Raw genomic sequence first — 288,358 nt, forward strand, 5'->3', positions numbered from 1 at the left:
GAATTTTAATGCAAGTGTTGAAATTTATTCTCACTAGAAACATCAGGGATTTCAGGACTGTGATGCCTGCTATTAGAGAAAACTCTCTTTAGAGAGGTGAAATATTTTAGTCTCTTTTCTGTTGCTATAACAAAATACTTGAGACTGGGTGATTAATAAAAAGAAGAGCTTTAATTATTTCACAGTTCTGGAAGTTCAAGAACATTGCACCATCATTTGATCTGGTGGGTGCCTCATGGAAGATGGAAGCACAATGATGAAAGCAAGTATGAGAATGGTGAGCCAAATGTAGCACGTGTAGTAGGAGCATTCAAGGGGTGTGTGTGTGTGCGTGTGTGCGTGCATGTGTGTGCACATGCACCAACTTGCTTATAGAAAACTATTCTTTGGGGAAAAAATACAGTCTAATGAGTTATGATCCACTTTTGTGAAACAGCATTGGTTTTTTCATAAGAGTGGAGCCTCTGTGACATAGCTACCTTTCTCTAGGTCCTGGCTCTTAAAGGTAATACCACGATAATACTGTTAAAATTGGGACCAAGCTTCCTGCACATGAACCTTTGGGGAACAAACCATATCCAAACACAGAATGAAGCCAATATTTGAAAATGGCAGAAGTAGGAGATGGATCAAAAGCAAGTCCTGACTCTACTGCAGGCCTAGTATCTTTTATTTATGAGATGGTTCCATCTTCCCGTGGTTTAACTCTATAAGCCCATAAACCCCATCTCCTGCTTAAGGCAGTTTCAGTGTCTTGTCCAATCAGGGATGTCCTTCCAGGCAGGCGGTGTAAAGGGACAGAGATCCCAGGACCTGGGACTAGTGGGCAGACTGGGGAAGCATGTCAACCAGTGTTGGATTGGCCTTTAGGATGGGACTGGATTATTTTGGAGAGAGGAGGAAAAGGTGAGAGTCCTAGAGGAAATGGGGTCCTAAATAAGTCAAGAACTCTGGATCCTGGGCCAAATGTAGAAATCTGAGTGCTACCATCAGCTGAGCAGGGTCAAAAGTGCTGAACCCAGAAACCCCAGTGGGGCTAAGGGATGGATACCACTTAAAGGTCGTAGTCTCTGTGCTTAGGAATGAAGAAGCAATCTATGGGGTAGAATTTGGGTTGAAGTCCAACAGTAAAAGTCAAACAGCTTGTCCTATGCAACAGTTGTCATCTGGAAGTGGCTGGGCAAAAAGGGTAAACATAGTAACATTTATAACTAGAAGGGAGGATGAGGATATGAGAGAAGGGCTTCAAAGAGGAGTGAAGGAGGTGAAGTCTGGAAAAAAATCCTGAGCTGAAGAGAGGATAGGTGTGGCAGCTTTTTATATGCCATCTATGGCAGTTTGGGGGTAGGGGAGAGCTACTAAAGGGGACAGACCACTGGGGACAGCAGAAACACAAGGATCATAACTGGGCTGCAGGATCAGAGCCAGAAAGGACTCAAGAATGAGTCAGATCAATATTTACACGCCTCTCAATATTTACACTCTCATGTTTAGACTCTGGGCTTGGTCAAGCGACCTATTTGGTCAATAAGAGATCAGCAAACGTGATAAGGTAGAGTACTAATACTCCCTTGGACATTGGACCTCTGTCCTTAGAATGTTCTGTCTTTGAACTCTGAGATCACCATGGAAAGTGAGCATGTGGATGCTCCATGTGGAGGATAACTAGGGAATTCAGCCAAGAATCAGACTCTAGGCCCTAGTCCTATGGTCCCTCTTGAGCTGCCTCAGCTACTTACCAGGTTCCTAATTAAAGTTCCAGTTTTCATGGACTTCACCAAAATCTATCATGTTCACCCAAATTCCTGACTGGTAGAGTTATGAGTGAATAAAATGATCAGTGTTTCAGGCCAGCACGTTTAGGGTGGCTTGTCATGCAGCAATAGATAAATAAAACAGGTGGCAGTCAGAACTAGCCCTATTGCTGGTGAGGTGAGAGTGGGGGTGCAGATTCAGGAGGATAGTGGAGTCTGTAGACATATTAAATAACTCCAATTGTGAGAATCTAGCCAGACCAAGTGATAACTGTGTTTTTAGTGGGTCTATTTTCTCTTCTTCTTTCATAAAAGATTTCTGTTCAGATATTTACTTCTCTTTTATGTGATTTATAGAAAAGTGGCCCCAGATTCCAGTGGTAGATCCTGATTATTTTAACTAATATCTAATTTAGAAAGTGGCATGTGACTCGGTTTTGGCCTATTAATCTTGAAAGTTATCCCACTTGGGAACATCTATGGTTTCTAGATCCTAATGAAGAGCTGATAAATAGAGTCTTTCTTTCAACACCATCAGTGTCCTGGGATGCCCGGGCCCTCTTGCTACATTGTTCTCAGATGCTATCAGCATTGGAGGAATGGAAGTATCTGTAGATAGGGGGTTGGGATAGTATCACAGCATGCCTGGTCCCCTTTCTATTCCTAGTTCTCGTGTGATCTAATAACTTATTGTTGAAGGTTCTCAGTAAGTCCCATTACCTCCAATTTTTGTTTTGCTTTCAATTTATAGAGGTAAAATTCACATGATGATTCCTTATTTCCAAATGGGAAATTCTATAAGTGAAAATGTCACAAGCCACTTCACATCTTCAATGGAGAGGCTCAATCCTGTGTCTGAATCTTCTCCTACATGATCTCCTCAGTAACCAATTTTTGGAAGGGCTTGTCACAATGATATAGCAAAGGATGTGGATGGTAGTTTTAGAGCAACACAGCTATGAATAATTACTGGGTTTTGTGTGTTTATGTTGGACTAAGACAGGTGCTTTGTTTCCTGAGGCCAACTTGTGATCCAAGTGGGCAATACCCACTTCTCCTGGCACCCAGAGTGCTTTGAGGAGGATACAGATATTTCTCATGTTCTTTCCAGCTCAGTAGATTCAATGACTTGATGGTGACAGACTCGATGACTTTTTTTTTTTTTGATGTCTGAAAATTTTAAAAGATAGCAAAAGACACAGAGATCAATATGTCGAGTGCTATGTCTTCCAAATCTTATACTCTGTTCTAGACATAATAAACATCTAATTAGACTCACACAAAAGTAGAAGTACACTTTATAACACCATTTCTATCTGGTATGTTCTGTTCTATAGACGATTCCCAGTCATACCCTTCATTATGTTCCCCAGTACCTTCTTCAACTGAATGTTGAACAATGGTAATATGATATTATGGAAATAAGCAGTTACTTATTTTATTATATTTTTATTTATTATATTATATTATTTATTGTATTTTTTTCAACATCAACTGAAATATAACAATGTGTCTATAATAGGTGTACTTAGTTCGCTAAGCTCTAAATAGGTCAGTGGATGTGGTAGATGACTCATATCTATCCCCACAACTGGAAGACAGCTTCTTGTTGCTTGTTCTGCAATATCTTCCCTAAGGGAGGAAAACAGGACTGTGTTGATGGAAGGGAGCCAAGATCTGTGCATGCAGAAGAGTAGAAATGATCAATGGTGCATTCCCATCATTCATCCCTGGGAAAACCCAGAGAGGAAAATGTGCCCTATTTTCTCTCACTTTCCTTAATAGAAGGCAGATCTCATCATTTCATCTTCCTTCTTGGCCGGTGCTGGAGCAAATAGTGGCAGGACATGCTCAATTTGAAGCAACCCCATTAATTCAGAATGGCAAATGCTATAATTCATCTACCCTCTCTCCTTGGAGAAACTAGATAAATACTGCAGGGGGGCTTCTCAGGTAAAGACTGCTACAGAGCTTTAACTGGGTTTAGAACAACAGGTCAACATCATTTCTCAAAGAGAATCACAGAGTCACCTCTTCAGATGATGGCTACGCAGAGTCGTGGGTAGGCATGAAGGTTGCAACTCTGGTTATGTTAGTTTTGGAGACAGTTAGGCCAGACCGCTTTCCTCTGATCAGGCATGAGGTGAGACAGCTCAAGTGTTAAATGGGATTCATAATTTAGTCTTCAACTCTTGATCAGCACTTACACTTATTCTATTTCCCTTTTCTTTTCCATTCTAGATCCAGCTCTCCGCAGGTTGCAGGACTCTTTCCACAGCCAACCAGAGTATAAATGGTCAGTACAGCTCTAGGTTCCCAAGTCCAGGAGGGATGAGAAATGCTAGCACCTTCCTTTGTCCATGGTCAAGGGCATTTCTGTTTAGTTCAAATGAACACATCCCGAGTGCATGCTAAAGGCCAGGCCATCAGACAATATAGAGATGGATGAGGTATGACCCCTGCTTTAAAAACTTCATTATCTAAAACCTCACTGTTAAGAGTAAGGGCTGTCAAAATATATCTGTGAACTGAAGGCCATTGCCTCGTTTTATAAATAAGGGTTTATTAGAACATAGCCATGCTTGCTCATTTACGTATGGTCTATGGTTGCTGTACAGTGGCAGGACAGATTTTTCTAGCAAACATCCTGTAGTCCATAAAGCTTAAAATATTTACTATCTGGCCCCTCATAGAAAATGCTTGCAAATGACTTTCTAACTTTTATTTTATTGGTTATTTTTAGTTAAATAACTGACTGTAGAATATATTTTGATATAATCATACAAACATGGGATATATCTTATTCTAACTAGGACTCCAGTCTTGTGGATGTATATGAGGGTGAGATTTACTGTGGTGTATTCATATACGTACATATAAAAGTTATGTTGGATTCATTCCACTGTCTTTTCATTTCCTATCCACTCTCTCTTCTGTTCATTCCTTCTTTGTCTAATCTACTGAACTTCTATTTTTCTCCTCCCCAACCCTTGTTGTATGTTAGCAGTCACATATCAGGGAGAACACTTGACCTTTATTTTTTGGGGAATTGGCTTATTTGACTTTGCATATAGTCTCCAGATCCATCCATTTACTGGCAAATATCATAAAGTCATTCTTCTTTATGGCTGAGTAATATATATATATATATATATATATATATATATATATATATATGTGTGTGTGTGTGTGTGTAGTATATATGTGTATATATAACACAGTTTCTTTACCCATTTATCTCTTGAAGGACACCTAGGATGGCTCAATAACTTAGCTATTGTGAATTGAACTGTTGTAAACATTGATATGGCTGTGTCACTGTAGTATGCTGATTTTAAATCCTTTGGATATATACTGAGGAGTGGTATAACTGAGTCAAATGGTGGCTCTATTCCTTGATTTTGAAGAATCTCCATACTGCTTTCCAGAGTGGTTGCAGCAATCTGCAGTCTCACCAACAATGTATGAGTGTACCCTCTCCCCCACATACTTGCCAACATTTATTATTACACGTATTCTTGATATTTGCCATTCTGGCTAGAGTGAGATGGAATCTCAATGTAGTTTTGCATTTCTCTAATTGCTAGAGATGTTGAACATTTTTTCATATATTTGTTGACCATTCATATTTCTTCTTTTGAGAAGTGTGTGTTTAGTTCCTTTGCCCATTTATTAACTGGGTTATTTGTTTTTGTGGTGTTAAGTTTTTGGAATTTTTTTGTATATCCCAGAAATTAATGCCCTATTTCAGATGCAGGTGGCAAAGATTTTCTCTCAAGCAGTAGGCTCTCTCTTCATTGTTTTCTTTGCTGTGAAAGAAACTTTTTAGTTTGATGCCATCCTGTTGACAGATTTTCGATTTTCCTTCTTGTCCATTTGGAGTCTTGTTAAGAAGTCAGTTCCAGAGCTGTTAGACCTGCATTTTCTTCTAGTAGGCACAGGGTTTTTGATATAATTCCTAGGTCTCTGAACAACTTTGATTTTTGTGCAGGGTGAGAAATAAGTGATAAATTTCAGTCTACTATATGTGGATTTCCAGTTTTCGAAGCACCATTTGTTAAAGAGGCTATTTTTTCTCCAATGTATATTTTTGGCTCTTTTGTCTAGTATGAGATAACTATATTTATATGGGTTTGTCCCTGTGTCTTCTATTCCATTGGTATTTATGCCTATTTTGGTGCAAAACTATGCTATTTTTGTTACTATAGCTCTGTAGTATAATTTAAAGTCTGATATTGTGATGCCTCCTGCTTCACTTTTCTTGCCAGCAATTGCTTTGGCTATACTAGACCTCTGATTTTTCCCAGTGAATTTCATGACTGCCTTTTCTATTTATTTTTTTAAAAATTATTTATTTATTCTAATTAGGTATATATGACAGCAGAATGCATTTTGATTCATTGTACACAATTGCCACACATCTTCTCATTTCTCTGGTTGTACATGATGTAGCGATGCACCGGATGTGCAGTCATATTTGTACCTAGGGTAATGATGTCTTTCTCATTCCACCATCTTTCCTGCCCCCATGTCTCCTCCTCTACCCTCCCTCCCCTTTGCCCAATCAAGTTCCTCCATCCCCCCTACCCGCTGCCCCCCGACCTCTTATGGATAAGCATCCATTTATCAGAGAGAACATTCGGACTTTGGTTTTTTTAGGATTAGCTTACTTTGTTTAGCATGATATTCTCCAGCTTCATCCATTTACCTGCAAATGCCATAATTTTATTCTCTTTTATGCTGAGTAATATTTCATTGTGTATATATACCACAGTTTCTTTATCCATTCATCTGTTGAAGGGTGTCTAGGTTGGTTCCACAGTTTAGCTATTATGAATTGTGCTGTTGTAAACATTGATGTGGCTGTGTCCCTGTACTATCCTGTTTTTAAGTCCTTTGGGTATGGACCAAGGAGAGGGATAACTGGGTCAAATGGTGGCTCCATCCCAAGTTTTCTAAGGAATCTCCATACTGCTTTCCAGATTGGTTGCACCAATTTGCAGTCCCACCAGCAATGTATGAGTGTGTCTTTCTCTCACATCCTCACCAACACTTACTGTTGTTTGTATTCTTGATAACTGCCATTCTGATTGGTGTGAGATGAAATCTTAGAGTAGTTTTGATTTGAATTTCTTTAATTACTAGAGTTGTTGAACATTTTTTATATATTTGTTGATTGATTATATATCATCCTTTGAGAAGCATCTGTTCAGCTCCTTAGCCAATTTATTGATTTCGTTGTTTGTTTTTTTTGGTGTTAAGTTTATTTGAATTCTTTATATATCCTGGGGATTAGTGCTCTATCTGACATGTATGTGGCAAAGATTTGCTTCCAAAATGTAGGCTCTCTCTTCACCTCGTTGATTATTTCTTTTGCTGAGAAGAAGCTTTTTAGTTTGAATCCATCCCATTTATTAATTCTTGATTTTATTTCTTGCACTTTAGCAGATGACTTCTATTTCTATGAAGAACATCCTTGGAATTTTAATAAGATTAACATTAAATCTGTATAGCATTTTTGGTAGTATTGCCATTTTGACAATTTTAATTCTGCCTATTCAAGAACATGGGCGATCTTTCCATCTTCTAAGGTCTTCTTCAATTTCTTTTTTTAGTAATTTTCATTGTAGAGGTCTTTCACCTCTTTTGTTAAATTGATTTCTAAGTATTTTTTTTGAGATTTTTGTGAATGGGATAGTTTTCCTAATTTCTCTTTCAGCTGATTCATATTTAGAATATAGGAATGCATTTGATTTATGGGTTTTAATTTTATATCCTGCTACTTTGCCAAATTTATTTATGAGTTCTAGAAGTTTTCTGGTAGATAAGGTTTTTTTCAATATTCAGAAAATTACGCAGCCATCACTGCTAGCAAATATGTAAATATTTTCATCACCTAAGGAGAAAACTTATATCCATTAGCAGCCAGCACCCAGTCCCCGGAAATTTCTAATCTACTCTATATGGATTTACCAATTCCTGATATTTTATATGCATGGAACACATGGCCCTTTGAGACTGGCCTCTTTCATTTTACACAGTACACACCAGCAAATTCTAAAACTGCAGATGGTACCATACCTTATACATACTATATTTTTTCTTTACATACATAACTATGGTAAAGTTTAATTTCAAAATTAGGCACAGTAAGAGATTTTAAAATAACTAATAGTAAGGTAAAATGGAATAAATATAATAATATATTAATATATATATATATATAATTGATAATAACAATTACAATAATATACTCTAATATAAACTATAATTCACTTAATATAATATATACAATACTTTATATGAATTAAATTCACTTTATATAATATATATAATTCATTTAAAGTTCTCTCAAAATATCTTACTATACTTTATCTTTTCTCTTAAAGGCAACACTTTACACCTTCTCCAAATTACAAGCATCACTGCTCTTGCGCTTTGGGACCATTATTAAGTAAAATGAGGGTTATTTGAAATAAGTTATTTGGACATAAAGTTTTTTGAATATGAGGTTATTGGAACATAAGCTTTGGAGTCATTCTGAAATCAGGAAGTGTGAGTCCTCCAATTTGTTTTTCCTTTTTAAGATTCTGTTGGCTACTTTGGACTCCCTGAATTTTAAAATGAATGTTAGGATAACCTTGTCAAATTCTGAAAAAGAAACAAAAGCCAGCTGGGATTTTGACAGAAATTGCATTGATCTGTACATCAGATTGAGGAATATTCCAGAATTAGATTTAATCCTTTTGCATCAAATATGTTTTAGGCATGGGTACATGGATAATGGGCCATTTAGGTAACTTGTGTCAATGATTCTAAAACTTTTGAGCATCGAAATCCTTTTATAATGTAAAACATTTTTGACTTCTCAAAGTATAAAAATTTTACCTTTAATAAAAGCATCTTTTTTTACCAAGAATATAAATACAAAAACAGTTATTAATTTAAGAATGATTTGAAGTAAATTTGCATTTTATTAATTCATAATAGCCTCTATAAGTAATTCAAAAGTGATAGAGAACAGTATGCTGGACCCAAACTGGCCCCTGTGAAGTAAATTAAGATACCAATTAGCACATAATCAGTCTGGTACTTTTGAGAAGATGATTTTCTTGTAGGGGAAGGAAACTGAGCTGCTCCCTGTTGTTTAAAGCTGATCATGCTGAGTAAGAAACCTAGCCTTGTAATATTTGCTCTCAGAGTGCTCCACCAATTGAGCTGATCAACAGTTTGTACAGATAAAAAACTGCAGCCACAGAAAATTCTTAAATTTTTTTTTCTGACACCTTCATTAAATGCAAACAAACAAACAAACAACAACAACAACAACAACAACAAAAAGAGATCTCATGGGAACATTTTGATCTTTTCTACTGCTACCATATTTCTTTTTATTTGGAACAAATGAAAACTGTCTCTTTTTTTCCCTCAGTCGAGAATCCTTACTGAAGAAAAGAATGAAGTGAGTTGATTGCTTACACCAGTCCATAAAATTGCTCAGACTTTTATTCTCTTCTACTAGGAAAGATCCAGTTTGCCTTATTCTAATGGAAAGGTTACTGATTTCAGCATCAAAATATTAGTATTCCAGTCCCAAATCCTTATTGCTCCCAATCTTGTTGGTCTCAGGAGTATTTTTTGTTTGTTTTCTTTTCTTTCTTTTTTTTTATTATTTTATCAGACGAATAGAATTGGTAATGGCCAACTTTCTGTTTTGAGAATTATGGTGAAACTTGAAGACAGTAAGTAGTTTAATGATTTAAGTACTGTATTTTATCGTTAGAAAGTTCTTTTAAGCAGGTAAAATAATGTACCCCAGAGATTCTTAGCCTCCCTCAAGAGGGTGTCCTGTTTTGAGAAAGGAAGGTCCCTGTGGACTTTCCCTCTGGCTGGAATGGTCGAGGCTGTGCCCCTCTCCAGGAGTGTGTTGAAATCATGGAGAGAGGACCCAGGAGTCCCCAAGTGCTAATATCTTCCTTCTGATGGCAAGAAAGACAAGAGTCAGCATGCCAAAGCCCATGTGAAGTGAGCCAACACAACCAGGAGAGAGAGGAGCATGACACTTTTTTCTTGCCTATTTCCTCTCTGTTCATCCATCTAACAGATATTGCTTCCATTGTAGTGTGTGCCCTTTGATCCCTTGTGACTTTCCCTTTCTTTTTCAAAGTAACATTTTCTAGATCTCTGGCTTAATGCAAACTATTTGTCTTTGTAGAAAGTAATATTTTTTTTAGACAGCTTCTTCAATTAAAAAAATTATCCCTCTAATCCCTTCTTCTTTATCTTTTTTTTTTTCTTTCTGGGCAAGATGGATTCTGTCCTGTGTTCATTTCTCAAGGAGGTGTTGGAGAGGGCAGAGTAACCTTTAGTCCCTGGCTTCATGTTTCTGAAGGTTGGCCTCTGATGGACAGTGACTAAGGTGCCCAGGTGGGTTGTTAGTAATAGGAAAGGTGGGGCAATGGGAACCCTCTGAGGGAAACGCTGTCAACATAGAAGAGCTTCTGCCCCTAAACCTGCAACTGGATTATGGGAAAGTCCCCTGTGCTGAGATTGGGCTCAGAGGGAGGAGAGAGAGGTAGGGAAGCAACAAGGAGAGCTGAAAAGTCAACAAATCTGAAAGGAACACTGTGTACCCTGCTTTGAAGGCTTGGCCAGAGGGATGCATGTAGCCACGGGGATCTTGGAGTGGCTGGAGAGCCAAGAGTTCTGCAGCTTTCCCCTGTGGCCATAGTCCAGAGGCTACAAAAGCTTCCATAGACTGCAACTGAGCAGGAGGTCTCATAAGATGGCACATAAAGAGCCTGGCCGAGAATCCTGTGTTCTATTCTGGCCAGAAAGATCACAGTGGATTATAAGTAAGACAGAGAAGCAAGGACCAAAAGGGGGCTACGTGGACAAGAATTTCAGCACATAATCAGGTGACAAGGGAACAAATGGGGTGAGGCCTATTTGGGCCACCACCTATGACTTAAGGACCAGGAGATATCTACTCTTTTCTTCTCTAATCTTGCTACCAAATAATCTTGACTTGAACTGTCTAGGATAACGAATACATGGATTCCCATGGATTGAGATTATGTTTTTACCACCCTGGCAGGAAGAGGACTCTAAAAATTTAGGTTTCATTACAGAAAAGTTTACATTTCTTACACACTTGAGTTGGTGGAATGAAATTTATATTCACTCATCTTATTTCATTTTGTGCTGCTATAACAGAATACCTGAGACTGCATAATGTATGAAGAACAAAGTTACTTCTCACAGTTCTGGAGGCTCGGGCCCCTCATCTGGCAAGAGACTTCTTGCTGCATCATCCCAGGGCAGAAGGTAGAAGGGGAGAGAAATCGAGAAACAGAGAGAGGGGGTGGGGAAGGGGTTGGAAAGAAAAAGAGAAAGAAAGAGAGAAAGAGGGCCGAACTAATTCTCTTATCAGGTATCCACTCCCATGCTAACCCACTGCCATGCTAATGGCATCAATCCATTGCTGAGGACAGAGCCCTTATGATCTAATCACCTCTCAAACACCCCTCCTCTCAACACTGTTAACATTAGGTATTAAGTTTGTAACACATATTCAAACCATAGCACCACCACACCATTCTTTTTGTTTATTCTTTGTAAATGTTTCACTCTACTTGATGCAACCTGGAGTCTGAGGCCTTCAGACTGGGTTACATACGGCGCAACGTATATTTATTAAGCCCAATATTTGTTTGGCCTTCCATTAAGTGTGGGGTGAACCCATGTGATGGAAAAGCAGTTGGTGTAGGTGGCCTTTAAGAAGGTCCCCATGAACCCCACCTGGGTCCTCTCCATTGGCACATGAGCTGGACCTAATGACTTACCTGTAGAAAACAAGATGGCACAAGTGATGGAAGGCCATTTTCTGTATTCAATTATAATGAGACCACAGCTTCCATTTTTGCTTACTGTCTCTCATTCTCTGTTCTGGCTCATTCTGAGTAAATCCAGCTGCCATATGGTGAGCTGCTCAATCAATAGGGCCCGAGGAAAGGAACTGATGTCTCTGGCCAACAGCCAGCGGGGATCGGATTCCTGCCAACAGCCGTTTAGGGGAGCTTTGCTTCCTCTTGTGTTGAACCTTGAGATGACTTTGGCCCCGAAGGACACTTTCATTGCAGCTTTGGGAGAGAGACTCTGTTTGCCTATGGCTTTTCTGACCCGAGAAACTGCAACATAATGCATGTTTTTCTCTTTTAAACTGCTCCGTTTGGAGTTATGAGTTATACCACAATATGGAACCAGTGCATGGTCCTTGCCCTCTAGGAACTCTTTCTGGAGGATGAGAATTTCCTTAGGAAAAAGCATCCATGAGCATAAAAGATTGGCAAGCTGAGCACAATGACATGGATCCTTGGAACAGGGCTTCAGGTGTCAAGGGGAGACCCAGGATGTTGAATGGGCAATAATGGCCGTGAGGTCTGGGATGGGCTTCATCAAGCCAACACATGCTCTTTAATGACCACGTTCATTTGCTTGAAATGACAGAATTTCATATTTCCCTTAGTGGGTAGGCAGATGGAAATGAGAGAGCAGGATTGTTCTATTGAATTTAGCTCAAATCATCAACTATATTCTTGGGTGTCTGATCTGTAAATTCATATTTCCTTACTCTCTTATGCTCTGCCCCACATGGAATGCCACTTTATTGAGCATATCTTTGCTAGGAGAGACTGCTGTGAATTACATCCTTAGTTCTGATCCTTACCTGAAGGTAGGGAGCCTTAGAAAAGTGACTTTCTTTTGCCATTATTATGACAAATTTAGGGGTAGGTTTATTGGATATGATAAAAGGGTGGCAGATGTGGAGGAGGCTTTAAAGGAGAAATGGGAAAAACATTCATTTCTTCTGAAAAGCCCTGAGCCAGCCCCCACATTGGGAATGATGCAATCTTTTCGGTTCTGCCATTTTTAGCCCAGTATCCTTGAGCCACTATGAGGGGGAACTCCCTTCTCATCCTCAGTATTATATTCTAACAATAGCAACACTGGGGGTCTAGGTAATTTTCTTGCAAGACAATTTTTCCTTTGGGTGTGATTATATTGGAACATTATTTCTGGTTCTTAATTTTGGGTGAGTGAGGAGAAAAGATGCATCAAATCAAAAGAGGGCATTGAAATAAATTTTAAACCAATTAGTTTGGAACTGTTTCTTTTTCACTTTTCATTCTTCCATTTCTGTACCGGCAAATCCCCATGCACAAAGCAATTGGGTGCAGTCAAGCTGCTAGAGCCTTCTGATAACTGCCTCAACTGTCAGAAGTCACAGGGAGTACCAGCAGTCAGCCACTGTCTCTGCAGAAGTACCACTGAGATTTATGAAACTTTGCAAATCTTATTGGAATAGCTCATATTTCATCTTGTCAGCCCAACTAGCTTACTGTTGGTTATATGCGGTTTATTTTATAGATAATCCACACAATGTTTATTTTTTCTGCTGATTATTTACTACCTGGACTTCTCTTAATAGTACCCTGAATTTGTTTTTTAAAAAATATATATTTTTAGCTGAAGATGGACACAATACTATTATTTATTTTTAGGTGGTGCTGAGGATCAAACCAGTGCCTAACACATACCAGGCAAGCGCTGCACCACTGACCTACAACCCCAGCCTAGCACCCTGAATTTCTGAGAAGAAAAGTTCATCCCATTCTCAGTTCACATGATTGAAGTAGATTTGATCCCATCCCTGGGACTGGAACAGGCCATGAGCTAGATATGGGCAGTCACAATAGCATATCCCTTGGTCCCAGTGATTTAAAATAGACATATAAGCCGATCAGACTTAGCCATGAGACTTACTTCAGGACTTCTGTCACCATGTTCAGTTCCATTTGGGTTGGTGTCCCAAGGTAACCCTCTTATGATTGCAAGTTTACCAGTGGAGTGAATGAAGATGTCATGAAGAAAAACAGGAGGGGGAAGAGAAGGAGGAACTAGTGGTTGTGGAGGAGGGGGAAGAAGAGGCGAGGAAAGAGTTTTGTGAGTCAATGAATTTTTCTTCATCCTTCCTTCTTTTGTTCTGTTTTAAGTGAGTTTAAGCTGAGTCTCTGCAATTTTCAGCCTCAAGAACATTGACGACGTGTTGGGAGAGCAGTCTTCCACAGGCCCCGCACATTTTGCTGGATATGCCAAGAATTCAAGTCATGGACTGCTCTTTTCTTGAGACCTTTCTCCAGATTGTGTGGCACCCAGTGACCTTGCTGGATAAGGTAAACTTCTTCATAGACGAAGAGCAGGCTTGCTTCTGCTTGCTGTAAAAATGGTGGTCTCCCAGTTTAGTGATCCCTTTTTGAAACACCACCCACCAGGGGTGCCCTCATTCATCTTGGCCCTCTTGAGGACTTGGGGACATGCAGAAGAGATAGAGACCAAAAGCATTCTTGTGATTATTATTGTGCCATGACCATTAAAGGCTTTGTCTCTGACCCAGGGGTTTTATGTCTTCTGCCAACATCCATGAAGAAGGAACTGCCTGGTTTATTAGCTTGAAAAGTAAGGTGAAATCCCAGACCCTGAAGTCTTGACACTGTGTGGGTCCTTTGGCTTTTCTGAAGCTACTCAATGTTAAGTAGCAGGTTGGTAAAGAGCACTGGCTTGGTAGGAAGACAGATTGAGCTTAGTCCTGGCTCTGACACTGACTGTGTGACCCTGAGCAACTTACCTATGTTCTCCAACCTTTGGGTTTCTCCTCTGTGGAAGGGGGATTGCCAATAGACTTTTCATGAAGATTGAACAAGAACATACTTACAATGCACTTGACATAGAACTTGACATACAATTAGTATGTGGTTAGTTATTTTTAACTACCTTGCAGTGGTACTTAACACATTATATTTAAAATAATGAAAATATTTTTTAAATTTTTTTATTGGTTGTTCAAAACATTACAAAGCTCTTGACATATCATATTTTATACATTAGATTCAAGTGTGTTATGAACTCCCATTTTTACCCCAAATACAGATTGCAGAATCACATCGGTTACACATCAAAAAAAATGTACATTGTTGCAAAATTGAGAAGAATATATTAAAGAGATGAGTAGTTTTTTTTAAGTATAATTCTAAAGTCTAGAAACAATTATCATTTTGTCAATACCTATCTAGAATTTAAGGTTTTGAACCACTGTAGGGCTGTTTTATGTTTTTCCTTACTTAATATATAATGCTAAGCTTTTCTGTTTGTACTTCTGTAGCTTTCCATTAGAATTATTATGGAATAGTATGTATAAAATAGCATGAATAGCACAGAAGTTAGTAAGAGGAATAAAACGAACACCCAGGAATCTACCATACAACTTAAGCAATTGAACATTACTGACAGTCCCATGTGACCCTCCCCATTACATCACCCTACCTCTTTGCCTACAAGATACCATGATGCTTGATTTCCCTTACAAATTTGTGTTGATTTATGGTATCTATCTATCTATCTTTACAAACACTCAATTATTTGGTTTTCTTGTTTTAGAACTTAAAGACACATTATGCTGCTGCATGTATTTTTTATGATTGGCACATGTCCCTGAGATCCATCGCTGATGATTCATACAGTTGTAGTTCAGTTTTCAGAGCTGTATAGTATTGCCATGTATAAGCATGCTATGATTTATTCAAAGGCATCTGACTAAAAAAGAATTTGTCCTGAGAGGAGGCTATTGGAAAACATATTGAAGAGAACGTTCAAAAAATTTTGCAAACTGATGGGGTTGTGTATGACCTTCTGCTAGGATCCTCTTTGTTCAAGGAGACCTTTTCTTTTTAATGCCACTTTTGAAGCTTAATAGTCTTTCCTTGATTATGTGTCACACTGTTAAGGGAGGATGAGGAGCACCAAAAGCAAGACTCTCTTCAAGAAAAAGTTGTAATAGTAACAATGATATTAAAATAATAATAATGAGGAATGACTTTTATTTTAGCATTTACAGCGTGGCAGACATTGACTATGCGCTCTATGGGCATTATCTCATTTAATTCCTATACCAAATGTAGGAAGTTCATGGTACTATTCCTATTTTATTGTTGAAGAAACTAAGGCACAAAATGATGTACTTCAAGTTTGCAAAGCTCCCAAGTGATAGCATTGAAATTTGAGCTCAATTTCATTTGCTTTTGAAGGTTGTGCATTTAATCACATCACTCCATTCTTTTGTTACCTTGTGAGGCATTTATTTAAAAAGAGTAATAGTAGGAACATGCACATATATGCTCACTCATACACATAGCACGTCTAACTTCATGTTCACTGTGTGCAAACATTTATGGGGCAATTGTCAGGTACAGCTGAGATAAAAATGTGCTGTTATAATCTTGTTCACCCAAGAAAAATCTAGAGACATTAGGACAATAGGCAGAGTAATCATTTGGGGAATATTAGGAAGAAAAATGCCGGCATAGTGACAGCCCAGCAGGTGTTGTTGCCATTCCTATTAGGCCACTGGGAATTCCCAGAGCATGAGGCTGAGGAAGAAATCAAATAAATAGTTTGCTGACGACTCTAACTTGCAAGAGTATTTTTAAAACTCCAAACAGATTACTCACTCCTGAGCAGCCCTCAGAACCCGTGTGATATTTCAGAGATAAAGTGCGAATCTGCAGCTCTTACAAATCTCCCTGAGCTAAGATGAGCCAAGCTGTCTCAGCTCACACTGGGGACAGAGAAATCAGTGTTTTTACTGGAAGACTGATGAGCTCGCTCTTCTCTTCCCTTATTGTTCCAACAGGCTAATTCCAATGAGTTTATGAGAATAATTTAAGGTTTATTTTCTTAGCCTTTCTTCCAAAATGAGCTGAAGTAATGTCAATACCTTCATCCACAAAGAGAGCCGGTCTGATTTGTTGGGATAGGAGAGTTTCTAGGTAGTAACTTGGGTCTTCACCAACACTTTTCAGCTCTGGCTTCAAAAGAAAAGTTACTTTAGATTTTTGTTTTCAAATCCCCCCTAGCCACTAGCCCATGTGACAATGGAGTATTTGAAATGAGGTTAGTATGAACTGAGCTATTCTGTAGGTATGGAATGCACACTACACCTCAAAGACTGGGTTGGAAAGAAAGAGTGTAATTATCTCAGAACTTTAATGCTGAACAGATGTTGAAATGACAATACAGGCGATCCTTGCTTTGCATGATGGTGCAGGTCCATGAAAGTGACCATGTAAGCTGAACTGATGGTTTACGTGTGATTATATATATATATATATATATATATATATATATATATATATATACACACACACACACACACACATACACACACATACATATATGTACACATACATTTAGTTCTTGATGGACATAATACCTTTATTTTGTTTGTTTTTATGTGGTGTTCAGGATCAAATCCAGTGCCTCACACATGCAAGGTAAGCACTCCACCACAGAGCCACAACCCCAGCCCTACAGGTGATTTTTTAAGAATCAATGGGAGAGTTAGGTGTGGTGCATGCCTGTCATCCCAAAGACTTGGGAGACTCAGGCAGGACAGTCATAAGCTTGTGACCAGCCTTAGCAACTTAATGAGACCCTATCTCAAAATAAAAAAATAAATAAATAAAAAGAACTGGGGCCATGGCTCAGTGATAGAGCTCTCTGAGTTTAATCCCCAATAATGCAAGAAATGGAAAAAGAGAATCGGGGGGAAATTACGATTGTTATGCAAACTGTGATTTTTTTTTTCAAATAATCATTCTTTTTAAAAAATATTTTTAGAAATTTGTTCTAATTAGTTGTATGTGACAGCAAAATGCATTTCATTTCATTGTACACAAATGGAGCACAACTTTTCATTTCTCTGGTTGTACATGATGTAGAGTTGCAACACTTGTACCAATATGTACCTACGGTAATGATGTCCTTCTCATTCTACCATCTTTCCTGCCCCCATGCCCACTCCCCTCTCCATCCTCCCATTTGCCCAGTCAAAGTTCTTCCATTCTTCCTGTGTGAAGAGTTACTTCCCTCTCCCCATTACGCATCAACATCTACTTATCAGAGAGAACATTCGGCCTTTGGTTTTTTGGGATTGGCTACTTAGCATGATATTCTCTAACTCCATCCATTTACCTGTGAATGCCCATGATTTTATTCTCTTTTAATGCTGAGTAATATTCCATTATGTATATACACCACAGTTTCTTTATCCACTCATCTATTGAAGGGCATCGAGGTTGGTTCCACAGTTTAGCTACTGTGAATTGAGCTGCTATAAATATTGATCAAATCATCAAACATTCTTATTGTTAGTAAATTTATGCAGAAATTAAAATAGAAAAACTAACTTATCTGGTCACAGTTATTTCAAACATTAGAGCCATGGAGAATTAAAGTATACTTTTTCTTCATTGTAATACACTTATCAAGAAGAATTTGGGTAATACTTGCCATCTTGTTATAAACTTCCAGTATGGAGCGAGCTTCGAGCATCTCTTCTAAGCCTCGATGAATTGTATAAGATCAACTTTCAACATTTTATCCTTTGCTTTCCGAATATTATAAAATATCCAAGAGTTTCTTCAATGTGGAATTTTTAGCTGGTGTTACTTCCAATTGGGCATTTTTGTCCTGTTTGTGACAACTACATTCCTCATTCATGCTGGTGAATCTGTGTAAAGTCTTAATGCATCTTAACTGTCCTGAACAGTGCTAATGTCAACAACCCTCTGTGATCCCTCTTCTAATCACACCTACATTCACTTCCAACAACAGGATTTATTGTTTCTTTGCTATACTTTCATCTTTGTTGATGAATTCCTTCTTCGGCTTTTCTATTTTAGTAAAATCTTATGTGGGTTTACCACTGGGAGACAAGGAGCAACACAATCATATGGCTTGCTCTCTGTGCATGAAACGGTAACACATACATAGTGGCCAATTACTGATAAGACTATGTAGGAACCAATGTGTTCCATTATTGATAATGATGAACATTTGTTGTTTATATAGTGATTTATGAAAGTTTGTACTTTATTTAATCACTTAGTTACTTTACTATAGAAATTGAAATTTGAAAGCTGTTGTTGATAGTCTAGTAGTGTTTAACTAAATGGTAGTAACTAGAATTTATGAATTTTGGAACCTGTCTTTTGGTTATTGGGTTGAATATAATATATGATTAAGATTAATTGCATATGTTTCTTTTCACTTTTTTAACATGACTAGTAGATAATTTTAAATTACATGTGTGGCTTGTACTATATTCCTATTAGGAAGTGTAACTCTATCCCACATGTTAATAAAAGTTTTAGAAGAAAACAAAAGAAACATAGTTGAGGAAGAATCAAGCAATGTCACAGGTTTGAAGTGATAAGAGGAGCCACAAACAAAGGAATAGATTCAAGTCTACACAAATTGAATATTATTGTATGATGAAAAACAGCAAAGCTAAAATTAAAAAGATAATGGATTCGGATAACATTTGAATCAAATATGTAAAACAACATTATAAAATTACTCACTCAAATGTATTCCAAAAACATTAAGAACCCCATAGATAGTAAAAACAGATGAATAAGCAATGTATATGAGAAGATATTAAAATGGTAATTGAACACTAGAAAAATGTTCATCTTGTCTAGATATCAAAGGCATGTAAATTATTGTCAATTCTGAGTTACAATTTACTATTCACTTTATTAATGAACAACTACAACACCCAATCACTGTGATTTCATGTACCATAACTGACATTAAAATTAGATATAATACTTTAGTAAGCAATATTGTATAAAAAGAAAAACTATAAAGTCTGGCTGGGTACAAATAACCGAGCCGCCACGAAGCACTTGTAGGTTCAAACAGCAACTCTTTATTCCCAACTCCACCACACTCCCCCACACGCTCTCCAGGAACACTCTCTCCCTCCACCAGGGTCGCACACTCCCAGAACCCCACAAGAACTCAATGAGAACTCCAAAGTAGCAGGCACCCTAGGCAGCAAGAGCTATATTATACAATTGAATACACAGCTTAACATAACCATCATCATCTCAATGGCTGGCTGGCGTCACCTCTCAACCATCCCCTCTGGCAAAATGCTATGGCTCTCAACAATAAAGACATTCCTAACCCTTTGACTTATTAATGGTACTCTAAAGAATTTGCTTTAAGGAAATGAAACAATTCAACAGGGACAAGGGTTATATATGCAATAAGAAATACATTGTATCAGTACTTATAATGGCAAAACAAAAACAAACAAACAAATAAAAATGGAGACATTCAAATGTCTACTATGGAATATTACATTCAAGGATGACAAAACACAGTGTTTCCCAAGTGCGTATAGAATGTTTGCCACATATGGCTCATAAAGAAAGATGCAATATATTTTAAAGAACTGGAATGATTTAGAATGTGCCCTCTGAACATAGTGGAATTACTCTAAGAATTCACAATGAAAGCTAGCCAGTAAATTCACCACCTGGTTTGAAATTAAAGTATAAAATTCTAAGTAGCCCAAGAATTAAAGAAGTAAGTGCAATGGAAATTTGAAGATATTTTCAAGTAAGTGATAGTGACGCAGCTACTCAGTGCTCATGGAAGTAACTATGAACCTTGAATGATTTACTCATCCAAAAATCTTTCAAGTGTGAAGGTGACATATAGAAGATATCTTCAGATTAACAAAGGCTAATAGAATTCATGCAGTGACTAGACAAAATTCATAGTTTTAAATGGATATATTTGAAAAGAAAATGCTATATAACAATGATACAAATTTTCATCTAAAAATGAAATGTAACAACGACAAAAAAACCACATACAAGAAGTTACTCTAAAAAAGTAGAAGGAAGATAATTAAAATGAATGCAGAAATAAGAGAAATATAAAACAAGATACAATAAATAAAATGAAAAATTTGTTCCTTGAAGAAGATGAATAAAATTGATCAAGCTGTGGCAAGACTGATGTAAAAAAGAGAAAACAAATTACTAATATCAGTATATCTTATAGATATTACGAATAGAAAAGAGACATTATAAATAGCTTTATGCAATTTTCAGCTGAAGAAATTCTTTGAAAAATATAATTTACCAAAGCATTCAAAAAAAAAGAATAAATAATTGGGATGTTATACATTTACTAAAGAAATTATCTAATTTAAAAACTCTTCAGAGAATACACCCCTTACCCAAGTGATTTCTTTGGTGAATGCTAGCAAGAATTAAGGGAGTAATAATGTCAGTTCTGTATACTTTCTTCCAGAAAACAGTAAAGAAGGTAACATGCCAGCCTTTCGTTAGGGCCAACATAACCCTTGTCACTAAATTAGTTAAAGAAATTATTAGAAAGGAAAATTCTAGACCAATATGTAGTATTGTAAGATTAAAAGAAATTGAAGTTAAAGTGTAAAAGACCAGGCATTGTAAAGTTTCTTTATTTTTATTTTTATTTTATTTTTTGTAAAGTTTCTAAGCTGCAAAGCCTGAGTTAAAATGTAAAGGACCAGGTATTGTTAAGTTCCTATGCTACACCCAAAACCTGAAATACCTGTAGCTGTTAGGACAATTCCCGGGACTGCCCAGTAGATATTTCCCTTGACCATTTAGTTGTTTAATAACCTAGGACCCTGTGCAGCTTGGCACGTAGGCATTCAGGGCCCAAACCAATCAGTTTGAATGTATCCTCCTTAGGATTGACCTATCACTCCCGCCCGACCTGTTCCCGCCAATGAATGTACTAATCATGTTCCAGAATTGTTGTTTGATTTTCCCGCGGTGTATGATGATTTGTTAAAGGGGACCATGCCGTATGTAAAGCTCCTGCCCTCCCCCAAAAGTGTACTTAAGCACTGCTCAACCCCTGCTCGGGGCTCTTGGCCGCTCTCCCTTCTTGAGTGAGCCTGGAGCCCCAGCGCGCTAGATTCTCAATAAACCCCCTTCTGCGGTTGCATGAGTTGGTCTCTTGGTGGTCTCTTCCTCCGACGTTCGCTGGACCATTTACAGTATGAACATGTCTGTAAAAATTCGAACTATATTTATTTATTTATCCATCTATCTACCTATTTATTTATTTTTGAATTAATATGTCTTTTATTACAATCAAGGGATCACAAGATAAGACAAAGTGACATGTTCAATTCTAGTCCAAATAGTAGTATAGCCAATGGGTCTATGAGAAGAAATGGCCTCAAACCTACATCTGTCCAAGTTCCCACTTTATTTTTTATTTTTTTTATGGATTTTATTTTTTAAATACACAACAGCAGAATACATTATAATTCTTATTACACATATAGAGCACAATTTTTCATATTTTTGTATATAAAATATATTCATGCCAATTCATGTCTTTATACATGTACTTTTTATTGCATTACAATTCTTATTACACATATATACCTCAACTTTTCATATCTCTGTATATAAAGCATGTTGACACCCAATTCGTGTCTTCATACATGTACTTTGGATAATGATGTCCATCACATTCCACCATCCTTGCTAATCCCCTGTCCCCTCCCTTCCCCTCCCACTCCTCTTCCCTATCTAGAATTTATCTATTCCTCCCATGCTCCCCTCCCTACCCCACTATGAGTCAGCCTCCTTATATCAGAGAAGACATTTATCAACAAATGGGCCAAGGACCTGAACAGACACTTCTCAAAAGAGGATATATAATCAATGAACAAACATATGAAAAAATGCTCATCATCTTTAGCAATCAGAGAAATGCAAATCAAAACTACTCTAAGATATCATCTCACTCCAGTCAGAATGGCAGCTATTATGAAGACAAACAACAATAAGTGTTGGCGAGGATGTGGGGAAAAAGGTACACACATACACTGCTGGTGGGACTGCAAATTGGTGCAGACAATACAGAAAGCAGTATTGAGATTCCTTGGAAAATTGGGAATAAAACCACCATTTGACCCAGCTATCCCTCTCCTCGTACTATACCCAAAGGACTTAAAAATAGCATATTACAGGGACACAGCCACATCAATGTTTATAGCAGCACAATTCACAATAGCTAAACTGAGGAGCCAACCTAGATGCCCTTCAGTGGATGAATGGATAAAAAAATGTGGCATATATACACAATGAAATATTACTCAACAATAAAAGAGAATAAAATCATGTCATTTGCAGGTAAATGTTGTTGGAGAAGATAATGCTAAGTGAAGTTAGCTAGTCCCAAAAAATAAACGCCGAATGTTTTCTCTAACTATATTTAAGCAGATAGAATCTAGTGATGTATAAGTGGAGGAGGTATCACAACCAAATGAAGTTTATAAGAGTGTTAATGATGGTTTATCATTAATAATCAATGAGTATAGTTCACCATATTCACAGAAAAGGGGAGACAAGTAATATATCTTAATAAATGCAGAATAAATTTGATAATATACTATACTAATGCATAGTATGTTATATTATATTAATTTGTAATAAAAACAGATTAGGAATCGAAGTCAATTTAATAGTGAGTTATTGAAAACTTTTCCTGAGGCTAAAAGCTTGATAGGAACACTTGCTATCACTACTTTTATTAAAAGTAGAGATTTTAACTAATGCAGAAAAGCAATAAAAAGAACTAAAATAATAAAAGCTTGGCAAATGCTGAAACAAGACTGTCATTATTCATGGACAAAAAGAAATGTGTACATAGGGAATATTTAAAAAATCAGGAGGAGGCTGGGGTTGTGGCTTAGTGGTAGAGTGCTCACCTAGTACAAGTGAGGTCCTGGGTTCAATCTTCACCACCCCATAAAAATAAATAAAATAAAGGAATAATAAAGTAAAAATAAAAGTATGGAGATAAACTATTAGAATAAATATGTGAATTTAGCCAGGTTTTTGGTCCTAGAGGCAATATATAAAATCAAGGACAAATTGACTGGAATTTTTATACCAGCAACAAAAAGTTACAAGTTTTTTTGGTGTGTGTGGTATTGGGGATTGTACCAAGGGCCTGGTGTATGCTAGGTAAGTGCTCTATCACTGAGGTACACTCTGAGCCTCAAAAGAAAAATTTAAAACCTAAATATAAATAAGATTTTTCCCTTCTCTTGGATTAGAAAAATTAATATTGTCAGGTTTTAAATTCTTCCTAAATTAATCTTAAGATTAAACATAATCTCGGTTTAAATCTCAGAATAGAAATGGACCAGCTGGTGCTTAGATTTATTTAAGTCTGCAAGAGACTGAAAATAGTTGGGGAGATCATTAATGGAAAGAAGATAGGAGACTTACAGTCTTAGATATCAAGAAATATCATAAAGCTATTAAAATTAAGACTAAAATTTGCATAAGGATAGATAAAAATACCAATGGAACAGAACACATCTCTGCAGTTACATGATATTTTAGCAAGATGACATTAGTATGTATAATGTATAATGTGGAAAGGATGCTATTATTTGGATAGTCACTTGGGAAAAATTAATTTTTGGACCGGGGTATAGCTCAGTAATAGAGCACTGGCTTAGCATGCACAAGGCCCTGGTTTTGATCTACAGCATCAAAACTACAAAACGAATTGGACATAACTTTCCTATGTTTATATGTGAATACACTACCAGTGAAACTCCACATCATATACAACCTCAAGAATGGAATCCTAATTAGAATAAGTTATACCCCATGTATTTAATATACGTCAAAATAAACTCCACTGCCATGCATATATAAAAAATAAGTAAAAATTTTTAAAATCCACAAAACAACTTTATCTTTTCCTTACAAATCAATTCTGGTTAGATTGTAGACCTTTGTGCAAAAATCAGACAAAAATCTTTGGGAAAAAATCAGAATTTTAAAGTTTTCTTAAATGGGACAAAATATGTACCAATCACAAAATATTAATTTGGACTACATTAAAATGAATAATTTCCTGTTTTATAAAATACAATATTAAGAGATTAAAAGCATAAGTCATACAAGATTGAATATACTGATAGTATATCTAAAAGGACTCATATACAGAGTATATAAAGAATTAAAACTCTTTGAGAAAAAGCAATGCAATATAAAAATATTCATGATGGGAAAATGGCTGCAGGCAGGAGTATAAATTGTTACAGTCACTTTGGAAAAATGATTGGCAGTCTCTACTAAAACTGAACATATGCATATTCTATGAGCCAACAATTTCACTCCTAGATACATGCCCAATAGAAATGCATGAACAGTGCACCTGGAAATTTACAAGAATGTTTACTGTGTTCTTTGAAATAGCTCCAAACTAAAACAACTGTAGTGTTCACCAGAATGAATAAATAAACGTTGGTATATTCAAACAATAAATACTGTAAGGCAAAAAAAAAAAAAATAATAATAATGAACTGCTGTTTGCAACAAAGGGTGAATTTCTAGATTTATGTTGAGTCAAATAGGCTTGACATATAAGAGTGTTTTTTAGTGTCTTTTATGATTCCTTTTATATTATGGGCAAAAATGCAGGCAAAAGAATCTTTGCTGTGGAAGTCAGAATACTGGCCAACTTTGGGTGGATGGGGTGCTACACTAAAGGCACCTAGGTCACTGGTAGTATTTTGTGACTTGACCTAAGTGATTTCTTGCAGACTTCATAAAAAACTCATCAAATTGTTAAGATTTGTGCAATTTTGCATGAATATTATATTTCATTAAAAGTTTATAAAGTAGAATATGAGCAAGCGTGTGTGTGTGTGTGTGTGTGTGTGTGTGTACCAGTAAGTACTTCTAATTATATGTATACATATTCTGGAATGTATCCTCTATGGATAAGAGAGGGTTGACACATTTTTATAGTTGGCACTTGCAGGCCTCTCTATCCGGATCACCTTTTCTAGAAACTGCTCCTTCTCCTTATTCAAATGATTGCAACAAGAGCACTTAAGTCACAACATGGCCTGGTCCCTGGGCAAAGTTGATAGGACCAGGAATGAACATTTGATTCAATAATGAGAATTCATTTCTGAGGATTTAAAAACTAGAGCAAAAAAAAAAAAAAAACAAAAAACAAAAAACAAAAAAACAAAAAAACTAAACCTTGTAAGCATGGATTCTAAGAAATAAAGCTTGGGATTTGTAGGCAGCGGAGGATTCTGGTCTGTAGAGAGAGGAACAGAAATGAAAGATGGAAAGAGACTCCTGTTTAAATTTGGATTCCTTTTGTCAACTATTCCTATGGCTCAGCTGCCCCCTCTTTCAGTGACATTCTATTCTAATAACCTATTGAGAACTTAAGCAATTCCTTTTTAACTCGAGCTAATTATGTTCCTGTCATTTGCAAAGCAGAATGTCTAAAATAATAATTTATAAACTTAAGCTCCAACTGAAGTGTCCTGAATGGGGATGGGGTAATCATAATACTAAGTCTAGAGGTAGCCAAATCTAAACCTGGCCCTGGCCGCGTCAGTGTTGAGTATGTGGTCAGTTTCAGGCTCAGCATTCTAAGAATCCCTAGCTACTGATGGCAGAAGACTTGGAGGAGGAAATGTTTAAAGGGTTGCCATATTGAAAGAAAAAGTAGATGTTTTTGCGATCCACCCAGACAAAATTTATATAACAGTAGTTCAAAGTTGAAATGGAAATCTTGGCTGACTGTAATGTGAAAATTCCCTAAGTATTAGACTTATTCTTTAACACAAAGGATGACCTAGTCAAGGATTAATGTCTCCACCAAAGAGAAAGTTAAATCTGAACTTAAATGTTCATTTATCTGGGAATTTGACAAGTACATAGCTACTAACAGCTCTCATCTGCCAAATACCTTCCATGTCTAAAGTACTGTGCTTGACATATCTTTGTTTAAATTTTCTCAATTTCATCTTCCTAAGGAATATATGAGTACTTAAAAATGCTGATCAAATATTGTAAAAAAGGGCCAATATTTTGGTAAATTCTCAATGGCAAACTAAAAAAAGTATTTGTAATTACATGATAATTAATTTAAATCTTTGTCTAAGCATTTGTAATTTTACCACTTCATACTATAACTTAATAAGTAGTTATCAATTTGGACTCAGTTCTATAGGAAATGGTAATAAGATTTTTAAATAATATAAGCTATAGTACTTTCATTTCCACTACTATCAATTCAGTTATAATTATTCAATAACCTTTTAGAGATTCTTCAGGACATAGTGGACATGTCCTTTTATTTATTCTATAGTAGAAAAACCTGGCTGGGTGTTAGGGTGCAACCTATACTTCCAGCTACTTGGGAAGTGAGGCAGGAGGATCACAAGTTCAAGGCCAATCTCAGCAATTCAACAACTTACCAAGACCTTGCCTTAAAAAAAAATCAAGTTTCTTCCTGAGACAGACTTATTTTAGGAAAACAGATACACATTCAAGGGAGAATGTGGGCCATCTCAAGAGAGAGAAGTCTTTTGGGGTAAAGTAAGAAACACACATTCAAGAGAGTAAGTGGGACCTTGTGGCTTGAAGCCCTGGAGAGTACCAACCATGCTGTGCCCACACAGAGAGGAACAACACCATACCTGCTGTAATTCCCTATTCACCAACACATGGCCCCACACAAACCACCTCCATTTGGGAACTTTGAAGGCACTGCCACTCCCCATGAAGCCCTCCCCATGCAGTATTCACCACTGTGGGACATCAGACAGGGCCAGGAGGTGGCTGCCTATTGCAGCACCACACACCACACTGCAGCATCACCAAATAGGCCACCTAATGCCATTGTACAGCCCATCCTTCCAGCCCCAAATCTGAAAGTGGTTGCCTCCATCTTGGGACACCTCCACTGCCATCTTGAGTTACCTGTGCTGCTGCCTCTGCCATCTTTAGCTGGGGTAGCTTCCACCTTGGGACATTGACTGGGGCCTAGAAGCCCAACATCAAGGTACCTACAGGCTTGATGCTACTGCCATCACCAATGAGGGACATGGCTGCTTTCATCTAGGGACAAAAATCAGGACCTAGAAAACTGTCACCAAGGTCCCTGTGGGCTCGGTTGTACCAGAGGTATCTCTACTAGGTGTGCTAATAATAAACACCATCCTGGTGCAGAAGTAACAGTGGGCCTTGAATGGGGTTGCCTTGTGCGCTCTCTCTCTCTCTCTCTCTCTCTCTCTCTCTCTCTCTCTCTCTCTCTCGCTAACAGCCAATTTCTTTTGATTACCCTTCCACTAGTCCTATAATCTAATACCTCTATATTCTCACATCCTACCTCATAAACATCACAGTCTACTTTAAGGGTTCTGGCTGTGGATATGTACAAGACAGCAAATTTCTTCAGGTGAGCACACTCCCAGGGATAACAGGCATTTTGTTTTCCACACTTGGAATATTCTACATTTTCTCTCAGGAACTAGTACGATAACTAGTACATGTGCATGCCTAAATGCTGTGGTAATGTCCTCCCATGACAAGGCTCTGTGTTAGAGTCTTATAAGCCTGGACCTTGATCTCAGGCACATAGTTCCTGGGAATAAAGGAACTTGCTTGCTAGACAACCACAACGCTTCGCCAAGCTCCAGTGCTCCTGGACCTGCCTGCCTAACAGTAATTCAGACAATGACTTTTCTTGAGAGCTACACAAAGCTCCTAACATTGCATATTGTAACTCCAGAATAAGCAACCTTAGTGATACAATAAAAAATAATGTAGTTATGGCACTAATGACCTAATGTGACATATAGGTATAAATACAAGTGGCTGCTTAGACAAGCAGCCATTTTTCTGCCTCTGCATCTTGTCTCTGTGTCTCCTTTTACTTCCTTATAGCCCAACCCCCCTTTGTCCACCATTGGAAACTGTAAACCCTTATGCAAACCTACTGGCTATATAGTAAGAGGTAACCAAACTCATTATTTCTATTTATAGCGACAAAACTGTAAATGTTAAAATAGAAGCTAATTGATTTATGGCTGCATATTGGTTGCATTAGGTGCTCTGAACATTGATATCACCTTTAAAGGTGCGCTATTGGTAACCTGCATGGACACTACCAAATTATAGGGTTGAAGCTGTGACACCACAGATCTGCACTGCAAGGGAGGAAGACATATAGACAACATGAAAAAACAAGAGAGGAAAGTGCCCCAAACAAACCAAGATAACTACAATAGAATCCATTGACAGCGTAGTGGATGAAATGTCAGAGAAGGAGTTCAGAATGTACATAATTAAAGTGATCTGGTGAGTTAAAGAACAACTTAAGTGAGCAAATACAGGCAAAACATTGATCAACAAAGAGATAACAGATCAAATAAAGGCAACCATTAACTACACCAACAAAGAGATAAGAGAGCAAATACAGGTAGCAAAAGATTACTTCTAGAAAGAGATAGAGATTCTGAAAAACAAAAACAAAACACTGAAATCCTTGAAATGAAGGAAACAATAAACCAAATTTAAAAACTCAATAGAAATCATCACCAACAAACTAGATCACCTGGAAGATAGTGCCTAGTATACAGAAGAAGGATAGAATTTTAAAGGCTGCAAGAGAGAGAAACCAGATTATATATAGGGGAAGACCAATTAGAATCTCAGTATATTTTTCAACTTAGACAGTCAAAGCCAGGAGATCCTGAAACAACATATACCAAGCTCTAGAAAAAGAGGAACAAACCAACACAAAAAGAAGCAGAAGACAGAAAATAATTAAAATTAGGGCTGAAATCAATGAAATTGAAAAAAAGAAATAATTCAAAAAATTGACAGAACCAAAAGCTAGTTCTTTGAATAAATAAGTAAAATTGGCAAAATAGACACCCTAACAAAAAGAAGGAGACAGAAAACTCAAATTACTAAAATTTGTGCTAAAAAAAGAAATATCACAATGGACACTACAGAAATACAGAAGATAATCAGAAACTATTTTGAAAATTTATACTCCAGGAAAATAGAAAACCTTGAAGACACTGACAAATTTCTAGAGGCATATGACCTACCCAAACTGAATCAGGAGAACATATACAACTTAAACAGATCAATTTCAAAGAAGGAAATAGAAGATACCATCAAAAGGCAACCAACAAATAAAAGCCCAGGACCAGACAGATTCTCAGCAGAGTTTCTACAAGATCTACAAAGAAGAATTAATACCAATACTGTTCAAATTATTCCATGAAATAGAAAAGGAGGGAACCCTTCCAAACTCATTCTATGAGGCTAGTATCACCCTGACACCAAACCCAGAGACACATCAAAGAAAGAAAATTTCAGACCAATATCCCAGATGAACATAGATGCAAAAATTCTCAATAAAATTTTATTTTATTCTCAATAAAATTGGCAAATTGCTTACAAAAACATATTTGAAAAATTGTGCACCATGATCAAGTGGGGTTCATTTCTGTAATGCAAGGTTGTTTCAATATACAAAAATCAATGAACATAATTCAACACATCAATAGACTTAAATATAAGAATCATACGATTATATCAATTGATGCAGAGGAAGCATTTGACAAAATACAGCACCCTTTTATGTTGAAAACCTTAGAAAAACTAGGAATAGTAGGAACATACTTCAACATTGTAAAAGTTATCTATGTAAACCCGAGGCCAATATCATCCTAAATGGAGAAAAATTGGAAGCATTCCCTCTAAAGTGGGAACAAGACAGGGATGCCCTCTTTCATCACTTATATTCAGTATAGTCCTTGAAACTCTAGCCAGACCAATTACACAGATGAAAGAAATTAAAGGGATATGAATAGGAAAAGAACTTAAACTATCATTATTTACAGATGACATGATTCTAGATTTAGAGGATACAAAAAAAAAATTCCACCAGAAAACTTCTAGAATTAATAAATGAATTCAGCAAAGTAGCAGGATATAAAATCAATACCCATAAATCAAATGCATTTCTATACATCAGTGATAAATCCTCTGAAAGAGAAATTAGGAAAACTACCCCATTCATAATGTCCTCAAAAGAAATAAAATACTTGGGAATCATTTTAATGAAAGAAGTGAAAGGCCTCTACAATAACAACTACATAACACTAAAGAAAGAAATTGAAGAAGACCTTAGAAGATGGAAAGATCTCCCACGCTCTTGGATAGGTAGAATCAATTTATCAAAAAGGCCATACTACCCAAAGTGCTATACAGATTTAATGCTATTCTAATTAAAATCCCAATGACATTCCTCATAGAAATAGAAAAATCAATCATGAAATTCATTTGAAAAAATAAGAAACCTAGACTAGTCAAAGCAATCCTTAGCAAGAAGAGTGGTGCAGGAGACATCACAAAAGCAGATCTTAAACTATACAACAAAGCTATAGTAAGAAAAACAGCATGGTATTGGCATCAAAATATACATGTAAAACAATGGTACAAAATAGAAGACACAGAGAAAACCCCCCAAAATACAGCTATCTCATACTAGACAAAGGTGCCAAAAACATACATTGGAGAAAAGATAGCATCTTCAACAAATGGTGCTGAGAAAACTGGAAAGCCATATGCAGCAAAATGAAACTAAAACCCTATCTCTCACCATGCACAAAACTCAAAGTGGACCAAGGACCTAGGAATTAGACCAGAGACCCTATGCCTAATAGAAGAAAAAGTAGGCCCAAATCTTCACCATGCTGGCTTAGGAACTAACTTCCTTAATGAGACTCCTAAAGCCCAAGAAGTAAAATCAAGAATCAATAAATGGGATGGATTCAAACTAAAAAGCTTCTTCTCAGCAAAGGAAACAATAATGTGAGGAGACAGCCTACATATTTGGAGAAAATCTTTACTACACACACCTCAAATAGAGCATTATCTATCTTCAGGATATATAAAGAACTCAAAAAACTTAATACCAAAAAAAACCAAACAACAAAATCAATAAGTGGGCTAAGGAGCTGAACAGACATTTCTCAGAAGAAGAAGAAAAACAATTGATCAACAAATGTATGAAAAAAAATATTCAATATCTCTAGTAATTAGAGAAATGCAAATCAAAACTACTCTAAGATTTCATCTCACTCCGGTTAGAATGGCAGTTATCAAGAATACAAACAACACTAAGTGTTGGCGAGGATATGGGGTAAAAGTCATACCCACACATTGCTGGCAGGACTGCAAATTGTTTTGCAACCAATCTGGAAAGCAGTGTAGAGATTCTTTAGAAAACTTGGAATGGAACCATCATCTCACCTACTAACCCACTCCTTAGTCTATACCCTGAAGACTTAAAAGCAGCATACTACAGTAATGCAGCCACATCAATGTGTATAGCAGCACAATTCACAATTGATAAACTGTGGAAGCAACCTAGATGCCCTTCAATAGATAAGTGAGTAAAGAGACTGTGATATATATACAACATAGAATATTATTTAGGATTAAAAGAGAATACACAGGGGCCGAATGTTTTCTCTGATAAGTGGATGCAAATCCATATGGGGGACTTGCATGGGATAAGTGGAGGAACTTTGGGGCAAAGGGGAGGAGAGGAAGGGGCAAAGGGGTAAAGATGGTGGAATGAGACAGACATCACTTCACTTCCCCAGTATATGCATGATTGCACGAATGGTATCACTCTACTTCATGCACAGAGAAGTGAAAAATTTTGCTCCATTTGTGTATAATGAATCCAAGAGCTTTCTACTGCCATGTGTAACTGATCAGAACTAATAAACATATAAATGAAAACCAAAACCAAAACAAACTAAACTGGAGATGTAGCTCAGTGTTTTAGTCAGCTTTTTTGTTTCTGTGACTAAAAGATGTGACCAGAACAATGGTAGAGGAGGAAAAGGTTATTGTGGGGCTCACAGGTTTCAGACGTCTCAGTCCATGGACAGCTGACTCTTCAGTGCTCAAGGTGAGGAAGGACACTATGTTAGGAGAGTGTGGTGGAGAGAAGCAACTCATATGACGGTCAGGGAGGGGAGGGAGAGAGGGAGCAAGAGAGGGAGTGAGGAAGAGAGACAGAGAGAGAGAGGGTGAGGGGGGAGGAGGAGGGAGAGGGGAGAGGGGGAGCGAGAAAGGGAGTGAGGAAGAGAGACAGAGAGAGAGAGGGTGAGGGGGGAGGAGGAGGGAGAGGGGAGAGGGGGAGAGAGAAAGGGAGCGAGGAAGAGAGACAGAGAGAGAGGGTGAGGGGGGAGGAGGAGGGAGAGGGGAGAGGGGGAGCGAGAAAGGGAGCGAGATCTCCACTTGACAAAGACAAATACATCCCCCAAAGCCATGACCTCAATGCCCCACCTCCTTCAGCCACACCTTACCTGCCTTCAATTCCCATTCAATTAATCCCATCAGGTGATTAATTCACAGATTGGGTTAAGTTTCTCATAACCCAATCATTTCTTCCCTAATCTTCTTGCATTGTTTCACACATAAGCTTTTGGAGGACACCTCACATCCAAACCATAACACTCAGCTTGCCCAGTAAGTGTGAGAGTCCCTAGGTTAAATCCCCAGCAATGCAAACAAAACAAAACAACAACAACAACAACAAAAACCCCTCTATTTGTTTCTCTTAATATTCCCTAGCTATGGTGTTGAGGTACCTTATCTTTCATAGGTAGATAAGACAAGCAGTCACACTTTCTATTTTATTATTGTGTATCATCTCAAAATCCTTAATATTGCCTGCTCCATGAGAATTCCAAAAGCCACCCTTTAAACGTCTGTCTCTCATCACACTGAGTAGATTAAATTTTTTGAGGGGGAAGGTATCCAAATCTATTGTATCACACTAAATTCTAAAATATATGTTCTTAAGCTTTGGAACACTTTTTAAAACCTTCTATTTAATTCTTTTTTTTTTTTTCGTTTTCTTTTTTTTGTCAAATACTGCACAAATCCTGCTACACAAATCCTGATACATCACATCACTGTTGCTTAACTTTTTACTTGTTCTCTTTTCTTAGTTCATCACACACATTCTTTTTGTTCACAGAATATGAGTGAAGAGACTAAACATAAATATATAATGATCACAGCTGATCCAGATGCAGAGAGAATAATAGTTAATGCCAGATGCCAGAGATTCTCTTCAAATTAAATACTCAGTGCCAGGTGGTTCAGTTGGTTTAACAAGAGAACACGTGTTCAAGAAGGATCAGAAATGGAGTTGAAGGGACCAGTTCTCCTTTGAATAAAATTGAGTTATTCAGTGAGAAGGGTTTGAAATCAAAATAAAAATGAAATTAAGTTAAATCATGCATTCACATTTATACAGAAGGAAAATGTTGTGATTTGTAGATTTTTTCCACAATTATTATTTGGCACAAATGCTAGTATTTATATCAGCCGAAAGGAAGAAAAAAAATCCTTTAATTATGCTTTAGAACAGCATAATATTAAGTATGCTTCCAACTCCCCACAGAGTGATGATAATTAAATAATTAAAAATTTATCAATTTTTTCTCATATGGGTTAAAGTAGAAATAGAATTTCCGGTAGATATGTGGCATTTCTTATCCTGAAAAACCTCACAGGTCAAATTTATTTTACTGCCTTTACAACTGGCTGCAATACATAAACTAACCATAACATGACCCTTTTGCAGAAATGAGTGACCTCAGGAGTATTTCAAGATGTTTTCCTAACATGAATAAAGAGTGTTTGCCATACATGTTCACATATCTGTAACCCATGTGTTCACATACACCTAAATTCTGCTGTGGCCAAAATGGCCATGTCTTAGAAAGCTATCAGATGAAGCAGAAAGTTGATTTTACCATATGGATTAAACAAGATGATACTGTCATTACTTAAACTTATTTCATACAAGTTACTTTTAAATTTTTTTTTGGTACCAAGTATTGAACCTAGGGGTGCTTAAGCACTGAGCCACATCACTAGCTTTTTAATATTTTATTTAGAGACAGAGTTTTGCTGAGTTACTTAGGGCCTCACTAAATTGCTGAGGCTGGCTTTGAACTTGCGATCCTCCTGCCTCAGTCTCCTGGCCACTGGGATTACAGGCATGAGCAGCATGCCTGGCTTCTTTGTACTCTTTGACTAATCTCCTCCCATTCCTCTCCACCTTTCAAAATTACCATTCTACTCTGCTTCTATGAGTTTGACTTTTTTAGATTTCACATATAAGTGAGATGATGTAGTTAGAATGACTTCTTCAAAGTCCAGGTAGCAAATTATTCTTATCGCAAACTTTTGTTTTCAGTACGGATGCTCTTAGAATTTCTACAGTTCACAACAAGAAGTGCTTCAATATGGTTAAGCCTTCCTCTAAGCACCCATCTTTCATATTGAAATTTTTCACATCTCAAATTTATTCCAAAACCACATGTCAGTTGTGCTCATAAGGGACTAACCACAGCAGGAACCCAGAGAACACAGACTGTCCAACCCATCCAAGGAAAAACTATGAAGGCAATACTGTTGTTGGAATATAAACATTTTATGATTCTATGAAAATAAGGCTTTCAAAATTTTCATGCTTTCTCAAATATGATGATGCAAATACTTGCTTTCAAGCATACAAAACTGAACATATATATTGAGAAAGATTATTTTAAAATATAATGAAAAATAGCTGGGCGTGTTGGTGCACACCTGTGATCCGGCTTATTTGGGAGGTCAAGGAAGGAGATTGTCAAGTTCAAGGCATTTAGTGAGGCCCTGTCTCAAAATAAAATAAACAGGACTGAGGATGTAGCTCAGTGGTAGAACACTTGCCTGTCATGTACAAGGCCCTGGGTTTAATCTCCAGCTCCACAGAGATGTAATGAAAAGTAAACACATAACAGAACAGTCACTCTGATAACATGGGGCAGACTTGTTTGTTGCCAGTAACTGGTTTTAGCTCCGTTGTTCAGAACAAGGTTCTCAAACACCCATAATAGACCAAGTCGACACCATCAGAGCTTTTGGGGGAGGCATTAAATTCATTTCTTTGCAGTTGTAGTTTTCTTGTCATCATATTACAATGTCATTTTAAAAGATGACATGATTTTATAAGATGTACAACCAGAAAGAGCAGCTCCTTTGCTTCTGCTTCCCCACTACCAATTTCCTCTCCCTGGAATTAGTCATACCATTCTTTTAGCTCTTCCTTCTGGAATTTGTTCTGTATTTCTAAATAATGCACAGGCACTATTTTATTAGTTTTATGAGTGTGTGTATTATTTCTCCGTCACTTCTGTAGCAACGATCACAAACGGGCAGCTAGAACGACCCAAACTTGCCATCTTATTGTTGTGTAGGATAGAAGTCCCACGTGGGTGCTCCAGCTAAACTTAGGTGCTCTGTTCTTTCCTGGATTCCCGGTCCCTTTGTCTCTTCCAGCTTCTGGAGACTGCCCTCTTCCTTGGCTCACAGCCCTCTTGTCCATCTTCATGGCCAGTGACGTTGTATCACTGTGCTTGCCTTCTGCGGGACCATGGTCAGTACACCTTTGTGCTAACACTGGGCCCACATAATAAATCAGCACAATCTTCCACTCGATAAATCAGCATAAAGCCAACTGATTAGGAACCTAGAACCTTAATTCCCCTTTACCATGTGATGTAGCGCAGTCACGGGATCTGAAGATTAGGATGTTGGCATTTGGTGGGGATTTGGAGGCTTCGCCAATCAAAAAGAAGACTTTTACTCAATCCCTTCATTTTCATATAAATTCATGTTCTTCTATTCCTGCAATATGTGAACCTTTGTTCATCTTTCCTTCTGTCTTTTGCTGTTATAAAGAAAGATCGTATGACTGAATGTGGCTTGGAATAGGACTCAGGGGTTTATCTGCACCTTCACCAACCCTTCTGTTTCCTGTCCCATTGCATTCCCCCATCTGTAGGGATTCCATGTCTCCTCTCTTCTGGAGGCTTTCTGAAATTGTGTCTTGGGAGTTAGTTGGTATCCAGCCTTGACCATTAAAAGAACTTCTTTCTGCTTATAAGTAATTGTACCTAGGATTAGTTCCCCCCACCTCCTATTCCCCTGTTTCTTATGGGCAAAAATTTCATTGCTATGATTTTAGAGAGGTTTCAGGAGACATGGAAACAAACACATGAGTTCTACAGTGGTTTCTAAACAGAAGTCATATACACTCATTTAACAGAAGACCAATGACTTGCTTAAGGACAACCAGTGACTTGCCTAAGTTGGCAAAGCCAGTTAAGATGAACCAGACCTCCGATCTCAGCTTTTCTGATTCCAGTATGGGTGTAAAATCATGATAAATATTAGTGAGATACTAGAATGAAAGAATAAATGGATGCTTTCTTGCCAAACGGATGTGATGTTCAGAGTGTCCTAACTTAAAATTTTATGAATAGTTACTGCTAGAGCAAGGGCTCAGATTGAGTCTTGATACAATTTGGTGGTGATTATTTTTTTTATTTTTATTTTTGTTGTTGTTGTAGTAGTATTTTTTTTATACCTTTATGTGGTGCTGAGGATCAAACCCAGTGCCTCACACATGCTAGGCAAGTGCTCTACACTGAGCAACAGCCCCAGCCCTAATTTTTTGGTAATTCTGTAGCAAGACTGAACTTTGGGAGTCAGGTATCTGCTTCCAGGTGCTTTTAAGGCTCCTGCACAAGCACATTTGAGATTAAGATGGCCCAGGTGGACCTTGTAGATTGTTACCATCTGTTAGGTATTGGCAGAGGTTCTATATTTGAGTTTTTTCCCCCTAACCCTTTTGACATTTGGGGAATGGGAGATATCGATGTCAGTAATATATTCTCTTTAGTCTTCTAAGTTCAGACATGATAGATATAGTGTTAAGCCTGGACTATGACCTTTGAGTTTTTAAGAATTGAAAAGCTTATACTGTCACAAGAATGAAAAGACAAGCCAAAAAAACGGGAGAAAATGTACATAAGGGACATATATGATAAAGCACCGTTATCCGAAACACACTAAGTAGGCTTAAAACTCAATAATATGAACAGTATAATTTTAAAAGTAAGTAAAAGACCCTAATTGACACATCACCAAAGAATATACCCAGGTGGCAAAAATGCATATGAAGAAATGCTCCACATGCATCATCAGGAAAAAGTAACAATGAGATGCCGGGCTGGGATTCTGGCTCAGCGGTAGAGCGTGTGCCTAGCTCGGGTGGGACCCGGGTTCGATTCTCAGCACCACATAAAAATAAAGGCATTATATTGTGTTCATCTACAAAAAAAAATCTCTCTCTCTCTCTCTTTAAAAAACAAAAACAATAAGATGCCACTTTACATCTAAGACAGTAGCGAAAATCCAAAACACGGACAACACCAAATGTTAGAGGATGTGGCGCAAAAGAAACTCTCACCATTTCTGGCAGGAATGCCATGTTTCTGAGCCTATTTGGAAGAATTGGGCAGTTCCTTAAAAATATTTTACTATATAATCCCGCAACTATGCTCCTTGGTATTTGCCCCAAGGAGTTGAAAATTTATTTCCACACAAAATTTGCCCATGTAAGTTTATAGCAGTTTTAGTTATGATCTTAAATTTAGAAGCAGACACAATGTCCATCAGTAGGTGAACAGATAAATAAACTCAGGTGTATCCAGATAATGGAGTATTATTTAGTGCTCAGCACAAATGAGCTATCAAGCCATGAAAAGACTAGAAAACTTAAGAGCATCCTACTACATAAAAGAAGCCAATCTGAAAAGGCTAAATGCTGTATGAATCCAACAATTATGACATCTTGTGAAAGGCAAGATTATAACAGCTGTAAAAAGATCTATGGTTTCCCGGGGTAGAAGAGAAAGGATGAAAAGGTGGAACACAGATCTTTAGGGCAGGGACACTGCTCTGTGTGGTACTATCATGGTGGATACAGGTGATTAGACCTTTGTCCAAAGTGTATACTACCAAGAATGGATCCTAAGGTCAACTAAGAACTTTGGATGATTTATCTTAAAATAACAACTTCTTAGGGAAATAGGAGTAAGAAATGGACATTGCACACAAAGGAGTTAGTGCAGTACCTGGTCCATTCTCAGATTTTCCAATTCCATGGTAAAAGAGGTGATCATGGTGATAATGGTACAGTAAATTTTATAGCAATTCAAAAGTTGCACAGCAATTTTATATATACTCATATCATTACCAAATATTAATGTTTGAAGGTAACTTAAAAGTCATTCTGTACTTTGTTCTTATCAATAAACAAACGGAAGCAGAGAAATCTTGGGTAACTTATCCAACATCACCCCAGTAGATAATGGCAAGATTATGATTGAAAAAATGGGTGATATTTTGCTCATGAATATGCCTTTTGATATATCTTGTCTTTATAAAACACACAGAGTAATGCTGTATCATACTAGCTACTGTTGATAGTCATGTACTAAATGCCAAGAGTGTTCCAACATCTTCTTGTCTAATTTCTACCTCGGTCTTTAAGATGGGTACTTTATTTTCTCATTTAAGAAATCCCAGAATAAAGGCACAGAAAGGTTGAGTGACAAATGCCAGGTGAGCCAGCCAAAAGCAGCAGAATGGGAATGAGTCTGATAAACCCCAAGTTCATACTCTCCAATACTGCAGGGAGTTGACTAGACGTATTGATTTAGTCGAGCCGTTCAAACCATTTGCATGAGCGACTCTCTATGACTGGAGTTTATTTCTGGGAATCATGGCAGTGGAAAGTCTATCTGCTCAGTAGTTAGATGTGGGTTGGGAGCTGAGCTCCAGAGAAGGTGGCCTGTCCAGTGGAACAACTGAGTATGGACTTTCTAGTTAGTCTTACCCAGGTGAGTCCCAGCTTTGCAACTCACTGATTGTGGGATCCTGGAAAAGTTACTTGTCCTAGCTTCTCCCATCTGTGAAATGGGTAATAGTGGTATCTGTCTCATTGGAATGAAGTGAGGAGGAAGTGAGAGATGATACATTCAAGGAATTATGTGCAGTATTCGATCAGCTTTACACAGATACATGCTATCTGCTAGGTGATCCCCAAATGTTACCTTTATTTATTATTGCTGTTTTTGTTGTCATTTGAATTGACTAAAGTTTGGATGTGGTTTGTCCCCTGAGGGTTTGTGTATCAGAAGTTCATTTCTCAGTACGGGGCATTGAGAGGTGGCAGAACCTTTAGAGGTAGGGTCTACTGGAAGCTCCTTAGGTCATTGGCCCTGGGAAGGGATTAATGTAGTTCTCATGAGACCCCAGTTAGTACTCATCAGAGGGCTTGCTATAAAAAAGCAAGACTGGCCCCTCCACATTCTGACTGCCTATCTTGTCATGTGATCTCTCTTTCTCTCATACATGAATTCCTGTCATGATGATTTTGTCATAGTCCCCCCAAGAGTCAGCACCATACTCTTTGGACTTCTGGATTCCTAAATTATAGCTAAATAAACCTCTTTTTTATTCATGTACATTACTCAGTCTCAGATCTTTTGTTATAGCAATGAAAAGTGGACTAGTACATTTTCTGAGTCATGGTTTCCTTAAAATGGGAAAATTATATTCACCTTATAATATCAGTGTAATTATTGGAAAATTATATGTTAAATGCTTGTCACTCAATAAATGGTCACTCAAAAGAGTGGTGTCACTCAAATGTATCCTAGAGTCTTCTATACCTGTCACAGACAACTGTAGATAAATATTACCCTATTGAAAAAGTATGACTGGATATTTTTTATGCCAATCATGTTGTTCTATGTGGGATGTTGTTTCCAAACACTCACTCTCCAATTTTGTAAAACTAACATCAGGGTTAAAAGTAAAGTTACAGGTTAGGATAGAGCTGATCTTTACCTGGGATTAAATGGATGGAGACTCTGAGGTTGAAAAACAAAAATGTTGTTGCTCTCTGTTGGTTGTCTCCCTGGGACAACTAATTCCTGAATTAGCTGAGACGTTGGCCTTAACTTATAAGAAAAATAACTTTAATTAGGTAAGAACAAAATGGTTCCAGAAGGCTTAAAGGAGGAAATAGAACGGTGGCATTTCACGGCTTCCCAAGACTGTTGGATGTGACGTCACTGTGGAGTGAGACTTGGTGCCACTTCAGTGATGGTGGGCACTGTCTGCGCTCACATCAGGGGTGAGTTTCCTTTTTTGCCCTCCTTGGCAGCAAAGAGCCCCACAGTTCTATGAAGCTCATCTTGGCCTGGGTAGGTGGTTGTGCTGCGGGTGGCATGGAAGGTGTGGGACTGGCATCCTTGACACAAATTCTCCTCGGTACACATGGGTGGGGAAAAAAAAAGTATCACTGAATCCCCCTGTGGACTCAGATCCCCCAGGAGAGATACAGCGGGAGTGCGTGCCAGGCTGGTGCCTGCCATCTGCCACGACACCTTCTGCCTGATGCAGGGCTTTTAACCAAGGCTGAAGGTCCAGACATCACAATGGCCTTTCTCTTTCTGGTTCCTTCCTACAGAAGGAAGAGCACAGGAGCAGGAAGGCATGTTAGAATCCCTGGGGAGATAGCGAGGATAGGAGACTGAAACCCAGTTCAGTTTTCTATCAGGTGTGCATCCTGGGTAAGTAAACCAACCTGTGTTGCCTCTTGACCCCGACATTGGTAACGTGGATGAGGAGAGCCGAGAAAGTGAAATGCAGGACAAATGTATTGTCGTTCTTTATAATCAAAAATTAAAAAAAAAAAACAATGCAAAAGTTAAACACTGAAGAAATATAGAACTCATTGTGTCCCCAAAGAAGCCTAGTTTTCCAAGCCTCCGATTCAAAGCATGAAATAACACCAGGGAATCATTTTGATAATTACTCTGAGTCTATAATGGTAGAACCATTTCAAAAACAACCTTTTATTTAGATTTTACTGACTTAAAGCTGCCTCAGAAGACATTTTTATCAAACAGTAACATACTCTTTCTAAATTATTTTGAAAGGCAAAGTCTGAAGAACTGTTTGAAGCAAAGTAATTTTTTTTAATCTTCTTGAACACTTGGTATCTCAGCAAATAAATAAATTTCTAACACTGGTATTTTTAATTATGTCTTTGTGGCTGTTGTTTACAAAAAAAAAATCCTTTTGTATTTCGGAAAAGCTCCCTACTGTCATCTTAATTATGACAAAAGTATTTAGTTTTGCAGGAATGCTACCCTTTTGACAACGTACATGATTGCACAAAGATCAATTAATGAATTCAGAATTCTGTCTTTGCATGCAGTTTAAGGTCATTACTATGAAGAAACAGAATACGCCTTTTCATGAATAAGCTCATTTCGGAAGAGCAGACAAATCATGTTCCCAAATACACACTGTAGATTTCCATGAAGAAAGATAAAATGTACACTATAACAAAATAACAGTACACTGGAGAGGAGAGGGGGTAATATTTACTGAGCACCTGTCATACGTGGGCCACTGTGCCAGAGCATTAGATGCACAATCTCGCTGAACAATCATAGGCTCCCTTTCATCTTCACCCTCACAACAGCCCTAGGACATAGACATCTCCTCACATTTTTGTGTATCCTGCTCCCCCAAATTGTTTCCCAGGTCCCACCTCCTTTGGTTCAACGACAGACAGAGTGGTGCTGCTCCGTGTTTGCACATGGAGGCTCAGGTAGAGAAGCGTATAATGTTTGCCTTGCATGCTCAGACAGCGGAGTAACCTAGAGCATTCAGAAAAGGCTTAGTGAAAAGACTTTATTTACATATATGGTATAATTATAAGAAAAAAAAAGATACATCTATTGTGGAAGACACTGAATATTGAATTCATACTACCACTTAAGAGCATTCTGATTTTTTAGATGAGAAACTAAAGCCTGCTTTTGTGAACATAACTTTGTTACTTATACAAAGTATTTGTTGAGGTTTAACTTACATCAAGTAAAGTACATAGATTATAAATATTTGCTTCGATCTTATTTATTTATTTATTTATTTATTTATGGCAGTGCTGGGGATCAACCCCATTTATTTATTTATGGGGCTAGGGATCAGACCCAGGGCTTTGTGCATGCTAGGCAAACCTAGCATCTACTAGCATCCTTTGTTACATTCCCACCCCTTAGTCATCTTTAACAAGAACACACTTTCCCCTCAACCTCTTGATTTTTTTTTTTTTTTTTGGATACTGGGTATTGAACTCAGGGGCACTCAACCACTGAACTGAATCCCCAGCCCTATTTTGTATTTTATTTAGAGACAGGGTCTCACTGAGATGCTTAGCACTTCAGTGTTGCTGAGGCTGGCTTTGAACTCGAGATTCTCCTGCCTCAGCTTCCCAAGCCACTGGGATTACAGGCATGTGCCACCATGCCTGGCAAGATATGAACATTTTTATCACCATAGAAATTTCCTTTGTGTATGTTCTCAGTCAATGTCTGAGCCTTGGAAGTAGCTACTGATCTGATATCTATTACTACAGAACAGTTTGTCTATTCTGGGACTTTATATAAATGAAATAATAGAGCTTAGGAGTTGGTCTTCTGTGTTTATGTTTTCCATGTGGGATGTGTCACTAATAGCAGGTTGAAAATATTTTAAAAATTGTCAGTACTAAACATTTACATATTTTTCCCTAAACAATACAACTCTTCATAGAATTTACATTGTATTGGATATTGTAAATAATGTAGTCATGACCTAAAGTATACAGGAGAATATGCACAGGTTATATGCAAATACTATGCCATTTTATATAAGGGACTTCAGCATCCATAGATTTTTGGCATTTGTAGGGGTCCAGGAATCAATCCCCTATTATTATCACTACTTTCATTGACCATATGTTTTTAAGATTCATTTGGATTGTGCACATATTAATATCTTATGACTTTTAATTGTTGAATAAAATTTCATTGCTTATCCTTTGATGGATACTTGGGCTGTTTCTAGATTTTAGCTCTTATGAATAAAACTTCCATGAACATTCTTGCATAAAGTTTGTTTGTAGATGTTTTTGTTTACCATGAATCAAAAATACCTACAGTGAAATAACTGGACAATATGACAGATATGCATTTAACTTTGTCTTACAAAACTCCCAGTTTTCCAAAGTAATTATATCATTTTTCACCCTCACTAGCAATGTAGAAGAGTTCCTGTTGCTTCAACAACCACACCAATATTTGGTGGTGTTAATGATTTTAATTTTGGCCTCTCTAGGTGGCTTGTAGTGATATTTATTTGGTGTTTAAATTTTCATTTCCTTGATAACTAATGATGTTGAACATTTTTTTGATGTTTTTATAGGCCATTTATAAATCTTCCTCTGTGAAATATTGTTCAAGCTTTTGAGCTTTTATCCAGCTTTTATTTGGGTCATTTGTCTTTTTAGTTTCAGTATACGATCTCTCTCTCTCTCTCTCTCTCTCTCTCTCTCTCTCTCTCTCTATATATATATATATATATATATATATATATATGTGTGTGTGTGTGTGTGTGTGTGTGTGTGTGTGTTATATATATATTTATATATATATCACACACACTTATATATTCTTGATACCACTGGTTTGTCAGATGTATATGTTACAAATATTTTTCACAGTCTGGGATTATGTTTTTATTTTCTTTATGGTGTTTTATCATGTACAAATTTTAAATTTTAATGAATTCCAATTTTCACCATTTTGTTTTATGGGTAGTTATTCTCTGTATTATACCAAGGTCAGAAAAATATCCGCTATGTTTATTTTGGAAGTTTTAAAACTTAAATTTCCTTCATCTCAGGTAGTTTTCATATGTCTGAGGTGAGGCAGAGGTCAAGTTGTTCCTTCCTATGTAGATATCCAGTTGTGCTTCATCCTATTTGGATCACACTTTCCTTTTCCCTTTCAATTTCTTAGGTGTCCCTATTGAAAATCATTTTACAGTATATATTTGGATGATTTTCTGGACTTTCTATTGTGTTTCATTGATCTATTTGTCTATCCTTTGCCAATATCACACTGTGTTGATTAATGAAGCTTTACAGCAAGCCTTAAAATCAGGTTAAATGCATGCTGCAATTTTGTGTGTGTGTGTGTGTGTGTGTGTGTGTGGTGCTGGGGATTGAGCTCAGGGCCTTGTGCATGCAGATTTGTTTTTATCTTTTAAAATTGTTTTGCTCCTCTATATCCTTCTTGTTTCTACAGCATTTTGCATCCACTTGCCAATTTCACTGTACTGCTAACAGCTATGGGGTTACCATTCTCCTAGGAGGTGTTTGCTGCTTTTTGGATCTTGGTTCATTAGGTCTCTTTATAGCCTGCACTCTCTCACAGGCTTTTAAATATTGTGATTTTGTAGGTTATCTGGCTTGTTCTTGTTTTTAGGATGGGAGCAATGTTCTCTTGGGACCACATCTATAGTGGAAGTTAAATTCTACAAAGCTTTTTATATTGTGTTTTATGTTGAAATGATTATAAATCAATTCTAATTGACTTTTTAATGTGTTCTCTCAATCATCATCATTGAAGTTGGAGTTTCACATAGAGGTGATAAAATATTTAAAACCATTTTTAACAACTATTCAAACATTTGTAGAGTTGAAGTTATATTTAAAGACTTTAATAGTACTTTCTTTTCTTTAATTGGAAAATACTATGTTGAATTTCATTTTGTAAAATGCAAAGAGAATTCAAATGTATTCTATCTTGTGCATATCAGATACTTGAAAATAACAGTAGAACTCTTATTTCAGACCTTAAGTGGCAAAGCAGCCACTGAAAATTAACTGGATTGCTGAAAAGAACCCAATAGCCTCAGATGGACACTATCTGATGTATATGAAATAGAGATTTGAGGTTAGAGAATCAGTATGTCAAGATGTAACTGTATTCCCAGGTTTTATTGCCCCATTGTACAGCCTAGGCTAGCCATGGAATATATCTGCATTCATTAATGGATAGATTGGGTAAAGAAAATATGTTGTACACACATAGAATATTCTTCAGCATTAATCAAAAGAAGGATATCTTGTCCTTCAACAATGTGGATGAACCTAGAAGTAAACAAAGGAACCAGACATAGAAAGAAAAAAATGCTTTCCCTTACATGTGGAATCTAAAAGAGTCAGACTCAAAGAAGCAGAGAGTGGGATAGACGTCAGCAGAGGCTTAGAGTTGCAGGAGTGGGAAGATGTCGGTCAAAGAATACAAAATTTCTATAGGAGAAATAAGTTCAAGAGATTTAGGTACAAGATAGTGAGTCAATTAATAGCAACATAGTATATACTTGAAAATTGCTAGGAGAGTAGATTTCCTTTGTTGAGGTTAGTGTGAAATTCAGGTGTTGCCAATGTGGTGGTATCAAACACCTCTTGATACTCTTTAAGAGTTGGCTATGACTATGACATAAGGACACTCCATGGGCAAGACTCTTCAAATGAAGCTTCGTAGCACACTTGGCTGCTTGCAGTTCCACCTTCTGCCTGGTTAGGATGCAGTGTCTGGGTGCCATCTTAGAAGAGGAAAGCAGCCTTCCAGAGACAACTGAGCCTGAGGGTCTTTTGATCTTGGCCTTCTCAGTCTCTAGGACTGTGAGAAGCTAAGTTCGATTCTTTATAAGATACCTGGTTTCAGATATTATGTTAGAGAAGCACATCACAAAACAATAAGACAGCCAGCATTCTGGCCACTAAAAGTGATGTAAGGTAATGCATATGTTAATTAGCTTGGTTTAGCTATTCCACAATGTATTCATACATTAAAACTCCATGTTGTAAAGTGCCTATATAATTTTTATTCGTCCATTTTAAAAAAAATGAGAAGATATTTGCGGTTATTGCCTAGAGCTGTGTCTGCTAAAGACTCTGACCACCTTTACCCCTGCAAGACACAACTTTGGTTGTAGACTGTGCTCTTTGGTCCTCTCAAATATGGAGCCATGGGTACCATGTCCATGATGGGCAGCTGAATGCCACTTGAAGCTAGCTGCTGATGTAGACATTCAGGTGGAATGACTGCTTTGAGAACTACAGGCCCACCTTTAGAACTTGCCACTTTGGTCCACACTTCCAGGAGTCCTGGAGATGCCTAGAGACTTGCAAAAGTTCTTCTAGACTGCTCTTGTCTCTCACAGGATGGCAGTCTATTAGAGAGCTAGCAGAGTGTGATTATGGAGCTCCAGCGTGGTGATTTGTTTTTTTTTTTTTAATTTTTTTTATTGATTATTTATCGCATTACATAGTTCATGATATATCATCTTTCATACATTAGACTCAAATTGTGCTTTGAACTCCCATTTTCACCCCAAATACAGATTGCAGAATCACATCTGTTACATATTCACATTTTTACATAATGCCATATTAGTGACTGTTGTATTCTGCTACCTTTCCTATCCCCTACTATCCCCCCTCCCCTCCCCTCCCCTCCCATCTTCCCTCTCTACCTCCCCTGCTGTTGTTCAATTCTCTCCCTTTTTTTTCCCTCCCCCTTGCCCCTCATACCCTCTTATAATTTTATGTATCCTTGAAGGTCTCCTACCATTTCCATATGCTTTCCCTTCTCTCTCCGTTTCTCTCCCCCCATTCGTCTTTGTTTACTGTAGTCTTTTCCTCATGCTCTTTCTTCCTGTTCTGTTCTTAGTTGTTCTCTTTATATCAAAGCAGACATTTGGCATTTGTTTTTTAGGGCTTGGCTAGCTTCGCTTAGCATAATCTGCTCTAATGCCATCCATTTCCCTGCAAATTCTATGATTTTGTCATTTCTTAGTGCTGCATAATACTCCATTGTGTATAGATGCCACATTTTTTTTTATCCATTCATCAATTGAAGGGCATCTAGGTTGGTTCCACAGTCTAGCTATTGTGAATTGTGCCGCTATAATCATTGATGCAGCTGTGTCCCTATAGTGCGCTCTTTTAAGGTCCTCAGGGAATAGTCCGAGAAGTGCGATAGCTGGGTCAAATGGTGGTTCCATTCCCAGCTTTCCCAGGAATCTCCATACTGCTTTCCAAATTGGCCTCACCATTTTGCAGTCCCACCAGCAGTGTACAAGTGTACCCTTTTCCCCACATCCCCGCCAACACTTGTTGTTGTTTGACTTCATAATGGCTGCCACTCTTACTGGAGTGAGATGGTATCTTAGGGTGGTTTTGATTTGCATTTCTCTGATTGCTAGAGATGGTGAGCATTTTTTCATGTACTTGTTGATTGATTGTATGTCCTCCTCTGAGAAGTGTCTGTTGAGGTCCTTGGCCCATTTGTTAATTGGGTTATTTGTTATCTTATTGTTTAATTTTTTGAGTTCTTTGTACATTCTGGATATTAGGGCTCTATTGGAGGTGTGGGGGGTAAAGATTTGTTCCCAGGATGTAGGCTCTCTATTTACCTCTTTTATTGTTTCTCTTGCTGAGAAAAAACTTTTTAGTTTAAGTAAGTCCCATTTGTTTATCTGGTTGTTAACTCTTGGGCTATGGGTGTCCTATTAAGGAATTTGGATCCTGACCCCACAATTTGTAGATCGTAGCCAACTTTTTCTTCTATCAGACGCAGTGTCTCTGATTTGATACCTAGCTCCCTGATCCATTTTGAGTTAATTTTTGTGGATGGCGAGAGAAAGGGATTCAGTTTCATTTTGTTGCATATGGATTTCCAATTTTCCCAGCACCATTTGTTGAAAATGCTATCCTTCCTCCATTGCATGCTTTTAGCCCCTTTATCAAATATAAGATAGTTGTAACTTTGTGGATTAGTCTCTGTGTCTTCTATTCTGTACCATTGGTCTACCCACCTGTTTTGGTACCAGTACCATGCTGTTTTTGTTACTATTGCTTTGTAGTACAGTTTGACCTCTGGTATCGCTATGCCTCCAGATTCACACTTCCTGCTTAGAATTGCTTTTGCTATTCTGGGTCTTTTGTTTTTCCATATGAATTTCATGATTGCTTTGTCTATTTCTACAAGAAATGCCATTGGGATTTTGATTGGCATCGCATTAAACCTGTAGAGAAGTTTGGGTAATATCGCCATTTTGACGATGTTAGTTCTGCCTATCCATGAACAGGGTACATTTTTCCATCTTCTTAGATCTTCTTCTATCTCTCTCTTTATGTTTCTGTAGTTTTCATTGTATAAATCTTTCACCTCTTTTGTTAGGTTGATTCCCAAGTATCTTATTTTCTTTGAGGATATTGTGAATGGAGTGGTTTTCCTTATTTCCATTTCAGAGGTTTTGTTGCTGATATACAGGAATGCCTTTGATTTATGCGTGTTGATTTTATACCCTGCCACTTTGCTGAATTCATTTATTAACTCTAGCAGCTTCTTTGTAGACTCTTTTGGGTCTGTTAAGTATATTATCATGTCATCCGCAAATAGCGATAGTTTAATTTCTTCTTTTCCTATTTTTATGCCTTTAATTTCTTTTGTCTGTCTAATTGCTCTGGCTAGTACTTCGAGAACTAAATTGAATAGAAGTGGTGATAGAGGGCATCCCTGTCTTGTTCCAGATTTTAGAGGAAATGCCTTCAGTTTTTCTCCGTTTAGGATGATGCTAGCCTGAGGTTTAGCATATACAGCTTTTACAATGTTGAGGTAAGTTCCTGTTATCCCTAGTTTTTCTAGTGTTTTGAACATAAAGGGAAATAGAAGAAGCCATCAAAAGACTACCAACTAAGAAAAGCCCTGGACCAGATGGCTATACAGCGGAGTTCTACAAAACCTTCAAAGAAGAATTAATACCAATACTTTTCAAGCTATTTCAAGAAATAGAAAAAGAAGGAGCTCTTCCAAATTCATTCTATGAGGCCAACATCACTTTGATCCCAAAACCAGACAAAGATACTTCAAAGAAAGAAAACTACAGACCAATATCTCTAATGAACTTGGATGCAAAAATTCTCAATAAAATTCTGGCGAATCGAATACAAAAACATATCAGAAAACTTGTGCACCATGATCAAGTAGGATTCATTCCTGGGATGCAAGGATGGTTCAATATACGGAAATCAATAAATGCTATTCACCACATCAATAGACTTAAAGACAAGAACCACATGATCATCTCGATGGATGCAGAAAAAGCATTTGACAAAGTACAGCGTGGTGATTTGAATCTTGACTCCACCACCTAACTAGTGTGGGAAGTGAGACAAACTATTTGCCATTTCTATGCTTCTGCCCCTTCACCTCTCTTTGTAAGGCAGACGGGTGCTGTCAGTACAGAGCTCACCGGCTGTGTGTGCCAACACCCCGTACAGTAAAGGTAGGCTGCAAGTGCTCAAAGGGTGAACTGTTTGAGTAAAAGAATTCTGGTGCTCTTAACATCACAACAAACAAGAGACTGCCTCCTCTTCCTTTTTATAAGCATTTCCCTACATTGGGAAAATATGTTCTGTGGGGGAAAAAAAACACTATCAAATACATTTCTATGATCAAAAGTTTGGGAAATGCTACACATTTTGTCCTTTTGAGGTTTCACAGCATGTATTCCCACATCAAAGCTTCTGAGATGCTACATTGTAGAGAAATTTGTTCTACTTTATTTACCCAGGATATCTTAAATTTATTTATACATGAAACCATTCTTAGGCCAGTTCTGTCAAGTGAGCTGATGGGAGAGCATAACAAAAACAATTCAAGCATCAGGCAGCTCCAGAACCAGAACAGGTTCTGAGAACTTCAACAAGTTGATCAGATAGCATTTGTAGAAAAACGGAGGTGAGACAAAGAAAACAATATTGGCTGTAGCTAAGCTCATCAGCCAGTCAGTTGGTTACAACCTAACTTGTTCATTGTTTATGGCATAATTATTTAATTGGCTGTAGAACCTCCTGCAACTACCCAACACTCAGTGACTATATTAAAATTTATATAGGTTTAGGCTGTTGGGCCCAGTGTAGGTCGAAGTCCAAATCCATGGCTTCCCACAAAATTTTACTTAACAAGCATATCATTTAAAGGGGAAGTAAATAATACAAAGAGATTACAAATAGCAATCCAACTCTATTGAAGGTAGGGGTTAGTGTAATGGTATAATTGAGTCCAAGTCATATCCTAAAGGAAGTCAGGAGATCACCTGAATTAATAAAAACATGAGAGACACAAACACCTTGCACATAGAGCAGGTACTATCCAAATGAAAGGAAATGCTGTTTACAAGTCCTTCTGTAAAACCTGACTTAAAGAATTTGTACATGTATTTCATAAAAATTCTCCAAAAAGAAAGAAAGAAAGAAAAACCTCTGTGCACAGCCAAACTTTCCATGCTTGGTTTACTCCAGGCTGGGCCAACCCTAAAATGGATGAAAAAGAAATGTCAAGGGAGTAAGGAGCCTCCACAACACCACCTCCACGAAATCTGAGAGCAAGCGGTACCGCGATCGGTGTCTGCCAGCTGGAGTTCATGGACTGCTTCCCACTTGCTCCCTTTCCATCTCGTGCTCACTTTAATCATGCTTCTCCCCCCTCTCCCTTTTCTTCTTCACATTTTATGCCGTTCCGAGGCTCTATATTGCAGTGTAAGATTAAAAAGAGGCTAATAAGCCCAGGGCAACAGGCTGATTGGTGAATCCAGCTACTGTATTATCTCCAAAATGTTATAACTATTTTTCCTCCCAGCAACTCCATATATATCTGCTCCTTTAAGGCATTTTTTAGCAAACTGATTCTGAGAATTCACTAGGAATCCTAAGCTAAGAAGGAATTTCAAGATGCAGAAAGCCTTAGAAATGGGGTCCAGGTGCATTGTCTAAGTCCTCAAAATCATCAAAGCAAGTCAAGGTGATCTGACTCGCTGATTATATGATTGGCTCTGCCTAGATTTAATTCCTTGCATTTCTGGAACTCAGCTGTGGTTTAGGTATTAGTATTGGTCTTTGTCTAGAAATATATTTAGTTTTCCCTAGGTTTATGTGAATTACCATTGGGAACTCATATTTATCCTTCAAAATTCAGCTCAGAATTCTCCTTTATTGAGCACACATTCCCAGGATCTCATTTTCCTTCTCCCCACCTCACTTTTATTCATTGTTTTCTAGAAGGTCTCCCACACACCTTTGCTCCTGAACTATACCGTCTTACCTATCTGGCCTCACCTTACTAAAGAGTACCTCTTAGACACACAGCTTATATGTGCAATCCGTGGCCTCTTGAGAATAGAAAGAACCTGTGCATATGATGGGATATCACTCCTTAGATTGGGTGACTTTATAAGGCAGAGTTGATGGGACAGTCATTTATGAGAGACCATGGTTTTCTTGCCTTGATTTTTAGCTCACTGAGAGTGATCCTGGAATTCTTACCTTTGGAATTGTGGAATAATTTGTGTTGTTTTAAGCCTGAGTATGTGGTCATTTGTTACAGTGGCAATAGGAAACATGCAGATTTCTACTCGGGCTCTCTATGCCATATGATCTTAATGGGATTATTAACCCAAATTATTATTCCTTTCTCCCCCACAAAGAGAAGATATGACCCAAATTTTTCTTCCTGAAATTTGGATTTTAAGTGAACTGAGACCAGAATAGGATGGAAGGTAATCAGAGCTATGACATCCTAGCGGCAGCACCTAGAACAATGCTTGTTACACATTTCAACCACTGAGTTCCATATAGGTCTATCCTTCTCAAAGTTGAGCACTCCGATTTCCCTTTAAATCATGCAGTGACCCAGTATCTTGATGATAAACTATTTCTTTAAGTTAGCCAAGTGCAATTGTTTAATTTGTAACCCCAAACCCATACCTGTTATCATTTATCAATATTCATCTTCTTCCCCAAATATAATTAACTTTTTGTGATAATTAACACTTTATGATTTTGTTTTGTGGTACTGGGGGTTGAACCCAGGGCCTCATGCATGCTATAAGCACTCTGCCACTCAGTTATAACCTCATCCCTACAACTCTGTATACTCTAATTTTTATAGTGACACTTAAAATGATTCTAGGATCAGCTACTATTAAATCCATTTCACTGATGGGAAAGGATGCAAAGAAATTAACTTGTCCCAATGTCATCTAGCTATTTCGTGGTATTTCACCTGAATTCAAACATGGGTCTCTTTTTTTCCAGAAGCCCATTTGCCCAGCCACCACACTATATTGCTTTGATTATAAGTGATGGCTATCAAAGAAAGATGGAAGAAGCATTCCTTGCAGAAGATTCTAGAGGAAGGGCCAAGGAATAAACTCTGTAGTTGTTGCAGATGCAGAAGCTAAGGGAGAAGAATATTTTCAGAAAGGAGGAAAACCCCAGGCTAGAGGAACTGATCAATCAACCAGTGTTGGTTTTTCCTCCCAGTATTGTATTCTGAGATTTGATACCTAGACCAAAAAAAAAAAAATCAAAAGAATGATGATAAACAGAAAACCATGATTCAGGTCCCATGGGTGTTAGCAATCTAGTTCTCATGATAAGAACGGGGTAGCAAAGAAAGAGTGTTGGGAGGATTAAAGGAAGTATGCAAGAAAATATCTGAGCAAGGTGTTTGGCAAGTAATGAGACTAAGTAAACACTCTAATTCTGGAACCAAGTGAGACCTCCCTTGAGGAGAGATCTTTACTTAAGATACGGCAGTGCTTCCTCATGAGATTTGCCACAGCTTGCAGCCCTGATCCAAGGTTCACCAGTTTTCTGTTTATTTGTCTGAGCTTCATCTTATTTTCTTTCTGTAGTTCCCTGGAGGGCTTTTCACACTGGGCTCCCATCTACCCCTGCCAGTGCCTGTTATGCAATGCAGTAGGATGAGGTTTTCTTCCTTCTTCCTCCCTTTCTGAACTGGGTGGTCAGAAGACCCTCTTTGCAAGGAGGAAAAGGTGTCTGCGTAATAATTCACTATTGCTTTACTTTTAGCTAGAGAGAGATTGGTTGTCTTCAAGGATTCCTGCCCAGGCTAGATTTTTTTTTTCAACTTCATACAGTTTCTACCAGAAGGAAAGGAAGGGCCTAAAGCCTTCCTCTTAGTGCTATTCCGTGCAAACTGACAGCCAGTGGTCTGGAGGAAGGAATGAGAATTGGGAGAAGGGCAGAGACAAAATGACCAAAGTGGTCAAAGGAGAGAAGAACCGAGAGCAGAACAGAAAGCAGGTGGACCAAGAGGCGACCCCAAGCAACAGGGAAATTCTCCCATTCACACCGACAAACATCTGCTTCAGGGAATGCGCTCCTAAGAAAAGAAGACTCCTGCCCTCAAAGAAGTCTCCTTACAATAAAGTGTGGACGATAAACTCACTAACAAATGGACAAATCAGATGTTTCAAAGAGTGGCAGGTACTAAGTGATAAGATAAAGAAAAGAAGATGCTGTAATTGAGAGTGCCTGGGGGTGAGAGCAAACCTGGATAAGGAGGCCTAGGGAAGACCCTGAAGAGGTGATAGGCAAACTGAGGTCTGAACAACAGGGTCTTCTGACCACCCAGGTCAGAAAGGGATGAAGAAGGGAGACAATCCCATCCTACTGTATTACATAACAGCATGTGGTTATCAAAATAAAAAAAAATGTTTTAGGAAAAGAAACAGCAAGTTCAACATAGAGATGAAGACAAAGACTGGTCCAGACAGGAGACAGAAAAGTCCAATATCTTGTTGTCATGCCCTTGGTGTGGCCAAGTGATGAGGTGTGTATAGTGGGGCTAGGGCCTGGAGTAGGCTGTTTGTGCTCCATCCTTTGAATGAGAAGATTTGGGCAAGATTTATCTTGGATGGCGGACTCCATTCTATACCCTCCCAAAGGGGAGTCTTTGGGTGTCTACCCAGCTCAAGGGAAAGGACAAAGATAATGAAGAAGAATCCCAGGCCAGAACAGTGAGATGATTGTCCCAGAGGCACAGCAAAAGAGTAGCGAAGTCTATACTCAAACCCAAATCCACAGAAATTTCTCTCTGTATCCATCTCTTGAGAGCTGCGTCCTTTCAAAGAAGTTTCTTTTCTTACTTTTCCTTCGATGTGATTTTAGAAAACGCTGAACATTATTCTTAGTTATTAACCTGCATTATTTGACGTCCTGTAGTTTGCCTCCTGTTTCCCCTCCACCTTTCTTTTCTTGTGAAGTCAAGAATGACTCCCTCCACATGGTTGGTTTATCCCCTGGCCCACCTCAGCAGGCCCCTGGAGGCTGGGTATTCTTGGCCAAAGAGGAATGCAGCCATTTCAATATCCAACAGAAAGGGAGGTAGGTATTTAGTTTTACCATTCCCTACCAACTTCCTGCAGCATAGTTCTATTCCCTTCCGCCTCCATTATTCCAAAGTTCCCATTTACTCTGGGGGCAGATATTACAGGGAGTCTTAAAGATCACAGGAGGTACCAGAATTTTGGGTGATCCTGGTAAAGATACATATTTCATGGCTCTACCATCAGAGGTTCTGATTCAGTGCCCCTGGGATGGGTCCTAGGAACCTGCATTTTAAGAGACAGCTCCATCCATTTGTTTTCTCTAAATCAAACCTGATTCCCATGACAAATAGTCTAACTTCATCTTTTAATCCAAACATGTGTATTAATGAGTTTCAAAAGAATGATTTAATACTCCTTAAATAACATTAGAATTCAATATTGAGTAAACATTAGACAATAAAACTAGTGAGAAAGTAAAGAATGTGTGTTATAAAAAAGTTAGAATGGTGTAGGTGTAATTAACTTACCTACTTTCTGGTAAGTTGGAAAACACATTTTAAAAGTAATCTGACTCTAAGCCTCAATCTTAGGCAGCCTTGGGTCCCCATCTTTCCCAGGAGACTTAGAATCAAGTAGAGCTAGACAAGGGCAGGTCCTCTGATATCCTGTCTGACACGATTGCCCGAGAGCACCGTTCTCCAAGCTCAGAGATATCCCTGGAAGTCTGACAGCTTTACTGCTTTATAAGCAAGCTTGGAGGCTGGAGATCTAGTGGCAGAGCTGAGAACCCTGGTGCCAAGTCCCCAGGCTCTCTGGGTACCAAGCAGCCATTCCCTGCACTTGTCTCTCACCCTGCTCTGAAGGCCTCTTCCAAACTGTGTCAGGGTCGATGCATGTGGGAACCCTGAGGACTGCATCTCTCACCCAACCGGGGACCTGTGTTTGTCAGTACCCCCAGGGAATTCTGATCCAGGTGATCCTTGCATCGATGCCTTAGTATATTCTGGATTGATTGATCTATTCCTTCAAGCTGCATTTATTAATTTCAACTCTGTACCAGGTACTATCTTAGACACTGGATATAGAGCAGTGATTAAGACAGGCAGAAATCTCTGCCATCATGGACCTCTCCTTTCAGTCTGCCTTAAGCAGAAAATAAACATCTTAGGAAGGAATATGTATAATATAGTACTGGGGAATAATAAGGCAAGAGATGCAGGGTAGAAAGCAGAAGGCAGAGGGAAGAGGGATAGTGATGCTGCTTTTTACAAGACAAGTCAGTTCTCTTGACAATAAAACTAGTGAGAAAGTAAGGAATGTGTATTATAAAAAGATTGATATGCTCTATGAACCTTCAAACTGTGGCCCCAGGCCCCTATGATTTGCTGAGAACTCTCTAGCAGTGTCTCTGTGACTGTGCTTTCCACCTGCCTTCTCCTGAGACTTTAATCTCCCCGATACATATAAACTTTAAAATCATCCTATTACTGGGAGTTCAGGGTGCTCCCTTTCTTTGGGGAGTAGGAAGAAGCTTTTTTTTTAAAAAATTACAATAATAGCAACTTTTATTCCATATTTACTAATGTGCCAAGAATAATGCTAAGTGCTGTGTGCATGTGATCTCTGGCAGTACGTTTAAAGCTCTGTCATACCATCTGATTACTTTTAACCTTTGAACTATGTGTGATTTCAGCAAAGACAAAACCAGATGTAGCTGGCACTGTAATATGTGTGAATCCTGAAAAAATGGTCAGCCAGCATTGGAATTAGCCTTCTCCTGATGCCTAAAGCCGGCTTCTGCTACCCTATTACTATTATTATCAGCTGCATTGCCAATTAGTTCAGAATGTCAGAAGTGCTTTTTGATTGGCGAAACTAGTGGCTTGTTAAGTAGCATGGCAACTGTTAGAGATTGGTCTCCAATGGTGAGATGAAGATCTTCAAGCTATTAAGAATGTATAAAATACTTCAGCAATAATTTCTACTCTTTTCTGAGTTGGGTATAAAGATTCAGAAACATCTGTGGCCTGGATTCCTGGAAACAACTCAAGAGGTCAACTCCCTAATCTGTCTGGTGTCCAGCCATGAGCAGGGAGAACATCCTGGTGTTTCATGCCAGCTACACCATTAATAGAATCCTGCTTCAGCAAGCCAGGGATCTGCTTCGAGGGATCTTCCATGAAATATGCAGTTCGAGACACTCAAGGGTCAGAGCAATTAGACTTCATGGGGCTTACAGAATAGATATTATGACTACTTTGGTGTTTTCTTGTTAATAAGTAAGTATACATGTTGCAGAATTTTGAAATATTCCTCCTTAGCCTGGTGGCTAGCTTATAGAGGAAGGGTTGGTCAACTCACATCAATCTTCTTAGGTTACTTATATATCTACCCAAAGGAACCTAAGAAGTTTGCATGGTGAAACTGTCTTATGTCAGTTCACAATAATTCCTATTAATGGGCTACCACTTTCTGATGACTTAAATAATTTTCTTTTGGTCTCTAGAAAGTAAAAATGCCAAGGTTCAAGTCAGACTGTTTTCTTCTGTCTGTGGTCTGAGGATTGAATCCAGGGCCTTGTGCAAGTTAGGCACACGCTCTACCACCCAGTCATATGCCCAGCCCCCAAATCACACTTTTAATCCAGGGTCTACCGCTGTGACCCCTACGTTGTCCTGCCACCAGAACTTCTTATCCATTTCTGCTTCCATTTCTCTCCATGGATAGACATGATTGGCATTTGGGCCTAGATAGTACTTTGGTGGGTGGCTGTCCTATGCATTGTAGGATGTTTGGCTTCCAGCTGCTAGATGTGACAACATATCAGCCCCAGTTGTGATAATCAAAAGTTGTCTCCAGTCATTGTCATATGCTTTCTTGGGAATGAAACTGCCTTAGGTTGAGAAGCACCAGTAAATATTCTACCTTCTTGACAAAATACTACCTCTTGTAAGGTGAAACAGAACCCAATAGCTATGTTTAGCCATTTGAAGTCTTGCCTATGTGATCATTAACCTCAACATTGGTTCAGGTGGATAAGATATGCTCATTACAGCTGTTCAAGGTAAGAGTGGGAGTGAGCTCCACACCACCCTACAAGATACCCAAGACCTTTATTCAGCTCAAGACACCTGTGTGCAAGTCTGCCTGCTGTGAGTGGACTTGTACCATCCCGTGGCTCCTTTCACAGACCTGAGGTGGGGTTTTTTTTTTTGGATAGACATCCCTGAATGTCACTGCTAGTTGTTAGTCCTATGGATCCTGATAGACTGAATATACAAATGGACAATGGACAGGCCAGATATAACCACACAACTCTGACCCACAACTTTTGCAGCACACAGTACAAGAAGTCAAACCACAGCTTCTGCAGCATCAGCCCAGAAAGGTCAATAACTGCCAATTTGCCTGTTTTGTTCCCATCCATTTTCAACTCAGGAGCAAACAGAGCAAGCCAAATATGCTCCCCAACCAATCACACAGGGTGCCCCATTTCTAGTTAGCCTGCCATCAGTTTCCTTCTGCTAACAAGCATCAGTCAGAGCACCCCAAAGCCCTCCTTTTTTCCACTATAAAGCTTTCTCGCAGTCTTGCCTGCCTTTGAGACTCTGTCAAAGCATCTCATGTCCAGTGGCTGGCTCCCTTGCCCTTGTTGAGCTCTGGATACATGGCCTCTATGTGTGTTCTCATTTGTGTGATCTCCATTTATTTCTAGTCTCCTTATCACTCTCAGGGAAGCAGGATTCAGGCGGAATTCTGTGGCACACAGGTATTGCATGGTAAGGTAAGCACAAAAGCTGTTTGTGAGCACACTTGTTTTGTTGGCTTGCAGAAGCCCCAATCTCAGTTCCCATGAGCTTGTTTCAAGACCTTGCAAGGAATCCTCAACTAGACATAGATATTATCCTAGACAAGAGAGGCAAGATAGCTAAGTTATCCTCTTGGATAACTCTTTTAATCCTCTTTGGAGTATCTGAGCACAGGTCAGACTTGCAGCCTAGTGTTTTACTTGAAAGAGGACCACTGCACTTTGTAATTTCTCATGTTCCTGTTCATACAAGGTTCTGAGTGCGCATATAATATTGCTATCCTTCCTATGTACGTTGAATACCACTTATTTTACCAATGAAAAATTGCTCTCAAGATCCCCAATCCTAGGGCTGGGGTTGTGGCTCAGTGGTACAGCACTTGCCTAGCACGTGTGAAGCATTACGTGTGAAGCATTGAGTTCAATCCTCAGTACCACATAAAAATAAATAAATAAAGGTATTGTATTCATCTAAAACTAAAAAAAAAGATCCCCCATTCTAACTTAAAAAGATCCCCCATTCTAACTTTTCAGTCCCCTAACTCTGACCAAGATAGCCAGCTCAGAGAAGGTGCCACAGTGCTCTGGGGTATAAGTACCTAAGTGGAGTCTCCTGTGCTAACAGGCCCTGAAGGGTGAATTTCCGATTAGGACCCTTCAAATGTCAACTAACAGCAGATCCTAAGGAAAGGTTCTTAATCTTATCTGTGCCTTAGATCTGTTTGGCCTGTGAGTAAAATCCATGGATGCCTTCAGAATAATGTTGATAAATGAATAAAAGCTACAAAGAAGTAAACCAATTATATTGAAATATATTTATCAAAATATTGAGGGAAAAAACCACACAATAACATAATAATAGATGTGCCCCTACTCCTTCCTGGGTGTGGATCCCAGGACTTCACACTTGGTAAGCAAGCACTCTACCACTGAGCTATATCCTTAGCCTTTTTATTTTGAGACAGTCTTGCCAAGATGCCCAGGCTGCCCTCAAAATTGTGATCCTCCTGCCTCAGTCTGCTGAATATCTGGAATTATAGGCATGGGCCAGTGTGCCATACAGACTTGGGCTTGTGTTTGTACATTAAGTGTTAAGGTCTGGTGGCAGCTCTAAAGACTACTATATATTTGAAGTAGTGATGAGACTAAACATTTTGAAATATCTGCAACAATGGTGAGGTGATGTGCAAATATCAATAATTTCTATTGGCTATAAAATCACAGAATCTTCTGTGGCTGTCTGCATTCATATTTGAAGGAAATGCTAAATTTTAGTTAGAGGCTAGTAAAAATAAAGATATAATCTTTTCCAATTCAAGTTCATGAACTTTCCTGAATTCTCGCTGGGTCTGCATAAGAAACCCTGCCCCAGAGAATATACTTGATTACTCATTGAGAGGGTACAGTCTGTGCTGAAGCAAGGTTTTAACATGCCAGGATTTAGTGTAGGGGAATCCATCATTTATTTGACATTTTCTTTCCTGTTCCTTGTAGAAGACAAGTTCCCAGGCAGCAGAGACTCGTGTGCACTGCTGGATGTCAGTGTTAGAACAGTGCCAGGCAGAGAGGCTATTCCATATTATTTACTAAATAATGGAGGAGACCCAGAAAGCAAGGTGATGTGTGTGTGTGGATGGGCTTGAGTTTAACAGGGAGATCACTGGATAGTACCCCATACTGCCCAAGTCAAGGCCTGCCCAGAAGAGGGACAGCATACTGGTTTATTACTCCCTGGGCCAGTGAGGGGAGGTGGGCTCACCCATGGTCCTAGCCCAGCACAGGGTGCCCCCCCCAGGCCTGCTGTACTCTTCCTGTCCTTCCTGCGCTCTCAGAGGGCTGTTCTCTTCTGGCATCTTCCTCCAGAATGAGCATCTAGTTCTTGTGACTCAGCTTTCCATGTCCTTCATTTCCTTCCTTGCCAGGTCTCAAGACTTCTTTTTGTCCATTTTTTCCAAAAAACAATCCTTCCTACTCTTTTTACTGTCTCGCCTTCAGATCTTCTCTTTTTCTCTCTTCTGTCCATTTATCTAGAACTTTCTCTCCCCTTCATAAGAGAACTTGATGACTGGGAAAATCCAGAGCCTAGAACCTCCAAGACTGTGGTGTTAGTATTTTTTTTGTTGTTGTTGTTGTTGTTGCTGTTACTGTGACAAAGTATCTGAGAAAATCAACCTAACGGAGGAGGATAGATTCTGGCTCAGTTTCCGAGGTTTAATCCTGTAGTCACTTGGCCCCATTGATGTGGACTTACAGTGAGGCAGAAGATCATGGTGGGGAGGGTGAGGCAAAGCAAAGCTGTTCACCTCATGGCAGACAGGAAGCAGAGAAAGAGCCAGAGAGGAGAGGGGCTGGTTAAAAGAGAATTTCTAAGGACCCACCCCCATGACCCACTCCCTTCAACCAGGCCCTACCTCCCAAGTTTCCCTCACTTCCAAATAGTGCCATCAAATGATGAATCCATCAAAGGGTCAGTCCACTGATGAGGTCACCACCCTCATAATCCAGTCACCTCCCCAAAGCTTCATCTCTGAACACTGCTGCCCTGAGGACCAAGCCTTCAACACTTAAGCCTTTGGGGGCATTCCAGATTCAAACTATAGCAGTATTGATAATGCCCTCTTGTCCTCAAGAGAACAGTGTTACTTAAAAAGAACAGCAACAGACTCTCCAAAGAGGCATAGGGGAGGGTGGTGGAGCAAAGAAAGAGAGAGACATTAAGATTTAGAGAGATTGAGAAGGAGATATGAAGACCCTCCAAGGGCTCCGTCTCACCATACCTACTTTGTTTCATGTCATTTTTATAACCACTCTATAAAGTAAATATCATTAGCCACATTTCAGTACTAAAGAAACTAAAGATCCAAAAGTTCAGGTAACATGCCTAAGGCTGGTCACAAACAGATGGGATTGGATTGAGTTCTCCCTGTCTCAAATCCCATACCCTTAACTACTTGTTCTTCCCTCATTAAGGCTGGGGAACTGGATGGAGCAGGCTGGAGTAATCTCTTTGGGTTCTTAAAACAGTGCTTCCCCAGCTACCTGTGATTGGACATCAGCTTGATTTAATTTCTAATCAGTTTCAGGTCATTAAGCACCTACTGTGCAAGGTTAATTTGCAACTCTGGCCACAAACCACTCAATAGGAAGTTTGGGACATCCCAACTTTTCTAGCTCCATTACACCAAGCCACAGTCTTGGATACTGTGGTGATATCAAATGGCTGTAGAAGTTTCTAGCTCACTCTCCCTTTGTGTGCTTTTCTTCTGGTGAAATGTTAGCAAATATTTCCCGGAGGGTCGGCAGCTTGTGGACCACACTTGGAGTTGCAGTGGTGTGGGACATGGTAACTTGCACCATACCCAGCTTGAACTATGGTTCCTTCTTCCAAGCACCTAGCAACTTGTAGATATTTACAATTCAAAGAGTTCACAGCTGGCCCTCGATAAATAATCTGACAATATCCTCATTCATGGGGAAGCATATCTATTACTCCTCTGAGATATTAAATGAAATATTTTCAGAGTTTCCCTTGTTCTGCAAGTGATGTTAATTGTAGTGTATTTATGGCTATTGCTATGTGCTTTGGCTAGAAGGCAGTTGAATCATTTAAGAGCTGCTGTTTCAACAAGGACTTGTTAAGGTGTTTGGACATCCCTGCTGTTGGCAATTGTGCCGGTAATTTTTCTTTTCTTGGAACACCCACGGGGATTTTTGCATGCTCTTGGTAAGCAGAGGTATTAAAAAATCTGCATATCTCAAGATGGTAATTTTTGGACTGAAGTACAAGAATGCAGATCTGTTATCTTTTTCTATTGGTATTAGAAGCTTGGGGAAATATTTTCTAATCCGTTTCTTTGAACCTTGGCTTTGAATCCAGTTTCTTCTGGGCACTTTGCCTCCCTGTGTGTGCAGGGCTGGCTCACCTTAGCAACACCTCAAGAGTTGGAACTCACCCTGGCCTGCTGCTTTTTTGAATCTCAGACACTTTTTTGGTGCCACCCAGTGGCCAATTAGCTTGATTTCAGGTCTCAAAAGTCATCTAGGCGTTCTAACGGGTAAACCTGGATTCACATTGTTTAAGGAAGACCCCCAAATGTTGAGAAATTAAAGTATCTTGAGACTGTGTCCCCCCCTAGAAAAAAAAGAAAATGTCATCTAGAAAAATTTGAATTCCCCTCCCTCCAAAGATTCTACAAAGAGCCTAGTTTTGAATGCCTATCTGATCCGGACCTGAGCTCTGGATCTGAGGCTTGCTAGCTGGCTGACACCATGTTAGTTATTTCTTTTCTCTCAGCCTGGTTTGTTCATTTATTAAATGGAGATAATAATATAATGGTGAGGAATAAATAATATAATGCAGTCTCAGAGCCCAGTACAGTTCCTGACACCCATTAGTTACAGCAACCAGTACTGTTGCTGTGCTGAATTTGGTGTGCCTAGCATAGTGCCTGCCCACAGTAGACACATCCTAACTAGTGGTGAGAGTAACAATATCCAATTCCAAAGGATCAGTCAATTAGTAAGCATTTATTAATTACCTTTTATGCCTTCAAATCTGTGTATTGGGCATGGCACTCAATGAAATAGTTGGGGATAATTATAGTGCTTAGAATTCACCTGAGTGAAGAAGTGGCCAAGAGATGGCAAACTGTTTCTGGTACAGAGGGGTGACAGAAGCCAGAGGGGCCCAGAAAGAGGTTAACAGGGAACTTTACCCTTGGAGCCCTGGGAGGGGTTCTGACTGGAGGGAAGGGAAAGAGCTGAGTGGTGGTGGCTAGCATCCAAGGGAGGGAGCTAAGGAGAGTCAGAGGGCCAAGGTGAGGGAAGGCAGGGGTGACTGGAACAGAACGACGTGTCTTCCCCTGTCATCCAGCACATTGGTTTCCTAGGGCTGCTGTAACAGAACCACAAACTGAGAGGCTTACAGCAATAGAAATGTGTCCTCTCTCAGTTCTGCAGGCCAGAAGTCAGAAATCAGTGTCAGCAGGGCCTTGCTCCCTCCAGAGGCCCTGGACAGAATGCATTTCTTGCCTCTCCCCCCTTGTGGGAGGACTGGGTCTTCTTTGGTGTGTGGCCATGTCACTCCAGTCTCTGCCTCAGAGGTCACATGGCTTTCTCCTCATGGCGCTCTCTTAATCAGACGCACGAGGGCATTTAGATCCCAAGGGATAATCCAAGGTAATTGTCTCATTTCAAAATCCTTAACTCAATCACTTCTGTACGACCTTTACAAGTTTATAAGTTCCAGGGATGAGAACTTGGACATTTGGGGGGGGGGCGGTCATTGTTTAATCTAGTACATCTTCTCATTTTCTTAGACTTTTAGTTCTTTCCCCTTTCTGCTTTTCTCATCTCCCCGAGTCTGGTTTTCCTCTCCCCTCCATTTTCTCTGATCAGAGTTTGGTAGCACCAAAGTTTACCAGGAGAAGAGTTCTTAGGCAAGCCAGGTTTTGATGCTAGGCCTTGCTGAGGACTAATTCCCTTCCCTCCGTCCCTTGTCATTGTTGTCTGTCCTCTGGACCTGCCCACACTGTCTCCCTTTCCTGGGCTGCCTTTCCCTGGGGCATACTGCCCACCCTTTGCCTTATCTTGGACTTCTCCCCTCCCTCCTGATCAGCACCTGCACAGCCTCCCTTGGGAAGTCTTCCCTGACCAGCTTCCCCTTTTCTCAAGTGTTTTTCTTGGTTCCTTTTCATGCCTTGAGCTTCTTTGCTAGGTGTCCACGAGAGGTTGGAGGATGCCCTGGCCAACATTGTCTCTTTGGGACCTGGGCCAATAACAGGTTTTTCTCAAATTTTCTTCAACCATCACACTGGCCCTAAATCTTGCACCCAGCAGTGACGCACATCACTTCTACTTACATCTCATTGCCCAAGCAAGTCACATGGACTTACCTGATTTTGAAGAAACTAGGAAAGTTCCATTGTACCTGTGCTCAGGAGAAGACCTGGGCGTATTTGGTAGATGGCACAGGCAACCAGCACAAAGATAGGCCTGCCGTAGAGTTTAAGTCCAATCCAAGAAGACAGCATCCCTGTCTGGGCAACCCTGGGCCCAGTCCATTTCATTATGCAGGGATCTGTACAAACTTCAAATGTTCAGACAAATCTGAAAGGGGAGGATGTGGACCTCTATGCATACCCTCATATGTAGCTGTTCTATTCCTGGGAAGTGGGATGGGGTAAGAGAAGGTGAAGCCTTCCCACAGCCTTAAGTTACTAATGAGCGAAGAAGCCAGAGTTTCACAGCCACACCTAAGAGATGCACCTTGGTTTCCCCTATGAACTCTGTCTGCTTAAGAGTTTCAGGTGGTCAGGGAGAGGGGGCAACTTCATGTCAGTCCAGGCTCTATGTACCTCCCCCAGAAGTTCCAAGAATTGGTAGGAGCAAAAGTCTTTTACACCTTGACGGGGTTGGGCTCCTGAGGAGAGGGTGGAGACCAAAGAGAAGGTGTCCACAGATACCAGATAGGAACCCTGGAGTCTCTCCTGGGGCTGCTTTGGTGGTTGGTTCCTGGCTCTGACTCTTGGTTCTCACTGAGACTATAGATTTGGTGTTTTTCCAAAGTGTAGTTTCTTTGGTGGTAAAAGTGAGTTCCACTTAAAGGAAACTTGACACATGAAACTGCAGATAAATTAGGGGCTGGCTCTTTGCTCTATGAAAGGGTGCTTTGATGTCAAGAAAGGATTTGTCATGAAATTTAAGATATTTGAAATATGATCTGAGCTACAAAACTCGGTTGGCACACAATGTTACAGAGACACATGTCTTCTTTATCGAAAGCTCAGCTGCATATTGGAATCTGAAGAATAAGGAACCATTTAAATAAAATTATAGAAGCTGACTCTGTATTCACATAAGGAAAAATCCTGGACTTTGGTGCATTTAGACCTCATATCAAACCCTGTATCTGCCATTTCCTAGAAGTCAGGGAGGATATGCTTCTGAGACTTCTCAATGGGTATGAAACCGTGGATCCCCCAGGGTTACATGAGTTAATAGGGGCCTCACTGAAACCCAGTGCCCCACACTAAATTGGGTCTTGAAGTTTCTATTTTCCTTATTTCCCAAAGGGTTGATTGGGACCATAGTCTCATTGTGTACACAGGCTGTACGCTGTTAGGATTGTGCAGCTCCAGATTTCCAGGAGAAGAGACTGGGCCCTAGACTACAGGAATCTTGCCATGTCTCTTTTCCAAGGTCGGGTGAAATCACAGTGAATGCAGGCACCTGAGTTTCTTATGTTGTCTCTAGGAAGGTCTCAGGTTCACCGCTCCAAACATGTCTGAGTGCCGCAACAGGACTATTCATGACACGGAATCTTCCATGTTAGACCGGACTTTCTCCACAAAGCCAACTGGGAAAATGTCTGTGTTCTAGGTCTGGTGGGTGGAAGAGAAATGTCACTAAAGATAGACCAGGCTTCTGGTGCTGCCATCTCCAGGATCCTGGACACATGGGCCATATGTGGCAACATCTTATGATTCTCTGGAGAAAAGACAGGGAAACCAGCAGCAGAGTTCTGGGACACTAGAGCATCAGTATCTGCCAGTGCCAGTCTTTCCCTTTTCCCTGCTCTTCCTTCAATTTCCTTCTTTCTCTGATTTAATCCCCCGCCCCTCAAAGAGTGAGTACTTCTTTCTAAGAGATTTTTTTTTTATCCTTTTGGATGCACTTTCCTAGTGTCCCCTCTCACCTCTTTGTCCCTGCTCCATGTCCTTTGTGGACCTACTCTTTCCTTCCTGAATTGTGGAAGTACATTTATTTTCCCTTCACAATGGCTCTTCTTTCTCCAGCCATTTTTACCTTATCCAGTAGCTTCAGGCAGTGCCTCTGCAAGATTTTCTAAATCCTTATTTCTGGATGGAACCTATGTCCCACTGCCAAATGTGCATACAGTCTGGCTTATGGTCTGACATCTCCAGCTCAACATACCTCGTACTGAACTCACTTTTCTCTCCACACCTACCCAGTTGCTAAAGCTGGAGACCTGCGTTTTTGACTTCTTCCTTTCCATCAAATGCTGTAAATAGTCAATGACTGTTTTCTTACTTCTGTCTCTTCCTGGTTCAATCTCCAATATTTATTATCTGCATCATTTTCCTTATGAGTCTTTAGACTTCCATCTTGACCTGCCCCAGTATGTTCTCCAGAGATCCATTAGGTCTCTTTTTAAAAATGCAAATTGGGACACTTTTTTCCCCCCCGCTTAAAATCTTTCAGTGACTTCCAGCATCCACAGGACAGGCTTCCTTTTCCCTAATAAGACACGGAAGGCCTCTAAGGTCTGGTCCCTGTCACCCCTTCTGCCCAGCTTTGTTCCCCACACTGCCCTCAGTGTCAACATCAGTCATTCTGTGGCTCCTCGAGCAGGCCATGCTATTTCAAACCTCTCAGATTCTAAAAAGTCCTTTACTATATTCTTGGTAAAATCAAATAAAACCTTTGATTTTTATTTTTTTCTGTATAGAGCTGTCTCTGACTTTCCAAACTGAATTAATCACTGTCCCCTCTGGGAAATTGCTGCAACTCATACCATTGCACCTCTGTTGTTGCACTTGAAATTGCTTTTTATGAGCTCGTCTCTCCCATTAGACTGTGAGTGCCTGAGGGCAGGAACTGAGTCATATTCATTTTTGTATCATCAACTTCTGGCCCAAGGCCATGGTGTCAATATTAAATAGACACTCCTGTTCCGACCTCAAGTGTTCTGCAAAGCCCTTCCTGCATTTCATAGAGAGATGCAGGAAATCATCTGTCCAGCTCTCTTGTGCCCCTCCCACATGGCTCCAAGTGCTACCTCCCTATCTGAGAGCTGCTCAGAATCCTCTGTTCTTCCCAAGCAAAACACCTCATTTAGTTCTATAAGCGTCTCAAACTATTTTTAAAATCTCTTTTGCTAAACAATAAGAAAAAAATTGGCTAATTTGGACACAGGTATCAATAACTACAGAAATAACTACAGGCAGTTAACATTTTTTGTAATTTAACTGCTCCTCATGTTGCATATGTTTTAGTAAAAAATATTTAGGTGGTTTCGTTTTAGAAACTTTGGGTTGTAGTTTGAATACTATTAAAGTAAGAAGTATCATTAACAATATGAACAAGGAAAAAGGATCTCACTTGCTGAACATTAATTTAATGTTTCTGGAAGCAAAATATTACAGTTTCTTCAAAATCATTTAAAATTCACAAAGATGATTTCTAAAAGCTGTTAGAAATTCGTGTTATTACATTTGTTTAGCTACCGGTTCCATCTTAAGGCACATCCACTGGCTCTTTTCTCCTATAATAATTTTCTTCAGCTGTCATCTCACCACCCTGTTTGTGTCTTAATAAATTTGGGCCCATCATGATGGCTCCATCCATCATGGGTTAAGGGGAAGCTTGTGGCTCAGGGAGGGTCTGCAGGAGAAAACATACACTCTCACATATAATTGTGAGATGATCACATCTGCAAGGGTCCCTATAGTGTGTGTGTGTGTGTGTGTGTGAGAGAGAGAGAGAGAGAGAGAGAGAGAGAGAGAGAGAGAGAGAGAGAACACGCCATGGAAAAGGGCCAAGTCAACATGAGAATCATGGAGGAGACACATGGATCCTGAGTCCTCCGTGACAGTGAAGGTGCTGAGTTAACTCCCATAGAGTCTCTCTGCATTGGGAAAGCTTATATGAGTCAATAAATCTTCCTTCGTTGTTTTTTTTTTTTTGTGTGTGTGTGTGGTTATAAGGCTATGAATAATCACAAATGAAAGTTTTCTATAAATTGGAAAACTATGATGAAATGAAAAAATTCACAGGAAGAATAAAGCTACCAAATGAACTGAAGTTAATTGGAACATCTGAATAGAGATATAAGAAATAAGGCTGAATTAGTAATCAAAAATGCCCTACCCTCCCCCCTCAAAAAAAAAAAAAAACTTCCCCAAAAGAAAATCCAAGGACCAGGTGGTTTCACAGGTAAATTCTTCAAACTTTTAAAGAAAATTTAACATCAGTCTTCCACAAAGTTTGGCTCAAAAGAGGAAATACTTCTTAGCTTATTCTAAAACAAGGCAAAAACAATATAAAGAAACTACTTTTTTATGAATATACAGCAATATCCCTCATGAATATAGCCCAGAATCTTCTATAAAACACTCGTGAACAAATCTAGCACTATAATAAGATTGTATACCATGACCAACCAGGATTTATCCTAACAATAAAAGGTGTGTTAATTATACAAAAATTAATCCACATGATATATTAATAGAATAATATATATAAGCTATAAGATCACTTAAGTAGCTCCAGAAAAACCTTTTGACAAAATTCAATATCCCTTAATTATATTGAATTGATCAAAACTTATGTATTGAAATACCACTGTACCTTATAAATCATGTACAATTATTAGATATTGATTAAGAATTTTAAAAATGCTTAATGAGCTAGAAATCCTAAGTGCCCTGATTTGATCATTAGAATCTATCACACTGTGTCCTATAACTTTGTACAAATATAAAACAAGGCAAGTGAACAGTAACAAAATCTAGGAATAGAAGGGAACTTCCTCAATTTGATAAAGGGAATCTATGGAAAATCTATAGCAACATTATTCTTAATGTTTAAAGACTAAAATCTATGGCAGAATGATCAGCAGAGGAGAGGGAAGGGAGGTCCTGGGGACTGAATTAGAACAAGATAGATTTCATGCTTTTATAATTATTTCAAAATGAATTTTACTGCTGTGTATAATTAAAAAGAACCAATAAAAAAAGACTAAAATTATTCCTCAAAGATAATAAGATGACGAGGTCGACTTTCACTATTAATATTCAACATTGCACTAGAAATTTAACCAGAATACAAAAGAAATACAAAGCATCCAGACTGAAAAAAAAAATAAAACTATTTGCAGGTTATATGTACCCTCACACACATATGTAGTCTTAACGAGTCCATTAAAAACTGAAACTATATTAGGTTGATTCCCAAGTATTTTATTTTTTTGAGGATATTGTGAATGGAGTGTTTTTCCTCATTTCCGTTTCAGAAGTTTTGTCGCTGATATACAGAAATGCCTTTGATCTATGCGTGTTGATTTTATATCCTGCCCAAATAGATAAAGCAATCATGAAATTCATATGGAAAAATAAAAGACCCAGAATAGCAAAAGCATTTCTAAACAGGAAGTGTGAATCAGGCGGTATAACGATACCAGATTTCAAACTATATTACAGAGCAATAGTGACAAAAACAGCATGGTACTGGTACCAAAACAGGCGGGTGGACCAATGGTATAGAATAGAGGACACAGAGACTAATCCACAAAGTTACAACTATCTTATATTTGATAAAGGGGCTAAAAGCATGCAATGGAGGAAGGATAGCATCTTCAACAAATGGTGTTGGGAAAACTGGAAATCCATATGCAACAAAATGAAACTGAATCCCTTTCTCTCGCCATGCACAAAAGTTAACTCAAAATGGATCAAGGAGCTTGATATCAAATCAGAGACTCTGCGTCTGATAGAAGAAAAAGTTGGCTCCGATCTACATATTGTGGGGTCGGGCTCCAAATTCCTTAATAGGACACCCATAGCACAAGAGTTAATAGCAAGAATCAACAAATGGGACTTACTTAAACTAAAAAGTTTTTTCTCAGCAAGAGAAAGAATAAGAGAGGTAAATAGGGAGCCTACATCCTGGGAACAAATTTTTACTCCTCACACTTCAGATAGAGCCCTAATATCCAGAGTATACAAAGAACTCAAAAAATTAGACAATAAGAAAACAAATAACCCAATCAGCAAATGGGCCAAGGACCTGAACAGACACTTCTCAGAGGAGGATATACAATCAATCAACAAGTACATTAAAAACATGCTCACCATCTCTAGCAGTCAGAGAAATGCAAATCAAAACCACCCTAAGATACCATCTCACTCCAGTAAGATTGGCAGCCACTATGAAGTCAAACAACAACAAGTGCTGGCGAGGATGTGGAGAAAAGGGTACACTTGTACATTGCTGGTGGGACTGCAAATTGGTGCGGCCAATTTGGAAAGCAGTTTGGAGATTCCTGGGAAAGATGGGAATGGAACCACCATTTGACCCTGCTATTGCCCTTCTCAGACTATTCCCTGAAGACCTTAAAAGAGCATGCTACAGGGATACTGCCACATCGATGTTCATAGCAGCACAATTCACAATAGCTAGACTGTGGAACCAACATAGATGCCCTTCAATAGATGAATGGATAAAAAAAAATGTGGCATCTATACACAATGGAGTACTATGCAGCAATAAAAAATGACAAAATCATAGAATTTGCAGGGAAATAGATGGCACTAGAGCAGATTATGCTTAGTGAAGCTAGCCAATCCCTAAAAAACAAATACCAAATGTCTTCTTTGATATAATGAGAGCAACTATGAACAGAGCAGGGAGGAAGAGCAGGAAGAAAAGATTAACATTAAACAGAGACATGAGATGGGAGGGAAAGAGAGAGAAAAGGGAAATTGCATGGAAATGAAGGGAGACCCTCATTGCTATACAAAATTACATATAAGAGGTTGTGAGGGGAATGGGAAAATAAACAAGGAGAGAAATGAATTACAGTAGATGGGGTAGAGAGAGAAGATGGGAGGGGAGGGGAGGGGGGATAGTGGGGGATAGGAAAGGTAGCAGAATACAACAATTACTAATAGGGCATTATGTAAAATTGTGGATGTGTAACCGACGTGATTCTGCAATCTGCATTTGGGGTAAAATTGGGGGTTCATAACCCACTTCAATCTAATGTATGAAATATGATATGTCAAGAGCTTTGTAATGTTGTGAACAACCAATAAAAAAAAATTAAAAAAAAAAACTGAAACTATAGAGCTAATGAGTTCAGTAAGGGTGTATGCTCAATATTCAAGTCAATTATAGTTCTAAACACTAGTAATGAACAATTACAAAATAAAAATATTAAAAGTTCCATTTTCCAATGCATATAAAAGGCAAATACTTAGAAATATATTTTATAAAATAAGTATAACAATTTTACACTGAAACTATTAAACTTCACTGGAAAAAATTAAGAAATGGGTAAATGAGATGATATCTCATGTTCATTAATTGCAAGGCATAATATTGTTAGAAGGATAAAACCATCCAAACGGATTCAGTGAAATCTGTATCAGAATTCTAATTGACTTTTGTTTTCAGAAATTGACAAGATGATTCTCAAACTTATATGGAAATGCAAGAGACTCAGCTAACTCAATATAGGAAAAAAAAACTGAAGCACTCATACATCCCAATTTCAAAATAAATGACAAAGCAATAGTAATAATCAATATTGTGAAAGACTGCCATAAAATAGGCTTATGAATCAATGGTAGAGAAGGGAGAGTCCAGAAATAAACTCTTACATTAATGGTCAATTTATGACAAGGGCACCAAGACGATTTAATAGTGAAAGAATAATCTTTTCAACAAATGATACCGAGACCACTGGATATTTACATTTGGACCCCTACAACACGCTATTTGAAATTTAACTCTTAATAGATTTTAAGCCTAAGCATAAGAGTCAAAGCTGTAAAATTTTTAGAAGAAAGCACAGATGTAACTACTTTTGAGCTTGGATTAAGCAATGGTTTCTTAGATAAGACATAAAAGCATAAGCAACAAATAAAAATAGATGAATAACATTTCATAACAATAAAAAAACTGTTGTTTCAAAGGACTCCATCAACAAAGAGAAAACAACCCAAACAACAAGGAAACATTTCAAAATCATAATCTGACAAGGGATTTACATCTAGAATATGTTTTAAAAAAATCTTACAACTCAATAACGAAAAAAGGTAGAAAAGGATTTGAATAGATATTTCTCCAAAGAAGATGTACAAATGTCCAACAAATATGTGAAAAGTTGCCACCATCATTACTCATTAGAGAAATGCAAATCAAATAACAGATACCCTTTAACACATACTATGATGGGAAGGCTAAATAGACAATAATATATATTGGCAAGATGTAGAGAAATTGAAACCCTCATGTTGCTGGTTGAAATGTAAAATGGTATTACTCTTTGGAAAGCAGTTTGTCAGTTTCTTAAAATGTTAAACATAAGGTTGTCACACGATTTAGCAATTTTATTCCTAAATATATATCAAAGACTATCAAAAACACATACATATTAAAATCATGAATGTTTATGATAGCATTATGCATAATAATTTAAACAAGGAAACAAAATGTATATCAACTAGGAAATGGGTTTTAAAAATGTATTATATCCATTCAGTGGAACATTATTCAACCATAAAAGGGATTGATTAGTGATTCATGCTACAGCATGGATAAACTTTGAAAATAGTATGCTAAAGGAAAGAATCCAGACACAAAATATTACACAATGTACAAATCTAGAAATGTCCAGACTAGGTAAATCAATAGAAACAGAAGATAGATTATCTTCAAATGTTAGGGGCTAGAAATAATAGTATATGATTGACAATGGTGTTGGCTTTCTTTGGGGGATGATGATATTAGTAGTGAGAGTTGTACAACTTCATGAACACAATAAGAAAACCACTGAATATGAAATTTTAAAAGGGCGAATTTTATGGATATGACAATTATATGTCAAATAATTTTTAAAAATTTTTAAAAAATAGGAATAGTTGATGAGTAACTTTTTTCTTTCAGATTCCTCTCTTAGTGCTTCAAAAGAATTGAACTCTGTCAGGCATGGTGGCATATACCTGTAATCCCAGTAGTTGGGAGTCTGAGACAGGAGGATCCCAAGTTCAAAGCCAGCCTCAGCCAATTAGACCCTGTCTCAAAATAAAATATAACTCAAAATAAAATATAAAATGGGCTAGGAATGTGTTAAAGTGCCTTTGGATTCAATCCCTAGTACCAAAAACAAACAAACAAATAAATAAAATAAAAGCAAACTAAAAAACTCTGTCTTAATAGAGATGTTCTCTACCGACTGTCTTTGATATTGGATTTTTAATGCAAGGATAATTAACTTCAATGCAATGACCATTGGGAATGACATTTATGGTAGTTAAATGTGTTTTTATGTTTAGTATTTAAAAATTTAAGTTTAATACTTAGAAATTTTAAGTATGATGCTTTTTGTGTGTGTGGGGGGGGGGAGAGTGCCAAGACCTGTGAAGTATGATACTTAGAACAGTAAACAATTCCTGATTAAACAAAGCAAGTACCCCTATGTAAGCATCACAGTTCAAGAGAAGGAATATGTCTAGCATGCTACAAGCATCTTGGTGTGTCTTTCCTCTGTTCCTCTGCTCTTCTAAATGTAACCACTATCCTGATTTCTAACATTATAAATTACTTTTGGTCATTTTCAACCTTTTACAAATGGAATCATGCATTATATAGTCTTTTTTTTTTTTGGCTTATTTGCACAACTTCATACACCTGAGATTTATCCATGTTTATGCAGCTATAGTTAGGTGTTTTTTTCTGTATTTTAATTCATAGTGTATATGAACTATAAAAAAGTTACTTTTTTTCTGCTCTTGATGAACACTGGCTTGTTTCTAGTTTGGGGACTGTTATGAATAATAATGCTGTGAAACTTTCCTATTATAGCTTTTTGTAGAGATGGGCATGGATGTCTTTTTTTCAAATATTTTAATTTCATTTGAACTTTAAAAAATTAAAAATGATTTTTGCTGCATATATGGGTAGGATTGGAATTCTTGGGTCATTAATTATACCTACTTAAATTTAATGGATACTGCCAAAAAATTTCCTAAAGTGGTTGGTTATGCAAATTGTTGCTCTCAGCAGCATATGAGAGTTTCATCACTCATGTTCTTGTCTACATTTAAAGGTAATCATATTTAAAGGTTATATCAGTGGTTTATTATTATAGCTTTCATATGAATTTCCCTTAATCTGGCCATGTTTTTATATGTTTATTGACTATTTGGATACTCATTTTTGTAACATGCTTACTGAATATCTTGCCTATTTCCATACGTGATGTCTCTTTCTTATTGTGGTCTGCCTTCACCACTTCACATGTGGACTTATAACTGGTCAGCAATGTCTAATGACAAGACTGTCTTCCTGCTGCTGGCAATGCCACCCTTGTCACAGGCTGTCTCTACTTCATGGGCCTGTTTCTGAACTTTGTACTTAGTTCCATTTACCTATTTGCCTTTTCTTGCACCAACAATACACGGATTTAATTATAATTGCTTTAATTTAAACCCTTACATCTTTAAAATTAAGCATTTTCTTTTTATTCTGTAATTAGTCTGGGGTATTCTCGGTATTATATACTTCCATATCAGTTTTAGAATCAGTTTGTGAAATCACTCACACACACACACACACACACACACACACACACACAGAAACACACACACCCCTTACTGAGATGTGATTGGGATTGCATCTGTAGATAATTTTGGAGCGAACTGATACATTCACAATGTTGAAGCTTTCTGTTTGTAACGTTATATATACTCTAGTTTATTTCAGTTCTCTCAACAATGCTTTAAAGTTTTCTGTGCAGAGATCTTGTACATAATTCTGTCAGATCTAATATCTACAAATTATCTTGTGCATATATGAATATAATTTCCACAAATCTTTCACAGATGGCAGATTTTCTTCTAATCTTTTCCCATTGCCTTATTAAACTGAACTTATTAAATTAATCCAGTACAATAATGACTAGTAGTTAATAAGTACCATTCTTGTTTCTTTCTCAGTTTCATAGTGAAATATTTTACTATTTTGTCCTTAAATTTATGAGTCTTTTGGTTTATTTTAGATACCAAGATTGGGAACTTCATTTATTTCCTGGCTTCTTAACATGTTGTTATGAATGAGCATTGAATTATATCAATCTTTTTTTTCTGCACCTATTAAGCAAAATCACAGAATTTTTCTCTTTCTCTGTAAATTCAGTGAATACTTTCAGTTTCAAAACCAGAACTACCCTGTGTTTCTGGATTTAATTTAGTCAGAAGGAATTATCTTTCTCTCAATTGCAGGATTCTTTTTAAAAAAATATTCTAATTTGTTATATATGACAGCAGAATGCATTACAATTCATATTACATATATAGAGCACAATTTTTCATCTCTTTGCTTGTATACAAAGTATATCCACACTATTCTTGTTTTCTTCATACATGTACTTAGGGTAGTGATACCCATCTCATTCCACCATCATTTTTTTACCCCTTTGCCCCCTCCCTCCCCCTCCTTCCTCTTAGCCCTATCTACAGTTTGTCTAATCTTCCCATGCTCACCCTCCTAACCCCACTATGAATCAGCCTCCTTATATCAGAGAAAACATTCAGCATTTGGTTTTGTGTGATTGGCTTACTTCACCTAGCATTATATTCTCCAATTTCATCCATTTATCTGCAAAATCTGCGATTTTATTCTCTTTCATTCTGAGTAATATTCCATTGTGTATATATACCACATTTTCTTTATTCATTCAGCTACTAAAGGGCATCTAGATTGGTTCCACAGTTTAGCTATTGTGAACTGTGCTGCAATAAACATTGATTTGACTGTGTTTCTGTGGTAAGCTGTTTTTAAGTCCTTTGGGTATAGACAGAGGAGAGGGATAGCTGGGTCAAAAAGTGGTTCCATTCCCAGTTTTCTAACTAATCTCCATACTTCTTTTCATATTTGCAGTCCCACCAGCAATGTATGAATGTGACTTTCCCCCCATATCCTCACCAACACTTATTGTAGTTTGTATTCTTAATAGCTTCCATTCTGACTGGAGTGAGATGAAATCTTAAAGTAGTTTTGATTTGCATTTCTCTAATTGCTAGAGATGTTAAACATTTTTTCATATATTTGTTGATTGATTGTATATCACCTTCTGAGAAGTGTATATTAGTTCCTTGGTCCATCTATTGGTTGGGTTATTTGTTTGTTTTTTTTTTTTGGTGTGTAGCTTTTTGTGTTCTTTATATACCCTAGAGATTAGTGCTCTATCTGATGTGCAAGTGATAAAAATTTGCTCCTAAGCTGTAGGCTCTCTATTCACCTCACTGATTGTTTCTTTGGCTGAGAAGCAGCTTTTTAGTTTGAATCCATCCATTTATTAATTCTTGGTTTTAATTCTTGTACTATAGGAGTCTTGTTAAGGAAGTAGGCGCCTAATCTGATATGATAGAAATTTGAGCCTACTAATTTTTCTTCTATTAGTCACAGTGTCTCTGTTTAATTCCTGAGCCCTTGATCCATTTTTTTTTATTGGTTGTTCACAACATTACAAAGCTCTTGACATAACCCACTTCATACATTGGACTGAAGTGGGTTATGAACCCCCAATTTTACCCCAAATGCAGCTTGCAGAGTCACATCGGTTACACTTCCACATTTTTACATAATGTCCTATTGGTAATTGTTGTATTCTGCTACCTTTCCTATCCCCTACTATCCCCCCTCCCCTCCCCTCCCAACTTCTCTCTCTACCCCATCTACTGTAATTCATTTCTCTCCTTGTTTATTTTCCCATTCCCTCACAACCTCTTGTATGTAATTTTGTATAGCAATGAGGGTCTCCCTTCATTTCCATGCAATTTCCCTTTTCTCACCCTTTCCCTCCCATCTCATGTCTCTGTTTAATGTTAATATTTTCTTCCTACTCTTCCTCCCTGCTCTGTTCATAGTTGCTCTCATTGTATCAAAGACGACATTTGGTATTTGTTTTTTAGGGATTGGCTAGCTTCACTAAGCATAATCTGCTCTAGTGCCATCCATTTCCCTGCAAATTCTATGATTTTGTCATTTTTTATTGCTGCATAGTACTCCATTGTGTATAGATGCCACATTTTTTTTATCCATTCATCTACTGAGGGGCATCTGTGTTGGTTCCACAGTCTAGCAATTGTGAATTGTGCTGCTATGAACATCGATGTGGCAGTAAGAGCCCTTGATCCATTTTGAGTTGACTTTTGTGCATGGTGAAAGATAGGGATTTAATTTCATTTTGTTGCATATGGATTTCCAGTTTTCTCAGCACTATTTGTTGAAGAGGCTATCTTTTCTCCAATGTATATTTTTGGCACCTTTGTCTACTATAAGATAACTGTAATTATGTGTCCTCTATTCTGTACCATTGGCCTACCAGCCTATTTTGGTGCAAATCCCATGCGGTTTTTGTTACTATTGCTCTGTAATATAGTTTAAAGTCTGGTATAGTGATACCACCTGCTTCACTTCTTGCTAAGGATTGCTTTAGCTATTCTGGGTCTCCTATTTTTCCAGATGAATTTCATGACTGCTTTTTCTATTTCTATGAGGAATGTCATTGGAATTTTGATTGGAATTGCATTAATCTGTATAATGATTTTGATGGTATGGTCATTTTGACAAAATTAATACTGCCTATCCAGGAACAAGGGAGATCTTTCCATTTTCTAAGGTCTTCTTTAATTTCTTTTTTAGTGTTCTGTAGTTTTCATTGTAAAGGTCTTTCACCTCTTTTCTTAAGTTGATTCCCAAGTGTTTTATTTATTTATTTTTTTGAGGCTATTGTAAATAGGGTAGTTTTCCTAATTTCCCTTTCAGAGGATTTGTCACTGATATACAGAAATGACTTTTATTTATGGGTGTTGCTTTTGTATCCTGCCATTTTGCTAAATTCATTTACTAGTTCTAGATGTTTTATGGTGGAATTTTTTAGGTCTTCTCGGCATAGAATCATTAGCAGCAAGTAGTGTTAATTTGAGTTCTTCTTTTCCTATCTGTATCACTTTAATTTCTTTCATCCATCTCATTACTCTGGCCATAGTTTCAAGAACTAGGTTAAATAGAAGTGGTGAATGAGAGCATCCCGTGTTGTTCTAGTTTTCAGAGGGAATGCTTTTAATTTTTCTCCATTTAAAATAATGTTGGCCTGGGACTTAGCATAGATAGCTTTTAGAGATAGAGTCCTGTTATCTCTAGTCAAATGCTTTTTTTTTTTTGCATCTATTGAGATATCATATGGTTCTTATCTTTAAGTCTATTGATATAAATTACATTTATTGATTTCTGTATGTTGAACCAAACTTGCATCCCTGGGATGAACCCCACTCAATTGTGGTGCTCTATATTTTGATATGGTTTTGTATTCAATTTGCCAGAATTTTATTGATTATTTTTGCATCTATGTCCATTAGAGATATTGGTCTGAAGTTTTCTTTCTTTGATGCGTCTTTGCCTGGTTTTGGAATCAGGGTGTTATTGGCCTCATAGAATGAGTTTGGAAGTGCTCCCTTGTTTTCTGTTTCCTGAAATAAATTGAAGAGTATTGGTATTAATTCTTCTTTAAAGGTCTTGTAGAACTCAGCTGTGTATTCATCTGGTCCTGGGCTTTCCTGGTTGGTAGGCTTCTGATGGTGTGTTCTATTTCATCACTTGAAATTGACCTGTTTAAATTGTGTATATCATCCTGATTCAATTTGGGCAAATCATGTGACTCTAGAAATTTGTCAAAGCCTTTGATATTTTCTATTTTATTGGAAATAAAGTTCTCAAAATAATTTCTAATTATCTTCTGTAATTTTGTTTTGTCAATTTTTTCAATTGTTTTTTTGGCTTCAATTTCATTGATTTCAGTTCTGATTTTAATTATTTTCTGTCTTCTACAGCTTTTGGTGTTGATTTGTTCTTTTTCTAGGGCTTTGAGATGTAATGTTAAGTCATTTATTTTTTGACTTTTTCTTCTTTTAAGGAATGAACTCCATGCAATGAACTTTCCTCTGAGTACTGCCTTCATAGTGTCCCAGAGATTTCAATATGTTGTATCTGTGTTCTCATTCACCTCTAAGAATTTTTTAATTTATTTTTAAAAAGTTTAAAAATTTTTAAATTTGTTTCATGTAGTTATACATGACAGTAGAATACATTTATGCATTTTGATATATCCTACATAGATGGGATATAATTTCTCATTTTTCTGAGTGTACATGTTGCAGAATCATATTGGTCATGTAGTCACATATATACATACAGTAATAATGTCTGTTTCATTCTACTATCTTTCCTAACCCCACATCCTTTCTCTTTTTCTCCCATCATTTTCCTCTACCTAATCTAAGGTAACGCTATTCTTCCCTAGTGCCCCCTGCCTTATTGTGAATTAGCATCTGGATATCAAATAAAACATTCAGCCTTTGGTTTTGTGGGATTGGCTTATTTCACTTAGCATGATCTTCTCCAACTCCAATCATTTACTGGTAAATAACACATTTTACTCTTCTATAAAGTGGAGTAATATTCCATTGAGTAGACATACCACATTTTCTTTATCCATTTATCAATTGAGGGTCACCTAGGTTGATTCCATAGTCTAGCTGTTGTGAATAGAGATGCTATAAACATTGATGTGGCTGCATCACTATAGTATGCTGATTTTAAGTCCTTTGGGTATAAACCGAGGAGTGGGATAGCTGGGTCAAATGGTGGTTCCATTCCCAATTTTCTGAGGAATCTCCATACTGCTTCCATAGTGGTTGCACCAATTTGCAGTCCCACCAGCAATGTATAAGTGTATCTTTTTCACCACATCTTCACCAACATTTATTGTTGTCTGTATTCTTGATGATTGTCATTCTGACAGGAGTGAGATGAAATCTTAAAGTAGTTTTGATTTGTGTTTCTCTAATTGCTAGAGATGTTGAACTCTTTTTCATATTTGTTGATCAATTGTATTTCTTCTTCTGTGAAGTGCCCATTTATTGACTGGGTTATTTTTTTTGGGGGGGGGTTAAATTTTTTGAGTTCTTTATATATCGTAGAGATTAATGCTTTATTTGAGGTACATGTGGTAAAGATTTTCTGCCAATCTGTTGTCTCTCTCCTCACTTTTTAAATTGTTTCTTTTGCTGAGAAAAAGCTTTTTAATTTGAACCCATCACATTTATTAATTCTTGATTTTACTTCTTGTGCATTAGGAGTCTTGTAAAGGAAGTCAGATCCTAGGCTGAAATAGTGAAGATTTGGGCCTATTTTTTCTTCTATTAGGTGCAAGGTCTCTGTTTTAGTGCTTAAGCCTTTGATCCACTTTGAGTTGATTTTTGTGCAGGGAAAGAGAAAGCAATCCTTAGCAAAAAAAGTAAAGCAGAAGTCATCTCAATACTGGTCCTTAAACTATATAAAGACCTATAGTAATAAAAACAGTATGTTTTGGCACCAAAATAGACTTGTAGACCAATGATACAGAATGGAGGACACAGAGAAAAACCTACTAAATACAGTTATCTCATACTAGACATGGGTGCCAAAAACATTCACTGGAGAAAAGACAGCCTATTCAACAAATGGTGCTGGCAAAATTGGAAATCCATATGTAGCAAAATAAAAATTCACTTCTAAGAATTTTTAAATTTCTTCCTTGATGTCTTTTTCAACTCATTGTTCATTCAGTAGCATATTATTTAGTCTCCAGGTGTTGGAGTATCTTTTATTTTTATTTTATTATTGATTTCTAATTTCATCCATTATGATCTGATAGAATGCAGGGCAGTATCTATACTTTTTTATATTTGCTAAGAGTTGCTTTGTGGCACAATATATGGTCTGTTTTAGAGAAGGATCCATGTGTGGCTGAAAAGAAAGTGTATTTGTTCATTTAAGGATGATATATTCTATATATGTCAGTTAAGACTAATTTGTTGATTGTATTATTTAGTTCTATCATTTCTCTGTTCAGCTTTTGTTTGGATGATCTATCCAGTGGTGAAAGAGGTGTGTTATTGTTATCCAGAATTATTGTGTTGTGGTCTATTTGACTCTTAAACTTGAAAAGTGCTCCTTTGATGAACGTAGATGCTCCATTGTTTAGGGCATATAAATTTATTATTGTTATGTCTTGTTGATGAATGGTTCCCTTAAGCAGTATGAAATATCCTTCTTTCTCCCTTTTGATTAATTTTGACTTGAAGTCTACTTTATTTGATATGAGAATGGAAACCCCTGCTTGCTTCTGCAGTCCATGTGAGTGATATGATTTTTCCCAACCTTTCACCTTCAGTCTGTGGATGACTTTTCCTATGAGATGAGTCTCCTGGAGGCAGCATATTGTTGGGTCTTTTTTTTTTTTAAAGTCCAGTCTGCCAGTCTATGTCTTTTGATTGGTGAGTTTAGGCCATTAACGTTCAGGGTTATTATTGAGACATGATTTGTATTCCCAGTCATTTTTGTTTGTTTTTGGTATTTAACTTTACTTGGTTTCTTCTTTGATTAGTTTTTCCTCTAGTGTAATATCTCCCTTTGCTGATTTTCATTGTTGTTTTTTCAATTCCTCTTCATGGAATATTTTGCTGAGGATGTTTTATAGCTCAGGTTTTCAGGTTGTAAATTCTTTTAACTTTTATCATGGAAGGTTTTTATTTCATCATCATATCTAAAGCTTAATTTTCCTGGATATAAGATTCTTGGTTGGCATTCATTTTCTTCAGAGCTTGATATATGTTGTTCCAGGATCTTCTAGCTTCTAGGGTCTGGGTTGAAAAATCTGCACATAATCTAATTGATTTTCCCCTATATGTAATCTGATTCCTTTCTCTTGTAGCTTTTAATAAGCTCTCCTTATTCTGTATGGTGTGGACCTGTTGTGATTTTGTACATTTGATGTCCGGTAAGCCTCTTGAATTTGGTTTTCCAATATGTTCTTCATGTTTCGAATTTTTTCTGATATTATTCATTGAATAGATTACTCATTCCTTTGGCTTGGAACTCTATTTCTTCCTCTATCCCAATAACTCTTAAATTTTGTCTTTTTATGTTATCCCATATTTCTTGAATGTTCTGCTCATGGTTTCTTACCATTTTCACTGTGTGGTCTACATTCTTTGCAAGATTATATATTTGTCTTTCTTGTCTGAAGTCTTGTTTTCCACGTGGTCTAATCTGTTGGTGATGCTTTCAATTGAGCATTTAAGGGTTTATTGTTTCTTTCATTTCAAGGATTTCTGTTTTTTTTTTTTTTTATTTAGAACCTCTCTCTCCCTATTGAAGTAATCTTTTGCTTCCTGTATTTGTTTTTGTAGCTCTTTGTTGAAATGAACTTTTGCTGCTTGTATTTGCTCTCTTATATAATCCTTTAATTCACAGAACATTTTAATTATATATATCCTGAACTCTTTGTCTCTCATTTCTTCTGCTGTGCTGGCTATGGATTCTAATAATGTGCTATCTTGATATGTTTGGGACATTTTTTTTCCCTTGTCTTTCATAATGCTTGTGTGTCTTCCCTTCTAGCACTATAGATCCTAGGCATTACTGTTCTTACCCTATAGGCTTATAGTGCCCCTGTTGGAATCCAATACCTCTCCTTTGAAGTGGAAAACAAAATATTATCAGATCCCAATATAAACAGTATATACCTTAAAAACTAATGTTTGCTACTAAGATGTTTACAGTTTGGTCACAATGTACATAAATGGTGAATTTAGTTATTACCTACAATATACTCAGTAGGTTTGTAAACGGGTTTATAGATTCTGATGGTGGACAAAGAACTTGGGGTGAGGAGAATGATGATATTCTCAGGAGGTAGGAAGCGAGGATATAGAGTTGTTATATCTTAGGAAGTGTGAAAGAGAAATCTAAAGAGGAAGGTTAGTAGCAGGAGAAGGGTGAGGAAGTAATTTGGGGTAGATAAATAAGTGGGAAGACAGGAGAGTACATAAAACAAACACACATATATATTGATAAAAATTAAAAATGTTAAAGTTGAAATTGGTGGGATAAAAGCAAATATATATATATATATATATATATATATATATATATATATATATCTCACAGTTGTACTATCCTATTCAGACATCCCAGTCCTCAAAATCCTACTTCATGCAAAATACTTGGTTTCACATATCTTGGGATGTGAGGGCAGGAGAATAGAGAGGGAGAGGGGAAAAAACAATCTTGAAGGAAGAAACAGGATTGTTTTGGTTGGAAATCCATCTTTTCTGCTTCCCTTCTCATCCAATAGGTGAGGCTGTCTGTTGTTACCTGGTATGTCTATCTTCAAGGTGGTGAAGTTAGCAAGGGTGTCACTGTGCCAGGGTAGCAGCTGCTGGGGAGAGGGGGGAGTTAGAAACTCGTTACCTAGTCAGCTGGAGTTCCAAACTGGGATTTGCCCCCACTGAAGAGGGTGATGAAAGTGACCCGAGATGGAGGCTCCTGATTTCAGTGGTGGGCTGTCAGGTTGTGAGGCTGCAGCCAAGAGATGGGCTTGGAGGATGAGTTCAGAGAAGAGCTCTTGCAGTGTGCGGCTGTTGGCTGACTTCAGATCCTGTGTGAAGTTTCTTGGTGCAGGCAGGCCACTGCACACAGTATTTCCACTGCTGCAGAGTCCCAAGATGGCGGCAACCAGGGAGCCCCGAGTTGGTAGATGGGGGTCCACACGGGAGTGGCGGCCAGAGTGCCTGTGTGTGGGAAGTGGCCAGATGTCCTGTGTGCTAGTGGTGTCAGTGATTTCTGCTCAGGTGGGTGGCCAAAAGTTTTATGCAGGTGTTGGTGGTGCCCACTTGAGTACCTGATAGTCCTGAGTGGGCAAGTAGTTGGGAGACCTACTCTGATGCTAAAGCCTAGAGCCCTGCACAGGTGCAATGGCTGTGATTCCCATGCAAGAGCAGGAATATTGCTCGGAGAGAAGCAGTGTTCTCACAACTTGAGTCCATGATCACAGAGTGACACAGAAAGCTGCCTCCCTCTGGCCCGCCATCTTGGATTCTCCCCTTTCACAGTCTTCAAATAGCTCCCAGCTGTGAACTAGCCTTTAATAGGAGGGCCTTTGAGGGACATTCCAGATCCCAACTGAAGAGTAATCTGAATGGTTTTCAAGGAATGGCATTGTATTCTTCCACAAAGTGTCATGTATTCTTTATTTGTCCAATAAGGCTGCAAATCCTTATTTTATTTGGTACCTGCTCCTAGCTTAAAGCACATTATATTCTCTGTGAAATATCACAATCATGTCAATAGTAGGCCAACAGTAAGACGGATTAAATGATTCAAAGGCCCAAGCAAAGTCCAATTAGATAAACTGTAGCTAAAAGACAGTTCTGCTGGTGCAGAACTGGCCCTGAAATTCTGCCCTAAGCATACACATCCACATTTGACTCCGTGGCTGCCCCGTTGGTCACATCGTGGGATTCTTTTTGATAACATTTTATTTAAAATTTTTGAATTCTACTATTATGTTTAGGATTTATGAGTAAGTGTGGTACTTAATTTTATTTTTTTGTAATGTTCATTATTTAGATATCAGTACCAAGATTATGCTGGTCTCCTTAAATGAACCAGGTCTCCTTAAATAAACCACTATTAAACATGAAACAAAACAAACAATAATAAAAAAACTCTGGAAAGATTTATGCAAGAATAACATTTCTTTTTAAGTAATACTTGTTTGGGGGAAAATTTATATATTCTGTTAACTTGGAGGTAAATGAATTAGCTCTCACCATGGTCCCTCAACTAACCTCAGATATTACAGCAATCGATGCTTTGGACTTCCTTGTTTCCTTATTTTATAGGAAATGACATTTTTCTCTGATTTTTTGTGTGCATGTGTGTACGTGTGTGTGTACATGTGTTTGTGGTTTTGGTGGAGGTGAAAGAGAGTCCAGCAAAAATATTTATTTTCTTCTAACTCACGGAAAATCCTTCTTTGTGTTAATGCTGGAATCCTTTCTTTGAGGCAGTTTTCTCTTTGGAAAGTTCAGATACCGAAAATGGAATATTGGAAGACCTGTTTGGGGTGAAGCATGGTTCTTTGGAGGAAACAAACTAGGGCCCACTGAAGAGCATGGAGATGGGAATCAGCAGGCTGGGTCTGGGGCTGCATTTTTTTCTCTTCTTTTTTCTGTATGAGATACTTAACTTCTTTGAGCTTTAGTTTCAATTCCAGTAAAACAAAGAAAACAAGGCCAGCCTTGCCGAGCTGCCTGGATTAGTGAGAGGATCAAATGGGATAAAAAATATTATCTTATTTGTAAAATGCTATAGAAATAAAGTATATTACTTATACTCCTTTACATAGAGCTCCCTGGAACGTTGTCAAGGGAGAAACAAAAGGATGTCACAGCTACTGTTGCTTTTTCATTCCATCCTAATGAACACCCCGCAGCTAATCTGCAGTCACAGAGGACCCGCATGAATATGGAACTTATATAATTCATAAACTGCCACTACAGCCTGGAAAGGGCTTAATCAGTTGCCTTCACTCTTAATTATTTTAAAACCTCAATAATGGTCAAATGAGCTGCATGGCAGTTTAATTAATTTACATGAAACCCAAAGGTCTTGAGTGAGTGCTGAGGTTTATGAACACAAAGTCTAAGGGTTTGGCGGGAGCATGTCAAGCCTGAATGGATATCTGGGCTGATTCCCGCTGGATCCTCCAAGTCAGAGAGAGAGAGTAGTGTGTGTGTGTGTGTGTGTGTGTGTGTGTGTGTGTGTGTGTGTGTGTTGCATTCACATAATCACATTTGTATCTGCTTATAACATTAGAATTAGACTTGAAGGCTTTGAAAATGAGCTCACTTCTTGTTACTCGTGAGAGAAAAGCTTTGGAATTATCTACGAATTTCAGTTGCCTCTGCTTTCCCTTCTCCAGTTTCTATGGTTCATGGAGAGCGAGGTGGATGTTACTTTAATTTTGCAGAGGAGAACTGCTGCTTTTTGCTGCCCATCACATGGGTTTGGTAATTAGCATATTTTAATGCAAAAATCCCAATGGAAGACAATGCTATTCCTGAATTGTTTCAATACAAATCATCTGCAACACTGAGTTGGCCTTGTTCAGTCGCATGGATGCTCATTCCCAGCCGAGGAGGCTGCTTTCTCAGGCCATGTTCTGGGGGGAATTTATTACCCACACTACCATCTGTCTGGGTTGGGGTCATAATCAACCCCATCTTAAGACTTTCCCCTCCAAATAGTCAAGTGGACAGGAGAAAGAAGAAGGAAGTGGATAAGAGACACCCATTTGACTCATTTTACTGTCTGCACTAGAACACTGTGGGGTCTAGGGAAAGAAAGCAATCTGATGTGAAGGTCAGATGGCCATCATTCCCACCCTTCTATAATGCTGCCAGTGGCACTGGTCCAAGCAAGAGACAAAGTGGCAGGCAGCTTTGTAGAATGAATCGGTAGGAAACTCTCAGAATTGGAATAATTAAATCTGCCACAACATCATTATATGTTGTGCAGTAGTTGTCAAAACATCCATCATACTTTGGTTAGATTTAGAAGCCAAATGTTGACAGGAAGTTGATAATCTGGCCAGTTTAACACTTTGAGGTAATTAGAAAATGCATGTTGCTAGGGAAGTCTCATGTGCTTGCTTTAAGACAGCACATGCCCTAGAGTATAGATGCCAAAGGGGAGGGAATTGGTAGTATCTTCTATCCATGGCTGACTCAGCTGGTGCTAAGTGCTGGAGGTTAGATTTGGTCCTCAGGTGAACAAGTCAGTTTCTTCTGATCTATTCTACTACAAGCCAGTTCTCAAATGAGTATTTTTAGTCTCAAGAAACTGAAAATAAACCATCAGCCTGTCATGTTGCATGTAGGTAACTCGGATCTTTTGGGTTGCTTTATGGTAGGAGGGGAAGGAATGGGGAGAAAGGAGCTGGCTCTTGGCTGTTGCGTAGTGGTCGGATACATGAACTTGAGAGTCATACAGATTTGGGTTTAAGTCTGCCACTTATTGCAGCATTGATCAGTGTGACTTCTCTGGGTTAATGTATTCATACAAATGACCCTAATCCAATAAAATTACTTTCCTTATTAAGACGTTGGGACATAGACCCACAGGAAAAGACCATGTGAGACTCAGGGAGAATCCAGTCATCTAACTACAAGCCAAGGAAAGAGGTCTAGAAGAAACCAACTAGGTTTAAAAGTTAACCTCATACTCCTTGCCTCAAGAACAGTAAGAGAACAGATTTCTGTTGTTTAAGGCATCTGTTCCCAAGTGTACTGGGAGTATCAGGAGTACTTTGTTCTTGCATCCCAAGGAAACAAATAAAACAAATAATAATGTACTACACATCTCCCAAATTGTGGGGATTAAATGAGTCTTGGTGAGAAGCAGGTATAGCAGAATCAGGCAGTTAGTAAAAAAGGTGATTGTCTATCGTTTTTAAATTCAAGGCCTTGTGTTCAGACAATTTTTCCACTCAGTATGTGTTCAAAACATCTGGGGCAGAGCAATCCCATAGAACTTTCTTATCAGTAGCCATGGTATGAAACTTGGTCTAATATGGTAGCATTTGAAATACGACTAGTGATTCTAGAAGCTTAATTTTCAGTTGAGTTTAAATTTAAGTCACAGCTGTTACTGTCCTGGGCAGTGCATATCTAAATCCTATGAGAAGATACTTATGTGAGGCACATTTATTTATTTTTTATTTTTTCGTGGTGCTGGGGATTGAACCCAGGGCCTTGTGCGAGTGAGGCAAGCACTCTGCCAACCAAGTTATATCCCCAAACTCACATTTACTTTTAGATAGCTAAATTTGCCTCATTTATCAGCACTGTGAGGTTCTTTGCAGTTCCATAGGCTATCTACGATGTTATCAATGTCATTCTCAGAATTTTACAATGTCACTTCTTGAGTCCCTAATACATTAATTAAATTTAAAAAATTATTTGCTATTTTCAGACAAATATGTTCAAATCCCCTATTGCTGCACACTTAGAAAAAAAAATATTTGAAGACTGGCCTGAGTGGCCCATAGAGCTTTTGTTTGGATATTTGAGGGGATTTTCATTTCTGCTTAGGTTTGCATGGATTTCCCTTGTGAGGAAGGAAAATTTGAAATGGGTAAGGATTTTCCCTAATAGGGCCTGATGCATGAAAGTGAGTTAGAGGGAGGAGAAAGTGGCTTAGACCTTGTGGATAAGGAATGTGGATGAAGACCTTAATTTTCAGCCAGGTCTGTCAAGGAAGGGCCAGGTGGGGAAGAGCCTCTGCTTCAACCTTAGGGGAGAATTATTACCCCATGGCTTTGCATATACCTTACCACTTCAGAAGTAGCTGTATGGTAGGGGTGGAAGATTTTTTTATTATTTAAGTCAATATTTATTGGAATGACGACTGGGTAACATATCTATAGGTAGGAAATATACACAATGAGCATAAATAAATACCACGGTTGCCCTCATTGAGGGAGAATGCGATCACATAATGATACAAATACTGTAATAACTAAAGTGAGAAAAAAATGACTAGATGGTATAATAATGTATGACAGGCTGAATAAAAGATGGGTCTTAAGTCCTGGAAAGTCCTTCCAGGCTGACAGAGGAAAGAAAGGACAGAAAATGACTATTTGTTCAATGTCTTAGTATGTGAGCAGTATATTAGTCACGGGAGGAGATGCAAATATAACTGATTGGGACTTTTCCTTTGAAGATGGGGTGTGGGGCTAAGTAGGGGGCATGTGAGTACCACATGGATGCCAGGACAGATGCTAGAATGCAGATGGAATCAAGTGTGAGGTAAAGAGATAGGGTTCAGCAGAGGTGTTGGGAAGGCCTCATTGAGATCAGGCTTTTGAGGGTTGGGCAGATGGGAATGAAGCCAGATGCTTTAACTTGTCCATGTGGGCCATGACCATGTTTTCAGGACCCATGTAAGCCCAGTATTCTTGGGTAGTCTCCTGATGGTTGTGTAGTGGGAGATAAAAGCAGGAAGCCCACTATGACTGGAATTTAAAGTTTCTCCAGCTCAGTGTTGGCATTAGAACCAATTTAATTAGGTTTCGAGAATGATTGACGCGATCTGAAAAGATTCAAGTGACTTTCTCAAAGTCATATCTGTTGTGCATGGTTTTTATCCTCATGGAGCTTAATGTTAAGAGTGTGGATGGACAAACATATGTTAATACTTCATACAGTGCCATTAGTGCCATAGATGAGGTATCTTACCGGATATTCAGAAGAGGGGAAGGTTACTCCTATTAAGGGGTAAGGCGATAGTTGGGAAAACTTATTAAGAACTTATTAAGAATTTCTGGGTGGGGAAGAGTTTGAACCAAGTCTTATGAAATATGGGTCTTGTCCCGGGGACAGAGATTAATCTTGTACTTTTAGATCAGACTGATCAAAAAACTCTACTTCTATCAGCTCAGGCTCTTCACAGAAACATGTCCCCAGTGAGAATCACTACATTGTCATTGCATCTTCCCTGATCAAGCTTTATATCATGTTTTGCTTTGCAAAAATCAATGCAAATATTTATTGTTTGGAATACATTATTGAAGGAAGTCATTCATGAAATACATGAGGATCTTTTCTCAGCATGGAACCCAGGGATAGACAGGCCTGGCACTGGGGACTTTCTGTGGCTCTCCATGGCAATAGATCGCCCAATGCACATGATCTTTCCCTCCACTCTACTAGGAAGGTTCCTCTGAGTAGCTCCGGAGATGGGTGTCACCCGTTAGCAACTGAACAGCCCACATTTAACCTTTTTTGAAAAAGAACATTCTATAGAATCTCTTTGATGTTTCCTGATATAAAAAAGCAGGTGCGGGCTCCATTTTGTCTAGAAGCTCGATCCGTCCTGCCCCAGCTTCTGAAACTACTTTCTGTGTTTTTTTTTCACTGTTTTGTTTTCCTTAGCTTTTATATTTCTCAGCCAGCCCATTCCACCAAGGAGAACTCACTTCTACTGCCCATGCAGGACGTGGGCAGGACAGTATAATATTGGAAATTCCTTTTGTTAAATGATAAATGGCTTCCTTAAGACTGATTGGCTGCTGATCCTCCCCTCCACTTAATAATCATTGGTCATAAAAAGAGCTTAAAATGTGTTGTAGGAGCCATTGGTGTTAATACTAGGAGGATTTGTTCCATTATTGCTGAGTGTTCACCAAAGAAAAGAAGGCTCTTACAGGAAGGCCAGCTTAATAAAGGAAGGCTTTTGGGGAGATGTACTATGAATAAAGATTAATGAGCATAAAGCAAAGATTTTGGAGGTTTAGGTAGGGTCAGGGTAATAAATGCCTATTTAGTGCCATGTTTCTGATGAAGAAGTAATGAAGGAATGAATGAACTCAAGGTGATATGAAATTATTCAGGAGAATGTTTCCATGGTTAGAACAAGTCACTAAGGTACAGGTTCTCCAAAGATGGGCCAGCCATGAAAGTGCATAGCTCCTATTTGGAACTCTGTTGGTTCATAGCATATAGAGTGGGGGAAAAGTTATTACCACTACTGTCACATGAGAAGGAAAGGTTTCCTTGAGGCTAATTGAAATTGAATGTAGCCACCAGACTGCTTCCTTGAAGTCAGCAGGAGTGGTTGGTTGGTTGAGGTGTCCCCTGGGAATTTGATCTATTCTGAGTTGAAAAAAATAAGAGCTCCCCTCCTTTCATATGAAATAACCCTAGAAAATCTCTTGAGCCTTCAATAGATTAACTGTGAGTAAAATTCAAGCAGAAAATAGAGGCGATAGACAGGCTCTGCTGTCAGTCGTTCAGCCAGGGTGTGGAATTGGATTTAATTCAGCAGAAAATGATTTTTAGGGTGAGAAGTCCTCCTGATTGGACTCCCAGGACCAAAGGAGAGTCAGCAACCTTGGTGGCCTGTTCCCAAAGAAGGAGGGAGAAAAGGGGACAACACACACAGGCTTCTTACTGTCTGGAGGGAAAAGTCTGTTTTCTCTGGCCTCCTGCCTTCCAGCCAGCCACATAGGGGCCAATTTGAGGCTGGTTTTCATTGTTTAGATTTAGGCACGGAACCCTCTGTAGTGGTTCTCATATGAATTCTGCCTTATTTTATTTTCACAAAACAAACCCACAGTAATTTTCTAGAAAGTGAGAAGCCTGCTCAGCCCCCCTTTCCTTATGCAGATTCTAAATGAAAAAAAAAAAAAAGAAGAAGACAACAAATGAGAAGCAGGTGGAAATCACATGTCCCCTCAGTACCAATGGAAGCTAGCGGGAGGACATGTCTTTTGTTCTGTCAGGGCCCTGTTCATCTTCAGAGTCAGGCACATTCATCCTTTCCCCACCCCATATCAACTGGTGATACTTGAAAAGGCAGGTGTGCCTCCCATGTCAAAAGGACCCTCCTCTGGGAGGAATACCAGAAACCACCGGTTCCCCAGGAGAGCTCATTCTCTTGAAAAGAGATGGGAGGAGCAGGGACAAGCAGAACCCAGGGTTCTCAGATACACCACTTGACAGGGAAAGGAGTCAGAAAAGTGGCAACCAGAGGAGTGGGAAAGCCATGCTCCTCTTGAGTATCAAGCCAGACTGCAGAGTTTTCCTGGTTCTTCAGAATCTACTCAGGAGGTAGAAGCTCCCTTCTCTCCTTCCCTCCCCATCCCTCCCCTACTTACTATGGACTTTGACATGGACTGGCTTCTCAGGGACTTTATGGTAAGAAAAGCAGCTGCCATTCTAGTTTCTTTGAAAAGGCACCCAATAGTGTGCCAGAGGTTGAGTTTATTCAGTTCAGTGACCTGCTCTTGCATCTACTGGATTCCCCATACTAGGGAATTGGCAATAAACCCTACTCAGGATGGACCACATAATTTTCAGGGCCTACGGTAAAAGAAAATTGCGGGTCTCCAGTTCAAAAATTATTAAGAACTAATTGCAAGACAGCAACAGCAACACATTGAATCAATTTTAGAACCCTGTAAGTACAAGACTCCACATGACTAGACAAACACATGCCCACAGAACCCTATGCCCTCTGTGCTTAAGAATGTTATTTATAGTCACACATACGCAACCTAAATGCATGCACAACATGCTTAGTAGAAATTTCACTTCTCAGAAATGTACAGCTTGATTGATGTTCACAAAACAAACCCACTCATGTAACCAGCCTCTCGATCAATTAACAGAACATTACCGGAATATCAGAAACCACTTTGTGTTCCTTTCTGGTCATTACCCACTTCTTTAGTGATTGACTTCTTTCATTCAATTTTATCTTTATGAAGCTTATCCTGTAGTTGAATTCATTTACTTACACTGGTGTTTTTTTAAACCATCGATTCCTTCACCTTATCTATTCTCTCTATGGTTGGTGAATATTTGGGTTGTTCCTAGTATTTGGCTATTACATCTAGTGTAGCTGTGGAAATTCCAGTACCTCTCTCCTGGGGCAAGTGAGTGACTTGTTTTGTTGTAATTGCTGGCTAATAGAGTAAGATTATATATAGATCCTGGCTCTGTTAGTATACACACCTGCTTCACATCAAGTAATCTCTACCCTTTACCTTCTACTGGTTACATGTGGGTATAGAGTATTTTCTAGCTTTAGAGTGTTCCAGTTAAAGTTCCAGTTGCTTTATATCTTTGGTATCATTGGTTTTATCTTCTTTTAAAATAATCAGCTATTTTGATTGATGGGTTATGTACAAAATAATTAATTCTGAGGTAAAGTATGGGAAAAGTAAGTTTCTTTTTTTTTTTTCAACTCAAATCACTAAAGGTTGATTTTGTTGAGGGCAGGGGGAAAGGAGTAGTCAAATCTAGCACAATTTATTGTGAAAAATACATACAAGAAAAATATAAATCCAACTTGAAAATATCTTTTCTTTCTATTCAAATTGATTTTAAACATTTATATAAACTTTAACATTGTAAAGAATATCATCCATTTTATAAAAATTAGTTGAACAATCAATTTCGCTCAAGAAAATGTGAAGGTTCTTGTACACAAGACACACTTCCTATTTCAGCCTCTCTCTACACAGTGACTCCTTTTCTCTTACATAGTTTTTCTCTGTGTGATGGTCAACTAGAATCACAGAAAATTCAGTTAAGGTTAGAATTTGGAAAGGAAAACCTTTTGGAACTCTAGGGGAGTCTGAGGAGACTTGATGGCAGTGATGGGGCTTGAGTTAGACTTGGGAAGAGCTTGGACAAAGCGGGGAGCACGGCAGAAGGCGCTCCCTGGTGTCAAGTCAGGCTATTCTGGCTGCCATGAGGATTCTTCCCCCAAAAGATGGTGGGTGTGGCCAAGGGGAGCTGTGCCAGAGTATGCAGATGGTTCCCAGAGGCTAAGAACCTTGGCTGCTACCACTGGTTTGCGTATGTCTTGGATATAGGAAAATTAATATGGCCAAGGTCCTTTTAAAGGGAAAAAAGGGAAAAGGCTGAAGGCTGATCCAAAATGAAGGGATGAGAGAGGGCCTGGATTAGAATTCAGGGCAGTATTGGAAAACTAAGAGGAGTTAGAAATATTTGGAAGGAGAAATTGATAGTCCTTGTCTATATTCCCTGTTCTCAGGTATCACCACGTGCTGCAGCTGGGATGCCTGATTGTGCACGAATGGAGAGGCACTGGGGTTTCCTAGTGTCCCAGTCTCTCCCTCTCAATCATTAATATAAAAATACGAATATTAGGTAGCTCTCCTGAAACTGTTATCTAAATAACCAACAAGATGGGGTTAGTATATATCGGGCTAAATATAGAGTGGATAAAAGTGCTTTGATAACTTTCAGTTAATCTCATAATTTTTCAAGGTGGAAAGCAAATTTGTCTCCTCCTCCTCCTCCTCCTCCTCCTCCTCTTCTTCTTCTTCTTCTTCTTCTTCTTCTTCTTCTTCTTCTTCTTCTTCTTCTTCTTAGGATATGGAGCTAATTTTGGAGTTTGGGGCCCCTAAATATGTTGAATTTATTGCTTGTTTGATGCTACTGCTTGATATAGCATATTTTGTATAGTTATTATTCTTCATGGCTGAAGTGATATCTTCCTGTCCAGATCTGCTAAGAAAATTGCTATTTACCAATTTGTTTCTCATTTTAATACTTGCATATTAACCTATTTTTATATGAAGTTGATTGTTTCTTTGTGGAGATTTAAAAGAAGTATTTAATTCTGCCCTTCCCAAATGCCCACTTTAGAATATAGATCATATGTATCTAAAGCTCTTTGTCCAGAAAGTATGAGAGCATGTGTGGAACCATTTACAACGGCTTATGCAGAATGTAGGTAGTGGTGATAGAATGCTCAGGGGTTGCCCATCGTGGTAAGTTGCCCACTGTGATAAGTCCTTTGCTCCTTGCTAGAAACCTGATGGTGGCAGCTGTTAATGTGTGTGTGTGGGTGTGTGCACGTGAACATCTTTATTAAATCTGTGATGGGCAGACAGTTTGAGGAAGTAGTGTATTTATGGAATGAAAACTCCAACTGGTCAGTGGATTGGAAGGGAGGTGCACATTTCTAGAGTGTTGATTTCATGCCTTTGTTTTTTCTCTCTCACACATACACACTCCATGATCCTCCTGACAAACCAATTACATTCACACTGGGCTCCACTTTTAATTATCTTGAATGAAGCCACCTGACTTCCTTTCCTTTTGGCTATATTGTGGACATTACCTGTATGTGAGAGGTGTGTATGATATAAAGGAATTTTGTTATTAACCAAATTCACAATCCAGAAGCCCTCCAGACATTTCCTATGAGACATTTGAACTTGTATTATTTGGCTTTGAACAATTGGAAAGACAGGAAAAGAGAGTATTTATACTAGTTCTCATTTAGGCCAAGTTTGCTTATCCTGTTTATCAAAAATAAGAGACAACATCTGGAGCAGTTTTGATTGGGTCTAAATATTTCTTCACATTTGAATGGGCTCCAAGGACCTGGTCCAGAGCTGAAGCAGAACTCCTGCATGTTCTGGAGGAAGGCAAGCCTGTCTGCATGAGCAGTGGCTCTACTTTGGCTGTAGACAGGCCAGGGTGCCATCATTCCGCCACAAGCGCTGTAGCCACACAGCTGCCTCTGTGCCTCTGAGCTGATGGTTGTTGTCAAGATCTGGAACTAACTCACCGTGGGAATCAAGCTGTGCCTTGAATAGCTCTGGCTGCTCTACCTGGATATCTTAATTTTCGGAAGCTCATTGTTCATGTGATGGAAGCAAAGAATTATCATAGCTAATGTTACTGCAAACTTATTATATACCAGGCAGCACTCTGAGCACACCCTCATAGCTCCTGAGGTAGGTACTATCAGGGTTCCATTTTACAGATAAGGAAGTAGAGATGTAAGAAGACTTAATAATTTGTTAAATTCTAAGAGTAAGTGACAACATTCAGAAGATATAACGATTAGGATGATCCAAGCACTTGCCAAGGAGAGATGAGTCTGTAACCACTCAGGACAGGTGCTCCCTGGAAATAAAGCTGGCTTGGACAGGCTTGTTCTTGTGCATACACATCTTATCAGTTGGGGACTCAAGTTCACCTACTTGGTAGCATCTTAGACACACAGGGAAAATGCATCCTCTTATCCCACCCTCTGCCACCTATTTTTCCTCCTTAGAACATTCAGTATTAACTCCCTTCTGAAGCTGGCTTCATTCCTGTCAAATAGATTATTGTTCACCTCTGGGAACCTGAATACCATAAGCATTGTTTTTTTCACCACTACAATGGTGCAATGATTTAGACTGAGAGCAACCGGAGGACATAGCTGTCTTCCTTCTTCACTGGAAGACAGCTATGTCCTCCCACTGAGTGTGTGGGACACATTGTAGGAACTCTCTGAATGTTTGATAAATGAAAACAAAGGCAATGATTAGAAAACTAGGGTAGCACAATTGATATAACAGAGTCTGACACTGAAGTGACCAGACCTGAGTTCAGGGTCCAGCTTTGTCATTTGTCAACTGTGTAACCTTGAGCATGAATTACTTAATATAGCTCCTCCTCAGTTTCCCCACCTGCAAAATGGGTACAACATCATCCCTCTAGGATTATTATGGATGATATCTATTATCTATCTGATAGATATGTAATTTAAGATAATGTATATACAGCTCTTATCACAGGGCCTGGAACATGATAGATGCTCAGACAACAGGAGATAATGGGTGAAAGAGACCATGTATTGGACAGGTGTGGGAGTTGGTGGGTGGGACAGGCATCAGAAGAGGAGTCCTGGGGCGCTTTCATAGTTTGAGAACTGTCATCTTGGAGCTTAGATGATTGAAGTGGGAAAAGGCAAAAGACTTCAGAGATTACAAGATATGTCCTGTCCAAAAGGACAGAGCCACAGAGAGTGGAAAGAGATAAACAGATACAGGGAACACTTCACTGCCTTGTCTTGATCTTTACTTTTATTTCCTTGTTTTCATTGTATCATTTCACTGTCTGCTCTTGTTACCACCACCACCCCCCCCGCCTTTTTTTTTCTTGCTCCCTCAGCTGGTTCTTAGTCCTGGGAAAGGCAGAGGCAATCACAGTGGAAACTTGAATAGACCTGTGCTGAGAACTATGACATCATGGATCTGTGCTTAATAGATGTACAGAAATGACCTTGTTTATAATGTGCACATGATGCGTCAGGAGCTACTCATACAACAGCCCTTGTTCAGGTCTCTACCCTGTATTTTGCATTTGTATTAGCTAACCTCCCTTTGTGCTATGGAAAGACACATCATGCAATGTGGTGGACATTACAAGTTCCAGTATTACTAGTTTCACATCCAGCTCTTGTCTCCGTCCAGGCGTCTGGGAGTCAGGCCCCCTGGCAGCGAGGAGGGCTGTGCACTTGCTTCTGTCCCACACATCTCTCTGTCCTGAGGTGTATGATGCCGGAGGAGGCTTTCTCTCAGGGTCAGGGCTGCAGGATTAAAGCAACCTGGACCCCTGAGTCAGGAGGAAATTTGGCTTGAAGAGGCACCAGTATCACTGAAGCCTTTGTAGCATTAAGCCATAACATTAAGTGGTTGTTCCTGAGGATGATCTAGCTCATTCTAATAGACACATCTGTGACAAAATGCTGCAGTCTTTTCACACTTTCTCGTCATCAGTAGGTTTTAGGTAGCATTTCTCCTGGGCTTTTCATATAGTGGCCCACACTCATTACTTTATAATTTTCTTGAAAATTGTGTTTCTAGTCTAGAAACTAATTCCCTTGTCATTTTCCCATTTGGAACAATATTTAGGCACAAATGTCAGAAACCTCTCCGAACTCAGTTACAAAACCCAAGTTAGAAGTTTGGATTTATTGTCCTATAAAAATAACGCTAGGGCTGACATTTATGTGTGGTGATTTGAGAGTCAGAGCCTGGAGGTCTTGAGTTCTTCCTGCTTCACCCTGTCTTTGGTTCTCCCAGTGGTGGGTTTTCTCTTCAGTCTGGCATTCCCGGATGGTCAGGTGTGTGCCGCCATCAGCTCCATGTGCTCTGGGATCTCACCCTCTGGTCTTTACAACTAGAGAGGAATGAACTTTTCTCTTTCAACTCGAGTCTGAAAAATCTTGGAAAGAACTCTGATTGTCCTGGTGTCTCTCTAACTAGATGGTCTGGAGGTATTGATCAGAGTACTTTATGAACACACCTTCTGTCACCAGGAGAAGGCAAGAAGAAAGGCTGTAAAGACTAAAACTCAGATATTTGTGGAGACGATTGTCACTGTATGGGGCCAGCATGTCTATTCTGATTTTAATGTGAGCTCTATGAATTTAGCTTCACTGACGGTTACAGCCTAATCTAATCTCACTGCTGCTGGACGTGGTGTGAGGGCGAGAATGTGGAGCTGGAGCTGGGATAGGGATAGCACACTGACACCCTTGTGCCCTGAGCGGAGCACAGCAGGAAGTTGTGGGGAACCACTGATCAAACAGAGCACTCTTTCCCTGTGGGTGCCACCTAAGAATACTACATCTGCCACTCCAGACAGCCTCTGCCAGTCTATCTTAGCTGGTTTTTAAGATGAGACCTAGATACCTTTCTGGTTGGACCTAACCTATCTCCGCTCTGCTGAAAAATGTATGTACTTTGCTAATGGTGAGGAAAGACCACCAGCTTCTCTGTAAACAGAATAAGGTTCCCGGATGAATCATTATTGATAAAGCCTAGAGAAATCTAGGAACCAACGTGCTACTTTGAAAAATCTATCATTGTCCATTAGTCAGCAGTGCAGTGTGGACAATTGTACATCCTGGGTCTGTCACACAGCTCAAGGAGGTGCCAACACACCCTGACCCTGGTCTGGCTCACCCATCTTCTTTCCCAAATGGCTTCTTCTGTAACAATCCTTACACAAATTAACTACTGTCCTGAGGGAATATGGAGGTGAGGAGGGTGGAGACAGGGATGTGGAAGTTGGTAAGTAACAATTAAAACAAAGTGCCTGTCTGCCATTGCTTGTTTTCATCTCCTAAAGACTATTTCCCAGAGTTCTGGATTTTTCTATGGAAATGGAGCTCCTGTGCTTGAAGAACACAAGGCTGATAATGTAGGCTGGTGAGCCCTGAATTGGGTCTCTCTTAACCTGTTTCTTTCTTGTGAAATGGGACCAATGCATCCTTTCCAGGCCTTAGGGAAAAAAAATATAATGCTTTGTTTCTAATAAATTTATTTTACTTTTATTTATTTATTCTTGTCATGGGTAAATATCCTTAAAAAAAACCAAAGAGGGGCTGGGGATGTGGCTCAAGCGGTGGCGCGCTCGCCTGGCATGCGTGCGGCCCAGGTTCGATCCTCAGCACCACATACAAACAAAGATGTTGTGTCTGCCGAAAACTAAAAAAATAAATAAATATTAAAAAAATTCTCTCTCTCTTACAAAAAAACAAACCAAAACAAAAAAACAAAAAAACAAATGAGGACTTCAAAAGAACTCAGGATCAGATGTGGCTAAAATTAAGATTCTGACTGATGAAATACCATATAAATGTCTTATGGACGTATCAAGATGGTCTAGGCCAGGGGCAGCCAGCTACCTCCCTGGGACCAGATCTGGCCTGCTGCTTGTGTGTTTGTTAATAAAGTTTTATGAACACATAGTAAAGCTCATTTATCTTATATATTGTTTACGGCGACATTTACATTGCCTAGCAGCAGAGTAGTTGGAATAGGAACAAATGACCGGCAAAGCCTGACATATGGGTGATTTTTGTCATTTACAGCAAAGATTTGTCAACCCCAAATGAGAGCAGCAGTTTTCAAACCGGATCCTGCATCAAAATCATTTGGTGGTAAAATTAAAATACAGATTTCAGGCCCTGTTCCAGAGTTTGACTCAGTAGGTCTGGGATGTGGCCCATGAATCTAATTTCTATCAAGTTCCAGGTAATGCTTATGCCTTCTATCTGGGATCCTAAGTTTATGAGACACAGAACTAGGGATTGCAGTTGGCAAGATGTACTTGTGAGATAGACTTGCCTGGAATGGAAGGGGTGGCAGCTGTGCATGGGTTGTTCTCCACCTTCTAGAGTAGGCTGGAGGGTGGAAGTGGTCTGGTTAACTCTTTTTCTATGAATCTTAGGTTCAGCTAAAAACAATAAATAAATAAAAGATGATATCCCAGGGATACACAGAACTAAGGTACTGGTGCTCTGGTCATGGAGTTCACGCGGGGCACATATTTGGGGAACTCCATGAATAAGGTTGGCCATAAAACAACCTCTCTACTTAGAGGCATGTGAGCATTTTGTAAACCTGTAGCCCCTGAGGCAAAGGTCTGCCTACATACAGCTAGCAGGTACCAACTTGTAGCTATATAATTACTAAATTCCAGATGAACATGCTGTGATTCGTCCAGGATGACTTCCTTCTGGTGTGTGTCAACTACTGAACTCTGGGAAGTAAACTTTGGGAGATGAAAACAAGCAACGGCATACAGGCATTTTGTTGTAGTTGTTACTTACCAAACCTCCACATCTCCGCCTCCACCCTCCTCATCTTCATATCCCCAAATCCTCTCTAGGACATTAGTTAATTAGCAGAGGGATTGTAATAGAAGAAGCCACTTGGCAAAAGGAAAAGATGGCGGGGAAGTGAGTCCGACCAGGATTAGAGCTTGGGCGAGGGGCTGTCCACTAGATTTCCTACATTTACGTTCAGCTGTGGTGGAAGAAGGCTGGAGTTGTTTTACTTGTGAGGCATCAGGATATGAACTTCCTGAGTGAGGTCATGTTTTTGTTGGGTGCTCCTGAAAATCCTCTTCACCCAGCCAGGAAGCTGAGGTGGAAGGGGAGGTTTCTATGGGTCCCGACTCTCCTATACAAATTGGACTTGGTTCTCTTTCAGGCTGGGTTTGAGTTCTTTAAGGAGGCAGCTCCTCTGAGAAACCAAAGAAGGCTGGAACTCACCAGGAGCTGTCCTTCTTCTCTTCCTTACCTCTTAAAGGTGGGGCCCTCCTGACTGAGCAGAAACACAGCCATCCTGATGTCTCCATGGGGAATCCCCATTAGAGCATGTTCCTCCTGTAGAAATAGATTCAGTCACCCTGGTTCAGTACCAGATGTGAGGATTCTTAGGAGCCTGGATGACCAGTTATCCAAGGTCTGAGAGGTCAGGGCAAAGGCTTTGGAAGGAAAACTCCTGAGCACTTCTTCACCCCTGCCAAGGGGCTCTCCATGCACTGGGGCTCATCTATTTCCATGGGAGCTGACAGCATCCTGAAGGTGGGTCCCCAGATAAGCCAAAGGAGGAGACTTACATGCCTAAATTTTACAGGGTTCCTGCTCCTTCCTCTGGAAGACCCCTGCTTATCCTGCAAGATTCAGTTTTAGGACCCTTTCCCCCATCTTCTCTGAGAAGTCTTCCTGACCATATTGGGGCTGGCCCCTTCCCTTTTTGAGCTTCCAGAACACATCTTTATCCTAGCACTTTTCATGTGGCCCAAATTACCTGGCTACGTATCTGTTTTTGCCTCTGCACTGTATGCCCTTTAACTTATTTTAAAACAACATCTTCACTCTTCCAAGCGCGTAACAACTAATGACTCCTTTAATTTTTTGTAGCAAATTCATGAGGAAGATGTCATTCTTATGCCGTTTTTCAGAAGAGAAAAACTGAGTCACAGAGAAGTTATGTGACTTCCTATAGTCACAAATGTCATAAAAAGAAGGTTTGATATTTACATCCTGGCTCTAGGGACCTAGCCACTGTGCTATGCCAGTGCCCTATAAGCATAAAGCATTTGTATTTTATTTATTTTTAATTTCTAATTTTTAACACCAGCCTGGAACAAAGGCCAAACGTTAACAAATGTCTTTGAAAGAAAAAACATAGCATCAATTTGTTAGGAAGGGAAAGGAATAGATGATTTTTTTTTGGAACCAGTATATGCATATTCCATTTAATGAAATCTGCACTGTACTAATTTATTATGTTATTTGTCTCTGAATTTATTTTCCCAAGAAAGATGTATGTGTGCATGTGTATAGGAAAAATCCTTTGTGGTTTATTGTTATGTATTTTCCCAGAGTTTGGTGCTCCTTGTACTTTCACTCAAAGAAAGTGTAAGTGGAAAGGGTTCCACACACTCTTGAACTATGAGAGTTGGTGAACTCTTGATGCAGGCTGCCAACGAGCCCTCTGCCTTTGCTCCCTTGAGCTGAATGCATTCCATAAAGAGGGTCTTTAATTCCTCTTTCTGTCAGTAGTTATGTTCTAGTAAATTGTCTTGACCTGCAATGGCTGATGGAAAAATAAAACATGTAAGTGAAGGGCCTGAGACTGTCTGGAAGAAATACAGAGAACCAAGCTGGATCCTAAAAGGTGTGCCCCATGCCCCACAGCTGTCTAGACCTAGCAGGGCAAAACCCTGGCAAAGCTCTGAGGTCTTGCATTCTACCAGCAGCCCTTCCTCTGAGAGACGTTCAGTGCCTTAGGAACTACTTCCAAGAACAAAGAGAAGAACCATGATGAAAAACATGTCAAGCCAGATCAGGTTCCTTGACAGATGACACACCACAGCAGTCTACAGAGTCGAAGAGGGATAGCCATGTCATGCAGCAGGCTGTGCTTGGGTTCCCCAGTTCTCCAAGGATTCTTTGGGCCTGATCCATCCTCCCAGCTTGTCTTCCAGGTGGATAAACCTGGCCTTTACTGGAGAGTGTGTCACGGAGTCCTAAAATTCCAGAGAACATGCATCAGGAGGTCAAGTCACCAAGGACAGGATCATACCATTGCAGGGGACCATGCTTTTGTCAGAGTCTGAGTTATGCCTCATGGTTATCTATCGCCAAACGGCAGCACTCTTTCCCCATGTGACTGTGTTTGTCACAAGAGGGCTGTGCACTTCCCAGATAAGTATGTAATTTTCTGAATTTAATTTCCTTTTATCAGTATGCATTTTATAACCCACAGATAGTATTTTTACTAACTTAAGTTTTTTTTTGTTCCACTGTAGTTTAAGCAAATGAGCCCACAATTCTTAGTAACGTGAGAAATTAGGATTTCAGAAACACATCTCTCTTGGGTCTACCACCTGTTGTCCCTTTTTCTGCACAGATTTAGTGAGCTCTCCAGTTTACAGAATGTGTTTCCGGAGTTCAGTGAGGTGAGCCTAGGCCAGGCATTGTGCTAAGCCTTTTCCATATCTGACCTTGCTCAATTGTCATGATTCAAACTTGGTAAGTACAAGATGGAAATTGGAACCAGGAAGTAAAATTTTGATGTTTAGCCAAACAACTCATAAAGTGAGTTTAGACTTGGTAGACCATACTGAATGTTTACCAAATGTCAAACATTCTTTCCTAGTACCTGGAATAGCATTGATCAAGGAAGTGAAGTAAACATCCTTCTTTCATGACCAACTGCACAGTTGCATATTTGATAATAACTACCTTCTATCACTTAGGACTTACATTCAGCTGCAGGTATCAGGTATTTAGAAAATGGGCTTATTCCAATCAAGAGTTTTATTTTTCTTCAATAATGTGAAGTCTGTAGGTACTCATTCCAGGTGTGGAAGGGAGCCTTCAAAATGTTAACAGAGACCCTAGTTTCTTTTTTCTGCTCTACCTCCATCATGCTTAGTGCATACGCATCTCATGGCCACAAGATAGCTGCCAAACCTCAATGCTCTCACTGTCATTTCTGGCAAGAAGAGAATGTGCAAGGGCTGATGGGACATGTAGGTTTCCCTTATGTGGAGTTTTCCCAGCATTCTCACCTCTTATCTTCCTCTTCTTTCTCATTGCCCAGATTTTGTGTCATATACTCACCTCTAGATTCAAAGGATGCTGAGAAAATTAGTTACATTTTCAGGAAGGTTATGTTTACTGTTGTGTGTAGAGGTTCGTGTGAGTCTGACATGCATCTTTGAGTTTTGGTTTACTGGTTTTGGTTTTATATAATCACTGGTAACTTGGAGCGGGCAGGGCTGCAACAGGAGAAGACCATAGCTGCCCACTCGTGTGGATTAAGGAACCCGTGGAAGACTCAGAGGCCAAGTCATAGAGTTGGTAAGTACAACTTGGTGCAAGAAGTTGGAAACAGCATGTCTAAGGCCCACGTGACTTTCCTGCTCTTCTCCTGCTTCATCTGAGAGCTCAAACTCCTGTAAACTGACAACTCAGTGAGTATCGGAGTGGACAGCTCATGAATGTAGAAATTGAAACTGAAAGGGCTCCAGAAAGAATGGCAGGTAGCTGACATCACCTGACAGCTCAGGGATGCCTGAATTAATCAGCTTGCTGCTCTCAGCTTCATGGAACGGGGTCTATGGAGAGGAGATCACCTGTGTTTTTATGGCTATTGGTTTAGGAGGGAAAAAATGTCCTCCCCTCAGAGGACCATATGGCCTCCATGTGGCTATAGATTGTTCACATCCTAGGAGGGGTCAACCTTGAATCTCCCCATCCTCTGAGAGAATGAAGATTAGACTAGGTCATTCTAGAGACTAATAAACCATTATATCCATCTTCATCAGAACCACAGGTTGGGGTTGGAATGTAGGTGGAGAGAAAGTCCTTTCTATTGTGAAGACACCAATTTTAAGTTAAGAAGAAATGAACTCACCGGCGTAAGAGAGGAACTTTGGGGGCAGTATAGGCATCCTAATAAACAGATGATAGACAGAACTTAATAGCCAAGAATAAGAGTCGTATAAATAAAATTGTATCCTATCTTTGGGACCTAATACATCCAGGAGCTTTACAACCATAGCCACATTCAATCCAGGGAATAAACTCTAAGGCAGTTTATAACTGAAGAAACCGAGACCCGGGGCGTGTGTGACTTCCAGGGCACACAGCTAGGGTGGCTGAACTGTCTGGTTCCTAGTCCTGTGTCCTTCCCACTACACTATCAAACCTCATAAAGTACCTTGATATTTTTAGTGCAAATGGAAATGGGCTGAGATTGGGCAGAATTTAAATGATCCAGTGGAGCATTTTGCTAGCTTTTTCCTGGGACTCTGTGGGAAATAGCCCTTTCAGTTTGTCATGACTGCATTTTTCCAGGAGGTGGCGCCAGATAGCTTAGAATCGTTCCTGAAAGGATTGAGCAGAATGGAAATGAACTCCACAATCAGCAAAGCGGGGTGGGCTGCTCCTTAGAATGGAGATGGGTTTAGGCTTTCCTCACACTTGTTTAAGCATTGACCATCAGCTCACGGAACTCTGGAGTGGTTTAGGGGTGTCTAATAAGTGCAGTTGTGTGAAAATCAAGATGACTGGGATGTGGGGAGTGTTTGGGAAGGGGGCTGACCATTTAAAAGTAAGACATGCTTCTGGAAATGGAGATGTGCACTGCTGGATAACTGGAAAGAAACTAAAAAAAAAAAAAACAAAACAAAAAAAAACAACAACAACAACAAAAAAAAACCAAAACTGGTATAGTTTGGATCTGGCATATCCGTGTGCTAAAGTCTTGGTTCCCCGCTTGGTCTCATTGGGAGGTGATGGAAACTTCATTAGGTAGGGCCCAAGTGAGGTCTTCAGGTCACAGCGGATGTGTCCTTGAATGGGATTGTGGCACCTAGATCTCTCCCTCTTTCTCTTTATCCCACTCCATGATGAGTGGCTTCACTCCACCTCACATCCCTGCCACGATGTGCCATCTCAAGACAGGCCCAAAGCCTTTGGGCCAACCAATTATGTGATGTTTTATCTCTTAAAAAAAAAAAAAAAGACATCACAACTTTCCTGGCTTTTCTCTGTCCTCTAATTCACTTCACTGAAACTTTCAAAACTGTGAACCAAAACAACCTTTACTCTTTCTAAGTTCATTATCTCAGGCACTTGTTACAGTAATGGAAGGCCGACAAATACAATAACCAGTACCAGTTAGCAAGGATACAGACCCCTCCATAAAATCTCTCCAGCAACTCCATTAAGTATTACCTAAGGATTATATAAAGAGCAGCATATCTAGGGCCTATAGAACAACACACTAGTAAAAGGCATCACCTCCCTCTGAGGAAAAGCTGAAGGAAAAAGAAAATGAGCAAAATAAGAGGCATTTGAATCCCAATCAATCTTTTTTGTGTGTGTGATCAAACTACATTAACATTTGTCTTCTCAAACTACAAGAAACAAGAATGCAGGTGGCCACCTTACCATTCGCCCTCCCTGCTAGGAAGTTGAGAGCAGTCAGCTGCATACAGTGCAAGGCCAGGCCAGCTGTCAGCCCGACTTTGGGCTTCCACAGCTGTCAGGTGATGTCAGCCCCTGCCCCTACTCCGGGAGCCCTTTCAGATTCAATTTCCACATCCATAAGTCAGTGCCTTCCCTGAGGCTCCAGGTCACCGGGGAGGGCTTAAGATGTTTGAAGAGCCAATTCAGAGAAAGACCCTTTTTACAGTATCTCCTTTTAAGTTGTTGCTATTTGCCCCTGCAGATTTGTGTGTGTATACATATACATATACATATGTATACATAGATTATATATATATATATATATATATATACACACACACACACACACACACACACACACGCACACATAGATAGGCTCTTACATGCACACATACACGTATACACATGCACGTATATGTATACTCATATCTACATGCAGTTGAAGTTGAGAGCTGTATATTCCCTAAGTCCTTGCTACTGAAAGTGTGGTCCAGCAGAATAATCAATACCAGCTGTATCACCACCAGTGAGCTTATTGCACCTGCATCCTTTTGGGCCTCCCCCTAGACCTACTACATCTGAATCCATATCTTAGCCAGATCCCCAGGGGACTTTTACATTCTTTAAAGTCTAAGAACTAGTTCCCTTTAAGATGCTTGTTAAAACAATAGTTTTCTCAACACTTGGGAAAGGAGGGGAGAGAACCTCAGAGCCGGACTCTCACTCTTGGGCACATTATTCCTGATCACCAGCGACTGTGTTTCAGTTCCTTTGTTTGAGGAGAGGGACAGTGCGGTTGGAGTATCAGGGAGTTATTTTAGTAGGTAATAGTGGGCAGAGGCTCCATATCTGTCTTTTTGGGGAAAAGGTATGAATTTGGAACATATGGAGAAAATACTCTTCCAATGAGCAAATGGTGGCTACAGAGTGTCCTGGAGGGACAGGTGGCAGGAAAGGAAAGAAAACAGTGGAGCCTAGGTGCAGACACATTAATTCAGGTAGTAGAAGGACAGAAGCTGCCTTGAATCATAGGCATCTCCTTTGGCAAGAATGGGGTGGGTAGTCTGAGCTGGGAAATTCCAACCTTTTCAGGCAAAACCAAAGGGCTTCCCCTTGGCCAATCGGTTCCAAGCGTTGCCTCAGACGCTGCTCTGGGACTCTCCCTGGGGACTCTCCATGCTCAGTGAAGCAATTTGGCAGGCTGGGTTGGGTAGCAGATGGATACAGCGCACAGATGTGAGCCCTCCCAGTCAAGAGATTCTTGTGTACATTAAACAAAGCTACTGTTGGCCCAAGGGAGCCATCCCATTCTCCCCCTGACCATCACAGATGCCAGTTATACATACCCCAGAGCCAGATCAAAGTCTGTTTCCATCAAGTATTTTAAGTGTTTGAGCTGGGAACTAGCTTTTGGCTGAGATGAGACAAGCATCTCTCTATTGAGTTATCAACTTAGCACTTTGTATAGAGCCTCTCTGGTTTGGCTTTTATTTATTTATTTATTTATTTATTTATTTATTTATTTATTTATTTATATTATTAGTTGTTCAAAACATTACAAAGCTCTTGACATATCATATTTCATACATTTGATTCAAGCAGATTATGAACTCCCATTTTTACCCCGTATACATATTGCAGATTCACATCGGTTACACATCCACTTTTTTACACACTGCCATACTAGTGTCTGTTGTATTCTGCTGCCTTTCCTATCCCCTACTATCCCCCCTCCCCTCTTCTCTCTCTACCCCATCTACTATAATTCATTTCTCTCTCTTGTTTTTTTCCCCTTTCCCCTCACTTCCTCTTTTTTTATCATTATTTTTTTTATTGGTTGTTCACAACATTACAAAGCTCTTGACATATGATATTTCATACATTAGATTGAAGTGGGTTATGAACCTCCAATTTTACCCCAAATGCAGATTGCAGAATCAAGTCGGTTACACATCCACGATTTTACATAATGCCCTATTAGTAATTGTTGTATTCTGCTACCTTTCCTATCCCCTACTATCCCCCCGCCCCTCCCCTCCCACCTTCTCTCTCTACCCCATCTACTGTAATTCATTTCTCTCCTTGTTTATTTTCCCATTCCCCTCACAACCTCTTATATGTAATTTTGTATAGCAATGAGGGTCTCTTCTTTTAAAATAAGAGAAATATTAATTTCCACAGTTTGCAAGGTCACTGGAGAGATGGAGGTGGTACTGCCCTGCAGAGAGGCCGAGTTTACACAGACCAAGCAGGGACCCTGCAGGTGAGTGGGTTGGGTGGGATCGATGACTCATCCTTTGCCCATATGTGCACACATCATTTGAAGTCACATTTCGAGCATGTTTCATTTCCTGACCTACCCCTGAGTTTCCAAGGCCACCCAAGTCCTTGGAATTTGGTTTTGGCACAAGGGGAAGAAACAGTATCTCTCTCCCTTTTTCGCTTCTTTAATTCCCCTGTGGGCCTCAATTGCTCAACAGACTGAAGTTTCTATCTGCAGGATGAAACTAGAGAGAAATAAAATTCTGAAAAAAAAAAATTGGTTGTATGTCATCCTGAACTCCACTTGGCATGCTGGGCCTTGGAGTTGACTCACCACCCCAAACAGAAAGTTAAGGTCCTGACAACCTGTGTCTCTCCTGTGTTTCCTGAGCACAATTCAATACTTCCCAAGCCAGCCAGTGTCCCTTCTGGTTCCTTTCCCTGTGCAGTGTTGGCACTTCCTGCACGCCTAGGACCTTTCTGTAATTCAGTCTTTGCAGGCTGATTGGCCTGTAGACTTAGTTCTGTGGACCTTGGTGAGGTCTTCTGAGCACAGTGACCACCTGGGCCTGGCCAGCTGCATGAAAGCATGTCTTCTTGTCTTTCTTATTTGGATGTTTTGACCTCTCAGGGCTTCACTGACCCTGAAGGTCTCTTCTCCCATGACTAGCCTATTCCTAGAGATAGTAAAGGATTAAACTTCAAGCCTTCCTTTCATATGCAAACTAACCTGTCCAGAGCCCACATCCTACTTCTCCTCTGTCAGGACCAGAAGTCACTCCAGGGCCAGGTACTAAAAATCTGGTGAGAGCCCCTAGGTTAGAACCCTCCTATGCCCATTATTCAAACCAGTCAGTCCTAGCCTATTTACTCTGCCTTGCCTGTGGCCTTGAAATCCACAACCAATGGTTTCCCCTACCTCACTTGTTCTCCTGAGTGACCCTAGTGCTACCCTGTGTAGCTCTGTGTGGCATGGTGCAGGGGCCCTCCATGTCTAGCTGTGATGGCAAAAACATCTCCCTTTGTGATTGTTACTTCATGCTTGCATAACTTACTTTACCCGATTAAATCAAGCTTTGGATTCATTGAAAACACCAGCTCCCTGCTCCACTCAAAGCTGTGGCACTTCCTGTCTCATCCAATACACCCCAGCTCTTCCTGACTTCCAACCTGGAGATACCAACTCCCCAGTCTGTCACCCTAAAGACATTGGGACCAGTGACTTCTAGAATAAGGACTATAAGCATAGAGCTTCACTGCTCCTGATCCACTGGGATGCATTTTCCTGAGCTGGTGCTGTTACTTTTGAGGGGAAGATTTCAGGAGGATAACTGCTGAGCTTGGGGGAATATGTTAATTTTGATAGATATTTCTAGATAACTTCACAAAAAAAGCTGTCACCACTTACATTTCCATCAGTAAGATATAAAATGAACTCTTTCTCTGCAAAGCCCTGGGGACCTCTGCATTCTTGGAATCTAATCCCTCAGCATCCAGGTGAAGACACTCAGCTGCCAAGTCCCTGGGGTGCTCCAGGGGATAAGTGGGCTGTCAGCAGCACCCAGGTGTTGCCGCCACCCAGCACCCAGGCTGACTATGAGGGCAGCCAGCCTCCCACTGGTCTGCTCAGAGAGGCCTGCAGATGGTTTGACCTGAGAATGCTGGTGACACAGCCTAGGGTCCCCTTCCCTGCTGGCTGGGCTTCCCAGGGGTAATGGGGAAGACATTCCCTCTCAGATGATTTCTGGTAATTTGCTTTCATGATTAATTGTATATCAAGGATTTTATGGTTTCCGGGTTGATTCATCTTTTTTTATGTCTTTCTCATCCATTTTCCCCAGCACTTGACTTGCAGGTTAGGACTGGTCTTGGTGGCAATTAGAGTAGGGAGCAGGATTTCCTGGGGCAAATCAGGTACATTGCCATTTGTTCCTTGAGATCATGCCAGCAACTTTCTTCTTTGGAAAAAAAAAAAGTGATATTGTTTAAAATCTCACAAATCAGAAATAAACATTTACTAGATTTTTTTAAATTTAAAAAAAATGTCTGTTTTTTGGCCTGTAATCTGCATACTTCAACCCTCAAACAAACAAAACTACAACAACAAAAATCTGTGTAACATTCTTTGTCAGCATATTGGTTTACAGCAGGATTTTCTACGGATGCATAAGTTCTTGTCAGGCTTTACATTGTTTAACCAATACCCTGTTTGGTTGGTTTTCCCAGACTTTCGCTATTGTAAAAACTTCTATGGCAAATGGCTTTGCACATATGTCTGTGTAATTGTCCAATTATATTCTTAGGCAAAATGCCTGGAAATGAGATTACAGAATTGAGACATAGTCATGTTTTAAGAGCTTTTGAGTTGAATTATACTCTAAAATATGTAGTAATTTACTAAGATTTTCTCCCAAGAAGTATTTGAGTTACTGTTTTCCTAAACTCTTCCAAATAGTTGAGAATTGTAATTATTTTTCTTCTTAGCCAATTTGATAACTGAACTAATATATTTACCATTAAGGGTGATAAACCTCTCTGCTTACTTCCAAGAACCCCCTTTCCTTCACCATCTAACATGAGGGATTAAAAGCTTGGGATCAGATGGACCATGTTCATGGGACTCTGGGCAAGTCACTTAATTCCCCTGACTCAGTTTCCTCAACTCTAAAACGAATATAACTTAAAAGGAAATTGCACGATTGGTTTTTTGAGTCACCCCAAGCCATTGATAAAGGTTTAAATTTTATTTGGTATGGTTTCTTCATTGACATTAGCTCTATGATATGATACATATGAGAAAGTTTTTCATGCTTAAAGAAATATCACTTTTAGCTCCACATTTGCATAAATGCTTCAGGGAGCTTGGCTCCTCCTTGCTTGCTCCAGGGCTGATTGCATAAAAGGCCCTAGGCTTGCGGGAAATTGTAGGTTTGTCTACATTTAAGTCAAGATTGCTTCTGGGAGAGGTGATGTAGAATGCCCACCAACAACCCAAATGCCTCCATATCTCATCCTTCTCTCAGGGACTGGTGCAGACCACTGAATTTAGTACTTTTGCCTCAAGATGGGAAAAACTCTATAGTATAATTTCCATTCCAGAGCTCCCTACAGCACAGACTTCCTTCATAGTGCACCTTTTCCTGACTTTCATTTCTTCCCTATCTTTATTTCTTCATTCCCTTTCTAGATTTCTTCTAGAAACTGTTCCGTATTAAATCACTTACACATTGATTTTTATCTTGGAGGCTGCCTTCAGGGACCCTAATCTCAAAAATGGGGTCTAACATTTTTTTTTTCTAGGATATATGAATAACTAAAAAAAAAAAAACCAAACATAAATACAACCTAACCAATAAGTGGGCAAAGAAACTAAACAGACAAGTCTCAGAAGAAATACAAATAGTCGGCACATGTACAAACGATGTTTAACATCTCTAGCAATTAGAAAAATGCAAATCAAAACTATACTGAGATTCCACCAGTTCAAATGGCAATTATCAAGAATAGAAGCAACAATAAATATTGTTGAGAATGTGGGTAAAAGATCCACTAAATACATTGCTGGTGGGACTACAAATTGGTTCAACCACTCTGAAAAGCAGTATGGAGATTCCTCAGAAAACTTGGAATGGAATCACCATTTGACCCAGTTATCCTACTGCTCAGTATGTATCCAAAAGATTTAAAATGAGCATATTATAGTCACACGGCCACATCAATATTTATAGCAGCACAATTCAAAATAGCTAAGCTAGAGAGCCAACCTGAGCCCTTCAGCAGATGAATGAATAGAGAAATTGTGCTGTATATATATGCAATGGTGTATTACTTATCCATTAAGAAGAATGACTTTATGACATTTGCCAGTAAATGGATGGAACTTGTGACTACCATCCTAAGTAATATTTTTTTTTTAAAAAAGTCAAAGGTCAAATATTTTCAGTATTTGAAAGCTAACCCACAAAAAGTGGGGTGAGGGGAAGAATAGATATTAAGTAGATTAGAAAAAGGGGAATGAAGGGAAGGGAGGGGCATAGAAAAAGGAAAGAGAGTGGAATGGATCTGACATAGTTTTCCTATATACATATATGAATACACCTTAATGAATCCCACCATCATGTATAGCCACAAGAATGGGGTTCTAATTAGTATAAGGTATGTTCCATGCTGTATAATTATATCAAAATGAATTCTGTCATATATAAAGTGAATCAACAAAAAGTGCCTAAAATTTAATAAGTTATTAGAATATGTAGTGTATATTTTCCCCAGCTGCTTCATTATTTCTCTTAATAGTTTGTTTATTTGAATCAGGAGGCAGTGTTTTTCAGATATATCAACGAGATGGTTTTGAACATCCTTCCTAGCCTCAAGCCTCTATGCTTTTCTTTTCCACTATAGTTTTTTTTTAAGTTAGTTTTGCTTTTGAGAAATAAAACTGTTTCTCCCAAGTTTATAAACTAGATTCCACTGGTGTTATGCGCAACGTGTTCCACTGTCCTCTTTCCTGTCAACCGGTGATGACTTCTCAAGTGAACCATATTCAGATTTGATTTCTTGTTAAGATTCCTTCATAGGAGGTGTTGCATTCTGTCCTCTGTAGCTTAATTTCCACTTGTCCTTCTTTTAGTGGTGCTGGAGCATACAGATGCTTAGTATTCAATCTGTTAATTCATTGGGGGTTGCCAAACAGTGATATAAAAATTCCATTATTTCTTTTTTATTAGCTGGAATACTTTGAGAAAGTCCCCCTTATCAACTATTTGGTTATCTTGAAGTACAGTTTGTATGGGGAATTTGGTTTTATTCTTTTTTTCACCTGTTTTCAAAATAATGATTTGGTTCTCTAACATCCTTGAAAGCTTTCTCATCTCATTAAGTTTCTTTTTGAATTGTGATCAGCCCAGGGATTTATACATATAGCATGCTTTTCATTTTACTGCAGTTATATGGATTTTTAAAGGTATCTTGTCTATTTTACTTGGTAATTTCCTGTTTGAAAAACTCAGAAGTATGCCTTGCAGATCTTTTAGTGCTTTTATATAAAGATCTACCTCATTCTTTTTAATTGTTGCTGAAAATGACACAATATACATGTCTTAGGAAAGTGTCAAATGTAAACACATCAGACTTTTGTTGCTTATTAATTTATATGGTACTCAAGACTATGATGGAAGTAGAGAATTCTTATCTTTTGGATAAAAAAATAGAGCCAGCCTAGAAAAGATGACCAGGGATTGAACCCAGAACCCAGCACTCTTGGCCTGGAGAACCCCTGCTCTTGACCTCTGAATCTTTGGCTGGTCCAGTGATTACCCTGCCCATGGTGGGCACTGAGCAGTTGGACAATTTATAACTGTTAGTCGTCTTCGTTGTCACTCTAACAAATACCTGAGTCAGACAACTTAGGGGAGGAAAAGTTTACTTTGGCTCACAGTTTCGGAGATTTCAGTCCATGGTCCCAGGGCTCCATTACACTTGGCCTCAGGTGAGGCAGGACATCATGGTGGAAAGGAGGTGGCAGGGGAAGTTGCTCAGCTTGTGGCAGCTAGAAGCAGTGGGGAGAGGAAGGGGTAGAGGGAGAGAGAGATGGTGGTGGGGTGGAGCACTAGGGACAAGAAATATCTCTCGAAGGCAAGCCTTGGGGAACTGACTTCTTCCAACCATGTTTTATCTGTTTCCATCACCCCCCAGTAGTCCATTCAGGAAAATGAAGCTTTGTGTGCCTAACCAGGAAAGAGGTGTTCCCCGCTGGGTTTGAGTCGCCTGCAATAAAGAAAAGGCCTTTCAGAGAGACATACCAACACAGCTCAGAGTGGAGTGAAGAGGAAGAGACAGATTTATAGAGAGACAGGTCGAGCCCTGATGATGTGAGTTGAGCCCTTGGATCCATGTGCCTCAAGTTTGACCACCCCTGGATTGACAGTGACGATGTCAGTTGGTGCCTCGTTTTTCTGAAGCCAAACTGTGTCCATTTTCCGTTATTTTGAAACTAAGACCCCCTAATGTGTCCCATGTCTCTCCCTTTTAAGTTAGAGTGTTAGAGAAGTAAAAAGTGTTTGCAGGGAATGATTTCTGTTGGCTTTTATTTCGTCCACAGGTCATTGCTTTCTTTAACACTTTGACAATGATTCAGTGTGGAAAGAGAAAAAAAAAATCAAAATCAACAGATCCATGTATATGTAACCTCCTGTCCCATCCAAAGAAGGCTCCATTCTTGGGTATGCCAGTTGTTAATTTGCTTGACCTTAAGTAATAGAAAAACCCATTAACTAGAGCTTAAACCAATGAAGATTTGATTTTGCCATTTGACAAGTACTCTATAGGTGGTTGTTGGTACAGATGAGGGGAGTAAGGATTGTCAGGTCAACTTCTGTCATCTCCTTTTATTTTGTTTATTTTCTTTCTTCATATTGTGGCTTCATGGTCATAAGGTGCTGCTGCCACTCCACATATCACACACACACACACACACACACACACACACACACACACACACATTTTTAAGACAGAAGTTTGCACCACTTACAACTTCTCTTTTTCTTTTAGAAAATGAGTTTTCCCAGAATTCCTAGGTAGTTTTCTATTCATGTCTTACTGGACACAACTCAGTAATGTGATAATTCCTATCAGGGAGGGCTGGGAAAACATGTTGAGCAGTCATATTGATGCCCCCAGCCTATATCTGGGTTCTTTTAGAAAGAAGAAGGTAGGTATGTATGTTAGCTTCTCAATGGATGTGTGTCTATTCTCCCTCAATCCCTTTTATATGAGCTCTTTTTCTAGGAATTCACTCAATCAACCCCCACCCTAAAAAAAAGGTAGAAAAATCTTCAATAAGCTTCTGACAGTCCTTCTTTGCCAACCTGTCAGATCTATCTAAATTCCAACCAAAAATCACTTGGTACCTCCCTCCATATTTGACTCATTTGACAAGAGCATGAAGATAAAGATATAATAGGAAATATAGTGCCTAGCAAAGTGTTGGCATCCAGTGAATATTAATTCCCTTTTTTCCTCTGTCTCTTCTTTATTAGTTTTCTCTTCCTTCTTTTCTCTTATGGTGTTAGGAGAGGTTGCTGTAATATGCACTGGGAATTTAATTGTTTGGTTCATGTCCCAGAATGAACCAGAGAAGGAGTTCAAAGAACATATCAATGCCCAGTTCTCCAAGAAGCCAGAAATGTCACACATCTTTGGTTTAATTCAATTCACAAGTTGCTCAGGCAAAAAACTGGAATCTATAGCAAACCAGGCCTAATTAGTTCAGGTGCTTGCTTCATGGATCTGCTTGTTATCCCGTAATAACAGGATCAATACTGCCTGCCTGGCATCGCATCAGAGGTTCTAGAAGATGCAGAGGAACTCGAGAGGTTATCTAGTCTGGAGATGACAAGGGGAAGTTATCCCAGTTTCTATGGTATAATCTGGTCTTCATCTAGGTGGAAAGATGGCCATCTATGTGGTGAAGGCTGGTAAAGCCAATGGCAAAGATGTTTTGCCATGCTTTTCCCTTTTTTTGAGGGTAAAGGGAAAGGAACACTCAACTTGGAATCAGAATGCAAGTTTGATTTTGATTCCAGTACTTGATTAGCTGTGCTTTTAGGAAAAATGACTTAACCTTTCTAATCCTCCGTCCTTCCTAGTAAAATGTGTTGTTGTAAAGATTAAAGAAAACTTGTGAAAGTGTGACAGGTAGTTTACACAGGTGTTTCAATTTACACAGGTGTTTTTTATTGTCCAAATAACAGAATCACCTTCTGTAGACCCATCGCTGCAAGATGTTAGGTCACTAATTCTCATAGTAAAATGATGACATGCAGGTGCCACCCCTCCAGATAAGAAGGTTGCAGCTCCAAAGATTTGATAACTTTTCCCAGTTCATAGAGTGAATAAGTGATGGAGCCAAGATTTGTAACCAGCTTGTTTTATTCTGGATCTATTTTATTTACTGATGTCCTGCTTATCAGATAACCTTTTAAATATTCCCACCCTAAAATCATATTACTTTACTTGCCACATTTTCAATTTAATAGAAAGCCAAAGTCTTACACTAAGTGCAAAGGCGTCATCATGTATTTAACAGCGTCAACAAATTAGAGGAGATCAACCAGTGAACTAAAGTTGATTGCTCTATGAGAAAGACATTGGCACTATGATAGGCCCACTCTGTCCATCAGGAAGTGTAAGTCTACACAGCTCCTCTTACCCCAGTGTTTCTGGAAGTTCTGTTCCTTTCCACCCTGTGGGCCCCTGGCAACTGGCTCACCTTCCCTGTATGAAACCCTAGTGGAGAGGGCAACATTTTTCTCCTCCATACTGTTGTCTTCTGAACAATACAAAATCCCCTTTGCTTTCTGAATGCCACAGAGAAAAAGAAAAGGCTAATGCAATGCCAGCTACTTAATGAATTATGCAATGACAGGAGAACTCTCAAAGCTGATGGGCTTCATCCCTACTGAGATGCCACAGGTGCTGGGCTCCACTCTCCGGGGTCCTCAGGCACGCCCTGTTGCCCCCTTGGGAGCATGCAGCCTGATATCCTTTTATTCTCTTCTTCTCCTCTGGGAAGAGACTGTCTTCCACCTTGAGATTAACACAATTGGGTGGACAAGAGACAGGCTTGGCATCTGGGACCTACATGGTTTGAACTTCATCATTGCCACTGGCATGATTTCACTTCTCCCCCGCAACTTTCCTCCTCCAATGTACATAACAGAGATGCATCCTGATGGGTGTGCTATGAAGACTAAATGAAAACACTCTTGAAGTGTGTGCATCATCGGGCCAAGCACGTAGCAAGCCAAGAATATGTGGTAGCTAGTAATTATAAGCACCAGCCTGTGAGAAATTCCAAGTCCTTATCTCCAGAGTTTTTCTGGATTTATTTTATTTTATTTTATTTTTTTGGTTGGAAAACTGCAAAATAAAACAAAAAACAAAACCCAGCCAACCCCAAGTTCAGAATCAATCACTATTCTGTATGCTTGTGACAAGAGGGGTGATTCACATTTAGAAAGATAAATCACTTCATTCATAGAAGAAAGCCAGAGAGCTAATGATTGAAGGGCTGCAGGAAAGTCCTGTAAAGTGACTGAGGACATAATGTGTTTCCACGGTGTCATTGGGTAAGGTGTGTGTGTGTGTGTGTGTGTGTGTGTGTGTGTGTGTGTAAGGAAGTCAGCAGACAAAGGAGTGAAAGATTTGCAGGGGTTTTTCCTTCTCCTTTTCTTTGATCTGAGATCAACAGCGCTGCTCTTTGAAGGGTTGGTTTCTGATGCTGCTGATGAGCTGCAGGTGGCTTTCTGAGCAGTCATGTGGTCATTTATCATTCTCCATTATATAGATGGCCAATTCCAAGGTGGAAGTTTTGAAACCTTTTTGGTTGATTTATGAATTTAAAATGTGACAGGTACATTTTATGTCTTTATTTGGGGCCATGGGATGGCCCTGCTTGCTTTAAGTGAACTCACTGAGATATCTATCAAAACATTTAGGATGGCTAATGGCGATGATGTTTGTAGACCACCCCAGAGGTCACCCAAACACCAGGAATCATTTACAAATGAACAGCTGTGTTCTGTACACAGAATGACTGTGGGTGGGGACCAAAAAGCACAAATAGTCAAAATTTCCCTGGTGAGTGGGATGCTATTTTTGTAACTTTCAAAGCATGATTTTTCCCTTATTTGTCATATGCATTAGTAAAACGAATCAGGAAAAATCAATTAAATTCTTTTGAAATGTTAGGTACTACATGAATTTGTTAATATATTAGTTGAACTTGAAATTCCTTGGGCTATTTATTCCATTAGGTTATTTCATAGTAATTTAAAAATACTTTCTGATTTTTAAAATCGAAGTTATTTTGATATTTACACTGCTCAAGGATTCAATATACTCTTAGCTTAAACTGACAGTTACAATTACTAAATATTTTGTTTGGACCAGCTGTGCTTGATAAAATATTCTGTGACCATGGCAGTGTCTACTGTCTGTGCTGTTTGATGTGTAGCACCTAGCCACATGTGGAACTGGGTATTTAAATTGGTTTAACTTTATTGAATTGTAATTGCAGTTTCAATCAGACGTGGGGTAAGAGGCTACTTTATCGCACAGAGCAGGTTTGAGACATTCTTTGGGGAGGTACCAGAGGTTCAAGGTTTTATAAACTCGGCTGAGGTCATATGGAAGAAACTCGTGTCTCTTTCTGGTCAGGAGAAGCAGCAGGATGATGAGTCCACTGGCTGTCTTTCCAGCTCCACTCAAGTAACACAGTCACAAAGCCTTTCCTGGATTCCTGGACGCTATTCCCTTCCTCCAGTTACCTGGGTGTTCTTGTCCATGCCCCTGCCCTGGAATTCTGTGTGTGCTGCCCTGCATAGCTATTTGTATCCTGCAGGTTAATGTTCTGCCTTCCCTAGACTGTGTAAGCGGTATCACTGGGCCACAGTGGGAAGAACCAATGCAAATGAAAACAAAAGAGAAAGACCATGAGCCAGGACGTGTGAAATCCAACCTGAACTCACCTTGACCAGCTCTGTACCCTCACCCCTTCTTATTTTACCTCCACTTCCACTGCTTTCTAGAAACCCTTTACTCTCTTGCTTTAACAGTGTTCTGCAACTCCTACTGATGTCTTCTGGCTGCTTTGACTCTCCCATTCAGTTTCCACATAGGGACCTCTCTCTGGTTTCCTGCACCTTGTAAATTTCTCACTGTGCTTCCAGAAGACAATCTCTCAGGATTGCTAGGGTCTGAATATGGTTTGTCACCTTGGAAATCCATATTGAGGTGTGACTGACATTATGGGAGGAGGGTCTTTCAGAGGGATTTGGGTCAGGGGAATAGTGAGTTCTTGTACTTGTGGGGCTAGATTTGCCATTTTGAGTGCAGGTTGTTCTAAAGCAAGTCTCCTTCTCTCTTCTGCAAGTCCCCACCTGCCCTTCTGCTGTGAGTTGAGGCAGTGTGAGGTTCTTACCAGAAGCAAAGCAGATGATATCGCATGCTCTTGGACATCCTAGCCTCCAGAACTATGAGCCAAAATTCTTCATAAATCACCCAGTCTCTCATGTATTCTTCTACAGCAATAGAAAATGCACCAAGACAGGGATGAACACAGGTGTCCTCCTGAGTCTGATCCAGGGAGAGATCCTGCCAAGGTGAGTCCTGGTGCCCTAGGATTATCTCGCTCCTTCCATAAATACATATTGATTGCCTAATATCAACAAAGCCTATTTTAAAAAAGACTGCAAATTGTGCAGCCAACATGGAGAGCAGAATGGAACCTCCATTCCACCCAGCTATTCCACTTCTCAGTCTATACCCAAAGGACTTAAACATAGCATACTACAGGGACACAGCCACATCGATGTTTATAGCAGCACATTTCACCATAGCTAAACTGTGGAACCAACCTAGATGCCCTTCAATAGATGAATGGATAAAAAAATGTGGCATATATATAACAATGGAATGTTACTCAGCAATAAAAGAGAATAAAATCATGGCATTTGCAGGTAAATGAATGGAGTTAGAGAAGATAATGCTAAGTGAAGTTAGCCAATACCAAAAAACCAAATGCTGAATGTTTTCTCTGATATAAGGAGGCTGCTTCATAGTGGGATAGGGAGAGGGACCATGGGAGGGATAGACAAACTCTAGCTAGAGCAGAGGGGTTGGAGGGGAACGGAGGGGGCATGGGGTTAGAAATGATGGTGGAATGTGATGGTCATTATTATCCAAAGTACGGTTATGAAGACACAAATTGGTGTGAATATACTATGTGTACAACCAGAGATATGAAAAATTGTGCTCTATATGTGTAATAAGAATTGTAATGTATTCTGCTGTCATATATAAATAAAAAAGATGAAAAAAAAGATATTTCTATTTTGTTTCGAATTGCTTCTAAGCTGTAAACCACATGTAGTTTCTTTGAAAAACACAGAGCCACAACCAAATGGCAACATAGTGAGCTGAGCTGTCTATCCAGTCTGTTTCCTCCTCTCTGCTATTTGGCCTGCAGTGAGGTGCATGAGCCTTCATGTTATCAGCACCCAGCAACAGTATAGAGGTTTATGGAAAAAGGTACAGCTTAAGATAAATGATTCCATTTTTTTTTGTCTTTAGAGTGTGGACACTATGACCCCCAGAAATTTTCTGCTGTGAAGGATAAGGAAGGGGCAGGGATGAGAGAAGAGGCTTTGCTGGGCTGGCGGGAGGGGTGGCATCCATTGGCGGTATTCTATGAGAGCATGAGACCAGATGCTAAATGATTTGGATATAGATGAAAAGGTGCTATCAGAGGATGACTCTAAATCAGGAATAAAATTCTTTAAACATTTTAAAGACATTTGGTCTTTCTTTTGAATGGATATCTCAGTTGTAAGGTGCCAGATAGTCTTATGCAAGATACATGTACATGCACCCAGGAAAACCTGTGCTTATAACGAGATCTAGCAGAGTAATGGATTACTCTTATATTCAGATGTGCTAAAAATGTATATTTCTTTTACTGTCTGTTCTTAATATGATTTCCCTTATGAGACCCATTCCTGTGGGAGGTGGGGAGACCCAAAGGAGAAAATGCAGTCCCATCTGGGAATCTTAGCCTGAGCCGATATTTGAACACTTTCTCTAGGTAACTTCATTTCTTTGGGTAAATGCTGCCTTTCCAATTTATGCCACTCTCTGCCTTCTTTTCTTCTCTTGAGCCATGTGGTTCCTGTATGTAAGGAAGGGTACAGCGCAGGTGCTCAGGCAGTGAAGGGGAGGTTGGGGATGTTCCACCCACAGGGCATCCTCTGGGGACTAGCTGTAGATGCCATGGGGCAGCTCTGGTGCATATGGGATTGGCAGAGGCACTAATGAGGTATCTACATGGTGTGAAGTGACAGTATTCACTGCTGCCAACATTGAGACCAATTTCAAAGTTTGTCTTATGGCTTTAAGGATCTCAAGCTTTTTGCTGGACCCTCAGGGCTGCAGGCGTCTCCAAGTCCCCTCACTAAGGTCCTGTACGTCATGTCAGTGGCAAAACACAAAGACAACTCCTGCTGTTCGTGCTGGAACATCACACCAAGCAATGGCCCAATGGATTTTTGGGATGTGTGTTAGTTCACCCAGCTGACATCCAGAGTACCACAGACTGGGCGGCTTTAACAACAGGCTCTCATTTTCTCACAGTTCTGAAGCTTAAAGTTTAGATGACGTGCTGGCAGGGGGCTTGGTGACACGTCTTGCATGGGCTTGCATGTGTGCATCTTCCTGTGCCCTCACAACATAGCCTTTTCTGGTATCCCTAGTATCTCTTTCTGTTCTTATAAGGATACCAGTACTCTTGGGCTAGTGCTCCACCCTTATGGCCACCTTAACTTTAGTTTCCTTTTTAAAGGTTTTGTTTCCAAGTACGGTCACATTGAGGTTAAGGCTTTGACACATGAATTTTGGGGAAGACACAGTTTAGCTCATGAGAGGGGACTTCTCTTGGAAGCTACGTGTTCCTTCTGCAGGAGTGGCAGCTGCTGCTCACTTCAGTATCTTGCTCCCTGTCTCCTTCCTACCTCCGAATGTTTCTAAATTAACTGCTCCTTACAGGGAAGTAGAAAAGTAAAGACCCAGAGGTCAAGTTCAACATCCTTGTCCCTCTCCCTTCTCCCCATAGTCACGGATGAAATTCTGTCACCTGAGTCTTCCAGCTTTCATTCCAGTTGTGCCAAGATATATTTAGATGCTTCTTTATCCCTGAATAATATGGGCCTTTCAAGCTTCTTATTAAACCAGAATCTATTTTGACATTGCTCTGAGAACCAACCCCTTCCTGAAGCTCGGAGGCCCCATGCCCGGAAGCTCCATGGCAGGGAGAATGATAGAGCAAGACAGAGTAAAAATCATCTTTAAAAACTCTCCTTCACATACCCAATAATATTTATGCATGCACATACAAGGGCTTCCATGCCATCTCTTTTGCTTACTTTGAATCTGACAGAAATCTTTGTGTGAATGTTAGCAATTGTCTGTACATGTGAGTAATTAGTTATACTTTAATAATTATCAGTATGTCATATTCTGTATTGGATTATTGTAAATCACGGGTGACAGGGATGTCTTACAGGAGTGTGGAAATGAATGGAACAGAGAAAGGATATTTATCCAGAGCTAGATTTGGAAGGGAGTCAGCCATCATCATTGTATTTTGGCAGAGACTCAAAGGCAGCAGAGGAGCGGCAAAGGTTTATTATGTAAAATAGGGAAAGCTGCAGGTATGCCCTGATGGGAGGCTATTAGCCTGGGGAAGCTGTATGTGGGCTCACTAAAGGTGGAGGTACCCTATGTGGTTGGTTAGCAGTGCTTGTGTCTTTCTCTGCTTGGTTCTAAGTTGAAAGTGGGCACAAAAATTAGGGAAGCTCTTAGTTATTACTCAGGGGCCATCTACTTTGGGTCAGTAGTTGCAGGGTTTATTGTTTGCTTCCTGGACTGGTCACTAGAGACATGTCAGTTATAGATAAGAGGCTGTCTGTCTGTAGCTGCATGATGGGATAGCTGCATGATGGGGTAGCTGGGTCAGCTGCTGCTGATTGAGTCAGAATTCTACAGTGGTACATGATCTGGTCATTGTCTGCATATTCAGTCTCTCAGGAGGTAGTTGAATCCCCTTCTGCACCCTTGTCTTTCTTTCAGATACTTCTAGGTAAATTGATGCTGAGGCTCAGAGCAGGCACTTTGAGTGGCTCTTATATGTGAGAACCACGAGGTCTCAAAAGAACATATCAGTCTGCTATCCCCCCCTCCCCTGGATAGGAAAGGCAGCAGAATACAACAGACACTAGTATGGCAATATGTAAATCAGTGGATGTATAACCGATGTGATTCTACAATCTGTATACGGGGTAAAAATGGGAGTTCATAACCCACTTGAATCAAAGTGTGAAATATGATATATCAAGAACTCTGTAATGTTTTGAACAACCAACAATAAAAATTAAAAAAAAAAACACAAAAGAACATATCAGGTCCCACTGTGTTCCCCCTGACTCTATCCATGCTCTTCTCAGGATCCAAGCCCATTCATGCCTCTACCTCCTGACTTGGCATTTTAAAAGAAATGTATGATGCAGTTATCTCACCATTGAAGGTATATCCAGAGGAAATATAATCAGTGTGTTGAAGGAATATCTGCACTCCCAAGTTCACTGCAGCACTATTCACAATAGCCAAGAGAAAGAATCAACCACGGTATCTGCTGATAATGTGTGGATAATGTCACACACAACATACACAATGGAGTACTATTCAGCCACAAAATGAATGGAACCCTATCATTTGCAGCAACATGAATGGAATAAGAGGACATCAAATTAAATAAAATAAACCAGGCACAGAAAGACAAATACTGCATGTTCTCATTCATCATGTGGAAACTAAAATTGTTGATCTCAGAGCAGTGGTCACAAGAAAATAGGAGGAATATGGGAGAGGATGGATAATGGGTGTCAAAGTATAATTAGGAGGGTCAAGTTCTAGTGTTCTGCAGTACAGTATAAAGAGACCATAACGCACAATTTTGTTAATTTTATGAAGAACTTGAAGAGGAGTTTGAATGAAGACAGATATGCTATTTACTCTAATTTGATCATTACCTATCATATACATGTATTGAATTATCACATTGAACCCCATTACTATATAAAAGTATTATAAGTAGATTAGAAATAAAAAATGGGGGAGAGGGATTGGAGATGGAGCTCAGTTGTATAGTACTTGCCTAGCATATATGAAGTCCTAGGTTTGATTCCTGGTATTGCCAAAAAAAAAGTATTGTTTTAGAAAGTAACATCTGTGGGGTTCAAAATGCAAAACAGTAAATTTGAGAGTAAAAGATTTCCTCCCACTGGGTTCCATCTACCTCATACCTCCACAGTGGCCCAAATAGGTAACTGCTTTGTTTTGTGTTTTTTAAAAAATATATGTGTAGGGGGTTTGGGGTTGTGGCTCAGTGGTACAGTGCTTACCTAGCATGTGCAAAGTGCTGGGTTCGATCCTCAGTGCCACGTGAAAATAAATAAATAAATAAACAAACAAATAAATAGATAAAATAAAGGTATTATGTTTAACTACAACTAAAAACAAAAATATTTTAAACAATATATGTGTGGGAAACCCCTCCCAGAGTTTAAAAAAAAAGAAAATGGAGCATATATAAGAGTATTTTTCCTGCTTTCATATAAAACAGGTACAGTATTATAATACTGTTTTGTATCTTGTTAACTTAATTTTCTGAAATTTTTTGTATATTTGTATATAGAGGCTACCACATTTTCTTCTTTGTTAGAAAACCTAACTACATAGCAGTTTTTTCTTTAACGTAAGTTATTTAACTATTCTTCTCCTGGGAAACACGGCACTATTTCCAATGTTTTCTTTTCTTTTCTTTTCTTTTCTTTTCTTTTTTGGTACAAACAAAACTACAATGAATAAACTTGTCTTCATGTCATTTTTACCTGTGTAAATATATCTTCAAAATAAATTCAAAGAAGTAGGACTCATTGGTGGAAGGAAATATTCTTTGACACTTTTGCTAGCTGTGGCCATGATGCTCTCCTGGGGAGTTATACTGATTTCTATCCCCACAGCAGCCTGTGGGATGCAGACTTTATCTAGTCATTCATTTCTTAACTAACTCTCATGGAAGACCTTCAGAGTGGCAGGCATGGAGCTGTGTCTGATGGAGGAAGCACTTCTCCCTCCCTGTCCCTAGGTGCTGGCTTCAGAGACTTCCATTTTTGGTTTCATGGATGAAAGTGTCCCCTGTGGGTGGGCTGCAGAGCCTTCAAAGGGCATGCTGGTGCCATCATCCAAGTTGAGGGGAGTTGCTCCAGGCCTCCCCCAGCTGAGCCTACACAGCTGTTTCTGCTCTGTTTGTTTGTTCCTGATGGCTTTTGACCCTACTTACTTGGAGTTTCCTGGTAACCATTCCTGAGGCCTGGCCTCCACTTTGCTCCAGCTCCTTTCCTACGCTTTCTTCCCTACTCCCCCTCAGACAGGTCAATTTTTAAGTCTGGAGTTTCAGGCACGAGGACCAGGTTGGAGCAGAGAAAACATGAATCTGAACAACACAGTGATCATAAACTTCTAAATGTTTTTACCTTTGGTTCTTGGAGTTGCTTCATGCCTGTCTGGGCTTATCATTCGAATCTTTGCTCATCATCCAAATCTCTACTTCAGCTCTGGAGTGGAGGTCCCAACTGCATATAGGAAGCACCCATATTAAGTAGATAAAGGCATGAACTGGGAGTGCCCAGGGAGATGCAGAGAGTGTTGGCAATCTTTATAGCTCCAGTCACTTGCTGTATACAGGAATCCTGGGCCCAGGAATCCAGAACTTTTAGATATTTTCAAGAGAAGGTAGAATCCTCTATTTTTATGTTAAATGATACAACACTAAAAATGTTGACAACTAACTCAGCTTGAAATAACATCTCTAACAGCTCTAAGGACTCCAACAGCACATACAAGAGTAGGGGTTAGTTGGTCTGTAGCTGAAACAACTTACAGCTCTGCCTCAGAGTCTGAGTGACAGCTCAGCCGTGCCATCTTCTCTGTCTCATAGCTGTATGGACCTGGATGAGAGATGATTGGCTGCCCTTTAGAACAACTAAAAATGCTGCAGTGAGTCTTCTTGGACAGTTCTCTGTTCTATGAAATCTTGATACATTTTAAGTACATTAATTTACAATAAAATTTTTATGACTCTCTGAGACTTTTATCGGGGAAGGCCCACCCATCCCCATTACTTTGTCCTGGGGCTTTGAATCTCCTCTAGGGAGGAATCTGCAGCGATTGCTTCTCACAGGTTTGGCCATCCTCACTGCTGCTTTCAGAAGCTGAAGCAGTCTCATCATGAGTCACAGCTTTATCTTGATTCTTTCTCTAGCAGTCTTCTGAGGAGCTCTTTACTTAATCATACCTCCCTTCTTAATTCCTGCCTGGAACAGCCTCCCCCCTTTTTTTCTGGGATCTGGAGACTCATATTGGAAAGAAGATTTTTTTATTCTAGAACCCATGTTACCTCTCCAAGTTCCAGTTTCCTCAGTTGTAAAAGGAGGTCAATAATAATGCCCTCTTGGCTTCACAGAGAGGTAGTGAAAATCAAATTGCTTTATGTAAAAATGCTCTCTGAACTGCAAAAGATTTCAAGGGTATGAAAGGGTATTTTTCCTATTTTTATTTATCGCACAAGAACATTCTAACTATAAAAAAGGAAATGCTGGAGACATAAAAGGATCTGCTATCTCACTATGCTAACCCACATGCAGTCATATTTTCCAATATTTTATATTCTCTTCCAGTTCTTCCCCACATAAAAAAAAGCAGAAGGATTCTGAGCTGAGCTGCCTCTCCCTTCAGGCAGCCCTCTGCCCTCTGTCCTCCAGCATATGGGAGGGGAGCAGAAACAATCCCTTCACAGGATGCCAGGTGAATGATTTATTATGGAGAATTTTGAAAGAAAGCTGACACTCTATGCAGAGTTAGTGGTTTCATGCAGAGATATACAATAGACCAAATGGATAAAACACACCAAACAGGTATAATTTATAATAGACAAATACTCAAGGATGTCTTCTTCACAATGATGCCTTATTTTATAGAGTTTTAATAATTTTAAAAGAGTTCTCATTTGAATTATATCATGCTCTTCTTGCAACAGTGCTAGAAGGTGACAGCACAGACCAGACATATTTATTATTATTTTATGGGTGGAAACAAAAAGCCCCCAAAATTCTAAGGATTTTTTTTTCAAAGTTACAGTTAATTTTTGTTAGGACTGGGATTGTTATATGGATCTGATAGATGGACTTTTTGTTTTCTAAGTTTCTATCAATTTAATTCTGTGCATTTAGTGACCAAAGATTGGTGCTTCTTTTGTATTAATCCCTTCCTAGTGCCATTCACGTAACAAATACTCACTGATTGTTTGATTAAACAGGTATGTTTGGAAGCCACATGAAGGTTTTCTGAATATCATGCCCATTGTAAAATACAATGTACTTTAACCCCTTAAATGAACCCAGTGAGCTTCAGACCTGGCTGCTTGACATGTGCTTGAAAGATGTGGGTCACAGACTGAGATTTAAAGGTCCATTGATTATTATATCAGCATCTGCTTTGTGTGTTGTCGTAAAGTTTACTAATTACTTTCAAATCTGGTATTTCACGTGTCCTCAGTGCATCTCTTGGAGGTGTGTTGAGTGAGTGGCATCTGTTGCCTGTCATCGGGAGTGGAAGTCTGAACACTTCTGCTCACTGCATCTTGACACTGGAGTTGCCAAGGAAAATACAAAGTAGTCAAGCCCTGGACAGAATATTGCTTTACTCATGTAAAGAAGAGACAGGCCAAAATTGCCTTTCATACTAGTTGTTGGTCCCCCAGGGTCAAGGGGTCTGCCCAGCAGCTGACCCAGGGCAATGGGCCTGGTCACACAGTCCGTCATGCAGCAGAAGGACCTCTTCTCTCCCCAAAGGAAACAGATGTAGCAATGCAATTGGCCGAATGTCACGTGATGCACATGCTTAAGGAGAACAAAGGGCATACATATTGAGTGTGAAACAGGGAGACAGAGCCCACACAAGGCGAGAAGCCCAGCACAGAGCGTGCAGACCTCATCTCTTGATAAGGAGGCACTCTAGACCCAAGGACCATTCTCATGCAGCTTTGAGTAGGTGAAAAGACTGTGCACAGGAGACCACCTTTCCCAACAAGGTAGTCAGGACAGCACTAACTCAGATATACAGACCCTGCAGCCTTTTAGCTGTTCAATATTCCATTTGTATATCCAAATAAGAGGTCTCAAGTCTCCCTTCTGTGTTGCAGTGAGCCCACCCAGAGGTTCCATGAATTTTCAGGGGAGACCAGCTTAGGGCTGGAATGTAGAGATGACAAGTTCTGTTTGGGGCCCTTGTAAGGGAACTGTACAACCTCATTGTCATCCTCTGCCCCTCCCATCTGCACCCAGAATGCTGTCTGATCCTCAGGACTGCGTGTGCTTCCCCTGTCTTCATCTGCCAGCACAGGTAGCCTTTCTTTGTCCCAACCATTTGCCACTCAAGCCAGATGGTTGTGTACTGCTGACGTTAATGGGAAATGGAAAGCAATTCTATGAACAGATGCTCCTGTTCATAGAAATCTATAAAATACTTTGCACCAAGGAAAATTTCTTGTTCACCTGCTGCCTTATTATGAGACTCTTCTTACTGCCTGCAGTATATTCTCTACCTTCCCTTTCTCTCACTTCTGATGATTTCCAGCTCCTTTATTTGGGACTTAATGTTTTTTTCACTTTGATTTTTTAGAACAGTCTCTTTCTCCTGTTTCTTAAACTTTCTCCTTCCAGTCCATGCTCTGAAAACTCATCAAGGTACTTTCCTGAAGAGCACTCATCCCAAGTTGAGTTCTGAATTCTTGCTAAAAGTGACTGCAGACCCTCCTTATTTTAAATACCTATTTTCCTTTCCTTCTAATAACTGTTTCCATTTTATAGATGAGGAAACTGAACCTCTGAGTCTTTAAATTGTTTGTATGAGCATCAGAACTATGACCTTGTTCTGAAGTTTGTCTGTTCCACCCTTCTATTTGTTCAGCAGGATTCAATGTTAATAGTATTTGTTGTGATGATATCAAGTTGTATCGTAATTTACTTTTATCCATTATCAGCGATTACTTCAAAGAATACATTGACTTTCCACTATTCTGAATTCAAGGAGGAAAATCTCAATGATAAAGAGCAATGAATGTCAGGACTGTGGTTAACACAGCAGACTCAGGCTGTTTATATTCCTTGTAAAAATAATTGTCTCATTAATCTTCCCCTCACCCACCTAGTCCTGTTGCCAAAGTCAAGGATGCAGATGAATTGCAAATATATCATCATGCACACAGAACAAAGTACCCACACCAATGTGGTTTGAAGTGACCATGAGTGCTGAGGGGTCAGATGCTAGAGAGGAGGGAGATGAAGTTTCATCCTCTGAGATGGACCAATTCTCAGTCACAATGGAAACATGCCATGCATGTGAACAGGCACAGAGAGACCTTCCTACCAGGGGAGTGCTAATGTCCTGTGGAATTCGAGTCCACCAGATTGGCTCAATGTTGAATTAAATGGTAAGCTTTTACTCCCTTTTTAGATAAACATTTATTTTATCCTGCTGTCACAGAAGCAGTGACATCAGAAAATGCACACAGATAACAGTTTTTGATTCAATGTACAAATTACATCACAGAATATTAATTGGAAAAGAATGTATCATGGCAGATCATTGATTTATGAGCTCAGCTTAGGAGAAGGAAATGAAGACAACAAGTCCTCAGAGGTTGATTAGACATATTTAGGAAAGATGAATGAATGTCTGCCACTGATTAAGTTTTCTTATTCAATAGTCGTTCATTGAGACAGGTACAATCCTAAAAACAGAAGAAGCAACAGTGCAAGACACTGTGCTTACCTTTAAGGAGAACATGGAAAATGGGTGAATAAATTAAAACTTCACAGATTGCGCTCTGAGAGGTAATCCAGGGGTGCTGTGAGAACATGGAGAAGCATCTTCTTGGTGAAGAAGGATCGCTCTGCTTGCAAGAACTTCTTTAAAGCTGGTACCTGAAGGCTGTGGAGTGTGCCAGGCACAGGGAGAGGTAGAAATGCTACTCTAAGCAAATGAACTCAACTGGGTATGCAGTGGTAGAGGAAGAGAGAAAGTGTGGTTTGAATTTTGAACATATTGAGATTGATGTGTTTTGGGAGCATCTAAGTAGAGATGACTAGGAAAAAGTAATGAAAACTTATATACAGGGCAGAGAAATAGTCTAGGGGGGAAATGTAGGCTGGGGAGCAGACTAGGGGGAAAATGTAGGTTGGGAGCCATGTCCCCTCAGTCCTGTAAGCACTGGAATTTCAACTGAGCTCTTAGGAAATGTAGAATGGGATACAGGTAACCCAGAAGGACTCCAACATTTAAAAGATGGACAGAAGAAGTAAAAATCTCCAGAGGAGGCTGGGAAAGAAGATCTCAGAAGTGGGAAAGAGAGGAAGAGAATGACATGATGGTACTCTGTTCACATTTTACCTGGAGGAACAGCCACTACAGTCTCACAGTAAAGACCCTCCAACTAGCCCCACAGAGGCCATACACACAGCACTGGAACCAGGCATTCTGGTAGGATGTGGCACCTGCCACACCCAGTAGGTCTGATGGCCAGATTCAGCTTGTAGGCTGCTAGTTAGAGACCCCTAAACTCAACTTACTGTTAATTTTACAGACAATGAAATTGGCAACTGGTTGACTCAACTTTTGTTATTGTCAAAGTAAAGGGAAAACACACTGAGGCAGGTTCATTCACATGTACCCTAAGGCTTCCATTTTAAGTAGACTTTTGTAACCTGTAAATTTTGGTTTTTTAGACATTTTGAGGGAATATAAGATGTTCATTTAATAAACTAATTAAAATAATTATTCAATTATAAGCTAATTAAAATCTTCATGCTGATCTTAAGAAATGGAAGTCTCATGTATCCTGTGCTCTCTGTATTGTAAACATAACATTCACTAGCTTTATAGTTGATAGCTTCATTTCCCAGATACAGCAAGCAAGATCCCAGAGACTGCTCAACCACAGCTGGAATCTTTTGAAAACATGGTAATCTTTTTATCCTCATTATTTACTTTTTATTTATTTATTTATTCTTTGTGTGTGTATGTGTGCTAGAGAGAAAACCCAGGGCTTCAGGCACGCTATGCAAGGACTCTACCACTGAGTGGCATCCCCAGTTCAACAACATAGTATTTTAAATTAGCAAAATTCCTCCAACTCTATTCATACCTTTGGGCATCTGCTGTGAGCTGTTACTGTGCAAAATGTGTGTTTTTTTTTTCATTTCTATCCATGTAGATACTGGTGCCAGAGGGTGACTTAATTCTAGAGCAGAAATAATACCAACCATCTTTCATATCTTGAAGAACACTTTACAATTCTCTGCCTAAACTACCTCAGCTTTGGAGTCCATAACAAATACTTCCCCTCCCCATCAATGTTTGGTTTGGTTTTCTGGTTTCCCTTTTCTCACTTCATTTTCTCCCATTCTCCAACCCCCCTGCCCCCAACCACCCCACCTTCTTTTGGTACAGGGAATTGAACCCAAGGGTGATATACCACTGAGCCACATCCCAGCCCTTTTTATTTTTTACTTTGAGATAGGGTCTCAGTTAGTTGCTTAGGGCCTCACTAAGCTGCTGAGGCTGGCCTTTAATTTGAGATACTCCTGTATTAGCTCTGAGCTGCTGAGATTACAGACATGCACCACCATGCCCTGCCTACTTCTTGTTCTTATTTCCGTTTTCTTTCTTCCCTTCCTCACTTTTATTTTTCTGTTTTCCATTTCCACTCTCCTCCTCCCCCTCCTTCCCTCCTCTCCCTCCTCCCCTCCTCCTCCTCCTCCTCCCCCTTCCTCTTCCTCCCCCTCCCCCTCTTCCTCCTCCTCCTCCCCCTCCTCCTCTTCCTCCCCTCCCCCTCCTCCTCCTCCTCCTTCTCCTTCCTCCTCCTCCTCCTCTTCTTTCTTCTTTTTGGTTCTGCTTTCTTACTTCCACTGTATATGCCGCTTCCTTTTCTTATTTTCATTTTTTGCTCCCTTCCTGTCCCCCCTTGTTTTTGCTTTTCTTATGTCATTTCTTTCCTTTCTCCCCTTTCTCTTGTCCATTTATTACTTCCCTTTGCTCACTTCTTTTTTTTTCATGTTTTTCCCCTTTCCTCTGGCCTTTTGTTGTTTCCCTCTCTCACTTGTCCTTTCTTACCACCTCTTTTAAGCTTTTCTTTCTTGTGACCCTTTAATTGCATTTATCTTCCTTCTTTCCCTCCTCCTCTTCCTACCCCCCTTCCCTTTTGCAGTGTTAGAGAAGTGTTCAGGAAGCAGGTTTATTTAAGCTGCAGTGGTCCAGAGGGGGCTAATGACTAAAATCCCTGGACCCTGAGTCTAGAAATTCTTTGACCTTTGTACCCAGTGGAGGGGGTGGGTTTACCTAACAGTGGTACGGTGTGTGCCATTTTCTGAGGCTAGACAGAGGTTTCACAAGTTTTTACCAAGGAGAACAGAGGTAGTGAATTTTTGCACAGCAACAAGTTTGAGACAAGAGTCTATCACATCTTTGGTCTGCAAACCTGGCTTTTACAAGAAAGAGGGGGCTTTGAATCACATGGAGCTCTCTGCAGAACTCCTGTGGCATCCTGTTGACACTCTTTGTAAAACATTTTTCTGACAAGAAGAGAAGCTTAATTATGGCAGGGATCTTTGGGGGAGGCTACATCATTTCTTTTGGGGGCTACTCCAGATGTACCACTAAGTCTTCATCCCTTTCTTTGCTTCCGTCTTTCTTCCTGTTTTTATTCTTCCCCTTATTTCTTCTTGTTACTCTCTTAGGATTCCTTTATTTTTTTCTTTTGTCCTTTCTGTTTTTCCTTTGACTTTTCTTTCTTACCATTTTTTTCTTTCCCTTTTAAGTTTCTTCTTTCTTTTTTTAGTTTGTTTCCCTCCTTTTTCTTTTTTCCCTTTCTTCCTCCTTTCATTCTTTTCTATTTATCTTTCTTCCTCCTCTGCTGTTGTCACTGATTCTTTGTCATATATATAAGCTTTGATAATTGGTGTTCAGAGCAGTGTCTTGCATCTGCTTTCCAATAAGCTAGACCAACTTTCAAATCCTGCATCTACTACCCTTAACTGTTAAGCCTCCCAGTGTTTCCATCTTCAGATAATCTAGTTGTTGGTTGAGTTGCCCTTTTAACTTCCAAGTCAAAATGGCTTGCACCCCTTCCACTGTGTATAATGAGGCGGTGGGGGGGGGGGGGGGCTGAAAGGGACTGTGGCAGGGGATCACATCTCTCCAGATTTTAGGTGAGAGGGTTGCTTTGGCTTTCTCCATTGGACTCTGAGCTCCTGCGTCTGCCACATGGCTCAAGAGGTGGGTCTTTCTGAGACAGGGGCAAAGAACAGGTAGCTGATTATCAAAGAAAAGTAAATGAGTTGCTACCAGCTCACCTGCCTATAGCACTTCCTTACTCAACTGGTTGTTAACACCTCTAGGGGGGGAGAAGGATCCCAGGTTCCAACCCAAGAAATTACCCCCTGAGGCTATGCTTTCCTGCTTTTGAGCACTTCATCTGCAGGGAAGAAAAGAGGTGGGTGTCCATAAGCAAACAAGACACCCCTACTTTAGTAGGTACAGCTCTGGGTCCTCTTCAGAGGAGTCTACTATCTGTTCTCTTTCTACACTTGCCTCAACATCAAGGATGTGATTCTGATTTCCAAGACTGGTATTATTTTCACAGTCTTAAGCTTTCTCTTTCTCCTCAAAAGCAGCACCTCCAATATAGACTGCCACTCTCTCTTGGCTTCCTTTTGAAAACATCTTTTGTCTGCTTATAACTGACTATACTGATGGATTGAAGCCAACGAGGAGGTCTACACCTCCATGTTGCAGTGTGGGTGTCTCTGTAAAGCAGAGGTGGCAGACTCGTGGCTAACAAACTAAACTTTGTCAGAAAACAAAGGCATCCACAGATGTGTTATATGTGGCTGGTTCACTGTTTCATAAAAACTTTTGAAGTAATTGCCTGTATGGGAGATTTCATATCAACATGAGGTAGCTTTTCTAGTCCCCTCACTGGGGAATGAACCCAGGGGCACTGTACTACTGAGTTACATTTTCTTCCATTTTTTACTTTTTATTTGAAGACAGGGTCTTGCTAAGTTGCCAAGGTTGACCTTGTAACCCTCCTGCTTCTGCATCTTGAGTTGCTGGGGTTACCGGTGTGCACCACAATGCCTAGCTTCTAACTGCTCTTAAACAGGAACCAGGTGATGCTGATCCCTCATTTCTGCATGATTGGGTGCACTTGAGTGTGACTTCCTCTCTTTGGGGAGCCTGGATGTCCAGTTCACCACATTCTACCTAGCTGCATCACCTGTTTTCTTACTTGTCTGGTCCCTAAAGACACTGGAGGAAAAGGAACTGTTGTCTTTAATAATTCTTTCCCAAAACATGTTGCTTATGATCTGAATCCTCTAAAATTCACTAAGCATGTATTCCTGGCACAAATCCTCCTTGAAGTAATGGACATGGGGCAGAATAAATCTTATGACATGAAATAGAGGAAATGAGTTTGTCAGGAGAAAAAAAAATAGGTGAACAACATTTTCTCTTTAAATAATGGTTTGTTAATTTTTCCTGTTGTCCCCATAGCCTATCAGAGTAAGGTGGTGCTTTGGGAGAGATATAAAGTCAAATAAATAAAACCCTTAAAGTACTTTTAAAATTTTGTTCTAAAATCTTTATCTTTGTTAATTATAATTTTCTTTCCAAAATATGGCACTGTGTTTAATTCTTGCCTGTTGCCTGCTTTCAGCCAATTCTATTTCCTCAAAAGAAAATTTCTAACATTTTTTGCAATTAGAATTTTCTTCTTTCCTATGTTGCTCAGTATTCATGCACTATACAAAGTCAGTTCTTCCTTGACCACATTATATAAAATTGCAGTCCCTGGTACCATCTGCCCCCTTTCCTGGGTTTTCTGTCCCTTTCTCCATAGTAATTACCACCATCTGACATGGTATATTACTTTTACGTTATTGTCTGTCTCTCATCATTAGACCCACAAATGTAGCATATTTTGCTATTTCAATCTCTCCTGGCTTTTTGTGTAACCTCAGCAGGCTCTCAGGAAAGATTTGTGAAATAAATGAATCTTGGGTCAAGGAGGGAGCTAGCCTCTCCTGTGGCTGCCACAGAGACCCAGCTCCATCAGTTGGGTCCTAGAAGAAGACAAGCAGCACTTGAAGCTGGGTGATCTGTGGACAGTTTAATGAAGGGACACTGCTTACAAAGATGTGGATGGGGGTTAAGAAAATGAACAGAGAATAATGTGGGATTAGCAACTGTTACTACCATCTTTGTTCCTGAAGGGATAAGAGGAGGGACCCTCTCCCAGAATCCAAGCTACAGGATAGCTATGCAGAGAAGACAGCTTGATGAAATTTGTGACCTCTGCAAGAGGGATTCAGAAACATGCCCTGACTCTAGAGGAAGGAGTCAGGTCTCTTGCCCTCACCTCCACATTGATTGAACTCAGTGAAATAGAAGAAAAAGCCTGACAGCTGGTTTTTGAGTGTGGAGGTAGACCAATGGAAAGGAGCCAGTGTGAAAACCGTTGTGGGCTTCCAGAAGGATCCACTTCTTATCCAGAATAGTCATGGTTAGCAACAGGAAAAGGATCTGTGGGGATGCTGGAAACAGGGCCTCCTAGTCCAAGGTATCAGGCAGTCAGGACACAGGTAAGCAACCAAAAGTCAGAGTACCCAGCTGAAGACAGCTGTTCAAAATGAATGTGAACAGTCACTCGAGGGTCAGTCTACAGGAACAGAAGAACAAGAATGAAGAAAGTGATCTGAAGCATGGGAAGTTGGAGCTGTGGCCATGATAGTGTTTCATTGTTCTTGTGTTTCTGGTAAAAGGCACTTTTTTTTTTATGTGCTGGGGATTGAATTGAGGGCCTTGTGCATGCTTGGAAAGTGTTCTACCACTGAGCCACCCCCAGCCCTTCAAATGCACTTTTAGTTGTCTCTTAAATGACATGCCATAATCAGCTTCTGACGTGGTCTAATTATGCTACATCTTTGTCTTTACTTTTCTGCAGTCTGTCCATCTTATTTTTTCCTTCCACCTTTTAAAAACTTTTTATGTATTTTAAGAGCAATTCATATTATTTGGGGGATGTTAATATTTGTACACCTTCATAAAGTATGATTCAACAGCTCTTCCTCTTTTTGCATCTCTCTCTGTAACTTTTCCCAAACCATGACAGGGGCCTGAGCCCTATGAATTTTGTACTGAACTTTTATTATTCTAACAACTGGATAGTTGGAGACAAGTGTGACCTCTGCTCCTGAAGACTTTGGCTGGGCTTCTCTGATGTCTTTTCAGGTGCTGTAGAAAAGCCAAATATGTCTTTGTGCATGTGCATTAGGCCTAATCTTCCCTGTTCTAAAAATTTGAATGTGACCCAGGGGGCAGGCTCAGCATACAGAGAACAAACTCTATAAAGCTAATGCTTTCCTTTTAAAATGGCATCCACTTCAGTGTCCATATGAAGCAGATTGATCTTGCTGTTTGTGCCTACCCAATTAACCAGCATTCGACCACCTGACAGCTGATAATTCAGAATTTGCTGATTTGGAGATTGCTTATGGCTACAGAAATGTAATCTGCTCACTATGCATAACCAGTGGCTCCTTTGCTTGTGTCTAAGCCCCCACAGGAGCTATCGGCCCTGCATGTGCTAGGTTTTTGACAAGGCATTTTTGCACATACAGGATTAAATTATTTCACAGGGGAAAAGAAAAGAGCCAGAGATGGGAATATTGAAGGCTCTGAGAAGGGTAAAACAAGGTCATAGCAAGTGCTTTTTCTCTCCTGGATGCTTGAGTACCACAGGAATCCTTATAAGCTTGCTGGTTTAGGAAAATGACTCCAATGTGTCCAATCATTTCTTCCAAACTGCCTTATTCATAGACCACGGCCTAAAGGTTTGAATGAAAAAAAGAGGCAATATAGGTCAGGTCTCAGGAAAATTCTTAGGTCGTTGAAGTACTGTGGCTATCCCTCCTCTGGTTCTTATATCACCTTTTACAATGAAGCTGGGTCAGCTTTTCATTGCTGTGACCAAAATACCTGACGAGAACAACTTGGAGGAGGCAAAGTTTACTTTGGTTCGGTCACTGGCTCCATTGCTTTGGGCCTGAGGTGAGCCTGAGCATCAAGGCAGAAGAGCATGCTGGAGGAAAGCTGTCAGCTTATGGAGGCTGGGAAGCAGAGAGAGAGGGGGGGAGAAAGGGACTGGGAAGAAACTAAAGCCTTTCAGGGCATTCCTACATGGCTCACCTTCTCCAGCCACGTTCCAGTTCTATCTGCCTGTAGTTACCACTCAGTAGTTCTTCCAAATGATTAACCCATCAGATAGATTAATCCACTGATGAGACTACAGCCCTGTAATCCAATCATTTCCTAAAAACACCACCTCTGAACTTTGCTGTACTGGGGAACAAACTTTCAATGTGTGAGCTTTTTTTTTTTTTTTTTTTTTGTCAGGGGGCGGGAGAGAGGGATGTCCAGGTCCAAACCATAACAGAAGCCCTGAACATGTTTGTTTATAGATTGAGCGGCCAGCTGTCTTCTCTAAATTCAAGGCATCTCGATGATAGGGATTCGGTTTTATTCTGCTATGGAGCAGGTACCCAGAGTCCTGACTTTTGAGTTCAGTAATGAACTGTGCAAGTCTAGCACAAACATACCAGCACTTTAAAGAATGTTTTCTGATGCAAAGGAGAGGGAGGTGAAGGACACAGTGATAGCACCGTGGAGAGAAACATCACAAGAGAAGAGGGACCTGGGCTGGCTGGGGCATACAGACCTTGTCAGGCTAGCTTGGCATAGTGACATGTCTTAGAGACTAGTTCTGTATGAAGGGACACCACAAAGCAAGACAGAACCCAAAGTTAAACCAGGAGCACAATGTTGGTGCATAGGCCATGATTTGGATGTCCAAGAGTATCACCCCAAACAAATCACTGCTGATCTGTGTAGGATCAGCTTTCTTTCTGTGGATATCGCAGAAAAAGAAAAAGGGGTGAGACCAGTTCTGGGCCTGTGATAGAAGGAGTGGTGGCAGTGGGCAAATTGGATCTTCCAGTTCTTCCTCTCTGCTTGGCATCTGGAAGTCACATGGATCCCTGGGGTCTGACAGAGTCCATAGGGTCTCAAAGAATCATAATAAATGTTGGCCTTAAGGAGTAGCATCTGGACTTTCTGTGGTTAAGAATGGATTGGCGGGGCTTGGGATGTGGCTCAAGCGGTAGTGCACTCGCCTGGCATGCGTGCGGCCGGGGTTCGATCCTCAGCACCACATACAAACAAAGATGTTGTGTCTGCCAAAAAAAAAAAAAAACTAAAAAAAAATATAAAAATTCTCTCTCTAAAAAAAAAAAAAAAAAAAGAATGGATTGGCCCTCCAGTGATCAACTAGAGAAAATAGGAAGAAATTTTTTTTTCTCTAAGTTGAGGAGGCCAGATATAAATTTTCACATATAAAGTCTAAAATAATTATGGAATATTGAGGTAGAGATTCTACAAGACAGAGAGAAATAGGGACTTAAATTACAGGGTGAAACTGGAATCAGAAACATAATTTATAAATCATCAGCACATTGATAAGACTGTATTCTTCTTCTTTATATCCCAATACTGTGGAGTAGGGGTGAAAGTTAATATTAAATGAATAAATTGGTGAATAAACGAATGAGTGAAGTTTTAACTACAGAGTATAATTAATCTCTAAAAGCAAATATGCTGAGACTTTTACATTCAGATGAGCTTTTCCTACTTCAAAGTGATCAACTTGGACTCATTCCCACAAAGTCTTTATTGCCCAGGGCAATTTCAAGCTCTTATAGGAATTAACTGCAATGAGAACACATGCTTTTACTTACCTTCAGTAGTGGTGACATTTTATCCTCTGAGGGTGCCTGAGGTTTCAGAAAATAACCCAAAGTAATTCAAAGCCACATTTGGTGAATGAGTTGGGGAATAGGAGAGAGATCATGATTTTGATCATTAATAGTTTTAATAATTCCAAAGTGATGAAGATAAATTTTTAGCTCTGCACTGAAATATTTGCACCTCAAACCATAGCCTCCCAATGGTGATTATTCTGCAGTCCAATATCATACGGATTTTAGTGGGAAGAAAACAAAAGGTTAGCTGGGCACAGTGGTACTTGCCTATAATCCAAATGATCAATTTATAATCCTAGTGACTCAGGAGGCTGAGGCAGGAGAATTGCAAGTTCAAGGCGAGCTCCAGTAGCTTCATGAGGCCCCAATTCAAAATAAAAATTAAAAAGTGCTGGGAATGTAGCTCAGTGATAGAGCCCTTGATTCTACCCCAAGTACTAAAAGAGAAAAGAAAGAAAGAAAGAGTGTGTGTGTGTGTGTGTGTGTGTGTGTGTGTGTTATCTCTCTCTCTCTCTCTCTCTCTCTCTCTCTCTCTCTCTCTCGCACACACACACACACACACACACACACACACACATACACATATAGTCAAACATAGACATTTATAAAGCTATAAAGTTTAGTTTTTGGTGATGGACAAAAGTATGCATTCTCAATTTCCTTTTCTTTCTTATCAGGATTTACTTTCTCTTTCTTCTCCCCAATCCATTTAGGGTTCCTTGCATCATAAGAACCACATTATTTAAAGTGCCCTTCGTAGAGACAGTGTGGCTGACAATAGGACAGACTCTGAGAACTAGTAAATGGTAAGAGAGGTGGCCACTCACTGTCCTTTGATCCTTCTGTCCTTTGTCACTTTAACCCACAACTGGATCTAACTGGGATGAGACTGCTTGGTTAGGTGGATACTGTGGTGTTAAATTTTCATAAAGAGAACTTCACTCCAGTATTGAGGAGTTGGATGGCAGAGAGAAGCCTGTGTGAGTGATAAACTCAGGAGACCTAGCTTCTAGTTCTGCCAATGCTAATAATATTTGTACTCTACCCCTACTCCTGGTATTGCCGCTACTGTTACTACTATTTCTGTAATTCAGGTTTGTACACTGTTTTGTACTTTATAGAAATTTTCTACCTGATATGTTTGAGTCTTTACAACAGTCCTGTGAAATTGGAGGACACTAAGTGGTCCCTTCTCAAGTACTCAGTCCCTTTCAAGTACTCAATCGAGAATGACAAGGCACATGATCTCCTGAGGCTGGACATGCTAAGATCCACTTACAATATCAACTTTATGCTCTGGTCTCTTATCAGGATGTACAAGAGTCCCCTAACCTACAGTTTTGCTTTCTAAGTTTTCTGATACCCATGGTGAGCGGAGTCTATCAAACGGCCTCTTAGTCATTTAGTAGCCATCTTGGTTACACATACGGCACATGACAGTGCTTGTGTTCAAGTGACCCTTACACAGTAGCCTAACAGGACACCACAGCGCCTCTGTCCTTCACCTTATGTGCTTTCATTGTGTGGGCATTGTGTCTTACACTATCACAATAGGAAGTATGATATTTGGAGAGAGAGTTGGAAAGCATCTTCACATAACTTTTATTATGGACCATGGTCTTAATGGTTTCATTTTATTATTAGTTATAGTTAATCATTTTTGTATTTGTTCTCTTTAGGAATACATGATGGTAGTATGTATTTTGACATATCATACATACATGGAGTGTAATTTTTTGTTAATCTTTGACTGTGCCTAATTTGTAAATTAAACTCTATCGTGGGTGGGTACGTATAGGAAAAACCATAGCATGTGTATGGTTTAGTGTTATCCAGTTTCAGGCATTCCCTAGTCTTCAAATGTATCTCCCATAGATAAGGAGAGCTGCTGTACTATGTCATCATACATAGAGTGATTTTGCATTTCATGAGGTCTTTCGAAACAGGGGATTGAAGGGGATCATTCCTGCATGCTAAGAGTTAGAATATGTGCAAAAAGCAAGCACAAGTTACATTAAAATTAAATACTTTAGGGGGAAAAAAGTCATGGAAGTGTTTATTTGGAGCATATTTTAGTCTTACTACTTTTCCCCCTAGGCTGGGTAGAACCATTACTCTTATCTGAAAAGTTGCCATGGAAACCGATTTGTACTGTTCTCTCTTTGCCATAGTATTTTTCTCAGGCACTCGCTATCTCTCAAAAATCTTAACAGCAGTGAAACAGACATCAAACCCCAGAGGATTGAAAAATGGGATTTGTATTTCTTCTCCACACCCTCACCCTCCTCCCTTCAAAGGCATGACTTGACAAATTGGCGGCTCACAAATTCTACCAACAACGATCCATTTTCCACGCAGACAGATGCTGACAAGAGGGCCTGCCGTCCCAGCAAGGGGAGGCCTGTGATTGCCAGTCTGTGGGGCTCTCGGAGCCTGCAGTCCCACCTGCAGAGGATCCAGGTGCTCTGTCCAGGTCCTCACACTCATCACATTTAAAGAGACATGAGAAACACAGAAATATTGTCCATCCCATCAGAACAATCGAGCTGATGTCAGAAATGGGAATGAGGGTCTCCTTCCATCTTCCGTGCAATTCCCCTTCTCCCTCCCATTCCCTCCCACCTCTCGTCCCTGCTGAGTGGTAATCTTCTTCTCATGCTCTTCCTCCCTACTCTGTTTTGAGTCACCCCCCTTATGGAAGGAGACCCTCATTGTTATACAAAATTACATATATGATGGCATGAGGGGGAATAAAAAAAGAGAGCTAGAGAGAGAAATGTGTCACAGTAGATTGGGTAGAGAGAGGTGATGGGAGGTGAGGGGAGGGGAGGGGGGATAGGAAGGGCAGCAGAATACAACAGAAACTAGTATTGCTGTATGTATAAATGTGACTGTATAATCAATGTGATCCTGCAATCTCTACACGTGGAAAAATAAGAAGTCATACCCCATTTGAATCAAATGTATGATATGTCAAGATCATTGTATTGTCTTGAGCAACCAATTTAAAAAAAAAGAAATGGGAATGAGGAAGAGAGGCTTGTTTTAATTTCAGGGTTCTGAATTCACTGACTGAAAGGAGGTTACAGAAACAGGGGAAGAATCTGAAAGCATTGTGTTTAGTACTCATCTTGTGGGTGAATTTTTATCACGGTCCTTGGAGAGTTCTGCCACTTCAAACGTATTTTCCATTATAGGGCAATGAGGTATTTTATGCAATGTTCTTGTTACTCTCGTTGCCTCTGTGTGGTCTTTCCAGACTTCCCACGAATAAGCATCCCAAGAGATGTAGGTGTTAACTTCCTGGCCATTGATAACTCACCCTTAGAGACCTGTAGCAGCACTTGCACCAGTCTCTGTTCAAGCACCGATAAGCCCCTAAAGATAGGCGACATAGACCCACCTCTTGCAGAGAGGACTGTTAAAGAATTGTGGCCATATACCAACAATTACGTGAAAAAGTGGTCAACATCTTCAGTCATCAGAGAAATGCAAATCAAAATCACACTGAAATTCCATCTCTAGGCAGAATGGCTACCCTAAGAACACAAATAACATCAAATGCTGGTGAGGGTGCAGGGTAAAAGGAATTATTATACACAGTTGGTGGAATGTAAATTAGTACAGCCATTATGAAAACAAGTATGGAGATTCCATGAAAAACTAAAATAGAACCACCATTTTGATCCAGCTATACCATTCCTTGGTATTTATTCAGAAGAATTAAAGTCAGCATACTTTAGAGATACATGCATATTCACGTTTATCACAGCACAATTCACAATAACTAAGTTATGGAATCAGGTGAGGTACCTTTCAATAGATGAATTGGATAAAGAAAATGTGGGGGCTGTGGTTGTAGCTCAGTGATAGAACTCTTGCCCCGCATGTGCGAGGCCCTGGGTTCAATCCTCAGCACCACATAAAAATAAATAAAATAAAGGTATTGTGATGTCTATCTACAATTTAAAAAAGAATTCAAAAAAGAGACAGCTTAAAGAAAGAATAATAAAAAGAAAATGTGGACACAATGGAGTTTATTACAGCCATAAAGAAAAATGGATAAAACTGGAGAGTATCATGTTAAGTAAAACAAGTCAGATTCAGAAAGAGAAGTACTGTGTGTTTTCGCTCATACATGGAAGCTAATGGCAACAGAGGGTAGGACATTATGAAGGTAGAAGGGAGACTAAGGATCTCAGGGAGAGGGAAGAAGGGAGGGCAAGGTGAAGTGAAACTGACCCAGTTGTGTTACAGGCATGAATCAATATGACACACTGAAACTCACCATTCTGTATAATTAATATGCACCAATAAAAAATAATTGTGGTCATTTAAAAGACTTCAAAATTATTAAAATTTTTGGAATACTGTGGCAGACTTCTTTAAAATGTTTCTTTCTTGATGTCTCAGGATCGTCATTAAGAACATTGATTAAATGGAAAGCAGCATTATTATCTCTAAGTCATATTTAATAGTGTTTCCTTTAAAATCTACTTTTTACTGAGTGCTCACTTTGCTCCAAAATGCTTTACATATTTTCTCCCAATTAATTTTGGTAATAATTAGCTGGTAGGTGAATGGGGTTAGCTGCATCTCAAAGGTGAAGAAGCTGAGGCTCAGACAAACTGCCAGAAGTCACACAGCTAAATGGCTTCAGAGACAGACAGCATTAGATTGCAAAACCCAGTTTTTTAGCAGGAAAATGAGAGTGTTTCCTTTATTCTTTTGGGGAGGTAGGTCCTTCACCTCTTCCTGCTCTGCTTTCTTGTCTTTCATAGTCAGGTTGCCACTTCCTCTATCCTTTGGAATTCTTTCCCTGCAAAGGTGAGGAACAGTCATATGCTGTCTCCTTACTATTTCCTATACCTTTTATTGCTGCAGTTCTGACAAACTCAGAAGCCATTTTTTTTTGCTTTAGGAGCTTTACTGCTGATACCCACAGGAAAGATGGATAGAAGACAGTTGCCATTTCCATAGGAAAAATCACAATCTTAATATTTAGTCCCCATTATTTTGGACTAAGGCTTTGACTCTCACTTGAAGTTCTGACTTCTACTACTGTGACTGGTAGGTTGGCAGGCCTACCTTTGCTTATAGACATTTCATCAGTTAGATCCTGAAGAAGCTTGACCTACAGCCCGCACCTTCCCAGGCTTTTACTGAGAACTTCTCTGGAGTGTCTTAGGACATGGGCAACAGGTTGCTGCTCTTTGTGTTTTCTACTCCTGCCTCATCATCAGGCGGCCATAAGGCTATCTTGTTGCTGATGGACCACACTAGTGTCCTCTACTACCACCAACCATCTGGCCTTAGATGGTGAGCAGTGGGTAGAGAGGGGTCACTGGTTTCCCTGCCACTGGACTCCCCATTACACAACAAAGGCCAGGCTCCTGATAATTGATTGGATGTTTAGAAATTCCATAAGGAGTCATGCAACTCAATCATAAGTAGGAGCTCACACTAGATGAGGTCACCTCAGAGGGTCCACAGACAGCCTGGGGCCCTTCTTGGTTAGGGTGCTACCTGCTTTCTGTCCTTGGGGCCAACACTTCCATTCACAGGGAGGGCTCTGCAGTGTCTGCACTTCAAAGTTCTGGTTCCAACAGTCCCTATAGGCCAGAGAGCAACGTTTTTCCCTCACACATCCCAGTCCCACATCAGGAGTCTTCATTTCCTGCTCTAAGAATGACTTCTTTTTGGTGAAAATGGTGATGGGAATGAAAATTCTTTCCTGGACAGAAATCTAGCCCTACCTGTGGCTCTTTTTTTGGTTTCTCATTGCCTTTTCTATTGGCCTGCTTCTGAGATTTTGAAGAGTATTCTTTTGGGGATGAGGTAGCCCAAGAATTGAGGTGATGAAAGGGGATCTGCCTTTGTTAGCTTATCACCCTCCTCCAGGATCTGCAAGAGGGAGCTAGAAGTTCTCGAGGAGAGAGTTGTCAGTGTGTCTTGCATGTAGTCTACCTCCTGACTGGAGAGGAGATGACGTGAGTAAAGAGTTCTCTCACCTTAAGTCAAACTTTAAGGACACTACTTGGAGCACTTGTTATATGTCTTTTGAAACTGAAGAGTAAGGCACCAAACTTTTACTCAATAAAACTTAGAGTTGAACTGTGGAGAGTGAAAGTCAAGGTCACATTGGAAAACTCCCACAGTCTGGTGGGACAAGGATGAGTATGTGTGTTTCCTGCAGGACTAAGGTGGACCCACTGGGTGGGAAGCATGCATCAGTCTCCTTATAAAGGATCCTACTTGAGGGGACAAAATAGAGAAATGAGGTGACTCTAGCAGAAGGAAAGACCATAGGAACCCAGGGGCTGAGGTAGTCAGAGACGATGTCATCCATATCAAGAGATCTGCTGGTGGGAGACCTCCGCATATGGGATTTGTTCTCTGAAGAACCTTCAGAAAGCCTCATAAGAGAGGGAATTAGCACTTGCTCAAAGAGAAATATCCGGAAGACTCTTGGCCCATCACAACTACAGCAACCAGGTAGAATTGTATTTTCCATTTTTTTTCCACCCAGGTCAACCTTTAAGTAGTGAAAATATTTCAGCTAGTAAGGAGGAAAGGAGCTGATGGGGAAAATACTAAACTTCTTACCAAGTCTCTCTTCCCTTCCACTGACTTCTAAGTCTGGAGCAGAAGCTCTGAATGCAACAAAGAATTGAGGTTTTCATATTATACTACAAGGAAAAGGTTTTAATGATACTGAACTGAACATTTTAATACCTAGAAGAATGAGACTACTGATTATTATCTGAGAGTATCTTAAAAAGCTATAGAGTCTCTATCCAATTTGTATAAAAAAGAATCATAGTCCAAAACCAAGTGGGATTTATTCTAGGTACACAAGCCAAGTTTAACATTTGAAAGGGAGAATCAGCTATTGTAATCGATCTCCATCAACAGTCTATGAAGAATCATGTGATTATATGAATGGAAACATAAAATCATTTGATGAGCTGTAATATCCATTCATGACAAAAAATCCCTCTCAGCACAGTAGGGATAGAGGAAACTTTCTTAGATAAAAATACTACAGCTACATCATGCTTAATGATGAAACTAGATGCTTTCCCTCATTAAACTGGGGATAAGGAAAGCATTTTCCCTCCAAACATTCTGCTTTAACATCACGGTGGAAGTCACAGCTAGTGCAATGGGGCAAGAAAAGGAGATAAAATGTATAAAGATTGGGAAGGAAGAAATAAAACTTCTTTGTTCAGAAATCACATGATTGCCTACATAGAATGTCCCAAAGAATCAGCAAGAACATAAAGTACTCCTTGAACTAATGAACAATCATAGCGAGGATCCCAGGATGTGAAGTTAATATGCAAAGGTCAGTTGATTTGCAATATGTCAACAATGACAGCTGGAATCTGAAATTAAAAAAAAACACAATACCCTTATATTAGTGCCCCCAAAGAGAAAGAAATCCAGAGGTATAAATCAAACAAAATATGTGCACAATATTCAGAAAGCTAAAACTTGGATAAAGAAATAAAAGAAGATCTAAATAAATATTTGGTGCCTATGACTTGAAGACTCAATATTGTTAAAATGTCAGTTCTTCCCAACTTCATCTATGGATTCAAGGCAATTTCAATCAAAATCCTAGAAAGATATTGGGTGGTGTAGCTTGGTGATAGAGCCCTACCTAGCATGTGTGAGGTCTTTAGTTCAAACCCCAGTCTCACTGAAATTTCAAAAAAAAGTTTTAGAAAAATAATGGTGTACTTACTCTAAAGTTTATAGAAAGCTCAAAGACCCAGAATAGCTAGACAATATTAAAAGAAAAAACAAAACAGTACTTGATGTTAAATAGTGGGAAGCTTCTCTTTTAAACACAGGTATGAGACTAGGGTGCTCACTCTCCCCACCTGTATTTAATATAGTACTGGGAAGTCCTAGCCTCAGAGAGTAGGCAAGAGAAAGAAAGAAAATGCATCCAAATTAGAGAGAAAAATATAATATCTGCTTGCAGATGATTTGGGCTGTGGGTGTCTGTGTGTGTGTTATGCATTTATAAATGATGGCACCAAAACACTAATCAAAACAAATTAAAAAAATTAAAAACAAATAAGTTCTACTTTTATATACTAACAATAAACTACTGGAAAAAGAATTAAGAAAACAGTATAACTTACAATAGCATAAAAATTCTTAATTATAATACATTTAACCAAGGAGATGAGAGAAATGTACACCTAAAAGTATAAAATATTGATGAAAGAAATGGAAATCACAAATGGAGACATATCCCTGTTCATGAATTGGAAGAATCAATAATTGTCAGAGTGACCACATATGAAAAGTGATCTACAGATTCAGTGCAGTCTTTATCAAAATTACAATGGCATTTTCCTCAGAAATAGTGAAAACAATACTGAAATTTTATGGAACCACAAAAGATCCTGAATAGCTGGAGCACTCACTCTTTAACAAAAACAAAAAATCCAGAGGCATCACGCTTTCTGATTTCAAATTATATTGCAAAAGCCCAGAGGTCAAGACATGATAGGACTAGCATAAAACGTACGCAGAGACCAAGGGAAAAGAATAGAGGGCCCAGAGATAAAACCAGTCTTAAACAAGGCTTCAAGAATACATAATGGGGAAGGGATGGGATCCTCAATGAATGATGCTGGCAAAACTCTAGATATTAATATGCAAAAAAGATAATTTTCTTACATCATACACAAAAAAATCAACTTAAAATGGTATAAAGATAAACCTAAGACCCGAAATCTTAAAATTTCTTGCAGAAAACCTAGGGGAAATGTCCAGGTCATTGGTCTTGGAAATAAGTTTTTGGATGCAACACCAGAAGTATAGTAGACAAAAGCAAAGAACAATGGAACCACATCAAAGTAATGAATTCCTGCACAGCAAAAGAAATTATTAACAAAGCAGAAAGACAACAGAATTGAAGAGAATATTTTTAAACCATGTCTTTTATAAGGAGTAGTTGATATCCAAAATGTATAAGAAACTTATACAACTCAATAGCAAACACAAACAAATAAAACCCAAATCTAGTAATGGACTAATGATTTTTATAGATGTTTTTCTAAAGACAGCACACAGATCATGAATACTTATATGAAGATGTGCTCAACATCATTAATTATCATGGAAATGCATATTATAGTCACTGTGAGATATCACCTTAATCCAGCAATCACACTTGTATGTATTTACTCAATTATGATTTTGTCATAAAAAGCTATTGTTTTTGTTTGCAGCAACTTCATTAATAATTACCCAAAAGAGGCCATGGTCAAGATGTCCTTCAAAAAGTGAATGAAACATCACTGTGGTACATCCATAAAAATGGAGTTTTTTTTTTCATCTATAAGAAATGAGATACTAAGCAATTAAGACTTGGGAAAACAAGTACATGTCATTAAATGAAGTAATTCTACCCAAGAAGGCTGCAAACTACTTTATTCTAGCTACATGACACTCTGGAAAAGGCAGAACTATACAAACACTCAAAGCATCAGTGATTTCCAGTGAGGAGTTAGTGAGAGATGAAGGGGTGAAGCACAGGGAATTTTTAGGGGATGAACAATTCTATAGGGTGCTGTGACATTGGATATGACATTATGCTAAGGTCAAAACTCAGAATTTTGTAGCACAAAAGTGAACCTTAATGTATGAATATTAAAAAAAAATTTAGGAAGCTTAGGGATTCCAGGAAAGAATGTATAGTACGTCAAGAGACTCTGACTATTTTACAAATGGATGGAAGAATGTCAGTGACGTAGATGAAATGGAGGTTGGAGTATGAACCTACGTAGTTTTGGAAATGAATGGAGACTTAAGATTAAAGGTGAGAGATATGAAAAATTGTGCTCTATATGTGTAATAAGAATTGTGATGCATTTTGCTGTTATATATAAATAAATAAAAATAAAAGTATCAGGCAAAAAAAAAAAGATTAAAGGTGGAAGGTACTGCACATAAGTATTATAGATTATCGACTAGTTGAAAAAGTTGTTTCTTGCTACAGGTTAGCAATTCTGACATTGCTGTACATGAATACTAAAACTAGTCAGTTAAGTGAATCTCTGGATCCCGATAGAGGGATCCAGGTTTCTCACTATTGCAACAGGAATGTACCGATAAGTGAGAGGAAGAGGTCAAAATAATTCATTTGATAACAAAGTTGGAGACATCAGTAGAAATAATATGTAACTTAAAATGGAAATAAATGTTTGCCTATGGAAATATTTATAGATATTAGAATACACAATGTCTCTGTTCTGTCAGCTGAGAGGGCCCCACAGAAATAACCTAGGAGTGATGAAGGTATCTAGTGCCCAGATCTTGGTTTTTAAAATCAGTCTCCAATAAAAGAAATCAAGTATCCTTGGGAAAATGATTGACTCTAAGACTGGGGCAGGAAATATATAAGATGAACCTGAAGCATCTTGTATATCAGAAAGTAAAGAGGGGCCCAAATCAAAAACAATAATTCTTTAGTGAGGTATGTAAGGGGGCACAGGAACCAATTGAAGGATCTCCCAGGGGTCACACCCAAACAATGTGAACAACAAAATAATAAATTAGTATTGGATCACAAACCAAAGCATAATGTTTATTAATTCATATTGGCATAAATTATTGAATGCATTGGTAAATGTGTGAGCAGAAACCAATCTCCTATGCAGAGAAATTCCAAATAAGTTATGTAGATTTTCCACCCTAAATTTAGAGAAGCATAACTCTTCACTCTGAAGAGTGGGATGCACAGAGTGTCTTTCTTTTAAGGCATATACTATGCAAAAGGGGAGAAAAGCAATAATCTCACGGTGGAGAAATCCAACAAACACTGCCTTAGTCAGATTGTCAATGTCAACATCAGGAGCCATATATCATGCCAATTGTTTGTACCTTTGATATAATGCAGTACAAATGGCACTTTATTTTGTAATCTTCCTCCTAAAAGGCAAGCACCCCTGTCTGTAAGTTATGGAAAAACACCAAGAAAATTCCAATAGAAGAGCATCCTGCAATATACCTGGCCAGAACCCCTCCAAGTTCTCAAGGTCATAAAAAGCAAGGAAAGTCTGAGAAACTGACAAAGTCAAGCAAATCTTAAGGAGGTACAACAGCTAAATGGAATATGATTTCCTAGATGAGATCTGAGAATAGAACATTAGGTAGAAACTAAGAAATCTGAATAAAGCATGAACTTTAATTAATAATGTACCATTATTGGTTCATTAATTTTAACGAATGTATCATACAAGATAAAATGCTAATAATAGAGGAAAATGTGTGGGAGGGTACATGGGAACTCTCTCCACTATATAGTCAATTTCTCTGTAAATCTAAAAACTTTTCCAAAAAGCAAAATCCACTAGAAAATGAAGTTATGACTTTTATATCTGTTCATGATCCCAACAGTTCTAGGAAAAACAAGTCCACATAGCTTGAAGTTACAAGATGGGAGCTCAAGGTCTTCTCTGACGTTAATCCTCGTGTGACCTTGTGGTGGTCATTAAATCTCTCTAGAGCTAGAAAGTATTATATTAGAGTGCTTCAGAAAACATAATTTGGGGGAAAGAAAAGGGGAAATAGTATAAGGAATTAAACTATGAGATTACGGAGGCTGACAAGTTTCAGGATCTGCAGGATGAGTCAGAAGACTGATATTTCTGTTACGTCTGGAGGCAGGAAAAAGTCAATGTCCTAATTTGAAAGTGGTAAGCCATGGGGAATTACCTTATATGGGGGAGGGTCAGACTTTTGTACTTACTGTTCAGGTCTTCTAGTGCTTGGATAAGGTCCACTCACCTTAGGATAAGCAATTTGCTTTACTCATCTGAAACACACTCACAAAAACATCCAGAATAATATCTGACCAAATATCCGGGCACCCTTTGGCCCAGTCATGTTGATAAATAAAACTCACTGTCACAATTTTCTTCTCACTTATGCCTTGGTTTGTGAACAAGTTGGAGAACTGATGTTGCAGACTTTGTAACAACATAGTATTATTGATTTTTAATGGCTATACAGACTGACAACTCCTTCCTGGATAAACCTTTCTAAACCTTTTCTATTCATACTCTTTAGGAATTTTTGATATTTTTATACAATTGTATTATCTTCCCATGTCCTGTGTATGAGGAGCAGACTGATGTGCCTATGAACCTCAAGAACTCTGGCCCCCCTGCCCAGTCTCTGATTGCCTACACGTCTCTCTTTCTGCTTCAGACCTCATGTTTTGCCCTTGAGTTCCCACATGCTCTTGCCCTTGGTTCATCATGACTGACTTCAACTCCGACTTTGCGACTGTCCACTTGGCCCATGGACTTGGTTTTCCTTTCCACCCTCTGGATCCCCTTGCTGTCTGCCCATTCTGTTTGTTTCCTGTGAACCAAACTCTGATCAGTGCCTTCCTGTCGAATGTTTTGGCAGGTTCTTCACTCTTGGACTGCTCACCTTTGTCCTTTTTATATTTTTAGGAGAATATTCTGCAATTTCTGCAAAAGGAAGAAAAGGGAAAATGTGGTAATTGGCCTGTTAGTGACTGTGATGCTGCATGTACCAGGTCTCTTGAGCCCTCAGGCTCTCTCAGGAGCCTCTGTACCTAGCCACACAGGAGATACAAGGGAAGTCCTGGCTGGCACCCAAGTGAGGGAGCTGCTTGCTCCTGAGTGGGACAGTTTTACTGATCTGATATTACATAAATGATTTCATTTCCACTGGCTGCTCTGGTTTTTAAGTAGGAAAAGTTGTTACCCTAAATGACTCACATTTGTGACTTCCTGTTGCATTGCATACTCAGTAATGTTCCCATTCTGGTTTGATAGGGATCTCAGCAGAATCGTGGAACAAATGGGTCTAACCCTTGAGATTAAAAGCATAACGAATGTTGATGTCTGATACATGTCCAGCCTTCCTCGGTGGCTGTACCTTCAAGTCTTTGCCTTGAAGCTTGGGAGTCTGGCTTACTTTAGATCCTGGACTGCTGCACGTGTTTTTCCTAGCAGCTGCTCAGCGTGCAAATGAGAACTCTTTCAAGGAAATAGTTCTATGGCTAATGTGAGCCTCCATTCTTATCACAGAGAGAAAATGCTTATCTCGAAGTCTTACATAATTCAAATGAGAGTGCTGCATAATGTGGCTCTCTCCTTTAAATTACAGGGAATCAGTGGTCTGTCCTTCTGAAAGGTCCTCTAGATCTAAATGAAAATGACTCCAAGTGAGGAATGTCTAATGATACTTGTTGCTGGCATGCTCTCAGCATCCTTATCAGGCAGGGCAGCCAGCAGGAGCCTTCAATAGTTCAGATATTTTTGCCCTTTGAGATCTCCTTGAGTTGCTTATATTAATTAGTCTGTTGCTAACATTCACATCAGATAAATATCAGGGAGAAACATTTTGGTAAAAGGAATGTTCTGGAACTGTCCCTGATGAAAGAGAAAATTAGTCTGAATATGCCCCCTGTTATCGTTTGTGGGTGAACCAGACTCTTTATGCAAAGAAGATTACAAGAATGGCTGCTTTTTTTCGCAGAATATTTCTCGGCCTGGAGGCTAGGTATTAATTTGCAGGGATTTAAAAAAAAATCTATGATTGTGGCTAGTCTGCCAGTTTATTTTCTTCTGCTGTGCCTTCTGGAAAATCACAACTAAACCTATAAAACAATCTGTTCTCTGGAGGCTCCCCAACCCCCCTCCAATTGTTTTATGTGTGAAGGTTGTTTAAAAAGTGCAGCCACTAGTCATGTACAGGGGAACGGAATTTTATTAGTTTCCAGGTTGCTACCAAGTCTTTAGATTGTCTGTTGGTGACTTCTCATTTCCAGGAGCTACCCCACTCCAGGAGGTCCACTATAGACAGGAACTCTGACATGGGTTAAGGATAAAAATCAATGTTCAGAGATGCCTATGAGGCCATCTTTCTAGGAGAGGAGACTTCTGAAGGAGGAGGAAAAAGGAAGGGAATCTGTATATAACAATGAAGGCTAAATGCTTTCTTGGACTTCTTTTCCTCAAGGTATATTCTGCAATGCAGTTGTTGCAGTAATCTTCTCCTTGGAAACCTGAAAAAGATCAGGGGAGGACCCAGGGGGAAGCAAGTGTGGAGTTGGCTGCTGAGCTACCTCTGAGCTAGATAAGCTTCTCCTCCTCCTGTCTCACATGCCTAGGCAGCTTACCTGGTAGAATTCATGCTGAGCTTTGAATCCCAAAGCCTTGGATAGCATTTACCAAGCAGGAACTTGACTGCAATACCTTATAAAGAAGGCAGTTCTAGCTATAGTAGGTGATAAATGAAAACTTAGAAATGTCGGGGTCCTGGGGGCCTCCACCAGCAGTGGAGGCCTACTAGTGAACATCTCCTAACAAAGTGCCATTGTTTACCAAGTTAAAGGATAAGGCTTTGAAGTTGAGTGTTGGAGTGTGCATTGCAATTCACATATGCTGGTCCCTCCCCCATACCACACATCATTTGAACATGCCCTCCTTCCTGAATGTTTGGGTAATCTTTTGATACTTAGAGTGGATGAAAATCTTCAGTGTCCATATCTCAACAATTTGGCAGAAACTATTTTTGTATTTTAAAACATAAGACAGATTATACACTTTGTCGAAGTGCCATGTTCAAGAACTCAGTGATCTTAAGTGAAGGGCATACTTAGTCCTAAACTGAGACACATGACCAACCTTCAGAGTGGCTACAAGTACCTGAGGATGTGTTGGGTTTCACTGGTGTTGTAAGTACCATGTACTTAATTAGTCCAGTCCCACGTTCCATACGATTAAGGAAGTGAAACAGAGAAATGAATCAGTACAATTAATCATTCCAATGGCATACCTGTTTAAAATAATATACTGAAAATTAAAAAAAAAACTTTGATGATAGTAAATAGGGATCTTAGCCCACTGATTCATGCCATTGCAGAGTTGTTGGGAACACTCAAGAGGACATGGTTATTAATAGCGCATCTTTTATGTTTCTTCACAATGTTCCATGAACTGTTTTCTGGGCAGGATGGACTATGGTTCTGACCATTTCATTTTGTATTTTTGGTCTTAAATCCACACAACCTGAATTTCAAATGTGTATGTAACTAGGAGAATATATGTGTCTCTGACATTGTCAAGATATCATCTCACTCCAGTCAGAAGGGCAGCTATTATGAAGACAAACAACAATAAGGGTTGGTGAGGATGTGGGGAAAAAGTACACTCATACATTGCTGGTGGGACTGCAAATTGGTGCAGCCAATATGGAAAGCAGTATGGAGATTCCTTGGAAAACTGGGAATGGAACCACCATTTGACCCAGCTATTCCTCTCGTAAGTCTATACTCAAAGGACTTAAAAGCAGCATACTACAGGGACACAGCCACATCGATGTGTATAGCAGCACAATTCACAATAGCTAAACTGTGAAACCAACCTAGATGTCCTTCAATAGATGAATGGATAAAAAACATGGCATATATACACAATGGAATATTACTCAGCAATAAAAGAGAATAAAATCATGTCATTTGCAGGTAAATGATGGCGTTAGAGAAGATAATGCTAAGTGAAGTTAGCCAATCCCAAAAACCAAATGCCGAATGTTTTCTCTGATATAAGGAAACTGATTCATAGTGGGGTAGGGATGGGGAGCATGGGAGGAATAGACGAACTCTAGATAGGGCAGATGAGTGGGAGGGAAAGGCAGGGGGCAGGGGTTTAGCAAGGATGGTGCAATGTGATGGACATCATTATCCAAAGTACATGTATAAAGACATGAATTGGTGTGAACATACTTTATATACAACCAGAAATATGAAAAATTGTGCTGTATATGTGTAAGAAGAATTGTAAAATGCATTCTGCTATCATTTACTTTCAAAAACCAATTAAAAATTTTTTAAAAGTACCATTTTGGATGAAAACACTAGTTCTTTTGTCATGGTTTTTACAAGAAATCTAGGGATTCACTCAGGTTTCATTGTTTTTTGTTTGTTTGTTTGTTTTTTTAGGTGCTGATTATAAATGTGACTTCCTAAAAGAGTATTAAAGAGAGGAGGAGAGGAAAAAAGCAGATATTAGATAATACACTTCTGTATCTTTTGAAATAATTATAATACTTTGCAACTGTATAAGAAGGATAGTCACCTAATGCCTTGGATTGACCCAGTTTTCTCCTTTTATTTCATGTCGTTCTGCAGAATAACTAGAATGTGCTGGGAATGCAATATCCCGAGATAGAAACTACCTGAAATGGCTCAGACTGTGTCCTTGTCCCTGTTAGGGACATGTTACTTCTTGAGTAAGGGAGGAATTACCCAGGACAGCCCAGGCCTTATTTTTTATTTTATTTGTTTAACCTCCTTGGAAGAAGGATATCTTCAATGCTTAGTCCAGTGATTTAAGCTGCCCCTGTGCTACATTACCCAGGCGGGCTGCCTTTCAGGGTCCCTTAGCTATCATGCAAATAGGACACACACAGTTGAGACTCCCTCTGCTCTGGCAGCTTTTTTGAGCATTGGGGAATGACACACAATAGATCCGAGGCTTCTCTTGTCCTTTGTTGCCTATCTGTAAGTAGCGAATCCCCTTTGGGTAACTTGTATATGATGTGTTCTGTTTCACTGAATTCAGACCATTTGGGAAATAGTACACAGTTAACCTATTCTGCGGTATCTTTTTCAAGACAGAAATGAACCTGACTCTCATTGAGATGGGTCAATAATTCTTCCTCAAGCTTAAACAACCATCCTTGAACAGTCATGTTCTGCTATGAGGCTTTGGAAGAAGGCACCAGTTTATTCTCCTACTTCTAACATCCACAAATTCTTTGACCTCATTTATTCCTGTTTTCTGTGCTCAGATATTGTACTGAACACCTGCTACCCAGCTAATTGCCCTGGCTATTTTTGGTGTTGCTTATCCTGACATCTGGAATGACGGGATTCAACTTTTGCCCCTCATCTGTGTGTGTTCACCGGTATGGAATGATTAAGATGGCTACTCGGGAATAGCCACAGGCTGGCCCTCATTTCAGGATGACTCTGATTACTTTGAGGCCATTTTCCACTACTCTGCTATCAGAGCTTGGAATGAGAATTTGGTAGATTTAGAAGATGGGGTGCTTCTAGAATTTCAACTTTCTGCTTCTTAATGAAGTGGCACAACTATGGAGTTAGAAGTAGAATTCTAGGATAACCGAAGTTTCAGAAATCAAGGGAATGGAATGGGAAACCCAAAATAATTAGCTACAAATTTATCCTTTTAACTTTATCCTCAGTAAATATATAAAGTAGGATTGTCAACTATATTCAGCATCAAGGGAAATCAGTTCAAATCCTATTGCTGTTTCTGACTTCACTTCTGATTTGAATAGTCACTTACTTTCTCTGGGCCATAGTGTCATTTTTTATCAGTGGGTGTGTTGAACTGGAACTTTGGATTTTAGCTTGGGAAACCATCATTCAGGGTTTTCTGAACCTGTTCAAATTGGACAGTTATGAATTTTTTTCCTTTTAGGAAGTGAGTCAAAAACTTTCATCAAATTCTAAAGGTCTTTGAACAGAAAAATATTATGAAAAACTGTACTGGATGGTTACCATGGTCCATTCCAATCTGGATGTCCCAGATCTTAGGAAAATTTTACACCAAAGAGACGTGGACCTCAGGCCCAGTTCATACCTCCTCCCTGTTATGGAACTTCATCTAACTACACCAGTCCACACTGACCTCCACATTTTCTAATCTCCTATATGTTTCAGTTAAATCCCTCAATTATTCCTTCATTTATTAATTCATCAAATATTTACTAGGAAGCCAGTTAACACTTAGAGATTATTTATTATGTGTCAAGCGCCGTCAAATGGAGCCAAAGGCTCAAATTTGCCACACTTAATGAGCCAACAAGCAATTCTGAATCTCAACTATACTTTGGGTACCAATGAGACAAGTGGTTTTTAATATTGGCTGGATATTAGAATCACTGGGGAGTCATTAAAGCTCTCATGTCCAAGCCTCAGCCTAGACCTATTAAATCAAAATTCCTGGGGGTTGGGATAGAGTGTTTTATAAAAATTTACCCCTCACTTTCTCTCTGCAGTTAATTAAAAAATGTAGCAAGGTTGAGAACTATTGATTTGAATGGTGATCCCTACCTCCAAAATGAGACAAGTGGGTTAAGAAAGCACAAGAACAAATTAGGAAACCCATACATGGTTATTTCTAATTATCAAACTATATGTTACCTAGTGCACTAGGTATAAAATCTAAACCATATAGATATTGTGGACCCTATACACATCCATTAATTTATTCAAAAACACTTATTGCACATTCAAAATATGTAGGCAATGCACCAGACAATAAGTATAGAATGATAAGCTACACAGGTCCCTTGCTCCTTGGAACCCATTCTGGTGGAAGAGACACCACATTAAAACACATATCTTGATAAAAGGGTATCAAAGAATGGTTAAGGCCTGTGTAGAAAACAAATCAGATAATAGACCCAAGTGTACAGGAGTTGTGGTGGACTAATCTAGGTCAACTGGTTAGGGAATGCCTCCCTGAAGAGGTCAACTCGTAGTTGATGCTTCAATATTTAAAAGGAACCAGCCACATGAACATATGAGGGAAATCACTTGGTAGAGAAAATAGCAGGTGCAAAGGTCCTAGGTAGCAATGAGCTTGGCACAAAGCCACTGGACTAGAGTGAAGTGAGAAAGGGTAGGAATGGGGAGGAAGGCTAAGAGTGAGCAAAGACCAGGTGATTGAGCTTGCAGGCATGGTTTAAAATTCATTTTAAATGATCTTGGGCATTTTCACAATTGAGCATTTATTATTAAGCAGTATTACTATTAGGTAAAGGAATCCTTCCTTCACATATCACTGCCTGTTGAAGTATCAGTATCATAGAATCTTGCAAAGTAAGAACACAGTTTCTATGTGTACAAGGTTTACTGGTACCCTGCAAAGAAAAGATGATTCTCTGATTATTTTAAAGCTAGCATTGTTTTCTTAGTTTCATTGTGAGGAATCAGCTGGGCAGGGTAAAGAGATCTTGAGCTATCAGATTATTGTTCCTAACCTTTCACTTAGTGTCTAACCTATGCATCAACAGGATATGAGCAAACTAGACACTGGTATGTTCAAACAGAGGTGGTAAGTGGTGTATTCTGCTCAGCTTACCCCTACTACCCTCAAATTCCTGTCCAATGCAAGTCTCAGAGAAGAGCTAGTCTTTCCTTGTGATTCTACCAGCAGACACAAATTACTGAGCTGAGATGAGCCAAGATGAATCTGGAAGATGTGATCAAAGTCAGGTGAACTCATAGCCCTTGTACAAGTAAACAAGAAAAAACATTTTGGTAATCACTGGTAAATAAGATTGTCTGTTACTTCAACAAAAATTGACTAATATAGTCTCTGAGGTACTAAAAATACAGTTTTTTTGTGAAATATTTGCTAGCTGGTTAAATGTAATTAGAAACATGATCTCTGGAGCCAGAACTCATGAGTTCAAATCCCAGCTCTGATACTTGCTCTCTCTGGGAACATGGGACAGCTACCATTCTCTATCCCAGTTTCCTTATCTTTAAAATAGATATAATAGGAGTGCATACCCTAAAATATTTTTGCTAACTAGTATTTATATGCTAATATTTTTTTCTCAGAATTGTGCTGTAGTAGATAGTATTTGGTAATATTATTCCTCAATATGTATTTTTGGTTTCATTTTGACAATAATCTTTGTTGTGTGTTTTGAGTTTTTTCCTTTCATGATTTATTTAAAGTGATTTTTTTTATCAACCACAGTTTATTTTGTCAGAACAACTTTGTGCTCAGTACTTAAAGTCATTCCACTGTATTTAGTATTTCCTTGTGTTCGATAGACCTGTTATTTATTCTCATCCTCCAGGTCAAAGATGAAAAAATTCATCAGAACCATGTTTTGTAATATATATATATATATATATATATATATATATATATATATATATATATATATATAATCTAATGTTTTATCAAGTGGAAAAATACTTTGATCAAATGGAAAATAATTAGTTGGAAAAAAAAAGTAGAGAATGAAATGGAATGCCCTGTAGCTGAGGACATGCCAATATTAGAAACGGTGAATACTTGATGGGGAAAGAAACACTCATATTTAAGAAAAGTGCTGAGCACTCACTTAAAACCAAGAACCAACATCAAAAGTCAAACATACCTTGTCACCTTGGAGGAAACCCCAAAGTTCCGAAAGTCAGTCTGACAGTACAAAAAGTTGCTTTCCTCCTTCTCCTTGATGATGCCTGCTCACTTAAGCTTCTATCATACAATATTCACCTTTATGTGTAGCTCACTAGTGTGTCAATCAAGCTGTCTCAGCCCAATATGAGACCCAATGCAAGCAAAGGCTTTCTTTTTATTCCTTTGTCTTTACCGGGTGCCAAAACTAAGCCATTTTATCAGCCTTTTATATGCAGTTCCTAAAGAGATGTCTGTTACCTAGAACTTATTTCCATTTCCTGGAGTTTTCAAAAAATATCCTGTGTCCTTTAAAATACTTTTAAATTAAGAAATGTAGACCTCTCAGTCAGAACTGATACTGCCATGATGCAACCACTGATTGCCTAGGTTTTTATTTTTGAACCATCATCAAACAATGGATTTGAACAGAAATGGAAAACTTGTTGGGTTTAGCTCTGTGATACGTTCTCATTTAATGGGTTTGTTCAGTTGCATGGACTTTTCCATGGGCATGAATGAGAAGCTTTAAGAGCAGAGATAGAATCACTGCTGAGGAAGTCTTATTGCTACAGATAAACCTCGACTTTGGGTGAGCTGATGATAATATAGAAATAATAGCAGAACTAGGAAAAAAACCCCACAAAACTTAGAGTTATTGGGAAACAGTATGATAGACTGGAAAGTTCAGAAACCAGAGAAGCAGGTTATCTGTCCTTTAGCCCTCATGCCTTCACAGAAATACAGTGTTGCCGGGTATCATTGGAGATCGGGTCCAGGACCCCTTCAGATACCAAAATCTGCAGACATTTAAGACCTTCATGTAAAATACTGTAGTTTTTGCATACACCCTACTCACATTCTCTTGTATACAATAGCTAATTTCTGGATTATTGTAATACTTACTACAATGTAAATGCTATGTAAGTAGTTATTATACTATATTGTTTAGGGAATGCTGACAAGAAAAAAAATGTCTGTTTAGTACAGATGCAAACTTTTTTCCAGATGTGGTTTGTTGAATCTGTGAATGTGGACTACAGAGATATGGAGGATTCCCTGTCTTTACGTAACTGTTCTAGGTCTGATTTTCCCCATTTGTAAATATCCTTTGAGCAAACAGAAGAAAACTTTTATTCTCATGCTGTATCCAATGCAGAATTAGACTTAGCATTTTTTTGGTCATGTTTCTTTGTTCTCAGTTAACTCTGAACATTTATTCCATTTTTTCCTTGACTTTCACTATGTTGACATTTGAGGAGTACAGGAAATTTATTGTATAGAATATCTCTGTTTCTAACATTTCTTCATGCTTAGACTTAGATTTTACATTTGTGGCCTGGCTACTGCAGAAAAGAAGTTGAGTCCTTGATGTCAGGTCAGAAGGCAAGTGATGGGCTGGAGATATAGCTCAGTGGTAGAGTAGTTGCCTGGTAAGCATGAGGCCCTGGGTTCAATCCCTAGTACCACCAAAAGAAAAAAAAAAAAAGGCAGGTGATGACCATGTCCTGGAGATGTTAACACTGACTGATCACTTGTATAGGGTGGGGACTTCCAGTTTTCCCTGATGTGAAATGTCCATGTACATTTTTTTTATTAGTTGCTCAAGACAATACAATGATCTTGGCATATCATACATTTGATTCAAATAGGGTATGAATTTTCATTTTTCCACGTGTACAGATTGCAGGATCACATTGGTTATACAGCCACATGTATCCATATAGCAATCCTAGTGTCAGTTGTAAAGGACCATCCCTGACTCCAAGGATCTGTTTGATTTCACTCTTATCTTATCAAGGATGTTCTCCTTATCTGATACTGTTTTTTTGTCCATGCAAGCTGTGAGAAATGAGCCTCCTGAAGGAAGAAACCGAGTCTTATTTTCAGTGCCAGGCACACAGCTGGAACTCAATTAATGGGTCAAATGAGTAACTAAACTCTAAAATTGAACAGTGCCAGAGGGTTCTTTTTTTTTTGTCATGAAATAGAGACCCGCTCAGGGAGGTTTTGTATGGATGCAGTGATCTTCTGTAATCCAGACTGTCCAGGAATAATTTCTGGCTGGGTTTCCTGGAGGCAAGGCTTCCCGAGAATTGAGGCAGCAGTAGGAACACTGTCTCTACCTCTTTGCTCCCCCCTGCCTCTCTGTGCACTTGCTGTTCTCTTCCCTCTCTCCTGTGGCTGCCCATTATCAGTCAGTTGCACACCAACCTAATGCCTGCCTCCCTGGTGCATCAAAGGTGCCTTGTGACTCTCACAGGTTGGTTGCCATGGCTTGCTGAGCTGCTGTCTCTGCCTGTCCATTTGATTCCTAAAAAAAAAGAACTGGATCCACTGAGCTAAATCTGTTGGAAACAGGCCCTGCAAGTCACAGGTGACCAGTTTTTTTAGAAGGTGTGTGACACAATGAACAGATGAATCAGTCAGGGCCTCAGCAAGAAAAAGGCCCTAAAGGAGGAGAATGTGAGAAAGGGACTATGGGAAGGGTGAAGGAAAGCACAGGGGACCATGCTGGACAGGAAGAGGAATGCTGCAAGGGTGAGGCAGGGAGCAGTAAACAGAACTCATGGACAGAGAGGGACAAATCTGCACCCCCAGGTGAGGGAGGAACCGGGCTGCAATGACTCTGCTGGGAAAGGGCAGAGGGAAGGTAGACACCCTGGCCTTGTTACCTTACTCCACCTCCACAGTCTGTTCCCTATCAGCCAAATCCAACTGGAAGACAGACAACAAGGAGGACATTTGGCATAGATCATGGAAGAGGGGGTGTGAGGGGCAAATGAAGATGTCCAACAGAGGGCCTTGCCAGTCTGACAAGACAGGACAAGACACGGACACTAAGGTAAAGGACGGTTAGTTACCTAGAGACACAACTCACACTAGAAATCAAGTCTCATAGTAGACAGGCCTTTCTGAAAAAAAAATATTATAAGGCATATTTCATGGAAAACAGTTCTATATGCACATATTAATAACTGATCCTCAATTTGATTACTGTAGATGTAACTGAGTAGTCTCTAGATAGAGAGTAGCCAGGTGTTAAATAGGTTTTTGAAGGCCACTTTGTCTTGAACAGTGTTTTCTGAATACTCAGAATTGCTGCCACTATAGTCATACTTTTGATTTAGGGTGATTTTTTTTATTAAGAAAATGTGTGTGTGTGTGTGTGTGTGTGTGTGTGTGTGTGTGTGTAGCTGTTCTTAGTATCTAAGGGAGATTACAAACGACTGACTTTATTGTGCATACACAGATAGTGACACACACACAAGGGAGAAAAGAGCCTCCCTTGTCTGGTTTGCTCTCATCTGTGATATTAATCACAGATGCCTTAGCAAAAGTTAATTCCACATTTCTATTAAATGAAAAGGGCTTAAGGAAACTGAACCTGAGATTGAACATCAGGGCAGTAGTGGAGAATTGCTGTCTGATTGTTGGGCATGGGTACAAGGTCCCACTTGAGGACAGCAAAGCACCTTCAAGGAAGGGAGATAGAGGCCACACCTGGGCTCTCTTTAGAATTCTGCTCAGGAAATGTTTTTGTAGGAACCTTTAAGTCAGTAGGTGGACATGCAGTATCCCCAGTAGTACATCTCCCATGAGATTGTTCCTCTCATCTAAATGAAACTAAACATAGTTTCATTTTCCTTTCCTTGTGTGATACCCAACCATGCTTTTGTGCACAGGTCAGACCCGTGCCAATGATCCTATAGCTACAACTTCCCATGTTGGTGCAAAATATCTCCATAGTCTCAACAGTGGTCCCACTTTGCTGGACAATAACTGTGCTCAACACATGGGGGTGATTATGCCTCTCATCTCCATGACCTAAGAAGAAAGTACTCTGAGTTCTGTACTTTAGATAAGGAAGCTGAGACAAGCCATAGTTATTTGAGTGAAATACCTGACCTGGGGTGTGCTTTCTTCCCTGGCTCCCAACTTCTTGCTAATTGATCTCTTAGTATGCACTTACAGTAAATCCACTTCAATCTTTCCTACCTTACATCACTACCTCCTAAGTACTTCCAGAGTAAAAATGATCCTTTATTCTTCACTATCTTTCCTGGCTTGCAGCATGTGGCTAAGAGCAGATAAGCCACTAAATAAGTGTTGATTGTTGGGAGAGGGTCGTGCACCCACTCCAGACCTGGCTCCAGCACTCTCCCCCTACTTCAGGGTTGACAATACGAGGCCTGGTTTTGTCTTCTTTCACTCTTATTGGCCTTTTCGTGAGCAGTTCTCAGCCTCCTCCTTTAGAGATTATCTGCAATGGAGAGAAACCTCAAAAGAGAGCAAACCAGACAAGTGAGGCTCTTTCCATTCACCATTCGCTTCTCACTGGCTAACATGGTGTATCTCCAAGTAAGAGTGAAAATCCTGCTTCCTGGCTGAGCTGTGGATCTGTAGAGACTGATCCAAGCCACCTGAGCTGAGGCTCCTGGCCTACCTACTCCCACCGCTAGATAGCGCTGCTCCCAAACATTTAGAGTCTTCATCACTGGTTTCTAAAAAAGAAAAAAAAAATGAGAGCAGCTCACAAAATACACAAAGAGTTTCTCAACAGGATTACTTGGTGTGAAAAGGTACCTCCCAGGATTAAATTAAGAGCTTTTAGAAACAGTTGGTGGATGGAACAATTTAAACCATTTCTGTGTTTTCTTAATTCCCAGTAAGATGATTAGCCAGCAAGCAGAAAATTGGTGAAATTCCTCTGAAAAGAACCAGGTTGCTGCATTAGTACCCTTAATGATGCAGAAATCATTTTCTTCCCCACCCCTCCTCCCTGTCTTTTAATCCTGAAATATAATCTTGCCACCTGGGCAAAAGGAAATTTGAACTAAAAAAAAAAAATAGCCAGTAAGTTTTATGAACAAAATAGTGTGGGTTAGATTAATGTCTAAGTTGCTGAAAGATATTAAGCAATTGAAGATACTTTTTTCATGGTTTCCTTTTTTGGATAGAGGGAATGTAGTCAGAAAAAGCACCTGGAATCTCCTAAAACAGGAGACTATCTGCAAATATAATTTTTAAAAGAGAAAGTATATGAAGGTACTAAACTCTGTTAACGTGTACAATTAACACATGCTAACAAAAAAAACACAATATTTAGAAAGTGTAAACTATTAGTGCTATTTTTATTGCAGTTGTCTTATTGACTATGTGGGACTTGTCTATTGAATTGTGGCTTTGATGATTACCAGGCAAAGTTGTGTTTAGGTGAGAAAATAATCACAATGAGAGCGTATGGAGGTGGGGAGACAATATCAACAGTATATCTAAATGAATTAGACATTTTACTTTTTTATTAGTTGTTCAAAACATTCCATAGCTCTTGACATATCATATTTCATACATTTGATTCAAGTGGGTAATGAACTCCCATTTTTACCCCGTATACAGATTGCAGAATCACACTGGTTATACATCCACGTTTTTACCTACTGCCATACTAGTGTATGTTGTATTCTGTTCCCTTTCCTATCCTCTACTATCCCTCCTCCCCTCCCCTCCCATCTTGAATTAGAAATTTTAGAACAGAGAAATAAGAAAGCTAATGAAGAAAAGTGCCATCTCCGATTTCTGCCCTTAAGAAGTTACAGTCTATTCTTTCTTCCACTTGTATTATTTTTCTCTTACCCCTCCTTTCCTCTTATATGTAATTTTGTATAACCCTGAGGATCACCTTCCATTTCCATGCGATTTCCCTTCTCACTCCCTTTCCCTCCCACCTCTCATCCCTGTTTAATGTTAATCTTCTTCTCAAGCTCTTCGTCCCTACCCTGTCCTTGGTTACTCCCCTTATATCAAAGCAGTCATTTGGCATTTGTTTTTTAAGGATTGGCTAGCTTCACTTAGCATAATCTGCTCTAATGGAAGAAATGATTTACAGTAGAGGGGGTAGAGAGAGAAAAGGGGAGGGGAGGGGAGGGGAGGGGAGGGGAAGGGGGATAGTAGAGAATAGGATAGACAGCAGAATACATCAGTCACTAGAATGGCAATATGTAAATCAATGGAAGTGTAACTGATGTGATACAGCAATCTGTATACGGGGTAAAAATGGGAGTTCATAACCCACTTGAATCAAAATGTGAAATATGATATATTAAGAACTATGCAATGTTTTGACCGACCAACAATTAAAAAAAAGAAAAAAAAAGAAGTTACAAGTCTAAAAAGAGAAAGAAAATATCACCATCTACAAGTAGTAATTTAGTGAGGACCAAAGGTCAGTTAATTTAGGGCAAAGTATGGAGTGTACCTGTTGCGAATAGACTGCATTTTGACCCAATTAATAGGAAAATGTCTGAGGGTAAATGGACTTCAAGCATGAAAAAAAATGGAAAAGCCATGATTTGGTGAAGCCAAATTTGGGGAAGAATCTGGGTGTTGGAGGAAACATAACACCTCTGAAGATTCGCTGCAAAGGGAAGATGGGAAAGATGCCTGTTGAAATCAAGTCTCTGCAGCATGTTTTACGTTTAGGGTGGAGACTATCTTTCCTTAAGGATGCCAATTCACCTTTCGAATTAGGACCACTGCTCTCCATTGAGGAAATCTCAATGGAGTTGTAGTTTTCCAGTGTGGCTCTTCTATCGAAAGCTCTCATTTGAAAAGCATGATGCCCTGCACATAGGAGCTTTTACTCAAGATGGAGTCTTTGGTTTCCTTCCCAATCACTCTGTGTAAATTAGATTTTCTTTAGAATGAGATTCAGGGTACTTTTTCTTCCCTACATTGTTTCTCTCTGGGCATTTCCCATTTAAGAAATCAGTGTGTGGTTGATTGAGAACTAGGAATGGAGACACAATTGTTATTGGAAATAAAATGTAAGAGTGGAGCCAACCAGAGAGCCATGGGTCTTTTTCAGGCAGCTACAAAAGACGGTGAGCAGTCTGCTCTCGGTCTTAGTTTCTCTGTCTGTGAAGGGGAAATAATATTCCCTGATGTTGCCAACCACACAATTGTGGAGTGGTACTTTAAGTGGAAACTCTCTAAGAAGTGAGGAAGATGATTCAAAACCAAAGATGTCTATCTTTATGAGAAGCTATCACAGACATTAACACGTATCTTCATTTAAATCTCTCCTACCAACATTCATAGGAAGCAATTCATTTTAATTATGGATCAAATGTATATTTATGCCCTTTGGATCCATAACCTTACAAAACTAGCATTTGTTGAACCCTTATTATGTACCAGGTACTGAAGCCCTTTCCTTCTATCAAAGAGAAAAAGAGATACAAAGATCCGCGAATAAGCTCTTTAGTATTTTTATTATTACATTATGATTTTTTCTTTCTTTTTTCTTATAAGAGGTGGGGAAATACATACAACTCATGGTGAGAAAGGCACGGATGTAAAGTTTTTTTAAAAAAAAATGTTTATTTGGATGCTCATTTAAAGGTATCCAATCACATTATTGCCAAATAAGTTGGGCCCCCAAAGGCATTGCATTCCCTCTAGCATCTCAAGGCTGCATGTGGCCCTTTACTGGCCTCTTGCGTGGGGTGCTAGTCTGAGGTCCACCTCTTGAAGCTGGTAGTGCCCAGTGAAAGAGAGTCAGTGGAGGCAGAAGAGGCGGCTGCTATTGCTTGAATGTGACTTGTGGTCAATTTTAAGTATTCTAATTAATTGTACTTTTTAATTGTTCACATTCTCTAAGGTTTCTGAAATGAAGGGCACTGATTTTAAGAAAGGAAAATCAGCCACCAGCTGTTCAAGTCTGTGTGCTTTTCAATTTTCTCTTTTGGGTCAGATGCACACTGATTTTAAGAGGAGCTAAAGAAAGGGATTTGGCCCTTGGCTTATGAGCCTCAGGGGAAGGGTCATGAGATTTGTGGCACAGACCAAGCTCAAGAACAAAAGCCTGAATAAGCACACACACACATGCAATCTAGAAGAAGGGCTTGGGGATATTGAGAACTTTGGAATTGATGATTCTGGCAAAGCTACCTGAGGACTAGATGGGGAGTCAGGGGTCCTGGAAGTCAGCATCCAGAGCAACTGGTGACTATCACAGCCCAGGCTCAAGGGTAGAGCCATGGGGGGAATTTAAACAGGATCAACCGAGAGTCTCATTGTAGGTCTTCATATCTGTTGGACCTTGGCCCTGAGCTTGCAGGTGAATTCCCACTTCTATATTGCTGCCTACCTGCCTCACCTGTCAAGCATACTTCATAAAAGTAAAGGGTCATAGAGGTCAAGGAGATGATGAGCTGCAGCTGCTTTTCTGTGCTCCTGAGACTGGTGCAGATGTGCTCTGCCTAGGACGGACACCTGTGTGTCCAACTCCTACTGTGCTCCTAGACACTCTCTGTACTAGGCAGGTGCTCTGAGTCCTCTGAGCCTGGTTAGATCCCTTACCTCTTTCATCTAGTAGCCATGACACCTTCTTTTGTAATGATCCAGTTGTCTCACTCCCTTAGACAATAAATTTCTCCAGGGCAGGTACCCCAGTCCCTGGCATGGTGGTTGGCATTAAAGATGTCCTCAGCATATTCTGAGAGAAAATGAAACCCAGATAAGGCTTTTCAAAATTTCAAGCATTTGGATGCCATCTTCACAAATTTCACCATATCTGAGGGCTCTTTGTATTTAAGCTAACATTTTTGATCAAATTAATTTTTTGAGGGTTTTATTATTTATTTATTTTAAATTTCATTTGTTCTTTTTAGATACACATGATGGTAGAGTATATTTTGACATACTTATACAAACATGGAGTCTATCTTATTATAATTGAGATCCCAGACTTGTGGATGTCCACGAAGTTGAGATTCACTGTGGTGTATTCATATTTGTACATGGGAAATTTGTGTCAGATTCATTCCACAGTCTTTCCTATTTCTGTCCCCCAACCAAATTTATTTTAAATCTCTTTTTTAAAATAACTAACCTTGCTTTTAAGCAATAATATTTGTGGGATGGCAGCTTGCTCTGCTAGCAATATTTTTTCTAGTATACATTAAAATAAACACACACGGATTAAACAATTATACCTGAACCCCTCACCTTGCACACCACTTATGCTCAATGTGCAGGCTTTCGGGTCCCTACTGGTCCCAGGATGGCTGAATTTCCCTGCTGCTCTCCCTATGGACATCCTTACCATCTCTGCTAGCCTTACCACCACCCCTACTGCCTGCCTGATTGCTTTTGACAGCTCTGAGGTCTCTCTTCCTCTAAAACAAATCAAGCCATCCTCCTTTTTCCATGTGTCCTTAACTCTCTGTAGGACTACAATTCTATATGAGCACAGTGCCTTTGAATCTTTGATAAGGTATTAAAGATTAATAAAGTGATACAAAGTAATGCCAACCATGGGCTCCAGGAAATAGAATTTGGGGCACAAGTGGGAGATTTCTTCAAAGAAGAAATTTAGGATGGAATAACCTTTTGGCATCACTTACGATGAGATAGTCTTGACATTTATTTAATTAAAAATGATTAGCAGGTATGGCGGTAGATGCTTGTAATTCCAGTAATTTGGGAGGCTGAGGCAGGAATATCACAAGTTTGAGGCCAATCTTGGAAACTTGGTGAGACTCTTTCTCAAAAAATATAAAAGTGGGGGTACTGGGGATATAGCTCAGTGGTAGAGCACCCCTGGGTCCAATCCTCCATATTGAAACAAAAGTATTTATTGTGTAACTCTAATCTTCTCCATTGCAGGATCACACCATCCCAGCTCCATCTTTTGGGTCATTAGGTATTTGAATTCCTTTATTTGGATTCTTCTTATTTTCCTTCCTGGAGTTTTCTTGATAGGGTATAGTAGTAAATCAATCAGTGACTTCTCAGGATATAAAGGCTCAGTGCCTGGGTTTGTGACTATAACTGGGCCTGTTTCCTGGTCACATGTCTGTGAGTACAACTGCTCTATGAAACCTAGAGTCAGGAAGGCCTCTGGGGGTAGCCTCTGGGGTCTTGAGAGCAGGTCAACACCTACCTCTGCGAGTTCCTAGCTCTGTGACTTTGAATAAGCCATGCATCTTCTCCCTTTTTTATGTAGAAGAGGGAATATAATATTTTCTTTATTCCATTCACACAGGGCTATCAAGAAGAGAACAGTGTGCCCTCATACTCATGCCCGCATCATCTCAGGGTGCCTTATATACAGTCTGTGTCTAACTGTCCTGTAAATGTTGACTGACCCACTCAGGGTAACCAGCTTCTCCTTTCTTAGACTGAGGTCCATTGTATCATGTGGTCCTTCAATGAATGCTTCAGAATTGTGCAGAGTCTGGGGTAAGATAGCCCGCATTCCAGAATGTCACGAACCCTTAGAGGAACTGTATTTGATGCATAGATATCTGCAGTTGACATTGATTATGTTGTTTCTCTTACCCTTTAAATTGGATGAAACATGACCGTAATATTTAGCCATTACATTCCAAATTCTCCTTGTGTTGACTCCATCACTTTAAAAAGCCTGTAGAGGAGGCTGTGAGCCAAATCTTTGGCAGTGTCTGCCAGGATTGTCTGAGCGCCAAATAGGAGCCTCTGGGCCAAGAGTGGTTTTTGGCCCAGAGAGACCACAACACCTCACATCAACAGGGAGGGGAACCCACTGCCCATAAAACTCAGTAGAAAGAACAAAAAGAGACATTGAAGCCGTATAACTCAGAGAGAGTTTCAATGGTGTCTGGCAGATAAAGGATCAAATTCGGGAATCTTAGGTCAGATTGTTGTCTCCAAGCACAGAGGTGACATGCCCAGGGACATAGTGACCTCATTTTGTTCTGGAGAGACATGGATAGGTATCACAAGACTCTCATCTGACCAGGACTGAATGGTAGCCTCTGTTTAGAGGATAGATGTCTGACAGGATCAGTCAGGATGATGTAGAGTGTCAGGAGGGGCCTGACAAGGACAGGGAAGCTATTCACAAAGAGCCTTCCTCTGTGATGCCTGGATCCAATCTTATGTTCAGAGGTTCATTTCACAGGCTTGGTCCCCCTTCCATACCCCAAAGCAAAATGATGTAATAGTGATTAAAAAAAAACAGCACAAGCACCCTTTCCTACATAAATCCATCCTTGTTATTTGTGCTGGGTTTGGAATCTCTGTCATCACAGACCACACCTAATCCAAATACGTGCCTGAACTCAGTTCTTGACCTACAGTGTGATTAGTGAATTATGCTGGTTGGAGATGAAGGTAATATATCGTCAGCAGGCTATTCAGCTGGAGGAGGGAGCTCTTGAGTGTTCCCATAGGACCTGAATGAAAACATGATGTCTAATATTTCAGCAAGTGCCACCCCCCACCACCCAGGACTATTGCAAAACTGGCCATTAGGGCTGCTACTGGAATCTTGGCACATTCTTTCTGCCTTGTCGCTGAGAATTATGTGTGAAGTTATGTTGTGGCAGTGTACTAGAATGATACTAATCATGTCCAACTCTATAATTTCTTTCCCACAAGGGACTCTGTGTTACTAACCAACTTCAAGCCTATCACAAAGATCAATTGATTTCTGTGACTCAGTGTGGTATTTCTTCTTTAAAAATCATACATTTGATTAAAATTGACCCACCTTTAGTCTACAGATAAACTCAGACCAGAAACCATCAGTCTGAGGGATGATATTCCCAGGATTACTTCTTGGCTTGAGTTTTAGCTATACAGAAAGAACTGAACGAGTAGGCAGCATAGAGTAATTGTGCTTTGAAGTAACATTAAATCTGACTTAATGTAAGTAGTTTAATGACATGAAACGGCAAATGTCTTTTTGTTATTAAAAATTGGAGGGTAAGCTAGATAACACCTAAACATAGTTAAAACTTCAAATAATACCAAAAGATAGCCAAAGTGAAGTGTCACCCACCTGACCCTCAGGCAGCAATTGTTGCCTGACTCTTTTTGTCACTGCAAAGGTTATCTATGTATATAGAATGCAGTAGAATGTAAGCTCCATATCTAACATTTGTTCTTATTCAGCACTGTATCTCCAGCTTCCAGAATAATATCAACCATATAGAAGGAGCACAACAAGTATTTGTCCAATAAATGAGCAGTGTGAAAACACACACACACACAAGTGGTATACTGTAAATACTGCTCTGAACCTTCACTTTTCATTTGATGCATTTTGTAGCTGTACCTATAAAGTTCACTCATCCTATCAGCAGTTGTCTATTATTCCATTCTATACATGCACATGATTTCTTCCAATTCATTAATAATTGTTGTTTAGGTTGTTTCTGTCCTTTTTCTATTGAAAATAAGTTGCAATGATTTTTATATATATATATATATATATATATATATATATATATATATATATATATATATCTCCATACATATGTTGTCCATATATGTCTATACATATATTGTATGTCTTACCCATGTATGTCTATATATGTATTATATATGTATGTTTATATGCATATATACACATATGTACACACATATGTGTGTATATATATATATGTGTGTGTGTGTGTGTGTGTGTGTGTGTGTATTTAAAGAGAGATTTTATCTACAAGATATGTTTCTGATTAAGCTAGGATAATATCTATAAAATAAAATCTTATAATTACTTGGTCAAAATATTTGTGTATGAAATGACTGTTTTTGTTTATTTGTTTGTTTTGGTACTGGGGATTGAACCTAGAGGGGCTTTACCACTGAGCCACCTATCCAGCCCTTTTTGGTTTTATTTTGAGACATTGTCTCACTAAGTTGCTTAGGGCCTCACTAAGTTGCTGAGGCTGGCTTTTAACTTGTAATACTCCTGCCTCAGCCTCTCAACTCACTGGGATGACAGGTGTGTGCCATCATGCTTAGTTGAAATAATTGTTTTCTAAGTAGCTAACCATTGTAAACTCTAAGGATAGAGTCTTAAAATTTCATTAGTGATGAAAAGCCTTGCCTGGCTGTACCTTCTGCTGGAACTCCCTTCCCATGGTCATTTAATTAGAGAATTCCTAGTTAGTTTTCCTGAACTACCTACATGTTACCAACTCTGTGGAAATCTCCACTAACATCTCCATAGAGAATTAATATCTACCTCCTTCATATCTCCATATTACTAGACACATATTCCTGTGGTTGCAGTCATTATAATAAATTATTGTCCATTTATATACTGGTTTTCCCAACTAGACTGAAGAATCCTTGATGAACAGGGCTGTTTCTTATTTCCTTTCTGTATCCCAGTGACTGATCCAAGCCTGCTATATCATAGGTTCTGATAAAGATTTATTCAATACCAGGAGTAACAGTGGATTTTACAGTTCATTGTGGAGAAGAAAACTACAATTTTTTGCTCAAGGCTGAGATTTGAACAGTGGTGGAGATAAGAGACATATATGATGTTAGTCCTAGGAGACTCAAAAATAAGACTGGAAAGCTAGATGGGTGTTAGATCCAGCCCCCACCAGGAGAGTGTATGATGTACAGTAAGCTCACTGGGCAATAGGAGTCAAGTGCACAGAGTGTCTGTAGGTTAAAGTTGGACAACTGGTCTGCAACCTGGTGGATGCAGATACAAAGAAAAAAAACAGGGCAAGTTGAAACCCAGGCAGTTATTTGAGCAGAGCAGAAAGATGAAAGCAGAGTGAGGAATTAAGATGGGTTGTCTGGGCTCCAGGGGATACTATCTCTAAGGACCAAAATTAGTGGCCTGATCCTTCCAGACAGAAGAAATGAGAGCATATGCAGACTTGTTCAGGGGAGTGGGTGCTTTGTGAAAGGAAGCTTATTGGGTATTAAATGAAATGGAACTTTCCTAGGACCTAGAAAAAAGTATATTGGTTATCTAATGCTGTGTAACAAATTACCCCCAAACATAGTAGTTGCAAACAGTAAACAGTTATTATCTTGTAGTTTTTATGGGCTAGAAATCCAAGAGCAGCTTCACTGGATAGTCCTGGCAGTCCTCCCTAGGCTCAACTAGTGGAATTTACTTCTGAGCTCATTCACATGGGTATTGGCAGGCCCTGGTTTCTTGCTGGAGATGACTGGAAACCTCTTTTCCTCTAGGCAGGGCTACTCCCTAGACTGTCTGAATATCTTCAATTCATGGCAGCTTGCCTTCTCCAAAATGAGTGATCCAAACGAGTGATCCCAAGACAGAAATCACAATTTTAAGAACCTAATTTAAGTCTTAGAATCCAATAATCTTTTGTAATCAAATCCACTGACAGATCATCATTTCTACCATTTTCTATTAATCATATACACCAATCCTGTGGGAGGAGGCTCCAGGAGGCTATGAATTTCAAGAGGTGGGGATCACTAGGTGCCATCTTGGAATCTGGCTACAGAGAAATGAGCTACACAACACCCTGACCTCATTGTAACTAGAACTGCAAGACCAGAAGTTGCAGAATCTGTTGTATTACTGACTCGTTTATGGGCTTTGGGGTCATTTTCTCTGGAACTGCTGCTAATTTCTGCACATCTGTTATATCCTCTGCTAGATTTACTCATGGACTTATTCTCCTCATTCCATCAGTTGACTGGCATATGGTCTTACAAATGTTCTCTGGTCTAACTTTACTCATGCTCATATAACTTTATGTCTCCTTCCTAACTCTTAGTGCTTCAGCTACTTAATTCTAAATTTCCTAAAGATAAATCTAATTATTTGAACTTTTTTTTTTACATCAAATCATAAGAAGGAGGTCAGCATAGAGAAGCAATAAGGTTAAGTGTCCACCTAGGGCCATCAGTCATGCCTGGGGGCTGAGATTCAGTGGTTCCCAATAGGATCCCTTAGGTATAAATATGCAAGGCTTTGGCCAAATTTCTTAGGGTAAATGCTGGGCAACATCTCTAGTGATTAAGAATACAGCCACAGTAGGACCTAATTCTTGTTCCTAATTTATTAGCTATGTTTCTTAGGTAAACTATATATACCATCTTGTAAAAGGAGGAAAATATTATAGTATGGTGTTTGAAAGCGTAGTCACCAAAGTTAAATGAGATTATGCACATAATGTTTGGCATGGTGCTGGGAACATAATAAGCTTCAAAAATGCTAGCTATAATTTCTAATGCTATAGCTTATTGTAGATTATATATCTGGGACCAATAAATGGAGGTGAAGGAAAGGCCTCTATTAGTTCCATTCATTCAACAAATAATACTTGTTAATAATGCTTTCTATTTGTTGAAATTTGCTTTTTGGTCTTAAGATATGTGTTGACATTTGATCTATGGTTGTCTCATTCTCATATCACAAGAGATGCTTTGAGCTTTTTTTATTTTTAAAATTTTATCTACAAGTGCCTGGTTTCTCTAGAACCTTCTCTCACTTTTCATAGATAACATCTGTGTCTCTTCTACCAGGAAGAGGTAACAATGGGTAATGGAAAAAATCCTGGACTTGGCTCAAGCTGTGGATTTGAATCTTGGCACTGCCTTTGACTGGTTGGCAAGTTAGTTGCATTCACTGAACTGGTTTTCTCCTCTATAAGATGGTTGTAATAAAACTTACTTCACCTCACATAAAGCCATAGGGCATGGTGAAGAACTCAGACTCTGAAGCCAGAACACTGAGTTCAAGTTCTGGTTCTGCATTTTATAAGATGACTCTGGATGAGTTACCTAGCCTCTTGGTGTCCAAGTTTCTTAATCTGCATCATGATAATATCAGCATTGTGCCCATGGGGTTGGGTTGGGAAGGTTCCTTGGGCTGATGCAAGCAAAACTTATAGAGCAACCTGGTGCATGGTAATTGCTACATAAATGTTATCTATCTTTATGCAGTTTTGTTCCTAAGAACCAATAACAATGTTTAACTAGCTCCATCAGAAATAAGAGCAAAACAAAGATCAGAGATATTTAGAGGTTGGAAGTCATGTGTTTCTCTTTGTTATCTTATCTCTCCCAGGAATGTTTTCTATCAGTCTTCTCTCTTACACTGTCAAGAAAAGCATGGTTCAAGGTTGCTACTACCTAGCTCTAGGGATCAACAACTTCTTGAAAAGGGAGTCACAGTTACATGTTATTTTCAAGAATTTCTGACTTATTTTTTTTCTCTGGGTGCGATTTAAATATGTTTCTACTTTGTTGCATCCTCTGAGTTCCAATTTCAGTCCCCAGTAATGTTTTCATTCAGTGTTCTTTTCTTACAAGTCTGTCCTTTCCAGTGGCTTAAATTCTCTTCTCAGTGAAGGAGGCTTACAAACATGAAAATCTGGTCAAACTTTCCTCTCTGAATTTGAATCCTTCGAGAATTAGACTCAATACATGTAAAGACGCTTTTTAAAGCTAACTTCTTGTGTCTCTTCACCTCTGTGAATGACCCTGCCCTGGCCTTGGGCACCCAGAGACCAGGGACATCCATTCTTTGGTTCAGCAGTTTCAACACCCATTGTAAGAGAAGAATTGTGCAAGGCATGAAAAACACAGATAAGCGCCCAGCGCTGTCCTTGGGCTTCATGATGAGGGAGGGATGCACGTGTTGTGAGAGTGTGGCACGTGTGGGTGAGCCTGAGGAAGGAGGCATCTGATTTGCATGGGGACAGGAATCACTCAGAAGAAGCTTCAAGGAGGAGGTGAAGCTTGACCAGAATGTTAAAGGTGGGAAGATTTTCAAAAAAATGAGGTAGGAAGATTCAAACAAAGGATAGTTTGAGCCAAAATAAGAGAAGAGAGATAGCCAAGAGCTGTCAGGACCCGAGCACCTCCCTAGCCAGGTGCTCCGCCAGGGGCCCTTCCGCGGGCCTCTGCAGATCTGTCTCTGGCATTTGTCTTGCCTCTCATTCCCCTGTACCCTATTCATCCCTCCATTGCTTTGTTGTTGTTTTGATTTGATTATTAACTTTTTATTATGAAACATTTCAAACAGGCAAAAATGGATAGAATCACGAACTCCAAACACCCTTCACCATTTCAATGATAATTCTGTATCTCCACCTAGAACCTACCATCGATGTTATATTGACTCAAATCTGATACATTACATCATTAGATCCACAAACATTCCTAAAAGAAAGGTAAATTAACTTCCAAGAAGCATAACCAGGACAGACTACTCATAATTTAAAAACAAATGAATGATAGTTTCTTGATATTATCATATATCTAAATCTTAGAAGTGGTTTTGTTTTTCACATTTTGTTAACCAAGATTTGAATAAAATATATATTTGTGCTTCACTGAGCTTATCTTGTTTTAATTTTGTGTACTGAAGATTGTATCCACAAGCCCCCTACCACGGAGCCACATCCCCAGTCATTTCTATTTTTAATTTTGAGACAGGGTTTCACCTAATTGCTGAGGTTAGCCTTGAACTTATGATTTTCCTGCCTCAGTCTCCTGAGTTTTGGGGATTATAGGCATGTGTAATCATGCCTGACTGTTTTTCATTTGTAAGTGTTTTTCATTCTATAGGTTCTCCATTCATCCATCTCTCTCTTATCTCTTTCCCTTGCAATTTATTTGTTAAAGAAATCAAGGCTTTTGTCATGAATTCCCACTGTCCCCTACAGTCCGGGTATTGCCAATTGTTTCCCTATAGTGTCAACATGTTTGTTTTCCTGTCTTTGCATTTCAAATGAATTGGTAGGTATATTTATAGAGTTGATATATGGATTAATTTTTTTTTTTTGGCAAGACAACCTCAAATGGCACAGAAGGTACATAACTTCTTTCTTTCTCTTTTGATAGTTATTGCTTACAACCATTCATTCATAATAAGCAGCAAGATGGTAGTATCATAATTCTATCATTTTTTTCTTCATTTATTGGTGGAAATATTTTCATGAGGATAAACTCCTCTTCATTTAACATTTGTGGGGCAGATTTAATGTGGAAAAGACCAGATAAATGCATGATTTTTTCCCTTATCAGTTAGTTTCCTAGCATTGTTCAGTGGGCACAATCAGTCTTTCTTTTTAGCATCACGGTGAAATAGTTTATTTAATATTTATGATAAATTGCAATCAATTGTGCTCATTCTCCTGATTTGATGCTGGAATTTCCCTGGGTTTGTTCTGTGGTAGCTTCTCCAAGTTGGCTCTGAGTTCTTTCTACACAAAGAGTTCTTCCTATCAAAGTAGTCTTTGATAATTTCTTATTATCTGACATAATAAAAGATGTTCCAGACCTATCTTTTATATCTCTTGCTCCAGACTTGAAGCCATCCACATCTCCAAAGACCCTTGACTTCTTTCATATTATAAAACATATTATATGGAAACACATTATAAGACCCCAGTTGAATTCTAGAGTTCTCCATTATTTTGAACCTTGACTATTACAGCAAAATTGACCCATCAGCATCTGATTCCTAAATATAGTTATTTACTGAATATCTATGGGATACACTTTCAGAAATGTGCCATTTGGCAATGTCATTGTGTGAACATCATAGAATGTATTTACGTAAACTAAGATGGCTACATCACTAGTACTGCATCATTATATATGCAGTCCATCACTGACAGCAACATCTTAGGTGGTTAATGACATTTAACCACACATTTCATGTGTGTTGCCAGATCCCCCTGAAGTCCAGAACTACCCATGTCCCAGTTGCATGTAGTTATTTCCACTGGTTCTCCTTACTTATCAGCTGGATATTTCAAATATGCTTCCCAGCCTCCTCCATCTGCTTTCCCAGATGTGCCCCACTACTCCCCTGCACATCCAACACAAAACAACCAAGCTGACCCCCTAGTTGTTTCATGACTGACTCTCCTATTTCCCTTCCTCTGTGCTTTTGCTCATGCTTTTCTGTCACTTAGAACGCCTTTCCTCTCTACTCAGGGACATGGCTGATTCCAGGTCAGGGCCAGGACATGTACTGGCCTTCCCCTAAATGCTATCTCTACTTTGGAAACTTGGCTAATCACCTCATAGTGGATGTCCTCCTTTCTCCAAACTCCCGTGCCTCTGTCTTATGGCATAGATATGTCCACTTTCCCAGTGGGACCATGCATTTCAACAAGCCTGAGATCCTGACTGACATAAATTCCCAGTGCTAATAATATGCTGACATAGCAGAAGCTCCAATAAATGTCGATAGGATGAAAGAATGTACAAATGACTAAATGAATAACGTATGTTCTGCTTGGTGTTATGGTTATTAGGTTTCTGTTGTCTTCACACCTAAGCTTCATCTCCCCAGGTCAAAATGAAGTAGGATTAGGGCTCCCCCATTCACTTCTCTTGAAGTCCCTAACACAGTGCCCAGTTTAGCATAGCATAGCTACTCATTGGAGTAGCTACTTGCTTGGAGTTGAAATGTGTCAAGAAAGAAAGGATTTTAAATCCAAAGGCTCACTCTTGCTTTAGTCAATAAATATTTGAGCTTTTGTCTGTTGCTGCCCTAGTTTAGTGGCAGAGGATCTTGATGCCCAAGAAGCTACAATTCCATTTTCTCAGTTTTGCCGTTATGCAGTTCGGGACAGGCCAGCTTATTTTGTTCTTGCCTTCTTTCCTTTCTCTTGGAGGCATCCTGTGTGATTGAGACTCTTCTCAGATCATTGCAGAGTCTCAGTGTGGCAGTAAAAAAGCTTCCCAGAATACAGTCCAAGAACAAACAACCAGTGACCCCGGGGGGTGATAGCACAAAAATGCTATTGACAAAAGATGGCCAGAGAGCGCTTGCCTTTATTTGGACAGAGTGAGGAAAGAACTCTGTGTGAGTCTGTTAGCCAAGCACACCCTGGGTGTTCTATTGCTCTTTCAGGGAGTGTCATGTGCTGGTAATATCCTGGAGCTCGGGAAGGGATCCAGATCCCTCGGTGGCTGCACAGAGACTTCTGATTACAGATGTACAAAGGGTGATACGAGGTGCCGCTCATCCTGGTGGCCAGAGTTGGGTTTGGTTTCCATAGGTTACATTTTTTGGCCATGAACATCACTAGTAACTCCCTGAGAAATTCAGAAGTCATAGGACATGATGGAATCTGGATGTCTTGAGACCTTCTTTCTAGTCCCTGTTCTTTTAATAACTAGCTGTGGACATGGGACCATTCTCTCACCTTTTTGTTTCTTAATCTTATTATTGACTAACTATCTGGTCTTAGTTATTCCTGAACTCCATTCTAGCTCTGAATGGACTTTCTGGCTTTCCTGCTGTTGGAAATTCTGCTGATGTGAGTGATTTTTAAAAGAAATGGTCCGTAGAATCTGGAGTTCTTAACTCTGATTGTGGGACTCCTCACAATGTGGAGTTTTGAACACAACATAAGGTTTCCCAAACAACAGTCCTTGCTTTCTTGACTAACTACGGAGGCCCAACATTTCAGTTGATGCTGCTTCTCCCAGATAGAGTGGACACTCATTTATGCAAAGGATATCAAAGAAAGAGATAAATGGCTAATAAGAAAAAATTATTTTCTTTCCCAAACCTCTTGAATATTCATTTCAGCTGTCTGAAGTGGTTGTTATACAAAGATTAGGAATTTCCATTCCCTAAATGCCTCCTCTGCTAGGCATCGGGCTAAATGCTTTCCATGTGTCCCTCACTGAATACTTAAAGTGGCACACTCAGGTAGTTATCCTCAGTTTACATGTGAACCTAGCAGACAGAAGTTGCTCACTAAAATGCTATTATGAAGGGGGAAAATAAAGAGAGAAGAAGGTCAAAGGAGAAGAGGAGAAACAATGGGCTACAATTGAAATCATTCACTCAAATCCTATGGAAAATCATGCTGTGAAATTGGGGCTGTCCCATTCCAAACTTAGCGTTTGATTTCTTCCTGATTATTACATTCAAAAAGTCCTATTCATCTCTCCTTCCTTTCACTTAGCATTTCCTGGCATAAGTCATCAAAAGGCTGTGTGAAAAATATCAATGTGTTCTGCTAGAGGAATGAGATGGCAGCCCTAACCCTGTCTTTCTCACCTCCCACCAGGTTACTTGGTCATATTAGCCTCACCATTAGCTAGTTTGGGGCCAAAGACACCTATTATGGACACATTTTAAGAATGGACTGAAAGAAATTTAGGCAGTTCAGGTGTTGGGAGAAGTACCGCAGCAAGGGATGTCATCTTGTCTTTGTAGGGAGAGAGGCTTTGAAAGAGGTATGACGAACTGAGTCATTTTTGTTGACCAATATTCCCCTTCAGGGTGATTTTTTTGTATCTCAGTCCTGTACTGAGATACAAAATTTGACAAATTGATCATAGTTCATCTCTATTATATTGTAAAACCTAACTATCGACCAGAGAAGTACATTTTTGGTTAGCTCTGAGGAGCCTTGTTCTGGGAGTTCTCTCCCCACTATTTGCTGCTTACAATTAACAACTGGACTTCTCCCAACATTCAAGCCTTGCCTTAGCCGAGGAAGATACACTCCATCATAGGCCTATTAACCATAGCTGTGGTGGCAACAGGGGTGTCTGCATGGACATTAGAGGGCCATCTTTAATTATCCTTTCTCTATGATATGGGTCACAGTATGCAGGTTCAATTTCAGTGTGAACTGGTCCACATTTTTTTTCAGAGCTCTGGTCTACACACTAAACCTGACCAGACAGCTTGCTGTGCTGGGAGGCGTACATGGGACCAGAATGCTAACGACTTGAGACAAAACCTTTGTCTCCATGGGTGAAGTCATTTATTTCACAGGCTCCCCCTGACCCAGGCTCTCTACCCTACGTTTCTCTCCAGTTGATTGACATCTGGGAGGAAATGCTTTCTTCCTTAAAGAGAAAACTGAAATACGGAAGAGAGTATTAAGAGAAGTAAAAAAAAAAGGCTGGGGCCACATTGCCTCCACTCTCCCTGCCTGCCCCTACACCCATGCCACCTCCTCACTGATTTGATTTTGGATAGAATAGAGAGAGTGGTGCTAAAGACTCCTGAGTGCTTTGCTCCAAGCATGGGCAAACCCCTCATATTTCAGACCCCTTTGTATAGCTGATACAAGAAGGAGATTCTCTGCCATTTGAATAGAAGTACAGAATGATAGATTTTCAGCCCATTACAATTCGTTCCTTGTTGTACCATATACTTACTCAGGACCTACCTGGCTATGGATTGGGACAGGGGAAGTACTGCCATTTGACAGTTCCAACTTGGCCCAGTTTCAATCCCATCAATGATTCTTTTCTGACTTGCTGCCACCATGTCCCCGCAGTTGGTTTTCCAGCTATTGTGTCCAATCTATTAGGATCTTATCTGCCGTGGGTCACCTCCCAGAAGCAGACTTTCACCATTCTTACTGCAGACCCTGACCTTGCACCAGCTCTCAGCCTTGGCCCTGTGTGACCTTCTGAAATTGGGTCCACTTATGGCTATATATTTTCACTCATCCCTAAGCTCCATATCTGAACTTTGGATAGCTGATTTTCCTATTTCTTCAATTCCTACAATGGAGACTGGGTGGTACAGGCCTGGCTGGTCTGGTTCTATGGGGCTGGGCAGTAAGAGGATCCCTTAGGTACAAACAGTGAGAGGGTTAAAGTTAGAACTAAGGAGAAAAGAGTAAGGAGATCTCATATAAATTTCAGGAGCTACATTGTCTTATCAGTCTGAGTTAATGTTCAGAAGAAAGAAGATGAAAATGAGCAACGGTGAGAAGTGAGCCTATGGAACAGTCCCTGAGCCTCACGTATTCCTCCACCCCTGAGTTTTGCACATTTCCATCAGAGATTTTATGGATGGAGCAGATTCATTCACAAAGACTGGGACTGAGGGCAGGTTATGTGTCCAGCAGGTAAACCCATACTTCTGTTTCAGATCACTACTGAACTTGGTTTTAACACTGTGGTTTAATAATTGGAAGAGTGAAATCACAACAAAAGTATAGGCAACTACATATCGTATCTGTTTTCTTATCCTGGGGTCCTCAAAGAACTGGATGAGAAGAATAACTTCTCTTCCCTTTCTAGATGCCAAAAGTCTGGCTTTAGTTTTCTTTAGCAGTTGACTTTGTCAAGCTTACTCCAATAGAACAGCCTTTTGTGTATTTTTTTTTCCTGCCAAATCCCCTTGGCCTCTGAACTAAAGCAAACTCCACTGAATGTTATTGCGGAATAGCTCGCGGCATGTTTACGATACGTATGACTCTCTCTGGCTGACCTCACTGGAGGGGGCTGTTGCTGAGCCAGGGACCCATTTAGAGTGGCAGGGGATGAGAAATTATAGGCCGTCCAGCCTAACCTCAGAGGTAGGCAGATCTGAGAGGCATTAAGGAGGAATGAGATCACAAAACATCTGGAGAAATATGAACTGACAAAAACTAGCCATTGTGGTTTCAAAAAGGGTAAATTTTATTTGACAAATGCAGTGGGGGAAAGAGCGAGAGAGAGAGAAAGGAGGAGATAATGTGGAAAGCAGAGGGTTATAAGACAGTGGACATAAACTACTAGGATTTTCAAAAGGTTTTGACAGAGTATTGCTAAATGGGCTCACACGTTGGGTGGCACCTCTAGGCTTCCCAAAGGGGTGAACCTCAATCATTGCAATAAAGAGCTCAAGTCAACTGATAATTAGACTTTTCTTTTCCTAGGGGCACTCTCCTAAATCCTCAATTATTATACACTTGGGTAGTAAGACTACAGCCACGTAAGAATGTGGAGTTTAAGACTTCCAACTTTCTCTGCAAGGTGCTTAGTGTAATAGGTTCGCTTGGAGTTTCTACAAAATCTGTTCTGCAAAGATGGCTCTGGGTTGCTTAAGTAGGACCATCAAGACACTGAGGAAATGACTTTCTAGGTACAGGTCAGTCAACTTTGACAGGCCGAATGCATCGGTGTTTGTAAATAAAGTTTTATTGGAATACAGCCATATCTATTCATTACATATTATGTATGACTGCCTTTGTGCTGCTGTGGTAGAGTTGAGTAACCATAACTGTGTGTTCCACAAAGCCTAAAATATTTGCTATGTAACTGTTTATAGAAAAGGCTTGCCAATCCTATTTTGGTTTATCTGTAACCTTTTTCTACCCATCATTTAGTGGTGGTTCTCTCTTACTTCCCTCTGTTTTCTTTTGTCCACAGCACATGCCACTCTCAGAAATATCTTGTTCAGTTGGTTAGTTATATTCTGACTGCTTCCTCCTACTGGAAAGAAAGGTCCTGGAAGGCAGAGGTCCTTTCTGTCCTGCTCATCACGGTGTGCCCCTAGCTTAGAGCATATTGAAGTTCATTATCGCAGGAACAAATAAATGAAAGTTTGCAAAAGACAAATGGTGAAACAAGAGGATGAGAATAAGGTCATAAACATGCTGAGTGGCTTGGTCATATATTTGTGCTTTCTGCTTAACTGGTCAAACAACATGAGCCCCACATTCTCTAGAAGGAAAATACAAGTAGATCTACCCACTCACTCTTATGGCAAATCGTCGTGACTCACCCTAGCCAACATAGGAAAATATTTTCTTCAATGACTAATGAACTTTTCAAGCCATGGATATTACATACTTATCAGTGGTGGTCTGCCCCTTCTCTAAGATGGCTCCTTTTTCCTCTGTGACTGCTCCATGCCCATAACCACGATAAGCAAATGTGTCTCCCAATGTCTCAACCATGCCCTTGAGGTGGGTAAGTGGAAGGCAGCAGAGACACCATGCACATGCAATGATCTAAATTAATCCTGCTTGCCATTTGAAACTTGGACTTTACCTATATTATACTTGTTTTTAGCCCTTAAAAAGTAATTAGGAAATTAATTGCTATAATTACATAAACTTGAAAACCAATCATGCAGTAAAATAGAGCTTTATGGTATTAAAGAAACAATAGTGTGAACCTCTTAAGAGTTAATTTGAAAAATCCCAATATTTCTTGAGTGCTTAGAGAATAATCTTCAATGTAGAAGGATATAACTCTACCTCCTGGGTTGTCTTTTTCCTGGCACATTCCTCATGGGAACTCTAAAACAAGCACAGTTCATTGGGTAGCATGGCGTTTTTGAGCTATGCCATCTGGAAGAGAACAGAGGTGCTTATCTGTAAGAAAATTCTCTTTATTCCATAGATATTTTAATTTGTCTTAAAATGGCTGTCATGCGCTACTAGGGTCAAATCAAAAGGACTCAGGAGCCAATTTTAACCAAGCTTCACTGGTGCAAGATAAAACAATTTGAGCATAAAATAAGGATAATAACTGTAGTAGATTGGCACTCATTAAATATGATTAAATCCATGAGTTAAAAATGATATTGGAAAAACAACAACAACTAGCTGCTCACCATTGGAGAGTGCTAGGGAACCCACTCACTATTTTGAACACAAAAGAGAAAGATTTAAATACTTATTTGCCTCTCCTACATAAGCTGTGCCAATGAATAACAAATAGTAGAGAATGGGAAATTAATTTTTATAAAAGTATCTAATAAGTTGAGAAGATATGATGGAATAGAAATAGCTCCATTATGAAACCACCAGTAAATTAGTGGATTACACCGTTTAGCACAAGTGACTGACAGCATCACAGAGACCACTGGACATTTGTGCCTCTTTGACCAAAGAACACGTAACTACCATCGAATTAGTCTTTAGTGGGTGAATTTGAATCTGATCAAGGCTCTGGATACAATCAGCAATTTACAGGAAATGCCAGGAATGAGAGGATCATGTTAAAAGATATTACATGAATGCAATCAGCAAAAACCAGCTTGGAAAGCTTTGCAAAAAAACAACAAAACTTTTTTTTTTCTTTAGCAAATAAATAGAGAAGGAGGATGAAGAGAGGGAACTCACTGATAGAAAGAAAGTCAAGAAATTTATCAGCCAGTCATATGTATGAACTTTCCGATCCCATAAATCATAAAAATAATCAACATTTTTCAACTGGAAATTTGAACACTGACTACATGTGTATTAAGGAATTATTGTTAACTTTTATGTGTGATTTTGATTTTGATCTTGTGTTTGAAAGTCCTTTACGTGATACATACTGAAATATTGGTAAATAATATCATGCACGTGATTGGCATGAGAGTAATACATGGCAGAGAGTGAGGGTGCTATGAAACATGATTAGTGAATTGTAAATTGTTGGGTGATGGGTTCACAGAGTTCATTATACTCTTCTTTCTACTTTTGTGTACGAATGGCATGTCTATTATAAAATATATTTTTTTAAATGACTATCTTGGCAAAAAGAGCCAAAGTTGTTCAACTTGTTCTTTTAATGGCAAATAGGGAACGTGACACTTGAGTATAAATTATTCATTTAGAAACTTATCTGCATGTACTTATGCTATATAAACAATGTTTTATAAGTAATGTAGTAAATGTTATTCATAATAGTATTATATATATAAGTTATCATGTATAAGTTATATAGATAATGATAACATACAGAAGTTATCTAGATAATCACTAGGTTATCTAGGTGATTTAGAAATATTTAAATAATCAGTCCAGTGATTTGCTTAATATAGTACATGCTACCAATTCATCATGGAATAACGTACAAAGGCAGTACAAATCCCATCAGTTGATTTGTTTCTTTCTTCACCCCAAAATCCACTATGTGCCCACATGTAGTCAGGCCCTAAGGATACAAATCACCTCAGCCATGGTTTGATCCTGGAGAAGCCAATTTTCTCCTGGGGAAGATGCATGTGTAAGAAGCTCAGAAGAGCAGAGTAGCAGCCCTGTGAGGCCTGGCACCTGAGGCACAGGGAGTGCAGTCAACTCCACCTGGAGAGAAGGGCAGGGCCAGCTGGAAGACAGCCTCCTTATATGAAAGCAGAAAAAGAGAGAAAGTAGCCAGGTGTTCTGTGAGGGCATTTACCTGGCTTTTGCTTAATAGGGCTGGATTATAGAATATATGGGGAAGGGCGAGAAGGATGGGTCTAGTTGGTGAGAATTTTGTGCTAGAATTTTGGAGGATGTGGAAGAAGAAAAAGGTGATCTGCTCCGTGCAAAGTCCTTAACCTCTCATCTCAGTTGCCTGCATGGCTCTTGAGTGTGACAATTGATGTGAACCAAATTTGCTTCCCAGAATCCCATCTGCACTCCCTTCCTGCCAAGCTCTGTGCTTGCAGCCTGGCCTTCCTAACCCCCTGCTCTGTCCTCTGTCTCAGCCCAGGCTTCTTTTGCTTCTCTTTCCCTCTAAGTCTCCAGAGACCAGAGGCTCTCTCTGATTTTCTTTGCCTGCATTAGCTACAACTGGATGCTACTTGAAATTGATTCACCAATGACCTTCATGCCTTTTTTTTTCAGTTGAGTTTCTCAACTAGAAAGTACTTTGGAAATTAAACAAATTTAACTCATTTCCGTCCTTTCCTCCCTCCCTCCCTTCCTCCCTCTCTTTCTCCTTCCTCCTTGCTCTCTCTCTTTCCTCCTTCCTTCCTCTCTCTCCCTTCCCTCCTCTCCTCTTTCTTTCTCTCTTTCTACTTGAAATATGATATCAAAGTGGTAACATGTATTATATGATCACTTATCTCTGTGCATTTGGTTTAATTTGCCCCTTTAAATAATAATAATAATAACTTAGTCCAATGAGCGTAATTCCTTGTCATTTATTGAGATTTTTTTTTTTTTTTGGTTAAAGCATAACATTAGCATTCTTAGCTGTTCACTTATTTATACTACAGGAAACCAACAGTTATGCAAAGCTACTGCCAACATAATCACGAGCTGCTGTGTAGAGTCTTAAGTACCTCATGGAAAAATAACTCTGAATTGGAATTCTTCCCAAAAGGCCAGCTTCATTAATGCTTCAACAACAACTGAGGTAGGCAAAAAAAGAAAAAAAAAAAAAAAGAAAAAAAAAAACAAAGCTGGAAAGAGTTATAAATACAAATGGCTGTAAAACTTTTCAGCAGGGTGATATTTAGTGTAAAAAATGTGAGATATTAGCACAAAAGCTCTGGCAATAGTAGTACAGTTGTGTCATGTCTTTAACTCACCTAGAATTAATTATAGGTTTAAAATGCTTTATAGTTTAATTAACAAACAGAACATGGCCTCAAGTGTGTTTTATTAACCTGGTTGTGCCTTGTATCTCAAAATAGTCTGGAAACATGGGAAACACGCTCTATGTCTGTGCACATGTGTATGTGTGCCACACAGAAACAAATGTGGAGTAGGATGGACATTGTGGGCTGTGGGCTGTTGACAAAACATACATTTCAATCATGTGCCAGGTAAGTCATGCACCAGCACTAATTCTAACCTTTAAAAGAACTTGCTTTTTTTTTCTTTGAATGTTTTCTTTTGCTCTTTCTTTTAAAAAGATGCTTCCAGGAGCACTGCCCGATCATATGCTCTTTTCTTATAAGTGAAAATAAAGAGCAAGGAAGCAAGAGTAAGTGCTTTGGAAATGACAAGTGTTTACCAGGTTACTGGGAAATTTCCATTCTTCCTGAGTGCTATGGTATGAATGTTTTTATTCCTCCCAAATTTATGGGCAGAAGCCTAGGTTATGCAGACAGTGCCCTCAAGAATGGAATTAGAAGAGGCCCCAGAGAACTGTCTTGCCTCTTCTGTCCTGTGAGGACTCAATGAGAAGGTGCTGTTTGAGAACCAGGAAGTAACCTTCACCAAACTCAATCTTCTGGCACCTTGATTTTGGATTGCCCAATGTCCAAAACTGGGAGAAAGAAAGTTGTCTATTAGCAGTGAATCTGTGCTGTTTTGTTACAAGCAATCCCAGTGGAATAAGACACTGAGCACATAGGAGAACAATAATAACACCACCTTTCTGAACAAAGCCATGTCTTTATTCTGAGAGCAGATGGACACAGGTTGGGTTTCCAGGAGTTCAAATGTGCGTAGCAGCTCAGACTCTGATTGCTGTGTTCATATATTGGGGCTTTTTACACTTCCCGTCAGCAGTTACTTGTCCCTCATCTATACCCACAAACCTATTTACACGCCTAATTAGTTGCCCTGGTCCTCTGGGAACTTTGAATGATTTCTGATCAACTTGCAGTCTTGATCCCACAGTTCCAGGAGAAGCAGGTGAAGAGAGTTCAATATGGCGATGATGACCACAGTGGCCCCTGTTGACTGAGGCATCATGTAAATTCCTGAACTTTGACTTTATTCACTGCTGACCACAGCCTAAGGGAAGGGCCAATCATCTCCTTCACACCAGCAAGAAAACCAAACTTGGTGTGACCAAGTCAGAACACAGACTGGTGGGTGGCTGACCTGGGCTGCAGTAGGGGCAGTTGCCTCCAGAGCTTGGCTCTTTATATCACATTGCTCCTGAAACCACAGACTCCATCCAGCTTCAGTCTTCACCAGGAGAAAAAATAATTTCTCTCCATATTACTGGATGCATGCGAAGTCTCTGACCAGGAATCACATTTATGCTGTTTTTCTAATAAAAAAGTATTTCTAAATTCTTTAGAGATAGAAAGAATGAGGTAAAATTTCTTTTCCAGATTTGAATTTTTTTAATTGCAAAAGTGATAATGCTTCTTAAAAAATTTAAACATTACCAAATTGCAATAAGTGAAAAGTTTATTTCTTGCTTGCTTTTAAAAAAAATTGCATTTCTGCTATCTAACTATTTATAAACCCGATTCTGTTCCCCAGATGGAATAGGGGTGAATAATTTGGACCCCATGTCTATATTTCTCTCTTTCTCTCTCACCTTGGCAGTGGTTAAATAGACAGACTCTGGAGCCGAATTCTCTGGAATTTGACCCTGATTGTACTATTTATTAGCTAAGCAACACTGTGTTAGTAATTTCTCTGTGCACAATTTTCTCATCTATAAAATAGAGATTGCATGAGTTAATAAATAAATCAGACCAGATATTGGCATGTGATAGGCCCTCAGTAAGTGTTATATATCTCTGTGTGTATATACATGTATTAATACACATGGGGGTGAGGGTATATAAATTATTTTGAGTCTTGCATTTTTAACTGAACAATGTACTATTTCAGTATTATAAAACTACTTTTTAAAAAACTTTTTACCCATGTTTATTGCATACATGTAACATGTTGAGAGACTTCTAGATGTATTCCACATTTTACTTTTATAAACAATGCTGTAGTAAACATCCAGGTAAATAAATCTCTGAATTTCTCTGAGTATTTATATAGGATACATTTCTAGAAATGGAATTGCTGATGAAGATATATGCACACTTAAAATTTGGTTGAAACTGCCAAAGTGCTCTCCCCAAAGGCCATATAAATTTACAATTCAGAACATCAACACTGGATGTGTCTGCTTCCCCACAACTTTGCCAATGCAAATAATGAGTGTATTTTAAAAATTTTATCATATTGTTAGAAACCACCCATCTGATTATTTTTTAATCACATTTTTATTAGTAGTAAGGTTAATTTTTTTAATGCATAGAATTACTATTTGTCATCTCCCATGAATTGGCTATTATTTTTTGGGCAAATTTTCATCTGGGTGTTTTTAAATTAATTTTTTTTTTACAGTGCTGGGGATTGGACCTCAGGCTTTGTGTGTGCTAAGCAAACACTATACCAAAAAACTACATCCCCAGAACTACACTGATTTTTAAAATTCTTCTATGTGAAGGATTTTAATCTCTTATCAGTCACATTTGAAATTCTTATACAGATAATTATATGAAATCTCATTCTTTCTAGATCAGAAACTTCTCTCCTATTTCAAATTCATACAATATAATTCCTCTGGCACATTCTTTTAGTAGGTTTAAAAAAATATTAAAATGTATGCCAAGGAAAGGGTCGAGGGCTGGCGGGGGGAGGAAAAGGTAAGGGGAAATACCGGGAATAATACTGATCAAATTATATTAATATATTGTGTGCATGTATGAATATGTGATAATGAATTCTTATTTATAATCATAATGCATCAATTAAAACGTATACAAAATGAGAGCTCTATGAGTGCCATGATATCCTTAAATAAATAGGAAATTACTAGAGAAGTTGAAGAAAGATCAGGGGAAAATGTATTTGGAAAAAACTAGTACAGATTCACTCATTCTTTAGTCAAATGGTTAACATAGATCTCTTGAGGGTTATCATATGACACATACAATATAGGTCATTACTGGTCAGTAGAGTTTTCTATCATGGTTCAGCATAGTGCTGTTAAAGGTAGTAGCAACTAGCCTCATGTGGCTATTAAAATATATACCTAATTAAAATTAATTATTGATCAATAAAAAAAGGCTGATGTGATCAAGGGAGAGAATTTTTATTTTTAATTATTTTTTAATATTTATTTTTTAGTTGTAGTTGGACAATATCTTTTTATTTATTTATTTTTTATTTATTTTTATGTGGTGTTGAGGATGGAACCCGGGACCGCACATGTGCTAGGCGAGCGCTCTACCACTGAGCCAAAATCCCAGCCCAGAATTTTTATTTTTTGACTTTAATTAAAGAGCTACTTGTGCCTACTGGCTACCACCTAGGATACCATGGGTAGAGATGGTGAAACAACAGAGGAATAATTGTGCACATGTGCATGAGTGTATGTGTGTGTGTCTGCACATATGTGTGCATATGAGGATGTAATTGATGTGTGTGCATGTAGGCACATACGCACATGGGTACAGCGAGAAAGATAATGCATGTGAGAATGCAAAAGGGGTAGCCAGATACTTTGTACTAAAAAAGTTTATCAAACTTTAGAATAAGTTCAATGTTGTATCTCTCTGATTTAAGGATAGGATACAGAAGACTTTTCAATGAGAGAGAGATTGAATTTTTAGGCTTTGAGATTCCTAGCTCTGAAAATGAGAATGGATGTATCTTTAGTCAATGGCCCTCCTTTTTCAAGCTTTTAGTATGTATTTTTGCCTAAATTCTGTACACCTCAGCTCTTTCCTGCATACCATGCATCTCTTTTTCATGAAGACTGAACTGATCTACAAGCCTACGGGCCTCCGTCTGTATTAACTTCTCCCTTAGGGGAAAAAGGTGAGCTTCCTTTAAAAAAATAAGCTGAGAATATTCCAAGGTGAAACATTCTGGATGTGGATTGTGAAATATCTCCAATATTTTCTATAGGGTCCCATTGTGTTTCAAGAGTTTGGAGTCAAAGCCGTTAACTCTTTTGATACAGAATGATTCAGAGATGTCCTGTGAATGCTCATTTGATGATGTTATCATACAGATGTATTTGCATGGTGGAAATCCCTGCAGATTCTAGGTAGGGAAACCTCAATTTTCATTTTCAAAAGAACATAGGCCCATTGACCTATTGTGTAACATGCAAAAAACATGTAAACCAAAGATGGTTGAAATTATAGCAAGGTTGTTCTTGTGACTCTAGGAGCAAATGAATGTACATGAAGAAAGTAGTTATCTGTGTGTGCGAGAGAGAATGGGGAAATGCCAACTTATGTCCAACAGCATGAATACGCAGGTGACTGGAGCCATGACAGGTTGTCAGGCATATGGATGCCAGATTTATTATTAAGGTAAATTGTATATGTTAAATGTAGAGCCAGCTGGGCACCTGTCAAGTGGAGACCGGAAAGCAGACGATTCAATACAGAGGAGATAACACCTTTATAGGGAATCAGTAAGCAGGGTGCCTATGGGGGGAAAATCATTTTGCAAAGTGCACCTGCATGCTTTTTTCTGTGATAAAATTGCAGGATAAAAACAAAAGGAAGTGCTGTGGAAGTGTTAGACCTTGAGGTTTACAGAATGTTTGATGTGGCATCTCATGAAACTTTAATCATGAAATTCATTCAAATTCATTGAGATAAGTGGGATGATAGGAACTGACAAGAAGCAGAAGCTGTCTCATCTCAGGGTGGTGATTTATGGAGAGGCAGAGAGCAGGATGCTTCTAGCTTACCCTTCCAGCCTCACTTAACAACTTCATTAATAACCCAGATAAACAAGCCATCAAGTTCATGAACAGCATCTGATATTAAATTGAGAGGTGTTAGGAATAAAAAAAAAAGAAATTTCAAACAGACAATGGACCCATAGAGAAAAAAACAGAAAATAGTAACCCCAAATAAATAGAATTCGGTTTCAGTACAAAAGAATTGGAATTGTTTCTGATAATGTCCAAACACATTTGAAGAAAAAAATGGAAGCTCCCCAAGTAGTAGCTAGGAATTATTTTTATGATTACTGATTCAAGATAAATTTGTTATTTAATGCTTTTAGCAACTTTAATGTGGACTGTATCACTCTCTATAGATGCTGCAAACTGAGGATCAGGAAGCAAAAGTAATTCTCCAAGAACCACACAGATAGAAAATGTTAGGGTTAGGATTTGACTCTCTGTTTGCAGGCTTGTTAGCCTACGAAAACTAAGGCTTTCTTTTCTGTGTTCTTGCTACTCAAAATGTGGTCCATGGATCTACAGCATCATCATCACCTGGGAACTTGTTAGAAATGCAGAATCTTTAGACTCTTCCTAGAAGTCTCAGATGATTCATCTGCATATGAAATTTGGAGAGGCCCTGGTCCACTCTCAATGCGTGGGAATGAAAGATCCATATAGAGATAACCCTCTGTGACTGACTTTCTTCCTGACAGATATCATCATTCTAGTTCACCCACAGACCTAGTGCCACCTGCATCTCAGTCAAGGTAACCATACTCACAGCCACAGTCACCCACATTTTAATTTTGTAAGGAAAGAGATTCCAGACCTGTCTTCATTCAGGTCCTGTGTTGACTGCTACCCTAGCACTTATCACTCAGCATTGGATTAGTTGGTTTAGGTGTTGTCAGTTTCCCACTGGTGTGACATCTTGGAGGGAAAGGGTTGGTCCGTTATCCAATATTGTTCTCTGTCAGCTAGCACAGAGCCCTGTCTGGCCTGGAGAAGATGTTCAATACAAATTTGTTGAATGACTATGAAGTGAATGGATGAATGTGTGAATTCTGGGGAATGTTTTGTTCCACCTGGGCAGCATCTCCTTGATGACTTTCCCAAGGCACTTAAAAATAAGAGGTTTGTTGAAAACATCTGGAAATCTCTTAGCTGGCACCTCCACCCCTAACCAGGTATATTTTTCCTTCTAGTTCATAGCAGATGTTCTCTTTTGGCAAAAACCAAAGAAAGGAAATATATAGTATCCTCTTAACAGTGAATATTTTTTAGAAAAAAAGTTGTAAATAAGAAAAAAATATTTTAACAGATGGGATTTTTATGTTTTCATTTCTGTTGCATGTTGCAATTTGTGGTGGAAGGTTGAGGTCACCATACATTCATTCCCTCATTCAACAAATATTTATGAAATCCTCTGACATGCTCCAAATGTTGGAGATATTCAGATGATCGATATACAACCTACCCACCCTTATGGAGCAGAGAGACTGACAAGGGAGATAAGAAATAAATTGCATTAACTAATTCAAAGGAGTTCATGAAGTTCAATAAACATTTATCGTCAAACATCGAGTTCCAGCTCCACACTGTGCTGGGAAAGATATGTAAGACAAATCTTCAGTCAGAGCAGATCCCAACCCAGGAAAACCAACACATTAACAGATCATCTCACTGTGGTAAGGACAGAGTCAGGAGTGCCAAGATGCTAAAAGATCAGACTCGGGGGACACTGAATGGAGGCGGGGAGGAGCAAAACAAAAGAAGGTGAGTCTTGTGAGAGCTTTTAGATACGATTCCTGTGTTGTCTCAAAACTAAGCAAGTTTGCCAGGTGAAGGGAGAGTGAATGTTGAAATCAAGGTTTCTTTACTTGAATGAAGGATCAGAACACCTGAGTGCCAGAATAAATGGTGCATGGGAATTCTGGAGAGGGAGAGGTCATGTGTGTCTCAGAGACAGGGACGGGGAACATGAAGGCTAAAATACTGGAACTGGGATGGGGCAAGGACTTTCTATACTATAGAAAACGTTTCAGTAGATGAACAACTGACTCCCTTTCTCCCTTTCTCATTCTTTCTCTCTTAGTTCTTCAGCATTTGAAGTTTTCAGTACATTAAAAATTGTTATAGGCAGAAGAAATCAAAAGGCTTAAAATGAAAAATGAACATGGAAGCCTTAATATTTAATCACAGGTATAAGTGTAAATGCAAATATAGAAGTTACAAATATAAAAGATAATTACAAGATTTATTTTATGCTTCTATATGCTATTTGCTTGAGTTGGTATGTCCAGCTGGTGGATAAAATATTGAAGATGACCATCATCTACATTTTTTAAGCCTGTTAGTATATTTCTGTAACTAGTTATATATATAATGTCCTTTGAACATAGGTTCAGAAGTCAAAATTTAAAAGCCACTTTGAGGGGGCTGAGATGTGGCTCAGTGGTTGAGTGCTTACCAAGCATGCATGAAGCCCTGGGTTCTATGTCAAGCCCTGCAGGGTGGAGGGGAAGCCCTTTGTGAATGCCAAGGCTGGGCCAAATGGTTTCCTGGTCTAGCTTCAGACTACAATGAATTTTCTTTTCTTTCTTTCTTTCTTTCTTTTTTTTTTTTTGAGAAGGTAACTGCTGAGAATTTTATGTTTTTTGCTGATATTGTGGTTTGGGTGGGACACTGCAGTTATAGATTACACATTTAACCTATTCCTGTTCCTAAAGTATTCTATCATATTAGAGTTCAACATGAGGAAAGAGTTTACTCCACAAAATCATCCAGTCTTATGGGCCCTGGGATGATAGCAAAGAGCTCTTCAAATGAGGAATGAAATTGGCCAAATTATGCTGTGAATATATCTAAATATATGTTGGTGAATTCCATCCTTATGTCTATCTATAGGACATCAATTTAAAGAAACAATAAATAAATAGAAGGAAGACCAGAGCAGAGGAAGGGGAACAGGGGGAGAGAAAAGGGGAGGAAAAGTGAAATTATTAGGGATTGAATTTGAGCAAATTATATTCTATGCATGTATGAATATGTCAAAATAAACCTCAATATTATGTATAACTATAATGCAGTAATAAAACATTTAAAAAAATTAAACATTTTAAAAAAATAAGACATTTAAAAAAAAAAACCCTTTCACAGCTTCAGTCTCTGAGCAAGGAAAGCTTTCTAGTACCTTCCTATGATATTGGTGGAGAGACTTTGAAAATCCCAAGGTATTTTAGAGCAGAAAAGCTCCCAAATGAGATGGTGGTAATGGGGAGCACCCCTTTATATTCTCTTCATCTTTGCTCTTCACAGAATTGATATGTGATCTTGAGGGTCCCCTTGGTTTTAATTTTTGTTGTGTTTTCAAAATGTTCTTTCTCCATGCTCTGCGGTTCTCCTCTTTGGTAACATAGAGGGTCCCAGAGGTCTTATGTGATGAACAACCGCTCGTGAACATGACCAAGGGCAGACTCCTGTCACCATCCCTTGCTGTGCCTCCCTAAATCACAGCCAAATCCTTTTTGTGAGGATTTTCAGGGAAGCCAAAGGTTATGTTCTCCACTTTCTTTTGTAAATATGTCCCAGAACATTTGACCCAAGCCTGGTTCCACTCACAGCTGGAGGTCGAGTCAAATCTGTGGTGTTTATGAAGATTTAAATCGCGTATATCCAATTTCTTTTTCCCTAATCCCCAAACTGTAAAGATGTACAATTCTTTTTATAAGAATTAAGAGTTTCTTTTAAAGGTAAAATCATCATTCACATAAGAAAGTGTAATTCTATATAAAATCTGTACTATACAATGACTTTTTTTTAAGTAAGCTCAAAGAAGTTTTCTTTTTTTTCCTATACAATGATGATTCCCCACTGTGACATTTTTCGTGTACAGTTCAAATGACATATAATAGGGACTATGTTAGTTGATTTACTTCCAGAAACTCAAAAGTAGTTGACTTGGAAATGGAATTACCAAGAATTGACAGTTGTGCCTTTATAAGAGAATAGAATGGAGATAATTTTCATGCTATTTCTATATAATTCTCAGGACAAAATCCATTTAGAAGTAACTTTAATGGCAAAACTTGAGCAGATTTCCAAAGTTGTTTCTCATTTTACCTAGGTTTCATGAATTAGACATATATAAATACTTAAATTTAACTACAACTGTCAAGCTGAATATAACATACTTTATGATAGAGAATATCTCCTTTTATTTCCATATTTGGTAGCTACTCATCCCTCAATTTCATTAATCCATAAAACGCTTCTATTCAATAATTTGAAATGGGAAAATATAATATTTTCATTTTTAGTGTAATTTTTAAAGCAAAATTGTATCCATGTGTTTATGCTTGTTTTGGCAAGGGAAGGAGAATGATTATTTTCATTCCCCAAGATTGCAGAGTAAGATGATAAACAGCAAACGCTTTTCTTATGAGCTTACTCTTCTTTGTTTGGAGGTGCACTGTGTTATTAATAGGGTATGAAGTTGACTCTAACAGGGTCAGTTTGGGGCTGAAATTTAGACTGTGTCATTAGCTACTATGTAGTCTTACACAAATCTGTGAGTTCTCTAAACCTTGTTTCTTCATCTGTAGGATAGGCATAAAAGCTAACTCACGTTTTTGTAAGGATTAGAAATATTACATATATAGTTATTATTGTAACTACCCACAAGTTAGTGCCCAACAATTACATGCCAATTAAATGCATCCATTGTATGATAGATAAATGTATAATATAAATGCTAAATGAATTTGTTTTCTATGTTAGACACAGAATTATGTATTAGAAAGCTAAAAGGAAGAGGAAATTCTAGTCCTTATTCTCAAAAAGATCATGATTTTGGCTGGTGGAATTGGTCCAAAAGAATCATGAATATCGAAAATTATAAAATAAGTCAAACCCTGTTTAGACCTCTTGACAGGAAATTGTGAACAGTATCTGAGAGCCCAAAGGTGATAGTAATTAATTCTGATTGGAGAAAGGGAGTGAGGGTAATCTGTGGGGTATCAGGAAAAACTTCACTTAAGAAAAGTAAGATTGAGAGGCATTTTGAAGAAGGAGCAGAATTTTGGTTAAGTAGAAGACGGAAGAATAACCCAGAAATAGCAGATGTCATTTAGAAATGTACGATGGCCTAGGATGCAGGAGTGTACAATTTTCCAGCAACAATGAATATAGCAGTATGACAGAGGTGGGATTGAAGAGCCAGCTACAAGAAAGCTGTGACTGATTTTCAAAGAGTTTGAACTTTGCTCTAAGAGCAATGGAGGAGCAGTGGGTATTTCTGAGTGTGGAAATTATGTCATTACATCTAACTGTGAAAGATACTCTTTGGTGGTGGTGTAAACGAAAGTGAGGTGGCTGGTTGGGGGTTACTCTATTGAAATGGGGTTGGCAAACTTTTTTGTCAAGGGCCAAAAATAATTTATTTTTGGTTTTGAAAGTCTTTTGATTTACATTGCAACTTACTCAACCCTGTATGAAAACAGTTGTAGACAATGTAAATGAAGTGCTGCTGTGTTTCAATAAAAATTTATTTACAAAAATAGATAGCTGACTGGATTTGGCCACAATATCCAATGTCCAAGGGAAGTAGGAGCTCAATAATTTTTGATAGAAGTATAATATGATATGACCTTATGGATGGTTATTTCTTCAAAACGTGCATATCTTCTGGCTAAGTGATTCCATTTCTAGTCATTTACCATAAAGATATAATGTAAAGTGTGTGTATGTGTATGTGGTTGTTCATTATAGAACAGATGAGACAGGATAAAGGCCTACACTGGGTAATGAAAGAAGAAAAGCAAAAAAAAAAAAAAAAGAAAGAAATCTGAAATACTGTGGGCATAGTAAGTTTTGGACATATGTTTAGCATTGATGAAAGCATGGAGTTTAAGGGCATTGAACAAGCATCAACACTTTTAGATGTCAGGGTAGATGTTCATACTGAATTATTATATTGTGTGCATGTGCAAATATGTAATAATGAAACCCACCATTATATACAACTGTAATACACCAAGAAAAATGGAAAGAAGGAAGAGAAATAAATACTGAAACAAGTAAAACTATTTTTAATGGAAAAAAGTCATTGCAATAAATAATTTGGTTTGGGTATACAAATAAGTAAATAAACTATATTCCAACAGGTAGTTTGATATGGGCATGCAAAATAAACATGTATTATCCCACGTACAGGCAGAAATCACAAAGGTAAAAATGGCTAGATTTAACGACATAAACAACGAAATGATAAAGAAAATTGTTACACTGAATCAGTGAAATTTCTAATAGTAGACTATTTTTTTTTTTTCGCTCAGAAAGGCAATTTCATGTGATCTAGCATATACAGGTAAAGAAGAATGTTTACAACAAATGTGAGAGAGTGGAATAATGCCTTTATGTAAAAAGAGCTCTTAAAACCCAGTGAGAAAAAGTCAAACTTTCCAGAAAAAAGAAACTGGACAAAAGGCATGAATGGGCAATTCACAAAACTTAAAATATTTGAGAAAATATTCAAACTCACAGATAAATAAACACAGCAATAACTGTGAATAACTCTTCAACTGGCAATGCAGCTATTTTTAAAAGCCTCTGTTGGAAATTCTGATAATTTCCAAAATCCAAGGGAAATAGGAAACTGTAATTTTTGGTAAGATTTATAATGACTGTGAATATTTGTTCAAAATGCACATATCTTTTGACTGAGTGATTCTATTTCTAGGCATTTACCTTAAGTGTATAGTCTAAAATGTGTGCATATGCATGAGGTTGGTTATTATAAAGTGTTCAAAAAAACCGAAGATTAGATAAGATAAATGACTTATAATTATCAAGTGAAATATCTAATTTGACAGCTATTTAGTCAAATATTATCTTGAATGCTTCTATGAGGCTATTTTGGTTTTTTTTTTTTGTTTTGTTTTTTTTTGGAGTAGATTTATACTGAAACCGATGTACTTTGAGTCGGGCAGCTCTTTTACTCCCCACTGTGGATCAGCTTCATGCAGACAGTTGAGGACCTGAATAGAACAAAGACTGACCTCCTCAGGGCCAGAAAGAATTCTGTCAGCACACATTTGGGTTTGAATTGCAGAATTAACTCTTCCTCAACCTTCAGCCTGCTGGCCCACACTACAGATTTTGGACTTAAAACCTTTGTATTTTCTCTATATGTGTGATTTGCCCTCTGTATCCCTAGTTCTGCATCTGTGAATTCAACCAAATACAGATTGAAAATATTGGAAAAAAGTAGTCTGCACTGAATATATAGACTATTTTCTCTTGTTCTTATTCCCTAAGCAATGCAGTGTAACAACTATTTACATAAAATTTACATTATATTAGCTAGTACAAGTATGCAGAGAGGATTTAAAGTATAAAGAAGGATGTACATGGGTTATATGCAAATGCTGCAGCTTCTTATAAAAGGAGATTGGGGGGGGGGTTTCTCCTGGAACTAATACCCCACGGATACTGAGGGGTAATTATATTTTTATATACATCCTATTGGTCATGTTTCTTTGAAGAATCCTGATGAATGCAGTATGAAGTTTCTATTTAATAGTTTAATAACATTGAGAGGATTTATTTAAATATGAATATGGTCGTGCACATTATCAATATATATGTTGTTAGATTCAGAGTTCCTAAAAAGAGATTTAACTCTAGCAGTGGACCCCTGCTGTTTTTGTCCACTAACTCCTTCTTTGTTTTGTTCTTCAACCTTCCACCTTTTTACATAGCTTTGAAACAGGTGTTATTTTGGATGGGATGGAGTTAAAAGTGCATTGACTTCATGCCCTCTGGTGAAACTGCCTGAAATTATTGCTTCTGTTAGCCCCTTGCTTTTTGCTTTACTGCTTCAGGAATCAGAAGAATAAGGTGCATGTTATCTTGTCATGTTTCATACACCGCTGTCTAAATTCCTTAACACCTAGATGCATGTTACCGGATTCCAAGGTTTCCAGCCACTTGAGCTGAATTGCTCTTAAATGAAAATTGTAAAAATCATAACATCTCCCTGTGCTCTGCAGAAGCTACATTTAAAAAGCCACATATACATGTGCTTCATAAAAACCAGGCTGGGACCTCTCTTCACAGACACCATCATGTAACAACATATCATAGTTGATGGCAGCTTCAATTACTGCCTCATTTGCTTTTATAAACATTACTTCATTTGATCCTCACCAATATTCTTATCCTAATTTTATGTACATCTATATGGAAACAGAAGCCCTGAGAAGTTAGATGTATAGGAATACACAGCTCGCGGTCATTGGGGAAACGGCGGTCCCCATGCTTATCTTTTTACTCTAAATCTCATGTTCTTTCTCTTATCCCTCTTCCTTCAGTTTCAGTCTTCAACAACATTTACCTATTAAATTCTATGTCCAGGTATTGTTCTAGGTCTTAGGGATGTTAGTCAACAAAACAGACTTCTTCATGGACCATTTCCATGGATCATCTTCATGGAGCTTATGGTTTTAATAAGGAAGATGATAACAAAAATAATTTCAATTATGAGAGGTGCTATTGAGGCAAAATGTAAGAGACCTCTGTTCAGCCTTGTCTCAGAATGGCATACTGTGTATAAACAAATATTCTAGATAATGGAGTCTTGCCCTTTCAAAAGCAACAATTCCATCTTGGAGGGAAATCCTTGAAAACTCATAGAAACTTCCTGCTTTATTAGGAACAAGAAAGATACATGTCCCCTTGGACCTCAGTTCATCGTAATGTACACTGTTTTGAAATGGCAGGGAGTTCTTGTATCTCTCAGGGTCTCAACAGGAAACAGATGGTACCTTCAGGTGGAGTATTAGGGGAGAGTTAGATAAAGGGAATCTCTATAAAGGTGTTGGTAAGGTTGAAGGGATAGGAGATGATGGAGTTATCAGTCCCCAGATTGCATAGCTATAGAAAAGGGGTGCCTGACAGGAACTGTAACCCTCATCTAACCTGTGCTGATAGAAGCAGGGAGGAAGTTGGGGCCCTCTGATATGCGAGCCCAAGCAGGAGTTACAGGCAAGGGGGCTCTTGAAGTGTCCATGTGGGTCCCCTTTAGGGTAGAGAATGGGATGAGAAAGATGCAGGAAGTGGCATAGCTCTTCCTGGTTTGGGGTAGCAGGCCTGCTTTTCTGGCTCTGTTTTCAAACCCAGTGATCTCAGGAATGGTCTCCTTGCTTGCATGTACATTTGCCCCTTGTACACAATCCCCTTTCCCCTCAGTGACCAAAATGATTTTTGGAAAAAGGCCATAAGGGGCTGGGGATGTGGCTCAAGCGGTAGCGCGCTCACCTGGCATGTGTGGGGCGCTGGGTTCCATCCTCAGCACCACATAAAATAAAATAAAGATGTTGTGTCCACCGAAAACTAAAAAAATAAATATTAAAAATCTCTCTCTCTCCCTCCCTCCCTCCCTCCCTCTCTCTCTCTCTCTCTCTCTCTCTCTCTCTCTCTCTCTCTTTAAAAAAGTAAGAAAAAGAAAAAGGCCATAAGACAAAAAATTGTGACCCTCACCTCCCCACTGCTTACAGCTGGTCACTTGCTTCCCAGTGGCCTTAGATTAAGATCCAGACTCTTAAATAACCTGTGAGGTCTCACTTGCACAGCCCTGTGCCCTTCCTTTTCCAGCCTCACCAGACACCCTTTCCCTTCCTCACACATGGTGCTCCTCAGCCTTCCCCTTGATATCTGTGCCACGTTTGCTCTTGCTTTAGGAACTTGTCACTTTGTCTCAGCCTGAAATCCTGATGATCTCATAGTGGGTGGTGCCTTCCTCTTCCTTCTTTTCCTTCTCCTCCTTCTTCCCCTCTTCTCTTTCTTCTTTATCCTCCTTCTCTGCTTCTTCCTCCTCTCGCTTCCTTTCTCTCACCTCTTCCATCTACCTTGCTTCCTCTCCTTCTCTTCTTATGATATTATTAAAGTAATCCACTTTTTGAGGTACAGCGTCATACAACAAAGGGCCCAGATTTTAAGTATACGGCTTGGTGAATGTTAACCCATACATATTCCCAAAACACCATCACAAAGCAAGACTGATAGCATTCCATCCCCTATGAGTCTGTCTATCTCATGCTCCTGCCAGTCAATATCTGCCTCTCCCCGGGAAGCAAAAATCATTCTGAGTGCTATCACCTAGGCCCTTTGTACCTGTTTTTGAACCTGAGGTAAGTGCAATCCTATAGTATGTACTCCTTTTTCTGGAAGATGAGCTGTTTGATATAGAGTCTATGAGATCTTTCATGTGGTTACCTATACCAGTATTTGGTTGGTTTTGCTATGTAGTATTCCATTTGTGGGCACACCAGAGTCTATTTATCTTTCCATTGCTGACAGGCATTTGATTTTCTAATTTGGATTCTTATGAATAACACTGCTACGGACAATCTGCTGGGCATATGCCAGAGTATAATTATTTCACGTTAGGGTAGGGGTATTTTTAGCTTTAGTATATGTTGCCAAATATTTTTTTTCAATAATAGTTGTATTACTTTACCTTCCCTCTAGCAGTGTGTAAGAGCTTCCACTGTTTTACATTTTTGTCAGCACTTGGTATTAACTGTTTAATTATACTCATCCTGATGGGTATGAGGAAGTACCCTTATGGTTTCAAATTTGCAATTTCCTGATGACTAACAATATTGAATCTATTTTCATATGTTTATTGGCCATTTGGATAGGCTCCTTTATAAAGTACCAATCAAGTCTCCTGCCTTTTTTAAAAAAAAAATGTTTTATTTCACTGATAGATAGAAGTTCTTATTGTATTTTGTATATGAGTTTTTAGTCAGATGAATGGTTACAACTATCTCCTCCTAGTCCTCAGCTTGACTTTCATTCTCTTAATAGTGTCTTTTGATAAACAGAAATTCTATAACCAAATTCAGCAACCTTCTCTTTTGCAGGAGTATGACTGGGAAAACAGTTGACTAAATCACTTCTTATTAGAGCCTAGGAGAGGTCTGCAGTGGCCTTCTTGTACATTTAGCCCTCTTGGCCTGTTGCTGACCTCTCTGGGCCTGGAGTATGCATACTCTTAACATGTGTTGTTTCATTTTTCAGGCTTGTTTTTGTGTTTCCAAGATGGCGGCTTCACCACCTGCATTTGTTGATGTCCTAGCGGAGGAAGAAAGGAAGGGCAAAAGTCTTGTGGTGCCCATGGGTGTTGAGTGACAGCGGCTTTTGGTTCAGATTGCATTTAAACTCATAAGCCCCAGTCAACTTTGATGGCATCAAGGACAGGGTGACAGAGGTAACACAACAGGATGTGTGTGGTCACAAGAGACTGGGCTAGGTGGGTAGAGACCATCTCAATTATAGAAATTCAGAGGCTCTGGGATCACTTCAGCCTTATAATGAGCTTATGACATCTCCTGTAGTGGATTCTGAAAAGCTCTGCCCACATTTCCCACTTTAGAACCAAGGCACTTTTCTCTCCCCTCCCCCATGCCCCAGGAATGTTGTCTGTGTGTGGCTCACTCCCTCAAAATGGAAATCTCTGACGGACCACCACCCATCCCCAGATCTGTGGAGGCCTCTTGCAAATATGTTATAATTCAATGTCTCCCTCTGTCCACGCTCTACACTCCTTGCTTTCACAGTGTAGCTCCTGAGAGTACTCTTCCAGAAACTTCGTACATGTCCATATCCCCTGAGGAGTCAACTCCTCTGGATCTGTCAGGGACACAAATGGATATGACTTGTGGAAAGATTTTCTGCTGCATTTGTAGTTCATCAATACTGGCTCTCAGTTATCATAGTTATCAATAAAGTCTCAGTAATGAGGTACTGGAGTAGTAATAGTGCATAGTCTTCTGCTGGATTCCCCTTTGTCTTGGATCCAGTGTAGGTATTCTCCTATTGACTCCCTTATTCCCATAGGCCATGTTGACCAACAGTGAAATCCTCAGGCTTTCTTGAAACTAATGAGTGACCACAGAACCAATTGTCAGTGTCATTACAAAGTAGTTGAATATGTGTGTGTGTGTGTGTATGCCTAAGTATATATGCATGCATGTTAATATACATATATACACATATAGGCATATTTATACATACATTTTTATGTGTACCAAGATAATAAACTATTAAATAAAATGAATTCTAACTTTGATCCTCACCAAAGTAGGAAGGCCAAGTTCACATTTAGGAATTTCGTATTCTTTGGAGTTTTGCAGCCAAAGGAAAACCAGCCCCAACCCTGACTCATGAGAGATTCCACCCTCCTTTTTCTTCCATTCCCATCCCCTCTAAGCTTTACCATGGCTGGTCTTCTTTGGCACCTTCTTCTTCTAGTGTTTCTTTATCATTCTCACCACTTAGCAGTTATCTTCTTTTATTTTTAACCTTTTTATTATCAATCTTTTAAAATTGGTGTTAAGGAGGGCAAAGACCTCATGTCTCTTGCTCATCATTCAATTACTAAGGTTGGTACAGATTCTTGTTAAAGGACTACTGCAGACATTGGCAACAAGTGGAGTAGGACTGTAGTTAAGGGGAAAAGTTGCCCTTTTGGCTTGCTTCTTGGTTTTGTTCCAGAGGCATGGAATGGTAGGGTGACCAACCCATCACTGGAATTTCCTGGTTTTGACATTAATGTCCTGCATCCTTACAATCCCTCAGTCCTGAGAAAATGGGGACACTGTCAAGTATGATCAGGAAGTTGACTAAGGAAGAGATGAATTTCTCTGACAGTTGAAGGGCCAGCTCTTTCCTTTTTAGTACTTACTTACAATGATTAAGAAAGGAAGAGTATTTCTCAGAATGCTCTGAAACATTTATGCTTTATTCTCGATACATCAGAATTGGATTAAACATGTGATGGAAGAGAGCCAATCGCAAAAGTCACACTGAGGTTAAAATGTGAGTCTTGATAAATAGAAAGTAAGCCAATGGCACCTCCTTTTTAGCAGCTTCTCCATCATTCTATTCTGAATAATGTATGGTTTACTGTCCACCCTCTGTTTATTTGAAAATTTTATGGAAACACATAAGTTGTTGACATTTTAGGCACCATTAATGAGGAAAACTTACTGTCTGTTATGCCAAATTGAAGTGAACAGAAATTAGAGTCTGAGGAGGGTCTGGCAGCAGTGGCATAGTGCCCAACAGAGTCACAAATTCTAGTGAAAGAAACAGAGCTCCAGGAGGTTGAAGAGAAACTATTGTGTTGGGGTGTGCCCTAGTCCAGAAGTGACTCTCTGCTTAATCAGAATGTTTGCTCCTGAGATGCCCCTCCCAGTGGGGTATGGGTTATAATTGCTTTCTGCTGAGGGTGTCAGAAATCTGACTGATGATTGCTAAACTTTGTGAGGGTTTTAATTTTTCTCACGTAAAATGAAGTTGGAAGGTAGCCAGTCCTGGCTTCAGCTCTGCTGTGTCATGAGGGACCAGTTTCATATTGCTCTTTAGCTACTCTCAACATGTGTTGTTTCATTTTTCAGGCTTGTTTTTGTGGTTCCAAGATGGTGGCTCCACCACCTGCATTTGTCCATGTCCTAGCTGAGGAAGAAAGGAAGGGCAAAAGATTAATAAGTGAGCTCTCTGAGAGAACTGTCCAGAGACATAAATCAAAGATTTCTATTTTTATCTCAGAGCTAAGACCGTGTGACATGGCCACCTAACCACTGCACTAAGAATATGTCCATAGCTACCTAGACATCGTAACATCTAGGGCTCTGTTACATGGCCCCCTAGACTTCTCATTGATTAGAACTAGATCACATGACTACCTATGGCTTCAAAGGCCAATCAAAAGTGAATTTTCCAGCTTGGGACAACACTACCTACCAGCCCCACTCTACCCTAAATCAGGATTCTGTGAGTGGGGAAAGGGAGAGAGAGAGAGAGTGAGGAGGTACCTACTGATGTTTGGCACAAGATGAGACCCTACCTCCCTCTTCTGCCAGAAAGTAGATTAGAAATCTATCTCTCACCTGGGCATCTGCTTGGGTGGTGGGCAGGTAGAGAATGTGAGAGCCAGGTCACATATTTCATAAAGTTCTTTAGTAGGATTCCAATATGGCGGCGGGCGTGGAGAGATCAAGTCTCTGACCTCTTCAGCTGTGCAGGCATAGGGAGTCGTAAACAACCTAAATCTGTTTGCTCAGGATCACTAGGCAATGCTGAGCTGACGTGGATCTGGGGCGAACAGTCTGGGCCTCTCAGAACACACACTGAGCCCAGATCGGCTGAATTCAAGCTCCCGTTCACCTGCTTCCCGCAGACAAACAGCTGTGACTCCGCACTAATCCATCCTGCTGAAACAACTGGTCAGCCCTTCTCATCCTACGGAGGTAAATGCCTACCGAGCCTTCATAGGTAGTGGCCACAGGTTTGAAACGGGGCTTGGGAGAGACAGTAAGGACCCACCCGTTGCATTGGTCACCCGGCAAAGGGAAACAAACTGTCGCCATTTGCAAGAGATACCACCATGGCAGAGAACTGACGTCATCAGACTGCGGCGGAGGAGATAACTTCATTGAAACCTGCGGCTACAGGTGTGTAATCCCCTAGCCTTCCCTCTCCACACATCGGGGAAACCTTAAGGGCCCCTCCCAGCTCTCCCGTAAGGGCCCCTCCCAGCTCTCCTGTGAGCTCATAGCCAGACGGTAGGAATCAGAGGTGGTGCGGGGCCCGAGGCGCGGAACTACCGCTCCCACCAGTGCTGACAGCTGAGGTCTCTTGCACTAGCTACCGGGGGCGTGGCTACCAGAGGGCAAGTAAAATTTGCTGAGGATTCTCAGCCCCAAGCTCTACAAACTTAGGGTCTGAGGGAATGGCAAACTGGAAGAGTGAGCTCAGTCGTTCATGAAAACAGGGCTCCCGGGAGCAGCAGACCTGGCGTGTAGCCAGTATTGTGGTGAGCGGCACCCGTGAGAGGGGCCTGGCTAGAGGAAAAGTGGGAAGTGACTAGACACAAGAGGAGGCCCTAGGCACTCAGGATTGGAGACTCGCCCAGTCTGAGAGGAGCTGCTGCACAGTGATTGGTTCCCGCGTATTGACAGGAGAAACTTGGCCTGGTGGACACAGCGCCACCTACTGGAAGAGAAGTTAATCAAACTCTAAGACTGCATTTATTAGTTTTTTTGTGTGCGTGTGTGTTTTTTTTTTCTTTTCTCTCTTTTTTTTTTATTTCGGTTTTTCTTTCATTTTTCTTTCTTGTTGTTTTTTTACATTTTTTTTACAAAATTTTTTTTAAATTTTTTTCTTCTAATTTTAATTTTAATTTTTAAATTTTTTTAATTTTTTTTTCTTTTTTTATCTCCTATTTTTTTTCTTCTTTTGTCTTTTCATTTCTTTTCAATTATCTTATTCCCCCTTCCTTGAATTCTACCTGCTTACTCTCATTCTCTTTAGTGACTTCTTCCCTTCCCTTCTAATACCTTTTCTCCCAAGCATCAAATAAATTTATAGGAGTAAACAGTAACTCAGCAGTCAAACAGAACAAGAAGTAACATGAGCAGCTTCAAAAAGCAAGGAAGAAAAGGAGTACAAATAATGCAGGACAGCCTAAATATTCAGGAGGACCTAGAGTCATCAGAAAAATGGTCATATAAAGAACTCAAGGAACACCTTAGACAGATGGAATGGAACCTTAAAGAGGATACAAGACAGCAAATTCAAGCAGCGAAAGAACACATTGAGAATGAATTACATAAACAGATAAAAGAAGAAGTTAAGCATCTTTATCAGGAGATAGAGATTATAAAAAATAATCAAACAATAATCTTAGAAATGAAGGAAATTATAAACCAAATTAAAAACTCAATAGAGAGTATCACTAACAGAGTGGAGCAAGTAGAAACCAGAACGTCAGATAATGAACACAAAATATACCATCTTGAAAAGAGTCTAGCCAACTCAGAAAGGCTGGTAAAAAATCACGAGAAAAACATCCAAGAGTTATGGGATAACATAAAAAAAACAAACTTACGAGTCATCGGGATAGAAGAAGGTACAGAGATCAAAACCAAGGGAATGAGTAACCTGCTGAATGAAATAATTACAGAAAACTTTCCAGAAATAAAAAAGGAAACGGATATACAAATTGAAGATGCATACAGGACACCGAGCACACAAAATCACAGTAGACCAACGCCAAGACACATTGTTATGAAGATGTCCAATATACAGAACAAAGAGAAAATATTAAAAGCTACAAGAGAAAGGAGACAGATTACATTCAGGGGTAAACCAATAAAGTTAAAAACGGATTTTTCATCACAGACACTGAAAGCAAGAAGGTCATGGAAAAATGTATTTCAAACACTGAAAGACAATGGATGCCAACCAAGAATTCTGTATCCAGCAAAATTAAGCTTCAGGTATGACAACGAAATAAAAATCTTTCATAATAAACAAAAGTTAAAAGAATTTGCAGCCAGAAAACCAGCATTGCAAAGCATTTTGAGCAAAACACTACATGAGGAAGAAATGAAAAACAATAACCAAAACCATCAGTGAGAAGTGCCTCAGTAAAGACAGAGGGCGAGGGGAAAGATAATCATGGAGAAACAAACTAAATTTTGTAAAAAATGGATAAATAATCAAACATGGATGGAAGTACAAACCATATGTCAATAGTAACTCTGAATGTTAATGGCTTAAACTCTCCAATAAAGCGACATAGGCTGGTATAATGGATTAAAAAAACAAATCCAATAATATGCTGCCTCCAGGAGACACATCTGATTGGAAAAGACATACACAGGCTGAAGGTGAAAGGATGGGAAAAAATATACCATGCACACGGTCCTTGTAAGCAAGAGGGGTGGCCATCCTCATATCGAATAAAATCGACTTCAAGAGTAAGTTAATCAAAAGGGATAAAGAAGGACATTATATACTGTTAAAAGGAACCATTCACCAACAAGACATAACAATTATCAATATTTATGCACCAAATAATTGTGCTGCGACATTCATAAAACAAATTCTCCTCAAGTTCAAGAATCAAATAGACCACAACACAATAATTATGGGTGAGTTCAACACACCTCTCTCACCATTGGACAGATCCTCCAAACAAAAGTTGAATAAAGAAACTATAGAACTCAATATCACAATCAATAACCTAGACTTAACTGACATATATAGAATATATCAACCATCATCAAATGGATATACTTTTTTCTCAGCAGCACATGGATCCTTCTCAAAAATAGACCATATATTATGCCATAGGGCAACCCTCAGTAAATATAAAGGGGTGGAGATAATACCATGCATTTTATCTGATCATAATGGAATGAAACTGGAAATCAATGATAAAAGAAGGAAGGAAAAATTCTACATCACATGGAAAATGAACAATATGTTACTGAAAGATCAATGGGTTACAGAAGACATAAAGGAGGAAATCAAAAAATTCTTAGAGATAAATGAAAATACAGACACAACATATCAGAATCTATGGGACACAATGAAAGCAGTTTTAAGAGGAAAATTCATCGCCTTGTGGTCATTCCTCAAAAAAAGAAAAAACCAACAAATAAATGAGCTCACACTTCATCTCAAAGTCCTAGAAAAGGAAGAGCAAAACAACAGCAAATGTAGCAGAAGGCAAGAAATAATTAAAATCAGAGTGGAAATCAATGAAATTGAAACAAAAGAAACTATTGAAAAAATTAACAAAAGTAAAAGTTGGTTCTTCGAAAAAATAAATAAGATCGACAGACCTTTAGCCATGCTAATGAAGAGAAGAAGAGAGAGAACTCAAATTACTAACATATGGGATGAAAAAGGCAATATCACAACAGATGCTACAGAAATACAGAAGACAATTAGAAATTATCTTGAAAACCTATATTCCAATAAAATAGAAGATAGTGAAGACATCGATAAATTTCTTAAGTCATAGGATTTGCCCAGACTGAGTCAGGAGGATACACACAATATGAACAGACCAATATCAATGGATGAAATTGAAGAAGCCATCAAAAGACTACCAACCAAGAAAAGCCCAGGACCAGATGGGTATACAGAGGAGTTTTACAAAACCTTTAAAGAAGAATTAATACCAATACTTTTCAAGTTATTTCAGGAAATAGAAAAAGAGGGAGCTCTTACAAATTCATTCTATGAGGCCAACATCACCCTGATTCCAAAACCAGACAAAAACACTTCAAAGAAAGAAAACTACAGACCAATATCTCTAATGAACCTAGATGCAAAAATCCTCAATAAAATTCTGGCGAATTGAATACAAAAACACATCAAAAAAATTGTGCACCATGATCAAGTAGGATTCATCCCTGGGATGCAAGGATGGTTCAATATACGGAAATCAATAAATGTTATTCACCACATCAATAGACTTAAAGATAAGAACCATATGATCATCTCGATAGACGCCGAGAAAGCATTCGACAAAGTACAGCATCCCTTTATGTTCAAAACATTAGAAAAACTAGGGATAACAGGAACTTACCTTGACATTGTAAAAGCTATCAATGCTAAGCCTCAGGCTAGCACCATTCTGAATGGACAAAAGTTGAAGGCATTCCCTCTAAAATCTGGAACAAGACAGGGATGCCCTCTATCACCACTTCTATTCAATATAGTTCTCGAAACACTGGCCAGAGCAATTAGACAGACGAAAGAAATTAAAGGCATAAAAATAGGAAAAGAAGAACTTAAATTATCACTATTTGCAGATGACATGATTCTATACCTAGAAGACCCAAAAAGGTCTACAAAGAAACTACTAGAACTAATAAATGAATTCAGCAAAGTGGCAGGATATAAAATCAACACGCATAAATCAAAGGCATTTCTGTATATCAGCGACAAAACTTCTGAAACGGAAATGAGGAAAAACACTCCATTCACAATATCCTCAAAAAAAATAAAATAATTGGGAATCAACCTAACAAAAGAGGTGAAAGATTTATACAATGAAAACTACAGAACCCTAAAGAGAGAAGTAGAAGAAGATCTTAGAAGATGGAAAAATATACCCTGTTCATGGATAGGCAGAACTAACATTATCAAAATGGCGATATTACCAAAAGTTCTCTATAGGTTTAATGCAATGCCAATCAAAATCCCAACGGCATTTCTTGTAGAAATAGATAAAGCAATCATGAAATTCATATGGAAAAATAAAAGACCCAGAATAGCAAAAGCAATTCTAAGCAGGAAGTGTGAATCAGGCGGTATAGCGATACCAGATTTCAAACTATATTACAGAGCAATAGTGACAAAAACAGCATGGTACTGGTACCAAAACAGGCGGTGGACCAATGGTATAGAATAGAGGACACAGAGACTAATCCACAAAGTTACAACTATCTTATATTTGATAAAGGGGCTAAAAGCATGCAATGGAGGAAGGATAGCATCTTCAACAAATGGTGTTGGGAAAACTGGAAATCCATATGCAACAAAATGAAACTGAATCCCTTTCTCTCACCATGCACAAAAGTTAACTCAAAATGGATCAAGGAGCTTGATATCAAATCAGAGACTCTGCGTCTGATAGAAGAAAAAGTTGGCTCCGATCTACATATTGTGGGGTCGGGCTCCAAATTCCTTAATAGGATACCCATAGCACAAGAGTTAATAAAAAGAATCAACAAATGGGACTTACTTAAACTAAAAAGTTTTTTCTCAGCAAGAGAAACAATAAGAGAGGTAAATAGGGAGCCTACATCCTGGGAACAAATTTTTACTCCTCACACTTCAGATAGAGCCCTAATATCCAGAGTATACAAAGAACTCAAAAAATTAGACAATAAGATAACAAAGAACCCAATCAACAAACGGGCCAAGGACCTGAACAGACACTTCTCAGAGGAGGACATACAATCAATCAACAAGTACATGAAAAAATGCTCACCATCTCTAGCAGTCAGAGAAATGCAAATCAAAACCACCCTAAGATACCATCTCACTCCAGTAAGATTGACAGCCACTATGAAGTCAAACAACAACAAGTGCTGGAGAGGATGTGGGGAAAAGGGTACACTTGTACACTGCTGGTGGGACTGCAAATTGGTGCGGCCAATTTGGAAAGCAGTTTGGAGATTCCTGGGAAAGCTGGGAATGGAACCACCATTTGACCCTGCTATTGCCCTTCTCAGACTATTCCCTGAAGACCTTAAAAGAGCATGCTACAGGGATACTGCCACATGGATGTTCATAGCAGCACAATTCACAATAGCTAGACTGTGGAACCAACCCAGATGCCCTTCAATAGATGAATGGACAAAAAAAATGTGGCATCTATACACATTGGAGTACTATGCAGCAATAAAAAATGACAAAATCATAGAATTTGCAGAGAAATGGATGGCACTAGAGCAGATTATGCTTAGTGAAGCTAGCCAATCCCTAAAAAACAAATACCAAATGTCTTCTTTGATATAATGAGAGCAACTATGAACAGAGCAGTGAGGAAGAGCAGGAAGAAAAGATTAACTTTAAACAGAGACATGAGATGGGAGGGAAAGGGAGAGAAAAGGAATATTGCATAATGAAGGGAGACCCTCATTGCTGTACAAAATTACATATAAGAGGTTGTGAGGGGAATGGGAAAATAAACAAAGAGAGAAATGAATTACAGTAGATGGGGTAGAGAGAGGAGATGGGAGAGGAGGGGAGGGGGGGTAGTAGAGGATAGGAAAGGTAGCAGAATACAACAATTACTAATAGGGCATTATGTAAAATTGTGGATGTGTAACCGACGTGATTCTGTAATCTGCATTTGGGGTAAAATTGGGGGTTCATTACCCACTTCATTCTAATGTATGAAATATGATATGTCAAGAGCTTTGTAATGTTGTGAACAACCAATAAAAATAAAATAAAATAAAAAAATAATAAAGTTCTTTAGTAAAATGAAATACCAAATGAATGGAAATTAGTAGAAGGAAGACTTCATGAGACCCTGCCATGCTTAAAACAATGTTATTTAAGTGCAATACAAGGGGGAAATTTTCCAACTTTTATTTAGAATAAATGAATTAGAAATAGTTTATAATCAATCTAGTGCATGGTTCATGCATCAACTAAAATTGTGCTTATAGCAAAGTTGTGCTATTTATATGAGAGCAAATGACTGCATTATTTCTGTTTATATGTACATATTCTCATTGGTGATATAGGACTAATCATTGAAAAGTTTAATAATGAACTAAATAACATTCCTTTGGGCACTAGAGAAGGAGTGACCCCTCTGGTCTGGAAAGTCTCCCCTCATGGGCTAAGGGAGGCATACCTGGATTCTGGGATGGAACATTTTGGCAGTTGGAGAATAAGGTGCAGGAGGCACAGGAGCAATACAGTCTGGGACCTGGTATAAGTAAAGAGGAACTGAGGGAAAATAAGCTGAGATGATTAATTTTATGTGTTCACTTGACTGCTTTAAGGGATACTTAGATACCAGCAAAGCATTTTTTTTTCTGGTGCATCTGTGAGGGTGTTTCTGCAAGAGGTGAGAATTTGAATTAGCAAGAAACTGAGTAGAATAAAAAGGTGGAAGAAGGACAAATTCACAACATCAGTAATTTACAGGACCCTGAGATACATACTTCACATGAAAACATGCTAAAGTCTTTTCTTTTCCTTTCTGGAATTTCTCTAGCTAGTCTTTCTATGAGTCATGGCCAAAGTTATCAAACTAGTATTGCACAGCTTCTACTGTGAGGGGGTTCTTCTTGACAACCTGTAATTCTCAGTCATATGACAGCTTTGCTTGCTACTGACCTTGCAGTGTGCAGATATCCACCTTATTTTCTTTTATAGTCACACAAACTTACCAGCAGATTTCAGTGGGTCTTCACTTAATGGCTTAGACAGTATATTGAAAACAAGCCAGGGTGAGGTGAAGAATATTTAACGTTGAATATTTGGCCCTGATCCTCAAATCTAGTCATCTAATTTCCTTTCCCAGAACCAATAAGCAGGGCAACTGCTTCAAGGGGTTCTACCCAGTGGCCTTCCAAGAGTGTTCCTGTTCTTTCCTAATGATTCCTTTTCTCTGCTGGGTCAGTAACGCTCTCCAAAAAAGCAGATGTTGAAACTGATTCAGGAGCTCAAAAAATTGGGGGGTGAGGATGAGTAGGTGGGGTGATACCTGTGAAAAATAGAAAGAAAAAGCAGAAGTAGAACTGGAAGAAAAAGGGCTGAGATGTACACTTTTAGCAATCTTGGCCAGCCCAACAGAGAGTGTCTGAGCATGATGCCCAAGAAAGGGGCTGGCAGCGATGAAGATGGTTGGTTTTATATTCCCTAGCTGTCATAAGACCAGTGGCTACTAAGGAAGAATGCGACCTTGGCCCCAAAGTGAAGGCAAATCTTGAAAGTGCTAACAGTCAGAGACCATCAGCTAAGCAGCTTTACAGCAGTTCTACTTGAAGGAAGATCCAGACCGCACCTCCCTGCTTTCACAGCCCCTTCCCCACATCCCTCTGCATTCAACCCTTCCTCTCCTCCTCAGAGTTCTACCATAAAGTTCTCTCAAAACCATAAAGTTCTAAATCTCCCTTGCCTCTCACCCATTTCTTGGACTTGGAAACCTATGTACTGCCAGGCTTTTCTCCCTGCCACCATGGGCTGTGGACAGCAAAGTACTGTTTTAAGGCTTCCCCAGGTTGGGGGCCCTGAGGAAAGAGGATGAGCACTGAATCTCTGGAGGCTGGGAAGAGCCAAGAGGAGAGCTTCCACACTGGCTGCAGCTCATCCTCAGCCAAGGTGCTTAAAATGCAGCAAACCTCACAGCTCCAAGATGGATTTTCTTCACAGGCCCTCTATTCACCTAAGAACTATAAATCAGGTCATGTTATGCTAAGAAGGCATCTGCTTTCTTCTCAGAGCATCCTGTGTTTGCTGAACCATAAAGCAAGCTATGCCCAGTGCACCAGGCCCCAGGTGACCTTCCCCAAGGAGGAGGAGACTCCACTCAAGTCCACTCCAACACACTAGAGTGACCCCATTTCATCCTCACAGTCATCTACATGTCTTCTATTCATCATTCAATGTCTCTGGTTCCCCAGATGCAGGAGGTTGGTGATAGGCTGAAGGTATGAAGATACCGGCTCGTGGAGTCAGATCTACCTAGCATAGCAGTAAAACCTGTGCAGTAGAAGGTTCAGGCTTCATGGATCCGTCCATTCACTTGTTCGGCACACTATTCCCCGGCACTACAATGTGCCAGTCAGTTCTTGCTTCCAGGCATCTTATATTTTAGCAGACACCCAATGTGTTTCATTAGTAATAAATACGACAGACCTAACATTGCCAGGCCTGAGCTGAGTTGTTCTTGTACGTGATCTTCTCACAGCACCGAATAAAGGAGATGCTGTTTTTAATCTGTTCTTTGCTGCTCAAGAAGTGAGTTCAGCAAAGCTAAGCAACTTGGTCAAGGTGATACATTAGGTGGGGAGGAGGAAGGAGGCTTGAATCTCAGGTGGTCTGATTGCCACACTATTAAATAGCCACTCCTGTAGAAAAGGAGAGGATGAGGAGGTGTGAGAGGTTTTATGCTTTTTGATTTTTTTGTTTTGTTGTACTGGGGTTTGAATCGAGAGGTGCTGTACCACTGAACTACATTCCCACCCCATTTTTAAAATATTGAGTGAGGGTCTCCTTTAATTGCCCAGGTTGGCCTTGAACTTGCAATCCTGTCTCAGCATTCTGAGTAGCTAGGATTATAGGTTGCATCACCATACCCAGAACACAGAAGATTTTTAAAGAAAAGCATGGCCTGGAGGGGAATTAGTACAGGAAGATGTGCCACAGTCCAGGACAGCACCCAAATGCAATGCGTGGTAAGCCCCAGAAGAGCAGGACTGCCAGTACATGGCTGGCATCTCTGACCAGTCCCTAAGACACATTGCTGTGATCAGAAAGTGATAAGGGATGTCCCTGCACGATCAAGGGAATTCTGCCTAAGAACTAATTTTTATAAGTTAAACTTAATTTCCAAAAGTTTCAAGACTGTATTGGAATATTCTTCCAAGTCCATGAAATCAACCATTGGTTACAGACAATGTGAATGCCTTGTCTGGAATCAGGGAATGAGAAATAGGTGATCCCTCTTTTTTCACAGACCAAAAGAAACATGTGTGGCTTTCTGTACCCTGGGGTATGTCCTGGGTGATTGTTGTGTAGGGGAAAATGTCCTCCCTCATGCCTTTTCTACAGGCCACCCCAGAAAGCAGTGGGTTTGGAACTACTTCTAGCTGAATGTGTAGCTTTTGTTGAAATGACACTATGTGAAACCTCGGACCAGAAGATAAATCCAAGAGCTGCTCCTATGGGCACGGACAAATTCCTGCATCCCTTCCCATAGGTGTCTTAAGTTCAGGTGTCTGAAATAGCTCCATGGAGCAGAACTGAGAGCCATAAGGAGAAGTCAGTTTCCAGGTCTGCATGCAAGCACAGTTTCTTAATCTGATGATACAGTAACCGTTTATGAGCTTTTGGCAGCATGAGAAATTTAAGCATCAGCTAAGCTACAAGACAGTGAGTAATGGATGTGAGAACATTAAAGTGAAGAAGGTGTCAGTCAGCATCTAGGGGCTGTGTTTTCAAGTCTGGGGGGAAGGCCTGAGCATATACAGTCTTGGACCAGGCCAGCCTGGAAGCAAGCAGGGTCAGGAAGAAAGATAACTCTGAGGGAGTGGATTTAAAGACACATGTCTGCTTCCTAAGAGTGCTTGTGGGGAATTGAGAGGGGAAATCCCTGTTATCAGTTTGGCCTGAGATTATGCAATAATGGTGATTTGTGGGTGTAGGATGATGTTACATTCCAAACAGATGGTCTAAGATATGCTATAGTCACAACCAGTCGTAAATTAGGATGTGGCTAGGGGTAAGGTTTTCAGCCAATTATAAGATTTGTGCTGCTTATTTTTAGTGTTTCTGGTTTGGAACCTAGAAGAGAAGTACAAACTACATTTGGGCTGACTTTCATTGTAACAATAAGACAGTAGCTTTCAAATAATTTAATTTAATTTTAGCTTCCGAGTATTTTCTTTAGCAATATAATCCTGTTTTCAAATTAGATCATACTTGAAATTCCATGATATTCAGTAGCCAATGCAGGATTTTTATCAACATAAATTTTTAAGTCTAGATGTGTAACATTTATTTTATGTTAACTGGGGAGGGAAATGGGGCTGTGTTGATGATCCATGACATTTGAAATCAGAACTTAATATCCCAGCCTTTTATCAGTTCCAGTATCCAACTGGTTCCAGATGTTTTTCCTTGTTACCACAGATTTGCAGAAACAGGTTTACAAAGATAAAGAAACAGTAAGAGTTAAGTGGGTTTAAGTGGTCTTTTATTCCCAGAATTATCTTTAATGAACTAAAGGTAGCTGAAGGCATTTCATCCCAAGTTTTTCTTCAGAATAAATTATGTTGGTATATAAGTTAGCATGCCAGTTTTTTTTTTCTCAAAGTCTAATTTAAATTTTTTTAAAAATTTGTTCTAATTAGTAATACATGACAATAGAATTCACTTTTACACATCACATGTACAAATGGAGCATCACTTCTCATTCTCTTGATTGTATATGATGCAGAGTTATACAGTCATATAATCATATATGCACAAGGGGAATGATGTCTGATTTGTTTTACCCTCATTCCTACTCCTATGCCCCCCTCCCCTCCCTTCACTTCCCTCTGTCTAATCCAAAGAAGCTCTATTCTTCCCTATTCACCTCCCTTATTGTGAATTAGCATCTGAATATCAGAGAAAACATTTGGCCTTTGTTTTTTTTGGGATCATCTTATTTCACTTACATGATATTCTCTAGTTCCATCCACTTACTGGCTAATGCCATAACTTCATTTTTTCTTTAAGGCTGAGTAATATACCATTGTGTACATATACCACAGTTTCTTTATCCATTCATCTGTTAAAGGTATCTAGATTGGTTCCACAGTTTAGAGACTGTGAATTGTGTTTCTATAAACATTGATGTGGCTGTGTCACTGTAGTATGCTGATTTTAAGTCCTTTGGGTATAAATCAAAGAGTGGGATATCTGGGTTAAATGGTGGTTCCATTCCAAGTGAGTGACCTCTGCAATGATAACTACAGAACAGTAAATGAAGAAATTGAAGAAGACCTTAGAAGTTGTAAAGCTTTCCCATGTCCTTGCATAGGTAGAATTAACATTGTCAAAGTGACAATACTACCAAAAGTGTTATATAGATTTAATGCAATTCCTAGTAAAATCTCAATGACATTATTCATAGAAATAGCAAAAGCAATCATGAAATTCATTTGGCAAAATAAGAGACCTAGGTTAGCCAAAGCAATCCTCAGCAAGAAAAGTGAAGCAGGAGGCATCACAATATCAGACCTTAAATTATACTACAGAGCCATAGTAAAAACAAACAAACAAACAAAAAAACAGCAGGGTATGGAACCAATGGACAGAGTAGAAGGCACAGAGAAAATCCCACATAAATGCAGTCATCTCATACTACACAAAGGTGCCAAAAACATACATTGGAGAAAAGATGGCCTATTCAAATGGTGCTGAAAAACCTGGAAATCCATACATAGAAAATAAACCCCTATGTCTCACTCTGCATAAAACTCAACTCAAAAAGGATCAAGGATTTAGGAACTAGAACAGAGACCCTGTGCCTAATAGAAGAAAAAGTAGGCCCAAACCTCCATCATGCTGGCTTAGGAACTGACTTCCTTAATGAGACTATTAAAGCACAAGAAGTAAAATAAAGAATCAATAAATGGGATGGATTCAAACTAAAAGGCTTCTTCTCAGCAAAGGAAACAATCAATAACATGAAGAGAGAGCCTACAGATGGGAGAAAATCTTCACCACACACCTCAAATAGAGTATTAATCTCCAGGATATATATAAATAACTCAAAATACTTAACACACACACACACACACACACAAAAAAAAAACCCACCCAAATCACCCAATCAATAAATGGGCTAAGGAACTGAACAGACACTTCACAGAAGAAGAAATACAATTGATTAACACATATATGAAAAAGGTTGAACATCTCTAGCAATTAGAGAAATGCAAACCAAAACTACACTGAGATTCCATCTCACTCCAGTCAGAATGGCAATTATCAAGAATACAAGCAACAAAAAATGTTGATGAGGATATGGGGAAAACAGCACACTCATACATTGCTGGTGGGACTGCAAGTTGGTGCAACCATTCTGGAGAGCAATATGGAGACTCTTCAAGGTCTAATTTTTAAGAGAATTTAAAAAAATATTTGTTCTAAATACACACACACACACACACACACACACACACACACACACATATATATATATGATATCAGAATGCATTTCAACTCATTGTACAAAAATGGAGCACAACTTTTCATTTCTCTGGTTGTTCAGGGTGTAGAGTCGCACCATATGTGCAGCCATACAGGTACCTAGAGTAATGATGTCCATCTCATTCCACCATCTTTCCTGCTCCTATCCCTCATTCCCATCCCTCCCTCCCCTTTGCCCAAAGTTCCTCCATTCTTCCCATGACCCTCCTCACCATTATGAATCAGAAACCACTTATCAGAGAGAACCTTCAGCCTTTGCTTTTTGGGGGGTTACCTTACTTTTCTTAGCATTATATTCTCTAACTCCATCCATTTACCTGCAAATGTCATAATTTTATTCTCTTTTAATGATGAATAATATTCCATGGTGTATATATACACAGTTTCCTTATCCATTCATTTATTGAAGGGCATCTAGGTTGTTTCCACAGTATAGCTATTGTGAATTGAGCGGCTATAAACATTGAATAGAAGAAAAATTAGGCCCAAATCTGCATCATGTTGGATTAGGTCCTGACTTCCTTAACCAGATTCCTAAAGCACAAGAAATAAAATCAAGAGCTAATAAATGGGATAGATTCAAACTAAACAGCTTTTTCTCAGCAATGGAAACAATCAATAATGTGAAGAGAGAGCCCACAGACTGGGAGAACATCTTTACTACATGCAGATCAGATAGAGTGCTAATTTCCAGGATATATAAAGATCTCAAAAAGCTTTCCACCAAAAAAATAAATAACCCAATCAATAAATGGGCTAAGAAACTAAACAGACACTTCTCCGAAGAAGATATAATATCAATCAACAAATATATAAAAAGGTTCAACTTCTCTAGTGATTAGAGAAATGCAAATCAAAACTTCTCTAAGATTTCATCTTACTCCAGTCAGAATGGCAATCATCAAGACTACAAGCCATAATAAGTGTTGGTGAGATGTGGGGGAAAAGGTACACTCATATATATCTGGTGGCACTGCAAATTGGTGCAACCTCTGTGGAAAGCAGTATGAAGATTCCTTAGAATACTTGGAGTGGAGCCATGATTTGACCCAACTCTCCCACTCCTCGATCTTTACCCAAAAGACTTAAAATCAGCATACTGTACCGACACAGCCACATCAAGGTCTAATTTTTAAAGAAAGTTTAAAAACTGATTTTTTGGATGTGATTCTTAGGATGTGATACCTGGCACTGTTCCTTTCTACTGAATAGTTTCTGTTTCTGAAGTTGCACTTGTCTCATTCCTGGGTAGTTACAGAATCTTCTGGGGCAATCCAGATATTGTTAGTGCTCCACCATTCCTGGATTTTCAAACTGACTTCCATAGTGTGATTTGGATTTCATTTTAAAATATGCTGCTCATTTTCAAAGTGTCATCTTTAGAAGCACATGTCTTTTATCACATTGGAGACATCTAATGCACTGACTGTACTGCATGCCAGCCCAGTTTTTTTTGGAAAAGACTTTGCATAAACCATGTTTTCTCACATATGGTTAATGAAAGCATATACTGAGATTAATTTATGATTTATACACTATGTAGCAGAGATTGTTCCTTGTCTATGCAATGTCCATTTCCTATTCTTTCTTAAAAATGAGACTTTATAGTACACCAGGTGAAAAACATTTTCCTGTCTTCTTTGCAATAATAGTGGCCACATGGGCAAGTCCTACCAATGAAATAGAAGCCTGGGAATTCCTTAAGGGAGATTCTTTTTAATTGCCTTCCATAAGGCAATTCTCCATTCTTCCCATAAAGAGATTCTCTATAATGGCCTGCCTCTTCCTTTTCTTAGAATGTGAATTTGAAGGCTGGGACTGCAACAGCCATCATGGACCACGAGGTGATCTTAAGGATGGCAACTTAAGGATAGTGTCATGAAGAGAATAAAGTGAGTTCTTGGTGATGGCAGAATCATTATACTTACTCTGGAGTCACCACCTCCTGGTTTATTTCACTTCTGCTTGGTTAGGTTGTGTTTTTCTATAGGCAAACCTAATTTTGACTGTTGGAATCAGAAAACCCAAACATAAAGGGAACATTTTATCTTTAGGTTGGTAGATGTACAGTTAGGATTCTTTTGATTACACGTAATAGACACCCAAGTAATGGTGCATTGAACAACAAAGTAATTATTAAACATAACAGGAAGTCACAAGGTGCGAAGTTCCAGAGTTGATTCAACAGCTCGGTATCTTACTGTGGATCCAGCCTCTTCCCATCCTTCTATTCTTCCAATCTCAGCATTTAGGAAGTGTTTCCCTGATGATTTCAAAATCCCTACACACAACCACACTCAAGAAAGACAGCAAAGAGTTGACCTACTCACCTACCCTTGAGCATCTCTCTCTTTCTCTCCTTTAAATCAAGGAATAAATATTGCCTGTATGCCCTCAAGCAGGCTTCCCCTCATTATCCAGACCTGGAAATCTTACCACCAGGACACTCACTTAACAAAGAAATAGATTGCTGTGATTGAATTAAAGTAAACCAAGTTATTCGTGAGGTAATATGTACTTTGCAACCTAAATAAAATTGGGATTCTGTAAATGAGGGAACAAAGAGTCAATTGCCTTTGGATAGGTGCCATTACAGACTTCCCTAAGAGGTCTGTCAGAAGGGCATTAAGGCTGGGACTTCAGCTAAAGCATTGTGACCCTAACTGAACCTCATGTGAAGGGCTCCTGGAGCTCTGACTTAACTCAGACTGGCACAGTGGGAGCAGAGTACAGCAGGCAGGATGTTCTTGTGAAATTTGGCTTTTACTCCCACACCCAATCTTTGCTAGTGTAGGGTGAGACTACAAGACCCTGTGCCCTGCAAAATTCATTGACCCTCCGCCTCATTCTTCTAGCATGTTATGAAATGAGGTTGACCACATTAACAAAAGTCAACATGATGTAAAAAGCAAAAATACTTAACATTTTTTTCTAAATACACTCTATGTTGTTTTGTCTTCTTTTTAAAGTTTACTTTTGTTAGATCAGGGTCATCTTTAAGATAATCAATTTTCAGCAGTTTTACTGAGATATAATTTGCCAGCCATAAAGGTCACCTGTTTAAGTATAGAAGTGTAGAATTCAGTATTTTAATATACTTATAGGGTTGTGTAACCATCACCATTATCTAATTTTAGGGCACTTATCACCCCAATTATAAATACTTATTAAAGTCACTCCCCACATTTACCCCTCCCCATCTTTTTAAAAATTTATTTTTAGTTGTAGATGAACACAATATATTTTTTTACTTATTTTTATGTGATGCTGAGGATTGAACCCAGCAACTCACATGTGCTAGGCAAGCACTCTACCACTGAGCCACAACCCCAGCCTCTGCCCTCCCCATCTTAGCAAGTATAATCTATATGTCTATGAATTTGTTATTTCTAGACATTTCACATGAAAGGGATTATATAATACATGGCCTTTTGTGTATGACTACTTTCACTTAGTATAGTGGATTTGCAGTTCATACACATGCATCAGTACTTAATGTGTTTTACCAAATAGCATCCTGTTGTATGGCTGTACTGAATTTTGTTTATTCATTCATCCATTGATGCATGTTTGGACTTTCACTTTTCAACAATTATGAATAATGTTGTCATGAACATTGTGTACATGGACATAAGATTTCATTTCAAAGAGTGCCAGTTTTTACAGTGTTTTGTTACAGAGGCTAATGTTAAATAATAGGAGGCATAAATGCTATGAACTTGGAGGTGGTATGACTTCTCCACATTGCTTATTTTTGTTGCACCAGTAATACTGTCAAGAATCAATAAGGAGGATTCAGAAGAAGAAAATAAAGGAGGCAGGATTCCAGTGATTGGAAGATAGGCAGTGAATGGCGTGTGTGTGCCCAGGTGTGAGTGCACCTATACCTGTGTATGGGTCTCTGGCTTTGAGCCACACTGTCACTTGCTAATCAGTTTCCCATTGACTTACATTAGAGCATCAGTTCAGGTCAGCAGCCCTGACATCATGCAAATCATTTTAGTGGATCCATAGTTTGTAGCTCCCGGAGCTTTATTTTATGACTATCAGCTTTTCAGTGTTCTCTGGCAGCTGCCTTGTGCTTAATAGATGAATACTGGGTAGGGTGGAGTGTAAATGTAGGAAGAATAATTTCAGAATATTTTCACGAAGTGCATCATTCTTTTGTAAGTCAGAGAGCAGTTTTTCTTCCTTTGTAATATTGTATATGTGTGTTTATCTAGATAGAGGGTGATAATAACTACCTTTTAGTGAATTATCCCTATTATTATTTTTTTTCAATTTCTTTTTTTTTTATTGTTGGTCGTTCAAAACATTACATAGTTCTTAATATATCATATTTCACAGTTTGATTCAAGTGGGTTATGAACTCCCATTTTTACCCCGTATACAGATTGCTGTATCACATCAGTTACACTTCCATTGATTTACATATTGCCATTCTAATGTCTGATGTATTCTGCTGTCTATCCTATTCTCTACTATCCCCCCTCCCCTCCCCTCCCCTCCCCTCCCCTTTTCTCTCTCTACCCCCTCTACTGTAAATCATTTCTTCCACTTGTATTATTCTTCTCTTACCCCTCATTTCCTCTTATATGTAATTTTGTATAACCCTGAGGAACACCTTCCATTTTCATGCGATTTCCATTCTCACTCCTTTTCCCTCCCACCTCTCATCCCTGTTTAATGTTAATCTTCTTCTCAAGCTCTTCGTCCCTACCCTGTCCTTGGTTACTCCCCTTATATCAAAGCAGTCATTTGGCATTTGTTTTTTAAGGATTGGCTAGCTTCACTTAGCATAATCTGCTCTAATGCCATCCATTTCCCTCCAAATTCTATGATTTTGTCACTTTTTAAAGCAGAGTAATACTCCATTGTGTATAAATGCCACATTTGTTTTTATCCATTCATCTATTGAAGGGCATCTAGGTTGGTTCCACAATCTTCCTATCATGAATTGTGCTGCTATGAACATCGATGTAGCAGTGTCCCTGTAGCATGCTCTTATTAGGTCTTTAGGGAATAGACCGAGAAGGGGAATAGCTGGGTCAAATGGTGGTTCCATTCCCAGCTTTCCAAGAAATCTCCATACTGCTTTCCAAATTGGCTGTACCAATTTGCAGTCCCACCAACAATGAACAAGTGTACCCTTTTCCCCGCATCCTCCCCAGCACTTGTTGTTGTTTGACTTCTTAATGGCTGCCAATCTTACTGGAGTGAGATGGTATCTTAGGGTGGTTTTGATTTGCATTTCTCTGATTGCTAGAGATGGTGAGCATTTTTTCATGTACTTGTTGATTGATTGTATGTCCTCCTCTGAGAAGTGTCTGTTCAGGTCCTTGGCCCATTTGTTGATTGGGTTATTTGTTGTCTTATTGTCTAATTTTTTGAGTTCTTTGTATACTCTGGATATTAGGGCTCTATCTGAAGTGTGTGGAGTAAAGATTTGTTCCCAGGATGTAGGTTCCCTGTTTATCTCTCTTATTGTTTCTTTTGCTGAGAAAAAAACTTTTTAGTTTGAGTAAGTCCCATTTGTTGATTCTAGTTGTTAACTCTTGCGCTATGGGTGTCCTATTGAGGAATTTGGAGCCCGACCCCACAGTATGTAGATCATAGCCAACTTTTTCTTCTATCAGACACCGTGTCTCTGATTTAATATCAAGCTCCTTGATCCATTTTGAGTTAAGTTTTGTGCATGGCGAGAGACAGGGATTCAGTTTCATTTTGATGCAAATGGATTTTCAGTTTTCCCAGCACCATTTGTTGAAGATGCTATCCTTCCTCCATTGCATGCTTTTAGCCCCTTTATCAAATATAAGAAAGTTGTAGTTTTGTGGATTGGTTACTGTGTCCTCTATTCTATACCATTGGTCCACCCGCCTGTTTTGGTACCAGTACCATGCTGTTTTTGTTACTATTGCTCTGTAGTATAGTTTGAAGTCTGGTATCGCTATACCGCCTGATTCACACTTCCTGCTTAGCATTGTTTTTGCTATTCTGGGTCTTTTATTATTCCATATGAATTTCATGATTGTTTTATCTATTTCTACAAGAAATGCTGTTGGGATTTTGATTGGCATAGCATTGAACTTATAGAGAACTTTTGGTAATATCGCCATTTTGATAATGTTAGTTCTGCCTATCCATGAACAGGGTATATTTTTCCATCTTCTGAGGTCTTCTATATCTCTCTTTAGGGTTCTGTAGTTTTCATTGTATAAATCTTTCACCTCTTTTGTTAGGTTGATTCCCAAGTATTTTATTTTTTGGGGGGATATTGTGAATGGAGTAGTTGTCCTCATTTCCGTTTCAGAGGATTTGTCGCTGATATACAGGAATGCATTTGATTTATGCGTGTTGATTTTATATCCTGCCACTTTGCTGAATTCATTTATTAGCTCTAATAGTTTCTTTGTAGACCCTTTTGAGTCTGCTAGGTATAGAATCATGTCATCTGCAAATAGTGATAATTTAAGTTCTTCTTTTCCTATTTTTATGCCTTTAATTTCTTCCGTCTGTCTATTTGCTCTGGCCAGTGTTTCGAGGACTATGTTGAACAGAAGTGGTGAGAGAGGGCATCCCTCTCTTGTACCAGATCTTAGAGGGAATGCCTTCAATTTTTCTCCATTCAGAATGATGCTGGCCTGTGGCTTATCATAGATTGCTTTTACAATGTTGAGGTATGATCCTGTTATCCCTAATTTTTCTAGTGTTTTGAACATAAAGGGATGCTGTACTTTGTCGAATGCTTTTTCTGCATCTATCGAGATGATCATATGGTTCTTATTTTTAAGTCTATTGATGTGGTGAATAACATTTATTGATTTCCGTATATTGAACCAGCCTTGCATCCCAGGGATGAATCCTACTTGATCATAGTGTATAATTTTTTTGATATGTTTTTGAATCCAATTCACCAGAATTTTATTGAGGATTTTTGCATCTAGGTTCATGAGAGATATTGGTCTGTAGTTTTCTTTCTTTGAAGTGTCTCTGTCTGGTTTAGGCATAAGGGTGATGTTGGCTTCGTAGAATGTATTTGGAAGTTCTCCCTCTTTTTCTATTTCCTGAAATAGCTTGAAAAGTATTGGTGTTAGTTCCTCTTAAAGGTTTTGTAAAACTCTGCTGTATACCCATCCGGTCCTGGGCTTTTCTTAGTTGGTAGTCTTTTGATGGTTTCTTCTATTTCCTCTATTGTTATTGGTCTGTTTAGGTTGTCTATATCTTCCTGACTCAATCTGGGCAGATCATATGACTTAAGAAATTTATCGATGCCTTCACTATCTTCTATTTTATTGGAGTATAAGGATTCAAAATAATTTCTGATTATCTTCTGTATTTCTGAAGTGTCTGTTGTGATATTGCCTTTTTCATCCCGTATGCTAGTAATTTGGGTTCTCTCTCTTCTTCTCTTCGTTAGCATGGCTAAGGGTCTGTCGATTTTATTTATTTTTTCAAAGAACCAACTTTTAGTTTTGTCAATTCTTTCAATTGTTTCTTTTGTTTTGATTTCATTAATTTCAGCTCTGATTTTAATTATTTCTTGCCTTCTACTTCTTTTGCTATTGTTTTGCTCTTCTTTTTCTAGGATTTTGAGATGAAGTATGAGATCATTTATTTGTTGGTTTTTTCTTTTTTTAAGGAATGAGCTCCAAGCAATGAATTTTCCTCTTAGAACTGCTTTCAATGTGTCCCATAGATTCCGATATATTGTGTCTGTGTTTTCATTTAACTCTAAGAAGTTTTTAATTTCCTCCTTAATGTCTTCTATAACCCATTGATCATTTAGTAACCTATTGTTCATTCTCCAAGTGATGCATGATTTTTCCTTCCTTCTTTTATCGTTGATTTTCAGTTTCATTCCATTATGATCAGATAAGATGCATGGTATTATCTCTACTCCTTTATATTGTCTAAGAGTTGCTCTGTGACATAATATATGATCTATTTTTGAGAAGGATCCATGTGCTGCTGAGAAAAAAGTGTAACTACTTGATGTTGGGTGGTATATTCCATATATGTCAATTAAGTCTAGGTTGTTAATTGTGTTATTGAGTTCTATAGTTTCCTTATTTAACTTTTGTTTGGAAGATCTGTCCAGCGGTGAGAGAGGTGTGTTGAAGTCTCCCATGATTATTGTATTGTGATCTATTAGACTCTTGAACTTGAGAAGAGTTTGCTTGATGAACATAGCTGCACCATTGTTTTGGGCATATATATTTATGATTGTTATGTCTTGTTGGTGTATGGGTCCCTTGAGCAGTATGTAGTGTCCCTCTTTAACCCTTTTGATTAACTTTGGCTTGAAATCTATTTTGTTAGATATGAGTATGGACACTCCTGCTTGTTTCCGAAGTCCATATGAGTGGTATGATTTTTCCCAACCTTTCACCTTCAGTCTATGTATATCTTTTCCTATCAAATGCGTCTCCTGTAGGCAGCGTATTGTTGGGTCTTGTTTTGTGATCCATTCAACTAGCCTGTGTCTCTTAATTGCTCAGTTTAATCCATTAACATTTAGGGTTATTATTGAGATATGGTTTGTTCCTCCAGCCATATTTGTTTATTAATGTTACTAAACCTGTTTTGTTTTCCTCTTTGATTACTTTCCCCCCTTTACTGTCCTACCTCCCACTGTTGGTTTTCAATGTTATTTTCGATTTCCTCTTCCTGTAATGTTTTGCCAAGGATTTTTTGAAGAGATGGTTTTCCAGCTGTGAATCCTTTTAACTTTTGTTTTTTGTGGAAGGTTTTAATTTCATCTTCCATCCTGAAGCTTAATTTCGCCGGATACACGATTCTTGGTTGGAACCCATTTTCTTTCAGTGTTTGAAATATGTTATTCCAGGATCTTCTAGCTTTCAGAGTCTGTGTTGAGAGATCAGCTGTTATCCTGATTGGTTTACCCCTAAATGTAATCTGCTTCCTTTCTCTTGTAGCTTTTAAAATTCTCTCCTTATTCTGTATGTTGGGCATCTTCATTATAATGTGTCTAGGTGTGGATCTCTTATGATTTTGCACTTTCGGCGTCCTGTAGGCTTCTAGGATTTGGGATTCTGTTTCATTCTTCAAGTCTGGGAAGTTTTCTCGTATTATGTCATTGAATAGATTGTTTATTCCTTTGGTTTGGAGCTCTGTGCCTTCCTGTATCCTAATGACTCTTAAGTTTGGTCTCTTTATGTTATCCCATATTTCTTGGATGTTCTGCTCATGGTTTCTTAACAGTCTTGCTGAGCTGTCTATGTTCTTTTCAAGTTGAAATACTTTGTCTTCATTGTCTGATGTTCTATCTTCTAAGTGATCTACTCTGCTGGTAGTATTCTCAATTGAGTTTTTAAGGTGGTTTATTGCCTCCTGCATTTCTAGGATTTCTATTTGTTTGTTTTTTATTACCTCTATCTCCCTGTGTAATTGATCTTTTACTTCCTGGATTTGTTTATGTAGTTCCTTGTCAAAGTGATCTTTCATTGTCTGATTTTGCTGTCTCATGTCTTCCTTGAGACTCCAGATCATCTGAAGCATGTATATCCTGAACTCTTTATCTGACATTCCATCTGTTGCAGCTATTACCTCTTCTAAAGTTGAGTTGACCTGCATTTCTTGTAGTCCTTTCTTTCCTTGTCTTTTCATACTGCTCGCATTTCTTTCTGCTTGGTGAAACTGTTGTGTTTTTGAAATTTTCCCCCTATTTATTTATATTGCTCTTGTATAGTTGGAAAATCTCCCTTGCAGGGTGGGTAGTGGCTGTACTCCTCCTCTAATTAGGGCGATCTATCTACCACGCTGGTTGGTCGCAGGTCTGCCCACCCTGTGGGCACGGGTGGCGGCTCTGCTCTGCCCCCACTCCAATTGTGGTGACGTAACTACCACGCCCTCGGGTCGTTGGTCCTGATCCGATGTGGGCGGCAGCTCTGCTCCGCCCCTACCAAAGTGGTGTGACGTGTCTACCACGCTGGTCGGCCTCTAAGCCTGTTCCACCGGTGGGTCGCAGTTCTGCCTACCTTGCGGGCTCGGGCGGCAGTTCTGCTCAGCCCCCACTCCCAGTGGGGGTACCTGACTGCCTCTCCAATGGGTCGCTGGGCCTTTTCCGGACACGCGCGACGGCTCTACTCCACCCCCACTCCAACCAGTGTGACGTGACTGCCTCGATGCTACTTATCCACCACACTGGCAGGCTGCCGGGCCTGTCCTGCCAGTGGGTCGCAGGTCTACCTACCTTGCAGGCTCAGACGGCGGCTCTGCACAGCCCCCACTCCAAAAGGGGTGACTTGGCTACCGCGCCGTCGGGTTGCTGGTCCTTTTCCAGGCGTGGGCGGCTACTCTCCTCGGCTCCAGCTGCAGTTGGGTTGTCATGACACCACGCTGGCGGGTCACTTGGCCTGCTCTGGGCGCAGGTGGCAGCTCCACTCTGCCCCCCAGGCCCCCACAGCACCCAGCAGGACCCTGACCGAGAAGCAGTCCCCACAGGTTCCCCAGCCCTGGGCCAAAGCAGCTTCGGGAGCCAGAACCCGGCCTCTCCGATCCCGGCCACTCTCCGCTAGGAGCAGGCTCCACAGAGCGACCCCCGCGGGTTCCCCAGCCCCAGGCCAAAGCAGCCCCGGGAGCCCGAGCCTGGCCGCTCCAAACTCTCCCAGCTCGGTGCACGCTCCATTAGGAGCAGGGTCAAAGACGCAGTCCCCGCGGGCTCCCCAGCCCTGGGCCAAAACTGTTCCGGGAGTCAGAGCCCAGCCGCCCCTCAGCGCACGTTCCACTTGGAGCTGGCCTCAGCACACAGTCCCCGCAGGTTCCCCAGCCCTGGGCCAAAGCAGCCCGGGGAACCAGAATCCGGCCGCTCAAAGCCCGGCGCATGCCTTGCCAGGAGCGAGCCCCGAGGAGTATTCTCCTCAGGTTCTCCAGCCCCGAGCCTGAGCGATCTGTGTGCGAGACGCAGGCAAATACCAGCCTGAAATCACCTGCTCCGTAGTTGAATGAGCTGAGATCAGTAGAAACAGGGATGATTCCATCAGCTCTCCAAGATGGTGGCTGCTGTCCTCCTCTGTGGTCCAACCAGTGTCGAGAATCGAACTGGACCACTTCTCTCCTCTGTCTCAAAGCCAGAACTCAGCACTAAGCACGGCCATTGCACCGCTGGCAGGAGCCCCCAGAATCCGCATCGCTGTACTCCCGCTTCGGTACCTCGCCGCTACCCAGCGCGGGCCCCAGACTCCATCCGCGGGGCGGTCCACCGACCAGGCTCTGCTACCCTCCGTGCGGAGAAATCGCCCGCAACCGAGCCCCCGCAGCCGAATCCCGCGCTATGGAAATCCGTCCTCTAGATTCTGGAGCACCTCAATTTCACTGGAAATTCCCTACAAGGTAGCCTTCAGCCGTTTCACCTCGTCTTTCTCCCGCACAGTGACGCGGCGCACTGGGGTGATGCACTCCCATCGCCACCATCTTCCAGCACCTATCCCTATTATTAGACAAGTGATTTTCCATCCTTGTTTCATAAAAGAAATCACTTAGGGGAGCTTTTAAAAATGGGTCAGCCCTTTTCTTAGAGGTTCTGGGAGGAAAAACAGGAATTATCTTTTTATTAAAATATCCCCAAGTAAATAAAAGTTAGAACATAATTTCAGAACCACTTATGCCAGACAGCGTGCTGGATATATTTCATGCATTCTTTCAAATCTCCTCCTTTACCCATGTGGTGGGTGTCCATGCACACTGTGGTAGATCTTACAAGCATGTATTGAACACTTGGTATGTGCCAGATACATTTTTTAACTTCATTAGTAGTTTATTATTCATGGCAAAAGCAATAGCCAGAACACCAGCATCTACCTTGGATTCCTGAGCCCTGCTTGCCATAGAGGGATGCAAAGTGGGCAGCTGACATATGTAGTAGATTTCATTAGAGAAGGGGAAATTTCAGTTGAAGGGACTTTATATTTTATATTAGACAATAAGTACATTTTCTCTTTGCTCTAGAAAGAGACATATTTGTTACATTTTGCTCTGGAATCAAAATCTCTATTTTACAAAGATTTTATTTATTTTTTTTATTTTTAGTTGTACATAACAGTAGAATATATGTACATAGAGTATAACTTATTAACTTATTCTATTTAGGTTCCCATTCTCGTGGTCATATTTGATGTGGAGTTACCTTGGTCATGTATTCAAATACAGGGCTAGGAAAGTTGTGAGCAAATATTTCTACTGTCTTTCCTATTCCCCTCCCCTCCCTTCCCTTCCCTTCCCTTTGTCTAATCCAGTGGACTTTTACTCTTTGCCTCCCCACCCTCATTTTACATATATCAACACATTCAACAGTTAAAATGGCCCTCTGCAGTAGTTGCTATTACCATCTGCATTTTACAGATAAAGAAATTGAGTCTCCTAGTGATTAAGCTACCTGCTCAAATAATAAATTGCTAACTAATAAATGGGAAGCAGAGGAGGGGTCAGAATTAAAATCCACAATCTTTTTGTCTTAGCCTATGTAGACTCATCACAAAATGCTATGAACAGGGAGGATTATGGACAGCAGAAGTTGATTACTCACAGTTTTGGAAGCTGTGAAGTTCAAGATCAAAGTGCCAGTAGATTTGGTGTCTCTCTTGTGAGGGCCCATGTCCTGGTTCATAGATGGCACTTTGTAGTTGTGTTCTCACATGGTGGTGGTGGGGGTTGAGGGAACTATTGGAGACTCTTTCATAAGTTACTAATCTCATTAATCTATCTCCATGGGGCCTTGCTTCCTAATACTATCACATTGCAAGTGAATTTTGTGGGGTGGACACAAACATTCAGACCACATCAATCCTCATGTTCTCTTGTTGAGGAGGAAATAACATTCAAAGGTTTCCAGAAGAATAAGTCATTCACAAGGATAATTTGGAAGCCAGGTCTTTTGACATTGAATAATAATAACACTGCTGCTGTTACTAGTTTTAATAATAGTTAATAAATTGCCATTACTAATGTTTGCTAGCACTAGCTGACACTGTGCCAAGAGCCTTTTTAAATTCTCATACCAGTTCGCTTCAGAAGATCCTATTATCTCCATTAATTCTTCCAGATGGTTGTTGAAACTTAGGAGAGTCAGTGCATCTGGAATTCAAACCCACGTCTGGCTGCCGTAGGCTCCCACTATCTCCATGGCTGTTGATAAGCATGAACATAAATGCATGTAGATGTCAGTATTGCCCTCAATAATTCCAGTGACCTTCTGCAAAGCAACTAGAGTCCACAAACAAAAAAAGTGCCACCAAATACATTTCTTCAGGTTTGAAGAAATGTTTCTGGATAAATATTGGCACCACGTGGGAAAAGCAATAAAAGATATATTTAGGGGAGTGCAAGAATTGTGAAGATTTAGTCCAGGCTTCTGGTCTCAAGAATGATTTCCCTTGAGTGTGTATGGACCATGTTCCACATCTGAGTGCACTCTAGGGACAGAAGATGGCTGAGGGGAGAAGGAAGAATAGGTATTCTGCCAAAGAGGATGAGGGAAGACTGGGTATATTATGTTGGCTCAGAACTCTGCCTGGTTTGGATAACTGGTACCCATTGCTGGTGCCAGGGAGACTGACTGGCAGTTAATATAGAGGAAGGCATTGGCTCATAGGGTGAGGGCACAACATTTTCCAGGCAGCCTGGAGGTCTTAGAGACATGCAAACCTGAGAAGAACAAACAGGATTAGTGGTATTGGCTCACAGCTTATGATGACAATTTCAAACATGTATGAGAAGTGGGAGACATGTTTTTGTGACTTCAGGGACAAGGAAAACTGAGAAGCATTAATGTACCAAAGTTTCACAGGCATTTCTTGGTGATATTATGAACAACAACAACAACAACAACAACAAAAACATGCTAAAAAAGGCTACTGTGCTCATCTACAGGGCCCAGGGCTTAGGTGGAGCTGATGAAACAGAACCGACTGAGAAGCTGCATCGCATCGTGGGCTGCAATAGGACTACGGTCTTCTGCTAACAGAAGGTGAGTTTGACCCTGTGGAGAAAGGCTCTGGTGTCTAATTCTGATGGCCTGAGTCAAGGGGCCCCTGATGACTCAGCCTGCAGTGGGGTGCTGGGGACCTTGTGGCATTCCTGACCACTTTGGGTGTGTTGGCAGGGGGGTTGAATTCCATGGACTTCCACCCAGCGGTGATGAATTTATTGAACAAATGCTTTCTATATCTCGAGAACAGGTCCGCCCACAGTCGGTCTCGCATAGCCTCTGAAAGCAGTGTTGTGATTTCTCCTCTGGGTGTGTGAGTGTGTGTCTGTGTGTGGGCACACGTGTGAAGTCTTAGGTGAAAGCTGGAGGTAGGGAGAAGGGGAAGGTCAATATTTATGAGTGGGTTTCCAAGATTTTATTTTATTTTTCTTATTTCGTTTCCATGATCCATATATGCCTTCTGGTGTCTAAGGCCCCATGATTTTGCATTTATAAGTGACTTTAAAAAACAAAACCTTATTGTAGGAAATTAGATTCTTTTGCTTGAGCTTATTTTTCATTTTAGACTTCATAAAAATGGAAAGAAATTCTATCACCAGAGAGAAGGCTTTCACTTAGAATGTTATTCAAACAAATACCCCAAATGTCTGCGATAGAGACTGGACCCTTTCTGTAAAATTGAAAATACATTTGCCAGAGTTTATTACATGCCTCTCTCCAGGCATAGCCCACAAGGACATGGGCCGCCTCCCTGTTCTCTAGGCTGATTTTTTTCTCGATTCTTTCCCATGTTTGATTCCTTGCTATCAGTGCTTCTCCTGGTTACATACATGGCTGAACTTTGGCCGGGAACCTGCTCCTGATTCACTGGTGGCAATATCCTACCCGGTCTTCAGCTCTAATAATTTAAACCACATGACTAATCTATGGAAAATCCCCAGGTTTTAGCCATGTTCAGACATTCTGGCATCTCAGCAATACAGATGTAATTTTTCCAAAAGGCTGTGTGCCTGTGTGTGTGTTTGTGTCTGTGTATTTAGTTAATCTGCATCGTTCTCAGATCCTGTCCTGATACTCCATGATGTCTTTGCCAAATAGATGACCCAGCCCTCCAGGATGTAGTAGAAGTGGGGCTGTTGGAGTTGCCTGGGTGTTGAAGGTCACTCAGCTATGTTTATTAAACATCCACTGTATGCCTAATGCTGCAATTAGAAACTGCAAGCAAGTTAGTACAAAAAAAAAAAGACTTTGCATTTGCCCTCAAGGATGTTGACCTATAATGGGGAAATGGAGAGAAAAACAAACATTAAAGAACACAATTTAAGTTTTCAAGTTGCTGTTGTTTTTTTTTTTTGTTTGTTTATTTATGTATTTATTTTTAGTACTGAGGATGGAAACCAGGGGCATTTTATCACTGAACTAGTTGCCAGCCCTTTTTATTAACTATTTTGAGACAGGTTTTCACTAAGTTGCTTATGGCCTCTCTAAATTGCTGAGGCTGGCATAAACTTGTGATTCTCCTGCCTTAGACTCCCAAGTTGCTGGATTATAGGTGTGTGCCACCAGGCCAAGCAATGAACACTGAGAAACAAATGTGACTCCATTTTTGAGAAACCAGCCTCTACCTCAGAGCAAAGACTGTCCAAGGAAGGGGGTGTGACCCTTGTCCTTGGGAAAACCCACAGAGCACTCCTAAGCACATACCCACCCTGCTGAGTTGTTTGTCTGTAAATAACAGGAGAGACCTGTGGCGCCAGGTGTCCCTGACTCAGTTAGGCTAGGTGAGGACCCATATCAACCCCCCTAGCAATCTCCAATCAGCATTAGACAAGGAAAATACCTGGGATGCCAGATGACCCCCCAGTAGTTTATGGTGGTTGATAACATGTGGGGAAACCATGTAGTTTAGCACATACACCCCTCGTGGCCTAAACCAATCAGTTCAAAAGAATCCCCCTATTGTAGTAACCAATCACCCCTACCCAACTTGTTCTCGCCATTGAATGTGCTAATCAATGTTAAGAGTTGTTGTTTGATTTTCCCACGGTATGGAATGATTTGCTGTGTGATGTTGTGACACATAGAGTATCCCCCCAAAACCTATAAAATCTCACTGAACAAAGGACCAGGACTCACTCCCTGGGACCGCTGCGTCGGGAACGGTTGTGAGTCCAGGCTCCAGCTTGCCATAAAGACTCTTGTGTGATTGCATCGGATTCGGCTCCTGGAGGTCTATTGGGGTCCCACGAATCTGGCATTACAACACAATCTAAAAAGAGATAAAATAATCAAATACCAATGACTTAGAGAGTCCTGACTTTGGCTAGTGGCCTCATGAAGAGATGCCACTGGATGGGCCTGAGCAAGAACAGGAAGCAGGATGGGGATCTTATCTCACTGTGTACTCCACAAACTTCTGTTCTTTGGGGAGTTTACAATTCCTGTCCTATCCTTATCCTTATAAATTTAAAAAATTTTACTCACTTTTTCTGTAACTTACAGTCACTTCATTTTTAAAAAAAATATATAAAATTAAAGTCACCACAAGTGTAAATAGGTACTCATGAAAGCATATATATCATTGTATCCATTGTATAAAAATTCAATGAACACAGGCAATATTATTATCATCTTCTGGTTGGTTATCATTGCTATTGGAAGTCCTGAGCTTGAGAATCATTGTTTTGTTAAAAAGAGATATTGGCAGACATGGGAGACATTAAAGATACATAGAGACTGAAAGAATTGAAATAGCAACAAATAGAAAAAGAATATTTAAATGATGAATATATATATATATATATATATCTCCTGATAAGTATATGTTGAAGGCATGAATTAAAAGCCTTCATTAATTTTTTTCAATTTTCTCTAAAATAAAACCAAGCCCTCGTTTTACATTCCTGCCAATTTTCAGGAAGCTCTGTGTATAAGGGAGGTTCCCAGAGATGTCAGAGTGACTGAAATAGCAGAGCATCTGCTGGGTTTTGAGGGCAGAGTGACCAGAGTGACCAGAGGACCTTTCTGTTTGCAGGGTACTGATCATCAGATATTTATTAAGCATCCACTATGTGCCAGGTTTCATTCTGGAGCGATTCCCACCAGCCCACGTAAACACTGAGACACACACACCGATGATTTTCCACCCCATAAACAAGCAAATGTGAAAACCCAAGAGAAATTACAAGGGGTTTTCATCAGCATTGCATTGTGATGTGGGAGCTTGTCCCCTGGTTATATGACAAGTCAGCTGGAAAATTACTCCAGGCTGACCTGTCTTAGGAAATGTTCTAATTTACATCAGTTATGGGAAAAGGCTCTCCTTTGTGGCAGTAGAGGGTGCTTGTATCACAACCAGGCAGAATTCAGATTTTTTTCAGGCATTAGTTAGATTAGAGGTGGCTTTGCTTTGGTCACATTGCTGTATTTTGCCCATCCTAGACACTAGATGTCAAGCAAACTAGTCAGCTCTGACGTCTCAAGACCAGGAATTTGTACATAACACTTGGAGGGCTCTGGGACTCTAAGGTTTAGAACAATGACAGAAGAATGTGTTGAGAGTAACTGAAACCAAATACTAAAATGAGAATAACTTTATCTGAGAGGTACAAATAACTTAGTGTCTTCCTCTGGTTTATAATTCACTCACCCCTCCAAACTCCCCCATCAAAATGTAACATCTCAACACTGGGGCAACATAAAGAAGTATTGCCAGAAATAATAATAATAATAATAATAATAATAATAGTTATTATTATTAAAATCAGCTACACATATTGTGAGACTTTGCTTTTCAGTTCCATTTTTTTAAAGACACTACAAATATTTCATACTTTGCATTAGAAGAGAGACAAAAATCATTGGAAAATAATGTTACATAGCCAGAAGTGGTGTGACACATATATGATCCCAGGAGCTTGAGGCTGGAGAGGCTGAGGCAGGAGGATCACAAGTTCAAAGCCAGCCTCAGCAACTTTGTGTGACCCTTAGCAACTTAGTAAGATCCTGCCTCAAAATAAAAAAAATAAAAAGTGCTGGGAATGTGGCTCAGAGTTTGAGTCTCCCTGGATTCAATCACCGCTACTAAAAAAACACAACAACAACAACAACAAAAAACCCCGAATGTTGTACATATCATGTCAGGAATCCATCCCTGATGTTCAGCCCAACTTTTCCACTTTCAATTGTTCTACCTCTAGTAAGGGGGCGGGAAGTTAAATAAGCCTATAAGGTATCACAATACACTTAACCAATAATTAAAAGCATAGAACCAAAACTGCAACCACCCCAATGCCAATTTAAGAAGAAAGTTCAGAGCAGCAAGTGAGCCATTTATACCTGTCCACCGCTTTTGCCACCACATTTTGGCTCTGCTATAACACCCTTGTTTGACAATCTGGCTCTTACCTGGTTCTTTGTGCTTCAATTCCCACAGGGAAAGGCAATTTCTGTCTCGTGTTTCGGTCTTGTTCCCCGTCTGTCTGGCCTGTATCCTGTCTGGTGTCCAAAGTTCCCAAGACCTGGAAATGTTGCTTGATTTCAGTAGATTGGGAGTGTAGGCCCTGTATCTCATATCAGTGCTTTGGCAAGACCCCTCAATCTGCTCCTGACCGTTTGCAGCCCAGATGTCTGCAGTAGCAGCTGCCAGTCTTTCCTTAGCCACAGAATAACTCGTTTGGTATCTAATTCTTGCACTAACAAATCCTGCCCAGTTGAATTCTGACTAGCTGATTGTTAGATTAATATATGAGATGGAGAGAACTCAGGATGTCATCTTGGATGTAGGCTGATGTTCAATCAAGGTGGGGGCAGATCTTGGTTCTTATTGAAAAGCTTAGAGTTCATCATGGAGTGTGTTCCAAAGAAGGTGATGACAGGGTGCCACCTGTGCTTCAGGAAGTGATGTCAGACCTATGTCTATGATAAGTGGGACTGGACATAATGGTAACCTTACAGATGGAACAGAATAAAGGCTGAACTGGGTAGGAAGCCCCAGGAAGACAGAGAAGAACAAGTAATGATGACAAGATTCTACCCAAGGGACAACCGAGGTAAAGTCATTGAACATGCTGGTTGGTAGGTAGGATTTGGAGACAAAGGCATTTGCTTCTGGACCTGGTAACATCAAGTATATAACTTCCCTGAGGAGTGACTCAGAATCACTGAGATGCAGGCATAGAGCTGAGGAAGAGTTAGGTCCTTGTGTCAATGGTGACATAACATTTTTCAAGTGCCATGGATGGAAGTCTTTGTATTCCTTGTAGACCCGAACTTGAACTCCAGGACAACCCTAGGACTAATAAACAACCTTGAGTCGGGTGCAGTGCGAGGAACATAGGCTTTCAGACAGAGGAACTATGTTCAATCCTAGCTCACCTATTCATGAGCTGCATGACCTGGGCCAGGTTTCTTAATACCTGTGTACCTGCATCTCTCTGTCTATAGAATGAGATGAATAATAACACTCTCTAGCAGGGTTATGAGACTCAGCAATGTTTGCTTTCAGTTCCTATTGGCTGCCACAAAGTGGGTGCATGGTAATTGTTACGACCAGACATTGGCATTTACAAATCATTACAAGGGCTGTGAAATGTGAATTTTGTAGTTAGATGAGTCTCCTTCATGTTTGCATGGTGCTTTTTAGTTCATTTGTTCCAATGAGGCTCTAATGAGCCAAGAGGGGTTGTAGACAGGGGAACTAGGAGTATAATACAAGGAGTGTTAAGGAGCATTATTTTTGGATGAGGATGCTGAGGATGAGGTGAGAAGTTACATCACAGGCTCAGGCTGGCCCTTCATGCTACAAAACTAACGGAGAGCTTCAGTTACAGGAGACATATGCTGAATTCTACCAGACTGTTAGATAGGCCCCTTTTTCTTACTTTGAATTGAAAAAAATATCACTGGGAACACAAATTAATTATGCCTGCAGTAACCACCTGGGTTTGACTGTTCACTCTCCCCTCCTGAGAAAAAAAGTCCCCATCCCCCAGCTCTTATCTTTCTGTGCAATTGATTTGTGATAATCCCCAGAATGAGATTGTTGATTGGAAGCCTTGTCCTACAGACTCCAGGATTCTACCTTCAACGCTGTCACCATCTGGTCAGATTGCCTGGAAATAGGAGGGGGAGGGGCAGCCAACAGCAGCCTTGGCACAGGCGATTGTGCCGGCCTTCACTTGCAGAGGGCCAGAGCGTCCCTGCCATGTGCACAGCACACAGGTCATTTGGGCAGGTCAGAGAAAGGGTGCAGGAACCCAGGAACAAAGGCCTGTCCCTCATGGCCATCCATTGTCCCCAGCTGAAGCCATCCATCACACTGCTTCCCCCTGCAGCTGGATGAGCCAGCTGTCTCCCCACAGGATCTTTTCTTTCTCTTGTCTGCCCAGGAGCACTTGATGGCTGTCTTTTCAAAGCTATTTCCTCTTAAGACTCCTTATGCACAATAACTGTGGTGGACCTTTGAGCGCAAGGGGGACAAATGTTTTGAATGCTGTGAGGCCAGCCTCATTTCAGAGTCTTTTGAAGTTTTCTTATGGTGGTGGGTAGAGGAATGCAAACTAGGGATGTTTTTGGCTGATCCCATAGAAGCTATCCACAGCTAAATGGGAGAGTTTGGAGTCAGGAGTTTCCAGTGTCTTTAAAGCTAAAGGATGCTTTCTGATTCCAACGGGGGTCCTGGTTAACTTGGGGTAGCCAGCTGCCTGTTGCATGAATCAAGTGGCCCTGCTCTCTTCCCCATAACTGATCTGAAAATATGAGCACCAGGCTCCCAGTGAATCCACAAGCAGACTATTAGGGCATGTGCGCATCACCTGGCCCTCCCTTGTTAAGATGTTATTGCAGAATTTTTCCCAGAGCCATGAGCAAATCTGGTTATGATTCAGTCATGATGGAAACACGTTGTGTGCATGTTGCAAGGTAACAGATTAGATTTAGTGACTCAAATGGGCAGTTAACTTAGATTTAATGAGACTGTAATTGTACAGTGAATTTTAAATGCCCTTTTGATTATTGCATCAGGGTTATATTGAAATACAGACTTGTCATTAGGTCTTGATGTTTTTAAAACAATTACATCAAATCTAATGAGAGGGAACCCAGAAAGAACACCCAATTACTTCTCAAGGGTGCCAGGATTTGCACTATAGCTCTGTGTTTTTCACTGACCTTGACATTTTTTTCTCCCAATTCTGATATAAAGATAATGAATTTGGTTGGCAGAATCAGTAATTATTGTCATCATAGAGTTTTTTTTCTAATAAGCACCCCAAATTATCCAGTCTATATTTTTCTTCCTCAGGCTCCCTACTGACTCCTGCTACTCATATTTGTTTCCGCTCATTCCTCTAAGGCTGGTGAAGATAAGAAACAAATATACTTCTGGTTCTCTGAGATAACTTCATCCTTTCATCTAATTCAACATGCAGTTTGAGTGCCTACAGCATGCCATGCTTTAGGCTTAGGCATTGGGCATAAAAATGAATATAAGCGTTCAACAAGCTTTTCTTGCCTTTTGTCCTCCTCCTCCTCCCCCTCTTTCAGCTTCATAGCCATCACTGTCATCGTGGCTGTCTATTGAGTATTTACTGTGTAGGAGCTGCTGTGCTCATTTCTTTTCTGTGTCTCATCTTAATTGAATCTCATAAAAACCTCATGGTTAGGTACCATTAATATTTCTATTCTTCAGATGAAGAAATCAAGATGCGGAGGAGTTAAATACTTCAGTGGTACAGCTGAGGTCTGTCTTTAGGGGAAGAAAGGAGGTGCTTTCCCTCTTCACCCATCACAAGGGCCACAGCAGACATTTCTGTAACAAAAGTCAAGTTAATGGGGACAAAAGCATAACCAATTTATTTACTCCAAGTTTTATGTGACACTGGAGCCTTAAGAAGTGAGGACACAAACACCCAGAGGAAACTTTTTTTTTAATTTGTTCTTTTTTGATATACATGACAGTAGAGTATACTTTGACATATTTATACAAACATGAAGTATATCTTATTCTAATTAGGATCTCAGTCTTGATAGAAGTTTAGTGGCTTAGACAAAGGGGATTGAAGGGAAGAGAGGGTTGATAAGAATAGAAAAGACAGTGGAATGAAACTGTTTTTATGCTTAGACTTGATGAAGAATGGACAGTCATATAGAAATGTAATTGACCAGGAGATCCAAGATGTCGGGCCAGAGGGAGGCAGCACTCTGTGTCGCTCCATGACCTGGGACTCAAGTAGTGAGAACTCTGCTTCTCTGCAAGCGATATTCCTGCTCCTGTGCAGGAATCATGGCCACTGTGCCTCAGGGTCAGAGTAGGTCTCCCAACTACTTGCCCATGCAGGACTGACTATCAGGTACCCGAACGGAACCATCAGTATCCCCTCAGAACTTTCGGCCACCCTCCCAAGTACAAATCACCAATGCTGCACCCACACAGGACACCTGGCAGCTTCCCACATGCAGGAACTCTGGCTGCCACTCCTGTGTGGACCCCCATCTACCAATGTGGGGCTCCCTAGTTGCAACCATGTTGAGACCCTGCATCAGCAGATGTAGTCCAGCCTGCACCCAGAAACTTAACACAGGATCTGAAGTCAGCTGACAGCCACACACTCTACACCACAGAGCTTATCTCTGAACTCATCCTCCAACACCATCACTCTGCACCCTCCACCTGACCCGACACCCCACCGCTGAAAGCAGGAGCCTCTATCTTGGGCCACCTTCATCACCATCTTCAGTGGGGGACAACACCCAGTTTGGAACTCAGGATGGCCAGGTACACATTTTCTAACTCCACCCTCTCCCCAGCAGTTTCTACCCCACCACAGTGACACCCTGGTTACCTTTACTATCCTGAGGGTGGAGGTACCAGCTAACAACAGATGACCCCACTATTGGATGAAAAGGGAAGCAGGAAAGATACAAATTTCCAACAAAACCAATCCTGTTTCCTTCTTCAAGATTTTTTTCCTCTCCCTTTCTATTCTCCCACCTTGACAACCCCAACATATATGAAACCAAGTACTTTGCATGAATTAGGATTTTGAGAACTGGGACATCTGAATAGTATATTACAGTTGTGTTGTATGTACATTTTTCACCTTTTTTTCCAACCAATTTCTACTATTTTAATATTTTTTAATTTTTCTTAATATATATGTGTGTTTGTTTTAGATACTCTTCTATCTTCCTGCTTACTAGTATACCAAAATTATTTCCTCTCCTTTCTCCTGCTACTAATCTTCCTCTTTAAATTTCTCTTTCACACTTCTTAAGATATAACAATTTTATATCCTCACCTCCTGCCTCCTCAGACTGTCATCCTACTCCTCACCTCCAGTTCTTTGTCCATCATCAGAAACTGTAAACACTTCTTAAAAACTAATTTAGTTTATTTAAGATACTAATTAAATTCACCATTTTGTTACATTGTGACCAAACTCTCAACGTCTTAATAGCAAACATTTGTTTTTTAGAGTGTATATTGTTTATATTGGGTTCTGATAACATTGTCCTTCACCTCAAAGGATAGGTATTGGATCCCTACAGGGGCACTATAAGCCTATAGGGTAAAAACATTAATGCCTAGCATCCCCAGTGCTAGCAGGGAATACACATAAGCAATATGAAAAGACAAGGGAAGAAAGTGCCCCAAACATATCAAGATGCAACATTATTAGAAACCATAGCCAACACAGCAGAAGAAATGACAGACAAGGAGTTCAGAATGTACATAATTAAAATGTTCTGTAAGCTAAAGGATGATATAAGAGGGCAAATATAGGCAGCAAAATATCATTTTGATAAAGAGCTACATAAACAAATATAGGAAGCAAAAGTTTACTTCAATAGGGAGATACAGGTTCTAAAAAAAGCCAAACAGAAATCCTTGAAATAAACCAAATTAACCCAAATTAAAAGTTCAATTGAAAGCATCACCAACAGATTAGACCACTTGGAAGACAGAACCTCAGACAATGAATACAAAATATATAATCTTGAAAAGAATGTAGACCACACAGTGAAAATGGTAAGGAAACATTCAAGAAATATGGGATTGCCGCAGTCTGGCTGGGCACAATTCAGGAGCCACTTGTCAAAAGAAACTAACTTTATTTTTAGAACTACAAATGCCAAACAAAACAGCTCCTCAGGAAAAAACCCTCAGAGCCCAACTGCCACCACCGGCTTCCACAAGCCTCTCACCCACACACCAGCCTCTCCACCTCCCACAATCCTCCTGCTCTTGAGGCCGATTGGCTGGGTTGTGTGGGCGGAACCAAAGAAGTCCCCCAATGAGCAGCTCCGTGGAGGAGCCAATCAGCTAGATGTTGCTGGGGCTGCTGTGAGCCAATCATCAGCTGGCAGTCTGAAGGGCAGGGAAACAGCCCAGTGAACATCACCGCAGAGGAGCCAATCAGCTAGATGTTGCTGGGGCCGCTGTGAGCCAATCATCAGCTGGCAGTCTGAAGGGCAGGGAAACAGCCCAATGAACATCACCGCAGAGGAGCCAATCAGCTAGATGTTGCTGGGGCTGCTGTGAGCCAATCATCAGCTGGCAGCTGGAAGTTTGCTGGCAGCTGGAAGTTTGCTGGGGCCCCTTTGGCTGTGGCTCTCAACATGGGATAGCATGAAAAGACAAAATTTAAGATTTATTGAGATAGAGGAAGGCATAGAATTCCAAACCAAAGGAATGAGCATTCTATTCAATAAAATAATATTAGAAAATTTTCCAAACATGAAGAACAAATAGGAAAACTAAATTCAAGAGGCTTACAGGATGCCAAATGTACAAAATCACAACAGATCCACACCAAGGCACATTATAATGACAATGCCTAACATACAGAATAAGGAGAAAATTTTAAAAGACACAAGAGAAAGAAATCAGATTATAAATAGGAGGAAACCAATTACATTATGTGCAGATTTTTCCACCTAGACCCTGAAAGCTAGAAGATCCTGGAACAACATATATTAGGCTCTGAAAGAAAATGAATGCCAACCAAGAATCTTATATCCAGGAAAATTGAGGTTTAGATTTGACAACGAAATAAAAACCTTCCATGATAAACAAAGTTAAAAGAATTTATAATCCGAAAGCCTGCACTATAGAACATCCTCCACAAAATATTTCTTGAAGAGTAATTGAAAACAACAATGAAAATAAGCAAAGGGAAATATTACATTAAAGGAAAAACTAATCAAAGGAGAAGCTGAGTAAAGATAAATACCCAAAACAAACAAAAATTGCTGGGAATACAAATCATGTCTCAATAGTAACCCTGAATGTTAATGGCCTAAACTCACCAATCAAAAGACACAGACTGGCAGATTGGATTTTAAAAAATAACCTAAAAATATGCTGCCTCCAAGAGACTCATCTCATAGGAAAAGACATCCACAGACTGAAAGTGAAAGGTTGGGAAATCATCCCACTCACATGGACTGCAGAAGCAAGCAGGGGTTTCCATCTTCATATTAAATAAAGTAGAATTCAAGCCAAAGTTAATCAAAAGGGATAAAGAAGGATATTTCATACTGCTTAAGGGAACCATTCATCAAAAAGACATAACAATAATAAATTTATATCTCTAAATAATGGAGCATCTACATTCATCAAACAAACTCTTCTCAAGTTCAAGAGCAAATAGACCACAACACAATAAATCTGGGTGACTTTCACACAACTCTTTCACCACTGGATAGATCTTCCAAACAAAAGCTGAACAAAGAAACTACAGATCTCAATAATATAATCAATAACTTAGACTTAACTGACATATATAAAATATTTCATCTTTCAATAAACAAATACACTTTCTTCTCAGCACACCTGGATCCTACTCTAAAATAGACAACATATTACACCATAAAGTAAATCTTCACAAATATAAAAAAATAGAGATAATACCCTGCATTCTACCAGATCATAATGGAATGAAATCAGAAATCAATGATAAAATAAATTTAAAAGCTACTCCAAACCCTGGAGACTAAATAATATGCTACTGAATAAACAATGGGTTGCAAAAGACATCAATTAGGAGATTAAAAAATTCTTAGAGGTGAATGAGAACACAGATATAGTGTATCGAAATCTCAGGGACACAATGAAGGCAGTACTAAGAGGAAAATTCATTGCATGGAGTTAATTCCTTAAAAGAAGAAAAAGTTAACAAATAAATGACTTTACATTCCATCTCAAAGCACTAGAAAAAGAACAAATCAATATCAAAAGCAATAGAAGACAGGAAATAATTAAAATCAGAGCTGAAATCAATGAAATTGAAACAAAAGATACAATTTTAAAAAATGACAAAACAAAAAGCTGGTTCTTTGAAAAATTACATAAATTGACAGACCCCTTAGGCATTATAATGAAGAGAAGGAGACAGAAAACTCAAATTACTAAGATACATGATGAGAAAGGAACAACAGACACTATAGAAATACAGAAGATAATTAGAAATTATTTGAAAGCTTGTATTCCAATAAAATAGAAAATATCAAAGGCATTGGCAAATTTCTAGAGTCATATGATTTACCCAAATTGAATCAGGATGATATACACAATTTAAACAGATAAATTTCAAGTGATAAAATAAAACACACCATCAGAAGCCTACCAACCAGGAAAGCCCAGGACCAGATGAATACACAGCCGAGTTCTACAAGACCTTTAAAGAAGAATTAATACCAATACTCTTCAATTTATTTCAGGAAACAGAAAAAGAGGGAGCACTTCCAAACTCATTCTATGAGGCCTATAACACCCTGATTCCAAAACCAGGCAAAGACACATCAAAGAAAGAAAACTTCAGACTAATATATCTAATGGACATAGATGCAAACATTCTCAATAAAATTCTGGCAAATTGAATACAAGACCACATCAAAAAGATAGTGTACCATGACCAAGTGGGGTTCAATCCAGGGATTCAAGTTTGGTTCTACATATAGAAATCAATAAATGTAATTTATCATATAAATAGACTTAAAGATAAGAGCCATATGATCATCTCAATAGATGCAGAAAAAGCATTTGACAAAATACAGCACCACTTCATGTTCAAAACACTGGTAAAACTAGAGACAACAGGAACATATCTCTACACTGTAAAAGCTATCTATGCTAAGTCCCAGGCCAACATCATTCTAAATGGAAAAAAAAATTGAAAGCATTCCCTTTGAAAACTGGAACAATACAGGGATGCCCTCATTCACCACTTCTATTTAACATAGTTCTTGAAACACTGGTCAGAGCAATTAGACAGATGAAAGAAATTAAAGGGATTCAGATAGAAAAAGAAGAACTCAAATTAGCACTATTTGCCAATGATATGATTCTATACCTAGAAGAACCCAAAACTCCACCATAAAACTTATAGAACTAGTAAATAAATTCAGCAAAGTAGCAGGATACAAAATCAACACCCATAAATCAAAGGCATTTTTGTATATCAGTGACAAATTCTCTGAAGGGGAAATAAGGAAAACTACCCCATTTACAATAGCTTAAAAAAATACTTGGAAATCAACCTAACAAAAGAGGTAAAAGACCACTACAACAAAAATTACAGAACGCTAAAGAAAAAAATTTAAGAAGACCTTAGAAGATGGAAAGATCTTCCTTGTTCCTGCATAGGCAGAATTAATATTGTAAAAATGACCATACTATCAAAAGCATTATGCAGATTTAATGCAATTCCAATCAAAATCCCAATGACGTTCCTAATTAAAATATAAAAAGCAATCATGAAATTCATCTGGAAAAATAAGAGACCCAGAATAGCTAAAGCAATCCTTAGCATAAAGAGTGAAGCAGGTGGCATCAGTATTCCAGACCTTGCTATATACTCCAGAGCAATAGTAACAAAGACAGTATGGGATTGGCACAAAAGTAGGCTTGTAGACCAATGGTACAGAATAGAGGACACAGAGACTAACCCACATAATTACAGTTATCTTATAGTAGACAAAGGTGCCAAAAACATACATTGGAGAAAAGATAGCCTCTTCAACAAATGGTGCTGAGAAAACTGGAAATCCATATGCAACAAAATGAAATTAAACCCCTATATCTCACCATGCACAAAACTCAACTCAAAGTAGATCAAGGAATTAAACCTAAGAATTAAACCAGAGACCCTGCATCTAATAGAAGAAAAAGTAGGCTCAAATCTCCATTATATCTGATTAGGCCCCTACTTCCTTAATAAGATTCCTATAGCACAAGAATTAAAATCAAGTATTAATAAATGTGATGGATTCAAACTAAAAAGCTTCTTCTCAGCAAAAGAAACAATCAGTGAGGTGAATAGAGAGCCTTCAGCTTGGGAGCAAATTTTTATCACTTGTACATCAGATAGAGCACTAATCTCTAGGGTATATAAAGAACTCAAAAAGCTAAACACCATAAAAACGAATAACCCAAACAATAAATGGGCCAAGGAACAGAACATACACTTCTCAGAAGAGGATATACAATCAATAAACAAATATATGAAAAAATGTTCAACATCTCTAGTAATTAGAGAAATGCAAATCAAAACTACTGTAAGATTTCATCTCACTCCAGTCAGAATGGCAGCTATTAAGAATACAAACAACAGGAAGTGTTGGCGAGGATGTGGGGAAAAAGGTACACTCATACATTGTTGGTGGGACTGCAAAATGGTGCAGCCAATATGGAAATCAGTATGGAGATTCCTTGGAAATCTGGGAATGGAACCACCTTTTGACCCACCTATCCTACTCCTTGGTCTATATCCAAAGGACTTTAAAACAGCACACTACAGGGACACAGCCACATCAATGTTTATTGCAGCACAATTCACAATAACTAAACTGTGGAACCAACCTAGATGTCCTCCAGTAGATGAATGGACAAAGAAAATATGGTATATATACACAATGAAATATTACTCAGCAATAAAAGAGAATAAAACCATGGCATTTGCAGGTAAATGGATGGAGTTAGAGAAGATAGTGCTAAGTGAAGTTAGCCAATCCCCCCAAAAAACAAATGCCAAATGTTTTCTCTGATAAAGGAGACTGATTCATAGTGGGGTTGGAGGAGGACAATGGGAACACTAGATGAGCTCTAGATAGGGAAAAGGGGAGGGAGGGAAAGGGAGAGTCCATGAGGGTAGGAAAGATAGTGGACTGAGATGGACACCATTACCCTAAATACATGTATGAAGACACGAATTGTGTGAATGTACTTTGTATACAACCAGAGATATGAATAATTGTGCTCTATATGTGTAATACGAATTATAGTGCATTCTACTGTCATATATAACAAATTAGAATAAAAAAGTTAAAAAAAAAAGAAATGTGATTGGCTAAAGGGTGTGACCGATTGGCAAGAGAGGATGGGAGGAAGCTAGCTAGCAAGGCTTATCTGTTCCAGATCTGCTGGATCTCCCATGGAGCATTTCTTTCTCCATGGTGTGGGGCAGGACCCCTTTAGAAGAGAGTCAAGGTGACATTTCTGGATTTTGTGGCTGGGTTTGGGAGAGGAGTTCTAGCTTCTACCCCCTGACTTGGGGAAGAGGAATTCTGATTTGTACGACCTACTTGAGGCAAAGAAGAGGGGTGAGACCCAGGAGGATGGAAAAGTCAGAAAAACCTTGTTTCTGATGCCATTTCAGTGCTCTTCTGTTCAAAGTTCTTGGTATGTCAAAAGGCCATACTTAGGGGTATCGTATTCTGAACCCCAAGAGGTTCAAGCCCAATTCTGTTTGGTTGCAAATTCTACCCTCCAAAACAAAAGTGCATAAGACTCCATATGTCACTTTGTTGCCCTCAACATCTGTAACCACTTTTCATAACAGCAGGACGTTCCTGGAATGTTGGGTACTTGAGTCTCAGTTACCTACCCAGGCCTAGGCTCATTTGTGTGCACTGAGATAACCCGGCAGGAAGAACTATGCAGCTCTTCCCTGCTTCCCAGGCCTCATGCACAAAGCAACGTAAGTGATACATTTCCCTTCTCTATTCCACTTGTCAAAGCCCTTCTCACCTTACAACGTGGCTCTAAGTTCTGTCTCCCTGAAGCTTTCTCTGACCCTCTAAGTAAGAATCAATCAGAATTTCCTCCAAGAGTTTGATACTGTCTTGCAGTCCATGGTCCATCTTCTAACATTCCACATGACTCTCAAGTGGAACTCGTATGTATTGATTGGTAGCTCCATGACACCCAGCATGATGTCTTGTAAGTATGGGTTCTAAAAATATACTTGCTGAGTTGAATGCTTATTTAGCTCCAAGAGATGCATGGTACAATTTAGGGTTCTACATGTTGGGGAGGACTTGGAATACTTTTATTAACTAGATAAGAAACTATTACCATTCAAAAGAATCACAGGAGAGGGAAATTTTTTTTTCAACCCCAAGGCTACTCATGGAAAGGGAAGTTTTCAATAAACAAAAAGCAATGCAAATGTAAAAGAAAATGAATCAGAGTTAGAGGTGACCTCTTTATCCCAATAAAACTTTGCAGCTAAAATAATGGAAGGATACCAGTATGGGCTTGTAAATATTATTTGATTATTTTTTAGAGATAGGCTATCTTTCTGTCTGTCTACATCTCAGATAGCACAAATCTTGACTGAGTCAGCAGATTTGTGTGTGCAAAGAATGGACACCTCACATCCCCATGGCCTCTTCTGTCTCTTGAACAAGACTAGGTGAGTTTGCTTAGATTCTGTAAACCTTTATGGGGTCACATGAGACCAGAGTTGCCTCCTTCCTCTGAGCACAGGGAGGAAAGCAAATTTGAGCCAATGATGTAATCTCATCAGAAATATCCAACAGGCAACAGATGCTGATGGAGCAGAGTGAATTCACCAAGATCAAGGTCTGAATCAAGGGCTGATGGGAGATGTAAAACTGAAATGAGGTCTGGAGCCCAAGAGTTTAGTGATGAAGATTGTTTGGTAGATCTGACCCGAGAGAGACAAGAAACAGAGATGGGACGTCTGTTTATTTCAGCAAATTATTTTTTTTAAGCCATGATCAAAACTTCCAAGAGGACCTCTTTCTCTTAAAGGAATCAATCACTGCCTCTTAAGTGATCAGCCTGAAGGTCCTCAAAAGGGGCTGTACCCCATGTATCTCAGTGGTATTAGCATTTTAAAATGAAGACCTGGAAATCATAGTAGAGAGTCATAGGTGAATTTAAAGTGTTGGTTAAAAGAGATATTTTGGCAAAGGAATGTTTCTCAGAATGTCTGAAATAAGGTGATCTCCCTGTACATACCTGTGAAGCCCACTGTGGTCCAAGTAAGAGATAAGGCATAGAACACTCTCCACACTCTTGGTTCCAAAGGAAAAATGTTTACATAAAACAGAAGTTCTTCTTTCTACTGAATAAGAGGTGATGCATAATCCATGCATTCTGGGGTTCCTTTGTACCATCTTTTAAAATCTTTTTGCTTTTACTATCTAGTGATTTTTAACTATTTTGGAATTATCATTTATTATTTGGAATCTTGAGGACAGATGATAATAAGAATGATAATTTTCCTGACTCTCCTGGAGTGCCTCTATAGCTGAATGTCTTTTTTTTTTAGATGTATGTGGTGCTGAAGATCGAACCCAGCACCGCACACATGCCAGGTGAGTGCGCTACTGCTTGAGCCACATGCCCAGCCCTAGCTGAATGTCTTTTAAACTCAAATTTACTCTGTTCAAGATAAGTATTCTTGTCACTCACCTAAAGAATTAGTCTTTTGCTTCCCAGGAAAATGATGTCAATTGGAACATGTCCAAGCTCTTCTCAATTCTCCAGACATAGGTGATTTAGCTTTCCTCTTTCTCTGTCATTTGCACATATTTAGTCCACTGTCCTATAGTTTCAAATAAGCACTTATATTATATTCCTTTTTTATTCTTCAAAGTGATAATAGCCAAAATAAGCTTCTTGTTTTTGAGGAAATATTCTGATGAGTTTAGAATATTTTTATTCCTTGAAAGACCTGGGTGCCGTGCATGTATGGAACTCTCATTTCTGCTATGCCATTTTTATATGTTCTACCCTTGGCTAATTATTATGTAATAAGGGATTAGAAGCCCAACTTTTCTACCCAGAGCAATGTTTGGCAGGATTCTCCTGCATCCATCTATCAGACATCCACTTTGCTTTCCTAGTCCTTGTTCACAGAATGTCATGAGCTTCAAATAATCTGGGAGCCCATGGTACCCTTTCTCCCTCCATGCATTGAGGGCAGTTCCCCATGCTCTCTATAATTTTCTGCCCATGTCATAACACCCTTAAACTTGTGGTAAAATAAAAAGGAAATATTTCTCTTTGTTTCAGAGCACAGCGCTCCTAAAACTCTTAAAATCTTCTCAGTGATGAATGTCTTCTGTATGCTAATGAGATGACTTGTGGGGATTTGGGCAAAGGATAATGACTGAGGATGGAGATGGTTTCAGTGAACGGGCTGGTTCCTAAAAAGATCAAGCCATAATTAGATGGGAGAGGAGCTTGAAATTGAATTCAATTGCCAATAGTCAATGCATGAATTGTGCCTATGTAAAATAATAATAATAATAATAATACCCTAAAAATAGATGGAACTCACTGCTTCCAAGTTGTTAGATATTTCCCTGGGCTAGACAGAAGCTCCTGCATCCAGGACACTTCCAGACCTGGCCCTGGAAACTTCATCTGGCTTTGAGTTCTGTGAGCCTTTGTAGTGAATTACTGAACCTCAGGGCTGCTCATAGGAACCCCTAACTTTGTAGTTGGCAGATCAGAAGCAGGGTAACCTGGGCACTTCATTTGGAGCTGGTATCTGAAGTGGGGCAGTCTTGAGAACTATGCAGTCTGAACTAATTCTGAGTGTTAGACTTGAATTGTTCATCGAGAACTGGAGAATTGGTTGTGTCAGAAAAAAAAAATCACACACATTTGATGTCAGAAGTGGTACCTGGAACCATTTAGTATTAGAATTTATTTTGTATTAAAATTTTCAGCATCTCAGAGTGGAATTCTTCTTTTCTTAGACAACAGATGTGCATTTAACCAGGGACACTCAGAACCTAAATTCAAAGTTTCTGAACAGTGGGGTGTCTCCTGTGTGGCAGGCTGGTGCCAAACATTTTAGGGCATGCACTGTAGCAATGCAGAAATCATGTCACATGGTCACTAGTGCAGCAGAGTCCTTGGATAGTAACACAGTGACATTCAGGGTGAAATACTATTTTTTATCACCTAGTGAGAGCACTGGTATGAGTGACAAGAGTGGTATGAGTGACAAGATTATCTACACTGCATGTCAGCATTACAGTGATAAAGATGGTTGATAATGGTAAACCCTTGAACATTTAGGAATTCCCTTTCTGTGGCCTGTTCCAAAATGTTCTATGATGTCAAAATACTATGAACCAAAGTGCAGTTAACCCTTTGATTTGAAAGTTCACAATTTTCTCAATTGCAGTAATCACTGGACCCTGTGTGGAGATGATAGATCCACAAGGTAGATGCATCCAGATCACTCCATCACCCCATGGCAGACAGTTGTATTGCAGAAATGCTAAAATCTAGAGTGAACTTTGTGTGAGAAGAAATGCTGTTCTACTCTTAAGGTACTGAGAAGGTGGATTGCTACTGAGGATTGTCTAACCATGTTCCCTCCCAAAGTTACCTTCTTCACAGGAAGCATAAGGCAAAGCTTTCTTTTCCTGTATATAAGGAAACATTCCACTTGTTGCATCTCTTTTGTGTTAATTTAGCTAAGCTGGAAACACGGTTTTCAGAATTCCTTTCCTTGCATAGTTCCGAGTTAGAATAAGCTTGGGGAAAAGTTTTTCACATAATTTGAAAGAGAAAAGGAGGGGTGGTGTTGTACCTTTACAGATTCTGAACATGGGCGTGGTGCACACATGCAGTTGCTCAGGTGCTGCCTGATCTAGTTGGTGTGAGGCAGTGGCTGGGGTCACAACCTCCAGTTCCTGCTGAGCTTCTGTTTCTACTTCTCTGAGTCACAGGCTAGCTGCATATGAGCATCTTGATGAAGAGCAACAGCTTCTCAGGAACCTGTGATCATCCTCCTTGGGGGCCTGGAAGTGGCAAGACGGCATTGGGTTCCAGTCTTTTCTTGCTGGGTTCTAGCTTAGACTTGCAGGTTTCTACTTGTCCTTACTTTCTCCAGTTCATGCAGTTTTCCTTGGCAACTGTGTGCCCTGTGGTCTTTTGGCTCTAGCACCAGTCACAGAAATAATAGCCTCTTGTAGACCATGTGGCCAGGTGCTTCACTGTGTAAGGTGCATACCCCATTATGTATGTTTCTTAATAGTTCTGACCTCTGAACAGGCCTGAACTCATGTATGAACCTTGGCCTTGACTCTGTTCTCTCCATCTCAGCTACTCCTACCTCAGAATATGCCACCTATCTCCCAGCTTCCCTGTCTATTACAGTTAGCAACAACACTTTCTAATACAATAGGAATCACATCACTCTCCCAAGTGAAAAAAAAAAAAAACACCCAAGACATCTCATTTCACTCAAGAAAAAAATCTACCCAAGTCATTCAAGGCCTTCCTGATTGAAGCTCCACATCTCTATATCCCCTCTCTACTCTCTTATGCAGACTGGTTGCATCTTGTGTTTCTTTTTCAGAGGTGGCCTAGGAAAATAGGTGAGGAAGAGGAAATTTAAGCAAGGTTAGAACAAACTTTTACACCATGAGAACACTTATGATCAGCCAAACTAGATAGAACCATGAATTTTAAACTTTTTGGATCATGATAAGAAAACACACTTGCAACCCAGTGTACACACACACACACACACACACACACACACACACACAACTTAAACAATGATTTCATTAAACAGTATAATATGGTCCTTATGTGGTATGCACTGATATTTCTTTTTCTATGACATTCTTTCCCTTCTCCTCCCCTTCTCTCCCTTTCCTTTCCCTCAGAAAAAATGTTGGCCTTGACCCAATAAATCGATTTCATGACTCACTGATGGATCATAACTTGCAGTTTGAAGCATGCTGGTTACAAAGACATTTTGAGGTGGGGAATCAGGACTTTCAGGAATCTGAACCCCAAGGACCACTGAAGAAGAATTGGCTGGTGTAGACCACTTACTTTTTTATGAGGCCCCTGGTTCAACTCCTCACCTCTGTTCCATTTGCCCTTTTGGAAGGGGAACAAGAAAAGCACTGTAAGTTCTGTGCTTCCTTATTAAAATGTAAGGTTCAAAAGGGTGTGGTCCATGTTATCTCACTCCCTTTCTAAGTATCAGTTTCCTCACTTTGAAATAGGAATAGTGTTTCATACTTCTAATAGTTTTTGTGAAGATTATATGGTGAAAGCCATTGAGAGAGCTTAGCACTTGCTTTCATGTAATAATGTGGACTTGGTGACTCCTAAAAGGGAGGTGTTACTAGCACCATTTTTCAGTTACTCACTAAATTAAAGCAAAGTTCCCCCATATCCCACAATATTTCAGTCTTGGCCCAATTCAGTGGTGGATAAAGGGGCTAGACAAAGATTAATATAGCAAATAGAATGTGATTTAGGTACATCACAACAATGGACTTGCTAAAATGGTATTCTGGAATTGGAAAAACATGCAAACTTTTCAGGGGCAGTGCTGTGTACTTACAGGCCTGAACTGAGGCCTGCAGACCCTATGAATCTATAAAGTGAAGAATCTATAAGTGAAGGACAGAAGGTGTCCTTCAGAACTGGCAGGTCCCCAAGAAAAAGGAAAGAGTTAAACCACATAAACCTAGCTTCTGTATCCTCCACTTGTTCATCCATTTAATAATTCATTGTTCCTCCCCAAGGGAGACCAAGAATATATCTCTAATTGATTCTCCCAGAAGAGAACTAAGACCTGGAGGTTCCTTATAACATCCCCAGCCCTTTTCTCTTATAGAACACTAAGTTAACCAGTAAGCCTGTGGTCCACTGGGGATACTTAATCCAGTCAGGGCAGAACTGTCCCCAGCTTCGTGAGACTGATGCTCCTAAACAAAAATTCAGTTTTTACCTTTCTGAGATTACTACTGGATACCACTAAGGACTTTGCTTCTGTAATTCCAAAATTGGTTAGAATAAATTTGGTATTAAACCCTGATTTTAAAATCATAGCTCTAGAAGAGTTGTCATGGAATATAGGAAAGACCCATGGAAGACTGAGCAAGGCAATTCGATAGGGTACAGGAGGAAAATATTGGAACCTCTATTTATTGATTTTTATTTAAAAATGAGAGAAAATAATTAACCTTTACTAATATCTGATTTAGAGATGTGGGCTATAGATCAATAGGTCCTCTTTATTTTGAGCCAGGAAAGCTGCTAAATGAAGAAGGGTCTTTCATTACTAAGAGTTTTGTTGAGAGAGCCCACCCTTGTTTTCAGCATTCTCTATTATGTGTGCTGGATTAAGTAAAAGTCCATGGAAAATAACTAAAATTTCTTGTTGTCTCTTAACGAAACTGATCCTCACAGAATGGACATGTGACTTAAAATGAGCCCCCTAAAACAACAGATGAAAGTAATAAATACACAAACATATCACAGATCCAAAATCACAATCAAAAATGTTAATAGGATCAAAATATAATGGAAGAGCTGAGACTTCTAGAAGGCAAGCATTGTAAAGTAAAAACCATAATCTTATAAGATCTGATAAGGAGTGGGTCAAAGCAATGAAAATCATGAAGATCAGTCGATAGAATGATTTAACATCTAGCTGATAAGACAACTGTAACCCTAAATGTGTATTTTTCATTCACATAGTAACTATGGGTAGTATGAAGCAACCATAATTATCAATATATAATCAATGCTGCTGATTTCAGTTTTTAATGTTGAAATCATTTACTTGGTACATATTCTAGTACAGTAGAAAATAAATATAACATGTGTATACATATGTTTTGTATTCACATGCACACACACCTGTGCACATTCAAATAATTTTGCTAAGGCCACAGACAATCAAAGGAAGTTTGGAAACCACTCTTGTAGATAGATACAAGCTTGATGCATCCTGGAGATCAGCAGAAAGGATCCTAGAGTCAGATAGGAAGTCTTATTCTTATCTGTGAGGGCACAGGGTTAACAAGAGCAGCGTCATATGGACAAAACCAAAGTCAAATTAAAGTCCGTCGCTCCCTTTGCCTTTTTAAAGAAGTCAAAGTTTGATCATACATGTATGAATTTGCTGGGGGACGTCTGAGACCTTCAAAGTACTAATGCATCCTATGAATCCCCATGTGATTAATTATATTCAGCATTTCCCCCCAGTGATTGCAAAATTCTGCTCATTCTGTGTGAGTGTGTGTGTGTAGCATCTCAAAGGACAATCACTTCACAGAACAGTTCAGAGGAAACATTGATATTGACAATTATCTCTCTTCTTTGATTTATATTTTCAGATGATACCAAAACCTTTAAGCAAATGCAGTTTCATCATGAGACTACTTCTTCAGGCCTATAACAGTTCCCTAAATTATTCAAAGCTGTTTTTATTAAGTTATGAGTAAGAAAACTCTACTGAGAAGGGTGGTATGCAGGTGCAATAAATTAATTTTAAAGAGTGGTTGGTTTTCCATATTACAGTTGGAAAGAACTGGCAGCTCACTCATGCCTGTGTGGCTCAGCTGTGAAAAGGGGCTGCTCTTGAGAGCCATGATTGCAGTAGTCTCCAGGGAGCCTCTCTTGTAGGCAGAATCATGCTCCCCACAAGATGTCCACTTCCTGATTCCCTTACCTGTGATAATGTAACCTTACATGGCAGAACTCACCTCGCAGATGTGATTCAATGAATAATTTTAAGATGAGATTATCCTGGATTATCTGGGTGGTTTCTGGGTAGGCTGGGATCTGGTGTGATTACCAATATAAGCACAGAAATCTTTAAAGTCAAAAAAGGAAGGCTGGGGTTATGGCTCAGTGGAAGAGTACTTGCCTTGCATGTGTGAGGCACTGGGTTCGATTATCAGCACCACATATAAATAAATAAATGTCCATCAACAAGTAATAAAAATATTTTTTTAAAGTCAAAAAAAAGAGGCAGAAAGGGACAGATGGAAGAATGGTCAGAGACATACTGAGTTGGTGGCTTTTAAGTTGGAAGGCACCCAGAACCAAGAAATGAGGGCAGCTACTATGAAGAGGAAAATAGCAAGGAAATGATTCTTCTCTAGGATGTTGAGAAAGTTGTAGAACCATGTTGACACCTGGGCTTCAGCCTAGTGAGACTGTGTTGGACTTATAATCTACAGAATTAAAATATGTTCTTGTTGTTTTAAGCCACTGAGTTTGTGGAACTTTGGTATAGCAACATTAGAAACTAATAGAGCTCACAGGAAGAGACCCTTCTTGGTCCTTCTCTGTGGGGTAGCCTGGGCATGTGTCTCCTGCTGTGCTACTGGAGCCTATGGAAAGAATCCCTCATCTTTCCAGACCCAGACTGTGTGGCCCTTCTGTAGAGTTCTCACCTTTTTCCAATGTATGGGCCACCAAATGCCGCAGTCTGGCTGGGCACAATTCAGGAGCCACTTGTCAAACAGGAGTGAACTTTATTTTTAGAACACACACCACACCACAGGAGCTCTTCAGGAATTCCCTCAGAGCCCAACTGCCACCAGCGAGCCTCTCAACCCCCACTCCTCCTGCTCTTGAGGCCGATTGGCTGGGTCGTGTGGGTGGAGCCAAGAGTCCCCCAATGAGCATCTCCGTGGTCTGAAAGGGCAGGGAAACAGCCCAATGAGCATCACCACAGAGGAACCAATCAGCTGGCAGCTGGAAGTTTGCTGGGGCTGCTCTGAGCCAATCAGCTGGAAGTTTGCTGGGCCCCCTTCAGGCTGTGGCTCTCAACACTCACCTTTTCCAATTCAGGGTTCGAGAAGGGAAAAATGCATCATTGAAACTTGTTTTTCTGTTCTTTTTACATTTGGGAAATTTCTGGTATTCAGAAAGAGAAGAAAGAAAATATTCTTCAACAAGGCTAAAACTGATTCTGAATAATTATCCTCCAACATCTTCTCTACTGTTAGCGTCCTACAGTTCAAATATTTGGTGAAAGAAGAGAGAGAGAAGAAAAGAGAAGAGAGAAGATTAGAGTTAGAGGGAATGATAATTGGTCAGATAATCATGTCAAATCATTTTTTTAAACCCCAAGACTATGCAGACTTGACCTTATAGTGGCTTGTACACTCTTCCATGCTCTAAAAGTTTTAATAATAATGCATTCTCCTTGTAGTTTAAAGAATTACCCTCATTCTTCAATTTAACTTTGTCAGAGGTACCAGATTCATTTGGTGCAAGGAGAACAGTAATTGCCCTTCAAAAAGGCAATTATGTACTGAAGATATGATTAAGTCAGTAGTGTAAACAGCCCATCAAATTTTTTTGCAACTGTCCTAGATATAAATATGTGTTGCTGTTCATAATTTTCAGCTTAATCAATGAACTTTTTATTTATCAGACTTTGAATTGATCTTTCAAAAAAATCTTAAGAATTGGAAATTCTCTCAAACACAATGGATTGAAGTTATTGGCTTTTTCTTTGTTGTGTGTATATAAGTTGGAACATTGCCTAGAAACTTCAAAGGTCAAATGTATAGGAATCAAATTGGTTCAGGGTATTCAGTGAGAAAGATTTACAGTTTCCAGAAAATGGCAAAATAATATTTTCACTGCTTTTCCTCCTTCTTTGAGCCATTCATGTCTTTCTGCCATCTGTATTTGTATCACATATTTGAACAGTCCCATGTGTCAACACTGTAGTACCTACCTTACCATGAAGTGTTTATAATTCTGTTTTGAGCTGACATCCATTACAAACAGCACATTACTTTCAACAACAACAAAAACCCAAAAAGCTATTTATGTGACACAAAGAGTACCTGTATCACAAAGTGAGTAGTATGTGTTATTCCTTTGAATGAAAGTTGTCTCTGAGACAAATGCTATATACTAAGTAGTAATAATAATAAAAACCCGTCTACTGGCAATGCAGGGCAAAATACCAATATCTTGCTCTATCTTCTATTCAGGGAATAATGCAGGTGTCTCTTAGGTACCTTTTTTTTTTTCTTTTGGGACCTCCATACAGGTAGGAGAGTTATTGGTTTGGTCTGATAAGATGCGTGGCATATACAGTAGGGCCAAACCAATTATCTTCTTGGCTGACCTATTTCAGAAAATCCTAAAGATCCTTGCACTACGTGAGCGAGAGCCTTGCCATGACAAACAAAATTCTGATCAATAGAATTCCATCAAGAGGACTTTTCTTTTTCTTAAAAGATCATTAGTTCACAACAGCACATACTGCAGCTCAACTCTGGAGATGCTGAGACACTACAAAAGAAGTTTTTAAAAAGTTCTTATAATCTGTGCTGCCAAACCCCTGGGGACACAGGGAGCCACTTCAGGAATATGTTCACACAGAGGAAGCAGTTCATCAGGAGGTTGCTCTACCAGTTTTTTCCCAAAATGCTTAACAAGTGTGGTTTCCCCTTCTCCCTCCCCAGCATTGATATCCTGCTGATACACCAGTCCCCTGTTCAGGGGCCATCTCCTTTGTTTTCAGCCTAGGTGTTCCAGGACCCCCACCCCTTCCACTTCTCAATCTGTAGAACCTCACCTCACCAACTTCATCTCCCCCCTACTGATACTGGGGTTTTAAAGAATGAAAGTTCTGAACCAAATAAAAAAAAAGATAACAGATATCAGATACAGTGTCAATTTTCTCTTTACTGTTGGTAAAGCAAGATTAAAGATGACTGCTCTAACTTCTCTTCCAATGAGTCAATTCAACCAATAGGGTAGATCCTACACTGTGTGGAGATGCAAGAGAAAAAGCTTCCGTTGTCAAATCTTAGGTCAGAGCACTAATCACCAACAGGGCCAAAGACAGCTTAAAGCGAACTGGATGAAGAACTGTTTCCGAAGGTCACCCATCAAATATACCCTTCTTTCTTAGGAAGGGAAGAATGAGGGTGCTGAAGAGAAACAGGTTCTCTGCCACTTAAAATTATTTAAAGCTGGGTGATGGCACACACCTGTAATCCTAGTGGCTCAGGATGCTGAGGCAGGAGGACAACAAGTTCAAAGTCAGCCTCAGCAACTTAGTGAGGCTCTGTTTCTAAATAAGATTTTAAAAAGCTGGGGATGTGGCTCAGTGGTTAAGTTCCCCTGGGTTTAATCTTTAGTAATAAAAAATAAAAACATAAAAATAAATAAAATAATTTTTAAAATTTGAAAGTGAAAAAAAATGTCATCCTAGTATTTCCATATAATATTTTCCTCCCATTTAAGATACTGAGATAGAGGTCTATCTTCTTTCTAATAGATTTTCAAAAATATGTTCTGGATATAAATTCCTTATTAGATATATGTATTGCGAATATCTTTTTCCCATAAATGACTGGCTTTTTTCCCTCTTAATGTTATTTTTTTTGATGAGCAGAAGTTCCTAATTTTGATGCAATCCAGTTCATCAATTTTCTCCTTTATGAGAAAATTGTTTCTATGTCCCATTTAAGAAATCGAGTGTGGTGACACATGCCTGTAAATCCAGCAACTCAGGAGGCCCAGGTAGGAAGATTGCAAGTTGGAGACCATCTTCAGCAACTTAGCAAGGACCTAAGAAACTTAGAGAATTCTGTCTCCAAAAGAAAGAAAGAAGGAAATCTCTGCCTAACACCAAATGATCATGAACATATTTTTTATATCATCTATGGTACTTACACATTTATCTGTTTATGTCTATGAGGGATCTGGAATTCCTTTTTTATTATGATAATTATAGGAGTCAGGATCCATTTTTCCCCTTATTAATAACCAATTTATAAAACACCATTTATTAAAAACATCTTTCATTGCATTGTGGTGGTGCCATATCAAGAGGCAGGTAACCAACTCAGGATGAGTCTAGTTGGTGATTTTCTTTTCTATTCCATTAGGTTGATTTTTCATCATTGCACCCCAGTCTTTTTACTAATAATGTAGACTTATTACTTCATTTATTTTCTTTAAGATGATTATCCTCAGTTGTCAGAGTTTCATATAAATCAAAGAATCTCTGCTAGGACTGTAATTGAAAATGTATTGATTCTAGCTCAAATGTCATTTGAGGAGATATGACATTTTTATAATATTCTAACAAGTATCCCTCTATATCTTAATTTTTATAAATTATTGGTGGCTTTCTGTTAAGGGTGTTGTTCAGCTTTCCTCTTATCTATTCTTGGGTATTTGATATTTTTGATGCTATTTAAATAGAATTATTTTTAAGATTTCTAATTTTAATGTTTCTAATTGTTCCTAATATGCATATAAATGATTGATCTCTGCATACTCATTTGTCTGATAACGTTTGAATTGTTGTTACAACATTTATAAATAATGGCATTTTTGTTTAAAATTATTATGACATTTATATATACTTCTTGTTTCACTGGCTGAGAATTTGAGAATAATGTTTAAAAAGTTTAAAAATTGGACATCCTCATTTATTTTTGATCTGAAGTGGAAAGTCTTCAATATTTCACTTCTAAGAATGATGAGGTAAAGACTTTTCCCCTCCTTTCTTTCTGTCTTGGTAGATAACCTCTGTCAGGTTAAGGAAATACTCTTCTATTCCTCATTTGCAGACAGTTTTTTTTTCTTTTTTTAATTAACTGATGGTAAATATTATCAAATAATTTTTCTGTATCAATTAATCTGGTCATGTTTTATCTATATTCATTTAGTGTACATATTCATGATGATTGATTTTTCAAATGTTTCAGCTAGCCATGAATTCCTGGAACAAACCTGAGTATATTACCTTTTACACATGCAGTCAGATAGGTTGTCATGCTAGTATACTGTGATATATGGTGTGCTAAGATTGTATTTAGACTTTTGAGTCTGTATTTATAAGAAGGTTGAGCCCACAAGTATCTTGTTTTATAAAATGTTCGTGTCTAACATTGATTTTAAGGCAACTGGCTATGTAAAATGAATTGGGAAGTACAACTATTTTCCTACACTCAAGTGTTGAGGAGAAAGCCTTAAGGGAAATTTTAAAATATTCTGAATGAAAATGAAAATACAACCTATTGAAATTTGTAGGATGAAATAAAGCAATATTTAGAGAAAATATTATAGCATTAAAATGCCTATATTAGATCACAAATCAGTAATAAAAGTTTCTATGGTAAGACGTTAGAAACAATAAAAATTTAAACCCAAAGTTAACAGAAGGAAAGAATTAATGAATATTATATCCAAATCAATAAAATTTAAAATATAACAGTGACAGAGAAAATTTTATGAAATCAAAAGCTGGTTCATGAATAAAATAATAAACTTCTAGGCAGATAAGAAAAAGTTAAAGTATAAATTAAAAGTCTTTCAAGTTTTCTAAAGTCTATGATTCTATCAGAAACAAGGCTGAGAAAAGATACAGGGCTTTTCTTTCACCATGAAAGATGACTGTGTTATGTATTCAATAATAAATGTTTGTTGAACTTGGTTGAACTGGATGCTATGGTAGCATGGAACAGAGATTGAAAGCAGGAAAGAGTTTAGTAGTTGCACAAATTCATTGCATAAATTAGGTATAATATTATTTGTGAATTGAGATTTTTGCCTACAATTTAGTTTCTGAAAGTCAGTGCTTAGATTATTTAAAATGATAGTTTAAATTTTATTTAACAAAAATGAGTTACATATTTGAATTTCGATTCATATCTCTTCACCTGAAGTAAACAAAAGTCTTCTTTGCATCTAATCCAGGGCCTTTTAAAAATTAGTTTGTGTTCCACTTTAAGAAATAAGTTTTGGTGTATTTCTTGAAACTTGGTTGTTGCAGTTAACAAGCTTTGTAAAATATGCTTTTGACCTGAGGTTGGATGGGTGTCTATCATGGGTGAATATGGAAGGAAGGTTCAATTTCAATTCTATTACCTAAAGTTAAGGCAGCTATATGTCTAGTAAATACCATTGCTTCATATTACTTTGTACACTACAATTACCTACATGGTTGTCACAGTCTCTTGAATGAAAGTGCTATGTGTAGTCATTATTAATTTACCATCAAAGTAAAATTATTGCTTATAAAGAATTCAATTCCCAGAATCAACTCAGTCCTTTTGAACAGGACAGGTGTGGGAAAACACAAACCCCTGTTCTCCTCTGTGTCTTTTCCTTCTTGAGTTTTGCTGAGAGAAGCATGTGTTGTTTTAACCTTTTCCCACTGTGCCCAGCCAGGAAGGATTCTTTGAAGCTGGTCTGAACATGTTTTGTTCTTCCCCTGTGGGGTCCCTTTCTCCCACAATCTGTATTCTCCTATTCCTTTGGGAGTTACTCTCTGTGTGCATTTTTCTCTCCCTCTATTCATTCCTGAGCTTTATCATTTCACTTTTGACTTTGGCTTTGTTCCTTCAAACTTTTCACTTTCATTTGACAAGCCTTCGGGGAGTAAGAGCCAAAAGATTCAGGAAAACAGTGAATGAAAATAGAAGTTTAAATTCCCAGTAGAGCTCTGCTGCATTAATTAGTGTTAATATTTTTCACGATGAGCAAAAGACCTGTATTTTGAACTTACCCAAGCTGTATACAAAACCATTTTGCTTTCAAAACATTTGTTTCTCCAGCTATAAGTGGAATTTTCCAACCAGAGCTTTCTGCTCCTTCCTTGGCAGGCAATGACATGGCTTTACTTGTTCAAAGTTTACTTTAATACACTCATTAGCCAGACAAAATAAAAGGTCATTTAAGCCATAGTACTGGATTGATGAGAATCTAAAGCCTCATGTAGATTTAGCCTTATTGTTTTGCTCTATTATTTGGACTAGTACCAGCTTTATGGGGAGAGTGTGAACTGCCACGGTAGCAGAAAGAAAGGGAGAAGGTGGGCAGTGGAAAGATGAACGAGAGGGTAACATACCATTCAGACACTTTTTAGTATGCCTGACATTACCTGAGACCCTTTAGATGAATAATTTCCAAACACATACATATTACCAATAAGTCTTCTTTCACAACCCACACTCAGACCCACAGGGACACAGGCAAACCCACACTTTTATTAGCAAATGCCTGAAGCACAATTGCATAAAAGTCTCTTTCCTTATACATGACAGATGCTGATATTTTCTATTCTATATCCTTTGAAATTACAGGCCACAAATAAATACATTGATTCCATGACAAGATAGCAAGCTGCAATTGGTGTGGCACTGCTTTAGATGAGAACTGCTCGTTTCTGTGGATACAGTCTCCTATTATTTTTAATAAACATTTTCATTGTTTTCCTTCTGTCACTTCAAGCAGTCGCCGGTACTGTTTGTGAAATGGATCATGTCTTCTCATGACCCTGTTCAAAGATTAGAGATGTAAATAAAGGAAAGATTGAAACCCTGAAAGCTCAGGGCTTAAATGTCAGAAATGTAAAGTTAGAGACCAGACCTTTTGGAAACGTGGACAATTATGTGACAGTGAAGAGGAAGGAATGAAACAGCTGTCAATCATGGTCAGAATCTGAAAGTTTAATACAAGAAAAAGGCACATTCTGTTCAGCAAAGTGCATGAATTTACAGAAAATGAATATCCAGATTTTATCTAATATAGATAACATCATATAGCAGGAGTTATTGGCACACCTCCTCCAATCCTCAGTGGGAGAGAAATGAACTCCCAAGAATTTAATTGAATTCATTTGTGGGACAAGAGGGGCAGGTCCGCTAAAGGTTAGTATCGCCCCACCCCAGTGAATAAAGCAAGTGAGACAACTCTGTTTTATATCATCCAAGGTCCACAGACCCTCCAGGAGGCTTGAGCACACTACTTTCTATAGAAAGAAACTTCTGTCAGGTTTTGACAAAGCATCGGTGCTAAAGTGGTTGTTTCCCTCCAAGGGCTGCTCATAGAATCACATAAGAGCCTTTAAGAAAATACTGTTTCTAATGAGCCATCCCAGGATGAGGACAACCTAAATGAAAGGGGACCAAATGCTTGTGGTACTCTGTTAGAAATTAACATAGAAAATATGAGATGAGAACCTGCAATGGACAATCAAACTTGGTCCTCCTTCCGTCACACCTACTCCGGATTTTCTAATAAACTTGGGAGACAGAGGGTGTCAAGACCCTCCAGATGAAGCCCTGGGAAGACCTCACTCTTGCTATTCAAAATGTAGTCCTCACAGCAACAGCAGCATCACCTGGGAAGCTGGTTAGAAAGGGATTGGGGATAGAGCGAAGGGCAACAGCTCTGGATGTTGCTAGGAAAGAATGGAAGGACCATGACCCCTAGGGCATGTCCCAGAATAGACTATAAATAAATAAATAAATAACATGAGGATGATGACAGTGTCCTTTCCTTGACCCAGGAAAGAGGACATCCAACATTTGGCTGTCTCAGATAAATTTCACTTAAAAAACACACACTGGTAATAAAATTTCTGAATCACATAAAAGAAAAAGTTATTGGCTTCCTGTAACATATGATGAGGTCAGGCAATTTTGTGTATTTTATTCACTATTGTATCCCCATTACCTAATCATCTTTATCTTTCCCACCCCGTGACAGACACAAACTTTCTCTCTCTCTCTGTACAAACTTAATGCATCGGTTTGAATAGGACAGACTACCTTGCCATAACAAACAACCTCAGCTCCTTCTGTTTCACATGCAGGCTCAGTGTAGTTCAGCAGAGGTGCTTTGCCAATGGTACTTACCTAGGGAGCCAGGCTGTTGGAAGCTCCATGTCAGCATGTGCTCCCCAGGTACCACAGCTGAAATAAATCCGTCTTGAAAGGTTTCCAGCCAGAATGACATGCCATTTTCACTTAAATTTCTTTGACCCAGCCAAGTCACATGGTCATGCTAAGCTTTGGGCCGGGGCTGAGAAGTGAAATCCTAGCATGGATCTAGAAGGAATAGAAGGAGAATTATTTTTGAACCATTTCATTGACTTCCAGTACTAAACAGCGGTTCTGAATAAGGTTCCGTAGAAACACAGATGAAAGCATAATCAACTTTATTAATTATGGTGGATGAATATACATTTCAAAACATTTTAAAATATGGAGTTCTAAGAAAATTTGAATTAGTTTTTACATAGACTTAATTATAAATGAAAGTACCCTTCATTTCAGAAATAATTTATATGTTTCTCTGTTCTTTTTCTCAATCCTCTATGCATGGAATGTTCCTTCTTCATTCTTCAGGAGTTTGACAGATTCTTGTGATATCACTATGGATATGTAGACTGAATCATATAATGTTAGATTCACAGCTGATGAGTGATCTGAGGTTGTTTGGATGAAGATCTCCAGTGGTGTGCCAAAGTCTTCTTTCTCACTTGACAATATTTATTATGGGCCTAGATGAAGATATGGAAGGCATATGCACCATATTTTCAGATGCCGTGAACTTAGAGGGTTACATCATATGCTCGTTGGAAAATATTACCTAAATCCAAAAAGATGATAAGATATTAGAAAGGTTGGGAAAACCAAAGAATAAACATAACAAAAGCAAATGAAATCTTGACTTTCAGGTAAAAAGGAAGGAAGGAAGGAAGGAAGGAAGGAAGGCAGGCAGGTAGGCATTTACATAAGTACTTTATATGCTTAGGTATATACTTATATAGCCCTTGACTCCAGTACTGATATATGGAGATATACAATAAGTGAAATATATATTGAGATGACTTGAATTAAAAGTAGTTGAAGCCAGTGGCACACACTATAATCCCAGCTACTCGAGAGACTGAGGTAGGAGGATCACAAATTTGAGGCCAGCTTGGGCAACTGTGTGAGACCCTGACTCAAATTAATAAAAAGAGTTGGGGATATATCTTAGTGGTAAAGCATTTGCTTAGCACATGGAAGACCCAGAGTTTGAGCTCTAGTATCGCAAGAAAAAAAGAAAATAAAAAGTAGTGGTGATGCATTAAAGAAAACAAAAATTGGGACAAAGAAAGAACCAAGTAAAGAGTTAAAGGTACCTGTTATAATGAGGTATGTGATATGGAAATGAATAAAAAGTAAGTTGACACAGCAGTCAAGATGACAGTGAATGCAACCACTCAACATAGCTCAAGGTGGCTTCAGGAGAATGATGGCTGGAGGAGATCAGCTTGTGTTTCAGTCCTGACTCATCAGTGTGAAGTTTCTTGGAGCAGTGTGATAGGACAGACATAGCAGGAAATGATTTGGCTATACAGCGGCCATTATGGGAGATGGAGAAAAGTGACATTTGTGCTGAGAATTTGCCACTCCTATGACTATTTTTTTTTCCTGTGGAACTAGAAAATCTGCACAGACAGGGAAGCAGATGTCAAAGCAAAATGGTCAAGAGTGAAGAGCTTGGCCAGGATTCAGTTAAGGGGCAGACATGGTGACTGCCTTATTCAGCACTCATACAAACGCTCTGCAAGTATGCAGAATTTACTCTGGTCCCCCTTGACTAGGACCCACAGACTCCCTTGTGGGTGCAGAGGGAGGTTAGTCGATGCCAAAATGGATTTGAATGATTCTGCTTGGGAAAGGAAGACTAATACATGTAAATATTTTCCTTTAGAATTCTCAACACTGCCAGAGATCTTGGTGATGGTGGCTTCTGATCCTTTTCTCCATCTTGAGGCAGAGTGGAGGATTGTTCTCTTCTGAAAATTGTCAGAGACCCTGTTATTCACATTCCATTACATCTGCAACTGTTAAACCCAGGAGTGCAGAAGAGTGAGATATTTTCAACACCATTTGTTTTGAGTTTAACTTAACTAGTTTATGGGCAGGTTATCCTTTTACCAAAATATAGAATTTTTGAGAAGACACCTAAATGGAGCAGATAGCATGGGATGAAGTGTACCAATTACCTTTTGTAAAACATGATGTCACCAGAAACGAATGTCCTGAAATAATAAGCATTTTTTATTTCTCAGGGGTTTGTGGTTTGGTGCAATTTCTGCTAATCTTGGATTACTTCAACTGTTTTAGGCAAGTGGCTGGTGGCTTGGTTTTGGCTGAGTGGTCTAGGAAAAACTTTCTTGCTTGTCTGTTTGATCTCATTTGGTTGAGATTTGTCCATACATTGTTGCCTATAGCAACTAGAGAGAGCTAGTCTCAATGAACAGCACTTTGCAAGTCTCTGCTTGCATCACATAGGAATCATAATGGCCAAGCTCAAATTTAAGGGGTCAAGTAATAGACAAATCTACTACATTCAAGGTATGAAGATGTTGACATTCTACCTTAAAAGAGTCTAAGTCATATCACAAAGGATAATGCACATAGGAATGGGAGGTATTTGTGGAGATTTTTGCAATATTCCATAGAAATGGATGCATACATAGCTTATGCACAATGAGGTGCCAAAACAACTTTTTCCAGATGGTTCTCACATTCCTGTGATTTATAATTAGAACTAGAATCATAATATCTCACTGAAACCCTTTAAGGATGCTTAGGTCCCTTCTGAAAGATTTGCTCCTGAAAATCAAACCACCATTACTATTCTGCTAGAAATTGGGTTCTGACCATTCAATGTATAAAGTCCTTTAAAAATACATTGCATTTGTAAATTGGAGGTGGCCTATCTTGTTGACTGAAAATGAGTTGAAGAGAGGGGTTAATATTTTTTCCTTCTTTTAATTCATGCTGTATTCTGGCAGTAAAAATTCCTTTCTAAGGTGGATACAGATGATAACCTCCTGATTTGAGTTTGAAGTTTGCACTATTTCATTTTTGACTGGTTATAGTAAGAACTGCTATGTTCATTGAAAAGCCAAATGATTATTTATACTTCTCTTGGATCATTCTTTATGTACCATTAGCAATGACATGCAAAACGCAAGGGAGTGAATATTTACATCCAAAATTCTGAGTGAATATTCTCCCTTTGGCAGACGCAATTGCTCAGGGCTGTAAGACCTGGTAATAAAGAACCATATGTCACTGCTGGATTGTGCATTGATGCAGCAATGGTTTGCAAGTCTCTGAAGCTCTAAATCTTCATTCTTTTCACTCCCTGTCTGAATGTGGCTAATGGTTAGCTAGGTGTTGCCTGTTAAAGAACCCTGGGAGAAAATGAAGAAGCATCTCTTTGTTTTTTCCTAATTACTAACTTCTCAGAGTTGTTGTTATAAATGGAGTATTATTATAGTCTATGGCATGACAGCATTCAAGGACAACACAGCCAATACTTATTAGTCACCTAGGAAGAGTCTGAGTTTAAGTTTGTCCTGATGATCCTTAGAACAAAAGACATGTTCGCTGGCCTCAAACAGCTCATATACTAATCAGAGTATAAAAGAGCAGTATGAATAGCTGTAACAGTAGAGAGGCTATTCTGAGACTCCCCTCAAAAAAATTTAAGAAAGAAAATATTAAGTTCAAAGGAAGGAAGAGGCAATATTATTCAAATTACAATTATAGCACTTATCACATGGCACTTGATTGTTGATTTTCTTGTTCTCTTGAAGGCAAAGACTAAGTCTCTCTGGGTTTATCATCTCCAATGTCTTGTGCAGTCTCTGTCACCCAGGAGAATAGATGTCAATGAATGTTTGCAGGATGAATAAATGGCTACATTGATTTACTTATCACAGGGAGGAATAATTTTATGGATGTGAAAAAATTTGAAAGGCTCTTAGAATAATTGTCAGACACCAGTAAATTTGGGAGGAAAAGCATTTTCAGTGGAAGGCATTAGAATGGGCAAATAATTGGAACTGGGAATGTATGAGATATTTAGGAGAAAAATGAATCAGTATAATGTCAAGGTGTACATCAAGCCATGGGCTGTGTCTTGTTTCTCTTCTCCTCCCCACTCCTTCTTTAGGGATAAACTTCAACCCATCCATTTCATCTTTTGATTTCATCCAGGGATTCAGGCAGAGTAAGGCAGAGAGAGTGAAGAAGAGCCAGTAGGGATAAAAGTGGTGCCTGAGCCCTAGATGGTGAACAGCATCATCAAAATGACAATGTCTCCAAACTCAATGAGCTCACACTGGGTGTCTAACACTCTGCTGGCCACTTAACATGGCAGACTCAGTTTAACGTTCCAACTTTATTTCTTGCTTTGCCAGAAATATTTGGATATACATACATACACACATATGGTACCATCCCTTTATTATCCCTATTAGCTTATATTAATTCTTTATCCTTATTATATGCATACTGACAGCATATAGTACTTTTTTTGACAGAAGAGAGGTAGTGCAACAAAGTGAGTAAGAAATATAAACTCTGGCGAGGTGGAAGATGGTGGATTGGAGGAAGGGTACACTTCCAGTAGTTTCTCAGTTGAAGATTTTAAAAGCTAGACAACTGCTCCCCAGGAAGGTGGGTGACTAAGGAATTCACTGAATTTCAATGCCAGATAGAGAAATAATTATTGAGGCACAGGAAGTTGGAAGCTTTGAAAATAATATGAGAAATAATATATTAGAGACATGCCATCTTGAAGTCCACTGCATTGGGAGGCAGAGCACAAGCGGAGTGAGAGGAAAGTATGGTAAATAAAATTGGCTTGGTGGAACCAGTAGCATAGAGAGTGAGGCTGACCTTAACTGACCCAGAAATGGTGGGGGAAGATGTTGAATGAAAAGTGATTAAAAGCAATTGGCTGAGTGGAGGAGAATCAAATTGGAATCAGCACCTCAGAATGGAAAGCATTTTTGAGTTGGTGCAGGCCAATAAGCAGAGACTAAAGATTTAAGAACACATAAAGTAAGTTGCCAGCCTAACCCAGCAGTTACCTACTGTGGAATGAAGAGTATGTCTGGACCAGTGTGATGGAAACAGGTAAAGAAAGCACAGTGTCTAGGACAATACATATTGGAGACACTGAGGAGAGAGAGCTTCCTTTATTGCTAGCATTATATATGATGACCTGAGAAGACCCAGTAACACGTGAGACAGTCCCTCTGAACTCCAGGTGTGATCCTGGGTAATTCACAAGCATGGAAATGGAACATGTGTAGCCTGTTAAGGTTTAGCCTTCTCACATTGAAAGTGGAAATTTTAGGAGGTCCCTGAGACCCTGATATCTAGCATCTCCTCAGCAATGAAGGAGTGTGGACCAAATCTCAAATGCCCACTGATAGAGTTTCATGGGCCAGTCAAGACCAAACAACTGCCATTAGAACTTCTAATTTAGAAATCTGCACCAGCTCCATTATGATAATAAACCAATTGTCAATAATCCCTACTCCATCCCATCTTATGCAGGGAGACAGGAAGCTGAGAGCTACTAAAAACATATTTGGCTCCTGGCCACAACAGGTGGTAGCCTGGGGAGAAACACAAAGATGTGGTAATTAATGACCCCCCAGCCCTTGTCCCATTCAATACAAAGAATGGCACATCTGTATAAGCAATGAGCACCCGACCTTGCTAACAGTATTGATCACTTTAGTGGAAATAAGACTTTTTTAAAATTAAGAATTTTTTCCTATACCCCTGTCAATTTTCCTCTTATTAATTATTAAATTTAATATTAATGCTTTTAATTTTTTTTATTTTTTACTTTTATATATTCTGCATGGTTGTGTATATGTATTTGTGTTCTTAATGTGCAGATAAGTTTAAAATATACATATATAATAAATGCATTTATATATTTACTTCATTTTAATTTATCTCTCCTTTACCCATTTATTATATAGCCTTTGATGGCTAAAACTTTATCTGGGCTTGGTTGGTTTTGATCTTTCATCTGATTATTTATACCTTAGTTTTGTTCATTTACTACCATTTTTTTCACTCTCTTCCTCCACTAATAGCCATGTTTTCCTGTGTCCTCTTCCTCTTTATTGCTTCAGTTGTATTTTTTGTTTCTCCATCCTTAGAGCCATTACCTGCTATCTATCACCTGCTTTTCCTCTGTGCACTTTTAAAATATTTCAAACTTTCTCTTGCCTTACTTCTTATTTTCATTTAAAGAACTGTAATTCCACTATCTGATAGAATCATATAGCTTATGTAATCTCTACACTATTCATGTTGTTGTGGTTATTAATGCAGTATATGACATAATAGATATTTGCTTGCTAATGTCTGATCTAGTTAATGGTTGTTTATTGTTGATGTCAATGTTAAATTCTGATTCCACCATTCCTCTACTGGTGGCAATTAGTGTTATAATGTCAAAGTAGAAACTGTACATTTATTTTATGACTGTACATTGGTTTTTAATACTGTGCTAGTCTTTGCTCCTCCTTTCTCTAAGAGGAGCTGACAGTGTTTCGGACATTTCGAGCTAACAAGTAGGGACACTGATGATGAGCAGTGCTCATAATGCAGCCAAGTAATAGGGAACCTCACTGAACACACAAACAAGATCTATTCCAGCCTCAACAATACTTCCATACATAGAATGAATGGGGTAGAGAAAAACACCAAACTAATAACCAGGCCTCAAATAGGAACAATCAGATGGGGACCTCAGGTCCCACTTTTGGTTATCTACTTAGACAACAAAAAACAGAGAGAAGCCCCCAGTACAAAAAAAGAGAACTGGACACCAAAAGATACATGTATAAAAGAGGAACAGGAGGAATCCAATCCAACTGATGCATGCATCTAAGATATCTGAAAACATGAGGAAATAGGAAAACAAATGTCCCATCCAAAATCCAACAAGGGAACTCACAGATATGGAAGTGGATATATTTCAGAGAAAGACTATGAAAATAATCATTAAAATGTTCAATGAACTACAAGACTATCTAAGGACTGAGTTAAGATAACAAATCCAGAAGGTGAAAGGCCATTTCACTAAAAAAAAGTACTTAAAAGAAACCAATCAGAACTCCTTAAAATGAAAGACATAGTGAGTCAAAAATTCCACATAGCTAATATAACAAAAACATCATGGTATTAGCAGCAAAACAGGTATGAAGACCAATGGCATAAAATAGAAGACACAGAGACAAACTCACATAAATACTCATACTAGAAAACGGTGCCAAAAATACATTGAAAAAAAGATAGCTTCTTCAACAAATGGTGCTGGTAAAACTGGAAATCCATAGGTAGTAGACCCCTCTAACCTGGGTGTCAGGGGGAACCCCACCACACCCAAAATTTAACCCCTGTCTCTCACACCACACAAAACTCAACTCAGAGTGGATCAAAGATGTAGGTATTATACCAGAAATACTGCACATATTAAGAGAAAATGTAGGCTCAACACTGCAATATGTCAGCTTAGGAACCAACTTCCTCAACAAGACTCCTAAAGCAAAAAAAGTGAAACTTTTTTAAAAAATCAATAAATGGAATGGTATCAAACATAAAACCTTCTTTACAGCAAAGAAAAAAATCAAGAGCATTAAGCAAGAACCTACAGAATGGAAGACAATCTTTGTCATTCACACCTCAGATAAAGCATTAACTTCCAGGATATGCAAAGAATTCAAAAAGCTTAACACCATAGTAAAATAATAATAATAATAATAATAATAATAATAATAATAATAACCCAGTCAATAAATGGGTTAATAACAGTTCTCAAAATAAGATATGAAAATGGTCAACAAATATATGAAAAAAAATATTCAACATCACTAGCAATTCAAGAAATGCAAATTAAAACTACACAGATTTCACATCATTCCAGCCAGAATGGCAATTATCAAGAATACAAGTAATAATATGTTGGTGAGGATGTGGGAAAAAGTTAACAAATCATACATTGCTAGTGGGACTGCAAATTGGTGCAAACACTCTGGAAAGCAGTAGAGAGATTCCTCAAAAAACTAGAAATGGAAGCATTATTTGATCCAGTTATACCACTCCTCAGTATATATCCTAAGGAGTTAAAATCAGCATACTATAATGATACAGTCACATCAATGTTTATGGCAGCACAATTCACAATAGCTAAGCTATAGAACCAACCTAGGTGCCCATCAAAGGATGAATGGATAAAGAAAATGTAGTTTATATATGCAATAGAATATTACTCAGCCAAATAGAAGAATACTTTATTACATTTTCCAGTAAATGGATGAATATAGAGACTATCATGCTAAGTGAAATAAGCCAATCCCCTAAAACCAAAGGTCTAATATTTTTTTCTGATATGTGGATGCTAACACACAACATGGGTGGGAAAAAGAAAGGAATTTCAGTGAATTAGACAAATGGGAAGAAAAGGGATGGAGGATATAAAAAGGAAAGTTATTTGAGATTAATGGAATTAATTCCATTAATCTCAAATAACTTTCCTATGCACATATATGAATACACCACAGTGAATCTCATCATCATACTCATTCTCATCATACTTATTATATCAAAATAGATTCTACTGTCATGTATAACTAAAAAGAACAAATAAAACATTCACTTGGAATTAACTTGAAAGTATCACCAACAGATTAAATTGCATAGAAAATAGAACTTCAGGTCTTGAAAACAGTGTATATGAACTTGAATACTTAATATGCAATAAAAGAAAAAAAGTAATAACCATGCTCAGAATATACAAGAACTCTGGGAGAACATCAGGAGACCAAACCAGGGAGAGTCATTTGGATAGAAAAGAACATGGAGATGCAGGCTAAAGGCATTAAAACCCTTTTAGTGAGATAGTAACAGAAAAATTTCTCCACCTTAGAAATGAGATAGACATCCAGATATAGGAGGAATATAAGACAACAAATAGACAAGATAAGAAAAAAAACCATCCAAATACATTATAATCAAAAGAGCTATCTAGAAAATAAGTAAAGAATATTAAAAGCTGCAATAGAAAAATGGCAGGTAATATTTAGAGGCACATCAATGAGGCTCACTTCTGATTCCTCAACTCAGACTCTAAAAATCAAGGAGAGCCTGAAATTAGATATGCCAAGATCTAAAAAAAAAAAAAATTGTCAGCAAATATTGCTATATCTAGCAAAGCAATCTTTTATAACCAGTGGAGAAATCAAATATTTCCATGATAAGGATAAACTAAAAGAATTCATGACCAGTAAGCCAGCACTGCAAACAATAGTTGAGGATACACTGCACACAGAAAAACTCAAAAACAAATTTAAAGCTCCCCAAAAGATGAAGTTCTTTAGAAATGCAATTAACTAAATGAAAATCACGTCAGAATTAAATATATCAAACTAACTAAGATGGCAGAAATAACAATCATCTATTCAAAATAACACTGAACATATGTATTCTTAATGCCCCAATTAAAGGTCATCAGAATGGATTTAAAAACAAGATTTAAGTATATGATGTTTGCAAGAGACTCATCACATAGGCAAAGACATACACAGTATATGAAAAAATATCCCATGCAAATGAAGTCCATAAACATGCAGAAATAGCAACATTTGTATGTGTCAAAGCAGATTTTAAGCAAAAATGTATCACAAGAAATAAAGAGGGTAACTCTATAATTTTAAAGGAAATAATTAATCAAGAAGATATAAAATAGTAAATATATATGCCCAAATACCAGTGATGTGATTACATTAAATTCTAGAGAGACCTGAATACCATAATACAGAACAATTTCACCATACTCCTATTACCAATGGACAGGTCATTCAAACATAAAATTATAAAGTTATTTTTGACCTAAATAATGCTCTAAATCAAATGAACCTAAAAGACAACTACACATGTCTTATCCCAAAACAGCTGAATTCATATTCTTCTCAGTAGCTCATGGATTTTTTTTCCAAAATAGACCATACTCTAGGTAACCATGTAAGTCTTAGCAAACAAAAAAGTTGACATAAACCCATCAGATCATAACAGAATTAAACTAGAAATCAACAATAAGAAAAACTGTAGAAACTCAAAAAACTAGAAATGGAAGCATCACTTGGAGATTGAACAATGCTCTTTCAAATAAGGAATGTATCAAAGAAGAAATGAGAGAAGAAATAAGTAATTCTTAGAAACAAATGAGAAGAGAGATACAACATATCAGAATCTCTAAAATATCATGAAGGTATCTCTAAGATGAAAGATTCATAGGGCTCGGATTGTGTCTCAGCAAAAGAAACAATCTGTGAGGTGAATAGTGGCAGAGTACTTGCCTCACACGTATGAGGCACTGGGTTCAATCCTCAGCACCACATAAAAATAAATAAAATAAAGGTATTGTATCTATCTACAAATTAAAAAATATTTTAAAAATATATAGCATTCATTGCTTACATTAAAAAATTAAAAGATCCCAAATATATAATCTAATTCTAAATCTCAAGGCCATAGAGAAGGAAGAACTAAATGCTAAAATCAGTAGAAGACAGGAAATAATTTAGATCTGAAATGAAATTGAGAGTAAATAAACAATAAACAATAAACTCAATGAAACAGAGTTGGCTCTTTGAAAATAAAAATAAGGTTGATAAATCTCTAGTCAAACTAAGCAAAAGAAAGTTAGAGAAGAACCAAATTAGAGATGAAAAAGGAAATATCACCATTACTTCTGAAGGGATCATTGGTTATTTTCAAAATTTATACTTGAATAAACTGGGAAAGTAGAAGACATTGACACGTTTCTAGACATATATGACCTGTCCAAATTGAACAAGGAAGATGTAGAAAACCTAAACAGACCATATCAAGCAATGAATTTGAAACAACACTAAAAGCTTTCCATAAAGAAAAGCTCAGATCTGAATTCTACCACACCTTAAAGAAAAACCAACCTCACTCTTCCTAAAACTATTCCATGAAATTGAAAGGGAAGGAACACTCCCAAGTACATCCTATGAAGTCATACAAAGATACATAAAGGACAGAAAACTAAATACCAATATCCCTCATGAACATAGATGAAAAAATTCTTAATAAAATATTAGCATCTAGTAGAAGAAAAAGTAGGCCCTAATCTTCATCATGTGAGATTAGGCCCCAACTTACTTAATAAAACTCCTATAGCACAAGAATTAAAACCAAGAATCAATAAATGGGATAGACTCAAACTAAAAAGTTTCTTCTCAGCAAAAGAAACAATCTGTGAGGTGAATAGAGAGCCTACATCTTGGGAGCAAATTTGTACCCCTCACATATCAGATAGAGCACTAATCTCTAAGTTATATAAAGTACTCAAAAAGCTAAGCACAAAAAAACCAAATAACCCAAGCAATAAATGGGCCAAGGACCTGAACAGACACTTCTCAGAATAGGATATACAATCAATAAACAAATATATGGAAAAGCGTTCATCATCTCTGGCAATTAGAGAAATGCAAATCAAAACTACTTTAAAATATCATCTCACTCCAGTCAGAATGGTAGCTATTAAGAATACAAACAACAATAAGTGTTGGTGAGGATGGTGGGGAAAAAGGTACACTCATACATTGCTGGTGGGACTGCAAATTAGTGCAGCCAATATGGAAAGCAGTGAGGAGATTCCTTGGAAAACTGGGAATGGAACCACCATTTGACTCAGCTATCCCTCTCCTTGGACTTAAAAAGGACTCAAAGGACTTAAAAACAGCATACTACAGGGACACAGACACATCAATGTTTATAACAGCACAATTCACAATAGCTAAACTGTGGAAACCAACCTAGATGCCCTTCAGTAGATGAATGGATAAAGGAATGTGGCATATATACACAATGGAATATTACTCAGCAATAAAAGAGAATAAAATCATGGCATTTGCAAGTAAATGGATGGAGTTAGAGAACATAATGCTAAGTGAAGTTAGCCAATCCCAAAACGCAAATGCCAAATGTTTTCTTTGATATAAGGAGGCTGATTCATAGTGGGATAGGGAGCAGGAGCATGGGAGGAATAGACAAACTCTAAATAGGGCAGAGGGGTTGGAGGGGAAGGGAGGGGGCAGGGGTTTAGCAAGGATGGTGGAATGTGATGGACATCATTATTCAAAGTACATGAATGAAGACACGAATTGGTGTGAACCTACTTTATATATAAGCAGAGATATGAAAAAATTGTGCTGTATATGTGTAATTAGATTTGTAATGCATTCTGTTGTCATTTACTTTTAAAAAATCAATTAAAAATAAAAAATGTTAGCAAACCATATTTTAAAAACTAATTAAGAAAATTGTATACCATAATCAAGTGGGTTTCATCTGAGGAATGCAAGGTTGGTTCAACATTTATAAAACAATCAGTGAAATTCACCATATAAATACAATTGAAAAAAAAAAGAATTGTATGATTATCTCAATAGATGCAGAAAAGACCTTTGATAAATCTAGTACCCATTCATGTTTAAAATAGTCAAGAAGCCATAAATAGAAGGAACTTACATAACACACTCAAAGCCAACATACTACTGAATGGAGAAAAACTTAAAGCGTTTTCTCTAAAATCAGGAATAAAACAAGGATAGTCACTCTAGCTAGAGAAGTCAGATAAGAGAAGAAAATTAAAGGGATATAAATGGGAAAGGAAGAGCCCAAATTATCTGTGTTTGATGATAACATGTTCCTATATCTAGAAGACCCAAAAAACTCCACCACAAGACTTCCATAACTCATAAATTGAGCCAAGTATCAAAATACAAGATCAATTCAAAATCAATAACTTTCCTGTACTTTAGTAGTGATTCTGATGAGAAGGAAATCAGGGAAACTATACCATTCACAATAAGCTAAAAATACAGTACAATAATTGGGAATTAATATAACTAATAGGCAAAAGACTTCTACAAAGAAATTTCTAGAACAATGAAGAAGGAAATTTAAAAAGACATTAGAAGATTGAGAGACCTCCAATGTTCTTGTATAAGCAGAATTAATATCATTAAAATGGCCATACTACCAAATATACAGATAAATACAATCCTCATCAAAATATCAATGAAATTCTTCAAAAACTAGAAAAAAACATTATTTATATTCATTTGGAAGAATAAAAGACAAAATAACCAAATAAGCTTGAGCAAGAAGAGTGATTCTGAAGTCATCATAATATATGATGTCAAATTATCCTACAGAACTACAGTAACCAAAACAGCATGGTATTGGGACAAAAGAGCCACAGAGATCTATAGAACAGAACTGAAAACATAGAGACAAACCCATGTAATTGTAGTCATCTGATACTTGACAAAGGTGCCAAAACTATATGTTGTAGTAAAGATAACCTTTTGGCAAAAATTACTGGGAAAACTGAATATCCATATGTAGAAGAAAAAATGTAGACCACTATCTCACACTCTGCACAAAAGTCAAATCAAAGTGGGTCAAAGACTTAGGAATTAGAAACTTTGCTACTGATAGAAAAAAAACATAGGTTCAACACTTGCACATATTGGTGCAGGGATCAACTTCCTTAGCAAGACCCCTAAAACTCAAAAAATAAAACCAAGAATCAATATGTGGTATAATATCAAATTAAAACACTTTTGTACAGCAAAGGACACAATAAAGAGAATGAAGTGAGAGTCTAGAGAATGTGAGAAAGTCTTTGCCAGCTGCTCCTCTGATAGGAGATTAATATCCAGAATATATAAAGAATTTAAAAAGCTTCACAGTGAAAAAGCAAAAACAGAAAAATAACACCCAAAATACCCAATCAATATATGGGCAAATATTTCTTAAAACAAACAAACAAACAAAATGCCTAACAAAAACATGAAAAAGTGTTTAACATCTCTAGCAATCAAGGAAATACAAGTCTAAACTTCATACTTTAGTCAGAATGGCTATGATCAAGAATACAAACAATCATAATACTGGTGAGGATGCTGGGGAAAGGTGCACTCAGACACTGTTGGTGGTACTACAAATTGTTACCCCCACCCTGGAAATCATTATGAGGATTCCTCAAAGAACTAGGAATGAAACCACAATATGACTCAACTATTCCATTCCTTGATACTTATCTAAAAATACTAAAATCAGCATACTACAGTGATACAGCCACATCAATGTTTATACCAATGCAACTTACAATAACCAAGATATGGAGACAGCCATGTGTCCATCAACAAATGAATGAATTAAGAAAATGTGTTATGTACACAATGAAGTTTTACTCAGCCATAAAGAAGAATGAAATTATAGCATTTGCTGGTAAATGGATGGAAATGGATAACATCATGGTAACTGAAATAAGGCAGACTCAGAATTTCAAGGGTCTAATGTTCTCTCTTATAGGCAAAAGCTAGAGCAAAGTAAGTAAGAAGAAAAGGGGGTGGGGGTTCAGTTCAGATGCCCTAAAGACAGAGGGAAGAACAGCAGAATAGGAAATTGAGGGGTAAGGAGGAGGGATGGAAAGGGGAAGAAATGTAGAATGAATTTGATAAAATTATGCTGTGTGCATGTATACATATATCACAGTGAATTCCATCTTTATGCATATCTCTAAATCACCAATTAAATACATAAGTTAGGAGAAGATAGATCAGTAGAAAAGAAGAAGGCAGATGTGGGTAGGGGGGAGACTGGGGATTGAAATGAAGTAAATTACATGCATGTATGATTACTTAAAAATGTACTAAACTATTATATCCAACTATAATGCACTGATTTTAAAAAAAATACCTAGACTCCACAATCAGACTCTCTAGACTAAAACTCTAGCTCTGGCACGTTCTGTGACTGTGGGCAGGAAGTGTATTCTCTCTTTGCCTCAGTTTCCAAATCTGTAATGTGTGACTAATATGAGTGACCCTTCCTCATATTAGTGTGACAATGGTTAAATGAGTAGTTATTTGAAAAAAGCTTACAGACCACTCCCCATTTTACAAATTGAAACGCTGAAGCTCAGGAAGATTAAGGAAATTCGCCAAGCATCACGAAGGACACCCAGCATACAGATGTCAGGTCACTGCTTCTAACCTGCGAATACCCTGACCTGTCTGTGGGCCTCGGACAGTTCATCACGACGGTGTCTGTGACATTTGCATCCTTGGCAGAGTCTCACCAGACTGACCCAAACAAGTCACCAGAAGGGAATTCCCTGTTTCTTTTTTGTTATATAAGTTTTTAAACTGATTGCTGATGCCAGTATGGGCACCAATGAACTGATCAGGGGAGTGCTGTTGACCACCTTCTCTGTGCAAGGGAGAAGAGCTACCTGGCGAGACTCTTCACTTCAAAGAGTTTGTGGCTAATTTATAAATGGACAGATGAAATTTATTCATGAGACAGTCTCAGCAAAAGGTATATTTTACTATTATTTGCCACTTTCAACAAAAGAGAAAACAATTCCCGTTATCTTGTGGGCTGGCAGAACTGGGAAAGAAGACTTAGGTCAAGTTTTGGAAGACTAAACCAACAAGAACAAATTGTATCCTTGGGGCAGAGGTAAGTTGGGAAGGAATGGTGTGTGTGTGTGTGTGTGTGTGTGTGTGTGTGTGTGGTGTGCATGCGTGCACATGTACACACACGTGTGCATGTATGTTTGTGTGTAGAAGAATATTTCCAAGATATTAAGGAAAGAAAATAAGGCAGCAAAGGAGGCTCAAAGACCAAGTATACACAGCTCAAAATGAGGCATTGAAATGCTAATTTTATAGGTTTAAAGTGAAATCCATGGCCTCATCTGGCATGTCAGAGCACAGGCCCTTTAATATTTCCTAAGTGGGTATAATTTTGCCTTTTTTTTCCTAAGTGGGTGTAATTTTGCTATTTTCTTAAGTGGGTATAATTTTTACACAGATTATCTGAACCAGAAACTCTATAATATTGGGTGCAAAAATCCTTTCTACATAATTTTTTCTTCATTGTTTATTTTTAAAGATTATAGGATTATCAATGTAAAATAAAAAGCTTCTTACACATGTGTGTTGGGTCAGTGTTCTTCTAATGGTGAGGAATAAAGGGGCTCAGCCTGAGAAAGGAGCCTTCCAATTACCATCTCACTATTTTGATTCTAGGTTCCAAAGTAAATGGCTTAAATTTTGTCATTTATTGAAAGATTTGGGGTCCAATATATCATTTCATAACATTTTGTCAGAGCTCTGTATTCAATTGCTATAATATAATTTCCTTCTTATACATCCTTCAAGCAAGTTTTTGAGTTAAAACAGATAAATAACTAATAAATAATGTTATTATTTCTCTCCTAGACATGTTTGCTAGATTGAAAATAGCCATCTCCTAGACTCACTATATTTCTGTAACAACAATGACAACAACAACAGAACAGCTCTAGCTTTATTGGACTTACATTTTATTTTATTTTACTTTCTCCTCTCTTCCTCCCTCCATCCCTCTTTCTCTCCTTTTTTTTGCCATGAAGTTATCCTGTCTTTTTTCCCTAAATGCCTTTCCTATAATTTTTATGAAAAGGAAAAGAAGATTAGAAAAAAGGATAATGGGGAAATTAAGAAAAATACCCATGTGGTGACTTTGAAAAATTAATTTTTCCAAGTGCAGCAATACCTATAAAAGTTTTATTTTGCTTCTTTTAAAATATAGGATAAGATTTGTCTTTGAGATGATTATTGAAGCTTTTAATTATATATGCCTTATATGACTTTTTATCACATTGGATAAGTCTGGCAAGCAATTTGGATTTTCAGTGGATATTTTTTTTTTCTGGATTCTTTCAGGTGCAATTAGAATTTAGCCACATTCTGTTTGAAAGCCTGAGAATAACTAAATGATATTATTTACCATGATATCAGCCTTTACTTAGCAACTGATTTGGTTTATGGAATGTCAACAGGAACTGCAGTGCATAGTTACAATGAGTGTAAGTCCCCAGTCCTTGAGAAGGTGTAGTCGGGAGAATGCTCATTCGCCTTCCTGTTAGACCATTTCATCCATGGATGACAATGAAAAATAAAGAGAGAGAGAGAGAGAGAGAGAGAGAGAGAGAGAGAGAGAGAGAGAGAGAGATGGGGGGGCGGAATTTACATGAATTGAGGACTAATAAGCCTGATATTTCCATAGTTTATGATCTATGTACTTCTTTTTTTTTTCCTGGTTCTTTATAGTTGTACATGACAATAGAATGTGATTTGATATAATTATACAAGTATGGAACATACTTGTTCTAATTAGGCTGCAGTAAGGAAAGACAATGGAATGAATCTGATCTACGTACTTCTGACAAAACTGTATCATCATCCTTCTTTTAAGTCAAATATTCTGAGGTTAAGAGAAGTTAAGTCAATTGTCCAGACTCACAGAGCTAGTAAATAGTGGAGCAGAGGTAAACTTTAGGTGGGTTTAACTGTGAAGACTACCATCTTTACACTGTATGTTCTTGCCTTGGTTGGAATGGAAGTACTATCTTTTTTTGGTAAAACAGAGTTAAATAATGGAGATGTGAGTTTCACCAGCTGGTTAACCCAAAAATATTCCTTAAGAGAAACTCAGGCCCAGAATCTTTATATTGTTCTTACCCCACCCTACGTGGCTACCTGTAGGCCTGTCCTTTTCCCTCTTCCATGCCCTTATCTCTGGGAAGAAATGACTTTATCCGTGAATAACTAAGAAAAGTTCACATGTAAGAAATACCCATCAAAGTAGCTACAATTTCATGGTAACAAATACTGGTTGTTTTTGACGGTGTTTGGACTGGACCAAATACGCTGGTTTGCATAGTATGATCAGCAAAACGTCTTCCTGGCTAAAAAATGAAAACACAACAAACCAACAAAAAAACTTTAAAACATCTCTATAAAACTGCATAGATGTATGTAGGGAAGAGGAGAAATATCCCTGACTATTGGAAAAAGCAAAAGAAGACCAGAAAGAACAATAAAGACAACCAGAGATTGCTGAGCCTCTGCAAATTGCTCTGTCCCAAAGTTCAGGACAGCAGGTGCCATTAATGGCAGGATAGAGGTGTTGAGGAGTTAGATGACCTGGGTTTGAGTTACAGCTCTCCCTCTATGTCACTGTGAGTGAAGACAAGCAACTCTGCCTCAGGTCTCCCATCTACAAAATGGGAATAATTAAGGTACCTACATCCACAGAGTTATTCTATCTCAGATGCTTGGAACAAGTCCTTTTACACAGAAAGCACAGTGTGTGAGTTGGTTCTCAAGATTTTTATGGAACTGCCTTCTAAATTAGTCAGTAAAAGAATCCTGCAAATATATAAGGAATCATTACCTGTGACACTAATCAGGAAGAGGCATTTGCCAAAAATGCATTTCAAAATCTAACAGTAATTATTTTATTATCATAATTCACAATTTTGAGAAATTCTTCAAGGATCAAGGTAAGATGAAAGTTGTTAAGTATATGCTGGTTTCAAGCACTGTCCATCAGATATAGTGACCAATCTGTGGTTTTCCAAAATCAGTGGGTTGTTTATTCATCCCTCATTTTCTGACAGCTCTTTAAATATTGTGCTTTAAAGTGCCATCATTGAATGCAAATAGAATTCAGTCTCTCCCCTGCCCCACCCCCTGCTCCGTGAGTGTGGCCCTTGGCCATAAATCATTATCTATTCACTGGATAAACATCTGAATTCCCCGGTGTCCAGCAGCCCACTGATTTCTCTAAAAGGTTGCCTCATGCAGCTCTGAATATGAGTCGGGCTTCTGAATGGCCAGCAAGATTTATTTTCCCTTGTGGTGGAAGCTGATATATTTGACTAAGGCAAGCCCCCATACAACAAAGGAATAAATACATGGGGAGGATTATTTACATAAAGTAAGTAAACCCCATCAATAAATCCCTTTTATTTTGTTATCAGAGAACCATCCTGTGCCCTTCCTCAGCAGCAGACTGCCTCTCTGGACTTTCTCACTTCAGTGCACGCTGGAGCGTGCCACCTCAACCAACAGCCAATCTGCTCTGAAATCAATGTCCTGGTTTTACACCAAGAGACCTTGACCTCTTTAAACAACAGACTTCTGGGGGTAGGAGGCTTCCCATAGAGCTTCAGCCTCTGCACGTCTATCGGCTGTTGGCAGGAGTGTCCCACTTGCTTCTTGTTGTTTAGTTTATAGTTGGCAAGCAGGTGGTTTAAGAAAAACTTAGGTAAAGCAGAGTTTCAATGTTGGCTCTCCCAGTTTCTGGCTGTCACAGTGTTTCCAAAAGTCTTGGCACAGTTAAGCCTCAGTTTATGAATCTGTAAAATGAAGATAAATTCCATTTACATCCCAGTGTTTCACAGGATTAAAATAGGTAGCACAGGTGGTGTCTAGTATAATTCCTGCCATGTGTAGGTATTAGTCAAATGCTTCCTTTCTTCTTTCCTTTTCCTTTCATTTTCCCTTCTTTTACTTCTCACATATCATCTTCAGTTTTACCAGGACTTCTTGTGTGATTCTCAGTTACAGTATCTAGGCTGATTGTCACTATCAGGACCTGAAATATGTTTTTTTTTTCACCTCTAGAAATCTGAAGGTCAATCTAAGATTTTTCCCATCAAGCCTCTCTTCCTAGTCGTGGCATATTTCCCAACAGTCATGAGTCCAATTCTTTAGGTATTATCTTTGTTCCAAACTTTGTGATCAATTTGCATCTCCCCAAGACTGTTCTTGTCATCTCTTGGGCAAAATTACCAGCATGTAGAAAGTTTTTGTCCACACAGTAGACAACTAATAAATACTTGATCAATAGGATGTATGATTGCCAAACTCAGGGATTCATGGAGTATGAGATAAAGATTCTGGGTACTAGCTATTTGTGAAAACATGTTAATTAAATATATAAACAAGCTCAGATTCCACAAAGACATTTAAGTGGTGTGAAGAGAGCTTGGGTTCTGGAATCATAATGGTGTGTTCTGTTTCCTCCAGCAAGTCTCAGAAGCTCTCTAAGCCTGAGTTTCCCATTTGTAAATGGGGTTCTGGAGTAAATCAGAAATAGTCTCCAGGGCACTTAGCAGAGACTGTCATATCTTAAAAAAAAACAAACATTGGGTAATTCTGTACTGATCTGAAAATACCTGTTATGGGATAAATCATGACCTCTACCTCAAATTCATATGTTGGTGTCTTTACCACCACTACCCCAGAATGGGACTGAACTTGGAGACAGGATCTTTGAAGAAGTAAGGAGGTCATGGGAGTGACCCTTCATCCAGGGTGTCCGATTTTCTTTTAAGAAGAGGAGATTTGGATATACACAGAGGACAGAGCATGAGAAGATATTGGGAGAAAAGAACCATCTGTAATTTAAGGAGAGAGGCTTCAGAAGAAAACATCCATGCCAAAAACTTGATGCTGGGTTTCTAGTTTCCAGAACTGTGAGAAAATGAATTGCCATTATTTAAGCTCTGCCAACCTGTGGTACTTCACTATACCAGCTCTATCAAACTAATATCCCACCCCTTGTAAAGATCATTTCCCACTTATCCCTGCCATGCGGGGCAAGAACTGACATGCAATATGGGTTCCACCCGTAATAGTCCAGTTGAATTTAATAAACAAAGTGTTCTGTTTTCTACTTTCCTCATTTTAAATTTTTTTTAAATGCTTCCTGATAAACAACATTGCCAAGCCATAGTCTGGCCATATATCAGCCAATATGTTTGCACTACATGAAATCCCTCATCAGCATATTTTGAAAAACAGTTATCTTTTGACATACTCTCTGCCTTGATTTCCTCTTTGTTTCCTAATAATTCAAGGGCTTGGGTTCTTGATGGTTTTCTCAATGAATGGCCATCTGCCATGCGTGAATCTTCTGAGTTGCCAGAAATCGGTGTCTTCTCAGATTCTGAATCACCATTTGGCCAGCCTGTTTGCAACATGATCCCAAGGGCTCCCCAAGCTTCTGTGGATCTGGTGCATTCTGTGATTGAGAGTTTGACAAACATGCACATTCCAGTGCTGATCTCTGGTGGTAGGGATAGTTAATATAGCCATGTCTGTACTATTCATGAGGAAGGTGAGGTCAACTCAGGGTCTGTTTCTCTGCAGCACCACGCCTTTCTATACAGAGCCCTTTCCTTTGTCTTCCTGGCTCTGACTGTTGTTTTTTCTATGACCTCTAGGGTTTGTGAGATGTTTACCTGAATTCCCAAAACATGATGTCTTGCTTCATGTCTATGACCCACCAACTTTTCCTGTGAGGTCACATTTTATCCAGCTATAGCCCAAAGAAGCGCTGACCTACAGGTACCTGTAACTCAGAAAATCTATCAAGAAGGGCAGTGTATGCTGATGAGCTCCAGCAACGAGTTGAAGCAAGATTGCTTTGCCATTTTTTGGACTTGTGCATAGATCAGATGTCTCTCTACTGTGAAACAAGCTCACTGAGATCTATGCTAAAGTTCTATAAGTGGCAGAAAGGAATTAGTGTCACAGGATCTAAGAACCCATAGGTGTCCTGGTTCCATGTGGATCCTGTATAACACTGGTTTTCCTTTTGGTGTAGCATATTCAGTGCTGTGCATGGAAGTGGCTCCTAAGGGTAAGAGAGGGAAGTAGGAACTCAGGCCCTTGAAATATATCTGGAGGTATGAAAGCAGACTGACTGGAGCCAGGAAAATATCTAGGAGTCAGTAGATAAGTCAGAATAGGGGAGTCACTTGGGTGGTTGAAAGTAGGAATATGTGTAGCAAAAAGAAATTGTACAACCTGAATTCATTGCGTTTTTAAAAGTTTCTGGGTCTTATTCATCATTTCTTGCCTTACTTAAACTTTTTCAAATAATAGTAGTTTGAACCAGTAAATTTCTAAATTCTGTTCTAGTTCTAGAATTCTTGTCTGTTTTACTTATTAGATACCACAGTCAGTGCATTTAAGAGTCCAGGTAACAGATCCAAGATTCCAGCAGCATGAAGACTTGATAGCTGAAATCAATGTCCCTTCTTGGAAAAGGAAAACTTTCTATTTTGTTTTCTACTAACGCAAGAACAGGCAAAATATCAGGTATAAGGACAGATCTTGAAGATCACCTTTATGAGTGCTATTCATTTTGATTGCACTCTCTTAACTCAAGAGCTACAGTTAGTAGAGGATCGGCAGTACCTCTGAGCTTTAGGTTTAAATTTAACTGTCAAACCATGAATCATGATTGTAAGATAATTTAAAAATAAAGAATGGTTGCACATGGAGGTTTTCATATTTTATTTTTTTTGTTGGAATGTTACAATTATACATAATGGGTTTTATTATGTCATGTTTCATGCATGCACATAACGTAACTTGCTTAGTCTCCTGGAGTTTTGTACCTGTAGAATGATATAGTGAGGAACTGATCCTGTGGGAAACAAAAAATATTCTCTGAATAGTCAGATGAAGTGTAATCACACATGCAGCAGTGAATTGTCAGTTCAGGACAGAGGGGTTACAACCTACAGATCAATCTTACCTCCTGTGCCTGGCAGAGAGATTTTCCTTCCTAACTGTCCTTCCTCATCCTCTCAATAGTTCCCCAAATCTAAGACAGAACACTGATCAAGACAAAAGTAGGGAAAGCACCTGCTACCAACACCCTCAGTATGGTCTTCCCAGTGCTCTTCAGTTTCAATCATGAATTGAATCAGATGTATATTTACTGTCTCTCAACACCAGCTATATGACTGCAAGATCTAATGCAAAATGAAAATTCCAGGCCACTTGTGAAAAGTTAAGAATTTCAAGATGGTGCAAGCACAGCATTAATCCCAGTACAGGTCCCTTCTAAGCACAGGGTTATGTGGACTTCTGCAGATTGCATACCTATGAAGCTGGCCTTGCTCTTTTCTGTCAACTCTTCTGCTATTCTGCTTTCCAGGGTGCTGGTTTTAGACTATGAGAAGTTCAAGAAATCTTCCTAAGCAATCTGCATACATCATTCTCT

Source organism: Spermophilus citellus (assembly GCF_964194105.1).
Source record: "Spermophilus citellus genome assembly, chromosome: 11".
In the NCBI taxonomy this organism is placed as follows: domain Eukaryota; kingdom Metazoa; phylum Chordata; class Mammalia; order Rodentia; family Sciuridae; genus Spermophilus; species Spermophilus citellus.